Genomic DNA, 240,394 nt, shown 5'->3' with positions numbered 1-240,394 from the left:
GCCTGAGCCTTGTCCCCCAGGGGGCCCAGCTGTGGCAGCCCCGTGGGCACAGAGGTGGCAGCAGAGGCAGTGCCTGCCCCAACCAGCGCCTCTCCTTCCCTACAGAGTCCCACGGAGGCCGAGCCGGCAGCTGCTGCCCCAGCGGGAGCTGCTGAGGAGGAGGAGCCCCTGGAGCCTTTGGCCCCTGGGGCAGAAGAGGCAGCAGAGCCTCCTGCCCCCAGGAAGGAGCAGCCATCAGCAGGGACACAGAGCCCAGTGCCTGCCCCTGTCAGCCCCCCAGACTGCAGCCAGGCTCTGCTGGACTTGGCGTGGCTCATCAGCTGTGTGATCGTGAGCCAGCTACTGCTGGAGGTCCAGGCACCCGGGCAGCAGCCGCAGGAGCAGAGGCAGAGGGAAGAAAGTGAGGATGCAGCAGTGGTAGGAACAGGCCCAGCAGAGAGGGAAGAGAGCCCCGTGCCTGCCCCGCACAGCCCCCCCGGGCCCTGCTCTGCCCGGCTGGGATTCCCGGCCCCCGGGGAGCAGCCGGAGGGGGCAGTGGCAGAGCCAGAGCTGCCACAGGAAGGCAGCCAGGAGAGCTCGGGCTGGGAGAGTGACTGGGACGCCTCCAGTGAGGACGAGGAGGAGCAAATCGAGTCAGACCTGTCCCAATGGACAGACTCCTCTCTCGAAGAGGTGTCCGAGGATGACAATTTGAGCTCCAGTTCTTGGGACTTCTTGAGAGCCACTGTGGGCCCAGTGAAGGAGGAGGACAGCCAGGCTTGTCCCCCAGAGGGGCCCCGCTCTGGCAGCCCCGCGGGCACAGCGGTGGCAGCAGGGGCAGCCCCTGCCCTGGCCAGCGCCTCTCCTGGCCCGGGCCGTCCCACGGAGGCCGAGCCGGCAGCTGCTGCCCGGTGCGGAGCTGCTGAGGAGGCGGCAGCGGGGGCGGCGCCTGCCCCGCACGGCGCCCCCGGGCCCTGCTCTGCCCCGCTGGGATTCCCGGGCCCCGGGGAGCAGCCGGAGGGGGCAGTGGCAGAGCCAGAGCTGGCAGGGTCAGAGCTGTGCCTGGAAGGCAGCCAGGAGAGCTCGGACTGGGACAGTGAGTCCTGCAGTGAGAGGGACGCCTACAGCGAGAGAGAGGAAGAGGAGTGGGCAGTGGCAGGGACAAAGCTGTTCAAGGAAGGCAGCCAGGAGACCTCGGTTTGGGACAGTGAGTCCTGCAGTGAGAAGGACGCCTACAGTGTGACAGAGGAAGAGGAGTGGGCAGTGGCAGAGCCAGAGCTGTTCAAGGAAGGCAGCCAGGAGACCTCAGTTTGGGACAGTGAGTCCTGCAGTGAGAGAGAGGAAGAGGAAGGTGAAGTCAAGTCCCTGCTGTCACTGCCATGGGCAGACTCTTCTCCCAAAGAGGTGCCCCAGCTGGCAGCCCCTGCCCTGGCCAGCGCCTCTCCTGGCCCGGGCCGTCCCACGGAGGCCGAGCCGGCAGCTGCTGCCCGGTGCGGAGCTGCTGAGGAGGCGTTGCCTGGTGTTGCCAAGGCCAGGAAACGTCCCTCCCGCTTCAGGCGGGCGCTGCGGGCCCTGCGGGGGCTGTTCCGCTGTGCCTGCCTCAGGCCACGGCCCGAGGACTGAAACCAATTAGTACAAGATGAAGAAAAAGAAGAAGATGAAGACAAAGAAGATGAAGGAGATGAGGAAGAAGATGAAGACAAAGAAGATGAAGAAGATGAAGAAGAGAAAGAAGTGAGATGAAGATGATGAGGGAGACAAACAAACCATGACGACCAAGTTGAAAAAGATAATGAAGAAGAGGACAACTGTCTCAGTTTTAAGACAAATTGAAGAGAGCGTACTCCCAAATGAAATGTCTCCTCTCAAGGCTTTCAGCAATTGCCCTCCACCAACAGAAAATGACTAGCAAGAGAGCAAAGTGGCAACACCCAAACCCAACAGTGAATTCCAACAGACTGCTCACAGAACTCTCTCCCCTGGCCCACACAGACACAGGAAGAGAGACCCAAAATTCCTGGAGAATGGGGCAAAGGTTGGAGAGATTCCCTTTCCCAACTTGGGGTGTGAGATGGCAGCGGCTTTCCCGCTGAGGGCAGTGGAGCTTCCCCAGAGCATTTCCACCCAGCAGGAGGCACAGCCCTGGCGGCTCTCTGGGCTCCTGGACCTGCTGTCCAGGGCAGCCAAAGCAGCAGGGCCGGAGTCTCTGGCTGTGCTTTCTCTGCCTGCCTCGGCTCCTTGATGCTTGGGGCTGGAACGGGATGGCCCCGCTGCCGCCGGTGCCGCTGCTCTGGTGTGGGAGCAGCAGCTGTTGGGTTCGGCTGGAGGGGCTGAAAGATTGCTGCTGCAGCTCCTCCAAGGCAGGGAAGGGAAAAGCTTTGGCATGGGCCAGCAAAGCCAAGCAAGCCCAGCAAAACCGTAGCAGGCAGAGCCAGGAACAGCTGGGCAGTGAGGCTTGGAAAATGGCCAGGCAAAGAGGCCAAAGCTGCCCCCTTCCCCGCCCCACACACACCCGGCCCGGGCCTGGAAGGTGCAGCAACCATTTCTTGGGCACAAAGCAGAGGCTCCTGGAACGGACTCTCAGCACAAACCACTGCAAGACAATGACAAAGAAGACCAAGAAGACCAAGAAGATGAAGACGACAGAGGAAGAAGACAAAGACAAAGACAAAGACAAAGACAAAGACAAAGACAAAGACAAAGACAAAGAAGACAAGGCAGAGAAGGATCCATAGGAGAAGAATAGGAAGAATTTAGAAATACTTAGAAGAAGAAGAGTACTAGGAATAGAAATAAGAATTTAAAATATGTAGAAGAAGAAGAAAAAGAAGAATAGGAATAGGAATAGGAATAGGAATAGGAATAGGGATAGGAATAAAAATTTAAGAATACCTAGAAGTAATAAAGAAGAAGACTAGTAATAAAGAGTAGTATGAAGATGAAGAATAGCATTAAGAAGGATAAGAATAGAAAAATGAAGAGAAAATTATTTGAATAAATAAAACTAGAAAAAAAATTTATTTCATATTGTATATTTTTATTACAATTTATGATATAAAAACATCAATAGAACATATGCCGAAATTACGATATATTATAATGTCCCAACACTGTTCCTGTTCTTGAAGAATTTGTGTGTCTTTTAATAAAGTTTCTAAAAAGGCACAAGAGCAGAGTGCCCAGGTTTCCTTTGCAGTCTCTCAGCGGTGCCGATGTATTTTCGCAGGCAGTGCCCCGGAGTCCCCTGTGAGCAGTGAGTGCTCAGCCCCAGCCCAGCGGCAGAGTTGCCGGCCGGGCGGGCAGGGCAGGGCTGGCGCTGCTCTCTGCAGGCGAACGGAAGGCGCACGTTGAGGCCGGCTGAGAGAGAGCTGTGCTGGGAGAGAGCCCTTGGCAGCGGGGCTGTGCAGCCGCCACAGCGGAGCCAGCACAGCCCCGCTGGGACGCTGCCCGTGGCCCGGGAGCCCGGCCGGCTCAGAAGGGCAGCGCCGGATCGGCGTGGGCGAGGGGCAAGGGCTGCTCCTTGTTGGGCTTGCTGTGCCTGTGAAGGGGCTGCAAAGGCTCTGGTCCCCATTTTCACTTCTAGTTTGCACACAGAACATCAGCAGAAGGATCTTGCTGCTGAGCCTGTGGCTGGAGCCTTGGCCCCTCTGCTCCCCTGTCCCTGCCCAGGGCTGCTCAGCAGAAAGCAGCTGTGGAGTCACTTCTGGAGTCCGTACAACTCCTCCACGACACAGCGCTTGGGGCTGGCAGGGACCTTACAGCTCATGTAGTTCCAGCTGATTCTCTCCTGCTCTGTGTCTCCTCTCTCTGACAGGAGTTTTCTCTTTCTTTCTCTCTCCCTTCCTCACACTTCTTGTGCAGTCAAATCTGTGTTGTTGAATAAAATCCCTCTGTTGCACTCTCATGATCCCATTTGCCCCTTAACTGGGGCAGAGCCATCTCCCCCTCATCGCATGGTGACACGTGGGCAGGGACACCTTCCACTATCCCAGGTGGCACCCAGTCCCATCCCCATTTTTCGTTGTTTTAGGATAACTTTCCCAGAATCCCAGGATCACAGCTCCAGGGACTGGAGCTCCTGCTCAGCCCCTGCAGCAGCTCCGTGTGGGACAGCAGGGCCGGGTCCTGCCCAGCCCCGGGTGGCGCCGCTGCCGTCCCGGTGAGGCCGCGCTCGGAGCGGCCCCGCGGCGCTGCCGGGCCCCGCTCGGTCCCTTGGCTCGGGGCCGTGTCCCTGCAGCCCTGCCGGGCCCCGCTCTGTCCCTTGGCTCGGGGCCGTGTCCCTGCAGCCCTGCCGGGCCCCGCTCTGTCCCTTGGCTCGGGCCGTGTCCCTGCAGCCCTGCCGGGCCCCGCTCTGTCCCTTGGCTCGGGGCCGTGTCCCTGCAGCCCTGCCGGGCCCCGCTCTGTCCCTTGGCTCGGGGCCGTGTCCCTGCAGCCCTGCCGGGCCCCGCTCTGTCCCTTGGCTCGGAGCCGTGTCCCTGCAGCCCTGCCGGGCCCCGCTCTGTCCCTTGGCTTGGGGCCGTGTCCCTGCAGCCCTGCCGGGCCCTGGGCTCTGGGCACACGTGGCCGGGGGCTGCTGGTGGCCACGCTGGTCGCTCTGTCCCCATTCCCGGCAGGAGCCACCATGGGGGCCGCCAGCAGCTTGGGGACACGTGGCCTTGGTGGCCCTCCTGTGTCACCCTGAGCGGGGGCAATGCCACCCTCGCAGATTCATCTCAGGAAAGAGAACTGGGCTTGGAAACAAAGGCCCCCTGTAGGCATAAGATATTTGTTGGGTTTTCATTACTTTTAGTTATTTATTGTGATTTTTGTTGTTCAGAGAAGCAGCAGAACCAGATAATCTGCTCTTCATTTAGGAATGCTCCTCAGGAATAATATATATTATTATGTATATTACTGTGTCCCTCCCTTTTTTCATAAGAAGTACAACCCAGCCTCTGTGTGTGATTGAGCTTGTAGAATGGGTTATGGGATGTGTTCTAGGCCAAAGTCTGATTTTAGCATTGTTATGATAATTTTTTCTATTTAATACCAGTTTTTTGTTGATCTGAGGGGCCATCACTTTGCATGGAGAGTGATAAGCCTTTGAAAGGGCAGCCTGAGAATAAATCATAAACCCAAACGTGTTGTCTTCCAGCCCAACTGAAAGAGAGGGAAATATCAGGGAAGTGAGTGGTTACCAGGGGAGTTCTCCACCAGTTGGGTTGTTTAGCTGGGAAGAGTCTCAGGGGAGACCTCATTTCTCTGCACAGCTCCCTGACATTGAGGGGGGGTTGGGCTCTGCTGCCGTGTCCCAAGGGAAAGGAGGAGAGGAAATGGCCTCAAGCTGTTCCACAGGAGATCCAGATTGGAGATCAGAAAAAAAATTTCCCTGACAGAGTGGTCAGGCCTTGGGCTGAGCTGCCCAGGGAGGTTTGGAGTCACTCTCTGTGGGAGTGTTCAGGAGGAGTCTGGGTGTGGCCTTGGGGACAGGGTTTGGGGTGATGCTGGAGGTGCTTCAGTGCCACAGGATGACCTTGAAGGTGTTATAGATGCATATTATAATATTGGCTCTTTGCACTTATTGAAATGGATTTTATATGTGTAATGTTAAAGTAACTTTGTTACAGAGTTTTTATTTCTGTTGTTATTTAAGCCTAGTGAAACAGCTGATATCAGTGTGCTTGTGTTAAAATGCCTGTTTGGGTGGGATAACACCCAATGAACACAGGATGAGCACACCTGGACAGATCTGCCAGCCAGCAGCGCTCACTGTCTGAAGGCAGCGTGGGCCAGGGCCCAAAGACTGAAGATGATGATGATGAAAAAGGACTAAAACCACTCCCAAGGAATACACATGCTCTAAAAAAGTGAACCCAAGAAGAAGATATGCTAAATAGTTCTTGGAACACGTAAACTGGTTTGGGGAAAAGTTTACTGTGCATAAGGGTCTATGAATATACAAAGGGCTGATGTAATTAAAGGGTCTGTGAATATGCAAAGGGCTGATGTAATGAAAAGGTATTTAAGGGGTATCCCCAAAGATAAAACAGGGTGGTCCTGGCTGAAGTGCCTATGCATTGGCTGTAACAACCTTTGCTCTGTGGTCCTTGTCTCCTATTGTCTTTTATTAAACTTTTTACATTTTCACAGGAGAGTGAATGCATTTTTCACAAAGGTCTCTTCCAGCCCTGCTAATTCAGTGATTCTGTGACCGCTGCGGCACTCGAGCACCGGGCTGGGTTTGCTGGAGCTGTTTCCCCAGCGCTGGGTTTGACTGAGCTGTTTCCCCAGCACTCGAGCACCGGGCTGGGTTTGCTGGAGCTGTTTCCCCAGCGCTGGGTTTGACTGAGCTGTTTCCCCGGCGCGCAGAGCGAGGAAGGCTGAGGCAGCATCGCCTGGAGTCGAGCTCCATCTGCCGGGAATTCCAGCGAGCCGCAGCATCCACGGCACACCGGGAGCCCCTTCCCTGCCGCCCTGCCCTGTCCGTTCCTGCCTGAGCTCCGCAGGGGATGCTCCCCCTCGGGCCGATGGGGCAGAGCAGAACTGGCCAGGACTGCGCGGGCAGGAGGGGCCAGGCCGGGCTCTGAGCGGCTTCATCCCTCCCCTGGCACGGCCTGGCAGAGCCAAAGTGAAGCAGGGGCAGCCACACTGTGTGGCAGTACCAGTCGTTGGTTTCTCTGGGTCTGGATTGAATTCACTCCAGACAGTGTTTCATGTTGGGACTCAGGTGTTTATTATTTGTTATCACTAAAACAGTCTCACTGCTGTGAGTTCTGCAGCTTTTCATTAAAAGGCACAAAATGGCCAACAATCTCTTGGTACAAGGACTTTTAAGACTGAACTATCCAATGAAGAACTGACACCTGGATTATTTTACCTTTTACCCAATAACTGATCCCAAAGAGCTGCAATGGGGACTTTTCTGCCCAATTACAAAATGCCACCCAAACCCATGGAGAAGGAGGAAGAAGAAGCATGAAGAAGAAACCCAGGACAACACCCTGTGCCCTCCATCTTGCTTCCATCCACAACACACTAAAAACCCCAAAACCTCAATTTCTCACCAAGTGATACACCAACACTACTCTCCATAAAAATCTATTTCACACTTTTGTGGATTCCAGTCTATGTTGAAGTCTGGGAAACTTTCTCCATGGATGAGGGTCAAAGTCAGTGCTCCCTGGGGGTCAGGGCACCCCAGAGCAGACACAGAAATATTCCCTGTGCCCTGGGTTTCCACAACCCTGTGCCTGGGGTTCTGTTTCTGTGCTGCAGAATTGCACAGAATTGCAATTGTGGAACCTGCAGAGGTAGAGAATATCCCAAGTTAGAAGGATCCTGAGAATTCCCTGAGTTGGGCACCCACCAGGACAATCCAGTGCCACTGCCCAGAGCCCAGCAAGCCCAGCCTGGGCATCCCTGGCAGCGCTGGCCAAAGGCTCCTGGAGCTGTGGCAGCCTCGGGGCCGTGCCCATTCCCTGGGCAGCCTGGGCAGTGCCAGCACCCTCTGGGCAAGAACCTTGCCCTAAAATCCAACCTAAACCCCTCCTGGCCCAGCGGGCGGGGACCGCACCTCCGCGCTCCCTCCGCGGCCGCTCCGCACCGGGAGAGCCCCGGGAAACACCGGGAGAGCTCCGGGATGCACCGGGAGAGCTCCGGAAAACACTGGGAGAGCTCCGGAATGAATCGGGGGAGCTCCGGATGCACAGGGAGCGCCCCGGGAAACACCAGGAGAGCTCCGATAGAGCCCCGGGAAGCACCTGGAGAGCCCCGGGATGCACCGGGAGAGCCCCGGGAGAGACTGGGAGAGCTCCGGGAAGTACCGGGAGAGACCCGGGATACATCGGGAGAGCCCCAGGAAATATCGGGAGAGCTCCGGGAAGCACAGGGAGCGCCCCGGGATGCACCGGGAGAATCCGGGATGCAGGGGATGTGAGAAACACGGCTCACTATTTAGAATTTTTATTAAAGTTTCTTAAGGGATAAAAGGGATAAAATCCAGCGCTGGGCGCTTTTTATATTTTTATATATTGTATATATTTTAAATTTTTCTATATTTTCCCATATTTTTCTATTTTATATATATATATATATATATATATATAATATTTACTGTTACATTACAGGGGGTACATGCATATTCATAACAGTTCATACATATTCAAACATCTCTGTGAGTTTAAATGTTCTTTTGCTTGGTTTTAACCTTTGACTTGTGTTCATGCCATCTTGTAGAGTAAATTAATATATTTTATTTCTTCTTCTGGTTCCATCCTGTTGTATTTTCACTCCCTGATAACGAGAGTCAATAAATTCTTATGTTTTCAGCACTTTTGTTTCTGTTTCTGTTATATTGTCTTTCAGGTAAGATAATTCCCAAATCCATCTGGGAAGTCACCTAAATATTTTATTTATATATATATATATAATATAGATATAATTATACATATAATTATATATATACAAATAAATATATATATATATAAAATATATTATTACACTTAGTTAGTGACATGAAAAAAGCATTTCAACATTTCACAATCTCTATTATTCTACAGTCTAAGATAGTATATTAGATATATAGATATTACAGTATTACAATATATAGATATTACACTACTATGTGGGTTTAGGGGGGAAAAAAAGCATTTTTTGGAAATTTTTATGGTTGTCATGAGAGGCTGGATGTCACATTTATAGAGAGTTTGAGTTCCATGTAAGGAGCTGTCAGTTTGCTTGGAAAAAGGTGATTGTGATGGAGGAATTTTAGCCCAGTGACAGCAAACCAAAGAACAAACCAACCAAACAGAATCAAAATACCCATGGGAAGTAAAATACAGGATTGTGCCTGAAATGGATTCAAATATTGATATATTATATTATATTCATATATTGATATATTGTGGAAACATTATTGAATCTCAGTTTCTCTTCCCCTTCCCTTCTTGTTTTTTCCTTTGCCATCCCTTCCCCTCTTCCCCTTCCCCTTTTTTTCTTCCCTCTTTCCCTTCTCTCTTCTTTTGGGTTTGTTTTTTTTTTCCTTTTTCCTTTCTTTTTCTTTTTTTGTTTTAGGTTGGGTTTTTTTGTTTTGTTTTGGTTTTGGTGGGGTTTTTTGGTTTGTTTTTTTAACATGCAGGCAGAAAATCATGGTTGCTCAGAGCAGCTGGAAAATAAAATTAAAAAATCAAGGGAAATGCATGAATTCAGTTATTCAAGATGAGAGAAGAGAAACTGTTCAGATTGGGATGACACTGTTTCAGTAATGACCCCTGATAAGTTACATTAAGTATTAAGTAACACATTAAACATTAAGTTACACTACATTAAATACAATAAATATATTTAGTGTTACATTAATATACTGTTTTCCTTTCTTGGCACCACCTGCCTCTCCCCTTCCTAGCTAGATTTTAGGAATTTAACCTTTCCAAACTACAATGCCACCAATTCAAATTTCAATTTCTAAATTTTAGAATTCTTCTTGGAAATGCTGCTCAGAGCTTCTAAGCATGTGCCTGACTGAGCAAAGAATTTGCATTTTTGATGATTTCCTTAAGACATAATATTTATGTCTTAAAATATGGTGTATTTCTTATGATGTTTTCCAATATCTTTCTCAGGAGGTAGAGCTGGATGATTTTTAAGGTCCCTTCCAACCCAGAGATTCTGGGATTCTGTGGTAGTGACATGCCATGAAAAGACCAGTAAATCACATCTAGAAGTGTTGTACAGGACAACAGCCCGTGATTATTTAATGATTATTTAATTATTATTGTTATTATTATTATTAACCCTTAAACTTCACACAGAGCAAGGGCACTACAATCTGAGAGCCACAAAGCAATTCCCATACAACAGACCTGGGAGAGAAGTAGGGGAGGCAGTTAATAAAATAAAAAATAAAATAAAAATAAAAATTAAAAAAAAAAAGAAAAGAAAGAGAGAAAGGACATAAAGAATTGATAAATTTGGGTTGGACGTTGCAAATTCTGTGCAGAGTCCTGCCCTGGCACTGTGCCCCATCCCAGGGCACATTCCCTCTTCCAGGGGCAGCAACTGCTGCTCCTTCTTCCCTGAGTCCCCCTCCACATCTGCAAAACATCTGTGTCCTGTCCTTGCTTCTCTTCATCCCATGGGAAGCTGGTAAAAATTACCAGATAATGGTCATAAATAATAAAAATAAACCCCATAAATGGCTTATGCATTTATGTATTCGCTTTTGCATGTTGTTATTGATCAGAAGTATTTAGATGTGGTACAGATTGTAACTTTTTTTAGCTGCTTGTAAATAGAATATCATATCATATCAATTCATATCCATCAGCTGAAGGATGTACTGTATTGCTCATAGAGGAGAGGAAGCCAACAAGCACTGGGAAGATGATTGCAGATCTCAGCTTATTGATATTTGCTGATTGGGACTAACTAAACCCATTGGAAAAGGCTTGGTAGGCCTAAAACCAGTAGACATACTTTGCTGAACTTGTAAGTGGTGTGTGCTGTGAGTAGAGCAGTGACTCCCTGGCCACCCAGCTGCCTGCTTGCTTTATTGACCATTAAAGATCTAAAAATGAAATTTGGTTTAGCTATGGAAATTTTCTCTCATGCTCCGTGTTTGTGTGGGCCGTGCGGGCGGAGCGGGGCTGGCGGGAGCCGCGCTCCCCTCAGAGCCCCTGAGGGCGGCAGCAATGGCGGCGCCGCTCCCTCAGCGCCCGGCCCGGGCCCCGGCGGGCGGGGAGCCCTCGGCAGCGCCCTGCGGGCAGCAGGGAGCGAGCCCCGGTGCCCGGCAGAGGCCTGAGGGACACCCCTGCTCCCCGGGCTCCCGCCGCTCCTGGAGCCGCTGCCCACGAGTGCCCGGCCCGTCCGTGTGGCCAATTCCTGGTGCCCTGGGCAGCGCAGCCGGCAAAGCCAGGGCTCTGCACTGTGGGGCTGGGGCTGTCCTGTGGCAGCGTGGCCAAAGCCTCTCAGGGCTCTGGGCACAGCAGGGGCCAAAGGCCACAAGTGCGGGGCTGCTCCCAGCCAGTTCCTGGCTGCTCCACTGATGTTGGGCTGCCGGGGGTGGCCCTTTGTGACACGGGCACACGGTGTCGGGGCCCTTTGTGATGTGGGACGTGCTGGTGGCCAGAGAGCCTTGTGACATCAGGGAGCCCGGCCCTGGCTGAGGGTGTCTAAGGGGCCCAGAGCCCTGCGGTGCCCAGTCACAGGAGAGCCGCTCTCTGTGCAGGAAGCAGCTCCCTGTGTCTGTCTGCGCTGGACGCCCACAGCGACAGAGGCCGACAGCGACAGACAAGAAAAGCAACAAGGACAAAGGCAACTCCAACTCCCGGTCGCCAGCCCCTTGCCCAGCTGGCTGGAGGCCCCCAGCGGGCAGTGGTCGGGGGCAGTGGGCAGGTCAGTCCTGCCCCTGTCACAGACTGAGGAGGAGGAGAGGCCCTTTGCCCAAGCGCACTGCGAGCTTTCCCAGTGGGAAGCTCTGCAAGAGACTCACCAGAGACAAGTGCTGAGAGTCCAAGAAATGTCCCAGCAGAGATCCAGGAGCAGCCAAGAGCTGTACCAATGCCAGGTACGTGTGAGAGTTGGGGAAGTTTCCCTGTGCAGAGGTGGGGCACACCAAGAGCTCTAGGAACAGAGAGAAACTGTCACAGTCCGGGAGCTGTAGCAGTGGGGAGAGTCCTCAGTGAGATGTAGCAAGAGGTGGGCGAGTGGGGAAGAATGTGTCACAAGCCAAGAGATATCCCAGTGGGAAATAGACATGAGAGGGCAGCAGGAGCTGGGATGGGGAGAAGATGAAAGATCCCATGAGCTGTCCCTGCAGAGAGATGTGAGTGTCCCAGAGGATTCCCTATGGGACAATGCCCAAGAGCTTTCTTAGGGGGAAGGTGAGAGGTACCAAGGCCTCTGACCATGGGGACAAGATGTGCACTGTCACATGTCCCCATGGGAAGACAGGAGAGAGCTGGAATTGTCCCAGGTGAGAGCCAGCAGTGCCAAGGAGCTGTCCCAAGGAGCAGACGCTGCAGCCCAGGAGCTGCCCTGGTGGGACAATGGGAGTGAACAAAAGCTGTCCCAGTGGGAGGAAGATGTGAGCAGGCAGGAGCTGTCCCAGTGGGGCTGTGACATCAGCTCTGAGATGTGGGACAGATCCTTGCTAGCAGGGAGTGACAGGAGCCTGAGCCTTGTCCCCCAGGGGGCCCAGCTGTGGCAGCCCCGTGGGCACAGAGGTGGCAGCAGAGGCAGTGCCTGCCCCAACCAGCGCCTCTCCTTCCCTACAGAGTCCCACGGAGGCCGAGCCGGCAGCTGCTGCCCCAGCGGGAGCTGCTGAGGAGGAGGAGCCCCTGGAGCCTCTGGCCCCTGGGGCAGAAGAGGCAGCAGAGCCTCCTGCCCCCAGGAAGGAGCAGCCATCAGCAGGGACACAGAGCCCAGTGCCTGCCCCTGTCAGCCCCCCAGACTGCAGCCAGGCTCTGCTGGACTTGGCGTGGCTCATCAGCTGTGTGATCGTGAGCCAGCTACTGCTGGAGGTCCAGGCACCCGGGCAGCAGCCGCAGGAGCAGAGGCAGAGGGAAGAAAGTGAGGATGCAGCAGTGGTAGGAACAGGCCCAGCAGAGAGGGAAGAGAGCCCCGTGCCTGCCCCGCACAGCCCCCCCGGGCCCTGCTCTGCCCGGCTGGGATTCCCGGCCCCCGGGGAGCAGCCGGAGGGGGCAGTGGCAGAGCCAGAGCTGCCACAGGAAGGCAGCCAGGAGAGCTCGGGCTGGGAGAGTGACTGGGACGCCTCCAGTGAGGACGAGGAGGAGCAAATCGAGTCAGACCTGTCCCAATGGACAGACTCCTCTCTCGAAGAGGTGTCCGAGGATGACAATTTGAGCTCCAGTTCTTGGGACTTCTTGAGAGCCACTGTGGGCCCAGTGAAGGAGGAGGACAGCCAGGCTTGTCCCCCAGAGGGGCCCCGCTCTGGCAGCCCCGCGGGCACAGCGGTGGCAGCAGGGGCAGCCCCTGCCCTGGCCAGCGCCTCTCCTGGCCCGGGCCGTCCCACGGAGGCCGAGCCGGCAGCTGCTGCCCGGTGCGGAGCTGCTGAGGAGGCGGCAGCGGGGGCGGCGCCTGCCCCGCACGGCGCCCCCGGGCCCTGCTCTGCCCCGCTGGGATTCCCGGGCCCCGGGGAGCAGCCGGAGGGGGCAGTGGCAGAGCCAGAGCTGGCAGGGTCAGAGCTGTGCCTGGAAGGCAGCCAGGAGAGCTCGGACTGGGACAGTGAGTCCTGCAGTGAGAGGGACGCCTACAGCGAGAGAGAGGAAGAGGAGTGGGCAGTGGCAGGGACAAAGCTGTTCAAGGAAGGCAGCCAGGAGACCTCGGTTTGGGACAGTGAGTCCTGCAGTGAGAAGGACGCCTACAGTGTGACAGAGGAAGAGGAGTGGGCAGTGGCAGAGCCAGAGCTGTTCAAGGAAGGCAGCCAGGAGACCTCAGTTTGGGACAGTGAGTCCTGCAGTGAGAGAGAGGAAGAGGAAGGTGAAGTCAAGTCCCTGCTGTCACTGCCATGGGCAGACTCTTCTCCCAAAGAGGTGCCCCAGCTGGCAGCCCCTGCCCTGGCCAGCGCCTCTCCTGGCCCGGGCCGTCCCACGGAGGCCGAGCCGGCAGCTGCTGCCCGGTGCGGAGCTGCTGAGGAGGCGTTGCCTGGTGTTGCCAAGGCCAGGAAACGTCCCTCCCGCTTCAGGCGGGCGCTGCGGGCCCTGCGGGGGCTGTTCCGCTGTGCCTGCCTCAGGCCACGGCCCGAGGACTGAAACCAATTAGTACAAGATGAAGAAAAAGAAGAAGATGAAGACAAAGAAGATGAAGGAGATGAGGAAGAAGATGAAGACAAAGAAGATGAAGAAGATGAAGAAGAGAAAGAAGTGAGATGAAGATGATGAGGGAGACAAACAAACCATGACGACCAAGTTGAAAAAGATAATGAAGAAGAGGACAACTGTCTCAGTTTTAAGACAAATTGAAGAGAGCGTACTCCCAAATGAAATGTCTCCTCTCAAGGCTTTCAGCAATTGCCCTCCACCAACAGAAAATGACTAGCAAGAGAGCAAAGTGGCAACACCCAAACCCAACAGTGAATTCCAACAGACTGCTCACAGAACTCTCTCCCCTGGCCCACACAGACACAGGAAGAGAGACCCAAAATTCCTGGAGAATGGGGCAAAGGTTGGAGAGATTCCCTTTCCCAACTTGGGGTGTGAGATGGCAGCGGCTTTCCCGCTGAGGGCAGTGGAGCTTCCCCAGAGCATTTCCACCCAGCAGGAGGCACAGCCCTGGCGGCTCTCTGGGCTCCTGGACCTGCTGTCCAGGGCAGCCAAAGCAGCAGGGCCGGAGTCTCTGGCTGTGCTTTCTCTGCCTGCCTCGGCTCCTTGATGCTTGGGGCTGGAACGGGATGGCCCCGCTGCCGCCGGTGCCGCTGCTCTGGTGTGGGAGCAGCAGCTGTTGGGTTCGGCTGGAGGGGCTGAAAGATTGCTGCTGCAGCTCCTCCAAGGCAGGGAAGGGAAAAGCTTTGGCATGGGCCAGCAAAGCCAAGCAAGCCCAGCAAAACCGTAGCAGGCAGAGCCAGGAACAGCTGGGCAGTGAGGCTTGGAAAATGGCCAGGCAAAGAGGCCAAAGCTGCCCCCTTCCCCGCCCCACACACACCCGGCCCGGGCCTGGAAGGTGCAGCAACCATTTCTTGGGCACAAAGCAGAGGCTCCTGGAACGGACTCTCAGCACAAACCACTGCAAGACAATGACAAAGAAGACCAAGAAGACCAAGAAGATGAAGACGACAGAGGAAGAAGACAAAGACAAAGACAAAGACAAAGACAAAGACAAAGACAAAGACAAAGACAAAGACAAAGACAAAGACAAAGAAGACAAGGCAGAGAAGGATCCATAGGAGAAGAATAGGAAGAATTTAGAAATACTTAGAAGAAGAAGAGTACTAGGAATAGAAATAAGAATTTAAAATATGTAGAAGAAGAAGAAAAAGAAGAATAGGAATAGGAATAGGAATAGGAATAGGAATAGGGATAGGAATAAAAATTTAAGAATACCTAGAAGTAATAAAGAAGAAGACTAGTAATAAAGAGTAGTATGAAGATGAAGAATAGCATTAAGAAGGATAAGAATAGAAAAATGAAGAGAAAATTATTTGAATAAATAAAACTAGAAAAAAAATTTATTTCATATTGTATATTTTTATTACAATTTATGATATAAAAACATCAATAGAACATATGCCGAAATTACGATATATTATAATGTCCCAACACTGTTCCTGTTCTTGAAGAATTTGTGTGTCTTTTAATAAAGTTTCTAAAAAGGCACAAGAGCAGAGTGCCCAGGTTTCCTTTGCAGTCTCTCAGCGGTGCCGATGTATTTTCGCAGGCAGTGCCCCGGAGTCCCCTGTGAGCAGTGAGTGCTCAGCCCCAGCCCAGCGGCAGAGTTGCCGGCCGGGCGGGCAGGGCAGGGCTGGCGCTGCTCTCTGCAGGCGAACGGAAGGCGCACGTTGAGGCCGGCTGAGAGAGAGCTGTGCTGGGAGAGAGCCCTTGGCAGCGGGGCTGTGCAGCCGCCACAGCGGAGCCAGCACAGCCCCGCTGGGACGCTGCCCGTGGCCCGGGAGCCCGGCCGGCTCAGAAGGGCAGCGCCGGATCGGCGTGGGCGAGGGGCAAGGGCTGCTCCTTGTTGGGCTTGCTGTGCCTGTGAAGGGGCTGCAAAGGCTCTGGTCCCCATTTTCACTTCTAGTTTGCACACAGAACATCAGCAGAAGGATCTTGCTGCTGAGCCTGTGGCTGGAGCCTTGGCCCCTCTGCTCCCCTGTCCCTGCCCAGGGCTGCTCAGCAGAAAGCAGCTGTGGAGTCACTTCTGGAGTCCGTACAACTCCTCCACGACACAGCGCTTGGGGCTGGCAGGGACCTTACAGCTCATGTAGTTCCAGCTGATTCTCTCCTGCTCTGTGTCTCCTCTCTCTGACAGGAGTTTTCTCTTTCTTTCTCTCTCCCTTCCTCACACTTCTTGTGCAGTCAAATCTGTGTTGTTGAATAAAATCCCTCTGTTGCACTCTCATGATCCCATTTGCCCCTTAACTGGGGCAGAGCCATCTCCCCCTCATCGCATGGTGACACGTGGGCAGGGACACCTTCCACTATCCCAGGTGGCACCCAGTCCCATCCCCATTTTTCGTTGTTTTAGGATAACTTTCCCAGAATCCCAGGATCACAGCTCCAGGGACTGGAGCTCCTGCTCAGCCCCTGCAGCAGCTCCGTGTGGGACAGCAGGGCCGGGTCCTGCCCAGCCCCGGGTGGCGCCGCTGCCGTCCCGGTGAGGCCGCGCTCGGAGCGGCCCCGCGGCGCTGCCGGGCCCCGCTCTGTCCCTTGGCTCGGGGCCGTGTCCCTGCAGCCCTGCCGGGCCCCGCTCTGTCCCTTGGCTCGGGCCGTGTCCCTGCAGCCCTGCCGGGCCCCGCTCTGTCCCTTGGCTCGGGGCCGTGTCCCTGCAGCCCTGCCGGGCCCCGCTCTGTCCCTTGGCTCGGGGCCGTGTCCCTGCAGCCCTGCCGGGCCCCGCTCTGTCCCTTGGCTCGGAGCCGTGTCCCTGCAGCCCTGCCGGGCCCCGCTCTGTCCCTTGGCTTGGGGCCGTGTCCCTGCAGCCCTGCCGGGCCCTGGGCTCTGGGCACACGTGGCCGGGGGCTGCTGGTGGCCACGCTGGTCGCTCTGTCCCCATTCCCGGCAGGAGCCACCATGGGGGCCGCCAGCAGCTTGGGGACACGTGGCCTTGGTGGCCCTCCTGTGTCACCCTGAGCGGGGGCAATGCCACCCTCGCAGATTCATCTCAGGAAAGAGAACTGGGCTTGGAAACAAAGGCCCCCTGTAGGCATAAGATATTTGTTGGGTTTTCATTACTTTTAGTTATTTATTGTGATTTTTGTTGTTCAGAGAAGCAGCAGAACCAGATAATCTGCTCTTCATTTAGGAATGCTCCTCAGGAATAATATATATTATTATGTATATTACTGTGTCCCTCCCTTTTTTCATAAGAAGTACAACCCAGCCTCTGTGTGTGATTGAGCTTGTAGAATGGGTTATGGGATGTGTTCTAGGCCAAAGTCAGATTTTAGCATTGTTATGATAATTTTTTCTATTTAATACCAGTTTTTTGTTGATCTGAGGGGCCATCACTTTGCATGGAGAGTGATAAGCCTTTGAAAGGGCAGCCTGAGAATAAATCATAAACCCAAACGTGTTGTCTTCCAGCCCAACTGAAAGAGAGGGAAATATCAGGGAAGTGAGTGGTTACCAGGGGAGTTCTCCACCAGTTGGGTTGTTTAGCCGGGAAGAGTCTCAGGGGAGACCTCATTTCTCTGCACAGCTCCCTGACATTGAGGGGGGGTTGGGCTCTGCTGCCGTGTCCCAAGGGAAAGGAGGAGAGGAAATGGCCTCAAGCTGTTCCACAGGAGATCCAGATTGGAGATCAGAAAAAAAATTTCCCTGACAGAGTGGTCAGGCCTTGGGCTGAGCTGCCCAGGGAGGTTTGGAGTCACTGTCTGTGGGAGTGTTCAGGAGGAGTCTGGGTGTGGCCTTGGGGACAGGGTTTGGGGTGATGCTGGAGGTGCTTCAGTGCCACAGGATGACCTTGAAGGTGTTATAGATGCATATTATAATATTGGCTCTTTGCACTTATTGAAATGGATTTTATATGTGTAATGTTAAAGTAACTTTGTTACAGAGTTTTTATTTCTGTTGTTAATTAAGCCTAGTGAAACAGCTGATATCAGTGTGCTTGTGTTAAAATGCCTGCTTGGGTGGGATAACACCCAATGAACACAGGATGAGCACACCTGGACAGATCTGCCAGCCAGCAGCGCTCACTGTCTGAAGGCAGCGTGGGCCAGGGCCCAAAGACTGAAGATGATGATGATGAAAAAGGACTAAAACCACTCCCAAGGAATACACATGCTCTAAAAAAGTGAACCCAAGAAGAAGATGTGCTAAATAGTTCTTGGAACACGTAAACTGGTTTGGGGAAAAGTTTACTGTGCATAAGGGTCTGTGAATATACAAAGGGCTGATGTAATTAAAGGGTCTGTGAATATGCAAAGGGCTGATGTAATGAAAAGGTATTTAAGGGGTATCCCCAAAGATAAAACAGGGTGGTCCTGGCTGAAGTGCCTATGCATTGGCTGTAACAACCTTTGCTCTGTGGTCCTTGTCTCCTATTGTCTTTTATTAAACTTTTTACATTTTCACAGGAGAGTGAACGCATTTTTCACAAAGGTCTCTTCCAGCCCTGCTAATTCAGTGATTCTGTGACCGCTGCGGCACTCGAGCACCGGGCTGGGTTTGCTGGAGCTGTTTCCCCAGCGCTGGGTTTGACAGAGCTGTTTCCCCAGCACTCGAGCACCAGGCTGGGTTTGCTGGAGCTGTTTCCCCAGCGCTGGGTTTGACTGAGCTGTTTCCCCAGCACTCGAGCACCAGGCTGGGTTTGCTGGAGCTGTTTCCCCAGCGCTGGGTTTGACTGAGCTGTTTCCCCGGCGCGCAGAGCGAGGAAGGCTGAGGCAGCATCGCCTGGAGTCGAGCTCCATCTGCCGGGAATTCCAGCGAGCCGCAGCATCCACGGCACACCGGGAGCCCCTTCCCTGCCGCCCTGCCCTGTCCGTTCCTGCCTGAGCTCCGCAGGGGATGCTCCCCCTCGGGCCGATGGGGCAGAGCAGAACTGGCCAGGACTGCGCGGGCAGGACGGGCCAGGCCGGGCTCTGAGCGGCCTCATCCCTCCCCTGGCACGGCCTGGCAGAGCCAAAGTGAAGCAGGGGCAGCCACACTGTGTGGCAGTACCAGTCGTTGGTTTCTCTGGGTCTGGATTGAATTCACTCCAGACAGTGTTTCATGTTGGGACTCAGGTGTTTATTATTTGTTATCAGTAAAACAGTCTCACTGCTGTGTGTTCTGCAGCTTTTCATTAAAAGGCACAAAATGGCCAACAATCTCTTGGTACAAGGACTTTTAAGACTGAACTATCCAATGAAGAACTGACACCTGGATTATTTTACCTTTTACCCAATAACTGATCCCAAAGAGCTGCAATGGGGACTTTTCTGCCCAATTACAAAATGCCACCCAAACCCATGGAGAAGGAGGAAGAAGAAGCATGAAGAAGAAACCCAGGACAACACCCCGTGCCCTCCATCTTGCTTCCATCCACAACACACTAAAAACCCCAAAACCTCAATTTCTCACCAAGTGATACACCTACACTACTCTCTATAAAAATCTATTTCACACTTTTGTGGATTCCAGTCTATGTTGAAGTCTGGGAAACTTTCTCCATGGATGAGGGTCAAAGTCAGTGCTCCCTGGGGGTCAGGGCACCCCAGAGCAGACACAGAAATATTCCCTGTGCCCTGGGTTTCCACAACCCTGTGCCTGGGGTTCTGTTTCTGTGCTGCAGAATTGCACAGAATTGCAATTGTGGAACCTGCAGAGGTAGAGAATATCCCAAGTTAGAAGGATCCTGAGAATTCCCTGAGTTGGGCACCCACCAGGACAATCCAGTGCCACTGCCCAGAGCCCAGCAAGCCCAGCCTGGGCATCCCTGGCAGCGCTGGCCAAAGGCTTCTGGAGCTGTGGCAGCCTCGGGGCCGTGCCCATTCCCTGGGCAGCCTGGGCAGTGCCAGCACCCTCTGGGCAAGAACCTTGCCCTAAAATCCAACCTAAACCCCTCCTGGCCCAGCGGGCGGGGACCGCAGCTCCGCGCTCCTTCCGCGGCCGCTCCGCACCGGGAGAGCCCCGGGAAACACCGGGAGAGCTCCGGGATGCACCGGGATAGCTCCGGAAAACACTGGGAGAGCTCCGGAATGAATCGGGGGAGCTCCGGATGCACAGCGACCGCCCCGGGAAACACCAGGAGAGCTCCGATAGAGCCCCGGGAAGCACCTGGAGAGCCCCGGGATGCACCGGGAGAGCCCCGGGAGAGACTGGGAGAGCCCCGGGATGCACCGGGAGAGACCCGGGATACATCGGGAGAGCCCCAGGAAATATCGGGAGAGCTCCGGGAAGCACCGGGAGCGCCCCGGGATGCACCGGGAGAATCCGGGATGCACCGGGAGAGCTCCGGGATACACCGGAAGAGCTCCGGGATGCACGGGGAGAGCTCCGGGTTGCAGGGGATGTGAGAAACACGGCTCACTATTTAGAATTTTTATCAAAGTTTCTTAAGGGATAAAAGGGATAAAATCCAGCGCTGGGCGCTTTTTATATTTTTCTATATTTTATATTTCTCTATATTTTTCTATATTTTTCTATTTATATATATATAATATTTACTATTACATTACAGGGGGTACATGCATATTCATAACAGTTCATACATATTCAAACATCTCTGTGAGTTTAAATGTTCTTTTGCTTGGTTTTAACCTTTGACTTGTGTTCATCCCATCTTGTAGAGTAAATTAATATATTTTATTTCTTCTTCTGGTTCCATCCTGTTGTATTTTCACTCCCTGATAACGAGAGTCAATAAATTCTTATTTTTTCAGCACTTTTGTTTCTGTTTCTGTTATATTGTCTTTCAGGTAAGATAATTCCCAAATCCATCTGGGAAGTCACCTAAATATTTTATTTATATATATATAATATAGATATAATTATACATATAATTATATATATAATATATATATATATATATATAAAATATATTATTACACTGAGTTAGTGACATGAAAAAAGCATTTCAACATTTCACAATCTCTATTATTCTACAGTCTAAGATAGTATATTAGATATATAGATATTACAGTATTACAATATATAGATATTACACTACTATGTGGGTTTAGGGGGGAAAAAAAGCGTTTTTTGGAAATTTTTATGGTTGTCATGAGAGGCTGGATGTCACATTTATAGAGAGTTTGAGTTCCGTGTAAGGAGCTGTCAGTTTGCTTGGAAAAAGGTGATTGTGATGGAGGAATTTTAGCCCAGTGACAGCAAACCAAAGGAACAAACCAACCAAACAGAATCAAAATACCCATGGGAAGTAAAATACAGGATTGTGCCTGAAATGGATTCAAATATTGATATATTATATTATATTCATATATTGATATATTGTGGAAACATTATTGAATCTCAGTTTCTCTTCCCCTTCCCTTCTTGTTTTTTCCTTTGCCATCCCTTCCCCTCTTCCCCTTCCCCTTTTTTTCTTCCCTCTTTCCCTTCTCTCTTCTTTTGGGTTTGTTTTTTTTTTTTTTTTCCTTTTTCCTTTCTTTTTCTTTTTTTGTTTTAGGTTGGGTTTTTTTGTTTTGTTTTGGTTTTGGTGGGTTTTTTTGGTTTGTTTTTTTAACATGCAGGCAGAAAATCATGGTTGCTCAGAGCAGCTGGAAAATAAAATTAAAAAATCAAGGGAAATGCATGAATTCAGTTATTCAAGATGAGAGAAGAGAAACTGTTCAGATTGGGATGACACTGTTTCAGTAATGACCCCTGATAAGTTACATTAAGTATTAAGTAACACATTAAACATTAAGTTACACTACATTAAATACAAGAAATATATTTAGTGTTACATTAATATACTGTTTTCCTTTCTTGGCACCACCTGCCTCTCCCCTTCCTAGCTAGATTTTAGGAATTTAACCTTTCCAAACTACAATGCCACCAATTCAAATTTCAATTTCTAAATTTTAGAATTCTTCTTGGAAATGCTGCTCAGAGCTTCTAAGCATGTGCCTGACTGAGCAAAGAATTTGCATTTTTGATGATTTCCTTAAGACATAATATTTATGTCTTAAAATATGGTGTATTTCTTATGATGTTTTCCAATATCTTTCTCAGGAGGTAGAGCTGGATGATTTTTAAGGTCCCTTCCAACCCAGAGATTCTGGGATTCTGTGGTAGTGACATGCCATGAAAAGACCAGTAAATCACATCTAGAAGTGTTGTACAGGACAACAGCCCATGATTATTTAATGATTATTTAATTATTATTGTTATTTTTATTATTAACCTTTAAACTTCACACAGAGCAAGGGCACTACAATCTGAGAGCCACAAAGCAATTCCCATACAACAGACCTGGGAGAGAAGTAGGGGAGGCAGTTAATAAAATAAAAAATAAAATAAAAATAAAAATTAAAAAAAAAAAAAGAAAAGAAAGAGAGAAAGGACATAAAGAATTGATAAATTTGGGTTGGACGTTGCAAATTCTGTGCAGAGTCCTGCCCTGGCACTGTGTCCCATCCCAGGGCACATTCCCTCTTCCAGGGGCAGCAACTGCTGCTCCTTCTTCCCTGAGTCCCCCTCCACATCTGCAAAACATCTGTGTCCTGTCCTTGCTTCTCTTCATCCCATGGGAAGCTGGTAAAAATTACCAGATAATGGTCATAAATAATAAAAATAAACCCCATAAATGGCTTATGCATTTATGTATTCGCTTTTGCATGTTGTTATTGATCAGAAGTATTTAGATGTGGTACAGATTGTAACTTTTTTTAGCTGCTTGTAAATAGAATATCATATCATATCAATTCATATCCATCAGCTGAAGGATGTACTGTATTGCTCATAGAGGAGAGGAAGCCAACAAGCACTGGGAAGATGATTGCAGATCTCAGCTTATTGATATTTGCTGATTGGGACTAACTAAACCCATTGGAAAAGGCTTGGTAGGCCTAAAACCAGTAGACATACTTTGCTGAACTTGTAAGTGGTGTGTGCTGTGAGTAGAGCAGTGACTCCCTGGCCACCCAGCTGCCTGCTTGCTTTATTGACCATTAAAGATCTAAAAATGAAATTGGGTTTAGCTATGGAAATTTTCTCTCATGCTCCGTGTTTGTGAGGGCTGTGCGGGCGGAGCGGGGCTGGCGGGAGCCGCGCTCCCCTCAGAGCCCCTGAGGGCGGCAGCAATGGCGGCGCCGCTCCCTCAGCGCCCGGCCCGGGCCCCGGCGGGCGGGGAGCCCTCGGCAGCGCCCTGCGGGCAGCAGGGAGCGAGCCCCGGTGCCCGGCAGAGGCCTGAGGGACACCCCTGCTCCCCGGGCTCCCGCCGCTCCTGGAGCCGCTGCCCACGAGTGCCCGGCCCGTCCGTGCGGCCAATTCCTGGTGCCCTGGGCAGCGCAGCCGGCAAAGCCAGGGCTCTGCACTGTGGGGCTGGGGCTGTCCTGTGGCAGCGTGGCCAAAGCCCCTCAGGGCTCTGGGCACAGCAGGGGCCAAAGGCCTCAAGTGCGGGGCTGCTCCCAGCCAGTTCCTGGCTGCTCCGCTGATGTTGGGCTGCCGGGGGTGGCCCTTTGTGACACGGGCACACGGTGTCGGGGCCCTTTGTGATGTGGGACGTGCTGGTGGCCAGAGAGCCTTGTGACATCAGGGAGCCCGGCCCTGGCTGAGGGTGTCTAAGGGGCGCAGAGCCCTGCGGTGCCCAGTCACAGGAGAGCCGCTCTCTGTGCAGGAAGCAGCTCCCTGTGTCTGTCTGCGCTGGACGCCCACAGCGACAGAGGCCGACAGCGACAGACAAGAAAAGCAACAAGGACAAAGGCAACTCCAACTCCCGGTCGCCAGCCCCTTGCCCAGCTGGCTGGAGGCCCCCAGCGGGCAGTGGTCGGGGACAGTGGGCAGGTCAGTCCTGCCACTGTCACAGACTGAGGAGGAGGAGAGGCCCTTTGCCCAAGCGCACTGCGAGCTTTCCCAGTGGGAAGCTCTGCAAGAGTCTCACCAGAGACAAGTGCTGAGAGTCCAAGAAATGTCCCAGCAGAGATCCAGGAGCAGCCGAGAGCTGTACCAATGCCAGGTACGTGTGAGAGTTGGGGAAGTTTCCCTGTGCAGAGGTGGGGCACACCAAGAGCTCTATGAACAGAGAGAAACTGTCACAGTCCGGGAGCTGTAGCAGTGGGGAGAGTCCTCAGTGAGATGCAGCAAGAGGTGTGCGAGTGGGGAAGAATGTGTCACAAGCCAAGAGATATCCCAGTGGGAAATAGACATGAGAGGGCAGCAGGAGCTGGGAGAAGATGAAAGATCCCATGAGCTGTCCCTGCAGAGAGATGTGAGTGTCCCAGAGGATTCCCTATGGGACGATGCCCAAGAGCTTTCTTAGGGGGAAGGTGAGAGGTACCAAGACCTCTGACCATGGGGACAAGATGTGCACTGTCACATGTCCCCATGGGAAGACAGGAGAGAGCTGGAATTGTCCCAGGTGAGAGCCAGCAGTGCCAAGGAGCTGTCCCAAGGAGCAGACGCTGCAGCTCAGGAGCTGCCCTGGTGGGACGATGGGAGTGAGCGAAAGCTGTCCCAGTGGGAGGAAGATGTGAGCAGGCAGGAGCTGTCCCAGTGGGGCTGTGACATCAGCTCTGAGATGTGGGACAGATCCTTGCTAGCAGGGAGTGACAGGAGCCTGAGCCTTGTCCCCCAGGGGGCCCAGCTGTGGCAGCCCCGTGGGCACAGAGGTGGCAGCAGAGGCACTGCCTGCCCCAACCAGCGCCTCTCCTTCCCTACAGAGTCCCACGGAGGCCGAGCCGGCAGCTGCTGCCCCAGCGGGAGCTGCTGAGGAGAAGGAGCCCCTGGAGCCTCTGGCCCCTGGGGCAGAAGAGGCAGCAGAGCCTCCTGCCCCCAGAAAGGAGCTGCCATCAGCAGGGACACAGAGCCCAGTGCCTGCCCCTGTCAGCCCCCCAGGCTGCAGCCAGGCTCTGCTGGACTTGGCGTGGCTCATCAGCTGTGTGATCGTGAGCCAGCTACTGCTGGAGGTCCAGGCATCCGGGCAGCAGCCGCAGGAGCAGAGGCAGAGGGAAGGAAGTGAGGATGCAGCAGTGGTAGGAACAGGCCCAGCAGAGAGGGAAGAGAGCCCCGTGCCTGCCCCGCACAGCCCCCCCGGGCCCTGCTCTGCCCGGCTGGGATTCCCGGCCCCCGGGGAGCAGCCGGAGGGGGCAGTGGCAGAGCCAGAGCTGCCACAGGAAGGCGGCCAGGAGAGCTCGGGCTGGGAGAGTGACTGGGACGCCTCCAGTGAGGACGAGGAGGAGCAAATCGAGTCAGACCTGTCCCAATGGACAGACTCCTCTCTCGAAGAGGTGTCCGAGGATGACAATTTGAGCTCCAGTTCTTGGGACTTCTTGAGAGCCACTGTGGGCCCAGTGAAGGAGGAGGCCAGCCAGGCTTGTCCCCCAGAGGGGCCCCGCTCTGGCAGCCCCGCGGGCACAGCGGTGGCAGCAGGGGCAGCCCCTGCCCTGGCCAGCGCCTCTCCTGGCCCGGGCCGTCCCACGGAGGCCGAGCCGGCAGCTGCTGCCCGGTGCGGAGCTGCTGAGGAGGCGGCAGCGGGGGCGGCGCCTGCCCCGCACAGCGCCCCCGGGCCCTGCTCTGCCCCGCTGGGATTCCCGGGCCCCGGGGAGCAGCCGGAGGGGGCAGTGGCAGAGCCAGAGCTGGCAGGGTCAGACCTGTGCCTGGAAGGCAGCCAGGAGAGCTCGGACTGGGACAGTGAGCCCGGCAGTGAGAGGGACGCCTACAGCGAGAGAGAGAAAGAGGAGTGGGCAGTGGCAGGGTCAGGGCTGTTCAAGGAAGGCAGCCAGGAGACCTCGGTTTGGGACAGTGAGTCCTGCAGTGAGAAGGACATCTACAGCGAGAGAGAGGAAGAGGAGTGGGCAGTGGCAGAGCCAGAGCTGTTCAAGGAAGGCAGCCAGGAGACCTCGGTTTGGGACAGTGAGTCTTGCAGTGAGAAGGACGCCTACAGTGTGACAGAGGAAGAGGAGTGGGCAGTGGCAGAGCCAGAGCTGTTCAAGGAAGGCAGCCAGGAGACCTCAGTTTGGGACAGTGAGTCCTGCAGTGAGAGAGAGGAAGAGGAAGGTGAAGTCAAGTCCCTGCTGTCACTGCCATGGGCAGACTCTTCTCCCAAAGAGGTGCCCCAGCTGGCAGCCCCTGCCCTGGCCAGCGCCTCTCCTGGCCCGGGCCGTCCCACGGAGGCCGAGCCGGCAGCTGCTGCCCGGGGCGGAGCTGCTGAGGAGGCGTTGCCTGGTGTTGCCAAGGCCAGGAAACGTCCCTCCCGCTTCAGGCGGGCGCTGCGGGCCCTGCGGGGGCTGTTCCGCTGTCCCTGCCTCAGGCCACGGCCCGAGGACTGAAACCAATTAGTACAAGATGAAGAAAAAGAAGAAGATGAAGACAAAGAAGATGAAGGAGATGAGGAAGAAGATGAAGACAAAGAAGATGAAGAAGATGAAGAAGAGAAAGAAGTGAGATGAAGATGATGAGGGAGACAAACAAACCATGACGACCAAGTTGAAAAAGATAATGAAGAAGAGGACAACTGTCTCAGTTTTAAGACAAATTGAAGAGAGCGTACTCCCAAATGAAATGTCTCCTCTCAAGGCTTTCAGCAATTGCCCTCCACCAACAGAAAATGAATAGCAAGAGAGCAAAGTGGCAACACCCAAACCCAACAGTGAATTCCAACAGACTGCTCACAGAACTCTCTCCCCTGGCCCACACAGACACAGGAAGAGAGACCCAAAATTCCTGGAGAATGGGGCAAAGGTTGGAGAGATTCCCTTTCCCAACTTGGGGTGTGAGATGGCAGCGGCTTTCCCGCTGAGGGCAGTGGAGCTTCCCCAGAGCATTTCCACCCAGCAGGAGGCACAGCCCTGGCGGCTCTCTGGGCTCCTGGACCTGCTGTCCAGGGCAGCCAAAGCAGCAGGGCCGGAGTCTCTGGCTGTGCTTTCTCTGCCTGCCTTGGCTCCTTGATGCTTGGGGCTGGAACGGGATGGCCCCGCTGCCGCCGGTGCCGCTGCTCTGGTGTGGGAGCAGCAGCTGTTGGGTTCGGCTGGAGGGGCTGAAAGATTGCTGCTGCAGCTCCTCCAAGGCAGGGAAGGGAAAAGCTTTGGCATGGGCCAGCAAAGCCAAGCAAGCCCAGCAAAACCGTAGCAGGCAGAGCCAGGAACAGCTGGGCAGTGAGGCTTGGAAAATGGCCAGGCAAAGAGGCCAAAGCTCCCCACTTCCCTGCCCCACACACACCCGGCCCGGGCCTGGAAGGTGCAACAACCATTTCTTGGGCAGAAAGCAGAGGCTCCTGGAACGGACTCTCAGCACAAACCACTGCAAGACAACGACAAAGAAGACCAAGAAGACCAAGAAGATGAAGACGACAGAGGAAGAAGACAAAGACAAAGACAAAGACAAAGACAAAGACAAAGACAAAGACAAAGACAAAGACAAAGACAAAGACAAAGGCAAAGACAAGGCAGAGAAGGCTTATTTAAGGATCCATAGGAGAAGAATAGGAAGAATTTAGAAATACTTAGAAGAAGAAGAGTACTAGGAATAGAAATAAGAATTTAAAATATGTAGAAGGAGAAGAAAAAGAAGAATAGGAATTGGAAGAGGGATAGGAATAGGAATAGGGATAGGAATAAAAATTTAAGAATACCTAGAAGTAATAAAGAAGAAGACTAGTAATAAAGAGTAGTATGAAGATGAAGAATAGCATTAAGAAGGATAAGAATAGAAAAATGAAGAGAAAATTGTTTGCATAAATAAAACTAGAAAAAATATTTATTTCATATTGTATATTTATATTACAATCTATGATATAAAAACATCAATAGAACATATGCCGTAATTACGATATATTATAATGTCCCAACACTGTTCCTGTTCTTGAAGAATTTGTGTGTCTTTTAATAAAGTTTCTAAAAAGGCACAAGAGCAGAGTGCCCAGGTTTCCTTTGCAGTCTCTCAGCGGTGCCGATGTATTTTCTCAGGCAGTGCCCCGGAGTCCCCTGTGAGCAGTGAGTGCTCAGCCCCAGCCCAGCGGCAGAGTTGCCGGCCGGGCGGGCAGGGCAGGGCTGGCGCTGCTCTCTGCAGGCGAACGGAAGGCGCACGTTGAGGCCGGCTGAGAGAGAGCTGTGCTGGGAGAGAGCCCTTGGCAGCGGGGCTGTGCAGCCGCCACAGCGGAGCCAGCACAGCCCCGCTGGGACGCTGCCCGTGGCCCGGGAGCCCGGCCGGCTCAGAAGGGCAGCGCCGGATCGGCGTGGGCGAGGAGCAAGGGCTGCTCCTTGCCGGGCTTGCTGTGCCTGTGAAGGGGCTGCAAAGGCTCTGGTCCCCATTTTCACTTCTAGTTTGCACACAGAACATCAGCAGAAGGATCTTGCTGCTGAGCCTGTTGCTGAAGCCTTGGCCCCTCTGCTCCCCTGTCCCTGCCCAGGGCTGCTCAGCAGAAAGCAGCTGTGGAATCACTTCTGGAGTCCGTACAACTCCTCCACGACACAGCGCTTGGGGCTGGCAGGGACCTTACAGCTCATGTAGTTCCAGCTGATTCTCTCCTGCTCTGTGTCTCCTCTCTCTGACAGGAGTTTTCTCTTTCTTTCTCTCTCCCTTCCTCACACTTCTTGTGCAGTCAAATCTGTGTTGTTGAATAAAATCCCTCTGTTGCACTCTCATGATCCCATTTGCCCCTTAACTGGGGCAGAGCCATCTCCGCCTCATCGCATGGTGACACGTGGGCAGGGACACCTTCCACTATCCCAGGTGGCACCCAGTCCCATCCCCATTTTTCGTTGTTTTAGGATAACTTTCCCAGAATCCCAGGATCACAGCTCCAGGGCCGGGAGCTCCTGCTCAGCCCCTGCAGCAGCTCCGTGTGGGACAGCAGGGCCGGGTCCTGCCCAGCCCCGGGTGGCGCCGCTGCCGTCCCGGTGAGGCCGCGCTCGGAGCGGCCCCGCGGCGCTGCCGGGCCCCGCTCTGTCCCTTGGCTCGGGGCCGTGTCCCTGCAGCCCTGCCGGGCCCCGCTCTGTCCCTTGGCTCGGGGCCGTGTCCCTGCAGCCCTGCCGGGCCCCGCTCTGTCCCTTGGCTCGGGGCCGTGTCCCTGCAGCCCTGCCGGGCCCCGCTCTGTCCCTTGGCTCGGGGCCGTGTCCCTGCAGCCCTGCCGGGCCCCGCTCTGTCCCTTGGCTCGGGGCCGTGTCCCTGCAGCCCTGCCGGGCCCCGCTCTGTCCCTTGGCTCGGGGCCGTGTCCCTGCAGCCCTGCCGGGCCCCGCTCTGTCCCTTGGCTCGGGGCCGTGTCCCTGCAGCCCTGCCGGGCCCTGCTCTGTCCTTTGGCTCGGGGCCATGTCCCTGCAGCCCTGCCGGGCCCTGGGCTCTGGGCACACGTGGCCGGGGGCTGCTGGTGGCCACGCTGGTCGCTCTGTCCCCATTCCCGGCAGGAGCCACCAAGTGGGCCGCCAGCAGCTTGGGGACACGTGGCCTTGGTGGCCCTCCTGTGCCACCCTGAGTGGGGGCAATGCCGCCCTCGCAGATTCATCCCAGGAAAGAGAACTGGGCTTGGAAACAAAGGCCCCCTGTAGGCATAAGATATTTGTTGGGTTTTCATTACTTTTAGTTATTTATTGTGATTTTTGTTGTTTAGAGAAGCAGCAGAACCAGATAATCTGCTCTTCATTTAGGAATGTTCCTCAGGAATAATAAATATTATTATATATATTACTGTGTCCCTCCCTTTTTTCATAAGAAGTACAACCCAGCCTCTGTGTGTGATTGAGCTTGTAGAATGGGTTATGGGATGTGTTCTAGGCCAAAGTCTGATTTTAGCATTGTTATGATAATTTTTTCTATTTAATACCAGTTTTTTGTTGATCTGAGGGGCCATCACTTTGCATGGAGAGTGATAAGCCTTTGAAAGGGCAGCCTGAGAATAAATCATAAACCCAAACGTGTTGTCTTCCAGCCCAACTGAAAGAGAGGGAAATATCAGGGAAGTGAGTGGTTATCAGGGGAGTTCTCCACCAGTTGGGTTGTTTAGCCGGGAAGAGTCTCAGGGGAGACCTCATTTCTCTGCACAGCTCCCTGACATTGAGGGGGGGTTGGGCTCTGCTGCCGTGTCCCAAGGGAAAGGAGGAGAGGAAATGGCCTCAAGCTGTTCCACAGGAGATCCAGATTGGAGATCAGAAAAAAAATTTCCCTGACAGAGTGGTCAGGCCTTGGGCTGAGCTGCCCAGGGAGGTTTGGAGTCACTGTCTGTGGGAGTGTTCAGGAGGAGTCTGGGTGTGGCCTTGGGGACAGGGTTTGGGGTGATGCTGGAGGTGCTTCAGTGCCACAGGATGACCTTGAAGGTGTTATAGATGCATATTATAATATTGGCTCTTTGCACTTATTGAAATGGATTTTATATGTGTAATGTTAAAGTAACTTTGTTACAGAGTTTTTATTTCTGTTGTTAATTAAGCTTAGTGAAACAGCTGATATCAGTGTGCTTGTGTTAAAATGCCTGCTTGGGTGGGATAACACCCAATGAACACAGGATGAGCACACCTGGACAGATCTGCCAGCCAGCAGCGCTCACTGTCTGAAGGCAGCGTGGGCCAGGGCCCAAAGACTGAAGATGATGATGATGAAAAAGGACTAAAACCACTCCCAAGGAATACACATGCTCTAAAAAAGTGAACCCAAGAAGAAGATATGCTAAATAGTTCTTGGAACACGTAAACTGGTTTGGGGAAAAGTTTACTGTGCATAAGGGTCTATGAATATACAAAGGGCTGATGTAATTAAAGGGTCTGTGAATATGCAAAGGGCTGATGTAATGAAAAGGTATTTAAGGGGTATCCCCAAAGATAAAACAGGGTGGTCCTGGCTGAAGTGCCTATGCATTGGCTGTAACAACCTTTGCTCTGTGGTTCTTGTCTCCTATTGTCTTTTATTAAACTTTTTACATTTTCACAGGAGAGTGAACGCATTTTTCACGAAGGTCTCTTCCAGCCCTGCTAATTCAGTGATTCTGTGACCGCTGCGGCACTCGAGCACCGGGCTGGGTTTGCTGGAGCTGTTTCCCAAGCGCTGGGTTTGACTGAGCTGTTTCCCCAGCACTCGAGCACCGGGCTGGGTTTGCCGGAGCTGTTTCCCAAGCGCTGGGTTTGACAGAGCTGTTTCCCCGGCGCGCAGAGCGAGGAAGGCTGAGGCAGCATCGCCTGGAGTCGAGCTCCATCTGCCGGGAATTCCAGCGAGCCGCAGCATCCACGGCACACCGGGAGCCCCTTCCCTGCCGCCCTGCCCTGTCCGTTCCTGCCTGAGCTCCGCAGGGGATGCTCCCCCTCGGGCCGATGGGGCAGAGCAGAACTGGCCAGGACTGCGCGGGCAGGACGGGCCAGGCCGGGCTCTGAGCGGCCTCATCCCTCCCCTGGCACGGCCTGGCAGAGCCAAAGTGAAGCAGGGGCAGCCACACTGTGTGGCAGTACCAGTCGTTGGTTTCTCTGGGTCTGGATTGAAGGCACTCCAGACAGTGTTTCATGTTGGGACTCAGGTGTTTATTATTTGTTATCACTAAAACAGTCTCCCTGCTGTGAGTTCTGCAGCTTTTCATTAAAAGGCACAAAATGGCCAACAATCTCTTGGTACAAGGACTTTTAAGACTGAACTATCCAATGAAGAACTGACACCTGGATTATTTTCCCTTTTAACCCAATAACTGATCCCAAAGAGCTGCAATGGGGACTTTTCTGCCCAATTACAAAATGCCACCCAAACCCATGGAGAAGGAGGAAGAAGAAGCATGAAGAAGAAACCCAGGACAACACCCTGTGCCCTCCATCTTGCTTCCATCCACAGCATACTAAAAACCCCAAAACCTCAATTTCTCACCAAGTGATACACCTACACTACTCTCCATAAAAATCTATTTCACACTCTTGTGGATTCCAGTCTATGTTGAAGTCTGGGAAACTTTCTCCGTGAATGAGGGTCAGAGTCAGTGCTGCCCTGGGGGTCAGGGCACCCCAGAGCAGACACAGAAATATTCCCTGTGCCCTGGGTTTCCACAACCCTGTGCCTGGGGTTCTGTTTCTGTGCTGCAGAATTGCACAGAATTGCAATTGTGGAACCTGCAGAGGTAGACAATATCCCAAGTTAGAAGGATCCTGAGAATTCCCTGAGTTGGGCACCCACCAGGACAATCCAGTGCCACTGCCCAGAGCCCAGCAAGCCCAGCCTGGGCATCCCTGGCAGCGCTGGCCAAAGGCTCCTGGAGCTGTGGCAGCCTCGGGGCCGTGCCCATTCCCTGGGCAGCCTGGGCAGTGCCAGCACCCTCTGGGCAAGGACCTTGCCCTAAAATCCAACCTAAACCCCTCCTGGCCCAGCCTTAGGCGCTCCCTGGGTGCTGTCAGGTCACAGGGAGCAGAGTTCAGAGCTGTCCCTTGGTAGGAGCTGTAGACCCCAATGAATCCCCTCTCAGTCTCCTTTTCTCCAGCTGGACAAGCCAAGATCCTTCAGCCACTCCTCGTGTGGCCCCTCCAGACCCTTCACCACCTCTGTACCCCTGCTCTGGACCCTCTCTGAGAGCATTAATGTCCTTTTCACATTGTGCAGCCCAAAGCTGCTCCCAGGACTCGAGGTGAGGCCACCCCAGCCCAGAGAGAGCTGCGACCTTTGCAGCCCCAGAGCCTGTTCAGCTTAGAGGGACCCACTGCCATCCTCTGACCCAGATGGTCTCAGCAATGCCATCTGTACAGTTTGTGTTTAACACTCTCAGAGGGTGTGGAAACAGCCAAAGGGGTTTTTGTCCCCAGGGTCTGTGTCCATGACTGTCACAGCCTCTCCTTGTTTCCCCTGTTAAGTCCCTCTCCTCTCTGACAGGGAAAAATTATTTCTTCTTCCATCCACCCCAGCTCAGCCATTCTCCAGGAAGACCTGAGTCAGATGTTTGGTACCCAAACCAAATACCTGAGGAAGGTGGGGAAGAGGGAGACAATTGCTGGAGGGAGACACACAGTTACTGAACCAGCCTAATGTAAACAAGATCTAAAGCAAGAGTTCAAAGTTATTAAAACTAGGGGAAAATGCCAAAGAAGGAAATTCTTCTCTGTTCAGTCACTCAGCTCTGGAGCCAATGAAACCTGCTTCACTATTCCTGAAAGATGATTTATGGACGTGTTTTTCTAGTGCAGACAACAATAACAACAACTGTGACCCTTTTCATCCAGGGAGCTCAAAGGGCTTCTCAAAGATCTGTGTCACTTGTGCAAGGAGGAAGCTGAGGCATGGGGAGGGAGGGATTTTGCTCCAGCCAGTGGAGAAGACAGCGATAAACCCTGAGTCAGGTACAATCTGTGCTGAGATGCATCACTCAGCACACAGAAGTCACTCAGAAACAAGGGGGGTGGGAGTGCTGGCACAGATGAGAAAAGAGGCACCTGAGCAGTTGAAGTGAGAGAAATGCTGAGCAGCACTGGGAGAAAATGAGGTTGTTCTCCTCCTTGGGGTGTTTGCCTTCATCAGCAGCACAGAAGAGAACCTAATACCCAGAATGGTTTGGCTCTAACATGTTTGTTTTATCAAGGATAGAAAAAAAGCATTCAGGAGTTTTTGGTTTGGTTTGTTTCTTCCTCCCAGCTTTTTACAGCAGGAGAAATCACAATTTCTGGGGGACTGTTCTTGCATCTTTTTAATAGACAATGAAAAACCTCATTCTCTTAACAGAGCTGGGGTTTGTCTCCTCGAGCTTTTTTCTGTTTCCTAATTGCAATATCCACCTGGGAGGGATAAGAGATTGGAAATAGAATTTTGCTTATTTAAAGATTTGGAATGAATTTGACCTCTTGTCCCCTCTTGTCCCCCAACTCCCTCTTCCCTCCTGTGCCACCAACACTGTCTTTGTGTGGGAGGCACCTCTCAATATTCCTGTTGATATTACTGCAAACAGGCACAAAAACAGCCCTCACAGAAGTGTCTGGAGGGGTTTCTCTCTTCCCCCACCCTTCTCTGAGTGTTCTGTGGTCCTAAAAGCCTTGAGAAGTGGCAAAATTCACCACCCACAAAGGGGGGACTCCATGGGAGACTCATTTCTCATCTCTAGTGGAACCACACTTGGAAACTTCTGCAATGTTTTATGTGGTGCCTTAATGAGAATTAAGGTGCATGGAAGATTTTAGGAGGTTGAAAATGTCCAGCTAGGCCATGGGACACTGAGAAAGGAGATGGATATTTTCCAGCAGGTGATATGGCTGACGACCCAGGGAAGTTGGGCAGTACAAAAAGGGATCCTAAAAATCAGCTCAGATTGAGGGGATCACACTGGGAAAGGCAGGACTAAGAGGTAAAACAGCACCTTTAACACCTTTGGGCTGCAAAATCATCCAGGTGACCCTGTGGGGTCACAGCCACGGTCTGGACTGCACTGAAAATTGACCAAAATCCCTGGATTTTGGCCTCTCACACCTTGGGAATATTCGGGCTGGGCTGTGGTGCAAGCTGCTGACTCAGCCCAGCCTTGTCGTGCTGCTTCCCACAAAGTGACAATCCTGGTAGGGTCAGCATTCCCAGGATTGGCAGGCCCCAGCCTTTGGCAACAGAGATCATTTCATCTTTTTCAAAAGGATGCCACTGAACCATTTTTCACGACCACACTGACAGATTTTTGCCATCTTCAGAAAGTTTTGATTTTTGGTGCAGCAAGTTTTGATTTTCTGTTCTAAAATAGAACAACTTCTACTAATCCAGCCCCAAAATCATAATTGCCATGGGGTGGAAACACTGGCTGGGGTCACACATCCCTCAAAGTCACCTGGGCTGGGCTGACATCCCCGTGCTCCTGCTCTGCAGGAAGCTGGGGAAATATCAGAGACAAGGGATTAGAATTCAAAAAAAAGGAAGATTTTCTTTCCCCCCTCCTCTGCAGATTTAGCCACAGTTTTATGGGGCAAAAATGAAACTGGAAACATTCCTGTGTGAAATAACCTTGATTCAGAACAACTCATTCCAGAGGGGAAGGGTGAAGTTTGCCATAGAGGGATTCATGTAGGGATTTTGTTGTTTCAGTGAAAATTCACTGATTTTTCAGGAATTTCAGGTCCCTTCCAACCCAAACCATTCTGTGATTCTGTGAACTGGGAGGTCTCAGTCCTGAGGGATTCTGGTGTGAGAAAACAGAGAAATAAACTCCAGCAGGGATAAACCTGGTGGTTTTGAGAAGCACTTTCAGTTGTCAGAGCTGCTCGGGAGCCATGCCTGGGTCTCCTCTGCTCAGGGGATGTGTCCAGTGTAAATCTGCCACTAAAGCTTCACCAGGTAAGCTACAGTCAATTTATTATTGCCAGTAAATTCCTGCTAAAACGATGGCTTCAAAAACACCTGTGTGGAAGAAGTATTTTACAGGCTGGGTTACCTTTTCCTTATGGAGTGGCTCAATGTTTTCTTGTTTTGTTTATGCATTATTAATCCTCATCAAAGCAAGTTCAGTTTGTGCAAGGTTCTTTTTTTCCTTATTATCTTTTTTTTTTTTTTTTTTAATTTGTGATAGATGCTGGACAGTTGTTAGTCTAAGAAGTTCAGATTAATGCAAATGCAGGCACTACTAAATTAGAGTTGCTGTGGAGCTGTATTGATGTGTTCCTGTGTCTGAGGCACTTTTTGGTGCTCCAGGAAATGATTCTGGGTCAGGAGGGAGCAGCTTCCCTCTCTCACTGTTGGCCAGGAGCACCCCAGCGCTAGATATTTTTATTTTTTGATCTCTTAGTTTATCCCTTATTAAACTTTACAAAAATTCTTTATCTCCTACTCCGTTTTTCACACTTCCCTCAGGAAAATGAGGTTTTTCCAAAGCCCTCAGCGCAGCGCTGCCCCCTCCCTGCTCTGCGAGCAGGCTGGGTTTGAAATCTGTGGATTAGATTTTCTCCTTAAATTGTTTTATCCTCCTGTCAAAAAAACCCAAACAATTCCCAGACAGTGACTCGTGCTGACTAATCCAGTCTGGGAGACTTCGAGGTGTCCCTGTAACCTAAAACCAGCAAACAAGCTTCCTAATTCAGTAGCTAGACATTCCAATGGGGACCTGGAGCTTCTGGCCTTTTATTTTCCTTCTCCTCAGGGTTAAACATGCTTTTATCTGAGCTGTGCCTCCCTCCCCCGGCAGGCAGGAGTTGGGATGAGCTGGAATTTGGACATTCCTTTCCTGCCTACGCTTCAAAGTGCTGCTCCACAGGGCATCCCTGTGGCAGAGTTATTGGGAGTGCTCCACAAAGGGGAAACAGGGAGCAGAGGTGGGGCTGTGCCAGGAGAACAGGGGGTGCAGAGTTATTGGGAGTGCTCCACAAAGGGAAAACAGGGAGCAGAGGTGGGGCTGTGCCAGGAGAACAGGGGGTGCCTGTGGTGCCTTGGGAAGGCTGACCCAGAGCAGAGTCTGGGCAGAGTTACAGAATAAATTCTGTATTTATTTACAGAATAAAGCAGGGATTGATTCAAAGCATCTCCTCCATGGATGCACCTTGGGCAGCACCAGAGCCCAGCCAGGGCTGCACCCAAGATGAACCAAAATGGCCCCAAAATGCACGGCCGGGCACGGGGTCTGTCCCTGGGATCAGTTCTGGTTTGTTGGATTAGGCCCTTTTCTGACCCAGAGATGGGGCAACTGAGAGGGTTTTAAAAATTTTTATTCTATTTCCAGTCTCAGGAGAAGGGTGAGACAATACAGATGTTATAATTCACTCCATCACAATCAGAAGCTAATTTCCTAATTACAATGCACTGTAAGTGTTTCTTGGCCTATCAGCTTTAGCCACACCATGCTGGAAATGCCTTAAAGCCAAACATCTAAAATTACCCCTCATGGGTCCCACTGCAATGCATCTTTCACAGTTCTGTTTCTCCAAACTATCCAGTCTTATTTGCAAGGCCACATTTGAAACTTGTTTCCAACTCCATTTCTCTCTCAGCAATGTCTGTCCTATTCCAGGGCATTTCTAAGTCAGCATTTCTTATCTCAAGGTTTGCACACAGATGCAAACTGTGTGAGACTTCAACTTCAAAAATTCTCTACAAAATCATTTTCCACATGCTCCATTTGCATCTTGCAGTTCATTGTCCCATTCCAGCTTTAGCCCCTGCAGTCCCACCCTGCTTGTTTTTCTCTCTCCAGCCCACGGGGTTTGTGCTCTGGGGCTGAGATTTGGATCATTTGTCCTTGGTGCCCAGCTGGAGCAGGAATTGTTTTGTCTCCCTGCTCTGTGCAGAGTGCTCACCATCCCATAATATGAAGCTTAGAAGTACAGACTAAAGCAGCACAGAATCTGAAAATATAAAAGCTCAAACCTGAGGCATCACGTGGAGTAATAATTGAGATATTCCCAAATTATCCCACAGCCCTGGAAGAAACTCAGTGTTGCAAAAAGATGTGGGGACAAGGAAAAAATCCTGGTTTTGGCCCTTTTACAGTGCTGGGCTGAGTCAGGTTTTAGTCATGTCTGGAAGGCACAGGGCCATTGCAGTGGCAGCAGTGACAGGTTTCTGAGCTCTGGAGGCTGTGAACAGGCTCTGTCTGGGAGCAGATAATGCACTTTATTGTCTGCTCTGTGGCCACACACGCTGAGCCAGGCAGCAGCATGCCAGGGAAAGGGATCTCACTCCTGCCCCACAATCCAGGACGGTCCTGGAGCCACTGGGAAGGGGAGAAGCTGTGTGCACCCAAGGGAACACACCGGGGTTATTTGTCCAGAAAATCCCTGTGGGGCTGGACACACACCTGGGTTATTGATCCAGAAAATCCCTGTGGGGCTGGACACACACCTGGGTTATTGATCCAGAACATCCCTGTGGGGCTGGACACACACCTGGGTTATTGATCCAGAAAATCCCTGTGGGGCTGGACACACACCTGGGTTATTGATCCAGAACATCCCTGTGGGGCTGGACACACACCTGGGTTATTGATCCAGAAAATCCTTGTGGGGCTGGACACACACCTGGGTTATTGATCCAGAAAATCCCTGTGGGGCTGGACACACACCTGGGTTATTGATCCAGGACATCCCAGTGGATGTGGACACACACCTGGGTTATTTATCCAGAACATCCCAGTGGATTTGGACACACACCTGGGTTATTTTTCCAGAACATCCCAGTGGATTTGGACACACAGCTGGGTTATTTATCCAGGACATCCCTGTGGATTTGGACACACAGCTGGGTTATTTTTCCAGAACATCCCAGTGGATTTGGACACACACCTGGGTTATTTTTCCAGGACACCTGTGTGGATTTGGACACACAGCTGGGTTATTTATCCAGAACATCCCAGTGGATTTGGACACACAGCTGGGTTATTTATCCAGAACATCCCAGTGGATTTGGACACACACCTGGGTTATTTTTCCAGGACACCTGTGTGGATTTGGACACACAGCTGGGTTATTTATCCAGAACATCCCAGTGGATTTGGACACACAGCTGGGTTATTTTTCCAGAACATCCCTGTGGATTTGGACACACAGCTGGGTTATTTTTCCAGGACACCTGTGTGGATTTGGACACACAGCTGGGTTATTTATCCAGAACATCCCAGTGGATTTGGACACACAGCTGGGTTATTTTTCCAGAACATCCCTGTGGATTTGGACACACAGCTGGGTTATTTTTCCAGGACACCTGTGTGGATTTGGACACACAGCTGGGTTATTTTTCCAGGACACCTGTGTGGAGCTGGACGGTGCCTTGAGGGCTGATGGTGCATAATGAGCCCTCACAGGCCGGTGTGTGGGAGAGCTCGGGGACAGTGGCTCTGTAATTACAGCTCATTAAAAGCTGGGTGTGAAGTGCCACAAGAAGTCAACAACGTTTTGCATTCACCCTTGGCAGCCCCTCCTCTCACCACCTGCAGCCTCCAGCCTTGATCTTCATCACCTTCCCCGCCCTTTCCTCCTCCTCCTCCTCCCTCTCACAGGGAGGAAGGGTTGAGCTGGACATTCCCAGTTGTCCAAACTGCTATGATGGGGTCACCTCTGGTCCCATGGGCTGCCCTGGCTTCCCATGGGCTGTGAGCTCCCTGTTTTCCTGGGCAGGGAGGAAGGCAGAGGGCAGGAGAGGGAGCTGCTCCTGCTCCCTCCCCTCAGCCAGCATCCAGCAGGTGCCACTGCCCTGGAGTGGCACAACCACGCTGGAAACTGGGGAATTTGGGCATAGGAGGGATTCTCCTCAGTCCAGCAGCCTGGCAAGGAGGAGGACACAGCCTTTCCACAAGGACAGGGAGTGGGATCCATGGATCTGTTCAGGGTGGGATCCATGGGTCTGCTCAGAACGGGATTCATGGATCTGCTCAAAGTGAGATCCATGGATCTGGTCAGAATGAGATCCATGGATCTGCTCAGTATGGGATCCATGGGTCTGCTCAGAATGGGATTCATGGATCTGCTCAGAGTGGGATCCATGGATATACTCAGAGGGAGATCCATGGATCTGCTCAGAATGGGATCCATGGATCTGCTCAGAATGGGATCCATGGATCAGCTCAGAGTGGGATCCATGGATCAGCTCAGTGTGGGATCCATTGGTCTGTTCAGAGTGAGATCCATGGAGCTGTTCAGGGTGGGATCCATGGGTCTAATCAGAATGGGATTCATGGGTCTGCTCAGAGTGGGATCCATGGAGCTGTTCAGGGTGGGATCCGTGGATCTGCTCAGAGTGGGATCCATGGGTCAGCTCAGAGTGGGATCCATGGATCAGCTCATGGTGGGATCCATGGATCAGCTCAGAGTGGGATCCATGGAGCTGTTCAGGGTGGGATCCATGGATCAGCTCAGAGTGGGATCCATGGAGCTGTTCAGGGTGGGATCCATGGAGCTGTTCAGGGTGGGATCCGTGGATCTGCTCAGTGTGGGATCCATGGAGCTGCTCAGTGTGGGATCCATGGAGCTGTTCAGGGTGGGATCCATGGAGCTGTTCAGGGTGGGATCCATGGATCAGCTCAGAGTGGGATCCATTGGTCTGTTCAGAGTGAGATCCATGGAGCTGTTCAGGGTGGGATCCATGGATCAGCTCAGGGTGGGATCCATGGAGCTGTTCAGGGTGGGATCCATGGAGCTGTTCAGGGTGGGATCCATGGGTCAGCTCAGTGTGGGATCCATGGGTCAGCTCAGGGTGGGATCCATGGGTCAGCTCAGAGTGGGATCCATGGGTCAGCTCAGAGTGGGATCCATGGAGCTGTTCAGAGTGGGATCCATGGATCAGCTCAGAGTGGGATCCATGGGTCAGCTCAGGGTGGGATCCATGGATCAGCTCAGAGTGGGATCCATGGGTCAGCTCAGAGTGGGATCCATGGAGCTGTTCAGGGTGGGATCCATGGGTCAGCTCAGAGTGGAATCCATGGGTCAGCTCAGAGTGGGATTTGTGGATCTGCCTTCCCTTCCTCTCCACAACCAGAGCTCTGCTGCTCTGTTCTCTACAAAATCTCTAAATTCCAGCAGCCTGCTCTGATCAAAAGAGCAGAAAGCTCTTTTGAGCAGCCTTCAAAACCCAGCAGCAAATATTTCTGCTGAGATGCCCCTGGGTGTCATATTTTTGGGTTTGTTTTGACTATTACTATTTGTGGCTTCTTTTCCTTCGTGTCAAAAGCAGTGACCAAATAAACACGTGCTCTGCCTCACCATGCACCTCGAGGGAAAGGCTCTTGGGTTTCACGGGGTCAGGGGAGGAATCTGCAGGGGAGTCTCTTCAAAAATATAAATGCAGTATTTTAGGGTCATGCTGGAAAGAAATGTGAGGGCCCACGCTGAGCAGGAAAACCAAAATCCACGTCAGAGATGGGGGTGCTGAAATTTCTACCTCTAAAGAGGCATCTGGGACTGAGTCACTGTTTTCTCTCGGTGTTTTGGCCTTAATTTTAAATAGATAATGTGGATTATGGTTTGAGAGATGGGGGGGTTGCTCTAGAGATGGCAGAAGAAAAATGCATCTTCAATACTTTGCTTTGTAGCTGGTTTTTCACTTCACAGAGGAGCAGCTGAAAACCAGTCATTGTATATATAAAAAAATATATATAAATTATATTAAATGCATATATATATATATATATAATATATAAATTATATATATATTAAATATATAACAACCTGGTTTGGAAGGTGTCCCTGCCCATGGCAGAGGACTTGGAACTGGGTGATCTTTAAGGTCCCTTCCAACCCCAAACCATTCTGTGATTCCCTGATTATTATGGAGAAGGATGTTACTGAAACCTTCTTTAATATCATGCAATATGTTGTGCAGGGCCAATATTAGAAGGTATTTTGACTATATCTACAGATGCCTGGATACAGAGTCTTTAAAAATGAACTTTCAATATATTTTGCTAATTTTGAAAGCTTGGTACACCCATAGTAATGTTTCATTAACACTTTTGTTTCATTATTTATTTAAAGAGAAAAAAGCACAAATCTTTTAAGTAACATGACCTTAAATCTGTTTTGGTGCCCCTCAAGGAAGGTTCAAACCATCAGCAGTGAAAAGGACCCAATCCAAGAAGGAAAAGATGAAGAAAAATGAGAGCTGTAGATGAATCTGAAATGCTGAAATTTAATTGAGAAGCCAGGGATAAAATGCAATTATTGGACTTCTATAGATGCAAAATTTCATTTTGTGGAATCCTGGACTGGTTTGGGTTGGAAAGGACCTCAGAGCCCACCCAGTGCCAGCCCAGCCATGGCAGGGACACCTCCCACTGTCCCAGGCTGCTCCAGCCCCAGTGTCCAGCCCGGCCTTGGGCACTGCCAGGGATGCAGGGGAATCCACAGCCTCTCTGGGCAGCCTCACTGTAAAGCTTCCCTCCTGCTTTGGTGTCCTGTTGGATTTCAGGCCTTTCACCAGCTTAATCCACAGCAGGAAAATACTGTTTTGAGAAAAAAAGAAAGAATTTTAAAAAAATTAAAACTACGGAAACCCATTTTTGATGTTGTGAGTGCCACACACTCAGCACCCTCCTCCTGATGGCTCCTTTTTCCCTGGGGATGTTTTTTTTTTTTTTTCTCCCAGATAAAAAAAATGCAGCAGGCCCACGTACATACTTGTCAAACATTTTATTTGTCATTCACACTAATTATAATATTGAATTTACAGAGGAAACTGTGGTACAAAGAAAGAAAGAAAGAAAGAAAAGGAAGAAAAGTGTTCATTAGAACTACTGCAGCAGTCCAGCTGCCCTGGGTAGTTGTAATGAATTCTCCTGTGGTGCTGGACACAGCCATCCCTGTGGACAGCAAGAATTTACCCCGGGGTGCTATCTAGAGATTCCTGGAGTGGGGGAAAAATAAAACCTACTCTATTCTCTTTTCCTATCTGGTTCCAAAAATCAGCAGCCACCCCCTGCCGCCCTCCCTCCCCAGGAAGAAAAGTCCCTGGTAATCAACCCCTCCAAAAAATCCCCAAGCTGATGGTTTCCCCTTCAGGAAAAGTTCAGCGTGAAAGGGAAAATGTTTTGTAAACATAGCCAGAAAATGCTGAACAAATTCCCTTTGGTGCCACTCTGATGGGGCTGTGTCCCTCCTCAGCCTCACCACCTCACACTGAAATTTTGGTTTTAAAAAGAGCTGGGATTGTCCAACTCAAAATACCACAAATAACCCACAGATTTTTTTTTTTTTTGCACGTTTGTTTCTCCCCTACCCCAAAAAAGTGAAGGATGTTGGATAGAGACCATGCTATAACTGTTTACAAAAGTGAATAAAATGTAGTTCTTCTTGAAGCCTAAAAATAACTAATTTGGAAAAGAAATAAGTCTCACTACAGTATTTCAGCAAACACAAAGGTCAGTTCATTAAAAACACAGAAAAAAACAAAAAAGAGAAAAATGCAGAGTAATTACAAGCACTAAATATTTTGGCTAGGAAGCTTTGGAAATCTATTTACAGACATAAATACAAGTAACTCTGGGGATGCATCCCTGGAAGGACAAGGAGAAAAGGGCCCAGTGGTTGGGACTGACCCAGCGAGGTGAACAAAAACCCAATGGGGAATGGAACAAGGCAGGAAAACAAGGCAGAGTTTTGCTCTGAGGACAGAAAACGGATCCACTCCTCCCTGAATTTCAACCACAGCCACAGAAAAGGGCACCCAGGAAGCAGCAGAGAATGTTTGAAGAGCGCAGGAAATTTGGGATGTTTTGGCAAAGGCTGTTTGGAGGAGAGGATTTCTCTCCATTCCCGGTGCAGAATTTGTACAAATCAAACCCTTCCCAGCAGGGATGCTCTCTGCACTCTCTTTTCCCTGCATTACAGCTCCTCTGCAATGCCCTGGGAGCCAGCAGGAACTCTTAAATGACTTTAAATGTTGTTGGAGAGGGAAATATTTGTCCTCAGAGCCAGCAAAATTTACGTTGAAGATGTTTGACATGGACAAGGAGCTGCGTCTTGTGAAAGGAGCACCCAAGTTGAGAGTAAGGACAGCCAGGAGCTGAATTTTGGGAGGATGAGGTACCTAAAGCACTCTGCTGACTGCAGCTCCAGAGCAGAAGCACAAGAATTCTATTTTTCTGATTCCATTCAGCACCCAGGATGACAAAATTTTATAAATATATCTATTATAGCCATATAAAAATAGATACTTTTGCACTCTAATTTGGAGATGGGGATGGGGGAAATGTTTTATCCAAATGTCTTTTTTTCCTGCCTGTTACATGCTCTTAAAATATAAGAGGAAAGATGTGAGAGCATTTTAACAGCCTTGAAAAACTGTGCCATCCTTAGTGATGGCTACAAAACCAAATATTTGAGTAAAATGTGGTTTTTGATGAGTGAATACACTGAAACCCACAGTGATTATTTAAACAGATTAATTGCCAGGGATAATGAACTTGGCTTTTCCTTTCCTTTGCAGTGCTGGACATACCCAGAGAGGTTGGACTCCAAAATTTGGTTGCTGGCAATAAAAACATGGGAAACACTGAGAAATTCCAGAAAAGTGTCAATAAGAACACAGGGGAAAGTGGTGGTGGCCAGTTCTGTATCTCCTCATCCTGTTCACATCAGGGAGAGCCAAATTCTCACCTTTAGCATGAGTGGAGACAAAGGAGAGGTACAGACATAGGAAAGGGTCGATTTAGGGTCTCAGAGTTGCCAGCTCCCTGTTCCTGTGAATCCCTGGGTTTTTACTTCCAGGGTGGGTGGGTTTCAATTCTGGGGGCTGAAAGGGCTGGGGCAGAAAGGAGGTTATGGTGTCCCACAGGCCTGGCAATGTGGTGGCCACAACAACCTCACCCTGGTGACCACATTGAGCTCACCTTGGTGGCCACAACAACCTCACCCTGGTGGCCACACTGAGCTCACCTTGGTGGCCACAACAACCTCACCCTGGTGACCACATTGAGTTTGCCTTGGTGGCCACAACAACCTCACTTCTTCCACTGGGCTGAACTCATGGAATCATCAAATCCTGGAATGGTTTGGGTTGGAAAGGACCTCAGAGCCCACCCAGTGCCACCCCTGCCATGGCAGGGACACCTCCCACTGTCCCAGGCTGCTCCAAGCCCCAGTGTCCAACCTGGCCTTGGGCACTGCCAGGGATGGGGAATCCAAAACCTCTCTGGGCACTCTGCGCTAGGGCCTCACAAATTTCACAGGGATGAATTTATTCCAAATATCCCATCTAACCCTGCACTCCTTCATCTTAATACCATCCCTCTCCTCCTATCAATCCCTGCTTTTGCTAAAATTCCCTCTCCAGGTCACCTGGCCCTTCCTGGCTCCTCCAAGTTTCTCTCCTCTCCCTCCCTGCTGTGTTTCCACTCCCAGCTTTGTGAACTTTGGTGGTCCAGTCACAGGGCAGATGTGAGAGCTGTAATCAATTACCATTTTAATTGAGAGCTGTAATAAATTAGGGTTTGAATTGCACAGAATGTGCCGAATGGATTCTGCAACAGAGCTACTGCTCAGTGCTGGGGGACTTGTATTTTAGGGTACTGAAGAAGTGAGAGTCCAACTATAAAAATGCTACAGCTGTGGGGGTGTCTGTATTTCTGTATTCAGCAGGGTCTCCAGACTTTCAGTATATATTTCTGACAAAATTTGGATGTTTTCTGTCTTTTTTTTTCAGAGCAAACTCTGGAAATATAAAGGATATTTCATTAAATGAAAAGCACAAGGCCATGTGTTTTAACAGAAACATTCTGGGCTTTTGCTGAGATCTCTTGAAACACTCCCTATTTTCTGCACAAAAACCTCATTGACAGTGAAAATTCTTCGATTCTTTTCAATACCAAAGTGCTACTGCATCCAACTCAAACAAAGAAGCAAAATCATATATATATATATAAAAAAAGAGAAACCTTGAAAAACAAATGGTTTTAAATAAGTCCAGCTGTTTTGCTGCCTGCAGCCAAGGATCTTTTTAATTTGAATCCTTTTAACTTTTTTTTTTTTTTTTAAACATCAAACACTGATCTGAAGTCCTGCTTTCAAATACTCTCTTGAGTTGACCTGCAATTGTTTCTCTGGTTTGAGAGGTACATTAAATAATAATCAGCTCATTTGGGACTCACACGTGTCAACATCAGCAGTTTGGAGTTCAGGAGTAGTACAAGAGCTGCATTCAGAGCAAACCCTCAATAAAATAGTGCCAAAAGCATTACAGTGACATCTGATATGTTTGTGCTGGGGCGATGGGCAGCCGTGACGTCTCCTGATCCTGCTCCTGGTAAAACCCTTGTAGATTTACTACAGGGCACAACATTGGCCACACCAGCTTTAAACACCCCTCCTCTTCTCCCAGAAGATGCAAAAGGAAGGGTTGTCCTGGCCCTGGCTTTTCTGGAGCTTTCCAGGGAGGGATGTGTTCGCCAGCAGAGTGGAATGTGGCTTTTGTGCCGCACAGGGATCCTGGCAGCAAATCTCACCCAGATTCCATCAGAGCCAGGACTTCCCCCTTGCCCTGGGAATCACAGAACCAGGAAATGCTTTGGGTTGGGAGGGATCTTAAAGCTCATCCACCAAAATTGCCATGGGCAGGGACCTCTTCCACTGTCCCAGGCTGCTCCAACCTGGCCTTGGACACTTCCAGGATCCAGGGGCAGCCACAGCTGCTCTGGGAATTCTATTCCAGGGCTGCCCACCCTCCCAGGGAACAATTCTGAATTCCCAGTTCCCATCCAGCCCTGCCCTCTGGCACTGGGAGCCATTCCCTGTGTCCTGTCCCTGCAGTGGGCAGGTATTTAATTAGGGAATATTGAATTTGCCTCAGGAAGTATCTATGTCCTGATTCCTGATCCTGAGGGCCACCACTGGTGACAAAGTAGGAGGAGGGAGAGATGACTCCACCACTTGGAAAAGTACAGAAATTCCCAGGGATTTTGGTGCCTTCCCGCAGGAACTGGGCACCTCAATGCCTTTGAGGACCTAAGCTGAGTAAAATGAGAGCAAGATAATTGTAAACAATATTTTTAGGGAATTCAGAGGTCACTTTTGCCCATCGTTATTCCAGCCTTTTTCAATGTGAGAAATTTGACTTTGGCTGCTACCAAAAAAAGGCAATTGCTGATATTTTTTTTTAATATAGGCATATTTAAATAATAATAGTATCAACAAATAAGAAAAGACTAAATATCAGGCATAAATATCAATCAACTCATCAAAGAAATACAGTAGTTGAAAATGACCCAAGGCTGTAGCCGTTGTGTTAAAAAGAAAAAAAAGTCCAAGAGATAAAAAGTTAAATTAACTCATTGAAAAAGGGGCTGATTCTTTCAGTTGACAAAGCAAGAAAGAAGCAAGCATGATTAAAACAAAAAAGAGCAAAATCTTTTTTTTTTTGCAATTTATAAGGTGCCAAGAGAAATAAAACAAATTAGATGCAAAGCAGGATGAGCTGCATCCTAAAAAAGAAAACAAAACAAAACCAAAAAACACCAAAAAACCTAACCCCAAAACAAAACAAAACAAAAAAAAAAAAACCCAGTAATAAAAAAATCCATATTCTTTGGAATATACAAACAAAACAAAGAAAAGAAAGAATGAAGTCCAACATATAAAACCTCTCATTCACAGCATTGCAAAAACAGAAGCGTTCACAGTTTCCCTCTGGGAATCTTCCTATACTTCCTTACACTTAAGATGTCCCTAAGATGCAGTAAACTCACTAAGATTTATTTTTGTTTTTTTGTTTTTTTTTTTTTTTAAGGTTTTAAGTCTTAAAAATAGAAGTGAACCGAAACTCTCTTTTAGGGCTGTGGAGACCTTCAAGCCCAGGCACGTTGGGAAGCCACAGGCCTGGAATCAGGCTGGATACCCTCTTACCCACCCTCGCTACCGCTGCACCACCAACTGGGGCCTCCTCCTTCCCAGAAGCTCGTTCTCCTGCCGGGAAGCCTTTGCCAGGGCCTGGCAATGAGAGCCACCACCCCTGGGAGCGCTGACTTCCCAAGGGTTTGCTCCTGAAACTCGTGGATGAACGCGGCAGGGCCCGCAGGGAAGTTTCTGGGATCCCTCCAGGCGCCGGGCAACGGGAAGTGCGTTAAGTCCTGACCCTCGAGCTCCTTCCTGACCTCCTCATCCTCAGTAGGGCCTCCACACGGCCTCCTCCAGCCTGGCCGTGCTGGCCATGTTGGTGGGCGAGTTGCTGTGGCTGCCTTCGGCCTCCACCACGTCGCTCTGGTTGGGCAGGCTGGGGTTGAGCAGCGCGGAGCCCGTGGAGGCGTTGGTGCAGGGCGGGTGGATGCGCGGCGGCGAGCGCTCCCCGCCCGAGATCATGGAGAACTGGTAGGAGCCGGCCGAGGTGCCGTAGTACAGGTGGTACGAGGGGGAGCTGGTCTGGAAGGGGCCGCCCTGAGCCTGGGAGGAGCCGGGGTAGGGCGGCGGGAGGTACGTGTGGTACCTGGAGGCCGTGGACATGGCCGACATGCCGATGCCGATGGCGGAGCTGACGGGCGTGGGCGTGTAGGTGAAGGCGCCCGGGTAGTGCATGCGCGGGTCGGAGATGGACGGCAGCGCCGGGAAGGAGCGCTCGATGCCCACCCGGGGGTCGCTGAACGCCGTCAGCTCGGACGCTCCTGGGGAGGGGAAGGGAGGGAGGGGAAGGTTATGGGATCACCAGAATTCATGAGGTAAGGAGGAACCTCTGAGATCATCCAGGCCCAGCTGTGCCCCGTGCCCAGCTTGTTGAACTGAGTGCCACGTCCACGCCTTGGGCACCGCCAGGGCTGGGCACTGCAAAGCTCCCTGGGCAGCCCCTGCCAAGGCCTGAGCTCCCTTTCCTGATTCAGGTTGGACATCAGATGGAATTTCCCCCTGGAAAGGGTGCTCAGGCCTTGGGAAGAGCTGCCCAGGGAGGGGATGGAGGTGACCAGGGAAGGGCTGGAGGTGGCACTCAGTGCTCTGGGCTGGGGACAAGGTGGGGATGGGGCACTGTTGGGACTTGATGACCTTTGAGATCTTTCCCAGCCCTATCTGGGATTGGTTTATCACAACACAGCTCATTTGTTAAAATTCTCTATTTATTAAAATTCTGTTTCTCTGCTCTTCCCACAAATCCCCCAGAACCTCAGAACGAGCTTTGCCAGAGAGCCCCTGAAGGGCTGGGGCAGCACCTGGGCACCAGTTTGTCACCAGGGAAGTGTCTCTTTATCATGGAGAGCCCAAGGGTCGGGGACAGGGTCACCAGTTTGCCACTGGGGAAGGTCCCCTTGGCATGAGGGCAGCAGGGGTGGGGACAGGGCCAGAAGTTTGCCACTGGAGAACATCCCTTTGTGATGGAGAGTCAGGGTTAGGGACAGGGCCACCCGTTTGTCACCAGGGAAGCATTCCCTTGGCTTGGAGGCAGCAGGGGTGGGGACAGGGCCAGCATTTTTCCCGCGGGGAGTGTCCCTGTGTCCCTTTGTCCCGGGGGCGGCTCCTTACCCGAGAGGCGGCTGGAGAGCTCGGCCGTGAGCGAGGTGATGCCGCCGGCCCGGCCAGGTGAGATGGGCGTGGCCGGGTGCACGGCGGGCGTGGCCATGGAGCCCAGGTACTGGTAGGACTGGTCATAGGACCAGGGTGGCGAGGGCTGCACCTGCCGGGAGTCTGCAAGCACAAACACACCCATGGTTGCTTTCTATAACATTATTTTATTTTGTTTTATTTTGTTTTATTTTATTTTGTTTTATTTTATTTTATTTTATTTTATTTTATTTTATTTTAATTTTTATATTATTTTATTATTTTATTTTATTTCATTTTGGTTTATTATTTTATTTTATTTTATTTTATCTTATTATTTTATTTCATTTCATTTCATTTAATATTGTTTTATCTTTTTATTTTTATTTTAATATTTTAAATATTTATTAAATGTTAAATTTATTTAAATTTATTAAATATTTAATTATTTAAAATTTTATTATTTTTATTATTTTATTTTATTATTTCATTTAATTTCAATTTTTTTCCTTGCAAAGCTTTTTTGCTGTTTCCCATTAATAACAGGCAGGAAAAATTACACACAAAATTGCACACAGAATCACTGGGTTGGAGCAGACCTTTAAGATCATCGAGTCCAACCCAGCCCCAACACCAGAGAAGAAGAGAGGGAAAACCAGATTAAAATTTCCAAGGGGAAAACTCCTCCTCAGTCTTTGGAGCTGTGTGTCCACAGCTCTTTCAGCCAAAAATTGTCATGCAGGGCATCAAGGAGACCTCAGAGCCCACCCAGTGCCAGCCCTGCCATGGCAGGGACACCTCCCACTGTCCCAGGCTGCTCCAGCCCCAGTGTCCAGCCTGGCCTTGGGCACTGCCAGGGATCCAGGGATGGAATTCCATCCCAGCCCTGCCCACCCTGCCAGGGAACAATTCCTCATTGCCAAGATCCCATCCAGCCCTGCCCTCTGGCACTGGCAGCCATTCCCTGTGCCCTTGTCACTGCAGTTCCTGGGGGATGCAGAATCTATAAAACCACCAAGGGATTCTTTTCTGCCCACAGGACTCCTTGGGATGAGGTTTGGAATCAGAGGAGCCCAAAAAGGAGTTGGTCCAAATCAGTTGCCTCAACTCTTTCCTGCTTGTTTCATTTCGCAGGTGAAGCTGAGATTTTGAAAGATCTCATTTTTGTATAAATCAAAGGAATCAAAGACTTTCCTCTCCCCTTTACCCACCCAAAATTCCCCCCCTATTTTTAGTAAAATCTTTTCTATTTTCTTCAGCTTTAAGAGCATCCTCCTGCAGCTCCTTTAAGACAAATGCCTTCGGTGAAAGAAAACCAAATGCTGGATGATCTGCATGCAGATAAAACTGATACCAGCAAGGAAGGGAAATTTCCCAAGTCTGAGATGAAGACTTTGATCTCCCATCAGAAAGGCCATCTGGAAAATATTCTTTTGTTGTTCTTTAAGGAGATGAGTTTTACATTTTGTTTGTTCCATCTGTTTACAAGGCAGGATTTATCCAAAACCCCCAGCTTCTCAAAAGCCACTGCTGAAGCTGCAGATTGAAGTTGGATTTTTCTGCCGAGTAACAGGTTCAAATCCAGATATTATTTATATATATTTTTTTTTCAAGCAGCCATCCTTCAAAATAAAATCAGTTGTCTCATGTTGGTAAAAAAGCAACATCCAACCGCATCAAATGGGCTTTAGGAGGAACAAGAAGAGCACAAAAGCTGTCGTGTTGTGGATTGCAGCATCACCTGGTTGTTAATTTATGGTCAGAGTTGATTCAAGGGCACAGGGAGGGACAGGAGGGAATCCAATCTCCGGGGGTGGCGTTAAAACAAACACCCCAAAGCGTCCCCAGAGTGAGCCAAGCCTGGGCTGACACTGCAGCTCTCGGTTCTGAAATGGGGGTCATGCAGCCACAGCTCCTGAATTTCAGCAGGCACTCCGTGGATTTCAGGACCTCTCCCAAGTGCTGGAATCCCAGGAGCAGAATTCCAATAGGGAATTCCAGGCAGGGCACGGAAAGTGCCTTGTCCAGTCCTGCCCAGGAGCCCTGGCTGTGGTCTGCCACAGCTCCCTCTGTCACCCCCTTTTCGAGGGCTCTGCTCAGCTGCACCCCGGAATCCCAGAATTCCAGAATTCCAGAAGGCTGCAATCCCAAAATCCCGGAATCCTGGAATCCCAGAATTCTAGAATCCTGGAATCCCAGAACACCAGAATCCCAGAATTCTAGAATCCTGGAATCTCAGAATTCCAGAACCCCAGAATCCTGGAATCCCAGAATCTCGGAATCCCAGAATCTCAGAATCCTGGAATCCCAGAATCCCAGAACACCAGAATTCCAGAACCCCGGAACCCTAGAATCCAAGAATCGCAGAATCTCAGAATCTCAGAATCCCAAGTTGGAATCCCAGAATTTCAGAATCCTTGAATTCTAGAATTCTAGAATCCTGGAATCTCGGAATCCCAGAATTCTGGGATCCCAGAATCTCAGAATTCCAGAATCCCAGAATTCCAGAATCCTGGAACCCCAGAATTCCAGAATCCCAGAAATCCAAAATCCTGGAGTCCCAGAATCTCAGAATCCCAGAAGCCTGGAATCTCAGAATTTCAGAATCCTGGAAGATCCCAGAATCGCAGAATTCCAGAATCCTGGAATCTCAGAATCCCAGAATTCCAGAATCCTGGACTCTCAGAATCCCAGAATCCTGAAATCTTGGAATCCCAGAATTCCGGAATCCTGGACTCTCAGAATCCCAGAATTCCAGAATCCTGGGATCCCAGAATCTCAGAATTCCAGAATCCTGGAGTCTCAGAATCCCAGAATCCTGGAATCCCAGAATCCTGGAGTCTCAGAACCACAGAGTTCCAGAATCCCGGAATCCAAGAATCCTAGAATTTCAGAATCCCAAGTCGGAATCCCAGAACACCAGAATCCCAGAATCCTGGAATCTCAGACTCCCAGTACCCCAGAATCCCAGTACTCCAGAATCCCAGTACTCCAGAATCCCAGAATTCCACAATCCCAGAACCCCAGTACTCCAAAGTCCCAGATTCCCATGGACACCAGTAAGAAGGTGCATGACAAGATGGAGGAAGCAGGATTTTGTCACAGATTTACGGAACATGGCGAGAAGAGTGGATTAAAACCTGGTTCCCTTCTTTCCGTGCCACTGAAATGAGCACCCCGGGATGGGCGAGGTTGGAGGGACCCTGGGGGTCACCGGTGCCACCTCTGGGTCCCCCCAGAGCCCAGGGATTGTGGGATTATATTCTGGAATGTCCCAGGGAGGAGACTCCAGCCCCTCTCTGGGCTCTGCTCCAGCTCGGTCCCTGCCCAGGGCAGAAGTTGTGCCTCCTGTGCAGGGGAATTGCTGGGCTCAGGCCCTGCCCGTGGCTCTGGGGCCATTGCTGGGCCTGGAGCAGAGCCTGGGCCTGCTCTGACCTCTGCACACAGGGACAGACACAGGGACAGACACAGGGACAGCCAGGGACAGCCAGAATTCCCAGAATTCCCAGAATCCCTGGGTTGGAAGAGACCTTCAAGGCCATCGAGTCCAGCCCAGCCCCAACCCCTCAACTGAACCCTGGCACCCAGTGCCACATCCAGGCTTTGTTAAACACACCCAGGCATGGGGACTCCACCACCTCCCCAGGCAGCCATTCCAGAACTTTCTCACCCTTGCTGGAAAAACCTTTTCCCTGCTCTCCAACCTGGATTTCCCTTGGTGCAGCTCGAGGCTGTGTGCTCTGGGTGTGTCAGTGCTGCTGGAGAAAGAGCCCAGGGCCAGCTGAGCCCAGGCCCCTTTCAGGAGCTGTGCAGAGTGAGGAGGGCAGCCCTGAGTCTCCTTTGCTCCAGGCTGAGCACCCCCAGCTCCCTCAGGGCTTCCTCACAGGGTTTGTGTTCCCAGCCCCTCTCCAGCCTCCTTGGCCCCTCTGGATGTGCTCAGTGTCCCCAGGTCCTTCCCAAGCTGAGGGGCCAGAGCTGGGCACAGCACTCCAGGTGTGCCCTCAGCAGTGCAGGGACAGAATGACCTCCCTGCTCCTGGGACAGACAGGGACACACAGGGACAGACACAGGGACAGACAGGGACAGACACAGGGACAGACACCGGGACAGACACCGGGACAGACACAGGGACAGACCCAGGGACAGACACAGGGACAGACCCAGGGACAGACCCAGGGCCAGGCAGGGCTGAGGCCCCTCTCTCTCCCTGGGGCTCCTCTCCAGGCTGAGCAGCCCCAGCTCCCTCAGCCTTTCTTGGGCACGGAGCTGCTCCAGGCCCTTGCTCAGCTCCAGGAGCTCCTGGCCCTGCTGTGCTGAGGAGCCAGAGCTGGACACAGCAGCCAGAGGTGCCCCCAGGGCTGGGCACAGGGGCAGCATCAGCCCTGACCTGCTGGCAATGCCCATCCCGATGCACCCCAGAAGGAAAAACATCAGTGCACAAAAGCTGCATCTTGACTAAAAATCAAATCATGAACCGAAATCTCTGTAAGAACGTCCACTAAAATCCTGGAAGTCCCTGACCTGCCCCATCCATTTCCTGTTACCTTCACCTCTGGGGTTCCTAAAGCAATGCCAGCAGCCCCAGAGACCCCCTTTATTAATCTCCTCATCCCATTAAGTCTCTCTTAAGTGAAGGTTCAAGCAACCAATCAATTTTCTGTCTTGGTACCTGCATTCCCAATCCCTGAACTCGCTCTTAAAGATTCCCTTTTTGCCATCAGCCTGGTTAAGGGCCTGCACTCTACTGAGGGATGTTAATACAGTGAATTATAGATGTACACACATGAAAGCAGGTTGTGCTGATAACCCCAGGCACCACCCTCCCAGTTCTTTTTAATAAAAAGTGGAGAAAAGCATCCCTGGAATTGCATTTTTATGGCCCAATTTCAGTACCAAGAGGCAGACCCAGCTCCCAGCAAAGTTTGCATTTCCAGCTGCTGAATCAAGGGCCTCAAACAATATTTCATTTTGAGGATATCTGCTTTCCTTCAGTTTTCAGGTTTCCCAAAATTAAACTGGAACGGGTTGGAATTGAACCCATAAAAAAAAGGAGCAAAGTCTTTCCTGCTTTCCAAATAAAGAGGGCTCAGGAGCTGGTAGCTTGGCATGGGGAACTGAAGTGGTTGAAGTTAATCTGGTGAAAATCTGCTGCAAATAAACGGGAGTTGCTTCCCAACTGGGAATATCCGTGAAGAGATTTCCAGGCAGAGCTGCTTCAACACAAAAAACCCGAAGAGTTTTGGGTCCGCACAGTTTTCAAGCCAAACAGGATCCCCCAAATCACTGAAAAGCAGCTCAAAACAACACATAACCAGGGCTGTCGGCGCCCAGTCCTCCCAGCGCTTCTCCCACCAGCGATTACTTTCCATTTCTGCTTTTTATGGTGTGAGAAAACACATTTCAAACATGAAAACAGTTATTAATTGCAGCCAGCCCCTGCAGGGCCAGAATTATGGTGCAATAATTCACACCTCTCCGCGCAGTCAGTCACGAGCTCTCCCGTCCCCTTCCCTCCCGCCTCACACCCCATTAAGCACCGACTATTGAACCATCATCTTTCGTGCCTCGTCTTGTTTTATTGCCCCGAAATCGCCGCGTTCTGCGGGCGCTCAGCAGCTGTAATTAACAGCTGTAATTAACCCGTGCAGATGTTGCGCAACCTTTAACGATTTAACCAAGCGCGCTCTGGGGGGAGGGACGGGGGTGAAAAAAACTACCGAGGAGAGCGGGTCTCCCCTTCGCGGGGTGCTCGGGCTGCTTTCCCGGCTGTTTCCCGGCTGTTTCCCAGCTGTTTCCCCAGATGTTTTCCCAGATGTTCGCCGGCCCAGCTGTGCCCGCGGGGTGCAGTTACGCGCTGTGGCCGCTGGGTGGCGCTGGCGCTCCGGGCAGCGCCGGCCCCGCGGAACCCCCGGACCCCCCTGAGCCCCCCAAAAACCCCCCGGACCCCCCTGAGCCCCCCAAAAACCCCCTGAGCCTCCCAAAAATCCCCCCGAGCCCCCGGACCCCCCCGAGCCTCCCAAAACCCCAAAACCCCCTGACCTCCCCCGGACCCCCCTGAACCCCCCAAAACCCCCTGAGTTCCCCTGGACCTCCCTAATCCCCCTGAGCCCTCCCGGATCCCCCTGAGTCCCCCAAAACCCTCCTGAGCCCCCTGAACCCTCCTGAGCCTCCGGACCCTCCTGAATACCCCCGGATCCCCCTGAGACCCCCCTGAGCCCCCTAAACCGCCCCCAGAACGCCCTGAGCTCCCCGGACCCCCTGAACCCCCCCCCCCCCGGACCCCCCTGAGCACCCCAAAACCCTGAGCTGCAGCTTCCCAAGCCCTCACAGCACTCTGGGAATGGCTCCTGCTTGTTCCCAACCGGGAATTGCACAAAAATGCATCCCTGCAGCTCAGGGCACTGTGAGGGTCCAAGAGTGGGATGCACAGGAGGGGGCACGGAATGATGGAATCTCCTGAGTGGGAATAAACCCCCAGGGATCCCCCAGTGCCAGCCCTGCCCTGCCCAGAGCCCAGCAAGCCCAGCCTGGGCATCCCTGGCAGCGCTGGCCAAAGGCTCCTGGAGCTGTGGCAGCCTCGGGGCCGTGCCCATTCCCTGGGCAGCCTGGGCAGTGCCAGCACCCTCTGGGCAAGAACCTTGCCCTAAAATCCAACCCAAATCCCTCCAGGCCCAGCTCCAGCCTTCCCTGGGTGCTGTCCCTGTGCCAGAGCAGAGACTGGAGCTGTCCCTTGGGACAAACTGCAATCCCAGTGAGTCTCCCCTCAGTCTCCTTCCCTCCAGCTGGACAATCCAAATCCCCTCAGCCTCTCCAGGATGGTCCCTCCAGGCCCTTCCCCATCCTCCCAGTCCCTCACCCAGGTGGATCCACCCAGACCTGGAGCCATCCCTGCTCAGCAGGCCCTGCCTGGGCAAGAGGGACAAACAAACACCTGCCAGGGACAGGAGCCTTTCCTGTCCTTTCCTGGGTGTGACACAGAGCAGAGTTTGCCTCCAAAGCTGTTATTGACAGCCCAGGACAAAATGCAGAGTAACCTGACCCACTGAATGGTGTCGTGCTCAGGGTAGGGGGTGCAAGGAGGAGATCTAAGGTCCCTTCCTTCCCAAACCATTCTGTGATTGTGAGAACTTCCTCCACACCTCAAGATGAAGGGTGAAAGCCTCTGCCAAAAGCACAGCACAGCTCCTGAGCTCTCACAGGGCACTGGAAAACTGCCCCAAAGCACAGAGGATGCAGAAATCTCTGGGACATAGAAGCAGAAAGTCCTGGGATGGTAATTCCACGTAATTCTGTTTTGGAGGGAGCACAATGTAAAGCACACCTCATGGAATCCCAGAATCCCAGACTGGTTCGGGTTGGGAGGGACCTCAAAGCCCACCCAGTGCCACCCCTGCCATGGCAGGGACACCTCCCACTGTCCCAGGCTGCTCCAGCCCCAGTGTCCAACCTGGCCTTGGGCACTGCCAGGGATCCAGGGGCAGCCTCAACTTCTCTTGGAAAAATGAAAGGATCCCTCCAAAAACATTGTTATCCTGCCAGCCCTAGGAAGCCACAAATCAGCAATTTTCAGTGGGTGATTCATAAACCCCAGGTCAGATTTTAACTTGAGGCCACAGCAAAAACCCCCTCCCTATTTCAATGTAACAAACAAACCAACCACACCACGCTGCCTAAAGGGAAACCCCCACAAGATCTTTGTATCCTGACCAGAAAATGCCTCGTTAAAAGCTCCAAACCCAAAGCAGGTGACAGATCCTGGGGCACCAGGGGCTGTCAGGGAGGTGTGGATGTGGCTGAGCCCTGCTGTGGTTCTGGAGCATGGGGAGAGCTCTGTGTGTCCCCGTGTCAAAAATAGGTTAGAAACTGTTGTAAAATAGCTGATAGATTGTTAAGCACGTACTGTTAGTTGGTTATTATATTGTAAAAGGGGTTAAAAGGTAGTTATAGGAAATAAAGTACTCGAGGTACCATCACACACCTCAGTAAAGTGCACCAGAGCCAGCCCTTACAGAACTGTAATGGCCAATCAATTAAATCACCTTAAACCTTCATGCAAATGAAGGATCCAAAAAGAGACCAATCCAAAGGGACTAAGAACAGGATAAAAAGGGGCTTCTGACCCAGGGAAGCTGTGCAGCTCCACCTGGGACATCACTACAGGCCTTGCAGCATCCTCGAGGGAACGCTCCTGCTCAGCCCGGGGCCGCTGGCTTCAGGCCTTTCTTTTATTGTAATAAACGCTGAAATCACTTAAGTACCGGGAGCCTGGTCTCATTTTTAACATGTACTGTTAGTTTGGTTACTGTAAAAGGGGTTAAAGGGTAGTTATAAGAAATAAGGTACTCAAGGTACCATAACACACCTCAGTAAAGTGCACCACGAGCCAGAGCCAGCCTGGACAGAGCTGTAATGTCCAATCAAGGCCTAAAACCTTCATGCAAATGAAGGATCCAAAAAGAGACCAATCCAAAGGGACTAAGAACAGGATAAAAAGGGGCTTCTGACCCAGGGAAGCTGTGCAGCTCCACCTGGGACATCGGGGCCATCGCTGCTGAGCAGTCCCAGCGCCGGCGCTGCTCCATCCTCGAGGGAACACTCCTGCTCGGCCCGCGGGCCCTCACGCTTTAGGCCTTTCTTTTATTATAATAAAAGCTGAAATCACTTTAGCACTGGGTGCCTGCTCTTGCTTTTATCACCCACAGGTCACACACTGCTGCTGCTCCTGCTGCTGCTGCTCCCGCTCCCAGATCCCGGCGGGATCCCGCGGTCCCGGCAGCTGCGGGCAGCAGCAGCGGCAGGGTGGGAGTCAGGCTGTGGAGCGGGCGGGGAGCAGGTACACCCTGGAACGGGTCTGACTGCTGCCTTCATCCCCTCTCATTGCCTTCATCCCCCTCTCACTGCTGCCTTCATCCCCTCTCATTGCCTTCATCCCCCTCTCACTGCTGCCTTCATCCCCTCTCATTCCCTTCATCCCCCTCTCACTGCTGCCTTCATCCCCTCTCATTGCCTTCATCTCCCTCTCACTGCCGCCTTCATCTCCCTCTCACTGCCGCCTTCATCTCCCTCTCACTGCCTCCTTCATTTTCTTGCTCCCATCTTCATCCTCATCTCACTGTCGCCTTCATCCTTCTCTCACTCCCTTCATCCCCCCTCACTGCCACCTTCATCTCCCTCTTACTGCTGCCTTCATCCTCCTTTCATCCCTCTTTCATTCCTTTCATTCTCCTCTCATTCCCTTCATCCTCCTCTCACTGCCACCTTCATCCTCTCATTCCCACCTTCATTCTCCTCTCATTCCCACCTTCATCCTCCTCTGATTCCCTTCATCCTCCTCTCACTGCCACTTCATCCTCCTCTCATTCCCTCATTCTCTCACTGCCTTCATCCTCCTTTCACTGCTATCTTCATCCCCCTCTCATTCCCACCTTCATCCTCCTCTTATTACCTCATTCACTCTCACTGCCACCTTCAACCTCTTCTCATTCCCACCTTCATTCTCCTCTTATTCCCTTCACCCCCCTCTCTTCCTGCCTCTTAAACCACCCCTGCCCTCTCCCCCTGTGGTTCCCTGCCCCAGACCCCTCCTCCAGGTGATTTCTGCCCAGCCAGGACGGGCAGAGGCGGCGCGGGCAGCCCCGAGCTCTGAACCCTTCATCATCACCCGCTATTTCCGTCCCATAAAATCCCCCACCCCATCCCGGCACGGCCACAGCAGTGGCGAAATCGCCGCTGCCGCCGCTGCCAGGCTTTTCTCTCGCCAGCTGCACAAATTCCTGTCACTCACACGCAGCAAAGCCCAAAAGCGGCTCCGCAGATCCGGCCTGGAGCGGGCACGGGCTGGGTGGGAACTGGGAACAGCCCGGGGGTGCCACCCTGGGGGCACACGAGAGAAGAGCCGGCTCCTGAATTGCCCTAAAGGCTTTTCTGGGGCCGGCATTTGTCCCCTTTCCCCTTTCCTTGGTGTCTAATAAATCTAATAAAATATAAAAAATATATAATATATTAAAATATATAATACATTAAAATATATAATACATTAAAATATATAATATATAAAATATAAATCTGTACATCTAATCTGCATTACATTTGCTAATCTTTCCAAAGGGAAACTTTTTTTTTTTTTTTCTGGTGTCACTTTGCCTTCTTCCCTCGGAGTGTGAGGCAAGGAACACTCTTGACTGGGCTTGTTCATTCACAGAGGTGTCTTGCCCAATCCAGGAAATGACCTGTGAGCACAGAAATACTCCGTGTACTTTTGAGCTCGGCAGAAAGATGCCAAAAGCTGCCCTAAAAAAAAAAATAAAAATTCCAGCTTGTCCTTTCCTCCTCCCCTGCTTTTGCCATCACCTCGTTTCTGTCTCTGCCTCTCTTCCCGCTCCTTTCCCCGCTCCAGCAGCTCCAGGTGGAGCAGTGGGAAGCACAAAAAAATCGGGAAATGATGTGGAATGACTCGGAGCTCCTCTCCCTCAGAAGCCAGGCATCCAAAATGACTCAATCGCCCTCTCGCTGCCTCCCTGGGGACGCAGCAAATCCCAGCACAGTGAGCGAGGTGTGGCATTGCCGGCAGCTGAAGCAATTAGTCATTAGCATAAATAAGGGGGACTTTCCAAAAGTCCATCCCGGGCAGGGCAGCGGCCGCACAAGGCTGGCATTCTCGGGGCTGGAAAATTACCGAGCCAACTGTAAAATTCCACCAGCGGCTCCTTTTTGCCCCCGCGGCTTCGGTCCCCCAGCCTGTGGCACCGGGGGCACAGCGCGGAGCCACCCCCGGGCTCCGCAGGGAGGCTTTGCCAAGGGTTTCTCCTTTCCAGGGGAATTTTCAGGAGAGGAGCTCCGTCCCTGCTGTCCCCGAAGCCCCTGTGGGGCTGCTGACAGGTGGCAGGAGCCCTCCTGGCTGGCAGTGACGGTGACAGACGCGGGGTGGGAGAGGCTCCCAAATCCCCGGCCATTCCCTGGGTGAGGGATCTTAGGCGGGCACCTCCCAGCCTCAGTGTTTGCTTTCGTTTTATTTCACTGCTCCTGGAGTTTTGAGAAGGCTGGAGGGGTTTTGGAGCCTCTAAAAAACCTTTGGGATGGGGGAATGAGGGAATTTTCTCCCCGCTGAGGCATCACCTCCCGAGGTTAAGCAGCCAAACATCAGCCTCGAGCACAAACCTTCCAAACGAGGCGGCTGAGGCTGTTCCAGCTGCGCTGGTGAAGATTTTTTTTTTTTTTTTTTTTGCCAGCTTTTCTTTCGAAAGAGCTGCCAGGGAAGGAGGAGAGTCAAAGGAGTGCATCCCAATGAGTGTTTTTAAAAAATTTCCATCAATCTCCTCACATCCGTGACAAGGAAGTTGGTGCTGCAGTGACAGCAAGATATTTGGAGATGATTGAGGGCAGCAGGAGAAAGCGACCGGGGATGTTTATATAGATAATGTTCATCCCTCAGCAGCTGCCTGAAGGAGCTGCTCAGAGCTCTGCACCCCAAAGAAACCCGCAGCATTCTGTGGGGTGCCCTAAAAACCCCCTGCGAGCACCAGCAGCAGGAAGCGCAGCCAGTGCGAGGAGCGGGATTTCACAATCGCAGCGCGGCTGCTGCCCCAGCAGGTCCGTGCACAAACTAAAAACTGCTCGGTGAAACACAAACCATCCCTCTCCTCCTCCTGGGCACAGCAGCGCTGACAGCCCGGCTCGGAAAGGCGAGTTCAGCCAATTAAGGATGCACTCATTGTTCTTTGTCTCGCAGGTGTGAGTCAGCCCGAGAGCTGCAGGTATTTGTTCAACACGGAGACTCCGTCCCACCCCCATCCTCCTCTTCCCTCCCCGCTCCGGCGAGGAATGAGAAGAAGAATTAAAGAATTCAGCCTTGACCTTGCCCGGCTGCCGGAGGAGCCGCCAGACTCGGTGTCGCTGCCGTGTCCCGCCCTATCTGAGTCTGTCCCGAAGCCCAGACGGACAGCGGGACCCCAGGGACACGGCACGGGGATAACGGGGACAGCTGATGCCACCCCTGTGCCCTCCCGGCCGGTGACACCCGCGCCCCTGTGCGGGAGGGCACAGGGTCCCCGGTGACCTGAACGGGGACAAGGGGATGGCACCTCCTGGAGGGGTCACTGCTGTCCCTCGTTGTGCCCATAAATCCGCAGGGAGAAATGCAACCTCTGCCATCTGCGGGGGGAATCACCTGGGGGAGCTCCCCCAGTGCCAAACCCTGCCAGGTGACACCTCCTGTGCCTCCAGCTGCCAAACCCTGCCAGGTGACACCTCCTGTGCCCTCCTGTGCCTCCAGCTGCCAAACCCTGCCAGGTGACACCTCCTGTGCCCTCCTGTGCCTTCAGCTGCCAAACCCTGCCAGGTGACATCTCCTGTGCCCTCCTGTGCCTCCAGCTGCTCCAGGGGGATCCGGGATCCCCTCGGATCTGCAGGGGAATCACCTGTGGGAGCTGCCCAGGTGCCAAACCCTGCCAGGTGACACCTCCTGTGCCCTCCTGTGCCTCCAGCTGCTCCAGGTGCCACTCGCTGCTGTCCCTGAGCCGCTCCAGCCCCGGGAATGGCTCCCGGCTGATGAATTCCTGCTGCCCCCCAGGAATTGCTGCAATCCTGGTTGGAGCTGGAGCACGGGAAGGGCAAGGCTCGGCTTCAGCTGAGTCACAGCACGTGGGAATCACCTGGTGTCACCCCAGGCAGGCAGAGTTCACCCACAAGCACAGCTCGGGGAGATTTATCAGCTTTGTGCTGCTCCATCCCCGTGCCGGGCTCAGGTGGGGGCAGCGCTCAGGGAAATGAGCCCGGGCAGGGAAATCCTGTGATGGATTGGACTCCTTGAGCCAGGTCTCATAAGCTTTGGCAGATTTATATCACACCCAAGATAGCTCAGCTACCTTAGAAGGCATAAAATCAGCAGGATGGCTTCTGTGGCAGTGTTGGGAACAAAAAGGTTTTAATAAAAGGCAAAATAACAAAACTCTTAACAGAGAAAAACTGAGCCAGGTGCAAGAGGTTCTTGCTCCTGGTAAAACACCTCACAAAAGCCATTGGTTTCTTTGTTCTCTTCTTTTTCTAGTAAATTGCTCAGGTGGGACTTTTTGGCTCCTGTCCAATTAACTACCCTTGAGTTTGAGGTGAAGTCCCCCAGGTCCTATGAGATGCCTTTTCACCTAATCCAGGAAAGAAACTTCTGGGCTTATTTCCTTTCTAAGGAGACAAAGGAGAGTTCGGTCACTCCGCCAACAGAGGGCACATTGCTACACTGGTGCCCTGGGAACAGAGCCTGAACACGAGCTGCTAATGGTGAATAAAGTGAAATAAAGCTGTCTCTGCTGGCCCAGCCCACCTGAGAGCTCCACTCCGGAGGTGCCGACCTCGGAGCTGCCTGTCTAGACTGCAGACTTTGCTGCCAGCAGGGCAGAGCAGACACTTGTGGGGTTCAAGTTGTTTCACCCTAAGGGAGACATCCCAGCCGAGCCAGGAGGGTGAATCACAGCCCGGGAACAGCTGCTTTTCTCCTCGATGGCAGAGATACCCTGTGATGACTGTGTCAGACACAGACACACAGTGCACAGATGGCTGCAGCTCATTGAAATGAAATCCCAGCCTGGACAGACCTCAGAAGTTTCTCTGTCATGGGGTCAAGCGGGACTAAAGGAAATGGAGAGATATTCCCTGAGCCAGCACCTGGAAGTGCCACTGAGTCACTGCTTGCAGACATGTGCTTAAATCATGGAATGATGGAATCTCCTGAGTGGGAATAAACCCCCAGGGACCCCCCAGTGCCAGCCCTGCCCTGCCCAGAGCCCAGCAAGCCCAGCCTGGGCATCCCTGGCAGCGCTGGCCAAAGGCTCCTGGAGCTGTGGCAGCCTCGGGGCCGTGCCCATTCCCTGGGCAGCCTGGGCAGTGCCAGCACCCTCTGGGCAAGAACCTTGCCCTAAAATCCAACCCAAATCCCTCCTGGCCCAGCTCCAGCCTTCCCGGGGTGCTGTCCCTGTCCCAGAGCAGAGATTGGAGCTGTCCCTTGGGACAAACTGCAATCCCAGTGAAGTCTGACCTCAGCCCCCTCTGCTCCAGCTGGACAATCCAAATTCACACAACCTCTCCTCGTGTGGCCTCTCCAGACCCTTCACCATCCTCATGTCCCTCCTTTGGACACTCTGAGAGCTTTAAATCCTTCTCATATTGTGGTGCCAAAGCTGCACTTCCCTCTCCTGGGCAAAGCTTCCAGAGCCATGGGCTGCACCTTTTGCCATGGCAGGGATGGGATGAGATGAGTTTTAGGGTTTGGGGCTGAGCTCCAGGGCATCAGGACCCTGCTGCTCCTGTGAGGGTGTCCTGATGCCCTGGAGCTCAGCTCCAAACCCTAAAACTCATCTCATCCCATCCTCGCCATGGCAAAAGGCCTTGAAACCAAGAATTCCTGTCTTTCCTTCATGAGATCCTTTGCCTGTTAGAATTCAGAGATCCGTAAGCTTTGTTCAAAATTAAAAAAAAAAAAAAATAAATGGAAGCATGTATTGGAAAAGAGGTGACTTTGCTTTCATACAGAATTTCTGTCATGGAATGGTTTGGGATTGGAAGGGACATTAAAGATCAGCCATGTCCATGGCAGGGACACCTCCCACTGTCCCAGCCCCAATGTCCAACCTGGCCTTGGGCACTGCCAGGGATGCAGGGGCAGCCCCAGCTGCTCTGGGCTGTCACAAGTTCCTGTCACAGTAAAACATTCCCAGCTCTGGGTCTGCAATTCACACAAATCCGGGGCTGGAAGCCCCTTGGATGTGTTATTCCCTCTGGAAAATCAATGCCTTGAAGAAAAGGAGAATGGAATGAAGGAGTTTCTGCAGCTCACTGGGGGATTAATGGGTGAACACAACGTGGCCTCAGGGGTCTCACAGGTTGCTCCTGATGCTCTGAACTAATTACTCCACATCCAAGTCCTTTAGCCTAAAGATAAACAAAAAGTCCTCATCAATCTTTTCTTTTCCACTTTCACTGCTCCCTCCTCTTTTCCAGCATGAAAGCAGTGGAAGAAAAACTTGCTCTCTGGAGCTTACAGTCATTTTATCCCCCACCAAACACTGACCTTGATGTGAACTAATTAGGATGGCAATAGATTATGAATAGGAGTGGGTAAGGTGAAGTTTTGTCAGTACAAAAGAGGCCTTTGAAGATGACAGCCATTTCCACTTTCATGATGCCATCCCAAGTGCTCAGAAGAAAGCCTAGAAACTAATAAAGGAGAATTCATCCAGGGGCACCGAGTCAGCCCCCAAACCCTTGTTCAGGATGGCAGACAAAAATCTGCTTGGATTCTTTTAAATCCCATCACAGATCAGGATTAAAAACAACTTCTGGTAATGAGCAGATCTCTGATGATCTAAAGACACCCTGGCTCATTAGACTGAGGAAATAAGTGACATTTCAAATGCAACCTTCATTCTTGAACAGCTGAGGTCACCTTGAGAGAAATGCTGCTGCATGAAAGCTCTCTGCAGAGTGCAGCTCTGATTTACAAGGGGAGGTGAGGTCTTCTCCACGTGAACATCTGTTTGTACAGCCAGCCTGCCTTAGCACCAAGCACAGATTGGGCTTGAAAAGGCAGCTGAGGAACTGGTTATGGTCCTAAATGAAACCAGACTTGTTGGAAGCTCTCCTAAGGGATCTGCTCCCCAAAATCTCCCACAGGCTGATTTGAGATCTGCAGAACTCAGATGGGAAATGAGCCAAGCCCAGAAGTTTGTGCTGAAAGCCCCAGCCCAGAGCCTTGTCAGGGGCACTCAGGCCAGAAATCCATTTAGAATCCCAAAGAGAAACTTTGCTTCCTCTCCAAAATCCCTCAGCAGCCCCTTCCAGCCAACCCGTGGCCACGGGAGGTGACAGCAGGACCTGTCCCCTGAGCCACCCTGGAGCTGAGGGCTGGAGGGGCCCAGCCCAGGGGGGAAGGATGGGAGGAAGGCCAGGACTCATCTCCACACTCACAGTGCGGGATGAGGGTACAAGGCATGCACTGGGACCAGCCAAGCTGGAACATCTGCTCTGCTGGACTAAAGGAAATGTCCTTCTGGATTTCATGGAATGATGGAATATCCTGAGTGGGAATAAACCCCCAGGGACCCCCCAGTGCCAGCCCTGCCCTGCCCAGAGCCCAGCAAGCCCAGCCTGGGCATCCCTGGCAGCGCTGGCCAAAGGCTCCTGGAGCTGTGGCAGCCTCGGGGCCGTGCCCATTCCCTGGGCAGCCTGGGCAGTGCCAGCACCCTCTGGGCAAGGACCTTGCCCTAAAATCCAACCTAAATCCCTCCTGGCCCAGCCCCAGGCACTCCCTGGGTGCTGTCCCTGCTCAGAACAAGCCGGTTCTAAAGCTGAAGGGGAAGGGAGCAGGAGCTTTGAGGGTCCAAGTGCTTCTCTCTGGTGTTTCTGAAGGTGACAAAGAGAAAATCAAATCAACCCACAGAGAATGCCCTCAGTGTCCTTCCAAAGCAAGGTGCCAAAGGTGACAGCCCTAAAGAGGGCTGGGAATGCTCAGGGATCAGCCAGAAATGGCCCTGGACACAAACTCTGCCTCAGGCTGCCCCAGAAAGGGGATTCACCTGTCAGTGATGCTGGGAGGAGACCTGGGGGCAGCTGCTGATGTCCCAAGTCCTGGACATTTCCCTGCCCCTTCTCCTGGAGCTTTTCCTGTGGGAAATGTGGGACAACCAGACAGAACCCCCAAATCCCCGGGGCTGGCCCAGCCCTGCCAGCCCATGCAGTGCCAGCTGTGCCCCGTGGGCACCCTGTCCCCAGCCCAGAGCACTCAGTGCCACCTGCAGGGGACACCTGCAGGGCTGGGCACTGCAAAGCTCCCTGGGCAGCCCCTGCCAAGGCCTGAGCTCCCTTTCCATGGGCAAATTGCTGCTGCTGTCCAAGCTGAGCCTGCCCTGGCCCAGCCTGAGGCCGTTCCCTCTGCTCCTGTCCCTGTTCCCTGGGAGCAGAGCCCGACCCCCCCGGCTGTGCCCTCCTGGCAGGGACTTGTGCAGAGCCACAAGGGCCCCTGAGCCTCCTTTGCTCCAGCCCCAGCCCCTGCCCAGCTCCCTCAGGGATTCTCCAGCCCCTGCCCAGCTCCCTCAGGGATTCTCCAGCCCCTGCCCAGCTCCCTCAGGGATTCTGCAGCCCCTGCCCAGCTCCGTTCCCTGCCCTGGACACGCTCCAGCCCCTCCAGGGCTCTCCTGCAGGACCAGAACTGCACCCAGCCCTGGAGGGACGATCCCTGCCCTGCTTCCCAAAATGTTGTGTCCTTCCATCCCTCTCCCAGCTGCAGGTTTGTGTGCAGGGAGGTGTGAGCAGCAAGGGTGGAGTGAGGAATAACAGTGTGGAAGGAAAGTTGTAATCCTGTAGAGAGCAGAGGTGTCAACACATGTCAGATGTTGCAAAATGTCCTGGTGTGGAAGAAATTCAGTAATTCCCAGTATGAACCAACAAAGTGCTGTTGTTTTGCCAGGCTGAGGAAGATTTCTTTTATGGAACAGGAAATGCTGGATGTTTTATATAAATAGGAGTTTCACTTTCTTTATTAAACAACTTCAAAACTGACCTTTAGCTACCAAAACCTGACCTTTAGCTACCAAAAACTTCTGGATTTGAAATGCCCAGCTTGCTAAATTTTTTTTTTTTTTAAACACAACCCCATGACCAGCCTGTCTGCCCCAAAATATCCTGTAAAATTCTGGTTCTCCCTTAGCAATTCTGAGCCTCTGAAACATCAAAAAGTTTTTAGAAAGTCAGCTGAGCACATCTGAACTGCCCCCAATGTGCTGAGCAAGGCAGTTTTGGGCAGCTGTGGCAAGGAGAGTCCTCTTTTACTCTGAGTAAAAGCAACTTTTCCCATTTCAGAAACCATCTCAAAGCTAAACCTAATCTTGATATGTAAGCAAATATTATTTAAATAGGGGTAAGAGCAAATATTTTTTATGTTTAATGTAAAAACCCAATGCAATGGCACAAAACCAAGGTTACTGTTGTTTATATTGGGGATTTGCTCAGGATGGAAAAACTTCAAAAATTGAATTATTATTATTGAATATAAATATTTTTTTTAACATCTGCATTTCCAAAATTTAAAAAAAAAACCCAGCAACATTTGGAAACAATTAGTTTGAATTCACCCATAATTCTACATTTACTGGTGTTGTTTTGCAGTTGTTGATATTTTGAGGCCGCCAGAGAAACAAAACATCACCAAAAAAACCCAACCCTTTGTTTATTTGTGCAGCTCTTTCATCTGGTTCAATTAAGATGCTGCATTACTCATTTTTTCCCCACTGTGATCCCAAAATGATTTTGGAGCTGCATTGGCACCTCCTGCCAGGGAATTAAATAGGAAAGGGTTCATCCCCCCATCCTCCAGTGTGGGGATTTTGGAAGGAATTTGAGAAGGGACTTTGGAGTTGTTTTAATTATATGATTTATTTTTTTTTATTTTCTATATAGATAGGAAGGGTGAATTTGGCTCACATCTTTACTGCATGGCTTAGAAAGTCATAAGACTTCTAGTTACAAGACTTTTAAAAGATTTCATGATTAATAAAACACTGCTGGCAAGGATATTTATGTTTTTGACTTAATCTTTAAATATTTCATCTTATGGATTCATGCTACAGAGTGAGCTCTCTTAGCTTACAGCCTTTCCTTTCCTTTCCTTTCCTTTCCTTTCCTTTCCTTTCCTTTCCTTTCCTTTCCTTTCCTTTCCTTTCCTTTCCTTTCCTTTCCTTTCCTTTCCTTTCCTTTCCTTTCCTTTCCTTTCCTTTCCTTTCCTTTCCTTTCCTTTCCTTTCCTTTCCTTCTAAATTTTTGTGTCTACTTTTGCAACTATTTTTATATTTTCTATATCTCACACTCTAAACCTCTAAACTTCCTTCTACTTATTGTGTCTCTACTTCAAACCACAAATCCACATTCTCACTTTCAGCACCTAAATTTGGAAACCTTTTCAGGGCAAATCTTGTGTTTCATTCTAAGCTTTAGCGTACAAGCCCTGAGAATTCCCTACATTTCCAGTTCCAACTCCAGCAGCTCTTCCCATGCTCCCCCCTCTCTGAGCCAGCCTGAACCTCCAGATAAGCCCAGCCTGAGACACAAGGAGGCAAAGCCAGACAAACACCCGGGAAATGTTGGAAGGATTTGGGCCCCGAGGCAGAAATGCTGTTTGTGGAGGCTGGAGGAGCCCCTGGAGCTCCCCAGAGCCCAGCAGAGCTGGAGAGTGGCCCCCTCTGGCCTGGGAGAGCTGTGCTGAGATAACATCGAGCTCCTGTCTGCCTTTCTCACCCGGGGCCTTTTCCTGCTGCTCCAGCCAAGGCGCGCAGGCACGGGCAGCAGGAGCTCTGCCATCTCTGCTGCTCCTCACACAGCTCAAACCTCGTGGTCCTGCTGGAGACCACCCCAGCAGGGGCACAGCCTCAGCTGGGCCAGCAAGGAGAGCAAAAAGTTGTGTTTTGGTGGAATTTGGGCCTTTTCCCATCTCCCTGGGCATGAGCAGTGTGGAGGCGCCTCCCTCTCCTTTTTCCCTCCCTACTTTTCTGCTCAAGGAGATGTTTTGGGGCAAAGAATGGAGGCTGCAGGAAGAATGGCACAGTCAGAGAATCCCAGGATCACTGAGGTTGGGAAAGATCTCCAAAATCATCCAGCCCCAGCTGTGCTGTCACCTTGTCCCCAGCCCAGAGCACTCAGTGCCACCTGCAGGGGACACCTGCAGGGCTGGGCACTGCAAAGCTCCCTGGGCAGCCCCTGCCAAGGCCTGAGCTCCCTTTCCATGGGCAAATTGCTGCTGCTGTCCAAGCTGAGCCTGCCCTGGCCCAGCCTGAGGCCGTTCCCTCTGCTCCTGTCCCTGTTCCCTGGGAGCAGAGCCCGACCCCCCCGGCTGTGCCCTCCTGGCAGGGACTTGTGCAGAGCCACAAGGGCCCCTGAGCCTCCTTTGCTCCAGCCCCAGCCCCTGCCCAGCTCCCTCAGGGATTCTCCAGCCCCTGCCCAGCTCCCTCAGCCCCTGCCCAGCTCCCCTGCAGGAACAGGAGAGGTTAAATGGAAAAACCTGCCCAGGACAGGTGTGCACCCCCTGCCTCCCTCTGCCAGCAGCTCAGCACCAGCAATGACAAAGCAGAAAGGGGAGGAAAAAGTTCTTAACCATTTCAGCTTCCACAGGAGGCACCTCTAAGACATCTGTGCTGCAGAATGAGAGGACAAAGAGTGGCTGAAGGGAGAGCACAAGGGCAAGGATCAACAAGCAAAGTAAATATCTGATATTTAATCTAAACCTACTCTCAGTCTGAAGCTGTTCCCCTTTGCCCTGTCACTCCATTCCTTGTAAATCATCTCTCTCCATCTCTCCCTCAGGTGTCTGCCCCAGATATTCCTCTAAAATTCTTCTTCTCCCTTAGCAATTCTGAACCCCTGAAACATCAAAATTTTTTAGAAACTCAGATATATTTTCCCACACAGAAAACAGGGATATGCTCCATCCCAGCCTGCCTGGTGAGGAGACAGCACTCCCTCAGTCCTCCCTTTATTTTTTTTCCTCCTTCCTAGATGAAACAGAAGCGGGATGACAGCCCTTGGTGGAGATGTGTGCAACAAGGCCCTCATTGTCTCAGCCAGGTGTGAGATTGGGGCTGAGTGGGTGCCAAGAGCCCCGGTATCAGCGCCAGCTCTGCGAGCCGCAAACACAATCCCAGCCCCCTGAAATCCCACTGCAGCCAGCCAGAGAATCAACAATTTAAGGCTTAAGACACACACACACCATAAATCAGAGAGTATGTACCAGCCAAGCGTCAGCTCCTTGGGCAGATGTCTGTGCTCATCAGACCTGGCCTCGCTGCCTGCTTGGAAACATTTTGGGTTTTTTTGTTTTTTTTTTTTTTCCTCTCAAGATGAGAGGCTGGGTGGAGCAGCCGGCTCAGACACATTTCCATGTGCCCTATCTTGCCCTAACAGCCCTCCTCTCTCTGCTGGCTCTCTGCAGGCAGCTCGCCTCGTAAAGTCTCTTTATTCACAGTGCAGGAGGGAAGGAATTACATCTTGGGGAAATGTTTAATGTACAAATACAGAAATCACATGGACATGCCCTCGGTAGGCACCACCCTCCTGAAACAAAACCCTGCCCTGCCATGGGAGTGTGGGAGCTCTGAACATGATCAAACAAGCACAGGGATTAGCACAGCTGTTTGTCTTTCTTTTTCTTTCTTTCTTTTCTTTCTTTTCTTTCTTTCTTTCTTTCTTTCTTTCTTTCTTTCTTTCTTTCTTTCTTTCTTTCTTTCTTTCTTTCTTTCTTTCTTTCTTTCTTCCTTTCTTCCTTTCTTCCTTTCTTCCTTTCTTCCTTTCTTTCTTTCTCTCTCTCTCTCTTTTTTCTCTCTCCTCTTTCTTTCTCTTTTCTTTTGCTCCTTCTTTCTCTTTCTCTCTTTCCCTATCTCTTTTCCTTCCTTCCTTCCTTCCTTCCTTCCTTCCTTCCTTCCTTCCTTCCTTCCTTCCTTCCTTCCTTCCTTCCTTCCTTCCTTCCTTCCTTCCTTCCTTCCTTCCTTCCTTCCTTCCTTCCTTCCTTCCTTCCTTCCTTCCTTCCTTCCTTCCTTCCTTCCTTCCTTCCTTCCTTCCTTCCTTCCTTCCTTCCTTCCTTCCTTCCTTCCTTCCTTCCTTCCTTCCTTCCTCCCTCCCTCCCTCCCTCCCTCCCTCAGGTGCCATCCAGGTGCTGGAGACCACCGTGGGCACAAGAGCCTGGCACAAACACCCAGGGATGGGTTTCCCTCACTTGAAATGCCTCCTTTCTCTTTCCATGGAATCCCAGGTGCTGGCCCAGCCCTGCCAGCCCATGCAGTGCCAGCTGTGCCCCGTGGGCACCTTGTCCCCAGCCCAGAGCACTCAGTGCCACCTGCAGGGGACACCTGCAGGGCTGGGCACTGCAAAGCTCCCTGGGCAGCCCCTGCCAAGGCCTGAGCTCCCTTTCCATGGGCAAATTGCTGCTGCTGTCCAAGCTGAGCCTGCCCTGGCCCAGCCTGAGGCCGTTCCCTCTGCTCCTGTCCCTGTTCCCTGGGAGCAGAGCCCGACCCCCCCGGCTGTGCCCTCCTGGCAGGGACTTGTGCAGAGCCACAAGGGCCCCTGAGCCTCCTTTGCTCCAGCCCCAGCCCCTGCCCAGCTCCCTCAGGGATTCTCCAGCCCCTGCCCAGCTCCCTCAGGGATTCTCCAGCCCCTGCCCAGCTCCGTTCCCTGCCCTGGACACGCTCCAGCCCCTCCAGGGCTCTCCTGCAGGAGCAGAACTGGGCCCAGCCCTGGAGGGGCTCTCAGAGCCAGCACAGGGGGACAATCCCTGCCCTGCTCCTGCTGCACACACAATTCCTCATCCAGCCCAGCTCCTGTGGCCTCTTGCCCCCCTGGGCACCCCTGGGCTCGTGTCCAGCCCCTGTCCCCAGCACCCCCAGGGCCTTTTCCTGCCAGTCCCATTTTCCCACTTTTGTCCCAGTTAATACAAGTGCTCACTTTTATGCTGAGTGGCAGAGCAGCTCCTGTTTGCTGGTGGATTCTCTCGCCCATGAACTAATTAATCCTGAATTCAAATTTGCCAATGGTTTTGCATGGAAAATTACACGTATTTATGTAGCTCTCAAGGATATCAAAGGATATTCACTGTGCTTTGAGCAGTTATTCACAGGTTGCAGGATGAGGAGCACTGTTTGGATGTGGGCTTTGGAAAATGAAATTCACCTTTATGCAATGAGAGCTGAAAGCATCACCAGTGCTGCCCTTGCTCAGGCAGCTGCAAAGCATCACCCCAAGAAAATCAAGACTTCCCTTTCACTCAGGGTTGCCTTTCCTACGGGCCACAGGATGCAGCAATTTACAGGAATTATTGCCATGCAAAGGAATTTTGGTTTCATTGGTTTTTCTTGGTGTTGATCATCTGAATTTAATTTGCAAGAAGCTGAGAGAGCCCAAATTGGCCAAGTGATGTGTTAAATAATTTATAATTGTAATTAAACATGCAAAAGGCCAAGAAGGAGTGGGATTGTTCACCTGCACAGGAGAAGCTTTGGGCTGAGCTCAGGGTGGCCTTGCAGGGCCTGCAGGAGCCCCAGGAAAGCTGGAGAGAGACAATTTCCAGGGGATGCAGGGACAGCACCCAGGGAATGGCTGCCAGTGCCAGAGGGCAGGGCTGGGTGGGATCTTGGCAATGAGGAATTGTTCCCTGGCAGGGTGGGCAGGGCTGGCATGGAATTCCATCCCTGGATCCCTGGCAGTGCCCAAGGCCAGGTTGGAGCAGCCTGGGACAGTGGAAGGTGTCCCTGCCATGCAGGGGTGGCACTGGATGATTTTAAGGTTCCACATCCAAGCAATTTCTGACAGAAGATGACAACTCCAATAGTTCCTGCTTTCAATTATTTCTATTTCCATCCCATTCTTGTGCACATGACCAAAGACATTCCAAACATCTCTCTGGGTAAATATCCCTGAAAATTCCTGAAGCTGAGCACCAAACCCTGGAAGAAAACCGCCCCAGAATCCCTGATATTGAACTGAGCATTTCACCCCTCACAGACAAACCAAAGCAACCTCTGACACAGACCTGGGAACTTCTTGCTGGAAATCAAACCCAACCTGAGAGCAAACCCTCGAATTTTTAATGGCCCTCTTAAACATCCTTCTGTTTTTCGATGCCTTTAAGAGAAGAGCTGTACAAATAGGCTGGGGATGGTCAGATGGAGCCAATTTGATTATCTAATGTGCACTTCCCCAGGTCATTGACTGCACATCCCAGCCCATTGTTCCTCAGCTGTGAACAATCCCTGTTTGTTGGGGTCATAATAGGCTGAATACACAGGCAGAGCTCAGGATGAGTTTGCTAAGGGTGTTGTGTGTACTCAGCCACATAAAAGGAGCCCTGTGAGCGCTGGCACCACGTGGGTTCCTCAGGGAATGATCCTGTTGGATGCCATGTCCTGCTAAAGGCCTGGCAGAGGAGGATTTGAAAGGAGCCCCCCAAGACATGGATAAATCCCAGAATCCCAGAATTAAGGGTGGAATAGACGTCTAAGATCATTCCCTGTGTCCTGCCCCTACAAGCCCTGGAAATTGTCTCTCTGCAGCTTTCCTGGGGCTCTTTCAGGCCCTGCAAGGCCACCCTGAGCTCAGCCCAAAGCTTCTCCTGTCCAGGTGAACAATCCCACTCCTTCTTGGCCTTTTGCCCCAAGGCTGGTGCCCACCCAGCCCAGAGCAGGGAGTGCCATGTTCAGGCCTTCCTTGGACACCTCCAAACCTCCCTGGGCAGCCCCTTCCAAGGCCTGACTGCCTCTTCCAAGAAGAAATTTTTCCTGATTATCCAACTCAACCTCCCCTGGCACAGCTTGAGGCTGTTTCCTCTCTGTCCCTGTTCCCTGCGAGCAGAGCCCGGCCCCCAACAACAGCTCAAGTTTGGAGATGTTCAATTCAGAATTTGAGGGCCAAGAACATCTTGAATTACAAAATCCAAGTGGCATCTTCTGGCACCTGGGCAGCACCAGGTGAAGGAGAAGCTGTTTTCAGTGGGTGTTTGTTTTTAGGGTAAGGAGCCCTTATTTATTTATTTCTTGTTTGTTTTATTTACCACGGAAGGTAATTTGAGCTCTGCTATCCAAACCTTGGCGTGTTCTGCCAAGAGGGGATTAAAGAGGAGAATGCTGGGGAAAGAAAATGGGTTTGTCTGTAAAGAACTCAGATTTGATTTACCAGGGTTTTGCAATCAGTGCTTTTAATCTTCCTCGTGATTGGGACATTCAAAGGCCAAGAAAATGCTTTGAGGGCCAGTGGAGAACAACCCCAAACATGAAAAAACCTCAAATGTTGAATGCTTGCCATCCAAACTACAGAATCATGGAATGGTTTGGATTGGAAGGGACCTTAAAGATAATTTTGTTGCAACACCTTCCACTGTCCCATGTTGCTCCAACGGGGCCTTGGACACTTCCAGGGATCCAGGGGCAGCCACAACTTCTCTGGGAATTTTATTCCAGGGCCTCCCCACCCTCATGGGGAACAATTCCTTCCCAATATCCAGTTTAAATGTGCCCTTGGGGCAGGCAGAGATATTTACTTTAAACACCTCCAGGATGAGATGAGATTAACCTTGGGAAAGAGCAGGGAGCCAGACTGAGGTGTTTCCATGGGAAAGGAAGAGCTCCAGGAGACAGAAATGCCCCTTGAGGTAGAGCTGAAAGATGCTGCCCCAAAAACAAAGAGGAGAGCAGGGAGAGGCTGCACCTTGCACGGGTGAGAGAGATAAAGGAGCAAGGAGTGAGCCCAGGAAATTCTCTGGGAGAATCCTGGCAGGAAATTCCTGCCCTGGGTCAGAGATCAGCTCCACTTTCCCAAGGACATAACGGAGAAGGGCTCAGGGAGTGGAAGGGGATCAAACCAAACAAACCAGAAGGAATCGCTGTGCAAGTCCAAAACTGAACTGGGAATACTTGTCCCTGCCTGCTAGCTCTGCTCTCAGGATCCATCAGCTCTCCCGTGGTAAAAGACATGGACTGATTAATGAAAATAAAACTGTGCCTGGGCATGAGCTGCCCAATTTTTGAGCCGCCTAAAGAATCAGGGAGAGGGTTTTCCAAAGGCAGCTCCATAGCTGGGACTGGTTTCTCCATGGTTTAGATGCTTGGACATCTCTAAAAATCCTCCTGAAACACCTTTCTGCTTCCTGAGTTTTCCTAAATGCTCTGTAAAAAATCAAACTCTCATTTATTTGCCAAAAAAATCATGGAATTAGTGTCAAAACATAGAACAAAATACAGATCTCTCAACTTCTCTGCTTGAAACCCAAGATTTCCTTTTTGTTTCTTGGAGTTATCCTTGAGGATGCTCTGTGTGGTGGGAAAAAGGTGGGAAAAAAGCAGAAGAAAAAGTTGGTGGAAGTGCAGGTGTTGCTTGGGGACTGAGAACATATTTGTTGCTTTTTCAATCCCAGGAAGTGCCAGGCATTTGGAATATGAAGATTTTTATCTCAGATATATCGACACTTGGAAATCTTGCAGATTAACCACCATGACATAACTCTTTCCATTAGTTGATGGAAAAGCCAAACAATTTCAAGCCTTTTTTTTTAAATTTTATTTTCCAAGCTGGATGTGAGGCTCTTGAGCAAGGCTGAGCCCCTGGAGCTGGGAATGGTGCTGGGAACACAGGCAAGTGTTGAGGAATTGGATCCTCACCTCGCTCTGCCCCGTGTGGGAGCTGCACCAAGGGAAATCCAGGCTGGAGAGCAGGGAAAAGGTTTTTCCAGCAAGGGTGAGAAAGTTCTGGAATGGCTGCCCAGGGAGGTGGTGGAGTCCCCATGCCTGGGTGTGTTTAACAAAGCCTGGATGTGGCACTGGGTGCCAGGGTTGAGTTGAGGGGTTGGGGCTGGGCTGGACTCGATGGCCTTGAAGGTCTCTCCCAACCCAGGGATTCTGGGAATTCTGGGAATGAAGGAGGGACAAATCCATGGCTGAAGGGAAGGGATCCTGGAGGAGCTGGACAGATCCCAGTGCTGGAAAGGCAATGGAGGCTCCAGCACAGGTGGGATTTACCCAGGGAAGTGCTGAGGACCTGGAGGTCCATGTGGGAACTGGGAGTTTGCAGGGAAGGAGGAAGATGATTTCCTCATCCAGAGCAGGATCCCAGTGGAAATTCCCACTCCAGGAGATGGAAAGGGATCCATTAAAGGGGATTGTCCCTGATTAGGATGGACAAATTGTGGTGGGGAAACCTTCTGGAGGTGGAGAGAACATCCAGAAGTGCTGGATCCAGCCTTAAGGAGCGGAGCTGAGAAGAAAAGTGACGAGATCAGGCAGCACTGGCTGGACATTCCAGGGAGTGTTTTTTGGGAATGGAGAGGTTTGCAATCCAGTGGGAAGGGGATGATGTGCTGGGAAAGCACCACATGCTGGGTGAAACACCAGAGTGTCCAACGGGAATGGAATTAATCAGTTTTTAACCTATGGCACAAGGGGAAGAGCTGGGAATTCCCTGATCCTGGGAACCTCTGGATCTGTTAGGGAGCTGTAAGCATGCCAACCCCAATGCCCAAAACCACCTGAAAATTGCATTTTCCAGCAGCAAAATGTGGGGGCAGAGTGACAACCCCATCAATTCCCTTCTGAAACACTGCAAATTCTTCTGGTTCTATTAACACACGGCTTATGGGATGAAATTAAAAACGAAAATATTAAAAAGTGGGGGTTGATCCAGGCAGAGAAGGAACAAAACTTGGAATTCCCTGGCTGTAATTCCTGGTTTCAGTGCTGCCCTTGACTCTCCTCCTGCTTTTCACGGGTTCCTGGGAACCCTGATAAACCCAGGCTGTGTTTTTTTGTCCAGGATCCTGATAGCAAGGACCTTGAAATGTCCCTTAAACAAAGTGTGGTGCACCTGGAGAAAGACAAAAGCCCGGCTCGTAACAAAATAATCCCTCAGTCCTCGTGTTTGGTGTTAATTCAAAGAGCTGAGCTTTAAATGATCTCCCTTGCTTTGTTTTCAGGGCTAATTCTTCCCTTCAAGAGCTGTCAGCAATTTTATCCCAGCCTCTCGTTTCCAGGGATTTTAGATTTGGTCATAAAAGTGGGAAATTGGACATCTAAGGTTACAAAATTTGCTTTAAAAAAAGCAAACTCAGGTAATTTAAAGGTTATCAAAGCCTTAAAAAAGAACCAGAGGTGTAGCTTAAAGTGATTATTTGTTTCCCCTAGAGAAAACAGCTTGATTAATTTATTTTTTCAATAAATAATTAATAAATCCCCAAGTGAAAACATCTAAACAGTTGGAAACTAATGAAGAATATTCAAGGCCAGGTTGGATGGAGCAACCTGGACCAGTGGAGGTGTCCCTGGTTGGTTTTAAGGTTCTTTTCCAACCCAAACCATTTTTTTGGTTCTGTGATTCTATGAACATTTTTTTGGCTAATTAAAAAAAAAGTTATTTAGTGGCACCTTCTTGGATGATATTCCTAACCCCATTTATTTATGCAATTTATTAACTCCACATCAATGCCTCCACAAGAATCTTCTGGGCCTGAATTTTTAAATATTTCTGTTGGCCCCTCCAAAAATTCTGCTGTAAAGGAACCTTATGTTCATAATTTTTTGGAATTACCCACTCTAGTTAACTTTAACCACTGTAAAAGTAAGAATTGTGGATTTAGTGTCTGGTCCATGCTGGTGTTGGGAGAAACTCGACCTTAATACATATATAATACATATATAATACATATATAATACATATATTGCATGTTTATATTTATATTTATATTATATAATAATAGAAATATATAATATTTTGATTTATATATATTCATATTATATATTTATCAATATATTATATATTATGAAAAATATATAATATAAATAATATAAATATAAATATAAATATAAATATAAATATAAATATAAATATAAATATAAATATAAATATAAATTCTTTTCAAGGCTCTAAAGCCCTCAGCACAGCTCACATGGCTCTGCCTGTTTTTTATTTTCCCCTCACACAAAGGAAGGGGTGAGTTGAGGTCAGGATCTCCTTTTTCTGTGCATGGAGGTCAAATCCTTTGACATTTTACACTCAGTTCTGGCATGAAATAATCTCTCAATTTAAACCATGTGGTGGAAGCTTTTCCTCCCCTCCTGTTCCCCTTTGTCTGGGAATTGGCCATGGTTAAAACTTCCAAGGGAACAGGTGGATGTGGCTCCCTCCTTGTGATATGAAAGAAGCATAAAAATTCAATTAAAGCAATTTATGGGCTCTGAATTCAACTCTTAACGTGGATTCATATCTGTGACACAAAAGGTTTTGTTCTTTTGATTTTTATACTCTTTATATTATTCTTTTTATTGTTCTTGATATATTCTTTTTATTATTCTTTATTCTATTTATTTTATTTCTATCCAAACAAAAGGTTTTATTATTTTTATTTTTATATCCTTTATATTATTCATTTTGTTATTCGTTATATATTCTCTTATTTTCTTTATTCTATTTGTTTTATTTGTATCTGAACAAAAGGTTTTATTTTCCCATTAGAGGCTTGCTAAAATAGGAAGTTAAAATTACCCTCAATCCTTTTCTAGCTGAAAACCTCAACAAATAAACAGTGGTTTAGTGGCATGGCAACCTGCCCCTAGCAATCCAAGAACTGCTCTGAGATGTCTATTTTAGTTTTGGGGTTTTTTTTAAAGATAAGTGGGTTTGGATGAGTGGAGGAGCAGCTTGTGGTTCCTACTGGTGGGAGTTAAAGCAAAATTTTGGGATACTGCTTGGAATTCAGCAATGGATAGGGGTTTGGTTCTTTAAAAAGCACTTTGTGCTCTCTTTGGTGAGACAGTTTCACCAGAAATGCTCCAGGGTGCAAAATGGGCAGGAAGGTGTGAAATGGGATGTTCAGAATTGTTTTGGTTTTCATGGAATCCCAGAATCCCAGACTGGTTTGGGTTGGAAGGGATCTTAAAGATCATTTTGCTCCACCCCTGCCATGGCAGGGACACCTCCCACTGTCCCAGGCTGCTCCAATGTCCCCAGTGTCCAGCCTGGCCTTGGGCACTGCCAGGGATCCAGGGATGGAATTCCATGCCAGCCCTGCCCACCCTGCCAGGGAACAATTCCTCATTGCCAAGATCCCACCCAGCCCTGCCCTCTGGCACTGGCAGCCATTCCCTGGGTGCTGTCCCTGCATCCCCTGGAAATTGTCTCTCTCCAGCTTTCCTGGGGCTCCTTCAGGCCCTGCAAGGCCACCCTGAGCTCAGCCCAAAGCTTCTCCTGTGCAGGTGAACAATCCCAGCTCTCCCCTTCCCTCTCTTGTTTTGGAGGCCTCTGGTCTGAAACTGAATAACCAAAAATAATCATAAAAAGAAATGAAATACCCCAGCTCACACAGGAGACAAACCCTAATCCAACCACACTTTGATCACCAAGGGAAAATTGATGGTCCTGGAGCTTTGTCCCAACCCATCCCTGTTTTCCCTGCTGTGATAACATAACCCTGAAAAGGTGAGCCCTGAACGTTAAAATGTGATAGCAACAGACAAACGAGAGAGGCTTCATTTTGGGGTTTATCTTCCTGATACTCACTGCAAACCTCAACAATTCCATCCTCAATGGATAACACCCATTTGGGAGGGAAAATGGAAGCAGGAGAAGAGAATATCCATGAGGAAACATCCATGGCTGAGCTACATCCACAGGTGAAACCCATGAAATCCTGTTTGAAACAGCAAAGCCCAACCACCTCCTACAGCTATTCCCAGAGGGAGCAGCTGGATCCAGGCCCTGCATGAAAAATCCATTGGGAATTCCACAGGGAAGCAGGGAAAAGGGATCCTGGGTGTTAAACCTGATACTCTGCCAGGCAGAAAGTGTTCCCAAGAAGCTGAAGAATGTGCAAGGCTGCCACCTCCACCCACGTCTGCTCTGCCGAGCAGCCACAATAAAATTTGGGGTTTTTAATAGGAACAGAGCCATGAGCTGGAGAAACCCAGCGTGGTTTGCTCTGCAAATCAGGGAGAGAAGTGAGGGGGATGTGAGGGGTTGGATCCTTCACCTGAGCTGACCTGGAATTGCTCCAGCCAGGGGAAGGAGCTGGGTGGTGCTTCCAGTTTCTTTTTGCTCTGTAGAGGCACGTGATCATTGGTTGATTTTTAGTAGTAAAATCATTAGGGTTTAGTACGGTTAGATTGGGGTTTTGGGGAGAAAATCTTCCCTGTGAGGAAGGCACAGTTTGCCCATAGAATTTTGTGGCTTCCCCATCCCTGGAAGCATCCAAGGCCAGCTTGGACTGGTCTTGGAGCAGCCTGGGACAGTGGAAGGTGCCCCTGCCCATGGTTTGGGTTGAAACAAAATGATCCTTAAGGTACTTTCCAACCCAAACCATTTCCTGATTCTATGATTGTCAAAAATACCCCAAACCCATCAGATCTGCAATAATTCTACTAAGCCACAGGCCTTCCAAACCCTGGGCATAAAGGAAAGTTCCAAGAGTTGCCTGAGGTGAGTGATAATCTTTCCTGCCTGTAGGAAGGAGCACCCTGCTCTCAGAAATAAATCCCAAAATAAGAACTTGTCCCAATTCCCTGTAACTATTCCTCTCCAAAATCCCAGCAGAGAGCCCTGACTGAGCCCATTTCCTTCTGGTTGGAAAACAGAAGAAAACTCTGTTAGGAGCAACACCTGCTAAAACCAACACTGTCCCACTTTTTTGGGTCCATCTCCCCATGAATCTGCATTTTGATAGTGCTCAGTGACCTGACCCTCTGCCCAAATTTCAGCAGGAATTCTAGCAGGGACAGACTCAGCTCCAGGGGATGCCAGATAAGATTCCAAGCTGCATGATTCGGTTTCATCCGAGCCTGGGAGGAAATCAGACTCCTGAGTGACCCTTTTGCAGGTTTTCATTCCAACAAAACCCCCTGGAAAACCAACAGCCACAGAAAGACCTCCAAAGCAGCCTGTCCTAGGAAAGCCTCAGCACTTAGAGGTAATTTTGGGGGCATGGAGCACTTTGCAAAGCTCTCTTTGCTGCTGCCTTCCTGGCAAAGGTCAAAGCAAGGTTTTGACAGCATTTCCCTCTCTCTCCAGCACCCTCATGGACAAATGTCCATTGGGAAATACACCTGGAACAAGGCCTGGCTTTGCAAGACAAACATTGGTTCTGCAGGTAGAGGCAAACAAAACCCATGGGCTGGGCTGACACTGGGAAGACACAGAATGGGCCCCTTAAAACCTGCCAGGCTTCCCAAAATCCAAACATCCATTGGGAAGCTCCTCTTTTCAGTCCTTAAAGGCTTTCACGTGTCAAAGATCTCCAAGGAGAGCCCCAAAGAGATGGAAGCACAGTGGGGTCAGGAGCTCGTGTAGGCCATGGGGTGGGGGAGTGGATGGTGGATTAGAATGGACATCTTAAAACATTCCCATATGCAACCATTCAGGCTTCCCAGAATTCAAACATCCATGAAAAAGCTCCTCTTTTCACTCCTTAAGTACTCTCATATGTCAAAAATCTCCAAGGAGAGCCCCAAAGAGATGGAACCACAGTGGGGCCATGAGCCCCTGTAGGCCATGGGGTGGAGGTGGGCAAGCGGGGGGAGGATTAGAATGGACTCTTAAAACATCCCCAAATTCCCAAGTTCAACCATCTAGGCTTCCAAAATCCGAACACCCCTGAAAAAGCTCCCATTTTCACTCCGTAAAGACTCTCATGTGTCAAAGATCTCCAAGGAGAACCCCAAAGAGATGGAACCACAGCTGGGCCGTGAGCCCCCACAGGCTGCAGGGATGCAGGTGGGCGAGCGGGAGGAGGATTAGAATGGACCACTTAAAACATTCCCAAATTCCCAAATTCAACCATCCAGGCTTCCAAAATCCAAACATCCATTGAGAAGTTCCTTTTTCACTCCTCAAAGGCTCTCACATGTCAAAGATCTCCAAGGAGAGCCGAGAAGAAGTGGAATCAGAACAAGCCTGTGAGCCCCCATAGGCCACGGGTGGAGGACTAGAATGGACTCCTTAAAACCTGCCAGGCTTCCCAAAATCCAAATATCCATTGGGAAGCTCCTTTTTTCACTCCTTAAAGACTCTCATGTGACTCTCTCACATGTGTCAAAGATCCAAAGATCTCCAAGGAGAGCCCCAAAGAGATGGAAGCACAGTGGGGCCATGAGCCCGTGTAGGCCACGGGGTGGAGGTGGGCGAGCTGAGGGAGGATTAGAATGGACCACTTAAAACATCCCCAAATTCCCAAATTCAGCCACCCAGGCTTCCAAAATCCAAACATCCATTGGGAAGCTCCTCTTTTCACTCCTCAAAGGCTCTCACATGTCAAAGATCTCCAAGGAGAGCCGAGAAGAAGTGGAAGCAGAGCAGGGCTCCAATCCCCCTGTAATAGGCCACAGGGAAGAGCACTAGAATGGACTCCTTAAAACTTGCCAGGCTTCCCAAAATCCGAACACCCATGAAAAAGCTCCCCTTTCCACTCCTTAAAGACTCTCATGTGCCAAAGATCCAAAGGTCTCCAAGGAGAGCCACTAAGAGATGGAAGCACAGTGGAGCCATGAGCCCCTGTATGCTGCAGGGTGGGTGAGCAGAGGGAGGATTAGAATGGACATCTTAAAACCTTCCCAAATTCAACCATGCAGGCTTCCAAAATCCAAACATCCATGAAAAAGCTCCTCTTTTTACTCCTTAAAGACTCTCATGTGTCAAAGATCTCCAAGGAGAACCCCAAAGAGATGGAACCACAGCCGGGCCGTGAGCCCCCACAGGCTGCAGGGATGCAGGTGGGCGAGTGGGAGGAGGATTAGAATGGACCACTTAAAACATTCCCAAATTCCCAAATTCAACCATCCAGGCTTCCCAAAATCCAAGCATCTTTTGGAAGCCCCTCTTTTCACTCCTCAAATGCTCTCACATGTCAAAGATCTCCAAGGAGAGTCGAGAAGAAGTGGAAGCAAAGCAGGGCTGTGAGCCCCCATAGGCCACAGGGAAGAGCACTAGAATGGACTCCTTAAAACCTGTCAGGCTTCCCAAAATCCGAACACCCATGAAAAAGCTCCTCTTTCCACTCCTTAAAGACTCTCATGTGTCAAAGATCTCCAAGGAGAGCCCCAAAGAGATGGAACCACAGCCGGGCCGTGAGCCCCCACAGGCTGCGGGGATGCAGGTGGGCGAGCGGGGGGAGGATTAGAATGGACCACTTAAAACATTCCCAAATTCCCAAATTCAACCATCCAGGCTTCCCAAAATCCAAACATCCATGAAAAAGCTCCCATTTTCACTCCGTAAGGACTCTCATGTGTCAAAGATCTCCAAGGAGAGCCCCAAAGAGATGGAACCACAGCTGGGCCATGAGCCCCCACAGGCTGCGGGGATGGAGGTGGGCAAGCTGAGGGAGGATTAGAATGGACCACTTAAAACATCCCCAAATTCCCAAATTCAACCATGCAGGCTTCCCAAAATCCAAACATCCATGAAAAAGCTCCCATTTTCACTCCGTAAGGACTCTCATCTGTCAAAGATCTCCAAGGAGAGCCCCAAAGAGATGGAACCACAGCTGGGCCATGAGCCCCCACAAGCTGCGGGGATGGAGGTGGGCGAGCAGGGGGAGGATTTTGGGTACTTACCCTGAATCTGACTCTGAGGCTGAGGGTTAAAAGCTGTGCTGTGGTTCAAGGAGGCTCGAGGGTTGGGTGTGGGGGCTGGGTGGTGTGGGCTGACCCTCATGGCCGTGCGACGCAACTGCTCCAGCTCGCTCAGGCGCTCAGAAAAGGACAAGCTGCCGGGCTTTGTCTGCTCATCTATTTTCTGACGATGTCCTAGTGTGGGAGGGGGGGGAAAAAGATCAGAAAAGCTCACTTGGTACATGAGGTTGGTTGGTTTTGGTTTAAATTTTTTTTCCTGGTTTTTGCAACCCCTGATCTGCTGGTGAATGTCCTAATCTGGGACTGTCTGAAATGAAAGTGAAATCACCCCTAAAGCTCTGCAGTCTTATTGTGGGACAGCCTGAGAGGTGCCCAGGGCTGAAGAACCAGAGCCACCAAAAATTTCAGGGCCTTTCTACCCTTCCTGTGGTTTCTAAATGGGGGAAATGGCCCCTGTGCTAAACCTGCACTGGGATAACTCCTCAAAAATTCCATCCCAGATTGTCACCAGGCACCACAACCACACAAGTGCTACAGGACTGAAAAATAACAAACCAAATCAAATCCTGGTTTTGGGTCCTTTTGCAATGGTTTTATGGACAGGAACAGGAAATGAACACCAGCAGAACTGGAACTGGGATAATGAGGTTTCTCTTGGTGCCACTGGGAGCTCCAGGAAGGTGAGGTCCCATCAGACACTCAGCTTGAAGGGAAGAAATGCTGAATTTTGAGCATCAGCAGGGCACAGGGGACTTGGGCATGGCCATGTGAGAATTACTGAGTTCAGCACTTCCCAAAGCAGCCCTTGGAGCACAGTCCCCATGAAGCTCCGGGGCTGGGAGGGGACAGGGAAGTCCCAGAGAGCCAGAACAGCGTTGGGACACATCTAGAATCAGCTGGAAGGACTGAGGTGACACAATTCAATTGTCCACTGTGCCAGGCTGCTCCAAGCCCCAATGTCCAACCTGCCTTGGGCACTGCCAGGGATCCAGGGGTGGAATTCCATGCCAGCCCTGCCCACCCTGCCAGGGAACAATTCCTCATTGCCAAGATCCCACCCAGCCCTGCCCTCTGGCACTGGCAGCCATTCCCTGGGTGCTGTCCCTGCATCCCCTGGAAATTGTCTCTCTCCAGCTTTCCTGGGGCTCCTGCAGGCCCTGCAAGGCCACCCTGAGCTCAGCCCAAAGCTTCTCCTGTGCAGGTGAACAATCCCAGCTGTGCCAGCCTTTTCAAAGGTCCCAGCCCTGAGGCTGCCACAGCTCCAGGAGCCTTTGGCCAGCGCTGCCAGGGATGCCCAGGGTGGGATTGTTGGGGGTCTGGGCAGGGCCAGGGGTGGCACTGGGTGACCCCTGTGGGTCCCTTCAGCTCAGGATATTCCATGGTTCTATTCTATGATTCCATGATTTCTGCATGTTGGATTTGTCTCAGGACATCAGCTGCCTCATGGATCCTTGTGCCTTATCTTTTATCCTTCTTTCCATTGGACCCTCCTGTCCTGCCAGAAATGCAGCCCAAATCTCCAGCCCAGAGGTCAAACATCTTCATTTTTCTACTTGTTCCCTTGAAGAAACAGGGGAACTTGTGACAAGAAAAGGGGGAATGGCCTTAAGGTAAAGGAACGCAGGGATGGATGGGATATTGGCAATGAAGAATTGTTCCCTGGCAGGGTGGGCAGGGCTGGGATGGAATTCCAGCCCTGGATCCCTGGCAGTGCCCAAGGCCAGGTTGGACACTGGGGCTGGAGCAGCCTGGGACAGTGGAAGGTGTCCCTGCCATGGCAGGGGTGGGATGAGATAATATTTAAGGTCTTTTCCACCCCAAACCATTCTGTGATTACATAAAAAGTAGGTATTATTTTATTTTTTTTATCCACTATTCCTTATTCCACACTCCCCCCCTTAACTTTTTATCCATAAACATTTCTACAAATCCCTCTCTCAACATTGAATATCACTGAATAAGCAACAAAAAATTCTCTGCAAAGCCCTGTAGGCCCCTTCCTCCACAGAGAACTCTTTCAAGCCACCCTGACAGCTCAATCAAGACACAGGCCCATTTTATGCACTAAAAGGAAAATGTGCATTTAAAAGCAGTTCCCAGTAGCTGCATTTCTAAAATTAAATTTTATAACTCGTCTTATGGTTCCAAATCTCAGTGGCTCGGCATTTCTTCCCCTTGCCAGGCCCTTTGGCACAGCTTGAACTGTCTCAGATTCCACACTGTGCTGTAAATTATCCCAAGGGGAGGGGGAGGAATTAAAATATAAAAAGACATATTATATAGCAGTGGTTTCATCATTAAAGAGACCCATTAGGGCTTAAAAAAAAAAAAAGAAATAAAAAAGGAGGGGAGAAGCAAAGACAGATGAAAAGGACTTTTATCTGCCATTCTGGTTGGTCGAGAGCAAATGCTGCATTTGTCAGCAGAGAGAAGCTGGGAGTTCCTCAAGCCTTGCGCTCCTGACCCTGGATGTGAATGCCAACACGTGGAGTCACACAAGATGTGTAAAATACCTCATCCACGGGGATTATTTTAAGCTCCAGCAGGATCAACCCAGGGCTGGCAGAGCCAAGAGCCACATCCTTCCAAGTGCAGCCCCACGCTGGCGCTTGTTCCTGATTTCAGATCCTCCTCAGATTTCTCCTCCTTTTAAAGGAGAGCGGGAAGGCCAAGCCTGACCCCCTGTGACCTCCCCTTCCCCTGCCACCCCTCCTGACTGCAGTGCCAGGCTGCTCCAGGCTGTGGGAGGATCTCTGCCTGTCTGACAGAATCCCAAAATCCCTGAGGTTGGAAATGCAGGATCCCAGGGAGTCCCAGCTGTGCCCAGCCCACAGCACTGAGTGCCACCTCTGCTGGGCATCTCCAGCGATGGGCATTCCAAACCTCCCTGGCCAGCCCATCTGAAGGTTTAACAACCTCTAATAATAACTCTTTAATGTCCAAAATTCCTCCTGATTTCCATGGTATCTTCATACCCTGCATCCACTGTGCAAAACTTGGACCTTCCCACCCCTTCCTGTGCTGCCCCAGAGCATCAATCTGATTTTTGGGGTGTTCCACAAAGGGCCTGTGTGGGCCCTTTTCCACAGCCTGGGATTCCCAGGAGTGCAGGGACACAGCCAAGATCTGTCTCATCCCTTGAATTTGTGGAAATTCCATTTGGGAGAAAGAGCAGCACCAACAGGTTCTTCCTCAGAAGAACTCTGCTGCTTTTATGGCTCCATTTTCATTTGGAGTGGGAAACACTCAGAATCAAGGCCAGGCAATTGTCACCTCAAGATGCAGCTCCAAAAGTGCCTCTTTACCCTCCTTGTCCCCAGCCAGAAAAAAAAATCTATTTATTATTCCTCCTCCTCTAACTGCACAGAACCTGTTTGGCACCAGAGCTCTGCAGGAGAGAAGTGAAGAAGTGTGTCAGAAAAAAAGGAACAAATATAAATATTTCTCCCAAGCCACTCTCAAAGCACAGGCAGCCCTTTGTGAGGGTGACCTGCATTTTGGTGTTTATTAGCTGTGCTTTGAAGTTCCCCTCTAAACACCTTGCTGGGGCAGACAAAATATCCTCAGCTCACCCATGGGACAGGCAGCACTGTCATTAACCCTTTCTGCAGGTGGAAAATGGAATGCCAGAGCAGTGAGGTGCCCTGCCCAGGGCCAGGAGGTGACCCTGGGACAGCCACTCTGCTGCCAGCCCCATGAGGTGACCACAAGCCCAGAGCTCCCTTTTCCAGGATGAAAAAGAGCAGCAGGAAAGTGCTTGGAACCTGCTCCCTTCCCTTTTCCAGGATGAAAAAGAGCAGCAGGGAAGAGGTTTGGAACCTGCTCCCTTCCCTTTTCCAGGATGAAAAAGAGCAGCAGGAAGGGGTTTGGAACCTGCTCCCCTCCCTTTTCCAGGATGAAAAAGAGCAGCAGGGAAGTGTTTGGAACCTGCTCCCCTCCCTTTTCCAGGATGAAAAAGAGCAGCAGGGAAGAGGTTTGGAACCTGCTCCCTTCCCTTTTCCAGGATGAAAAAGAGCAGCAGGAAGGTGTCTGGAAGCTGCTTTGGCTCTGCTGAAGCACTTTGGCCACAAATCTTGATGAAAATCACTCAAACTTCCAGCTGTTGAAGGAAAACCTTGGCACAGAGCTCACACAAGGAGGAACCACTGCCTTCTTCCTCTCCTCGTGTCCCCAGGGATTTCTCACAAGAATCAAGAAAGAGAGAAATTCTTATTACTCTTTCTTTTAGCTCCTGTTAATAAATTTCTCTTTATGCCCATTTGAAGTTTTAAATCTGCTTTCCCTTTCTCCTAATCCTACCTCAAAACAAAAAATAAATGCATTAGGAATTAACCAGCACCAAAGCCACCACACTCTTTAATACATTAACTGAGAAATCTCAGAATCAGTAAAATCTCCAATGAACAAACCAAAACCAAAACTCTTTCTCTGTAAGAGAAAAGAAAAATGAACATTTTCCCCCCTCAGCTTGCAGGGGAATCAATTAACAGAGAAAAGGATCAATTAACAGAGAAAAGAAAATGCACATTTTCCCCCTCAGCTTGCAGGGTCAGTGTTTGGGATGCTGCAATAAACAGGACATGCAGCCAACTTGGCTAAACCACAGGATTTAGGGTCTTTTTCACTTTTTTTTTGGGTTTTTTTTTTTTTTTTTTTTTAGATTATCCCTTCCAAATGCTGCCTGAGTGAGGTCAGGAGGACTTTTTGCCATGGAATATTTTTTTTTGGAATATTTTTTGGAATATTACACAGGGATGGCAGGGCAAGATGAAAGTGCTTCCCCTGGGAATGGCAGGGAAATGCATTTTTACAGCCTGGGAGAGCCCTGGAACACTCAGGCCTGGCCTGGGGCCAGATATTGGCATTGGGGATGGGGAAATGACAGCAGCAAAGTGCCCTGGCAGCCCCTGCTTCCCTGGGAATGCCAGGCCAGTGGAGGCTCAGGCTGGGATGCACAAGTGCAGGAAAAGAAACAAAATTTCCTTTAAAATTTCCCTTGAAATTTTAAATTTTCCTTTTTTTTTTTAAATTTAAAATAAATTATAGGGAAAAAAATTGCAGGCATCCTTAGGCCCTTTCAGGTTCAGAGAGGCAGAATCGGCCAAGGAACCTTTATTTTCCTTTGAAATTTTGAATTTTCCTTTAATTTTTTTTGCAGGAATTCTTAGATGCTTTCAGGCTGAGAGAGGCAGAATTGGGTAAAGCAGAGGAAGTGAAATGGAATTTTTTTTTAATTTTTGAAATCTGGAATTTTCCTTTAATTTTGTTTGGGGGATTTTTGCAGGCATCCTTAGATGCCTTTCAGGCTCAGAGAGGCAAAATTTGGTAAAGCAGAGGCCAAGGAACTTTTACCTTCCTTTGAAATTTTGAATTCCCCTTTAATTTTTTTTTTATTTTATTTTTGCAGTCATCCTTTGATGCCTTTCAGATTCAGAGAGGCAGAACAGGCCAAGGAACCTTTACCTTCCTCTGAAATATTGAATTTTCCTTTAATTTTTTTTAAATTTTATTTTTGCAGACATCCTTAGATGCCTTTCAGGCTCAGAGAGGCAGAATTGGATAAAGCAGAGGCTGAGGAAAGGAATTGCTGCTCCCCTCCTTCCAGCTGGAATTTCTATGGAAAACCAGGACCATTTTCCAAGAAAACACTTTTGGAATGGGTTAATGGATATCCCCATCCAGGTGGAATCAGGAGATCTTTAAGTTCCTTTCCAAACAAATCCATTCTATGATTTTATGAGGTTTTTTTTTTGTCTTTTAATCAAGTTTTTTCCTTTTAATTACTCCACTCTTCTGTCACTTGTTGTCATCCACTCCCATTCTTTTTGGGAGTTTTTTTTTTACATTCCTCTCCTTTTACTATTATTTATCCTTTATCCTATTATTATTTATTATTTCTCCTTTTTCTTTCTTTATTTTCTAATTTCAATTATTAAACCATTCTTATCCCAACCCATAGGGTTTTTTTTCCCCCAGTTGCCCATCCCACCATGGAAGGTTGGAGGTCAGTGTGGTTTTAAACCAGACCAGGGGAGTTTAACTAAGCTGAGCCTTTGTGCCTGAATTCTTCCCCTTCTCTCCACTTTTCCTCTGTGGAAAAGGAAATTTCACACCCAAAAATGGGATTATTCCCAGGAAAATGCAGAGTCTGGCCAGGCTTTACCAAAGGAAGGAGTGAGTTTAAATAAACCTGTTTGCCTTAGAGGCACTTTGGACCTTGATTCAAACATCCCCTCTTTGCAGGGCTGGTTCTAACAGGGTTGGGTCCAGCTTTAGTGAGGTAAAAAAATCACCAAAATTCCATTGTGTCCATTAATAAAGTGCTGAACGCTGTTCTGTGTCTTGGAGATAAAATTAATGTGATTATTTTGTATAATGATGAGAGGAAATGTACTCATATCATTCCAGGAAGTGAACACACTGTGTTTAATGGAAAAAAAAATTAATATGATATGATATATGATATGATGATATGATATGATATGATATGATATGATATGATATATAATATAATATAATATAATATAATATAATATAATATAATATAATATAATATAATATAATATAATATAATATAATATAATATAATATAATATAATATAATATAATATAATATAATATAATATAATATAATATGTCAGGGACAAATTCTAAATATTATTATTTTTTGCAATATAAATTCTTGTTAAAAAATGAATTCTTCACCCACAGAAGTGTTCAAGGACGGGGCTTGGAGCAACCTGGGATTGTGGAAGGTGTCAATCACCTGAATTTAATTTGCAAGCAGCTGAGAGAGCCCAGATTGATCAGTGGATATGTAAAATAATTGATAATTGTAATTAAATGTGCAAAAGGCCAAGAAGAAATGGGATTGTTCAGAGTGACCTCAGTGTGGCCTTGCAGGGCCTGAAGGATCCACAGGAGCATGGAGAGAGACAATTTCCAACCCGATTTTGTGTTGCTATTAATTAAAATATAACACTTCTATATTATTACCAAGCTGAGAAAACCTTTAAAACAGAAATGCTTTCAACTATAATGCAAAAAAAAAGGGCATGATTATTTTGTTAACAATGCCTAAACATTGTTTTCCTCTGTGCCACAGATGAAATTCTTGGCCCTCCCTTTTTCCCTGAGCTCCTCTCAGAAGGATCAGCCCAGTGTCAGAGCTCACCAACCTCTCCTCCGTGGATTAAAAATAATATAAAAGCCCTCTAAAAACAGAATTAGACCCAAACCTGATTGCTGTGCTCAGCACAAATCAGGCCGGCAGAGTTTTGAGGAGATTCATCAGCGTCGTGGTTTTGGTTTGTTCATTTGAGATTTGATTGATTTTGAGATTAATTTATAATTAATGTATTAAAGACTGAGGTGGCTTTGGTGTTGGTTAATTACTAATGTGTTTATTTTTTGTTGTGAGATAGGATTAGGAGAAAGGTAAAGTGGGTTTAAAACTTTAAAGGGGTCTAAAGAAAAATTTATTAACAGTAACTAAAAGAAAGAATAATAAGAATTAGAATACAATATTTAGAGCACTTCTGCACCCTCTATAACTTTTTCATGGACAATGTAAAGAAACAAAACCTAAAATTTCAGTCAGTTTACTGCCTCTAGAATAGTTTTTCTTCAGTTTACTTCCTATTAATATTATGGAGACTTCTCTACAAGAAAAAAATAATTTTCAAAACCATAACATTCAGCAATCACATCTTTTTTCTTTTCCTGTTTTTGTTTTGAAGTGCTGGATAGCACAAAGCTCATTTCCAGATATGGAACATGGTGGCAGTCAGGAGATTCTAATATTATATATGAGAATATATATATTGTATGTTATTCTATATTCTCTAGTCTCTATTATATGTTACATATTGTATATTCTCTATATTACATATTATATATTTTACATTATATATTATATGTTATATAGTATACATTATATTATGACATATGATATATGATATATATATTATATATTATGTATTATATATTATGCACTGTATATAATATATTATATATATTATATTATATTATATTATATTATATTATATTATATTATATTATATTATATTATATTATATTATATTATATTATATTATATTATATTATATTATATTATATTATATTATATTATATTATATTATATTATATTATATATACCCAGTGCTGGGTTGGGAACGAGGCCCTGACTCCATGGCCAGGCTGATCCAGAGGAGCTCTGGGACACTGGGAAACCCTTCCAGGTAAATTCTCTCCTCAGTTCCCCTGCAAAGCTCACCCTGGCTGGAATTGCTCCTCCCTTGGAATAACTGCAGGTAAAATGATGTTTATGGTCTGATGCTGTGCTGAGCATTTAAATTTTCCACCAAGTGATACCATTTTTCTGTGGGCAGTGACACCAAGAAGGTGAGCCAGGATTATTTACAGATTTCTGCTCTCCCTATTTTACCTGGGAAAACCCCAGAGAGCTCCTTGCACCTCCTTTGTAAGTCCTGGAAAATTTTCCCTCTGTGTTTTAACAGTAATTACACAATATTTTGACAAGATACTTTTGCTTAGCTCTTCTTTTTAAAATAATTTTAAAATTATTTTAGATTTTTTTCAACACAGGTAGAGGAAAATTTGTAAAAAGAAGGAATTCCATCCCAGGACAAACCAGAGCAGTTGGGAGGGCCCAGATCAAGACCCTCTTACCTGATATATTCTAGAAAATGAACTTCAGCTCACAGAATCCCAGAATTTTCAGGACTTCTGGAGCTCCCTTAGTCCAGGCAGGGTCACCTGGAGCAGCTGACACACGAACACATCCAGGTGGCTCTGGAATATCTCCAGAGATGGAGACTCCACACCCTCCTTGGGCTTCCAATTTCCAATTTTCTGCTCTAATTGCCGGCTGGGAGCCCTTTCCATCACTGAAACTCAGCCCAGTTGTGTCAGGAGAGCTTTGGGAGGAACAGTCCGGGGAAAAAGGACGAGTGGAGGCTGTGCTTTCCCTCTCTCCACAACCCTCCAGGGTGCCTCCCACTCTTTCCCTCCTCCTGATGAACACACAAAATCCTCAGGTCTATCTCGAGCTCCCAAATCCACAAAAAGCAATCTTGACACGTTTCTGAATGTGGCAGGAGTTTTTCCTCCTCTCCCCCAGCTCTGCTGGTGAGGCCTCAGAGGTACAAACAGCAAAGGACAAGTGAATTTCCACTAAAACCACAATTATTTTGAGTAGATCCACCTCAGCTTCTGCTGAATCTGTGCCCTCCCTCTTGTGGAAGTGTAATTATTGCCGGGAATTAACCCCAGGAATTAGGTCATGGCAATGAAGTAAAAGTCATGGAGCGTTTGGGGTTTGGAGGGAAGAAGTTGATCATGAAATTTGAATCAGTTTGTAAAATTACAACCTTTGCTTTCTTTTCCCTTTCCCCCATCTCAACTTCCAAAACCCCAAGCCCTTGACAATGTTTGAATGAGTCCCAAGCCAAGCACTGCTTTGCCAAAATCCTCTTTTGTTTCTTTCTGGTTTGCATCTTCCCAAAGTGCCCCAGGAATCCCCTCCAGCCACGGCTGAGGCAGCAGAGCTGGAGATTTGCCTGAGAGAGAAGGTGAAGGATGAGCCCCAGGCAGCCAAGCACCAGCTCAGGGAGCAACCAAGAAAAAAAATAAAACACAGGCACAAAAAACCCCTCCTGTCTCCAAGGGAAAGCTGCTGAAAACACCTGGAATCCTGGAATATCCTGAGTTAGGAGGGATCCACAAGGATGATCCAACTCCAATTCTGCCCAGATCCCCAAACAATCCCACCCTGGGCATCTCCTGGAGCTGTGGCAGCCTCGGGGCCGTGCCCATTCCCTGGGCAGCCTGGGCAGTGCCAGCACCCTCTGGGCAAGGACCTTGCCCTAAAATCCAACCTAAACCCCTCCTGGCACAGCTCCACCAGGAACTGGCCCCATGGAGCTCTGCCCTCAGTGTCCTCTGCTCCAGCTGGACAATCCCAGTGCCCTCAGCCCCTCCAGATCCTTCCCCACCTTCAGAACCTCCCTGGGACATTCTCCAAGAGCTTTTGATCTTCTGTTGAGACACACAGAACTGCCCCAGGACTCGAGGTACAAGAGCAGCCCTTGGGAGAAGGTTTCTGCTGGACACAGGGACCTCACTCAGGCACCTCAATCTCGTTTCTGGAGCCCCTCCCTCATCTTGAGTGTCTTAGGTTGGAAATGGGGCTGTGTGTTCTGTTCCCATCTGTCAGAGCTGGGGCAGTTCTCTGCTGTCCATGGGGCAGTTTTTTCTTTCTCTCTCCCACAGCCAATCCTCCCTGCAGGAGATCTCTGCTGTCCATGGCCACTGAGTGTCCCTGCAGGGCTGATCCAATCCCATCATCCCATGGGGAGATGCTGCGCCCAGGGGAGGAGCCAAGCATTCCTACCTGGATCCAATCTGAGGTGCTGGGACAGCCCAGCAGCCTTTGCCCAGTGCATTGCCAGAGGAGCAGCTTCTGCTGCCCTGCATTGCCAGAGGGAGCCCAGGCCCATCTCCAGCAGCCCTGGAGCTGCAGAGGAAAACTCCCCCCTTGTGCAGGATCCCTGCTCCAGCAGAGCCACAGCTGGCACTGCAGGAGGGCTGAGCCCCCATGGGATGGGGCTGTGCCACCCCCTGACACACAGGGGGACAGGGACTGCTCTCACTCTGGCAGTGGTTTGTTTTTTGGGGTTTTTTTTGTACTATTGCATTTGTATTTTAGTTTTCCTAATAAAGAACTGTTATTCCTATTCCCATATCTTTGCCTGATAATTTCAAAATTATAATAATTCGGAGGGAGGGGGTTTACATTTTTTGATTTCAAGGGAGGCTCCTGCCTTCCTCAGCAGACACCTGGCTTTTCAAACCCAGACACTGAGCAGGAAGAGCCAGGGGTGAGGACATTTGTCACCTGTGCAGTGACTCCAAACAGGGCAGTGGTTGTACAAACAGCAGAGGAATTGCTCAGACAGGAACATTTCATCACCAATGTCTCGAGGCAGTGAAAGGTCCCCATCACTCACCCTCAGCCAGGGCTCAGCAAGGCACCTGCACCTAAAAGGTCAGGTCCTATGCCTCGGTGTTTATATAAACCAGGGCAATTTGGCAACACCAAATTCAATTTACTCCCTGGAGGTGCTGACTGCTCACACTTTCACCACGTGGAGCTTTGCTCCTGCCCAAGAAAAGAGCATAACTGGGGCTGCACACCTCCCCTGAACTTCAGACCTTTGCTTTTAGCAAATCCAGCACCTCCTGTTGCCACACAATAGCTGAAAATACCTGGTTTTCCACAGAAATGACTTTGACTATTTTGTTTTGTTGGTTCCTCCTCTGGACTAAGGCTCCACTGTGAACTCATAAATTTCACGTGGTTCTGCCTGGGCTTTTCTGGAACCCTTTTTTTTTTTTTTTGCTTCCCTGATTTTCTCTGCAGCTGCAGGGAGATATAGTGAGCTACTGTGGAGCACTCTGAAAGCAGGGCCTCTGAGAAGTTTCCAAAGTGGATACAAGCAGGTTATTCTTTGCCTTGTTTTCCTTGGCTCGGCCCGAGCTGCTCAGGGTGAGTCAAACTGGATTAACTTTCAAGAGGGAAGTGGTGTGGTCAACCCAAACTGTTTGTGGTGAGATTGGGAAGATACGTGGGACAGGTAATGAGGAACAGCCCGTGGTGCTGGCTGGAGGGAGGAATCAGGCAAACAGAATCCTTAATAATTAAATCAACACTGTCCCATAAATGTTTCTGGTTTTGTTTTTTTTAGCTTTATGTGCTGAGGGTTGTGACACAGCCTGGCTTTTCTGGACTGGTCAGCCCCAGAAGGTGGCCTGGTGGATGTGGGGCTTGATGGACTCGAGCTCCAAACTCAAAGGAAGAATAAAGGAACAAAGGTCAGGCACTATTAGAAAAATAAAAATAAAATGTCTCCGTGTTTTGTTTATGACAGGGGAAATTCTTTCTGCTGCCTCCTCCCATTTTTACATGCTGTTCCTAATCTGTTCCATGATTAAGGAAGGCAGGGAAGATGTTCACATCTTCCTGTCTCTTTAGGATGTGTTTAAGTGATTTATGAGGACGTCGTGTTCTTGTAGGACAGACAACAACTGCCCTGATGATTCCAAGCAGAGCTGACATGGCCTCTCATGGAATCATGGAATGGTTTGGGTTGGAAGGGACCTTAAAGATCCCTGTCATGGGCAGGGACACCATCCATTATCCCACATTATCCCAGTCTGTCCTTGGACACCTTGAATCTATTCAGCTTCTATTCCAGCCCCTCCCCACGCTCCCAGGGAACAATTCCTTCTCAATATCCCATCCATCCCTGCCCTCCTTCAGCTTAAAGCCATTCCCTGTGTCCTGCCACTCCATCCCTTGAGAAAAGTCCCTCTGCAGCTCTCCTGGAACCCCTTTAGGCATTGGAAGAACACAATTCTCCCCCAGGCACTCTGTCCCTCTTGCTTTGCACACCCTCACACAGGCACAGGATCAGCCTGAGTGAGATTTGTCATGAACACTGAGAGAAAATTCATTTCCTCACTGGAATTCCACAGAATCCACAGAATTCCCAGAATGACCAGGTTGGAAGAGACTTTTAAGATCTTGAGTCCAACCCAGCCCCAACCCCTCAACTGAACCCTGGCACCCAGTGCCACATCCAGGCTTTGTTAAACACACCCAGGCATGGGCACTCCACCACCTCCCCAGGCAGAACATTCCAGTATTCCCAAAGAGCAGAAGCACAAATGGAGATGCAGAGCCAAAGTAAAGTTTTTTTCCATTCTTCACCACCATGAAGCAAAAGCCCTGTGGTGTTTTGTGTGGGGCTGCAAGGAGGGAATGCTCCAGCTGATAATCCAGGGCAGGCAAAGCTGGCAGGAACTGCAGAGCAGGTGGAGTTTTGCCAGTTTTTGGCTTGCTCCATATCTATTACTATGTTCTAAAACCCCAAACTCTTAAATTTCCCACCCTGTGATATCACACACTTCTATTCAAACCCCACACCCACAATCCCAGTTCTGTCATTCAATTTTGGAAGCTTCTCCAGGCCCTCAGGTCAGTGCAGTGTTCTCTTGGGGGTCAGTGCCTGGCAGCACAGAAAGTCTGGAATTCTCAGCAGCCAGAACTTCAACAGATTTTCACTCTTCGCACTTGTATTTCAAGCAGAAAATAGGGGCTGTTCACTGAAAATGCCACGTAGCTTCCTCCAGCCTTTCCCTTACACACGTGGTGTTTTGGGGAACCCATAAATCAGGAATCTCCTCAAAAACTGAGGCTTTAGAAAAGGTCCTGCACTGCTAAAATCTTCTTAAGCAAACAGAAGTGTCTGAGCCCTCCATGAGGGGTGAAAGTTTCCCTCTCCCTTCTCCCAGATCCCCAAGGAGCTGAGGAAGGAGGGATCAGCTCACAGAGGGAAGGAAAACTCTGCAGGAAAACTCATCTGCCAGTCTTGAGGGACAGGGGGATTGATGCTCCAACAGCTCAGCTGTGCCAGCAAATCTCCTTCTGGGAAGGGGAAAGGCAAAATAATTCCCTAAAACCCACAACAGGCACCTCCACTCCACAAAATAACTTCCTAAAACCCACAACAGGCACCTCCTCCAACTCCAGACCCATCCCTTCCAGCCCCAGCCTCTGCTTCAAATCTTTTTTTTCCCCCTCCTATGGAAAATGTTCTTGTGCCCAAAGATCTTCATCTTGCTCACTGCTTTTAACAGCTACAAAACCTTTGTAGAGAGAGCATTTGGCAAGAGAAAGTCAGGCCTAATGAGGGATGTTCAGAAATAATCTACATTCAGCTGATTCTGGTTTTGTCACAGTTCAGAGCACTTCCCCCTGGTTTCAGCAGAGAGACATCAAGGAGGGTCACCAAAATTATTAGACTGAAAATCATGTTAATGATGAAGGGTGAAAAAAGAACTGTGTGGGATGAAGTGACTAAGGAAACGGCTTGAAATAATTTCTGCAGGACTGGGTCAGACTTAACTTCATTCCTGACCCACAGTGCAGCAGCTCTGGCTTCCCTTGCCCCTGATTTCTCAAGGAAGGAGCTTGGCCTGTCACCACTTCTGTGTTTCATTTTAAAAACCCCAAAATTATTTGAGATGCAATTCATAGGATCTACTGCACTCCCAGAAAAGCAGTGTTGTCACCAGGTTTCCTGCTCCACATATTTGACCATTTCATGGAATTAAATAAATTACAAATTCCTGTCTCACATCACCCAATCCCAACCCTCCAGCCTCAGCAGAGAGACTGAAAAATGATAGGGAAAATAATCCCATCCCATATGGAAAAGGAGTGTCTGCACCATGAATCCTCAAGGATGAGAGTGTTAAAAATCTACTGAGGTTGAACTTATGGATAGGACATAAAGGATCCTCACCAGCACTGCTCTGTGCCAGGAATTCCTATGAATCTAACAATCCTTTGTGTTGCCAACCAGTTAAATTCCATAAATACATAAAGGGGCTACAAAAGTGCTGGAGAGGGATTTTCACCAGGGCATGGAGTGACAGGAATATGGGGAATGGCTTTAAAGTGTCAAGAGAGCAGCGTTGGATGGGATATAAGGAATAAAAGCTTAGGAAAAAGCTTAGGCTTAGAAAAGTTAAGGCTGGAAGAGTGCTATGAAATAATCACATTTCAGTTCAATCTCCAGACAAAAGGCCTTGAAACCAAGAATTCCTGTCTTTCCTTCATGAGATCCTTTATCTGTTACAATTCAGAGATTCATAAGCTTTGTTCAAAATTAAAAAAAAATAAAAATGGAAGCATGTATTGGGAAAGAGGTGACTTTGCTTTCATACAGAATTTGTATCATGGAATGGTTTGGGTTGGGAGGGACATTAAAAATCAGCCAGTGCCATGGCAGGGACATCTCCCACTGTCCCAGGCTGCTCCAAGCCCCAGTGTCCAACCTGGCCTTGGGCACTGCCAGGGATCCAGGGATGGAATTCCATGCCAGCCCTGCCCACCCTGCCAGGGAACAATTCCTCATTGCCAAGATCCCACCCAGCCCTGCCCTCTGGCACTGGCAGCCATTCCCTGGGTGCTGTCCCTGCATCCCCTGGAAATTGTCTCTCTCCAGCTTTCCTGGGGCTCCTCCAGGCCCTGCAAGGCCACCCTGAGCTCAGCCCAAAGCTTCTCCTGTGCAGGTGAACAATCCCAGCTGTGCCAGCCTTTCCTCCCAGCAGAGCTGCTCCATCCCTCTGCCCATCCTGGAGCCTCCTCTGGGCTCTCTGCAGCAGCTCCAGCTCCTCCCTGGGCTGGAACCTCCTTTGTGTCTTTTCTCCTAAGTAACTCTCAGCTCCTGTAACTCCAGGCGTGTGGAAGGAGCTGAATCCTTCCACTAAAATTTAATCCTAACCCACCACTTAAATTTAAATGTTGGGTATTTTCCAACAATGAAATGGTTCATTTTTTATGGTTTCTAAGTTGTTATTTGGTACAATTCAGCCTCAGCTTCCAAAATGAGGCACTTGCAGCAGAAAATGAGGAAGAAATAAAGGTACTAATATTAATTAAGCCCACTGAAATAATGAAAAGTTTTTTTTTGGAGAAGAGTTTGACTTTTGTTTTTATTGTATTAGGAAAAGTTTCTTGGGGTTTCCCCAAAAATGACCTCAGGTAGGACAAGATTTCCTTCAGAACAGAACCAGCAGCTTTTTAGGCTCCTTCTCAACTCCTGCTCAGCAAAATATTCCCTCTCTCCACACCCCTCAGCATCCCACTCTTGGATATCTTTCTTTTTCCCAAAGGTATTTGGGAAAACTACATATCCAACAGGGAATAATCACATTTAATGCCCATCTTAACTTTAGGCTAAATCCATGTAGCCTTTTCCTTTCACATCACTTTCAGGCACTTGGGCCATGAGTAAAATTTTCAGAGCTTTGTAGGCTAAAACAATTCAATGAGGAAAAGCAGAAAAAAGCAGTCAAAAGAAGAAAAAAACCCTAATTTTTCAGGAGATGTACACAGCAGGTCAAATGGCCTAAGGGAAATATTTAATTTAGGACTCAGACTATTTCGACCAAGTTTCCTAACCAAAAGTATTTTCATCAGGAGCACTACTCTTGATCTGGTTTCTGCTAATGATTTTCCCCATGGACCTTGCTCATAAAAACAGAAATTGCTTTATGAATCATAGAATCAGAGAAGAAAATGATGGGTTAGGTCATCCTGCCCTTCTCTCTGACAGTGCAGCAGGATTTCTTTTCAGAAAAAAACCCCTTCATTTTGAAAATAAGCATTTATTCAGAAGTGGGGAATAAAAATGCTCAGTTCAAAAGAGGTTTTAAAAATCCATAATGAAAGCAGGGGAGGAAGAGCCAGGTTTTTAAGTACCTTGGCTCTCTTTATGAGCTGTGACAATTTGAGAAGTTTTCTCTGGGTAGGCACAGACAGGAATCCAATGGGACAAAAAGGAAAATGTGGAATTCCCACAAAGGGGAATTTATCACCGTTTGGAGGGCAAATTTAGACGTGCTGCTGGCCAAAGAGCTGGACATCCCAACAACCATGGACGATGGGATGTACAGGAACACAGTGTCCACAGGCCTTTGTGCAGAGCAAAGGTGGCCCTGTGACACTGCTATTGTCACCTCTTGTCACCTCCACACATCCCAGAGAGCCCAAAAGCCACAGAATCCCAGGAAGGTTGGAAGAGCCCCTCAGGATCACCTTCAGCACCACCAGCATCACCCCAATCCCTGTCCCCAAGGGCCACATCCAGACTCCTCTGGGGCAATTCCAGTGACTCCAAACCTCCCTGCACAGCTCAGCCCAAGGCCTGATCACTCTGCCAGGGAAAAATTGTTTCTAATCCCTAATCTGAACTTCCCCTGGCCCCTTGCACTTATTGGAATCCAGGCTGTCTGAGAACCATCAAAACCATGAAGGAAACGAATCAAAAATGGTTGTTGGGGTTGGTTTTAGGAAATTAATCAAAAGCTGTTGTTGGAGTTGGTTTTGGAGCTCAGCAGGTTTGTCTAGATCTCTGGTGAGCCAGGAGAAAACATCTCGGCCTGTTTGGAATTCCTTCAGCCCAAGTGACTGAGTGAGTCATGGAGCTGGGGGAATGTTCCCACATATCCATTCCTGAAAGGAAACCACTCAAATCCAGCAGGTTTTGTTTTGATTCCCATCCCAATCCAAGAAGGCTGAAATCCTTCTAAATCCCTTCAGTCCATGGCAGGCCTGGTTTGACAGGGCTCACCACAGATCCATCAAAGGAATGCAGGGAAAAAATGTCGGAGTGGGCATGGCTGTGATGTGGAAATCTTGGTGAGAAGTCAAATCTGAGGACTTTGAAGCCCACTTAAAAATGAAGGGAGCAAAACAGAATCATTGGAAAAGCTGGGAGAGCTGGGGGTGTTGGGCCTGGGGAGGAGAAGGCTCCAGGGAGAGCTCAGAGGTTCTAAAAGGAAAGGAGAAGGATTTTTATGCAGGCAGAGAGTGACAGGAAAAGGGGAATGGTTTTAAAGAGATGGCAGCTTGGATGGGGTTTTGGGAAGGAATTCCTCCCTCAGGGGGTGGTGAGGCCTTGGGAGAGGTGTCCCAGAGCAGCTGGGGCTGCCCCAGATCCCTGGCAGTGCCCAAGGCCAGGCTGGACACTGGGGCTGGAGCAGCCTGGGACAGTGGGAGGTGTCCCTGCCATGGCAGGGGTGGCTCTGGGTGATCCCTAAAACCCCTCCCAACCCAAACCACTCTGGGATTCTGGGATTCTCTGGCTGCTTTTCTGTTTGAACCTGTGATTTCTTCTCCCCTCTGAGCACTTTTCCCATCCTTTTCCCAATCCACACCAGACAAACATCACACCATGGCTGTTGTGGTTTTGGCCCATCCCATTCCTGGCCTGGTGCATTGTCCTGTGAACTTGGAAAAATCCCTTGGAGACCTGGATTTTGCCTCAGTCCCTCTCCCTTTGGCAGTGCCAGGACCCAGGGAATGGCTGCCAGTGCCAGAGGGCAGGGCTGGATGGGGTCTTGGCAATGAGGAATTGTTCCCTGGCAGGGTGGGCAGGGCTGGCATGGAATTCCATCCCTGGATCCCTGGCAGTGCCCAAGGCCAGGTTGGACACTGGGCTTGGAGCAGCCTGGGACAGTGGGAGGTGTCCCTGCCATGGCAGGGGTGGAGCTGGATGAGCTTTAATCCCTTCCACCCTATACCACTCCATGATCCCACACTCCCTTTGTGCCGTGTCATGAATGACTCAGCAATAACAAAGCTGTGAATTCCTGCTGGGGGGAGCCCAACCTCTCCTGGTGAGATGCCTCAAACCTCCCTCACTGTGCAGTTCATTTGCCTAAACCATGGGATATGAATTCCAGGGAAGCCTTTGCATGCATTTGGGTCAGGCAGATCCCAGCGCTGCTTCCGTGTGGATCCAATCTCCACTTCCTCCTTAAAATGCAGAATCTCATTAAATATTAACTCTTCTCCCAACTGAAGAATTGATTTCCAGCAGAAGGTTTGCCTGCAGGAGGATTTGGTTTCAAGCAGATGCATATTAAAAGAACTAAAGTTTATTCATTGTCTGCAACCCGTGAGCATGCCCAGGTAATTGAATATGCAAATCTGGAATTTGCATACGCAAATACCTTTTTTATGTGCGCAGCTGCCTGGTTCACTGAGGATATTTTTCAGGGACAATTCAACCACAATTTAAATAAAAAAACTCAAACAACAAACCAAAGAAATAAGAATAAATAAATAAGAAGCCTTACTCTGACAGGGTATGTGTTTTAAGGCCTGTCCTCAAATCCAAAAAATATATCAGATTTTTCCACTAAAAACATGGATCATGATGCAACTCAGGTAAGGGAAGGCTCCAGAAGAAAACCTGAGTTTTCTAAACTATTTTAGCTGAAGGATGAAACATTTCTTTCCTGGTTAAGCAGCCTCAAGCTGTGAGTCTCATTCCCTGCAGGGTGTTTGAGTGCTGCTGCTCTGTTCTCCCGGGACAATTCCACTTAAGCAACATCCAGAACTTCTGCCAAGAGTGTGGGAGGGGTGCAAGAAACTCATCCTAAACCTCAATTTACATTTTGATAACAATATGCAAATGCCCTGTTGGGGTGGTGACTGAGGCCAAAGATTGCCTCTGATGAGCAGAGGGATGGAGCAGCTCTGCTGGGAGGAAAGGCTGGCACAGCTGGGATTGTTCACCTGCACAGGAGAAGCTTTGGGCTGAGCTCAGGGTGGCCTTGCAGGGCCTGCAGGAGCCCCAGGAAAGCTGGAGAGAGACAATTTCCAGGGGATGCAGGGACAGCACCCAGGGAATGGCTGCCAGTGCCAGAGGGCAGGGCTGGGTGGGATCTTGGCAATGAGGAATTGTTCCCTGGCAGGGTGGGCAGGGCTGGCATGGAATTCCATCCCTGGATCCCTGGCAGTGCCCAAGGCCAGGCTGGACACTGGGGCTGGAGCAGCCTGGGACCATGGAAGCTGTCTGGGGTGGAATGAAATGATCTTTAAGATCCCTTCCACCCCAAACCATTCCCTGATTCTGTGATGTCTCCTTGCACATCTGCTCCACCCTCACTCCATTTCACTCAGACAGAACTGGAGTTCTGCTGCCCTCAGCACCTGAACAACACAACCCCTGTGTGCAGGGCCTGGGCATTCCCTGGGAACATCAAATCCTTCAGTTCCTCCTGGTGCTTTAGTCTTTTAAAAAAGGGAAGAGAGAAAGAGAGAGAAAGAGAGAGAAAGAAGGAAGGAGGAAAGGGAAGGAAGGAAGGAAGGAAGGAAGGAAGGAAGGAAGGAAGGAAGGAAGGAAGGAAGGAAGGAAGGAAGGAAGGAAGGAAGGAAGGAAGGAAGGAAGGAAGGAAGGAAGGAAGGAAGGAAGGAAGGAAGGAAGGAAGGAAGGAAGGAAGGAAGGAAGGAAGGAAGGAAGGAAGGAAGGAAGGAAGGAAGGAAGGAAGGAAGGAAGGAAGGAAGGAAGGAAGGAAGGAAGGAAGGAAGGAAGGAAGGAAGGAAGGAAGGAAGGAAGGAAGGAAGGAAGGAAGGAAGGAAGGAAGGAAGGAAGGAAGGAAGGAAGGAAGGAAGGAAGGAAGGAAAAGAGGGAAAGAGAGAGAAAGAAAGAAAGAAAGAAAGAAAGAAAGAAAGAAAGAAAGAAAGAAAGAAAGAAAGAAAGAAAAAGAAAGCAAAGAAAGATTTGCTGTCTGTGCAGATCAATGGTTTCACCCAAGCTGTCCCAGAGGTGAGGCTCAGGGAACTCCAGGAAGCAGCAAACCATGGCATTTATTCCTGTTTGAAGGGTTTGATCAATGCCATATTGGTTTGCAATGCTTTAAAATGCCCTTAACGTTTGAAAAGCAAGAAATGATGTGCCAGGTACTGCTGCCCACCTTTTCCCAGCATCCCTTCAGTCAGCTCTTGGGTTTGGGCCAAGCCAGGCCTGGCTGGGCATTTCAGAAATGCAAGTCACTGGTTGAGCTGGACACTTCAGGAAGGCAGGATAAAAACCATTTGAAAGCTTCAAACATTCCCATTTCTCCACATGCTGCTGGATTTGGTGTGGATGGGGATGAGCCCCTCCATTAAATCAGTTTATCCCACTGGGAATTCTGCCCTGAGCTCACTTACTTCGGGGTTCCCGAGGTCCATCCACGGTGATCTTGATGGCTCTGTGGTACGTGGCTACCTGGGGAGGGTTTGTGAAGACTGTGATAGTCAGGGTGAAGCTTTTCCCTGCAACAGGAAAAGGGAAAATGTTCGTGAGAAAAAAAAAAAAAGTAATAGAAATAGGTCTGTAAATAAGGATAAATTTCAATAGAAATTTCAATAGAAATGTGAAAATTAAATAGAAATAGCTCTATAAATATGGCCAAATTTCAATAGAAATGTAAAAAATTGAATAGAAATAGGTCTATAAATAAGGATAAATTTCAATAGAAATTTCAACAGAAATTTGAAAATTAAATAGAAATAGCTCTATAAATATGGCCAAATTTCAATAGAAATTTCAATAGAAATGTGAAAATTAAATAGAAATAAGTCTATAAATAAGGCTACATTTCAAAAGAAATTTCAACAGAAATGTAAAAATGAAATAGCAATAGGTCTGTAAATATGGCCAAATTTCAATAGAAATTTCAATAGAAATGTGAAAATTAAATAGAAATAGTCTATAAATAAGGCTACATTTCAAAAGAAATTTCAATAGAAATGTAAGAATGAAATAGAAATAGCTCTATTAAAAAGGCTGTATTTTAATAGACATTTCAAGAGAAATTTCAATAGAAAGGTAAATAGAATGCTAAATGGAATATTTATATTCTATTTATACAGATATTTTAAATATTTTAAAATATTTATATATTTTATAAATACAAATGTAAAAATGAAATAGAAATAGCTCTATAAATATGGCCAAATTTAAAGAGAAATTTCAATAGAAATTTCAATAGGATATTAAATAGAAATGTAAAAATTAAATCCTTGAGGGTTGAGAAAAGCAAACTCCTTGTTTCTGGTAGAGCTCGAACACCCTGCAAGGCACTGAAAGGTTTTATGGGGTGTAGAATGCTGGTGCTGGATTCATTCCCTCCATGGCAACTGCTCAAAGCTTTCGGGGAAACAAAATTAATTTCTATTTAAATCATCTACACTCTGTTTGTAACAAAAAAAGGCGGTTACCCCTAAGAGTCGGGGTTTATCTGATATTCCTGACTCTGGTGAGTTACCTGGGCTTTCTAAAGGCACTTGGTTCAGGGAGGTTGGGAAATCATGGGTGGCTTTTCCAAAACTGCCACGGGAATCTGAGCAGCAGCACTTGTTCAAACCACAGAGGAGTGGGTGCTCAGATCCCCCAGGCAGGCTGCAAAAGCCCCACGCTGTGGCTGAGGCCAGCAGGAGATCAATTCCAGCTCTGAAAATCAGCTGCTGCTGCAATGCCAAGAAAGAAGGGAATGGAAAAAATAAATAAAAAAAAAAAATCCCTACAGCTCGTCCACAGAGAATTAAAACATTTTATGAAGCCACAGCAGAGGACAAGGCTCAGTTTCTCTATTATTCAGCAAGAAAATTGTGAAGGCCTTTTCCAAGTTGTGCTGTGCACAGCATGGCTCTGTTTTGGGAAAAGTTCTGCTACCCTGCTGGAACTCTGGTTGCTGAGAAATCCAGACTTTCTGTGCTGCCAGGCACTGATCCCCAAGAGAATTTGACCTGAGGTCATGGAGAAGCTTCCAAAATTCAAGAATAAAACAGAGATTTTAGGTGTGGAGTTTGAATAGAAGTGTGTGATATCACAGGGGGGAAACTCAGAGTTTAAGGGTTTAGAATACAGGAATAGAGAGAAAGCAAGATGGAGGGTTTAGGGTGGAGGCTGCTCCTTCTTCTTCACCTTCTTCTCCATGGGTTTGGGTGGTTTTGTGTCATTGGATAAAAAAGTCCCCATTGCAGGCACGGGTGGTTGGGTATTGGGTTAAAAGTGAAAATAATTGAGGTGTCATTTGTTAATTGGACAGTTTACCCTTCAAAGGCCTTGGAGAGAGAGACAGGGCTCCATTTTTAGTTTGTTGGAGTGAAGTGCTGCAGAACTCAGGGTTTGTGAGGCTGTGACAGAGATAAGAACTGATAAACATCTGAGTGCCAACAAGAAATACCCTCTCACACATTTAATCACAACCTTGGCGAAGAAAAGAAGATAAAACTGAACACTATCCCTGCATTTACTCCTGGCATTTGTGAAAGAGCAGAAATAACATTCTGCACCTTTGAGAAGACCTCAGCTGATGGTGTTGGCCTTGGCAGCAGTAAAAACATTGCCTGGCAGCAGCTGCAGCATCTTTGTCTCTGCAGCAGGGGACTCGGGGCTGGCAGGGACCTCTGGGGCCAGCCAGAGACACTGGGGACACCACCCCGAGAGGGGAACCAGGAATTGCTGGGAGGAAATTGAGGCTCTTCCTCCCTCGCCCTCATTGCAGCACCTGGCTCCAGCCCCACTGAGGAGCTTCTTCCCTTCCACACAATTTTATTGTTTGCTTCAGTTATGTCTTATCAATAGGGCTAAATTTCAATAGAAATGTGAAAATGAAATAGAAATAACTCTATAAATATGGCCAAATTTCAGTAGAAATTTCAATAGAAATGTGAAAATCAAATAGAAATAGGTCCATAAATATGGCCAAATTTCAATAGAAATTTCAATAGAAATATGAAAATGAAATAGAAATAGGTCTATAAATATGGCCAAATTTCAATAGAAATGTAAAAACTCAATAGAAATCACTCTATAAATATGGCCAAATTTCAATAGAAATGTAAAAACTCAATAGAAATAACTCCATAAATATGGCCAAATTTCAATAGAAATGTCAATAGAAATGTGAAAATGAAATAGAAATAGCTCTATAAACATGGCCAAATTTCAATAGAAATGTAAAAATGAAATAGAAATAGCTCTATAAATATGGCCAAATTTCAATAGAAATTTCAATAGAAATTTCAATAGAAATATGAAAATGAAATAGAAATAGGTCTATAAATATGGCCAAATTTCAATAGAAAGGTGAAAATGAAATAGAAATAGCTCTATAAATAAGGCTAAATTTCAATAGGAATTTCTATAGAAAGGTAAATAGAATGTTAAATAGAATATTAAATACAAATGTAAAAATTAAATAGAAATAGGTCAATAAATAAGACCCAATTTCAATAGAAATGTAAAAATGAAATAGAAATAGCTTTATAAATAGGGCCAAATTTCAACAGAAATCTCAATAGAAATTTAAAAATGAAATAGAAGTTGCTCTATAAATATGGCCAAATTTCAACAGAAATTTTAATAGGAATGTAAATAGGATGGTAAACATAAGTTTAAAAATTAAATAGAAATAGCTCCATGAACGGGATTAAATTTCAGTAGAAATTTCAATAGGAATTTCAATAGGAATGTAAGTAGGATATTAAATAGAAATGTAAAAATTAAATAGAAATGGCTCTATATATAAGGCCAAATTTCAATAGAAATTTCAATAGAAATGTAAAAATTAAATAGAAATTGCTCTATAAATAAAGCTAAATTTAAATAGAATATTAAATAGAAATGTAAAATGGACAGAGATCTTCCTCCTTTCCAAAATATAATTCCCTGTATCACTAAATACAACACTTAGACCACTAAAACAGAGAGAGAATTTTAAAATCTACTTTATTTATTGGACTAATCTGCACTATTTCCATCTGACTTCCAGTTTGGGCTCTGACACCTGCTGCTCTGCTAGAACACATAGTCCATTTATTTTGTCAGAAGGTTCTGGAGAAGTTTCTAGATAGAAAATAAACGCAGGAAAAAACCCCAACAAGAGTGAAACGCAGTGAAATGTGACTGTGATTTCAGTCTACAAAACCAGATTAAAGAAGAAGAGAAAGGAACCCACAGGGATCATCTAGTCCAGCACTCAAGTGAATGGCCTGGACAGGGATTTTCCTCCTTTCCAAAATGTAATTCCCTGTAACACTAAGCACAACACCTAGACCACTGAAACAGAGAAAGAATTTAAAAATATACTTTATTTACTGGGCTAATCTGCAGTATTTCCATCTGGCTTCCAGTTTGGGGATTTTTTTGTCAACTGCTCTGCTAGAACACGGCGTCAATTCATTTCTTTAGAAGGTTCTGGAGAGGTTTCTATGTAGAAAATAAATGCAGGGGAAACCCCAAGAACAGTGGAGCAAAATGTGGCCGTAATTCCAGTCTACAAGACCAGAATAAAGAAGATGATTTTGTTTTTTTAAAACAATTTTTTCCAGAACAGACTCGACCAAGCCTGTGTGGGCGTGTGACACGGGCTGGCAGAGCAGGAGGACACTTGGGTCACTCCTTGTGCTCATGAACCACATCCTGGTTAACCACAGCCCCATGAACCATAAACCTGGGTCACTGCTGCTCACCAGCAATTCCACCTGGCTTTTATTCCCTGCTCCTTCTGTCCCCTTTCCATCCAGCTTGATTCAGTGGTTTTATCACTCCTGAATTATTCATCATTTATGGGGCTGGTTAACAAGGGTTGGATTGGAGGGATTGGGAGTTAAATGTGGGGTTTGTGGGTATTCCTGGTTTGGGATGACAGCATGGCCATAAACATCTCCTGGGTTTTATGTGTTATGGTACCGATTTTATTTCTAACAACACTTGCATAATACACCCAGGGTGTCTGCACAGACAGATTGCCCAAAACTGAGTCAGGCACAGAGGACCTGACCTCACTGGTGACTGGAAAAAGGGACCAAAAACCCCCGAAAGTCATCCTGAAACTCTGGCCTTGGGCTCTTGGGCTCTTGACTCTCTTGTTTGGGTGCCTCCAAAAGTCACACTGAACATGTCACAGCAGTCCCAGCAAACCAGCAGCATGAGCTAACATCAAAATCCAAGAGCCTCTGGGTTCAACATTCCCATAAATTGATGGAAAACCACCCAGAAATGAGCTCAGGGCTGTGTGGATGGAAGCCAATCATTCTGGGCTCATCATGGGAGTCTTTGATGAGGATGAAAGGGGTTTTGGGGTGTAAGAGCCACTTCAGACCCTGTTTCTCTCTAGAGCTATCCCTGGTGGCTCCTGATACAGGCACCTGATGGGCACAAGGATGGAATTCCCCAGAGGTGGGACAGGGTTTGACTTTGGAAATCCTTTCCACAGACATCAAGGTCTCAAATGTGTGAGGGCACAGCCCAGGATTCACGGCTCCAATCAGCTTTTCCCTCCAAACCAGGCTAGGAAAAAATCTCTTGGGAAAGTTTGTTATTGCAAGAGGTGTAAGGTCAGAGCCCTTCCAGAAAAAGCAATGGGAACAGGAGCAGTCCTGGTTGGAATACAAAGCTGAGGCTGGAAATGTTACCTGGACACTCTCTTGGGGGGTTTGGTAGAGACTGGACTTCAAAAGTGCCTTCAAGTGTCACTGATTTGGGAGCTGAAGTCATGGAATTCCAGAATCCCTGGGGCTGGCCCAGCCCCGCCAGCCCATGCAGTGCCAGCTGTGCCCCATGGGCACCTTGTCCCCAGCCCAGAGCACTCAGTGCCACCTGCAGGGGACACCTGCAGGGATGGGGACTCCATCAATCTCAGATGGATTCTGAGTTGTCCCCACATTTATAGGAGGTCCCTTGAGACTGGGCAAAACTGAGAGAACTTTAGAGAACAAAGCACGAAGTTCAAGAGGGAACGGCCTCAGGCTGGGCCAGGGCAGGCTCAGCTTGGACAGCAGCAGCAATTTGCCCATGGAAAGGGAGCTCAGGCCTTGGCAGGGGCTGCCCAGGGAGCTTTGCAGTGCCCAGCCCTGCAGGTGTCCCCTGCAGGTGGCACTGAGTGCTCTGGGCTGGGGACAAGGTGCCCATGGGGCACAGCTGGCACTGCATGGGCTGGCAGGGCTGGGCCAGCCCCAGGGATTCTGGAATTCTCTGCTGTTGTCCCTTCAATCCAGGCCTCTCCATCATTCCATGATTGACCTCCAAGATCAAAGCCTCTGCCTGTGCCCTGCTCTGAAATCCAGGAATTTGGAGCCCCATTCCAGGTCCATCCCCCTCCAGCAGGATCCCAGTGGTCTCCAGGACCTCCCTGCAGAGCTCTAGAGGGAGCAAGAGGCGCGTGAGCCCTTGGGAATGTCTGGGAGGAACCAAGGGGAGAACACGAATCCTGGGTGACACCACGGTCACATGAAGCTCCTGTGTCCTGCCTGAGTCACCCCTGAGTGCTGTCACCATCAGCTGGGGCTGCAGGGGGGAGGAACACTTCTAATAAAAGTGGCTGCATGGGCAGAGGGAAAAGGGAGTGAGAAGTGTTGGGAAAAGAGACAGAATCTCTAATTAATCTCTGATTAATCTCCAATCTGCAGATACACTGCAGGCTAGTCCAGTCAATAAAGTCTATTTTTTAATTCTCTCTCAGTTTTAGTGGTCTAGGTGTTGTATTTAGTATTTAGTGTATTTAATGATACAGGAGATTATATTTTGGAAAGAAGGAAGATCCCTGTCCAGACCCCAGATCCCTGTCCTTGAACCTCTCTATTTTTAATATTCTATTTTGATCCTTTGCAAAAGCCACTGAATCCATGGATAAAGGGTCACCCACAGGGAACAGGAAAAAATGGAGTGAAACCTTCAGAAATTTGGCTCTGGAGGAGGGAGAAAAAGGCAAAGAGATGAGGTTGGTGTCATCACTGCCTTTTACTTTTGGGCTTTGTTCTAATAAACCTTTGTGCTGTTAAATTTGGTTTGGTTGTTTGGGGTTTTTTTCTTTCTCTTTTTAAAAAATCATTACAGTAAATTATTAAAGAAAAAGAAGGGGAAAAAAAGAAGGAAAGCAGCCAAGAATGTCTGTGCTGACAAGGACAAAAGACATAGGTGGAAAACTATGAAATGTAAGGCCCAAATGCAACTCAAATGACATTAGAGACATTTCTATTCTATTAAGGAGAGAATTCCAGGTTCTAGGGAGAAACAGGATGATTTTATTTTGGAGGTCTTTTTATCCATTTTCTACCTTTTAGCCCCTTTGAACCACTACTAAACCACACTAAATGATCAATTTCCCCCATTTTTCTGGCTCCTCCCAGCATCTCCGTGGCTCTCAGCATTGAAGCCTCTCCAGGATGTCACCCACACATTCCATATCCATTTCCAAACGTCACCTCCCAGACACTGGGGCCAATTTTTTGCTGGTTCTTATCTCTGAGCCCTCCAAATCAGATCAATAAGTTGAGAATCACTTGACCCTTCATGAATTAACAGCTGCTCATCCTGGGAGTAAAAGGGTTTTTTGCAGGTGTTCAAAGCCTGCACGAAGCAAAATTCTCTGCTCAGGTTGTGGCTTTTTTCTGCAGCCACCAGTTTGTTTGGCACAGAATAAAATTTTGCCTCTGATGTTTGATCTGGTGCTGTTTCATCAGAAGAAAAAAAACCAAAACCAACAAAATACAAAACTGAAACTGCAGCTGGAGCAAGAGGCATAAAAAAAAAAAAAGAAAAAAAAGAACATGATTTGTTTACCAGCAGCACCACAGATGCCACTGGATTTAAATATGAAATAAAGCTGTTATTCACCTCAGCTCTAGAGGATTTGTAAATTTGTAAATTGTCACCACCGCAGACCAACGGTCCAAACACCCAAATGAGGCTGGTGGCCGAAAAAGAATCCACCAGGGAGAGCTTAGAGCCTTTTCCAGGGCCTAAAGGAGCTCCAAAACAGCTGGAGAGGGACTTGGGCCAAGGGATGGAGGGGCAGGAATGGTTTGGGATGGAGGAGGGCAGGGTTAGATGGGATTTTGGGAAGGAATTCCTCCCTGTGAGAGGGGGGCACAGAACAGTTGTGGCTGTTGCATCCCTGGCAGTGTCCAAGGCCAGCTTGGAGCACCCTGGGACAGTGGCAGATGCCCCTGGGTGACTCTGGAGGTCCTTTCCAACACAAACCATTCCCTGACTCCAAGAGAAGTAAATCAGTGGCAGGGGGAAATGGAGATGTTTGTGTATTTTATGGGGTTTTTTTTTCAGGTTTAAGCACGTGTCAAACTGGAAATTTGGGAAATACAGCCCCTTCCCTCCTGCCAAAGCAGGATAAACCTGACCTTGGGAGCGTTTCAGTGGCAGATGGGACAGTGGCAGATGTCCCTGACCATGGCACTAGGTGATTTTTAAGGTCCTTCCCAACCCAAACCATTCCATAACTCCAAGAACTGCCCATGTGAATCGGTCACAGGGGGAAATGGAGCTGTTTGTGTATTTCATGGGATTTTTTTCAGGTTTAAGCACGTGTCAAACTGGAAATTTGGGAGATTCACCTCCTTCCCTCCTGCCAAAGTAGGATAAACCTGACCTTGGGAGCATTTCTCACTCCAGGAAGCTCTCTCAGTGTTTACACAGCAGCTCCTTACCCAGATGAAATCTCCAGAGCTCTAAATCAAGAAATGTTTTGTTCTGGATTTCTACAGGACTAAAAGGGGTCCTGCTGCAAACTGCAACCCCCAGGAATATTGGAATTTTTTGTCACAATAAAGGTGGAAAAGCAGCTCATTCCTACAGGAACATGGCTGGCCCTGGATTTCCCTTTTCCTTTCCTTCCCAACTCCCAAATCCTGATATTTTTACAGTCTTTTTGGGAAAGTAGCTCATTCCTACACGAACATGGCTTTTCCATTTCCTTTCCTACACAGTTCCAAAATCCTGATTTTTTAAATTCAATAAGGTTGAAAAAGCAGCGTTTTCCTGCAGGGACATGGTTGGTGCTGGATTTCTACCTTTTCCTTTCCTCTCCAACTCCCAAATCCCAATTTTTTTCATAGTAAAGGTAGGAAAGTGGCTCATCCCTGCAGGGACATGGCTGGTCCTGGCTTTTCCCTTTTCCTTTCCTCTCCAACTCCCAAATCCTGATTTTTTTTCCACAATAAAGCTGGAAAAGCAGCTCATCCCTGCAGGGACATGGCTGGTCCTGGCTTTTCCCCTTCCCTTTCCTCCCTAGCTCCCTGCAGCACTCCAGACATGCCCTTCACACTCTTTTCCTCCCTTTCTCCACATTTTTTCCTGGCTAAAAATTCCAATTCTGGCCTGGAAAGCAGCAGAGCTGCTGTGACATTCCCAGAAGGCTTTGTCTTGGGGTGGAATCCTTTCAATTCTTTTGGTGAAATCAAAATAACAGCGCTCAGCCAAAATGCACCAATTATTTTGGCACTTTTAACCTCAGGCAACACAGGAATTACATTGAGCAACCCAAATTACATCACTGAAATCAAGGAATAGAGACATTGCCAGGCTCAGCAGGCACCCAGATTGAATTTGAGCTTATCTGGGTGATAAGGGAAGTCCCTGTCACTCTTGGGGAGATTTTCCCTGATCATTTGCTTCTTTCAGAAGTCAAAAATATCATCCTGAGCTGCAGACATGAAATATTGACCCAGGCAGATGTGGGAGCTGCTACTACTCTCAGTGTTATTTTCCATTTGTTTGTTATTTCCATTATTTGTTGTTTTCCCATTGGTTGCTATTATTTTTGCTTGTTATATATCCATTTGTTTATTTCCATTATTTCTGGCTGTTCAAATCAATATAACCCAGGCCCTGAGTTTTGCTGCTACCTGGGATTTCAATTCCTTGGAGGAGAGGTGAAAAGGCTCCCAAAAATATTTGGGAAGAGTCTCAGGGAGATGCAGGTTCCATGGAAAGAGAAAAATCAGCATGGGCAGGAGGCTGGGGCTGCTACCTGGGGTAGCAAGGGATGAAAAGACTCTGGGGGATCCTCAGAGGAGTTTTAAGTGGATGCCAGGATACCAAAAAAGCACAAATATCTTGGGAAGCTCCCCTGGAGGAGTCTGGGGCTGCTGCCTGAAATCTCAGCTCCCTCAAGGAGGTGGGAGGGAGGTTCCAAAATCCCTTTTCCCCTCTTTTCTTGCGCTGCAGTGGCACCAACAATCCAACCCTTCCCTCAGAGAAAGGATGGGACGAGCACCCAGCATGCCAAAAGGTGCCAGTGCCAATTTCAAACCACATTTCTGCCCCAGTGCTGCTTTTTGTCCCTCCCTGGAGCAGGCAGCACCTTCAGCATCTCACCTGGAGCCCTCAGAAGCTCCCCCAGGCACAACAGGCTGGGAAACCTCGCAAGGGTGGCACTGAGCTCACTGAAACAGCCACAGTTTTCCTGTCTTTGGGGGGTTTTTTTTGGGGAGGGGAGATGTTTACACTGAAATGTGACAATTTGTGTGCAGCCAGTTTCACTTCTGTGCCGCTGAGGGGTTTCACTTCCCCAGGCCCTGGGCTGGGGTGGTGACACCATCCTGCCCTGCCAGCCTGGCACGTGTGGAAAAGGACAGCTGGTGGCACCTGATGGCACTTCTGTCCTCCAGCAGCTTGGATGTGATGGGAATTCCTTGGAAAAGTTAATGGATTTCACATCAAACAGGAGTTTCACAGCTGAATTCCTGCTCTCCCTCTGCCAGGCTGCTGCTTCTGCCACCTTGGTGTGATTTCTCCTGTCAATGTGCACAAGCAGAGAGGCCACAAAAGCTCAGTTTGTGCTTAGAGAATGAAAATATGTGGCTGTTGAGTTGCATGGGTAGGAAAGGGTTGTGGCCATTGATCAGGGAGGAGCTGAAGTAGGAAAATACCTGAGAATCTGGGAGAGGTTGGAAATAAAAGAGGCCATAAAAAAGAGGAGGCCTATGAAGGGAGCGTGTCCTACAAGAGAATCCCAGAATGGTTTGGGGTGGAGGAACCTTAAAGATCATCTCACCCCACCTCCTGCCATGGCAGGGACACCTCCCACTGTCCCAGGCTGCTCCAGCCCCAGTGTCCAACCTGGCCTTGGGCACTGCCAGGGATGCAGGGGCAGCCCCAGCTGCTCTGGGCACCCTGTGCCAGGGCCTGCCCACCCTGCCAGGGAGGAAATTGTTCCTAATATCAGATCTAAACCTGTAATTTTTCAGTGTGAAGCCATTCCCTGGGTGCTGTCCCTGCATCCCCTGGAAATTGTCTCTCTCCAGCTTTCCTGGGGCTCCTGCAGGCCCTGCAAGGCCACCCTGAGCTCAGCCCAAAGCTTCTCCTGTGCAGGTGAACAATCCCAGCTGTGCCAGCCTTTCCTCCCAGCAGAGCTGCTCCATCCCTCTGCCCATCCTGGAGCCTCCTCTGGGCTCTCTGCAGCAGCTCCAGCTCCTCCCTGGGCTGGGCCCAGGCCTGGGGCAGCTCTGCAGGTGGGGAATCACCTGAGACAGGGGCACAGGGGCACCAAGGGTGACACCCAGGAGCTGACACAGCCACCAGTCACCTCTGGCAGCCCCAAACATTGACCCCCAGGAATGCCCTGGGTGCTGATGGCCAATTCCAGAGTGGGTTTCCAGCTCTAGGAGGAATTTGGCTGCCAGGAGCCTCATTTGTGGCTCAGCACGCTGAGCTCCTGCGGAAATCCCGGTTTTGGGGCTTTGTGGTGGCTCCTGGGGATGTGTCTGTGCACCAGAGTGACACCAACCTCTGCTGAACGGGATTTTTATCCTCAAAAACAACCTCAGTGACCTGTTGGAGCTGAATTTTTGTGGTGGGATGCTGCCTGAGACTGCCAGCCTGCAGATCAAGTTTCCAAAATGGATTAAAACACGAAATGCACGGAGCAGGGAGGGGGCAAGGAAGAACACTGAATGGAAAAGCCAAGCAGCCTCTACCTCTGAGTGGAGCTGCTGCAGTAACCAGCAGAAAATTCTGATGAATTTGGGTGGGGACAATAATTACAGCCCAGCAGGAATGAAGGGCTTGGGGTGCCTGGCCCCTGCACAAGTGGCAGCACAAGGAGGTCTCAGCTGCAGCCCTTAGAAACAATAACTGTTCTTAAAATATCTGAAGGCTTGAATTAGAGATACTCAGTTTCCACAAACATCATGGTTGAGCACACACATTTGGACAGAATGGAGTTATTTTTTTCCCCAAAAATGGCTCTAATGGAAGTTTCTGATGCTTCTGTGCATGGGGTCCCCAAAACCTGAATCTTTGTTTCCAAGCTGTGATCTAAATATCAGGGAATTTTGGGTTTTTTTCCTCAAAATAATTTTTGTTTTAAATAAAGTGCTCTTCTGGGGCAGAGCTTGGGCTGCTTGCAGAGTGCTCAGAAATGAGCTGACCTCCACAAAGTGCATCCCACAAACTGTCCTGACTGCTGTCTCACTGCTGAGGAGTTCAGGGAAAGGGAAAAACAGGAAGAGCAGGTGGAAAGGACAGTTCAGGATGAAATGGCTCGACTGCAAAGCTTCTCCCACCTTCTCACTGAAAATGCCTTGGGATCCTTAAGCTTAATGATAGTCCTGAGCCCAGCTTTAATTTCAGACCATTCATCAGCTTTTTGAGGTAGAAATTATCGCCCAGACTTTATAGGGATGACAGAGACATGGAGAGGTTAAGGCCCAGGTTCACGAGCGGATTTATCCCTCTGAAGTGGGATTAAATCCCAAATTACAGCTCTCAGCTCTCCCCTTCCCCCAGCCCAGGGGGATTTCTGGGGAAATCCCTGAAAAACAACCCCAAAGCCTTGAGACCTCAGCCCAGGCCCTCAGGAGGGGCAGCTGGCCTTGACCTGCAGCCTCTGTCCCCTCCACTCTTCTCCAAGGAATGGAGAGAGACAATTTCCAGGGGATGGAGAGACAGGACATAGGGAATAGCTTCAAACTGAGACAAGGAAGGCTTCTATTGGATATTAGGAAGGAATTGTTCCCTGTGATGTTAATGAGGGACTGGGATAGAATTCCCAGAGCTGTGGCTGCCCCTGGATCCCTGGCAGTGCCCAAGGCCAGGCTGGACACTGGGGCTGGAGCAGCCTGGGACAGTGGGAGGTGTCCCTGCCATGGCAGGGGTGGCACTGGGTGATCCCTAAAACCCCTCCCAACCCACACCATTCAGGGATTCTGGGATTCTCTGGCTGCTTTTCTGTTTGAACCTGTGATTTCTTCTCCCCTCTGAGCACTTTTCCCATCCTTTGCCCAATCCTCACACCAGGCAAACATCACACCATGGCTGTTGTGGTTTTGGCCCATCCCATTCCTGGCCTGGTGCATTGTCCTGTGAACTTGGAAAAATCCCTTGGAGACCTGGATTTTGCCTCAGTCCCTCTCCCTTTGGCAGTGCCAGGACCCAGGGAATGGCTGCCAGTGCCAGAGGGCAGAGATGGATGGGATCTTGGGAAAAAATCCTTCCCTGGGAAGGTGGGGATGACCAGAGCATCTGTGGCTACTCCTGCATTCCTGGCAGTGCCCAGGGCCAGGCTGGATGTGATTCTGAACAACCTAGGACAGGAAAAATTGTCCCTGCACATGGCAGCAGGGTTGGAATGAGGTGATCTTTATGGTGCCTTCCTTCCCACCCCATTCCATGGTTCCATGGCAGGAGCTGGGAACAAACCCTGGGCACGGCTGCAGGCAGAGGCTGCAGCTGCAGGGAGCAGGGAAGGTGTGGATTCCCTGGAAGAGCAACAACGCCCAGTCTGAGCAGGAAAGTCAAGGAACCCTACCACCACCAACAGGGCTGTTCCTGCAGTGAGGAGTTCAAAGAGTCACAGAATTCACAGAATTCCCAGAATGACCAGGTTGGAAGAGACTTCCAAGACCATCGAGTCCAGCCCAGCCCCAACCCCTCAACTCAACCCTGGCACCCAGTGCCACATCCAGGCTTTGTTAAACACACCCAGGCATGGGGACTCCACCACCTCCCCGGGCAGCCATTCCAGAACTTTCTCAGCCTTGCTGGAAAAACCTTTTCCCTGCTGTCCAGCCTGGATTTCCCTTGGTGCAGCTCGAGGCTGTGTGCTCTGGGTGTGTCAGTGCTGCTGGAGAAAGAGCCCAGGGCCAGCTGAGCCCAGGCACCTTTCAGGAGCTGTGCAGAGTGAGGAGGGCAGCCCTGAATTGCACCTGAAGCAGATCAGATCAATCCCAACCTGAGCATTTCCCCAGGAGCTCTCTGAGCCCAGCAGCTGCCCTGGGGCTGTTTCCTCAGAGCTGATTTGCTTGGAGCAAGGAGTCTCTGTGCTGCCATCCCACTAATGCAGCTCCCATCGATCCCAGAGCTCGGAAAAGCCCCGGGGTCACTCGATGGATATCTGGGAGGGGGATAAGCTGCCATTACCGACCTGGAAGCTGCCAACTTCCAGCTCTGTGCCCTTGGAGGTGAGCAGGGCTTTGTGCACTAAGTCCAGCCTGTGGAAAATTTGTGGCTTTGCCAAAGCTTTTCCTTCAGTTCCTCCCTAAATTTCAGGGAACTGATGTGAGCACACAGGTCCAAGCACCGCCCTGCTGGAGAGCTCTGATGGCACTGAGCCCTCCAGGCAGCTCCTTCCCTCTCCAGAAACTCCTCCCCACACACCTTCAGTGGGAAAAGGCAACAGGAATTTAGGAATTTAGGGATTTAGGATCCTTCCTTGCATCATTTTCTGAGCCCCAGACCTGCCCTGGTGCTAAAGGTTTGCACAGAATTCCCACCGTGTGCCCAGAGGCTGCAGCTCTCCAAGGGGACTCCCAGAAATATCATCCAGAGATGAATGGAATAATGATTTGGAGAGGCTGGGAAAACTCTGTGGGCATAATTTGGTGGGAAAAACACTGGGGAGCAGGATGGGGGCAAAAAAGGTGGAGAGATGCAGCGTTAAGATAATAAAAAATTATTTAAAAAGTCTATTTTTAATACTTTTTCCTGCTCCTAAAGAGTTTTTGGAAGGGAACAGAGACTGATTCAGCCAGATGAGGGTTTATGCACATGACTGTGCTGGAAAAGACTCTCCTGACAGCGATTGTGAGCCACTGATTTGCAGCATCCTCACTCCTGCTCAAGTTCTCTGGCCAACCCTAAGCCTGATTTATCTCCCAGCAGGATTTTATTTTGGTGACAAAATAGCAGCTCTTATTGGAGTTGGGATATGGGGACACACACACCCACAAAAATCAGTATTTTTTGACCAGAACTCCAGGAGTTCTGATGGGTGGCACCAAAAACCAAACAGCAAAATAAAAACCAATTTGAAAACAAATATAAAACCAACAAGAGAAAAGCTGCAGGGCAAACAGATCTCTCGAAACTATGTAACCTTTTCATCTAGAGAGGTACTTTGTTTTCCCTAAACAACATTCTGGCAAGCCCTTTTATCAGGGCAAAAAAAAAAAAATTTGGGAAAACGCTCCGAGCGTGGCGTCTGCCTCATCCTCGCCGCTGCAAAAATGTGCAAGCGGGGCTGAGCAGAACCAAAAAATAGATTTATTGTTATTGGACTGAGGGCAGTGGTTCAGCACTTGGCATGGCCCCTGTTTACAGCAGGAATGCTCCCGGAGACAGGAAGCTCTCCGAGCCCTCTGCCGTTATTTTTCTCCTGTTGACGCGCTCGGAGCGGGAGTTTATTTGCCCCGATGAAATTTTTAGTAACGAGGCAGAGAGGGGTTTTGGGGAGCTGGCAGAGCCATTGTAGGCATGCTCAGCCTCAGTCCCTCAGGGATGTTTTTGGGGAGTCCAAGCCCTGTGAGCAGCAGCATCATGCATGGGGTTAATTTCACAGTCGTGGATTCCCAGATCCGGCTGCTCGGAGCGAGGGAGCTCCTTGGGCACTGGGAAAAGCTTCTCCCCTCCTTTCCTCCTGGCACTGAGGTTTCCAGACCTTTGGAGGCCTGGGTTTGCTGCTCAGCCTCATCCTAGAAAATGTTTTTTGGGTGTCCAACCCCCATATAGAGCAGCATCATCCATGGGGTTAATTCCTCAATCAGGAATTCCTAAATCCGGCTGCTCAGAGCAAGCCCAAGGCACCTCAGCTACTGGGAAAGGATTTTCCTCTCTTCTCCTGCCACCACATCCCTGCTGAGGTTTTTATCCCTTTGGAGGGCTGGGTTTGCTGCTCAGCCTCATCCTAGAAAATGTTTTTTGGGAGTCCAACCCCCATACAGAGCAGCATCATCCATGGGGATAATTCATACACACCTGGCTGCTCGGATCAAGCCCAAGGCACCTTGGGCACTGGGAAGGGGTTTTCCCCTTTTCCTGCCACTACATCCCTGCTGAGGTTTTTATCCCTTTGGAGGGCTGGGTTTGCTGCTCATCCTCATCCCTCATGATGGTTTTTGGAAGTCCAACTCCCATACAGAGCAGCATCATCCATGGGGTTAATTCCTCAATCAGGAATTTCTGAATCCAGCTGCTCAGAGCAAGCCCAAGGCACCCTGGGCACTGGGAAAGGATTTTCCTCTCTTCTCCTGCCACCACATCCCTGCTGAGGTTTTCATCCCTTTGGAGGGCTGGGTTTGCTGCTCAGCCTCATCCCAGAGAATGTTTTTTGGGAGTCCAAGCCCTGTGAGGAGCAGCATCATCCATGGGGTTAATTCCTGAATTGGAAATTCATATCCCTGGCTGCTCGGAGTGAGAGTGCCCAAGGAACCCTGGGCACTGGGAGAGGCTTTTCCTCTCCCTTCTCCTGCCAACACATCCCTGCCAAGCGCCAGCCTGGATGGTTTTTGGGAGTCCAGCCCTTGTGAGGAGCAGCACCATCCATGGGTTAATTCCACAACTGGAGATGTGCACAACCCAAGCTGCTCAGAGCAAGCCCAAAGCACCCCGGGCACTGGGAAAGGCTTTTCCTCTCCTTCCTTCCCTCCTTCCATTACTTCCCTGCCAAGGTTTCCATCCCCTTGCAGGGCTGGGTTTGCTGCTCAGCCTCACTGGGATTGCATGGAAATCTTGGCTCAAATTAATGATGCAACCAAGCCACCCTAAATCACTTCAAAAGAAATGTATCACTCCTGGCCACTGGTTTTTAGGGGAAAATTCACCATTCAGAACAGAATGGAGGGGGAAGAGTCCTTGGAGAAGAGTCATGGAAGCACAAAGAGCCCCTTCCTTTCACTGAGTCATGAAATCATGGAAGGGTTTGGGATTGGAGGCAACAATAAAGCTCATCCAGTTCCCTGGGCAGTGACAGCTTCCACTGTCCCAGGCTGCTCCAACCTGGCCTTGGACACTTCCAGGGATCCAGGGGCAGCCACAGCTTCTCTGGGAAATCCATTCCAGCCTCTCCCCACCCTCATGGGGAAGACTTTCTTCCCAATATCCAAAGAAAATTCCAATTCCCATTCCCTTCCACTGGCTGTAGCATCCTTCAAATGCCACATCCTTATCAATCCAAACTCCAACTAAATATTTGATTTTAAACTCTGTCAATTGACCCTTTTTTTCCCTGTTGATTGCTGATGGATTTCTCCTATTTTCATCCCATCTGGCAAACTCTGCTTGTTGTGACTCCAGGATCTGATCCCACGTCCCCTGCAGCATTCCAAAGGCTTGGATCAGAACCTGGACGCCTGCTTAATACTGGTTTTACGACCCTGCTGAAGGGCAGCATCCTCTGTTTTGCACATACTTTTATAATTTTGAGTGCATTTCAGTCAAAAAAATAAAATCCATTTCAACCAAGTGCTCAAATAACGCAGCCTGCACAGAAGGAGCAAAATTCTGGCTTGGGAAGACCAATAAAAATAATTGGATTTGGAATCCTGGCCAGTAATTTTTGGAGTTTGAGTTATTTTTGAGATTTTTGTCTTAGAGTGATTTTTTTTTTTCCTCCTGGGAATGATATCCAGAGGGAAGAGTCTTGAGGGCAGAAATTGTGTTTAGTAAAATCTCTTGTGTTCTACAAAGCTACACCTGCTTTGGCTCCATGGAAATAGAAAAATACCACAAAATTTACTCCAATTCCTCTAATCCTGGGGAAATATCTGTATGGATTTAATTTTCCATCCTTTCCAAGGTGCAGTTTTTAAAACTCTCCTGGAGCTGCAACTCTCAGGTTTAGATTGAGATCTCCTGCAGCAAGCCAAGACACTTCTCCATTAGCTACTCTTAGGATAACCCATTAATAATCATTTTCATCTGGAAAACATGTTTATTTGCTGGGATTTTTGGAATCTTACATCCTCCAAAGAAGATAGGAACCGGGATTAATGATTCCATGAGGAAAATATGTCATGTTCCCCAAGCCACAGAGCTTTCCCTCTCCAAAATAACTATTTATTTTTCATTTTAGCCAATGAACTTCTACAATGACAGGCTTTTTGCATCAGATCCATTTCATCAGAGTGACCTAAACCGGTTCTTTATCCCCTAAAAAAACAGGGATACGTTGCAGCAGGAGCAGTTGGAAGCTCGGAATGTTCGCGAAAAAGGAGGGCGAAAAATCAAGATTAATTTTGTTTTAAGCAGGTAATCAGGCCAAGGGGGGAAGCTGAGATTGGCTGGAGTTTTAAAAGGACATTTTTCTTCCCGAAATGACTCCCGAGCCAGACGGGCAGGTTTGCCCAGCAGCATTCTCCAGCTGAGGGCTGAGGAATCGGAGCCTTGGATCCCAGCCAAATCCAATGGAAATCCCTTTGGTTGAGGAAGAAAAAGCCAAATTGGTTTTCTACCACATCTCCGGGTTTTGGGTGACCTGTGACAGTCTCACTTCTATTTTTGGTGTGAAGAAAACCAAATGTTTTGGGTTTTTAGCTCTAAGCAAGGCTGAGCAGCATGGGGCAAACTCAGTGTTGGGCACAGAACGAGGCTGAAACTTTGGCTGATATTTGGTGCTAAATAGTGATGAGGGGAAATCAGCCCCCAGATCAGGGGGATTCACTGTGACCCCCCCAAAATCAGGAGGAAAACATGGAAAATAATCTTTGATACAGACTGTCTTGCTGCATTCCATGGAAGAAATTGAAATGATTTATGAAGTGTGTCAAGAATGGGAATTTCCTCCTCGGAAGGGACAGAGCTGTGGCTGCTGAGGGGATTTTAATGGGGATTCGATGATCACCACTCAAAACCATTCCTGATTCTCCATCAGGGATTTAGAGCGAGGATTTTCAATCCCCCGAGGGACAGAAGGAGCCTCCACCGTGGCCTGAACCGAGGTGAACTCTCAGTCCCTGCTCGCACAACGCCCCTGGCACTGCATTATCACCGGTGGCACTGAGCTGATCCCAGCTCAAATATTCCACAGCAAACAAAGTCGGGGTTCATTTTCCTGCAGCCAAGTATCAAAGGCAGCAGAGCCCTTTGAAGCAGCCACCTTCTGCTGCAGGCTTTGTGCAAATGCCGCAGAACAGCAGCTCCCAAATCCCGCACAAAGGCAAACAATCCCCACCTTTGGAAAACAATCCCCTGGCGGAGGAGTAAACAAAAGCATCCATTAGTCACCGCCCCAAAGATGGGCAGGTGAGGATGTTGAACCTGGGAGCCTGACTAAGAGCACGCAGCGTTCCCACATCCCTCCACTTAAAGGATCCTCAGCACCTGGCTCTGGATAGCACACCTGGAAAGCCCAGGTTGGCGTGTGAGCGGCTAAAGGAGCAGGGAAAGGGTTCCCTGCTCCCAAGAAATAGGGCCTGCTGTGTCCCAGCCGCTGGATTTTGACCTTGAGGCTCCCCCAGTTGCCTGTTATGATTTCCAGCCTCATTACCATGGCCAGGAACTGAACTACAGGTTTGTTTTTATGAGCTTCTCCAGCACTCTGCCAGCTATTCATTTGAATCTTCTAAACAGTCAGCTCTGAATCATAATGCAAATTCCATTTACTGAAAAGGTGGTACCTTTAATATTCCAAATGACCACGTTTAATGACTGATACTTTTAGACATTACAGCATCTCTCATGTTTTCAGTAAATGGATATAATTTGCTCTGCATTACCCTATTATTATTCCTCGCTGGCATTACAAGGCGACGTTCTCAGCTGCGGGTGTTTTCCATTTGAAGGCGGCCCAAACAACACAATTTGAGAGGCAGCTGCCTCTGTACCCTCAGCTAAAAACGCTGCAGGACCCAGAGGAAAACTGGATGGGGATTTTATTCCTAAAATGTATTTAGTGCTCCGTCAGGGCCGCGCTGCTGCGGCGTTGTGGCGCTGTTTGTGTTGGAGGGGTGTCCACGGGTGCTTTTCACTTCAAAGGAGAGGAAAGGCTGTTGTGTATAATCAGGAGAACTTCCTTGCTCTCCAGCCTGACACATCTCCCGTTTGGAATAAAAGCCAGAAGTGGGTCAGCTTTGGGACTCTCCTGGAAATCAGGAATCCCTGTGTGGGACCAGGTCATGGCTCGGGTGTCACATGGGAACAGAGGGAAGGGAAAGTGGTGAGGAAGGGGCAGCAGCCCCTGACTTCTGAGGGAGACCAGAGCACAAATTGCTCCAAAATGAGACCTCCTGAAGTTCAGGAGGTGCTGCCCTGTCGCTAAATTGCCCTGGAATAATGCTGGAATACCGCAATGCCCCATTCCAATTTTGGAGACAAATTAAAGAGAAGGAAAATACATAATAAAACACCACCTGAATTCATATTGGAAATGTGACGGATTTTCATCCCTGACCTTAAAAAAAAGAGAAGCTGCTCCTCCTCCTGAGCTTTTTCTGAGCCCCAGCTCGCTGGCTTCTCTTTGGGGGTTTGACCCAACCTCCCTGAAGTCCCCTCACCATTCCATTAGTTTATTTTAAGTGCTTCTCTTGGAATTGATGTGATTTAGGATTAAGGAGTGAAGTTTTAAAGGATATCCTGCTGATTATTTTGGGACGAAGCTTTGTGCACCTGCCCACTCACGGGCGACACGTCAGGTGCTATTGGCAGCTTCCTAATATTTTTATGTAGTCCACTCTAAGTCAGCTTCAACTCTAATTTGTTATTTATGCTCCAAAAGCCTTTTTATTTCTACCAGTAACTACTGATTGTAGCAGAAATAAATCAGAGTTTGAACCCCTCTGCCCTGCCTGGTCTCTCCATATTGCAGGAGACATCAACTGCTGTGACTGTTGAATTTTGAGAGGAAAAAAGGTCAGAGAAAGAGCCTTCAGCAGGTCAGGAACCTGCAAAATTTTTACATCTAAATGGGAATTATTTTCATTTTTAGCCTGACTCTCTCTGTTGCAAAACTCAGCTTTTGCAGAGAGTGCTGGGAGCCCCGAGATGACCAAAAGCTGAAAATTCTCATTTTAAACTGAAAATCTGCCACTTAAACCTAACCACGGCTAACATCGTGCTGCCTAAATTAGCAAGGGCGGCTTCCACAGTCAACATACCACTCTCTGGGTGGGTTGGGGGTTTTGATATTTTGTTTCCCGATGGGATTTCACTGCTTAAAAATCAGCGCGACGCGGAAAACCAGGCGGAAACGCGGAAACCCATCCCGCGCCTTTGGGACGGAACTGTGCTGGATTTTCCAGCGTTCCCTGGTGGATAACAACTCCCAGCTCCTGTCCAGGGGCAGGAGATGGAGATGCTGGAGCTGGAGCCCCCCGTACCTCTGCCGCTCCTGCCCACGAAGCGCAGGTCGTTGAAGCGCGCCACCTGGTTCTTCATGGCGGCCGTGGCGTTGCGCAGCTCCGCCGAGTAATTCTCGTCATTCCCGGCCATCACCGTCACCAGGGTCCCGTCGGGGACGTCCCCCAGGGCCACCACCTGCGCCGGCAAGAGCAGAACCCTCAGTTCACTTTGTTTCATTGAGAGGTCAAAGCAGGGGGAAGAAGCCGCGGTGAAAATCTGGGTGGGCCAAGCGGGCGTTGGGAATCATTCCTGGTCTGCTGGGATGGGAATTCTCTCCTTCCCCCAAGTGTTGGCGCCTTTGTTATTCTCTAATCAAGGATTTTCAAATTGATTAGAGAATTTGAGCTCTGAAATGATAAATTCCACACCTGCACGCTGCTAAATGGTAGCGTGGTGGTTGATTTGTTGCTGCACTAAAGCGTTTTCCAACCTGGATAAAAAATTCTTTTCCCCTGGAGAAAAAATTCCAGGGGAACTCCAGGAAATTTCCTGGAGAACCAAAGCTCTTAAGATACTGAGTTTTTAAAATATCATTATATTACCATAAATTATATTCTTTAAAATATCATTATATTACCATAACTTATATTCTTTAAAATGCGCCTTTTTACTCCTCATTGTGGATTTCTATCATTTTAAACCTGATTTTTCCCAGCGGTGGGAAATTTTTCTTCCTTGATGCACCTCCGAAACACCCAGCAGGATGTGAAATGAAAAAATGCTCTGAGATGAAAAATACAGAAAATGAGCTTTCCAAAGTCTCTGTAATTGTCAGTAAATAAATTCAAGCAGCAGCGCTCGATGGTTTGATTTATATCAGGAGCTCTTAACAGAGCTGCCCAAGCAGAAATCCAGAGCAAGGCCGTGGAAAATCAGGCCTCAATCAAATGTTTAATCCCAATTTACTGAACAATTTCTTTCTTTCCTTCAGGAGCATAAAGCAAATAATTTTCAGGCCTCACCCTCGAGTGGATAGATGGAAATCATGACCTGAACTAAGGACTTTTCCCAAAAACCTTTGACCTTTCCCCAAAATATTTGTGCTCCTTGGTGCCAGAATCCATCAAAACTTTAGGAACAGAGGATTCGCTGGGATTTTGATGAGAAATATAAAGACTTCTGGACTTAAAGATTCTGATTTTTTTTAACTGTTCACACTGGTTTAATGATAAAAAAATTAATTTTTCTTGTAGCTCCCTGAATTCCCCAGCCAAATTCAACCTGCTGGGACTCCACAGACATCTGGGATCTCTCTCCGTGTCCTCTGCCAAAAATCAGAGCTTGAATTATTTTGTCTGATTTTCTTTAGAACCCATTGTTGTTTCCCCAATTCCACAGCACTACCACCACAAAACTCCCCCAAACCCCAAAAAAACAAGCCCAGAGATAAAAATCCAGCTCGTTTTTAATTCCTCTTTTGCCTCTGGAAGAGGAACCAGCCCTGCATTGCGTCCTCGGAGTTGCAGCTCGAGATTTTCCTTCCTCTTAACATTTTCTGACTTCAGTCCAGGCAGTTACAATGGGCTGAAGTTTGTCACAACCTGATTTTATTTCTCTTTTCTGATCTGTTTGCTCTTTAAAAACAGGATCAGCAGTCCCTTTACTCGATCCAGCCCCAATTTTTATTCCTCAGCCACAGCCACCTCCCAAAACATGACAGAATTCCCCATTTTCAGGTGTTTCCCAGCTTTTTTTTTCCACTGGAGGCTGAGCTTTTCACTTCTGTCCTCTCCCTTTGCTCACCCCTACCCCTGATTTTCACTTCCACATGCAAAGCTAAAATCTCTGGGTCAAAATTCCCTCTTTACATCTTGATTTCAACTTCCTCTTTCCCCGTTCCTCCCCAGCTCTGATTTTTGGGTTTCTTTTCTCCTCTCTGTGCTGTAATTTGGTTTTTTGGGCCTGCACTCAGCTCGGCTTTTCAGATTTCCCTGATTTTGGCAGAAATGAGGCCCCGCTGGAAATGTTGAAGCTTGGAAATCCTCACAAAATCAGCAACTCTGCAGCCAGTTCTTAAGAAATCCTACAAAACCTTGATGCATCCACATCTCATGGACAACAAACAGGGAAAAGGGAAAATCAGGGCATTCCCCTGCCATGCAAATATTGAATTTAAGGGAATTTACGCCAGGATTTTAAGCTTTCACAAAGTTTCTCATGGGTCTAGGGCCAGTTGTCTCTGACAGAAATATTTTAAAGCTTTCAAATCCCAGCTTTGGTGACAAGAAACGGGAAGAAAAATCTTAAAAACGAGTCAAAAACTGACCCAGCCCAGAAAAGAAACTGGACTTGAAAGTCACAGACAATAGAAACAGAAATACAAATATTTACATTAGAAAAAAGACTAAACAGATAAGCTGGGACTTGTTACTGGAGTTATCAAGGACTTGCTTGTACTTTTTACCTCTGAAATTTGTATTTCCCCAGGAGCAAGAAGAATATCAGGCTTGCAGTGCTGTGGGGTATCTAAATTTACTTCTCCTGCATCAATTAATCCAAATTGGCCTCTTAAATGAAGACTTGGATCCTTAACAGCATTTGGACAATGAATTTATATGGCACCTTATTGGCTGCTGTGAATTATTTTTTTAAATTTCTCAAAATCATTCCTAAATTTAGGGAAAAAACCAATGAAAATGGATCACTTGGGTTTGAAATAATAACCCAATCCTGCAGATTTTTTAGTGGATTTTTCTAAATGTGAGGAGAAAACATCTCTGCCTGCCTCTTTTTTTTTCCTACAATGAATAAAAGTAACAAATACTCGATAAACCCCAGAGCATTTTGTCAGATGCAAACTAAAATATTGCCAGCAGAGGAATGATCTGAGGCGAATTTTTGTTTTTTTCCCTGGGCCAAACAGTCTGAAAAATCCTGATTTTTTAAAAATGGCTTTGCAAATAGTTGATATTCAGTAGAAAACCACTGAGATGTGGGAAATCCTTTCAGGGTTTATTTCTCAGCCGTGCACGGAGAGAGAATTTGGGGGTGAAGATGAAGAACACGGAGGCAGCAGGTGCCTCCCAGCCCACCCTTCCAGCCTCTCCTAATGAAACCTTCTCCTAATTCTCGGGTGGCTTTGATAATTATTATTATTATTTTTTTTTAATTTTATTTTTCGGCTGTTTATTTGCAGGTGGAATTATCCCAGTTTTCCAATCTCCTGGAGAAGCTGAGTTTGGAGCGGGGTGAACGCTGAGACTGCCGGGGACAGAGGAGGGAAAGCGGCTGCGGGAATCTCTGAAAGCCCCGGGAATTTTTTTTTCCAGGGGCGATTTCCACATCATCGCGGCATTCCCAGGGATGGGGTGAGGATCGGGAAGGAGGGGGAAGAGCCACCTCTCCTGTCCTTCCTCCGGGATGTCACCGGATTGGGATGCCCCAGGAAAAATCTGGATTTCTCTCATCTCCCTTCCCGGCGGGGCGGAGCGCTTTTCACTCCCGCATTTTTCCAGCAGGAAAACTTCCCGGCTAATTAAGAGCCCGGTGCGTGGGGACGAGTGTAATAATTAATCTAAATGTGGGAATTTAGGAAGTGACCCCGTGATCGGTTCCTCCCTTTGCCCCGCTCTTATCTGCGGAAAACGAGAGCAGACACAATAAAACTTTTCCCTCCTCAGCAGGAATTCCCGAAGCTGGGCTGATTCCCTTCTCCCTCCTTTCTCCTCTCCCCAAAACACAGGGAAGGCTCCAGTCCGGTGGCCTTCAACACACACACACAATAAAATAGTTGTGCTGAAGCAGCCGGGGTTTAGTGACCGCAAAAAAAGCTCGGGCTTGGCAAATCCCGATCCTAAATCAACCCCCGGGGCTCCCAGGAGCTGCGTGTCCGTGCGGCTCCCGGCTCGGATGAAAGGATAAGGAGAAGAATTCCCTTTTCCACCCCTCGCTCAGGAGCCAAATTTCAGAGAAAATAGCGAGTTCAGGGAGTCAGCCACAGTCCCGGGTCAAAAAAGCAGCGTGAGCGAGGGGAGGAGGAATTTACTCCAAGGGAGGAGGATTTTACTCCAAGGGAGAAGAATTTACTCCACGGGGGGAAGAATTTACTCCAAGAGAGGAGGATTTTACTCCAAGGGAGGAGGATTTTCCTGGGAGCCGGGTAACGGGAAGGGAGGAAAGCGCCACAAGCATCCCCCGCACTGCTCGGGACAGGCGGGAGCCGGGATGTTCTCTCCCATTCCCTCTCCCCTTCTTTTCCCGGATTTTTTCCCCTTCTTTTCCCGGATTTTACTTGGATTTAGCAAGGGACTCTGCAAACGCGGGGAGAATTCCCAGCGGGCTGCCCGGGTTAGGCCGCGACTTTTGCTGTTGTTGAACCGGGCCAGTAAAAGAGGAAATGCGGGGTTTGGGATTGGCACCGGGCTGTTTTGTGGTGTTTGGTCCCTCCGAGAGTCCCTGGCAGGGGAAAGTCCCGAGCGGGGCCGGGGCTGCGGGTGGGTGTCCCCTGTGGGTGGCAGCGGGACAGAGGGACAGAGGGACAGCGGGACAGAGGGACAGCCGGACAGAGGGACAGCCGGACAGAGGGACAGAGGGACAGAGGGACAGCGGGACAGAGGGACAGCGGGACAGAGGGACAGCGGGACAGAGGGACCTGCCACCACCCTGGGCGACTTCTGGGGGATCCCGGGGCTCCTCCAGCTCCGGGCTGCCCGTGTCCAGCTGCGGCATCTGCGCCAAACTCCGCGGGGCCGGCTTTGGGATATAAAATGTGTTTATTTCTGGTTTTCCCCCTTGAGCAGGGCCGCCTGTCACTGCCAGAGCTGTGAGTGGGGAGAAGAGGGAGGCAGCGGCTGCAGGGAGATTTTCCTCCCGGCCCTTGGCATTCCCCGGCTGCCCCCGCTCCTGCCCCGAGCGTGGCTGGGAAGGACGGAAAGGATGGAGGGAAAGCAAAGGGAAGGATGGAAGGAAGGAAGGAAGGAGGGAAAGGAAAGGATGGAAGAAGGGATAGAAAGGATCGAAGGAAGGAGGGAAAGGATGGAGGGAAGAGGGAAAGAAAAGGATGGAAGGAAAAGGGGAAGGGAAAGGATGAAAAGAAGGAAAGGGTGGAAGGAAGGAAGGAAGGAAGGAAGGAAGGAAGGAAAGAAAAGGATGGAAGGAGGGATGGAAGGAATAAGGGAAAGGAAAGGAAAGGAAAGGAAAGGAAAGGAAAGGAAAGGAAAGGAAAGGAAAGGAAAGGAAAGGATGGAAGAAGGAGGGAAAGGGGGGAAGGAAGGAGGGAAAGTAAAGGATGGAAGGAGGGAAGCACCAAGCGAGCCGGGAGCAGATCCGAGCCCCATCCCCGCTGTTTTCCCCCGCTGTTTTCCCCCCGTGCCCACCCACCCCTGCCCGGCACCTACCTTGAAGGCGATGGGCAGCGTCTTGTTGCAGCGCCAGTGCGTGGGCAGCACGGAGCAGAGGAAGTTGGGGCTGTCGGTGCGCACCAGCTCCCCGGGGTGATCCGCCAGGACCTCCACCATGCTGCGGTCGGCGCTGCGCAGCTTCCCCGGCAAAGCCCCGCTGTGCTCGGCGCCGGGCAGCGCCAGCGGCTCGCTCATCTTCCCCGGGCTCAGCGTGGTGGAGGGCGGCGTGAAGCGGCGGCTGGTGCTGGTATCTACGGGGATACGCATCACAACAAGCCTTTAGAGCCACACAACACCTCCACTGAGTTCCTACCGAGCGGCCACGCGAGCGCAACTCCTCAGCGAGCCGCTCTCTGGGGACCAACATAAACGGGCGCGGGCTGAGCCCCCGCTCCCAGGAGAGGCTGGTGCTGCGCCAGTCCCCCGAGTTAATCTGGCTTTTTTGCCGATAGCCTCAACTCTCGGCTTCCTGGCCCGGCGGAACAGATCCCGTTAATCCGATAAACGCGAGGCTCGTGCGGCTTCACCGCGGCCGGGACGCGGAAAGTGAGCGGGGCCAAAGCTCATCCCAAAGTGGCCGGAAAAAGTAAAAACAGGGAGGCGAGCGAGCACTGAGGCGGTCGGAAACACGAGCGGAGCCTGCGCTCCCCAGGTCCTTCCAGGTGATTTCTCTCCCGTCCCAAGAGAAACCAAAAGGCGCCGGCGTCTTCTGGAGGCAAAAATCGCTCTTTGAGGGAAATTCGGGGCTGTTCCTCGGAGGAGGCGGATCGAGAGCTCGGCTTGCTGAGCAAAGGTCAGCTGGCTACGACTGGATAGAAATTCACGGCCACACACTCACGCACACGCACATCTACCGGACTTCATCAAATATTTACAATAGAATCTGTAGAGAATTTAAACACAACAGGAATCCATTAATGTTCTCCGCCAGATTTTCTTTTTCTTTTCTTTTCTTTTTTCTTTTTCTTTTTTTTTTTTTTTAAAGCAGCCTTGAAAATGAGCTTCAGTAGTTTGCTTGGAGTTGCTCTAAGAGCGCTCGTGTCATGACCTTTCAATCATTCTTGCGCAAAAATTAAAAAAAAAAAAAGCAGGGAAAAAAAAAAAGAAAAGAAAAGCTCAGTGCATGGCATTCAAGCTTCCAATCTCTATCTCTGGTATAACGCCTTTCATTCATTTAAAGAAAAGTCAGAGGCGATCGCAAGCGCCGGAGCTGAGAGGTCCAACAGCTGCAAACTCGGAGTTGGGGATGTTGGTTAAATTGTGGGTTCTCTCTGTGGTTTTGTGTGTGCAACAGCGCTCTCTCTCTCCCACTCACGTCCTCCTCAGCAGTCAAACCAACAGTCTGCAACAACTTCGGCGCTCGTTGCCAATTCTCCTTTTTTTTTTTTTTTTTTTTTTTTTCAGTATCTCAGGCAGTCTTCCTCTAATTCGGCCACAGGAACCGGCTGCTTAACAATATTTGAACCGCAGCAGGTGGAAAGCTGCTTTGGTAAACACGGCTTTTTCTCTCCCTCTCGTCCTGCGGGATGGAGCCCGCCGCGCACACAGAAACCCAAAACCACCGGCGACGGCAGAAAAATAAAAATTAAAAAAGCGAAAAAAAAAAAAAAAAAGAAAAAAGCCCTCCCCACTCAGCGAAATCTCTACTTTTGAACGGGTGAAATCTTTTCCTTCCGCGGAACGAGGCGGCGGCGGGAGGGGGTGACCCCACAGCGGCGGCAGCGGCGGCAGCGGCGGGCGCGATCAAACCCCGGAGCTGCCGCCCGGCTTTAGTAGAGCAGCTCCAGCCTCCGCTCCTCGGCCGGCAGCTTCCCGTGGGCACGGAGAATTCCTGCCGGGACGGGACGGGACGGGACGGGATGCGCGGGGCCGCGGGGCCGGGGCCGCCGGGCTGGCTGGAGGTGGCCGGGAGCGAGTCGGGGCGGCGGAGGCGTGCGGAGGAATGTCATTCCCCCGGTGCTTTGCATACGGGGAGGGCACCGGCCAATCACGGCCCTACCGGGGCGCGGCCGCGGGCCGGGGGCTCCCGGAATCGGCGCGGGCCGAGCGCCGGCTCGGCGGGGACACCGCGACCGCGCCTCGTCCCCCGGGGCACCCGGACAGCGGCGCCCCCGGCTCCTGCGACCCCCGGCCGCGCCCGCCGCGGCTCCCGCGGGCCCGCGGCTCCCCCTGCCCGCCCCCGGTGCCCGCACGGTGCCCGCACAGCCGCAGACGCCGCCCCGCCACACGCCCCGCTCCTCCCCGGGCGAGCTGCCGGCGCTCCCTGCTCCGGGGCTTTTGGGGGGACACCCGGGGGGCCCGGACACGGCCACCGCCGGTTTGGAGTCCCCGCCGCCCCCTCAGTCCCGAGGGGCGCCCGGCGCCGCTGGTTTGTTGGGGCGGCGGCGGCGCTCCCAGCCGGGGCCATCCCTGCCAGCCTTCCTCATCCTCCTCCTCCTCCTCCTCCTCCTCCTCCTCCTCCTCCTCTGCACAGCCCAACGCGGGGACAGCACGGCCGGGGACAGCTCGGGCACAGCCACACGGCCACCAGCGGCTCGGGTCGCCAGCCGCCGGTCGCTGTGAGCCCGCGGAGCCGGGAGCGAGGATGCTGGGGGGAGGCGGGGCTGTCGGGTCGGGATGGGGCTTTTTGGTTTCGGTGGCTTTTAAAAATTTTTTTTTATAATTTTTCTTTTTTTTTTTTTTCTTTTTTTTTTTTTTTAATTTCTACGCTCGCCCGTTCCGCGAGCGTAACCCAGACCGGGAATGGGGCGATCCCGACCCGTCCCTGCCACTGCCGGAACTCAGACCGGGAACGCCGCGATCCCGACCCGTCCCCACCGCGCTCTCGTCGCTGTCTTTGCGCTTCCCTCCGCCAACTCTCACCCCTCTGGTCCCCGCATCCCCGCCCCTCCCCGCGGCCACCCGCGGGCTGCTTCCCTCTCCGCCAGCCCCGGCAGCTCAGAGCGGGAGGATGGATGGATGGATGGATGGATGGATGGATGGATGGATGGATGGATGGATGGATGGATGGATGGATGGATGGATGGATGAAGGAATGGATGAAGGAATGAATGAAAGGATGAAGGGATGAATGAAAGGATGAAGGGATGGATGGACGGATGGATGGAGGTGGTCGCGGGGACCCCCGGGGCCGCTCCCGTCGGAGCCGCGCCAGGGGCGGCGGGGGCGCGCTGGGTGCAGTTCCCGCCGTGGCCGCTGGAGGGCGCGCGCCGCCCGCCGGCCGAGCGGCACCGGGCGGGGGGCGCGGGGAGACCGCGGGATTTGGGATTTGGGGTCGGGATTGGGGATTTGGGGTCGGGATTTGGGATCTGGGATTGGGATTTGGATTTGGGAGCGGCCGCTGCAGCCTTGGGAGCTGCGCCCACCGCAGCTTCTCCTGTTCCCACAGGGGCTGAGACCTCCCGCATCCCCGGGACAGAGCTCCGGGATTTGGGATTTGGGGTCGGGATTTGGGATTTGGGGTTGGGATTTAAGGCGAGTGGCCACTGCAGCCTCGGGAGCTGTTCCCACCGCGGTCCCTCCCGTCCCCACAGCAGCTGAGACCCCCACGGGAGCAGGGGATGCTCGGCTCTGCCGGGAGCACCAGCGAGTCCCTGCCTTTGATGCTGCGGGGTTTAACGCAATTAAAGTGAAATTTAAAAATCATTAACCCGGCGGGGAGAGCGCGGCGCCCGCTGCAGGGACAGGGATGCGCCGGAGTCCCGAATTCCCGGCAGGAGCGAAGCTCTTCCCGCATCCCCCGGCTCCGGTGTCGCTGTCCCTTGGGGGGTACCAGGGATGCCCATCCTGGCACTGCCCAGGGGCATTTTCGGGTCCTGTCCCCCCCAAAAAAAGCGTCCACCCGCCGCACTTGCAACAGGTCCCTGCTTTTAAGCAGCCGAAATTTGGTGCTTGAACTATTTCACGCCAAGTTCCTATTTTTTTCTAAGTTTTAAATTTTTTTCTTTATTTTAATTTTTTTTTTTAATCCCGTGTTTTCCACTTTTTCGCTCCCGAATTTAATTTTCTTTTCTATTTTAAGGGGGGAAAAAAGAGAAATATTCAGGCGAACGGCTGTTGCAAACCACAGGTCTAAACCCATCTGGGCTGTATTAGTGGCTGATAACTTTTTACGGGCACGGCAGAGATAAGAGGAGTTATTTTACTGATGCGCATCCATCTGCTAAAACGGGAAAAAACAGCGCTTAATTGGTTCTTTTTTTTTAGTCAAGAGCTGGGGAGGATTTCATATTTAAATTCATGAATATTTTGAGCTGAGTTTCACTCCCTGCTTTGCATCTCGGCTCAATTCGAGCTCCTTGTAAACACGAAATAAACGCGAAATAAACGCGAAATAAACACGAAATAAACGCAAAATGAACACAAACGCTCCCCACGCGCGTGGGGAGACCCAGAAAACGCCACGATTCAGCAGAAAATCCACAATATTCACATTTTTCCCATAAATTCCCGGCGTTATCAGGATTTAGTATGGGTTAAAGGCGACAATTTTCTCTTTCACTGCACGGAAGCTTTTCTGGGGAAGGTGAGGAGTTAAATCAGAGAGAGCAGCCAGGGCAAACACCGCGGCGAGGAGATTTTGATATTTTGGTGCAGATCGAGCTGTTTATTTTACAGCCCCATTAGCACCGCCCGCACCTGGCTGCGTTTGGTTTTATTTGGGATTTTTACTTTTTTTTTTTCAGTTTAATGGTTTTTTGTGGGTTTTATTTTGTATTTTTAAATTTTTTTTTTGCCAATTCTGTTCATCCTCTCCCTTCTAATTTAATTTTTGCGTGATGAGGAGAGCAGCCCTCAGGGATGCTGATTGTCCTCGCGTTGCTCGGGAAAAATGGGAATTAAGCAACTTTTGGGAATGGGAAACGACGCAAAGCTGATGCTGCTTCTCTCAAAATGGGGTTTTTAGCACCCCTAAATTTAAGACGGGCTCTCGGACAGGGTTTTGGGATCGTTTTGGGAATCGCCGCGGCTGTTACAACTTCCCCAATTTGCGTTTTGACACCAATTGATTGGGGAAACAAAGCCCAAGGGAATTTCCATCCTCCACAGAATCCCTCGAGCACAAAATCCCGATTTTCCCCCCCACACAGCAGCCAAGGAAAGCTTTGGAAGTGCCAGAGAGAGCAGCAACAATCCCGGGGTGAATTTGAACCAGTCTGAACAACGCGGGTCAATATTCCCCGGCCAAGATTTTCCCCTTTTGCACCTGAATTCCTTTAATTTATGCCCAAAAAATCCCTGATCCTACAAATCATTCATTCGTGGAGCTGCTGGTTCTTTGCTAGAAGCAAAACACCCTTAAAACACCATTATAAACATATTTTTATCAAGCTGTTGAATTATCCCTGCAAGTATTTATTGCTTTGGAGCCACTGCCTGAGCTGAAACAAAATCCTATAAATTAAATTAAATTATTTGTGGGTTTTTAATGAAACATTGCATGGGGAAAAGGGACAGACAACAAAGGAAAAGATTATTTTGTCCTCATTTCCTGCACTGGTGTCTCACACACAAAGGGAAATCACCCAAAATGCCACCAGGAATGGGGTGGGACAGGTGGATGGGAATTCCCTGACTCCCGAGGATTGGGAAGTGTCGAAATCCCTGTAGGAATTTTGGCTTTGATCTCTGTGACAGCCCCAAATCCCTCCCAGAGCAGGGAAAGTGCTGGAGCTTGTCCTGGGCAGAGAGAAATAACCCCAAAAATCCGATTATTTGGGGTCCTGGAAAAACTTCCCCAGGACTTGCAGCTCCTTTAGGACCCTCAGCTACAAACGGTGCTTAAAATCCCAAATCCTGTAGGATCCTCAGGTGGTAACAGTGGGGAAAATCTCAAATCCTGTAGGATCCTCAGGTGATAATGGCTAAATCAAATCACTTTTGGGATCTTCAGGTGATAAAAGTGGGTAAAAAGCCCCAAACCCTTTAGGATCCACAGGTGATAAATGGCTAAAACCCAATCACTTTTAGGATCCCAGGTGATAACAGTGGGTGAAATCTCAAATACTGTAGGATTCTCAGGTGATAATGATGGGTAAAATCCCAAACCCTTTAGGGTTTTCAGGTGATAACAGGTAAAACCCCATTGCTTTTAGGATCCTCAGGTGATAATGGCTAAGCCCCATTGGTTTTAGGATCCTCAGGTGATAATGGTAGGTAAAAATCCCAAATCCTTTAGGATCCTCAGGTGATAATGGCTAAGCCCCATTGCTTTTAGGATCCTCAGGTGATAAGAGGCCTAAAACCTCATTGCTTTTAGGATCCTCAGGTGATCATGGCTAAAACCCCAATCACTTTCAGGATCCTCAGGTGATAACAGTGGGTAAAATCCCAAATCCTGTAGGATCCTCAGGTGATAATTACAAAAACCCAATCACTTTCAGGATCCACAGGTGGTAATGGCTAAAACCCAATCACTTTTAGGATCCTCAGGTGATAATGGTAGGTAAAAATCCCAAATCCTTTAGGATCCTCAGGTGATAATGGCTAAGCCCCATTGCTTTTAGGATCCTCAGGTGATCATGGCTAAAACCCCAATCGCTTTTAGGATCCTCAGGTGATAACAGTGGGTAAAATCCCAAATCCTGTAGGATCCCCACCCGATAATTACAAAAACCCTCATTGCTTTTAGGATCTTCAGGTGATAACAGGGGGTAAAATCCCAAATCCTTTAGGGGTCCTCAGGTGATAACAGAGTTTAAACCCCCATTGCTTTTAGGATCCTCAGGTGATAACAGTGGATCAGTGACCCCAAATCCTTCAGGATCTTCAGGTGATAATGGCTAAACCCAAGCACTTTTAGGATCCTCAAGTGATTACAGTGGGTAAAACCCCATCCCCTTTAGGACCCTAAAAGCCCCTCCTGTTCTCCACCAGAGCTTTTTCCTTTCCTTACAGGACAATCCACGCTCTGAGTGTTTTGGGAGGTGAATGAGGCTCCTGTTTGAGGAGGTGGGCAATGATTTTCCTAAATTTTCAGCAGCTTCTCCCAGAAATGGGTGGGATGGACATGGACCCACACACGAAGGGAATTTCCTTTCCACATTTCAGCCCCCCCCCAATCCCTCGGAAATTGCACCCCAAAGTTCATCCCTTGACTAAAACTGCTGGGAAGGGAGAGGGGGACAGGCGGGGAAGGACAAAACAAAAGGTGGGAATAATTTAAATGGGAATAATTTTATTATTTGTTATTTTAATTTTATTTATATGTAATTATTATTATTTTTATTGTTTATTCCCACTAAATAATGTTAATGGGAATTATTTTAATGGGGATAACTTTATTGGGAATCATTTTTATGGGGAATAATGGGAATGGGAATAATATTAATGGAAATCATTTTTATGGGAATAATGTTAATAGAAATCATTTCAATGGGAATAATGTGAATGGAAATAATTTTTATAGGAATAATATCAATGGGAATAATGGTAGAAGTCACCAAGGAATTTCCTCCTTGGATTTACAGAACTGCTGAGAAATCGCTGGGGGGAGGTGGAGACTGGGAGAAATTTCTGCAGCAAAAATCCCTTTTTGGGGTTTGTCCTGGGTGGGTTTGCTCCTTCCCCTGTGGGACTGATGCCTCAGGTTGGAGCTTTTCTATTTTTCACGTTCTGTGCTAATTTAGTGTGTGGGGCTGGGTTCACATTCTGGGATGGTGAGCTCTGTGCACAGAGCAGGGAGACAAAACAATTCCTGCTCCAGCTGGGCACCAAGGACAAATGATCCAAATCTCAGCCCCAGAGCACAAACCCCGTGGGCTGGAGAGAGAAAAACAAGCAGGGTGGGACTGCAGGGGCTAAAGCTGCAATGGGACAATGAACTGCAAGATGCAAATGGAGCAGAACTGATCCCAGGGACAGACCCCGTGCCCGGCCGTGCATTTTGGGGCCATTTTGGTTCATCTTGGGTGCAGCCCTGGCTGGGCTCTGGTGCTGCCCAAGGTGCATCCATGGAGGAGATGCTTTGAATCAATCCCTGCTTTATTCTGTAGCTCTGCACAGCCTCTGCTCTGGGGCAGCCTGCACAAGGCATTAGTTCAGACGTGTGAAGGCACCACTCTGCAGCTGGGATGGATTTTTCCCTTCCTCAAGAGAAATTTGTGTTCTTATAGAATCATAAAATCATGGAATAGTTTGGGAAGGAAGGGATCTTAAAAATCATCCCATTCCAACACAACCCTGAGCTCCACAGCACATTCCTGATGCCAGGGATCACCTCAGGAAGGGGGAGTTTTGCTGGGCATTTAAATGTTCCGAGGATTTCACCAGAAAGAAATGGAGACAGACATAAAATATTGGTTCTTACTTCTCTGCCCCTCAGCTTTTATCCAAGCAGAAGAGAAAGTTCTGTCTGCAGGGACCTGCTGAGAAATCAGGCACTGGTGAGGGGGCTTAAAGCACCACTTCTCCAAACATTCATGGAATCAGGGAATGCTTTGGGTTGGAAGGGACCTTAAAGCTCATCCCATCCCACCCCTGCCATGGCAGGGACACCTCCCACTGTCCCAGGCTGCTCCAGCCCCAGTGTCCAACATGGCCTTGGGCACTGCCAGGGATCCAGGGGCAGCCCCAGCTAATTGTATTTGCTGGAAATGTTCCAATGAAGGCAGGAATGATGAATCTGGCTCTGTGTTCTCTGAAGGCTGATTTATTACTTTATGACACTATATTACATTAAAGAACACTATACTACACTAAAGAACACAGAAAGGACACAGACAGAAGGCTAAAAAGATAATAATGCAAACTCCTGACTCTCTCCAGAGTCCTGACACAGCTTGGCCCTGATTGGCCAAAGAGTGAAAACAACTCCCAGCAGAATCTAATGGAACAATCACCTGTGGGTGAACAATCTCCAAACACATTCCACATCAGCACAACACAGGAGAAGCAAATGAGATCAGAATTGTTTTCCTTTTTCTCTGAGGCTTCTCAGCTTCCCAGGAGAACAATCCTGGGCGAAGGGATTTTTCAGAGAGTGCGAATGCCACAACAGCTGCTCTGGGAATTCCATCCCAGCCCCTCATTTCCATCCCAGGGAACAATTCCTCATTGCCAAGATCCCACCCAGCCCTGCCCTCTGGCACTGGCAGCCATTCCCTGTGCGCTGTCCCTGCATCCCCTGGAAATTGTCTCTCTCCAGCTTTCCTGGGGCTCCTGCAGGCCCTGCAAGGCCACCCTGAGCTCAGCCCAAAGCTTCTCCTGTGCAGGTGAACAATCCCAGCTGTGCCAGCCTTTCCTCCCAGCAGAGCTGCTCCATCCCTCTGCCCATCCTGGAGCCTCCTCTGGGCTCTCTGCAGCAGCTCCAGCTCCTCCCTGGGCTGGGCTCACCCCCAGAGCTGAGGGATGATCCCATCTCATTTTCCCAATGCTCAAATCCCAGGAAAACACCGGGTTCAGGCCTGAGCAGAGCCCTGGGTTTCCAGGTCTGTCCTTGGGGTTCTGGTGCCTCCAGATCTTTAAATTGCCCTGGGAAATGAGAAAATTCAGGATCTGAATCTCTTGGAAATTCCTGGTTTAACTGACAGACGCTTCCTCAGCTCAGGAGTCCCCTAAAATAATCAAGTTAAGCCCTGAAAAAAATCAAAAGAGCCCTGAAATAATCGAGTTGTAATCCAAGTTTCTGTGTTAAACTGGGATTGGAGTGGGAAAAGGAAATAGAAGTAGCAAAAAAAAAATTTGTATATTTTGGATCTTGATTAATAATTAAAAAATCCAGCTAAAAATCTACTTATTCATAAGGAATCAGGAGCATTTCCCACAGGGAATTTTCTTTTCTGCTAAATATCACAAATTAAGACCCATTTCCAATTTAAGCTCAGCTTATGGGGCAATTGGAGATATATTAGGAGTGGTCTTATCTCTGTGTAAGGTTTTAATTCTTCTTCTCTCTTAATAGTAAGACTTTATTAATTATTAAGAATTTATTATTTATTATATTTAAGGAAAAAAATCAATTCTAGACATGACCTGCCCACATCCAGTGCTCAGAGCTGAGTCAGAGAATCCCAAAATTCTTTAGCTTGGAAAAATCCTGGAGAAGAAATGAATACGCAGAGGGATCAAAGAATGGGGATTTAAAAACCTTTCTGTCTGAAAGTTTCAGTGCTTGAAATTTGGGCTGAATTAGTGGTGATTTGGGCTGCTCAGAGTTTTGATATTTGATGGATTTGTCCTTCCCTGGAACCACCCTCTAATTCCCTGTGGGAAATGCTCCTGATTCCTTGTGGATTTTTAGCTGGATTTTTTTGTTATTAATCAAGATCCAAAATATCCAAATATTTTTCTGACTTCTACTTCCTTTTCCCACTCCAATCACAATTTAACAGAGAAACTTCAATTAAAACTTGATCATTTCAGGGCTCTCCCCCAGTTTGATTATTTTAGGGGACTCCTGAGCTGAGGAAGTGTCTGTCAGTTAAACCAGGAATTTCCAAGAGATTCAGATCCTGAATTTTCTCATTTCCCAGGGCAATTTAAAGATCTGGAAGCACCAGAACCCCAAGGATAACCCTGGACACCCAGAGATGGAGAAATTTTGGATTTTTAGGGAAGAAAAATCAGAATTTATTGTCCAAGTCCCTGTGCCTTGGTGTTGCTGTCAATGAGATGAAAAATTCTCTGCAGATCCCAATCCAGGCTGGGATAAATCTGGAGGTTTCCAGGATTTGAGGGGAATGTGGAGCAAAATATGAGCTTGAATTTCAAGGGGAAAAAAGATCCCCATTGGTGAGGGGAGAGAAATCCCATCCTAAGGGAGGATCCCACAGGGGCTGCACTTCCAGGGATCCTCTGGCAACCCTCAGCAGCAACTGGGACTAAAAAAGGTGGGAATAATGGGAATAATGTGAATGGAAATAATTTAAATGGGAATAATTTAATGGGAATAATTTTTATGGGAGTAATGTAAATGGGAATAATTTTAATGGGAATAATTTTAATGGGAATAAGTGAATGGGAATAATTTTAATGGGAATAATATGAATGGGAGTAATTTTAATGGGATTAATTTTTAAAGGAATATTTTTAATAGGAATAATTTAATGGGAAGAATGTGAATGGGAATAATTTTAAAGGGAATATTTTTTAATGGGAATATTTTGAATGGGAATAGTATTAAAGGGAATAATGTGAATGGGAATAATTTTAAATGGAAATAATTTTTATGGGAATAATTTTAAATGGGAATAATTTAAATGGGGAATAATGTGAATGGGAATAATTTTAAATGGGAATAATTTTATGGGGAATAATGTGACTGGGAACAATATTTATGGGAATAATATTAATGGGAATAATGTGAATGGGAATAATTTTTATGGGAATAATTCTAATGGGAATTCTTCCTTCTCCTCCTGAGGAAAATTCCCATTAGGAGAATTCCCATTTTTTCTGGAGTGGTTGGAGCTTGCTGGGTTTGTCCCCGCCCTGGATCTGCCCCGGGGTTCAAGGAGGGGAAAATTCCCATCAAAACCTCGGCTCCTCTTTATTCCTGGTGGGATCTGAGTGCCAGGATTGGCACAGAGGGAGATCCCTGTGCCAGGGAGGGGTCCCTGTGCCAGCATGGGATAGAGGGAGATTCCAGTGCCAGGATGGGATCAGAGAGAGATTCCAGTGCCAGGATGGGATCAGAGGGAGATTTGAGTGCCAGGATGGGATCAGAGGGAGATTTGAGTGCCAGGATGGGATCAGAGGGAGATTCCAGTGCCAGGATGGGATCAGAGGGAGATTCCAGTGCCAGGATGGGATCAGAGGGAGATTTGAGTGCCAGGATGGGATCAGAGGGAGATTTGAGTGCCAGGGTGGGATCAGAGGGAGATTCCAGTGCCAGGATGGGATCAGAGGGAGATTCCAGTGCCAGGATGGGATCAGAGGGAGATTCCAGTGCCAGGATGGGATCAGAGGGAGATTTGAGTGCCAGGATGGGATCAGAGGGAGATTCCAGTGCCAGGATGGGATCAGAGGGAGATTCCAGTGCCAGGATGGGATCAGAGGGAGATTCCAGTGCCAGGGTGGGATCAGAGGGAGATTTGAGTGCCAGGATGGGATCAGAGGGAGATTTGAGTGCCAGGATGGGATCAAAGGGAGATTCCAGTGCCAGGATGGGATCAGAGGGAGATTTGAGTGCCAGGATGGGATCAGAGAGAGATTTGAGTGCCAGGATGGGATCAGAGGGAGATTTGAGTGCCAGGATGGGATCAAAGGGAGATTCCAGTGCCAGGATGGGATCAGAGGGAGATTTGAGTGCCAGGATGGGATCAGAGGGAGATTTGAGTGCCAGGATGGGATCAGAGGGAGATTCCAGTGCCAGGATGGGATCAGAGGGAGATTTGAGTGCCAGGATGGGATCAGAGGGAGATTTGAGTGCCAGGATGGGATCAGAGGGAGATTTGAGTGCCAGGATGGGATCAGAGGGAGATTTGAGTGCCAGGATGGGATTAGAGGGAGATTCCAGTGCCAGGGTGGGATCAGAGGGAGATTCCAGTGCCAGGATGGGATCAGAGGGAGATTTGAGTGCCAGCATGGGATAGAGGGAGATTCCAGTGCCAGGATGGGATCAGAGGGAGATTCCAGTGCCAGGATGGGATCAGAGGGAGATTCCAGTGCCAGGATGGGATCAGAGGGATATTTGAGTGCCAGGATAGGATCAGAGGGAGATTCCAGTGCCAGGGTGGGATCAGAGGGAGATTTGAGTGCCAGGATGGGATCAGAGGGAGATTTGAGTGCCAGGATGGGATCAGAGAGAGATTCCAGTGCCAGGGTGGGGTCAGAGGGAGATTCCAGTGCCAGGGTGGGGTCAGAGGGAGATTCCAGTGCCAGGGTGGGATCAGAGGGAGATTCCAGTGCCAGGATGGGATCAGAGGGAGATTCCAGTGCCAGGATGGGATCAGAGGGAGATTTGAGTGCCAGGATGGGATCAGAGGGAGATTCCAGTGCCAGGGTGGGGTCCCTGTGCCAGGGAGGGCACAGAGTTGGTGCAGGGAGAGGGAAGGAGCAGCCCAGGTGATCCAGGTGGATCCCACATCCCGGGTGGGGACCCTGAGGCCTCTCCTGTCCCTTTGGAAAGGAATTTTGTAGGGAATTTGTAGGGATTTTTTTAGGCATTTCATGCTCTCTGGTGCCTCCTCATCCCCAAATTCTCACCCTAAGCTGTCCCTAGTTCTCTGCTCCCTGAATTCCCCCTGGATTGTTTCCAAGGCTGCAATTCCAGCTCTGCTCATCCCCTTTCCCTTCCGCCTTGTCCAACCCTGCCCTAAACCCCTCCAGACCTTCCAGAATATTCCAGAACTATTTTTATCTATGATAAAAACCTCCTGAACACTGCTCCAAGCAGTGCCCACCCCTTTGGAAAGGAAATTTGCTGTGAAGTGACCAAAGCTGAGCAGGATCAGCCTCAGAGCAAATCCAGGTCCTGTTTTCCAAAATTCAGATGCTGCACTTGACACCCACTACACAAAATCAACTGCAAAATTCATTTTAGAGCCTTTAAATCTCTCTTTAACATTTTATACATATATATATATATACATATATATATAAAATGCTAAATAATAAATATATTATGTTAAATAATAACATATATATAATATATATAATGTTAAATAATAATTAAGTAAATCTCTTTTATATGACATAATATGTATAACATGTAACACACATAACATAATATATATTATTATATCATATATTTTTATGTTATATTATGTTATATTATGTTATATTACATTAATAATATAATATAATATAATATAATATAAAGATAATATAATATAATATGTAGATAATATAATATAATATGTAGATAATGTATAATATATATTATTAATATATATATATATAGTATATATTGGTCTGTAAAGTGAGGTTAAAATTCCTATTTTTTTATCCCAAGTATCCTCCCACTGAAGTTATTTTGGATGCTCTGATGGGATAGTTTAAAATTTTCTTTTGTGAGGGATCCAAAACTCCTCAATCCTGGAGGCTGAACCTTTAATTGGGATTAAAAACCATCAAACCTGGGATTTGGAACAGCCCTAGGACCCAAATCAACCAACAAATCCTGATCCTTCATCCTCCCTTTGCCAAATATTTCCAAATTTCCAACCATCCCACATGAAATTCCACCTCGTGGACATCATCTCCCCAAAAATATTTGAAATAAAAGTGATTTTGTAGCGTTTCCCAATGAAGAAACTGCTGCAGTTACAAAGATTTGCAAGGTTTCTCTCAGATCAACAAAACCCGCAGGAAGCTCCTGATTTCCAAGAGAAATTCTGACTTTTAGAGAGGTTTTTTTACCCCCATTTCTCGCTGTTAATCCTTGCTCCACAACAAATTAAAAACTTTGGGAAAAGAAAAGGAATCTTTACCAAAGAAAATGAAGATTTTTTTACCAAAGAAAATAAAGAATCTTTCCCAAACCAATCTGCTTTTCCTCAGCAGGTTCATGTTCCAAAAGGCAGGAGCTGCCAGCCCAAAGTGCCCAGGCTTCATTTTTAGGGTCCATTTTTAGGATTCATTTTTAAGGTTATTTTTAGGGTCCATTTTCAGGGTTCATTTTTGGGGTTATTTTTAGGGTTCATTTTTAGGGTTTTTCTTAGGGTCCATTTTTTAGGGCTCATTTTTAGGGTTCTGAGATGGCCAAACCCCATTTTTAGGGTTCAGAGATTCCTACAGGGCCTCCCAAATTCTGGCTGTTAATCCCCACTCCACGACAAAGGGAAACTTTGGGAAAAGAAAATAACGAACCTTTACCAAAGAAAATAAAGAATCTTTCCCAAACCAATCTGCTTTTCCTCAGCAGGGACATGCTCCAGGAGAAGGTTCATTTTTAGGATCATTTTTAGGGTTCAGAGATGCCCAAACCCTGCAGGACCCCCCAGTTCTTGCCTTTAATCCCCACTCCATGACAAAGCAAAAGAAAATGAAGACTTTTTTATCAAATAAAGAATTTTTACCAAAGAAACCCAGTCTTTACCAAACCAATCTGCTTTTCCTCATCAGGTACGTGTTTCAAAAGACAGGAGCTGCCAACCCAAAGTGCCCAGGGTTCATTTTTAGGATCATCTTTAGGGTTGGGAGATGCCCAAACCCTGCAGGACCCCCCTGTTCTTGTCTTTAATCCCCACTCCCCGGCACAGGAAATGAAAATAAGTGATCTTTACCAAATAAAGAACATTTACCAAAGCAAAGAAAGGATTTTTACCAAAGAGAACAACAAATTTTTACCCAAGAAAATAAACAGTCTTTAGCAAAGCAAATCAAGAGAATAAAGAATCTTTACCAAAGCACCTCAAGGCTGCCCTTTTCCTCCAGGAGAGGGAAGCTGCCAACCCAAAGTGCCCAGGGTTCATTTTTAGGGTTATTTTTAGGGTTAAGTGTTAAGGTTCAGAGATGCCCAAACCATGCAGGACTCCCCAGTTCTTGCTGTTAATCCCCACTCCATGACAAAAGAAAAGAAAAGAAATAAGTTTTACCAAAGAGAATAAAGATGTTTTACCAATGAAAATAAAGTCTCTTTACCAAAGAGAATAAACACTTTTCACCAAAGCAAATAAAGAATTTTTACCAAGAAAATAAAGAATCTTTATCAAACAAATCTGCTTTTCCTCAGCAGGTACATGGTCCAGGACAGGAGCCGCCAACTCAAAGTGCCCAGGGTTCATTTTTTGGGTTCAAACCCTGGAGGACCCCCTAATTCTTGCTTTGAATCCCCACTTCATGACAGAAGAAAAGAAAATAAAGATTTTTTTACTCAAGCAAATAAAGAATCTTTACCAAAGCAAATAAAGGATCTTTGCCAACAAAATACAGCATTTTTACCCAAGCAAAGAAAGAATTTTTACCCAAGAGAATAAAGAACTTTTTGCCACAGAAAATAAAGAACCTTTACCAAACAAACCCAATTTTTACCAAACCAATCTGCTTTTCCTCAGCAGGGACATGCTCCAGGAGAAGAGCCCAGGGTTCATTTTTAGGGCTCGTTTTTAGGGTTCAGAGATGCCCAAACCCTGCAGGACCCCCCAGATATTGCTGTTAATCCTCACCTCATGACACAGGAAAAGCAAATATATCATCTTTACTACAGAAAAGAAAGAGCATTTACCAAAGAAAATAAAGATTTTTTACCAAAGAAATTAGAGATTTTTACCAAAGAGAATAAAGAATCTTTACCAAGGAACATAAGAAAAAATTACCAAAGATAATACAGGATTTTTTCCAAAGAAAATAAAGAATTTTACCAAAGAAAATAAAGATTTTAACCAAGAGAATAAAGAATCTTTACCAAAGCACCTCAAGGCTGCCCTTTTCCTCCAGGAGAGGGGAGCTGCCAACCCAAAGTGCCCAGGGTTCATTTTTAGGGTTATTTTTAGGGTTAAGTTTTAGGGTTCATTTTTAGGGTTCAGAGATGCCCAAACCCTGCAGGACCCCCCCAAATATTGCTGTTAATCCTCACCTCATGACACAGGAAAAGCAGATATATCATCTTTACTACAGAAAAGAACGAGCATTTACCAAAGGAAATAAAGACTTTTTACCAAAGAAATCAGAGAATTTTTACCAAATTGAATAAAGAATTTTTACCATAGAAAATGAAGACTTTCTACCAAAGAAAATAACGAATTTTTACCAAGAAAATAAAGGTTTTTTTTACCAAGAGAATAAAGATTTTCACCAAGAGAATAAAGAATCGTTACCAAAGCACCCCGAGGCCGCTCTTTTCCTCAGCAGGTACACGCTCCAGGAGAGGGGAGCTGCCAGCCCGAAGTGCCCAGGGTTCATTTTTAGGGTTATTTATTTTTGGGGTTATTTTGGGGATCCAGAGACGCCCGAACCCTGCAGGATCCCAGCAGCAACTGAACCCGAGCAGGGCTGAGCTTTCCCTTCTCCCTCCCTCTCTCCTGCCCCAGAGATCAGCATTTACCAGGGGCAAATTGAAAAATGACATCCAGCCACACTCAGGCTGGGTTGTTTTTCCTCCCTCCCCTAACCAAACTCACGGGAGATTTCCCATCCTCGCCTCTCCCTCCCTCTCCCCTTGTTTTTTTTGCCCCGGGCGTTTCTAGATGAATAATTCTCATTTTAGCTCCTCAAATGATTTTTTCCTGCTTGATTCCACTGGAGGATGTGAGTTCAAGGTTGGGTTGGGTGGGAGAAATTTGGGATTTCTCCTGTTTGGGATGGTCAGGGATCTCCTTCCAGTAATGAATGCCATAGAAAATGACTTTTGTTTAAACTCATAATATTTTATAGGCCCTGACAGCACATTGGTATTATGGAAATACCTTAAATAATGAGATTTTTTTTCCCCCTCCACCCTCATTCCACAGGAATAATTCCAGGGATGGGAATGTTGAGTGGGGAAATAAATTCCTAAAAGTGAATCAGGATCTGCAAAACCTGAAATTCTTCTGGAGGAAAAGTGATTGCACCTCTCCAAGCTCTGGTGCTTAAAGGGAATTTGTCCTTCCTGGGCACAAATTCTGCCACATTTTATGGAATTCAGCATTTTCTTGGGAATTTATGGAGGAATAAACACATAGGGGTGAAAGGAGGAAAGAAAAACAGATCCTAAAATCTTAATCCAGACGCTGAATTTTATCCCATTTTTTGCCAACGTCCAAAATGCTGCAGGCACTGAAAGAGTGAGAAAAGCTGGAAAAAGACCAAAATCCAAATTCAATTCAAATTTCCAGAGCATCCCCTGCCCTTGCTGATCCCTGGGTGATCCCTTCCCTCTCTTTTCCTGATTTAATAAGGGAAAACCAAATTTATTCCCTGGTCTTGCCCATCTCTTCTTCCTTGATTTATTTTTCCTCCTAAAAATTGGAGAGATGATCACTCTCATGAGAAATTTCCTTTAAACATCATGAGAGATGATGTTTAAAGGAAATTTCTCCTTCCTGGGTACAAATTCTGTCACTTTCTGTGGAATTCAGCATTTTCCTGGGAATTAATGGAAGAATAAACACAGGGATGAAAGGAGGAAAGAAAAACAGATCCTAAAATCTCAATCCAGACGCTGAATTTCATTCAATTTTTTTCCCCAATATCCAAGCGCAGGCACTGAAAGAGTGAGAAAAGAACAACCAAAATCCAAATTCAATTCAAATTTCCAGAGCATCCCCTGCCCTTGCTGATCCCTGGGTGATCCCTTCCCTCTCTTTTTCCATTCTTTTATAAAAGCCAAATTTATTCCCTGGCCTTTCCCACCTCTTCTTTCCTGATTTATTTTTCCTCCTAAAAATTGGAGAGATGGTCACAGGGGCAAGAAGACACAAAATGAAGTAGGAGAAGTTGGTTCTGGGTAATAAAAAGTTGCCAAAATCGTGGTTGATGTGGGGAGGGAGAGTTGGGATTTTTTGGTTTGTTTTGGGGTTTTTTTTGTTTGTTTGTTTGGTTCATTTTTTTGTTTGTTTGGTTTTGAGATTTTTTTTTGGTTGTTTTCGTTTTTTGGGGTTTTTTTTGGGTTGTGTTTCCCAGATTCCAAGCTGGGATTTTTTCCAATGAAATCAGGGAAAATATGTGGGGAAAAAAACGTGGTGGGATTTGCTCCAATTGCACATTTCGGTGATAGAATTTTATTATAAAATTATATATACATATATATATATATATATGTATGTATGTGTATATATATATATATATATGTATATATATATATATGTATATGTATATATGTGTATATATATATATGTATATATATAATTTTACATATTATATATTATTTATTGTAGAATATAAAATTATATATTTTAATAAATATTTATATATTATATGTGAATTTACAATACACTTATATTTATAAATATACACACTATCTATAAATATAAATATAGCATTATTTATTTATATTTATAAATATAGGATGTTATTTATATTTATATTATATATTGTTTACATTATTTATAAATATAATATACATTATTTTAATATACAATTATTTTTATTATAAATAATTATTATATGTATTTATTATATTGTTATTATTTCTATTATACATTTATTTTATTTCTATTTTAAAATATTATTTCCTATAAAAACACGAAAACCTCACTTGCCAAACCCACAATTCCCTACAAACACTGGAATAGGAGAAAATTTCAGCTTTCCCAAGAATGGCCAAAGCTGTTGGTTTGGGGGAGCAAATTCCACTTCCTGGGGATTCTTTCACCAGGGTGTAAAAGGGAACACTGAAAAAAACAGAATGTTGGGAAAAGCCCATCCAGAAACTCTTTGCTGCTGTGCTAATGGACAGGAAAATAAAAAAGGAAAATAAAACAAAAAAGGAAAATGCAGCCAAGTTTGGTTGATTTCGAAAGGAAAAACGAAGGAATCAAGGAGAAAAACCAAGGAAAATTATGGAAAAAGGAGGAAAAAAAGCAAATCCATGAAATGAAACGACCCAAACTCTGCTTTTCTTGCGCAGCCCTGGGCTGTGACATCGTTTAACTGCCACAGGAGCATTTGGGTGAGATTTCATCAACTGCCCCCAAGATGTTTCCTGGGCATGGCAAAACCCCCTCTGTTCCAGGGCAGATAAATCCCGGAGCTGCTATCTCCAAAATTCCTCCAGGGCTCAGCTTTCTCCTGGTTTTTATCTGAATTATTATCAGTTTTTTATTATCAGTTTTCACCTCCCTCTTCCTCTCTTTATCCCGTGGGAGCACCTTGGGATATTTGCATGGAGATAAGGAATGCTGGGGCTGGCTGAGGACATCAGATCTCCAGGGAAAAGCGAATTACAACCCCAGGAGGGCTTGAATTTCATGCTGGAATTCCTTCAGGAAATACCTGACTCCACTGAGAGTTGATAAGACTGAAAAAAAAAAAAAATCCCCCCATTTTGTTTGGTTATTTTGGGGATTTTAGGGAAAATTCACGAGGAAAATGCTTTTGACTCCCTGTGTGTGTGTGCAAAGATGAACACTAAAAGTGAAATTCCAGCTCAATTTTGCCACTTCAGATATTACAGAGCCAGCCTGGAGCTGGCAGGGACAGAGAGAAGGTTTTGAGAGCCAAAAAAATGAATTATTCTTATTTTTTCTTTTTTTTTTCCCCCACTTTTTTTTTCAGCACTGACCCAGAATTTAGTTGTGAGCCAATCCTTAGTGAAGGAAATGAAACATTTTGGCAGCTTTATAATCTGGTTTTAAACTATTTGCCTGAAAAAAGTGAAAATAGTTGGGAATTCTGTGCCTTTTGATGGTGTCCCATGAGCAGGGAACAGGAAAAGTGCCATGGATTTCACTTGGAGCTTTCCAAAAGGATAAAACCAAATCTGCTTAAATCAAAAATTAGGATTTTATCTCCTCAAATATTGCTCCTGGACTGCAGGACAACCATTCCATGCCAGTAAAACCTTTCCTTCTTGGAATATTCCAGGCAGGAAGGTTGGGAAGTTCCCTCAAAAATCCATTTTAATGCTTGAAGAAAAAGTTTTATTACTTTAAATTTCTCAAGCATGAGAGTTTGGATTCCTTATTGAAATTCTGGGCTTCTGTGGGCTCTGATATCCCAAAAAAACAGCCAAAAAAAGGGAATTTAACTTTTCCTTCATGGAATATTCAAGGCAGGAACATTGGGAAGTGATGGACTCCCAACAAAAATCCCTTTTAATGCTTGAATTAAAAGATTTCATCATTTCAATTTCTCAAACATGAGGTTTGGCCTCCTTATTGAAATTCTGGGCTTCTGTGGGCTCTGATATCCTAAAAAACATCCAAAAAAGGGAATTTAACTCTTCCTTCAATGGAATATTCCAGGCAGGAACTTGCCTTGCCCACTTCCAGTTGGGAAGTGATGGACTCCCAACAAAATTCCCTTGTAAATGCTCAGATAAACTGATATTCCTTCATTTAAATTTCTCAGACATGAGGGTTTGTGCTCCTTATTGAAATTCTGGATTTCTGTGGGCTCTGATATCCCAAAAAACAGCCAAAAAAAAAGGAATTTAACTCTTCCTTCATGGAATATTCCAGGCAGGAACGTTGGGAGGTGATGGGGTTCCCACTAAAATCCTTTTTAATGCTTGAATAAACGGATATTTCTTCCTTTAAATTTCTCAAACACAAGGGTTTGTGCTCCCTATTGAAATGCTGGATTTCTGTAGGCTGTGATATCCCAAAATAATGACCAGAAAAGGGAATTTAACTTTTTCTTCATGGAATATTCCAGGCAGGAACATTGAGAAGTGATGGACTCCCAACAAAAGTCCCTTCTAAATGCTCAGATAAGCTGATAATTCTTCATTTAAATTTCTCAAACATGAGGCTTTGGATTAATTATTGAAATTCTGGATTTCTGTGGGCTCTGATATCCCAAAAAAACAGCCAAAAAAGGGAATTTAACTCTTCCTTCATGGAATATTCCAGGCAGGAACGTTGGGAAGTGATGGGGTTCCCACTAAAATCCTTTTTAATGCTTGAATAAACTCGTATTTCTTCATTTAGATTTCTCAAACACAAGAGTCTGGATTCCTTATTGAAATGCTGGATTTCTGTGGGCTGTGATATCCAAAAAAATGGAATTTTATCTCATATCCCTCTCCCCTCTTTGTTTGGAGCTGCCTGTGATGCGTTTGAAAATGATCAAAAACTCCTTTTTTCCCTTTTTTTCTTATCATGGCCACTCCTTCCACCACCATCTCCTTCAGTAAGCCCAAGAGTTGGGAAATTGATGCTTTTGGGGTGGGAAATTTAGGAAATGAGGGTTCTTTGCAACCTGGGAATGCACCTGCAGGCTTGCAAAGCTTCAGACAAAATTTAAATTCATCCTGGGAGGTTTCCTGAGCAGAGCTTGGCAGAACCAGAGCAGAAATGAGATTTTCTGTCAGCTCAGCTTCTCTCCTGGCCCTGGAGCTGGACCAGCACCAAAACCCACCCAGGGACTCAAAGTGGTGTGGAGCTGGTTGGGAAAACTGCTGGGAATGGTTTGGAGATGGATTTCAAGGATCATCCAACGCCACCCCTCGAAATAAATCCAAACCAAGCCAACCACTGCTCCTGTTTGATAGAAACTTTGATTTTTTTTTTTGGTTAGAATTTTTCTCTTGATTTCATCTTAGAATCACAGAATGGTTTGGGTTGGAAAAATCCTTAAAGATAATGAATTCCAAGTCCTTTCCATGGACAGGGATGCCTTCCACTCTCTCAGGTGGCCTCAATCCCAATGTCCAACCTGGCCTGGGACACCAGATTTGGGGGCCCTGGTGGGCTCAGAATGTGCTGGGTGAGAAAAAGCTGAAATAAATCTGAAAAATCAAATTTTCTGCTGCCCCCAAATCTGAGCCAAGCCAAGCACTGCTCCTGCTTGACAGAAACTCTGGGGTTTTTGCTGAAATGCTGCTCTTGATTTAATCATGGAATCATGGAATGGTTTGAGGTGAAAAAATCCTTGAAGATAATTAATTCCAAGTCCTTTCCATGGACTGGGACACTTTCCATGGACAGGGATACCTTCCACTGTCCCAGGTGGCTTCAATCCCAATGTCCAACCTGGCCTGGGACACCTCCAGGGATCCAGGGGCATCCACAGCTTCTTTGGGAATTCCATCCCAGGGAGGAATTCCTCCCTCAAATCCCATCCATCCCTGCTCTCCTCCAGCTTAAATCCATTATCCCCTATAAAAAGTCCCCCTCCCTCCTTTTCCTAAGCTCCCTTTAGGTGTTGTGCCACAGCAGAGCTAAAACAACCCCACCAATCAATCTTCAAACCAAACCCCGTCCAGAAGCCACCAACATTTCTGGCACCATCCTGGAGCCCTTGCACCTCTTGTTTTCAGGATTTGATGGAAGGATTGATGCCTTCCATCAAATGAAGGAAGGTGACCCCTCAGGAAGCTTTCCTCCTTTGTGGGATTTCAACTTCCCCAGTGGATTTGGGATTTGTGGCCAGCAGGAGGTGGAGGTTGCTGGCCACGAGGAAGGCGAAGCTCTCCCAGCTTCTCCTGGCTGCAGGATATTCTCTAATTTAGCCCAACACCCCACCCCAAAGGTAAGAACACTTCCAGTCAAAACCAATCCGTAGTTTTCTGGTGAAAAGCTGAAGTTTTCATGAGCTGACTTTTCTTTTTGCCTGGGGCTTTCTCAGGGTAGGATTTTTCATTTATCTCCTCAGATTATTTTCCTCTGCTCACTTGGAAGGGAAGGGGATGAAGGTTGGAAATCCTGAGTTTTGCTGGAAGGATCCAGGCTGGCATTCAAAGTTCTGCTAAATATCTGTTTATTCATCTCAGATGTGACCTGAGAGGCCAAAAAAACACCTTCAGTGAGGGCCCTGACAAAGATTCATCAGGAATTTGAGATATTTGATTTCTGCAGTGCCAGGGAGATGCCTGGAAATCACCAAACCTGGGAATTCTGTACCTGACCCCTGCAGAGCCAGAATTTCCACTGAGCACAAAGAGGAAAAAGCACAGCTCCATCCCAACCCATCAGTTTTTGGAGCAAAACCCATCCCCAAAGCTCCATGTAGCAATTTCCCAGGCCTCAAATGCTGTTGGGATTTTGGTGAGGGGTTTAAAGGTAGGACTGAAGCCTCCAGGGATCAAAGCTTGGTCTGTGCCAGAGCTGGAGCCTAAACCCACCCTGGGCTGGATTATTTGGATGCTGAGCTGCTCATTCCAACCCTTCCCAAGCTCTGGCAGGGGGAAGAGGGAGAAGAGTGAAGGGAGGAGACCAAAGGTGGTCCAGCTCAGATTTGGATGGAGTTTTCCAGCTGGGAAAGGAATCCCACAGTGAATCCCCCTTAATCCCAGGGCAGCCTCCCACACTGGAGGTGACACCAATGGAACAACCTGGCCCAAGACCTCCTGATGCCCTCCAGACCTTTCTCACAGAAGTTTCCACCACAAGAAAAGAGAAAATCCCAAACTCCATCCCACCTCAGGGCCACCCTCCCTGATTTGGATGGAGTTTTCAAGCTGGGAAAGGAACTCCACAGCAAATCCTGAATTATCCCAGGGCACCATCCCATGCTGGAGATGACACTGATGGGACAACCTCACCCTCCTGGTGCCCTCCAGACCTTTCTCACTGAAGTTTCCCACCACAAGAAGAGAGAAAATCCCAAATCCCAAACCCAATCCCACCTCAGAGCCACCTTCCCTGATTTGGATGGAGTTTTCCAGCTGGCAAAGGAATTCCACAGTGAATCCCCCATTATCCCAGGGTAGCCTCCCACACTGGAGGTGACAACTGATGGGACAACCTCACCCTCCTGGTGCCCTCCAGGCTTTTCTCACTGAAGTTTTCCACCACAAGAAGAGGAAATCCCAAATCCAAAAGCCAATCCCACCTCAGAGCCACCTTCTCTGATTTATTTCCCCTCAGAGCAGCTCCCACAGACCAAGCCATGGGGAAAGCAGGTATGGGGATGGCCCACCCAGGCTGTGTCCCCTCAGCAATCCAGGGACAATCCCAGCTGGAAAGGAGGACACAAAGTCCCAGCAGATCCCTGGGGGAAGCTCTGGAAGGGCAGGAAGGCCCTTTCTGCTCCCAGGTCCCTTTCCATTATTCCCATCTGGAGAATTGCACCTCCAGAGAAAGGAGAACCCAGGGAGCCATGCCAGGTCCCTGGTGCTTTGCTTTGGGAGGCAGAACCCTCCCTTCTCCCCCTCTTTTGGCTCCTGCTCCCTGCCCAACATCGTTGATTAGGCTCGAGGGCAGAAGCAGCATTTTGCACTTTCCTCCAAGCCGGGCTCTCGACAGCCGAGCAAACTCAGCCCGGCTTTCTTTAATAATTCACAGGGCAGGATTGTGTGGATACTCCTAACTGCTACTTAAAAGTAATTAATTGATTTTCTGACATATCAGTTAACAATGTATTGCACTGACATGAAGTTGGGGCTCTGCTCTTGATCGGGCTGGAGGCCTCAGAGCATCAGGCCGGGCTCGGGAGCTGAGCTGAAAACATTCTCAATTTGTTCTGCTATAAAAGGAAAGGCATTTTCCAGGGAGGGATGTCTCAAACTCCCATCCACACTCTGCCTCCAATCCTCTGGCAGGGGCGAGGATTTCATTGTTACTTACAGGAGGCTGAGAGGGTTTAAATTTAGAACATCCTGGAGGTAGGAAAATACAATTTCTGTCAGCAGCACATGCGGGGCTGCAGGAGGATTTTTGTGTGTTTAGAAACTGAGAGAGGTTTGGAACCCTGGTTACTGAGAATTTCAGACTTACTGTGCTGACAAACAAGAGAAATCTGCGTTTGACCTGAAGCCATAGAGAAGGCTTCCAAAATTGAATGATAGAATTAAGATTGTGGGTGTGGAGTTTGAATAGAGGTGTGTAATATCACAGGGTGGAAAACTTGGAGCTTAAAGTTTTAGAATATAATAATAAGTATAAAACAAGGTAGAAGTTTTAAGACAGAAGCTTGTCCTTCTTCTTTACCTTCTTCTTAATGAGTTTAAGTAGTATTGTGTAATTAAATACAAAAATTCCACACTATGAGTCACAAGTATTTAGTTACTGAATTAAAAAGAAAAATAATTTAGGTGTCATTTCTTAATTAGACAGTTAATCCTTAAAAATCTTATATAAAAAAAGAGATACAGCTCCATTTTTACCTTGCTAAAGTGCTGTGTAACTCAGAACTTGTATGAATTTATGTTTGGGGCATCTCCTTTCTCCAAACCGTTGGAAACCCAAACATCTGGGTGGATCAGTGTGAAGCAGGAGGACAAAGAACCAGAACTCGTTTTTCAGTGGTTTTTTTACAGCTTTTTATCTTTAGGATATCTTTTTATCTTTAGGAGGTCACCACTTCTAATAAACCCCAGGGCTGGGTGGTAACAGCAGGTTAAACAAATTACTGTGCTCCAAAAGTTCCAAGCAGGAATATTCTGTTCTTATTATAAAGCCAGATTCCCCTGGCTTTAATGAAATTTAGGAGCCTTTATAAACTCCCCCAATCCCAAATTCACAAATCTCCCGTTTATAGCTTAGGCTTGAAAGCTCTGCCCTGGATAGATGAGGGAAACTCCTGGAAAAATTCCCATTTTTTATAGAGGATATGAATTTACTTGCCTGTGATCTCTGCTTTGATATAGGGAATCCCATCATGGATAACTTAGGAGGCCTCATCCCTATTTTTATGCGTTCCAGGGTGCTTCACGTGTTGAACACTGCTTGGCTCCTGCTCTCTAAGAGATTTTTCCTCCTTTCTTCCTTTTCTACAAACCACCACAGAAAAATTACTGAGGAGCAGAGCAACTCTCCCCTAAAAGTGCTTTTTAATTGATATTTCATGTGAAGTGACTCGTAGGGAGCTGCAGGTGCTTTTGCTGGATTTTCTGCTGCCTTTTCCAGTGATTTTTCTCCACATTCACCCCCAAAATCCGGCCATTTTTATCTCCTGTTTGTCAAGAATATCAGAACATTTCTTCCCCACCCTCAGCCTTGTCACCAGCTCGAGAAGCTGCTACAGGAAATTAATTTGCCCCAGACCATCCTGTTTATGCAATTACAGAATTAGTTGGCTTCACTTCTGCATGCAGAGCCTCACGCTGTGAAACAACCTCCACCCTCCAACTTAATTTATCACCAATCACTGAGATTTCCTCATTACAAATATCTTCAATACATTCAGGACTTATTTAAACTGAAATAAAACTTAAAAGCATCATCAGCATCAGCACAGAGTGTTTTGTAGGGTGTTCATCTCCAGGAAAAAAGGAGTTTTGGGGAAGAAGAGAGAATAATAATGAATTATTAACAGCCCCCTCTGTGGAGGAGAGATGGTGGAACCCTGGGTGCTGGGAATTCCAGACTTTTTGTGTTAAAAGGCACTGACCCCAAGAGAACACTGCACTGACCTGAGGGCCTGGAGAAGCTTCCAGAATTCAATAATAAAACTGAGATTAAAGGTGTGGAGTTTGGATAGAAGTGTGTGATATCACAGGGTGGGAAACTCAGAGTTTAAGGGTTTAGAATACAGGAATAGATAGAAAGCAAGATGGAAGTTTTAGGGTGGAGGCTGCTCCTTCTTCTCCATGGGTTTGGGTGGTTTTGTGTCATTGGATAAAAAAGTCCCCATTGCAGGCCATGGGTGGTTGGGTATTGGGTTAAAAGTGAAAATAATTGAGGTGTCATTTGTTAATTGGACAGTTTATCCTTCAAAGGCCTTGGAGAGAGAGACAGGGCTCCACTTTTAGTTTGTTGGAGTGAAGTGCTGCAGAACTCAGGGTTTGTGAGAGTGTGACAGAGATAAGAACTGATAAACATCTGAGTGCCAACAAGAAATACCCTCTCACACATTTAATCCTGATCCTGGTGAAAAGGGGATTAAACTCAACATACATCTTCAGAAAAAATGGAATTTTGAAGAAGAAGAGAGAATAATAATGAATTATTAACAGCCCTCTCAGTGGAGGAGAGAAAGTGTCAAGATTTTGCTGAAGTCACAGATTGATTTTCTGACACAACACAAGAAGAAGATGTGGAAGCAGCTGCTTGGATGGCAGTGTCAGATATCCAATTTATCCAATTCATCCAATTCATCCAATTTATCCAAACCACCAGGAAATAGGATTGCTAAAACAGGCAATAAAAAGTGGGAAAAAGAGGCAACAATTTGAATAAAAATTTAAGGAATCCTGTTTGATAGAGCTGGGTGCAATTTTAGGGTCAAAATATTTTTTTCCCTCTCACTGGAATAATGCAGATTTTGGCTGAACTGACATTTTATAGATTTATGGCTATTTTCAAACTTAGAATAAAAAACTGGAAGCCTGGAATGCTTTGGGTAGAAGGAGCTTTAAAGCTCATTCCATGGCCAGGGACACTGTGGTGGACTTAGTGTTGGTTAATTATTAGTGTATATATTAGAATATGTATATTTTGTTGTTGTGAGATAGGATTAGGAGGAAGTCTAAAGTAGGTTTAAAATTCTAAAAGGGTAAAAAAAATTATTAACATTAATTTAAAAAGAAAGAGTAAGAAGAATGAGAAAAAACATTTAGGATTTTTTTATTTTTATGATTTTTTAAAACTGATATTTTAAAGAAATTAAACTTTAAATTTCAGTTAGTTTATTTTTAAAATGAGTTTTTTAAGTTCATTTAGGGAGAGAAGTCTTTTCTTAATATTATGGAGACCTCTATAAGAAATTTTTTGTGTGTGGTTTGTTTTGAATAGTTTTGTTTGAATGGTAGTTTTGTTTGAATAGTAGTTGTTTGGTGAAATTTGTAATTGTGAAATTTAAAAATTTTTTATAAGTTTTTCATAGTTCTGTTTATGGGCTGTGTTAATTTGTGGGGTATTGTTTACAGAGGAGTTGTTTAAAGGTAAAGGTTTGTATTATTTATCTTAATTTTTTTGGGGGGGTATAGGGGGTATAGGATTTTTTAAATTGAATTTTTTTATAGGATTATAGTTATTTTAATATTTGTTTACTGTAGTATGGAGGAGTTTAGTTTAGTATGGAGATTTTACAAGGAAAAGAAAACATCCCAAAACTACCACAGACACCTTCCACTATCCCAGGCTGCTCCAAGCCCCATCCAACACTGAGAAAACCAAAAAATTTCCCACCTTAGTGATCTTTTCCCCCTTTTCCCCTCTCCTAATGTGTGGCAAATAGTTTTATCTGTGTCCCTGATCCCCTTGGCATGCTTTGGAATAAACTTTTGGAATAAATCATACAAAGACCCTTCCTGTGTGTGGCAGGAGCTCTCTGGCTACACAAAACCTTCCCAAGCCTTTCTGGGGGAAGGCTATCAGAAAATAAAAAAAAAAACAAAAAGAGAAACAATTCTTCTCTTCACTTATTGCACCTGTTGTTGTGAACGTGTAGAATGTGTTATAGAAATTTATTTACCAAAGAGTAGTTTCTTAATTAACCAATAGTAAGAGTGTTGAGATTAAAGGAATGAATGATAGAATTAAGATTATGGGTGTGTAGTTTGAATAGAAATGTGTAACATCACATGGTGAAAAACTTAAGAGTTTGAGGTTTTAGAATAAATAATATATATAAAACAAGATAGAACAAGAAGACCTGACTTCAGTTAGGTCTAAGTGTATGGTAACTGTCCATAAAAGCAATGGGTTTCTTAATAATAATATACAAAACAATTAAAAAAATTAATCAACAAAACAATTCCTGCTCCAGCTGGGCACCAAGGACAAATGATCCAAATCTCAGCCCCAGAGCACAAACCCCGTGGGCTGGAGAGAGAAAAACAAGCAGGGTGGGACTGCAGGGGCTAAAGCTGCAATGGGACAATGAACTGCAAGATGCAAATGGAGCAGAACTGATCCCAGGGACAGACCCCGTGCCCGGCCGTGCATTTTGGGGCCATTTTGGTTCATCTTGGGTGCAGCCCTGGCTGGGCTCTGGTGCTGCCCAAGGTGCATCCATGGAGGAGATGCTTTGAATCAATCCCTGCTTTATTCTGTGACTCTGCCCAGCCTCTGCTCTGGGGCAGCCTGCACAAGGCATCAGAAGGATCAATCAATCCAAATTTCACCAGGAAATCTGAAGTTTAAAACCAAAGGAAGGACAGGTCCCTTAGCACTGAGCAAAACATGAGGAATGGTGCAAAATGTGTCAAACTGGGAGGTTGAATTCCAGTTTCCTGAGGTGGGAAGAGCAGCCAGCTCCTCGTTTTTGAGCTGCCTGTGGAGGAGTGTTTTTGGTGGTCTTTGTTCAGTTCTCAGTGGTTTGGATCCCACCACACGTCTGGCTCCTTTCCAGGGGGAAGAAAATCCTTTAGCAATTAGGATGGAGATAACAGGATTTCCTTCTCCAGCTGGGTGGTCTCTTTTATAGCCCAGACTAAATTGGATCCAGGGAAGGACAGGTATTTCTGAGGCTACAGCTTGACAGCACTGAACTGAAAAATCAGCAGGATGTGTCCCAGAAGTTTTAGGAAGAAGGAGGCTTGGAAGTATATAAATGTCTGGAAAGGGTTGGAAGGAAGAGGAAAGAGGAATATTGTGACTATGGGGAAGATCCAGGGTGCATTTCCACAGCATTCCTGCCTGGCTTTATTCCCAATAAAAGTGTAAAGTGCACTGGAGACAGGCAGTGAAGCCCCAGTTCAGAATTTGGGATACAAAAAGGACCTGGAGCTGCTGCAGAGAGCCCAGAGGAGGCTCCAGGACGGGCAGAGGGATGGAGCAGCTCTGCTGGGAGGAAAGGCTGGCACAGCTGGGATTGTTCACCTGCACAGGAGAAGCTTTGGGCTGAGCTCAGGGTGGCCTTGCAGGGCCTGCAGGAGCCCCAGGAAAGCTGGAGAGAGACAATTTCCGGGGATGCAGGGACAGCACACAGGGAATGGCTTCACACTGAAAGATTACAGGTTTGGATCCGATATTAGGAACAATTTCCTCCCTGGCAGGGTGGGCAGGCCCTGGCACAGGGTGCCCAGAGCAGCTGGGGCTGCCCCTGCATCCCTGGCAGTGCCCAAGGCCAGGTTGGACATTGGGGACAGTGGGAGCAGCCTGGGACAGTGGGAGGTGTCCCTGCCATGGCAGGGGTGGCTCTGGATGGTTTTAAGCTCTTTTCCAACCCAAACCATTCCTTGATTCCATGAATGTTTGGAGAAGTGGTGCTTTAAGCCCCCTCACCAGTGCCTGATTTCTCAGCAGGTCCCTGCAGACAGAACTTTCTCTGCTGCTTGGATAAAAGCTGAGGGGCAGAGAAGTAAGAACCAATATTTTATGTCTGTCTCCATTTCTCTGTGGTGAAATCCTGAAATCCTGAGACCGTTTTAATGCCCAACAAAACTCCCCCTTTCTGAGGGCATCCCTGGCATCAGGAATGTGCTGTGGAGCTCAGGCTTGCTCTGCCTCCTCAGAGGGACAGGAAATGGCTGGAGTGACCTCTGCAGCCTATTTTCCCCGAATATTACAAAATTTCCATATAAATGCAGTGACCTGGGCTGGGATCCCCCTGTTTGAGCCCTGATTCTGGCATGGGATGCTCTGTGTGTGTCCATCCATGTGTGGCTACTACTACACGTGTCTCTGGAGTAGCCTACTTGATCTTTTTTACAACAACTTTTCCCCCTGCTCATCCCAGAGCGAGTGGTGAACACAGATTTGACGTAAAAAACTCTGTGCTCACTTATTTTACACATTTGTACTCCCTTCCCTGAATAATTTTTTTTTTTAACAGCCCTGTCACTTCTATAAAATGGTTCAGATTAGAGGAGATCCTGGCTAAATTTAGCTTTTATGGGAGAAAGAATAAAGCAGAATTAACTGTTTCAAGAGCAAAACCCAAACCACATGAAGGCACGGAACTTGTTGGCAAGGAATCTGACAGCAGCGCTTGGTAGCAACCCCATCTCCTGGGGAACAGATGTTGGGGATTTTCACACCAAAACAGAAATGTAAAGGCTTTGCTGCCTGAAAAAACTGACAAACCTTGGGTGGGCACCACGAATTTCCAGGTTATGCATGAAAAATGGGGAGGAATTAAAGCCAAGCAGCAGCAAAGTGTTATTGACTGATTTTTTTTTTTTTTTTAAAGCAAGTCCCCAAGCTGGAGATGTCTCTCCGCCTCCAGGCAGCTTTTAGTGCAGTCTGAATGGTTAATTATTGCCAGCAGTGCTGGAAAAGCTGCTCTGGAGCCACTTGATTCCCCTGGAAGCATCAGGGTCCGTTTGCAGCAGAGCTGGGCACAACTTTCCATAAATTCTGCTCAAATAAACTTGTTACCCTTATTTTATACACTGATGCTGGGGCTGTTGAGGTGGAGAAAGTAGGAAAAAACCAACAAAATCAAACTCCCTTGGGTGGTTTGGGCTCATTTCTCATCAGGAGGAGAGAAGTTCAGTGGCCTGATTTCCAGAGGGGAGTCCAACACAGAGGTGAAAAATGGCAGTGCCTCTGCCAGGCCTGCAGATCGTGGCTTTTAAAGGGAGCAGCAGACTGGGAAAAGAAGGAATTGGAACTGGAGCAGCATCCTGTAGCTCCTGGAGCAATATCTGTGCAGAGCCTGGGTGGGTGGTTCATCACAAATGGGTTTTTTTTGAGTTCCTGTCACCAGGACAGGAGGGAACAGCCTGGAGCTGTGGCAGGGCAGGGTCAGGTTGGACACCAGCAGGAATTTTTTCATGGAAAAGGTGCTTAAACATTGGAATGGGCTGCCCAGGGAGGTGCCCACCCCTGGAGGTGGCCAAGGAAGGCCTGGATGTGGCACTCAGTGCTCAGGGTGGCACAGCTGGGACTCGATGACCTCGAGGATCTTTTCCAACCTCAGGGATTTCTCTGATTCAAAATAATTCCACAGTTTTGGACAGCTGGCTCCCAAACCACCACCAGCTCTCTGAGACACTCCTGACCATGACAGCGCCTTTTTCTTTGTCCCAGAATGAAACCCACCAGAATAAAGAGAGATGAACCTCCCTGGAAGCTTCTCCATCAATTTTCCAACTGGATGGAATCCAAAATCAGCGCGGAATTAAACCCACCAGAACAAAGAGACATCAACCCCCCATCAGACTCTTCATGAATTTTCCTGGTGGAATCAGAAATCACCAGAACTAAACCCATCAGAATAAAGAGACCAAACTCCTTGGAAGCTTCTGCATGAATTTTCCAAGCAGATGGAATCAAAAATCACCACAGAATGAAACCCACCAGAATAAAGAGAGATCAAATCCCCTGTCAGACTTTCCATGAATTTTCCAAGTGGAATCAGAAATCACCACAGAATTAAACCCATCAGAATAATGAAACCAAGCCCCCTGCCAGAATCTCCATGAATTTTCCAAGCAGATGGATTCAGAAATTAGCACAGAATTAAATCCACCAGAATAAGGAGAGATGAACTCCCTGGAAGCTTTTCCATGAATTTTCCAAGTGGAATCTAAAATCAGCACAGAATGAAACCCAGCAGAATAAAGAGACCAAACCCTCTTTCACACTCTCCATTAATTTTCCAATTGGATGGAATCAGAAATCAGCACAGAATAAAACCCACCAGAATAATGAAACCAAGCCCCCTGCCAGAATCTCCATGAATTTTCCAACTGGATGGAATTAGAAATCACCACAGAATTAAACCCATCAGAATAAAGAGACCAAACTCTCTGGAAGCTTTTCCATGAATTTTCCAAGTGGAATCAGAAATCATCACAGAATGAAACCCACCAGAATAAAGCGATCAGTCCTCCTGCCAGACTCTATGAATTTTCCAAACAGATGCAATCAGAAATCACCACAGAATTAAACCCACCAGAATAAACAGAGATGAACCCCCATGGAAGCTTCTCCATGAATTTTCCAAGTAGATGGAATCCAAAATCAGCATGGAATGAAACCCACCAGAATGAAGAGAGATCAAACCCCCTGTCAGACTCCCCATGGAATTTCCAAGTGGAATCAGAAATCAGCACAGAATTAAACGCATCAGAATAATGAAACCAAGCCCCCTGCCAGACTCTCCATGTATTTTCCAAGCAGATGGAATCAGAAATCAGCACAGAATTCAATCCACCAGAATAAACAGAGACCAAACTCCCTGGAAGCTTCTCTATGTGGAATTTTTCAAGTGGAATCAGAAATCAGCACAGAATGAAACCCACCAGAATAAGGAAACCAAGCCCCCTTCCAGACTCTCCATGAATTTTCCAAGCAGATGGAATCAGAAATCACCAGGGACTTTCTGCAGCTCCCTCCAAACAAAGACATCACCCCCTGCCACACACTGAGCTGAACAGATGTCCCAGCCAGCCCCATCTCACCAAAACATCCCAAAAATCAAAATAAACCCCATCAGGCCAAGCCCAGCCTCCTCCCATGTGTGCACACACCACTTTCACTTGGATTCTCTTTCCACATCTGCTTCCCTCTCTTCTCCCACCTCCCCTCTCCCTATTTCCAACTGGAAAAACCCCAATAAATGGGATTTAAACCTTGCCCCTGCACTGGGCACTGAGGGAAAATGGGAAAGCCAAAAGCAGAGCGAAGTTTTGATGGGAAGACCAAAAACCTTCCAGCATCTTAAGGGACTTTAAAAAATTATTAAGAGGAGTTTTTTAAAGGGATAGAAAGTGGCAGAACAAAGGGAATGGTTTTAAACTGACCCTAAATGAGATTTTAGGAAGAAATCCTTCCCTCACAGGGTGGGGAGGCCCTGGCACAGTTTGTCATGGACTCCTCATTCCTTGAAAACAAACCCAATTTTATTGGATAGAATATAAGTGGAGGATTAATTTAAGGTTGATTTATTCCCATGATCAGGGAGTTTTCATGGTGCTATCATACACATGAATATTTTAATAATCACATTAATATCTTTGTCTGGACACCTTAAACAGCAAAAGAAGCCACAAATTATTCCAGAAATCCCTGAGAACTCAGAGGAGGACAAATTGGCCCATTGTCCAGGAGGTTTCCCTCATTTAATTGTGTTTTATAGTGTTGGGAGAGCAGGAATTTAAGAAAAAAACTGCAAAGTTTTTGGAAGGAAACATTTTCTAGTGTAGGAAGACAAGCGGGATTTATTTTTTTTTTCTGTAGAACTGGAATTTTCTTAGAGTTGTTTCCAGACTTGAAGATGCTTTTGGAAAGCTCCATTCTCAGCCTTTCTCAAGCCTGAATTAAAATGAGGCAAAATTTAGGAATTTGGTTTTTAGGAATTTTTTTTTTAGGAATTTGGCTCACTGGTTTAATGAGCCCAGTCTCACTTCAGTGCCTGGTGAAATGATGGAGATTATTCCTGGAGTTATTGAAAACCACCTGGAAAACAATGGAGTCATTTGGCACAGCCAGCATGGAAAAATCCTGTTAATTAATTTAATTTGGAAAATACTCCAGGACAGGGCAGGATTTTGGGGTCTGTGCAGGGCAAGGATGATCCTTGTGGATCCCTTCCCACTCAGGATGTTCCAATAATCTGATTTGCACTTTTATTCCACTCAGGATCCAGCAGATTTTTGTTAAATGGAGGGGAAAAAAATTAAATTGTGATTTTTTGCCTAGTCTGAGGTCTCATTTCCTCAGCCTGGAATGAATCTGAGCGTGTCCACCTCCTTCCCCAAATTAATGAATAAATTAAAAAAAGCTAGAAATGCATCTTATATTAATCTTGGCCTCAATTTCCTACTGTAAATTCCCTCAGATTTTATTCAACTTTGCTTCTTCCCATATGCAAATTTTATGCAATTTTGGTATTGCTTGATGTCCTCCAAGCTTGCAATCCAAGGAAAAACTTAGCCCCAAAGAAGTGGGGTTTCCAAACCTCTTTCTGCAAATGGAATTTTAGCAGAATATCCCAAATTAGTTTTCATTTCCTGTTCTTTTCCCAAGGAATCCCAAGGAATTGCAAAGAATCCCAAGGAATCACAAGGAATTGCAAAAATCCTAAGGAATCCCAAGGAACCCCAGGGAATCCCACGGAATTGCAAAGAATCCTAAGGAATCCTCAGGAATCACAAGGAATCCAAAGGAATCCCAAGGAACTGCAAAGAATCACAAGGAAGCCTCAGGAATCCAAAGGAATCACAAGGAATTGCAAAGAATCCTAAGGAATCCCAAGGAACCCCAAGGAATCCCAGGGAATTGCAAAGAATCCCAAGGAATCCTCAGGAATCCCAAGAATTGCAAAGAATCTTAAGGAATCCCAAGGAACTCCAAGGAATCCCAGGGAATTGCAAAGAATCCCAAGGAATCCTCAGGAATCACAAGGAGTCCCAAAGAATCCTAAGGAATCGCAAGGAATCCTCAGGAATCCGAAGGAATCGCAAAGAATCCCAAGGAGTCCCAAAGGATCCCAAGGAATCCCAAGGAGTCCCAAAGCACCCCAAGGAATCCCAAGGAATTTTGTTGAGCGTTTTTGATCCCGGAGGATTTGGAGGCACCAAAACAGGAGCAACCACATCTGAGGCAGAATTTGGGATTTTTTTAAGGTGAAGAGGAGAAATTCCCTGGCAGGTTGTAGGGAGAAATCAGAGGAATTGTGCAGTGTCCTATTCCTGAAATTTATGGATATTCCCAGCTACGGGACTATCAGGAGGAGAGGGAACAGCCTCAAGCTGTGCCAGGGGTGGTTTATTCTGGATATCAGGAAAAATTTCTCCATGGAAAGGGTGGGAAGAGCTGCCCAGGGAGGATTTTTTGGGATTTTGCCAAACCCACACCCAACCTGGAGGATCCTCCCTCGAATTTCCACCTTTGCTCATGGCTGAAATCCCCAAATCCTTCCAAAAAGGGGAAAAGCAGAAGTGGGAAGGGTTGGCCTGGCCTTGGATGTCTTTGCTCGAAGTGTTCTTGTTGGAATTTGAGATATTGAAAATTTTAGATTTTTTTTGTGTTAAATGGTATTAATTTTTAAAAAAATACTATATTTAATTTGAGGCTGAAATCTCCAAATCCTTCCAAAAAAAGGGAAAAAGCAGAAGTGGGGAGGGTTGGCCTGGCTTTGGATATTTTTTTTTTGCTCGATGTGTTCTTGCTGGAATTTGAGATATTGAGAATTTTAGATTTTTTTTGTGTTAAAAGGTATTGATTTTTAAAAGAAATACAATATTTAATTGGAGATTGTAGAGAAGGTTTTTAAAATTATGTAATATAACTAAGTTAAAATGTATTGATTTAACAAAATTATTCTATTTAATTGGAGATTGTCGAGAATATTTTAAAATTGTATAATAGAACTAAGATTATGAGTGTGTAGTTGGAATAGAAGTGTGTAATAGATAGTACAAACTCAAAGTTTAAACTTTTAGAATATAGTAATATATATAAAGTAAGATAAAAACTTTAGGTAGTAGTTTTTTGAATTTTTTAAAATGAGTTTAAGTAGCATTGTATAATTAAATAGAAAAGCTTATATTATAGATTATAGGTAGCTAGGTATTGAATTAAAATAAAAAGTAATTCAAGTGTTATTTCTTAATTAGATAGCATATTTTTAAAAGATTTTGTAGAGTGAGATAAACAATATTATTTTGTGACTTGTTAGTAAAGTATTGTAGAACTTATAAGATTATACTAGAAATAAAAACTAATAAACATTCAAGTTTGAATAAAACTGCTCTTGGAGAGGGACAGGAGCAGATCCACAGGCTCAGCCTGACTTCTACACTTTCCTCTTCCCCTTTCCTGATGGAAAAACAATTCTTCCCTCCCAGCCCTGCAGTGTTTCCAGCCTAAAGTAACTCCTTTATTTTAATTTAATTTAATTAATTTTTATTTATTTATTCTATTTAAATTTTTATCTATTTTATTTTAATTTTCAGTTTATTTTAAAATCAATTTTATTATTAACTATTATTATTACTATTATTGACATTATTTTCTTTTTCTTTTTATATATTTTTATTTTGTTTTCCCCCATTTCATTTGTGAAAACCCTCCCAGCCTCCTTCTTCCTCATGACTTGGGAAATAATTATTTTTATTTCCACAGCTGACATGCCCCTACCTGTATCCTCTCCACAACACAATTTTATAAAAATATTTTATTTATTCTCTGACTTCCCTGCCTTAAGATGATCCATGCATTTCCCATTAAAATCCGGATATTTCCCTAAAGTTTCCAAGCTTTTTATCTCCCAGCTTTTTAAAATCCCTGGTTCTAAATTTTTTGGTTGATTACAGTAAAAGTGGAGAAATCTCTTAAATGTCAGCCTGCAAAAACCCTCAGTGCTTTATCCCCAAAAATCTCTTTTTGAAGGTCACTTAACTCACCCCAAATAGGAGTGGGATTAATGTCCCAATTCCTGGTTTTTAATGGGCTGGAGAGCTGCTGCTGCTGCTGCTGCTTTTATTGTTGGATGTTTGGTGGCAGACAATGATTTTGGGGTGGGTTTAATTCCTGGAGATCGGGGATTGGATCTTTAATGAAAAACATCTGTTGGAAGTTAAGCTGAGGAAGTTAAGCCTGGCTCTGTGTCTTACAAAACTCGGCTGAAACCTTTGATTTATGGTTGGGATTTTGGACCGTGCAGTAGAATTATCTCATCCAATGCAGAGACACCAAAAAAATAGAGAAAAAAATAAAAGCTTTGGAGTCCTTACATCAAAGAAACTCAAATATTTCTATTTACAATTCTGACCAAGCCTTTGCTGCTTGATTATTGTTGGGAGGGTTTGTAAAATTTTACTTTAAAGGGTGGCAAAATGTGAATTAATGACCACAAGAACCACATTTCAGTCACTTCTCCACAATGGTTTTACCACACATGAAGCAATTTCACCTTCCTTTAGTTCACTTTCTATTTTAGTGAAGAGAAACTCCTCAGTTTTTGATGATTTAAGGTTTAATCAGAAAGTTGAATTTTAGGGCTTTGTAGGGAGTGAAGTTTGAATAATCAGGGCTGTTACTGCACAGAAAATGCCTGTTTGGAGGACATCAAGCAATACCAAATTTGCATAAAATTTGCATATGGGAGGAAGCAAAACTGAGCAAAATCTGGAGGAATTTACAGTAGAAATTTGAAGCCAAGATTAATTTAAGAGGCACTTCCAGCTTTTTAAAATTTATTCATTCATGGTGCAGAGCAATGAGGTCTCCCCTGAGCCTCCTTTTCTCCAGGCTGAGCCCCCTCAGCTGCTCCTCAATGTTCTCCTCAATGTTCTCCTCAATGTTCTCAATGTTCTCCTCATGTTCTCCTCAATGTTCTCCTCAATGTTCTCAATGTTCTCCTCAATGTTCTCCTCAATGTTCTCAATGTTCTCCTCAATGTTCTCCTCAATGTTCTCCTCATGTTCTCCTCAATGTTCTTTTCATGTTCTCCTCAATGTTCTCAATGTTCTCCTCAATGTTCTCCTCATGTTCTCCTCATGTTCTCCTCAATGTTCTCCTCAATGTTCTCCTCAATGTTCTCCTCAATGTTCTCAATGTTCTCCTCAATGTTCTCAATGTTCTCCTCAATGTTCTCCTCATGTTCTCCTCATGTTCTCCTCAATGTTCTTTTCATGTTCTCCTCAATGTTCTCCTCATGTTCTCCTCATGTTCTCCTCAATGTTCTCCTCATGTTCCCCAGACCCTTCACCACAGTGACCTTCAGAGGTCCCTGATCCTGATCACAACAAAATCCCAGTGAAGATCCCCCCCTGTCCTGTAGCAAACACTGAGGGCATACAATTTTGAGATGCATTTTGAGACTTCCCTTCCCTTTTCCCCTATTCTCCTTTTTGCCTTTTCCTTTTCCTTTTCCTTTTCCTTCCTTTCCTTGTGATGGGACGTACAAGAATGACAATGAAAATAGGAATAGAAACAGCTTTGGGTTTAAAGCAGTTTTGCCCTCAGGATCATTTAAATGAGCTGGAAATGGATCCCTGCTGCCCCTGGAGCTGAGCACGGTGTCACAACCTCTCCCTTCGTCCCTGGCTACAAAATTCACCCTTAAAACAGACAAATCCCTCTTTTTCTTGATGGAATTCATGTTCTGTACAAGAATTTTAGGGTTTGGAGCCCTTTGCTGGCACTTTCTGAGGGGGAACTGATGCCTTGAGAACCTGCCCCAGAGCAGAGGCTGGGCAGAGCTCCAGAATAAAGCAGGGATTGATTCAAAGCATCTCCTCCATGGATGCACCTTGGGCAGCACCAGAGCCCAGCCAGGGCTGCACCCAAGATGAACCAAAATGGCCCCAAAATGCACGGCCGGGCACGGGGTCTCTCCCTGGGATCAGTTCTGCTCCATTTGCACCTTGCAGTTCATTGTCCCATTCCAGCTTTAGCCCCTGCAGTCCCACCCTGCTTGTTTTTCTCTCTCCAGCCCACGGGGTTTGTGCTCTGGGGCTGAGATTTGGATCATTTGTCCTTGGTGCCCAGCTGGAGCAGGAATTGTTTTGTCTCCCTGCTCTGTGCACAGAGCTCACCATCCCAGAATGTGAAGCTCAGACCCACACACTAAAGAAGCACAGAACCTGAAAAATAGAAAAGCTCCAACCTGAGGCATCAGAACTTCTCCACTGACCCATCTTTAACTCCAAAGCTCGTTGGCCACCTCGAAATAACACGACATGACTTAAATGGAGGCTGGGTGGAAAACATCAGGATGTGCTGCATATTCAGGAATTAAAACCATCCTGGCAGCTCTGAAAGAAAAGGTCATTCCCATCCAGCTGAAATCCCTGAAGCACCTCAAGGCTTCTCTGGGTGCACTGATGGGGAAGTGTTAATGACCATGCAAAGCTGTGGTCAGGGCTGACCACCAGCCCTCAGCCCTGTCTGCAAAATTATCGACAGCTTTATTGCTTCTTCTTGTCATGGTTAGGAAATGAAAAGCCTTTCCCTAATCAAGTAATTGCATTAAGCAACTGCTGGGAACATTTGGCTGCTCTTGTTTCAGGGCCTCCAGGTCGAGTGGGTTTTAGATTTGTCACCTGTCAGGAGCTGTTTCGGTCACATTTCTTTTTGGAGTACAATAATGTTGGTTTTGCTTCTGCCCTTGCGAGTAAAAGTTGGGGGTTTGAGTCTCTTGGTAAATGCAGGGCAGGGAAAAGTCTGGGAAATGCTGGGAGAACCTGAGAGAGGAAGGCAAGGGAAGGAGTTCTGGGGAGAATGGAACACTAAACCCAGGAATCCAGGAAAAATAGAGTTCTGGGGAGAATTAAACCCTAACCAGTGAATCTGGAGTAATAATACTAATACTAATACTAATACTAATACTAATACTAATAATAATATTATGAAAACAACACTATCAACACCAAGTGGTTGTAACTGAAGCCGTGCAAGCTCTGGGAGATTTTGGACAGTGAGGAAATTCCTTTCCCTTTTCCTTTCCCCTTTTCCTTTTCCTTTCTCCTTTTCCTTTTCCCTTTTCATTTTCCCTTTTCCTTTCCCCTTTTCCTTTTCCTTTTCCTTTTCCCTCTTTTCCTTTTCCTTCTTCTCCTTCTTCTTTCCTTTCCTTTTCATTTTCCTTTTTCCTTTCCCCTTTTCCTTTCCCCTTTTCCTTTTCCTTTTCCTTTTCCTTTTCCTTTTCCTTTTCCTTTTCCTTTTCCTTTTCCTTTTCCTTTTCCTTTTCCCTCTTTTCCTTTTCCTTCCTTTCCCTTGTGATGCAATGTGCAGGAATGACAATAAAAATAGGAATAGAAACAGCTTTGGGTTTAAAACAGGCTCCAACAAAGACAGGGAATGTCCAGGACACAGGAAAACCCCATCCATGTCCAGAGCTTTGCCAGTGGATCCACACAGCTGCCACAGCAGGACAATGACAATATTTAAACTCAATATTTAAACCTACAAAAAATCCAAATCACCACAAAAAGCCCCAGGAGCTGAGCCTGGTCCTGCCTGCCAAAAATCCAAACAACCCTGCTGAGAATCCCTGCTCGCGTTCTCACCTTGCTGTAAGAGTTTGTTTAATCTTCTCCACAGGAAAAAAAAAAAAATTAAAAAAAATATTTTGGCGACAACTAAAAATGACTCCGAGTTCCTTTTATTATCATTTTTCTCTCTTATTTAACAACTGCAAAGCTGAATATTCTTCCTGAGTTTATTTTTCAGTATTTTGAGGTGTCTGGCAGCTCTCTCAGTTCATTTTTCTGCTCTTGTGTTCCTTGCTCTGATGTTTTCTCCTATGAAATTGCCCAGCTGCTGGAATGTCCCTTCTCCAGCCCCAAATGCAGAATTAAGTATTTAAAGCTGAACCTGGAATGCCTGGGGAAAATGTAACTGCTAAAAATACCCCCTTCCAATACATTTGATTTAGGATGGGATTTCCACAGAGTTTTCCATTGATTTGAGGGATTTCTTTCTTTTTTAGCAGCTGAATTTCAGTTCTGAGCAAGGAATTATTTATGAATTCCTAATCAACCAGCCAATTTTGCCTATATGGATTCCAGTTGGGCAACTCCTCCCATAAATACCCCAAAAATGCAGTTTTGAGAGCAGGAACGGCTACACCCCCAAAATCTCTCCTGGAAAATGGGAAAAACTGGGATTTCCTGGTTATAGCTCTGTTTGTGGCCATTATTTGAGGAGAAACCTACTTTGGTTCTTCCCCAAACATCAAATCTGTTTCCTGCCTTGAAGAGAATTCCCAAATTTTCAGAGAGGAGATGTGGAGGAAAGGCAAGAGGGGATTTTTGTAGGAAAACTGTTCATTCCCATAGCTCTGGACATTTTTAAACTGCATCATCTGCTGTTGGGAAATTGGAATTTGGGGATGGAATTTAGGCAAGATCACGGAGCCATCAAGTGTGATCCTGAATATGAATGTTCCTGAATATTCCTAGAAGAAAACCAAAGTGCTCCAAAAAAAAATCCTTCAGATGAGGGAGTTTCTCCTTTTTATATTACACAGACATTTGGTTTGCAAGGAAACTCCAATAATTTGTTTATTCCTGGGAGTCCAAACCTCTGATGTTGTTAAAAATAGCATGAAAGGCATTCCTGGAGGACAAAAAAAAAAAAAAAGATTCCTGTATGATTTTTATTTGGAAGGAGGTGCTGACTGTAGGGAATGTTTACCCTGCATTCCAGGTTTTGTAAAAGATGAGACATTTCTGAGGAAAATATTCCAGGAGAGCAAGGGAAGCACAGCAGGATGACAGACAGGCAGGATTTGGAGGGGAAAAAAAAAGAAATTCCATCAATCCAGCCCCACTGCTACCAGCTGATTCCAGCTCCTTCCTGGGGCAGAAGGAGAGAAAATGAAGATGAAAAGAGGAAATCTCGGGAAAGGAAATGAAAAGAGCTTTATTAGTGAGGTTCTTCTCCTGCCTGACCCAATTATCAGATTTTGCATTTAAGTTTAAGACAGCAGATCAAACAAGCAGAGCCACTTTGTACTCGTGCCAGGAGCCCAGATGAGATCTCTCAGGGACTCTCCTGCATGCCAGGAATAAGAAACTCTGCCTCTCCCCAAGTTGTTTTTTTTTTGTCTACATATGGTGCAAAGTGCAAAAAATAGCCCAATTCAGGCCTGGCTGGCTGGAGGCCAGGATTTATGGCACTTTATCAGCTGGGCTGGGAGGGGGCAGCAGGAGGAAGCGGAAAATCTAATTATAAGTTTCCCCAAATAAGCTAAATAGAACTGCAGGCAAGTCCAAAGGTTGGTGTCATGCTAAGGTAGCAAAAGGAATGAGTGGTTGGGGATGTTCAGCTCCAAATTTTCTGGGGATTTTGGGGGTTTTTTTTTGGTCAGGGACAGAAATTCACCTCAAATATCTCCAAGGTGGGACAGAGAAGCTTCTGAGAACCTCTAAACCCCCAGGCTGGGGGTGTTTGGATCTGAAATCAGAGAACAAAGTGGGACCAACACTCTGAAAGGAGATATGATCAAACCAAACTCAATTGAGAGGAAAAAAACAAAGAAATTCTGCAAATGGAGTGACCCCAACCAAATGGACTGAGATGAAATGAGGTGCAGTGAAAACAACTGAAACTTGCCAAAATGCTTCCTCCTGAAATCCCAAAATCAGGCAAGAAAGAACGATCTCTGCAAGAGATTCTCTCCCTGTGGGTTGCAGCATTCCAGCTTGGGGGGTTTTAGGGCTGAGGTGGGATTTGGGATGGAATGGGACACGAGATGTCTTTAAAGGGTTCTCCCTCTTTCCCTTTTTTTCATCTTTGGGCACCACTGGGAGCACTGAACCTCCTCTACCTCTGCACACGGGTGGAGAACTCATTTGTGGGCCACGATGCCATAAAAAGAAATTGTTTTGCTTTCACTTGTGCAAATAAAAGCAAAGAACAACAAAGATCTGGGAGTTAACAGGGCCTGAGCTCACCCCTTTAAACAAAACCAGAGACAAACTTTTCTGGCAGGGTTTAAAGTCAGCTTTGGCACAGAAGAGCTTCCTCCCTCACCTCCTGCAAGAGATGCTCTGGGTTTCAATACCTGCACTCATTTGGCTCATTTATTCCTGAAGTATTTTAGGGTTTTGATGCATTTCATTACCACCTGTGCTCCTGAGTGCTGTTCCAGCCTTGTTTTCAGGAGACAACTGCAATCCTGCATTTATTATCCCCTTTGGGCTGCAGCCACTTCTAATGGACTTTATTATTATCCACCACATTCCTCAGGAGGAAACATCCAGCCCAGACTTGGCTGCCTCGGTCCTAAACTTGTTCCACAGGGAGCTTTTTGGGAAAGGAGGCCAGGACTTTTTATCCTCCTGTTTTCCTACCTATTTTCACTGCAGCTTAAATCTATTTTTGCTTCTCTCTGTCATCGTTCAGCAACAAACAGAAACAGACCCTGCTTGCTTTTATAATTTCCCTTTACACAAATATTTAGGGACGACCATCCTGCTTTATCCAGATGTGAGGTAGCCACTTGTGATCCAGATGTTTTTGAATCCCATTTTCTCCTCCTCCTGGGGACCAGAAAAGCCTCAAAATGTGTAGAAAAAAAAAAATGAAAGAGAGAGGTTTATAAAACCATAAATACAGGGACAAAAGTGAGGAATATTTTGAGTGAATATTTTGAGGAATATATTGAGTGAATATTATTCACTCAAGAGCAAAAAAACTGTCAGGCAACTTTTTTGAAATGACTTTTTCACACAGATTTTAATTAAATCCTGGAAATTTTGCCATAGGAGGCTGAAGAGGCCAAATTTAAAATGAATCCAAAGAAGTTTAGACATGTTCACAAGGAACGTGTGGGATGAAGCCATGGAAGGACAGCTCTGGTGCTGTCTTTGATGATTTATAAACAATTCCCAGCCCAAAAAATCCCTATTCCAAGTCCACATTCTCCTGACCATCACACAAGAGATTCCTTGGTGTCACAGGATTATTTTTACAAGGAAGGGACAAACCAGACGTGATGTAGAGGACAGAACAACCTCTCATGGAGCAGCAAAGCTCTAAAGAACATTCCTGCTCTTCAGCTTGGGGGCTGAGATTGGCCAAGGAGGGAAAACCTTGCTTTTCCTTTCATGAATCCCTAATTCTGCCTTTTTCCATGGACTCTTTCGAGTTTTCCTTGCTGGAACAAAGATATCATCAGGTGGCTGCTGGAAAAGTCCCCCTGAGCTGAAGGAGTGGGGAGGAGTTTGTTCTCCCAAGGATCCATAGCTGGAAAAATCTGAAATACCTGGAGCTGATTTTCCCAGCTCCCCTTGCCACCTGGAAGCAGAGCTGGGGGAAGCTGAGTGCAACAGATCCATCCCCTAAACCCAGCTACAAGGTCTGGGAGCTGCTGTTTCCACAGCCTTCCCTGGAGTGGCCTGGAAAGCTCCACTGATGCCATGATCCCATCCCACAGGGCTCTGCCAGGGTGAGTGGCTGATAATGAACAGCATTTGATTCTTTGCAAGTCAAGCTGAATTAGAAACCTTTGCTCTTAATCCAGTCCCAACCTGCTCCATTTTCTTTCCACCTCATCCATAACGGCATCAGCACTGACATGGGGCTGGGAAGGGAATCATTTTTCTTGGGAATGTTTTGGCTCACCCATGACAGCTCCTTGTGTTGCAGTTTTGTGTTTCTTGCTTAAACCCTGCTCATTGTTTGCTCTTTTTTTTTTTTTTCCCTTTTCTTTTTTTTTTTTTCCCTAAGCCACGTTGGAACAAGGAAACACAAATATATAAAAAGCAGCTGTTGAAATGTAATTAAAGAACAGACGGGGCCTGGTGCCAGGCCTGCTGAGGGAAGGGAGAGCCTGAACCCTGCTCTGGACACACCCCAGAGCCAGGAGGCAGCTACTGAGCAATTCCTGATCTCAGAGAGGGAGCAGGGAAAGGAGAATCCAGAGGGAGAGCAGGGAAAGGAGAATCCAGAGTGGGAGCAGGGAAAGGAGAATCCAGAATGGGAATAGACAAGAGAGATCCAGAGTGGGAACAGACAAAGATCCAGAATGGTTATAAAGGCACATCCAGAGCAGGAGCAGAGAAAAACAGATCTAGAATGGGAGCAAAGGCACATCCAGAGTGGAAACAGACAAAGGAAGATCCAGAATGGGAACAGACAAAGGAAGATCCAGAGTGGGAACAGACAAGAGACAGATCCAGAATGGGAAGAGACAGAGGCAAATCCAGGGTAGAAGCAGAGAAAAGCTGATCTGGAGTGGGAGCAAAGACATCCCCGTTCTTGGGTGATTGACCAGAGGAATGTTCTCTCATGGAATCATGGAATGCTTAGGTTGGAGGGGAGCTTAAATCCCACCCAGTGCCACCCCTGCCATGGCAGGGACACCTCCCACTGTCCCAGGCTGCTCCCAGCCCCAGTGTCCAGCCTGGCCTTGGGCACTGCCGGGGATCCAGGGATGGAATTCCATGCCAGCCCTGCCCACCCTGCCAGGGAACAATTCCTCATTGCCAAGATCCCACCCAGCCCTGCCCTCTGGCACTGGCAGCCATTCCCTGGGTGCTGTCCCTGCATCCCCTGGAAATTGTCTCTCTCCAGCTTTCCTGGGGCTCCTCCAGGCCCTGCAAGGCCACCCTGAGCTCAGCCCAAAGCTTCTCCTGTGCAGGTGAACAATCCCAGCTGTGCCAGCCTTTCCTCCCAGCAGAGCTGCTCCATCCCTCTGCCCATCCTGGAGCCTCCTCTGGGCTCTCTGCAGCAGCTCCAGCTCCTCCCTGGGCTGGGATCCAGGCCTGGGGCAGCTCTGCAGGTGGGAAATCACCTGAGACAGGGGCACCAGGACCGAATCCCAATCCCAATCCCAATCCCAATCCCAATCCCAATCCCAATCCCAATCCCAGTCCCTCTCCTGATCCCAGCTGGGGCTCAGCCCAGGGCAGGGGGCTCAGGGCTGGGGCAGGCCCAGCTCTCCCAGTGCTGCTCCCTCTGCTCATCCCAGCCTGGATCCATCCTGGGGTTGCCAGGATCCCCTGGCCTTGTTCAATCCCACGACATTCCCACTTCCCGAGCTTGTCCACGTCCCTCTGCATGTCCCCATCCTTCAGCAGTGTCACCACAACCTCACCTTGGTGCTGGCCCATGAAAATGGCAGAGAATTTCCATTTTACTGTTCTAAATATATCCCCCCAAACTGCCTGCACAACAATTTTCTGCAAGAATCCCAAATCCTGCCTTGGCCAAACCAAACCAGAGGTGAGGAAAAGCCAAGGCTGAAGCGTTTCCAGATGGTTTTGCCTTTCCAGTGGTGCCACACAACCTTTTATGTGCTGGAAATCACCACCTGAACATTTACTTTTTGAGAGATGCTCTATTGTCCCTCACCCCCTCCATATCCCAAAGTTTTGGCTCCTCCAGTCAATGCCCTAAACTTAAAAAGGCCAAGAAAATTTAAAAAACAAGGAGTTTTCTGGGGGGAAAAAAAAATCTCCAAAAAAGCAGGGCTGAAACATAAAATGAAGCAATCTGGGATTTTATTTCTGGTTCATGTTGTCTTCCAAGCTCACCTCTAATATGCCAGAGGGAACAGTTTTTCTCCTGATTGATGGAAATTTAAGTCTCCTCATAGGAAGGGTTTCCCTTCCAGAAAACGAAAACTTAAAAAAAAAAAGTATCAGACAACACAAAGCTGTGCCAAAGAACAGAATTTTCCAAAGATTTGGCTGGAATAATCACTTTGTTTTACATGGCAAAATCTGTGCTGAGAAGAAAACACAAAGATGTGGAAAATGCAGAAGCTGGATTTGCTTTTAAGAGTCAATTTTATGTGCAGGGTTGGAAATCCAGGATTGTCCATGTGCTGATAGGTGAAGTCACAAAAAAAATCAGGAAAAAGAGAATAGAGCAGGAATTTCAGGATTAAGCAGAGCCTAAAGGTTAAACAAGAGGATGTGGGTGTCATTAGAGAGGTGAAAAGTGTATTTTGGTGGAAGTATCAACAATTTATCTTCCTAATTTTAGTGGAAGTGTCCCTCATTAGGGGTTGGAATGGGATGAGCTTTAAGGTCTTTCCCAACCCCAACAATTCTGAGGTGACTTTTTTAAACCAAGCCTAAATTTTGCTGCCAAGGCACCTTGAAATAACCTCATGAAATGCACAGAGGGAAATGGAAACCTGCTCCCCCCTCAGATTGCTGCTCCTGGACTAAAAATGTTGGGAAATGTTGGGAAATTTTGAGAAATATTGGGAGATTTTGAGAAGTGTTGGAAATGTTGAGAATTTTGGGGAAATTTTGGGAAATTTTGAGAAATTTGGGGAAATTTTGAGAAATTTGGGGAAATTTTGAGAAATTTTGGGGAATTTTGGTCTGTCCCTCTCCAGACTCCTCATGCAGAGATTTTCCTCATCTGAGAGCTGCATAAGGCCCAAAACTCCTTCCCAGCCCTCATTAACTGATGTGAGAATGTGTTAAAATTGATTTATTCTGAACAGTTCTGAGGTGACTTTTTTACACCAAACCTCAATTTTGCTGCCTTGGCACCTTGGGATAACCTTGGGGAATTCATGGAGGGAAACTGGAACCTGCTCCCCTCAGATTGCTGCTCCTGGACTAAAAATGTTGGGAAATTTTGGGAAATTTTTGAGAAATTCTGGGACATTTTGGGACATTTTTAGGAATTTTGGGAAATTTTGGTCTGTCCCTCTCCAGACTCCTCATGCAGGGATTGTCCTCATCTGAGAGCTGCATAAGGCCCAAAACTGCTTCCCAGCCCTCATTAACTGATGTGAGAATGTGTTAAAATTGATTTATTCTGAACAGTTCTGAGGTGACTTTTTTACACCAAACCTCAATTTTGCTGCCTTGGCACCGTGGGATAACCTTGGGGAATTCATGGAGGGAAACTGGAACCTGCTCCCCTCAGATTGCTGCTCCTGGACTAAAAATGTTGGGAAATTTTGGGAATTTTTTGAGAAATTCTGGGACATTTTGGGACATTTTTAGAAATTTTGGGAAATTTTGGTCTGTCCCTCTCCAGACTCCTCATGCAGAGATTTTCCTCATCTGAGAGCTGCATAAGGCCCAAAACTCCTTCCCAGCCCTCATTAACTGATGTGAGAATGTGCTGAAATGGATTTATTCAGACTTTTGCCCACGTTTTTCTCTCCTGATGTGAATTCCCAGTAAATGTTGCAAACAAAGCCCAGTGTGATTATCTCAGCTCGCACACGGGAGATGGAGTTGGAGGAAGGGGGATCTCATCAGCTCAAACTTAACCCCAGCCTGGTTAAACCCATCCTATCTGTGAGTCCCACAGCAGCAGAACCCCTCTGCAGTGGGGTTTTAGGGATGTGACTGGGGCAGGCAAGGGAAGAAAATAATTCTGGGTTTCTCCTGTGGGGCTGAGCTGACTGTCCTGCTTAAGAACAAGCCTGACTTTCTTAAACTGAGTTGTCACCTAGAATTCTGTGGGACAAAACAAAGTGCTGAAAGTTAAAGCAGAGCTTGAATTATGTGAATTATGAATTATTGCCCCACAATGCTTTCATAGGGTTGAGCCCTTTTGAGTCACCAAAACATCACTGCAGCCCCACAAATGGAGATAAACCCACTTCAAATGGAGATAAACCCACTTCAAATGGAGATAAACCCACTTCAAATCAAGATAAACTCACTTCAAATCAAGATAAACCTGCTCCTAACCCCGCTGGGGCCTGGCTGGAGGGATCCCTGTGATCCCTGAAGGAATAAACTGACCCAAAGTGGCACCAGTCCCACTCAGAGGCTACAAAATCCAAGTAATTTCATAACAGAGCTGCTGCCCTCCCTCAAATGCAGCCAGAGCTGGAAGCTCCAGGAAAAGCAGGAATTCTGGAGGAATTAAGAGAGCTCCTCTCTTTCTGAGGGTTTGGAGCTGCTGGTTGTTTGTGCCAGAGACACAGGGCTTAAATTAAATTTCTTCCGGCCCAGATGTGCTGGGAGGGGGAGAAGGAGGCAGGAAACTCAGCTTTTCCACCGGATTTATTTAGTCCAGACATCATCCACCCTCTGGACACGGTTTGGAGAGGCAGGTGAGGACACTGGGGCACAATTCCTGCACTGCCCAGAGCCACCAGGACCTCGGGGACACTGCTGGTGGCCACTGGCCTGGCACCAATCCCTGGAGGATCCAAGATTCCCTCTGGGAGTTCTTATCCAGGTGCAATTCCCTCCTGAGCACGGCAGGACAGCAGACTGGGATGGTGGGATCTGCTAAACCCAACAGCCAAATGAAATGTGCTAAATTTAATTAAATCCGTTCTGGGGAAAGGAGGGGAGAGGCAGCAGATCCTGCAGGCCACCATCCACCTTTCCTGGACTCTCCATCTCTGGAAATGTCCCAGGACAGATGGGACAGGACACGAACCAACCTGGGCTAGGGGAAGGAGCTCCTGCCCATGGCAGGGGGTGGAACAAAACCCTCTTTAATGTCCATTCGAACCCCAGGCACTCCACAGTTCCATGTTCTGCGCCCTGGAGCCAGCTGGAATCCTCAGCTGGGCTGGAATTGCACTGGAATGGAGCACAGCCCAGGCTCTGCTGCAGCAGCAAGTGCTGACACCCTCAGCTGCCTCTGATTTAATTGGACTTTCTCTCCTGACTGCCTGGATGCTCCTAGCGAGGCTCACGTGGGATGGGGAGGATCCAGGATTCACTCTGGACGTTTTGCAGTGGCAGAGTGTTAAATTTTGGATATTCCCAGCACAAGGCTGTGGAATATCCACGGAACAAACCAGAATAAACCAGTTTGGGTTAGCAAGGAAGGAAATGGGTGCTTTGACACCACTGATGAATGTTTCCTTACCAATGCTGTGTTTGTGTGACAAAATGATGCTGCCAGCGACCACTGAATCCCAGATTTCGGGTGGAAAAAGCAGTGGAGGAGCCTTTTGGGCAGCATTCATAAAAAGAGGGGGAAAAAAATGCAGGAAGAGGAGGAAAAAAACCCAAAGAGAGGAAAAATTTCCAGGCGCAGCTTCGTAGCAGCAGAGTTTATTTGCTCTGCTACCTGAGGACAAGCAAGCTCTGTGTGTCCCAGCCCATGGAAAGACTCCTGCAGGGATCCATGCAGAGGGAGAGGTTGGAAAAGCAGTGCCAGCTTATCACAGCCCCCATCTGGGAAATGGGAAAACCAGGAATGACCCAAACCTTTGGATGGGCTCGTGGATTTCTCCTCCTCGTGTCGCACAAAGAAGGAGCTTCCTGAGCTGCTGAAACTCCCAGATTTGTGTCCTGTTATTTTTGTCCTGTTTTTCCTGCCCAGGAAAAATGGGATCAGTGCTGTTGGATGGGAAAATGGGATTTTCCTGCTGGGAGAAGCAGGAAAAATGCGGAGGTGGCCTCCAGGTGTGGGGACAGAGTCAGGGACGCTCCATGGGAAACCCAATCCAACTGGACAAGTGGATTTAGGAGGGATGGGATTTATCCTGAAGGATGAACAACCAGCAGCTAAGCCAGGCTTAAGGGCAGAACTCCCACAAAACTCCCCTGGGTGCTCCACTACAACAAAGTGACCCTGCCTGCTCCTCCTGCCCTTCCCAAGGCTTGGAATTCCATCCTGCCAGCCTGGCGGAGTTTGGTTAATCCAGGAATTCCATCCCCGGCAGGGTTTGTTAATCCTGGAATTCCATCCATGGCAGGATTTATTAATCCAGGAATTCTATCCATGGCAAGATTGATTAATCCAGGAATTCCATCCCCGGCAGGGTTTGTTAATCCTGGAATTCCATCCCTGGCAGGGTTTATTTAGTCCAGGAATTCCATCCCTGGCAGGATTGGTTAATCCTGGAATTCCATCCCTGGCAGGGTTTGTTAATCCAGGAATTCCATCCCTGGCAGGGTTTGTTGATCCAGGAATTCTATCCCTGGCAGGATTTATTAATCCTGGAATTCCATCCCTGGCAGGATTGTTTTAGTCCAGGAATTCCATCCCTGGCAGGGTTTGTTCAGTCCAGGAATTCCATCCCTGGCAGGGTTTGTTGATCCAGGAATTCTATCCCTGGCAGGATTTATTAATCCTGGAATTCCATCCCTGGCAGGGTTTGTTCAGTCCAGGCTGGCTCCTGCGGAGGCAGGGCAGGGTCAGGCACAGTCAGGTCTTTGTTCAGGAAGCCACTGCCTAAAGCTGGAATTAAATCCTGAATTAAATCAGTTTATTCTGCTCCCCAGCCACGTGTCCCTGTGTTTTCAGAGGGCAGGGCTGGACAGCAGCCCCTGCTGGGATATCCCAAAGGAAAGAGGAAAAAAAACCCCAAAAAACCCAAACCAGCAGCACTAAAACCAACCCTCACCTAAAATCGCTCTTAAATTTTGGGAATACAGGAGCTGTAAAGAGAGGAAAAAGGGAAAAGCTGCAGGTTGTGGTTTGGCTGTGGGTTTTGAGGTTATTTTCCCAGAAAATGAGCACATCCAGCTCCTCTGCAGCAAGGATGTGAGACTGCCCAGACCAATCCATGCTCCAATCCCTTCCCAAGCTCCAATCCCACTCCATCCTCCAGCCAGGTGCTGGAAATTCTGAGCTTTGTCAGGCCCAGGGAGCTGATTTGATGTTGTAGGAATGTGCTCTGGATTGGGATCAATAGGAATGTTGATTTTGGGATGGGGCACCTCACGTTGGGAGCTGCCTCCTTCCAAAACCATCCCAGGCCCAACTCCCGGCCTGGCTGGAGCTGGGGGATTGCCTTTGGAAAATCCCTGCTGGAGCTGGGAATTCCCACTCCTTTCCTCAGAAAGAAGTGAAATGAAACCAGATTTGGGGGCCCTGGTGGGCTCAGAATGTGCTGGGTGAGAAAAAGCTGAAATAAATCTGAAAAATCAAATTTTCTGCTGCCCTTAAGCCAAGCACTGCTCCTGCTTGACAGAAAAAGGGGATTTTGCTAAAATGTTGCTCTTGATTTAACCATGGAATCATGGAATGATTTGGAGTGGAAAAATCCTTAAAGATAATTTAATTCCAAGTCTTTTCCCTGGGCAAGGACATCTTCCACTCTCTCAGGTGTCCTCAATCCCAATGTCCAACCTGGCCTGGGACACCAGATTTGGAGGCCCTGATGGGCTCAGAATGTGCTGGGTGAGAAAAAGCTGAGATAAATCCGAAAAATCAAATTTTCTGCTGCCCCCAAATCTGAGCCAAGCCAAGCACTGCTCCTGCTTGACAGAAACTCTGGGGTTTTTGCTGAAATGTTGCTCTTGATTTAATCATGGAATCATGGAGTGGTTTGGGGTGGAAAAATCCTTAAAGGTAATTTAATTCCAAGTCCTTCCCATGTCAGGGACACCTCCCACTGTCCCAGGTGCTCCCAGCCCCAGTGTCCAACCTGCCTTGGGCACTGCCAGGGATCCAGGGATGGAATTCCATCCCAGCCCTGCCCATCCTGCCAGGGAACAATTCCTCATTCCCAAGATCCCATCCAGCTCTGCCATCTTCCATCTTAAAATTATTTCCCCTTTTTCCATCCCTCCATTCCCTTCTCCAAAATCCCTCTCCAGACTTGTTAAAAGCCTCTGTTTTGTTTTGGAATCTTCCCAACACACTTTGTAATTTTGTTTTTCAGATTTTTTTTTTCACTTGTCTGAAATCAGTATCAGGGACAGAGGAAGAGTCTCTTCAGCCCTTACTGAAGATTTTTTGGGGTCATTTCTTAACAAAAATTCATTGCAGACACCCTGGGACAGTGGAAGGTGTCCCTGCCCATGGCAGGGGTGGCACTGGATGAGCTTTAGGGTCCCTCCCAACCCCAAACCAGTCTGGGATTTCATTTTATGATTCCCTGCGGGGTGGGGATTTCATTTTATGATTGGGATTTCATTTTATGATTCCCTGCGGGGTGAGGGAGCCACTTTCAGATGTCCCAGGGGGACCAAGTCCTTCAGGGATCACTGGGGCAGATTTCTGGTGCAGAACCAAGACCACGTTTCCCTCTGAGTGGCACAAAATCCTCAGGGAAAGCAACAGAAAAGATGGGAAAAGCCAACAAGAGAAAAGAAGGAAAACCCAGACTCTTTATAAAAGTTATAAAGGTATAAAATGCCAACGTTATAATGCCAAATGCCAAAGTTATCAAAGTATAAAATGCCAACAACAGAAAAGAAGGAAAACCCAAACTCTTTGTAAAAGCTTTTGTGCTTGTCTGTGTAATACAAGGTAATAATAATGAAATTCTGCAGTTATTATGTGTAATATAATGCAATAATAATGAAATTCTGCAGTTATTATTATTATTAAATTTAAATAATAAAGTCTCCACAGCAGCACAACCATTCATTTTTCACCCTCCCCAGCCAGGTCAGCCTATGAGGTTCCAGGGATGGAGCAGGCAGAGCTTTTTGGACAAGGGCTGAGAGGCTGACAAGGAACACAGTGTGCAGGACATGTGCAGGCACTCCAACAAAAATGCAAATCCATCTCTCCAGTCTCCAGCTTTTCCGGTGGGAGAGGATTGCCAGAAAATAACTCCAGTCAGGGAAAACAAAGAAGATGCTGCTGCTGCTGCTGCTGCTGCTGCTGGAGAAAGTCTCTTCAATTGTTTCCAAACTCACTTTCTTTTTGGAATAACTGAGGAGGACGTCAGGACACAGACTCTGATTCTCCCTCCCTGCTCAGGCCAGCCTGGGCATTTTTCTATTTTCTATTTCAGTTTTCTACACTTTATAATGTTTAATTTATATTGCTGTGTTTGGATCTCTTTCTTTCCAGTTGTCACACGTTGCATTATTTCTAATTACTGCATTTCTTTAGCTTTTGAACGAAGTTTTAGTTTCACACAACTTGGTCTCACAACTTCATAAACTCATCTTAAAACATCCCAATGTTCAGTCTCATTTTTGGGATTTGAGCCTGATTTCCAGCCTGGAAAGGTCTGAGGTGGATCCTGAGCCCTTTGGGATGATGTTAAATCCCAGGCTGGGAGGATTTCTGGCTGCCCTGGGCAGGGCTGATCTTAGCCAGGTGGGAAAAGGGGAAAAAAACCAGGGAATCGTGGAATGATTTGGGAAAGGAGGGGCTAAACACCACCTAATTCCAGCTTACCACTGGCAAGGACCTGCTCCACCATCCCAGGCTGCTCCAAGCCCCATCCTGGACACTTCCAGGGATGGGGAGTCCACACCCAAAGAGCTTTTTCCCCCCAAAACATTTGGGAATAGCATTTTTTGGGAAATTTATTATTTGGGAATCGTCTTTTTGGCAAATTTCTTATTTGGGAATAACCTTTTTTTTTTTTTTTTTTTGGAATATATGAGAAGGTGGCAGCCAATTCCAGGAAGGAAGAGGAGCCCAGAGCCAGCAGAGGAAGGAGGGATAGGACAGAAAATCCCATGGGAGCTTCCACCATCGGAGCCACCCCCCGAGGAACTGCCGGGGGTTTGATGAGGGAACAACTTTGCAACCAAACAGGATCACACAAACAAACCTCTGGCTCCTCCAGCAGCGCCTATTCCCAGGAAAAAGCCCCTCAAAGCCCCTCTGCACCACTGCCATGGGATGGGGAGAAGGAAAATGTCACATCTTGGAGCGGCAGCTGAGCCACTCATGGGTGAAGCACCCTGAGGACAAAGCTCCAAAGGGAGCTGCCAACACCTCATCCCCACTTTTCCAGCTCCAAAACCTCCTGGAATCTTCTCCCAGACCCTAAAGCAGCATTCAAACCCTGAGCAAGAGGGACACCAAGAAACTCAATCCCTCCAAGCCACTGTCCCAGCAAACTCCTGGAAAAATGCAATCCCTCCAAGCTATTGTCACAAAAAAATCCTGGAATAATTCAATCCTTCCAAGCCATTGTCCCAAAAAAAAAGACCCCTGGAATAATTCAATCCCTCCAAGCCATTGTCATAAAAAAACCCCTGGAATAATTCAATCCCTCCAAGCCATTGTCACAAAAAAATCCTGGAAAAATTCAATCCCTCCAAGCCACTGTCCCAGCAAACTCCTGGAATAATTCAATCCCTCCAAGCCATAGTCCCAAAAAATCCTGGAAAAATTCAGTCCCTCCAAGCCATTGTCCCAAAAAAACCCTGGAAAAATTCAATCATTCCAAGCCATTGTCACAAAAAAACCCTGGAAAAATTCAATCCCTCCAAGCCATTGTCCCAAAAAATCCTGGGAAAATTCAATCCTTCCAAGCCATTGTCACAAAAAATCCTGGGCAAATTCAATCCTTCCAAGCCATTGTCCCAGCAAACTCCTGGAAAAATTCAATCCCTCCAAGCCATTGTCCCAAAAAAATCCTGGAAAAATTCAGTCCCTCCAAGCCATTGTCCCAAAAAAACCCTGGAAAAATTCAATCATTCCAAGCCATTGTCACAAAAAAACCCTGGAAAAATTCAATCCCTCCAAGCCATTGTCCCAAAAAATCCTGGGAAAATTCAATCCTTCCAAGCCATTGTCACAAAAAATCCTGGGCAAATTCAATCCTTCCAAGCCATTGTCCCAGCAAACTCCTGGAAAAATTCAATCCCTCCAAGCCATTGTCCCAAAAAAATCCTGGAAAAATTCAGTCCCTCCAAGCCATTGTCCCAAAAAAAACCCCTGGAATAATTCAATCCCTCCAAGCCACTGTCCCAAAAAAAACCTGGAATAATACAATCCCTCCAAGCCATTGTCATAAAAAAACCCTGGAAAAATTCAATCCCTCCAAGCCATTGTCCCCAAAAAATCCTGGAATAATTCAATCCCTCCAAGCCACTGTCCCGACAATACCCTGGAAAAACTGGCCAGAGAGGCAGGAAAATAAATCAGGAATCCTTCCCTGCCAGCCTTTCCTGCCAGGTTTAATTCAGGATCAGCCAATCTGAGCTTGGATATCAAGGAAGGACAGAGGTAACAGCTAAAGGAGAATTATTTAGGTTGTAAAGACACAGCAAAAAAAAACTCAGTCTTGACCTGAAACTTCAGCCAGAATCTTGCTGGATAAAATCTAAATAAATGAAATTAATTTCCTGAACAAAAAAGGTGCATCCCAAAGCCTTTTGTTCATTTTCATTAAGGCAACTTTATCTGCTCTCATTAAGCAGTGAAGGATCTTTGAGTTCTTATACAAAGCAAATAAATACAGAAATAAACAGAAGGAAAATTGAGATCAGATGGAGCCTAAAATCCCTTTTCAGCCCAGACAGTTTGGGGGATGAAATCCATCAGCTTTGCAAAGTCTGCCCCGTGCTACTCACTGAGATCAAGGAGCTCCAGATGATTCAGATTTCTGCCTTTCCTTCAAAAGAAGCCACAAAAAGTCTTCAGTTTTCTCTGGACAGACGGAATTGGTGGCCCAGACTCACTGGTTATTAATAAATTCACTGTAATCACCCTGCTAACGAGATTTTGGGGTGGTTTGTGAGGTCACAGCACAAAGATATCAACTGGAAAGCACCAAAAAAATCATTGATAACCTTCGAATTATCTCTACAATTTTCCTGCTTTAAACATATCTCAGGTTTTCTCTAAGAACTCCAACCATGCATTTACTGTGCACAAATGATTTGGGGTTTGAGTTTTCTTTTTTTCGGTGGACAGCAGGGCACCAAACCTGGTGTAAATTCATCCCTTAATTCTGATTTTCCCCCTGCACATGGGATCAGGCATGAAAAGGGGCTAAAACTAAAGGATAAAAGAATGAACATAAAATCAGGCAATTTCCAGGTCAGCGTTGCTCATTAGAGGAGAAAATTTAATGTTTTCAGAGTAAACTTTGTAGTAAATGGCTCCTCAAGTAGCTGTGAAAATAAATTTGGCTTTAAAAGAACATGAAAATCAATTTGGGTTTAAGTGAACATGAAAATAAATTTGGATTTACACTGTGTCTCTTAATATTACAATGCCAAAGGGCCAAGAACAGCCACCAGCCAAGAATGAAGATAACAATGTAAAAAATCAGGGGAAAATATGGATTTTCCAGAGTGGGGTGGTTAATTCCCAGAGTTAATTATAGAGGTAAATAATATCTCCAGGGGATTGAAAGGGACTTTCCACGAGGGCATGGAGTGATAGGAAAAGGGGGAATGGCCCAGTTCAAGCTGGCCTTGGATATTTTTGGGATGAGGAAACCACAGCTTCTCTGGGAAATCCATTCCAGGGTGGAATTTCTTCCCCAAATCCCATCTAATCTAAGTTTAAAGCCATTCCTCCTCATCCTATTGCCCCACTCCCTGTGAAAATTCCCTTTCCAAGCTGATTTTATCGGTGGCACAACTGGGATGGGGAGCTCTGGCCAGGATTTACGGCAGAGGTGCCAAATCCTTTGGGGCAAACCCTTCCCTTCTCAGCTGGAAAACTCCTGGAAATCCCAAATTTATGACAACTCCAGCCTGGATACCCTAAAAACTGTGCTCATTTCAGAGAAATATTTTGGAAAACTCGATGACAATTTGATGACAGCTTCCCCCTCATCCCACTGGGATGCTCCTGGTGCTGACAATACCCATCAAGGAGAAACAAAATTCCTTTTTCCCTCTTGGTGTATTTAGGATCTCTCCCTGCACACTTTTTATTGTGGGATAACTTTGGGATTTTGCTGGATATGAGGTTTTATACTTCCAGGTTTAAATGAGCTTCAAAAACCACCTGGAATGGGCATCCCCAGTGGAAGGAGCTCATCTCCTGGATACCCTAAAAACTGTGCTGGTTTCAGGGAAATATTTTGGAAAACTCGATGACAATTTGATGACAGCTCCTCCCTCCTCCCACTGGGATGCTCCTGGTGCTGCTCCAGAAGAAAAATTTCCTTTTTCCCTCTTGGTGTATTTAGGATCTCTCCCTGCACACTTTTTATTCTGGGATAATTTTGCGCCAAAGTTTGAGATGATGCTCAGCAAAGTGGCTGAGGAGGAAGCTGGATATGAAGTTTTATACTTAGGTTTAAATGAGCTTCAAAAACCACTTGGGATGGGCATCCCCAGTGGAAGGAGCTCATCTCCTGGATACCCTAAAAACTGTGCTGATTTCAGAGAAATATTTTGGAAAACTCGATGACAATTTGATGACAGCTTCCCCCTCATCCCACTGGGATGCTCCTGGTGCTGACAATGCCCATCAAGGAAAAAAAAATTCCTTTTTCCCTCTTGGTGTATTTAGAATCTCTCCCTGCACACTTTTTATTCTGGGATAATCTTGAAATTTTGCTGGATATGAAGTTTTATACTTAGGTTTAAATGAGCTTCAAAAACCACTTGGGATGGGCATCCCCAGTGGAAGGAGCTCATCTCCTGGATACCCTAAAAACTGTGCTGGTTTCAGGGAAATATTTTGGAAAACTCAATGACAACGTGCTGACAGCTCCTCCCTCATCCCACTGGGATGCTGATAGCTGCTCCAGAAAAACAAACAAACAAAAAAAAACCCCACCAAAAAAACCCAAAACCATGGAAAATCCAGCTCCAAACAAGCTGCTCTCTAGGATTGCTGGCAATATTTTTGTCACTTTGGAGTTTTTAAACCAAACTGCCGCGATTGGAACCAAAGCTGCGCCTCGGCGATTCCAAAGGGAACGGGTCCAGAGGATTTGATGAAGGGACAAAGGCTGGAAAGGCCGGACAGGGAGAGGATTCCTGGAAAAACCTGCCCGCCTAAACCCGGGATTAGCTGCTCCACTTGGAGTAGTGGAAGTGAAGCAATCAGGAGGTGATTGGGATAATGAAGTGCTTTCCTAGAGCTGCGGAGGAACCTCTGGAACCGCAGGAATTTCGCCTGCAGGGCGGGAGAGGTCGATAAGAGTGGAGCCAAAGAAGGTGCGCTCATCTGCCAGGCCTTTGTGCCCTTGCCAAAATTCCCTTTTCTTACCAGCCAGGCTAAAAATCCTTGGGATCATCCCGCTCCAATCCTGTTTTTCCTGCATTTTATTGTCCCAGTGGAAAGCACAATTACACTTGATTCATCCAGGAGCACTTTAGGCTGGATCAAAATTTAGGAGAGACCGCGGGGAGCGCCATGAGGTGGGAATGAGGCAGCCCAAGGAAATGTCCTGGGCTCAGATTCCCGATCCCGCTGCTGCAGACGTGTCTGGGGGCAGAGTTTAGCATGGGATAAGTCTGGACTAATTTTAGCCCTGGCTTGTCTAAGCCGGTCTAAACTCCCTTTATGGCCAGGGAGGCGCTGCCAGAGGGGGATCCAAGCTCCTGATCCTGGAGATTCATCTTGGGATGGGAACAAACCCTACAAGGAGGAGCCCCCCTGCTCCTCTCTCCCCACATGAGCAGGGAATAAATTGAATTTTTCCAGAAATTCAGCTTCATCCTGAATATCCCTCCCTTTAAAAGTCTCATTTCCTAGGCAATTTTGGGGAATTTGAAGCTTTCAGGCCGGTAGGCCCTGAGTACAACTTGTAGATAAGCAGGGCTGGCATAAATGTGGAATAATTATGTATTTATTATTATTATTATTATTATTATTATTATTATTATTATTATTATTATTATTATTATTATTATTATTATTATTATTAATCCTACATGGATTTTTTTCCCCTGAGAGCTGCACAAACAAATCCAACAACGTTAATGTAATGACTTCCCCACATTACCCAGGGAATAAACTGATGGAGTTGGATTTTTCCATAAAGAGAGCTTCACCCCAAGCATCTCATCCTTTACAAGTCTCCTCTTGCTGGGAATTTTTAGGGAATTTTTTGGGAACTTTTCTGGAAAGTAGTCCCAAAGCACAACTTGCAGAGAAGCAGGGCTTGCATAAATTTGGATTATTATTATTATTATTATTATTATTATTATTATTATTATTATTATTATTATTATTATTATTATTATTATTATTATCATCATCCTTTATTAATGTCATGACTTCCCCACATTACCCAGAGAACAGGGAATAAACTGATGGAGTTGGATTTTTCCATCTCATCCTTTACAAGTCTCCTCTTGCTGGGCATTTATTGGGAATTTGAACTTTTCTGGAAAGCAGACCCAAAGCACAATTTGTAGATAAGCAGGGCTGGCATAAATTTGAGATATTTATTATTTATCCTACATGGAATTTTTTCTTCCCAAGAGCTGCACAAGCTTATCCAGCAGCATATAGAAATATTTTAAATAAAATATAAATATTTTATATATATTAGAAATATATAAAAATTAAAACATAAATATATAATATATATAAAATATGCATTTAATTTATAAATTAAATAGAAATATATTTAACATATAATATAAATATATATTTATATTATTTTATATTTTCATATATAAATATAAAAATATATTTAATATATTTTATATTTTTATATTTCAATATTATTTATATTTAATAATATATATTATTAAATTTATATATAAAGTATAGAAATATAAAATAAATTAGAAATATAAATAAAAATATAAAAATATATAAAGAATTTTTTAAATATATAAAAATATAAAAAAATTATTTTCTGTCTGTTTTCTAAGGATTCATGATTACAGCACCGATAAAACAATAATAAAACCTCTCCACCAGGAATAAATTCCCTTAAAACTTCCACAGGAAATGCTCAAGGCTTTGGATATGAACTTTCCATGAGAGGAACTGCACAGATTCACAGAATTCTTTGGGAATTTGTGTGTCCCAAGGATTTTTCCCGCCTGCAAAAGCAGTTACAGCACCGGAGTTTAAATGGAAAAGAGTGAAATGTCCGAGGTGGATGCCAGGTTTTGCAGTGAGATGAAGATCTAATTTAGGGAATTCTATCCCTCCATCCCAAAGATCTAATTTAGGGAATTCTAGCCCTCCATCCCAAAGATCTAATTTAGGGAATTCTAGCCCTCCACCCCAGGTTTTGCAGTGAGATGAAGATCTAATTTAGGGAATTCTATCCCTCCCTCCCGTTTTAGCCCTCTTGGAGCAGGGAGACAGCTGGAGGTGAAATCACCGGGCACATGGGGCTGAGTCAGACAGGAGAAAGGGAACGGGATCAGATCCCTGCCAAAGCCCTTTCCAAGAGCACACAGCTCAGCCTGAGCTGCTTTTGATGCTGAGTGAACACCAAGGGAAGGAGCTGCCTGTAAAATGTGACTCATCCAATTTTTTCCTTGGAAAAGACAAAGAAAAACAGAAAAAATCCCACCCCGTGAAAGTTTTGGTGTATGACATCACCCTGGGTAGGAAGAGACATGGAAATGTTCCTTGGAATTCCAGGGATGGGGATCTGCCTTTGGCAGCCTGGCGGGGAACTGGGGTGCTGAACTCTGGGAATAGTCTATTATGGGATGTGGGAATAACCACAGAGCCTGGTTTGATCTTAACACAAAGGAGGAGAAGGAGGAGGAGGAGACAAAGAAGACGAAAATATGAAGATGAAGAACAGGAAGAAGAAGAGGAGGAAGAAGAAGAAGAAGAGGAGGAGGAGGAGGAGGAGGAGGAGGAGGAGGAGACAAAGAAGACGAAAATATGAAGATGAAGAACAGGAAGAAGAAGAGGAGGAAGAAGAAGAAGAAGAGGAGGAGGAGGAGGAGGAGGAGGAGGAGGAGGAGGAGGAGGAGGAGGAGGAGGAGGAGGAGGAGGAGGAGGAAGAGGAGGGGGAGGATGAGGAGGAGGAGGAGGAGGAGGAAGAGGAGGGGGAGGAGGAGGAGGAGAAGGAAGAGAAGGAGGAGAAGAAGAAAAAGAAGAAGAAGGAGAAGGAGGAGAAGAAGACGAAGAAGAAGAAGAAGAAGAAGACAAAGACGAACAAGAAGAAGAAGACAAAGAAGAAGAAGAAGTTGCTGTCCTTTTATTTTTATCCTTTTTGATATGTGCAGGATGAATATCCTGAATCGTTCAGGGAATCCTCCTCAGCTTTAGGAAAATGTTTCTGTCCTAAATAATCCGAGTGTCTTGGAAAAGGGATTGCAAAGGAAAAATCCCATCTTTTTTCCTGAGAAGATGAGCAGTGTTTCAAAACTGCCAGGCTGGGAGAGATGTCCTGCCCAAAACAGAGGAAATTGAAATTCCCACTTACTTTAGCAAGGATTTAGGGATAAACTTGTAAATACAGCTGGAATTCAAAAAGAAAGGCCACAGGGACAGTTTCCTAAAGCTGGAATCATGGAATGGTTCAGGTTGGAAGGGATTTTAAGGATCTCATTCCCACCCCTGCCATGGCAGGGACACCTCCCACTGTCCCAGGCTGCTCCAGCCCCAGTGTCCAGCCTGGCCTTGGGCACTGCCAGGGATCCAGGGATGGAATTCCATCTCAGCCCTGCCCACCCTGCCAGGGAACAATTCCTCATTGCCAAGATCCCATCCAGCCCTGCCCTCTGGCACTGGCAGCCATTCCCTGGGTGCTGTCCCTGCATCCCCTGGAAATTGTCTCTCTCCAGCTTTCCTGGGGCTCCTCCAGGCCCTGCAAGGCCACCCTGAGCTCAGCCCAAAGCTTCTCCTGTGCAGGTGAACAATCCCAGCTGTGCCAGCCTTTCCTCCCAGCAGAGCTGCTCCAGCTTGGCCTTGGCCAGTTCCAGGGATGAGGATGATTTTCCTCCTTATCCCCTCCATTGATTTGGGAATAATCTCCTGCTGTTGGAAATCCTCAGCACATCAAGCCAGGGTGACAACCAGGGATGTTTAATTGAAATTACAATGTGCACCAACAAACGGGTGAAGCCCTGCAGTGGCAGCTCCATTCCATCAGCCCCTCAGGAAATAACATTTTCCCAGCTTTAGGGTACAATGATCAGCTTTTGGAATTCCCTGGATGCAACCCCACTGTTTTTACCCCGAAATTCCCATCCCTGCACATCCCCAGAGCTCTCTGTCCTCACACAGAGCCAGGGACAGGAGCTGGGCCTTTGAAGTGACTCTTACAGGACATTACAAATCGCCTGGAAATCTGCCAAAAGCTCGGGTTTATTTTGAAACGTTTCAGTTTTTGACTCAAGGGCTTGTCTGCAGTCCTGGAAACACCATTAGGGGTCTGTGTGACTCAATTTATGACTCAGGAAACTGCTGCTTCTGCCTCTCTAAGCAGCACATTTGGAGACCCAGACTTCAGTCAAACTGAAGGCTGATCAAACTGAAATTTCCCCCCCCCCCCCCCGAGTCATTTAATTTGTCTGCACATTCAAAAAAAAAAAAAAAAAGGAAAAAAACAACAAAAAAAGGGAGGAAAATAAAATAAATCCTCACTTTTGTACTGGACATTGAGATAATGGAGTTGTTTATCCCATGGCTTGGTTGCTCTTCACACTGCTTGTCTAAAATTTGATTTTTTGGCATTTTGCTCTTTTATTATTTAATATTTTCTTTTACATGCCCACAAATCTGAGGTGCAGCAGTGTCCTCAGAGGTGCTGCCTGCAGGGAAGCCCCTTTGGAATGGGGCTACAGCATCTCCTCAGCAGCCTGAGCTGGAAATCCTTCCCCAGACAGCACAGAAAACTCACCCTGCTGCAAGAACTGTGTCATTCCACAGCCCTCACCCCAGAAAACTGGAAAAATTGGGGTTTTTTTTAAAAGGATAATTATATTTCTATAATTTATTTAAGGATATTTAAGGATTATTTTTGGGTTTCTTTTCACAGGTTCCTCTCCTCCGCGAACCACCCTGACCTCAGCTCAGGAGCTTTAACCTTTCTAAGTTCCACAAGCTCTTGATGCAGAACTTTCCCCTCAAACTGGACATATCCAGAGTTAAATCTGATTTTCCTGCCTGCTCCTGCCCTGAGCCTCTCCCCAGCCACCAGAATGACCTTTTTCCCCAGCAGGGCAGAGTGGTTTCTCATGCTCTGTGCCCTCCTTGGCCAACCCCATGTTCTTGCCAATAAAAAAAAATAAAGGGAGATAAACAAAGCCCAGTTTGTTCAGCCAGGGATGGAAGAGGATTCCAAAAACCCCATCAATTTTAGGATTTAACTCTCTTGGAGCCCCTTTAGGCACTGGAAAGGCTCTGAGGTCTCCCTGATCCTTCCAAGCCCTTCCAGAGGAGGAAACCAGGCTTGAGGATTTAATTGCAGTGCTTTCCACACCATGTCACAGCAACATCTAAATTCAATTTCTGCTCTTAAATTCTCACATGTTACCTATAAAATTAAATCATCTGTGGCTGCTTGAAAAGCTTGAGTGGCAGAGCCGTGGACTGAGGTCATCTCCACATCATCCCACTGCTTTCCACCCCACTTGCAGGAAATTTCCCTAAAACCTGGCTTGCAACCAGCTCTAAGCAAGACTTTCTGTCCTCCCTTTGACTTCAGGCAGTGAACCTTCCCTAAAACCTGGGTTAGAACCAGCTCTAAGTAAGATTTCCTCTATTCCTTTTCACTTCAGACAGTGAACTTTCCCTAAAACCTGGGTTAGAACCAGCTTTATATGGAATTTCCTCTCCTCCCTTTGACTTCAGGCAGTGAACTTTCTCTAAAATCTGGTTTAGAATCAGTTCTAAGCAAATTTCCTCTCCTCTCTTTCCCTTCAGACAGTGAACTTTCCCTAAAACCTGGGTTAGAACCAGCTTTATATGGAATTTCCTCTCCTCCCTTTCACTTCAGGCAGTGAACTTTCCCTAAAACCTGGTTTAGAATCAGTTCTAAGCAAATTTCCTCTCCTCTCTATCCCTTCAGGCAGTGAACTTTCCCTAAAACCTGGTTTAGAACCAGCTCTAAGTAAGATTTCCTCTATTCCTTTTCACTTCAGGCAGTGAACTTTCCCTAAAACCTGGGTTAGAACCAGTTTTATATGAGATTTCCTCTCCTCCCTTTCACTTCAGGCAGTTTCTCTTTGTTTTTTATTTTATTTCCTGCACAAATCTGCCAAGTCCAGAAAAATAGGAAGAGAAACTCCTTCCTTTCCCCTAGCCCAGGCTGAAATATTTTAGAAAATGTAGTTTAAATAGAAGTGTCTAATATCACATAATAAATAGCTTAGAGTTTAAAGATTTAGAATATAATTATATATATATATAAATCAAAATGAAAACTTTAAAACAGAAGCTAGTCCTTCTTCTTTATAAGTTTGAATAATATTGTGTGTTTAGATTAAAAAGTCCATATTACAAGCTATTAATAGTTCATTATTAAATTAAAAGTAAAAAAAATTAAGTATCATTTCTTAATTAAACAGTTTATCTTTAAAAAGTCTTATAGAGAAAGAGGAAAATCCAGAACTCCATTTTTAGAAAATCCAACTCCATTTTTAATTTGTTGAAGTAAAGTACTATAAAACTCACAGTTTATGAAACGATATAAAACTTTTTAATTAAGAAATTACACTTAAATTATTTTTGCTTTTAACTTAATAATGAAGTACTCGTGGCTTGTAATGTGGATTTTTTAAATCTAATTACACAATATTATTCAAACTTATGAAGAAGAAGGTGAAGAAGGACTAACTTCTGTTTTAAAATTTTCATTTTGTTTTATATCTATATTATTATATTCTACAACTTTAAACTCTAAGCTTTTTATTATGGCATATTACACACTTCTATTTAAACTACATCTTCTAAAATATTTCAGCCTGAGTGAGGAGATGTTGGAACCTTGGTTGCTGAGAATTTTGGGCTTTCTGTGCTGCCAGGCACTGATCCCCAAGAGAACACTGCACTGACCTGAGGCCATGGAGAAGCTTCCAAAATTCAAGAATAAAACTGAGATTAAAGGTGTGGAGTTTGAATAGAAGTGTGTGATATCACAGGGTGGGAAACTCAGAGTTTAAGGGTTTAGAATACAGGAATAGAGAGAAAGCAAGATGGAGGGTTTAGGGTGGAGGCTGCTCCTTCTTCTTCTCCTTCTCCATGGGTTTGGGTGGTTTTGTGCAATTGGATAAAAAAGTCCCCATTGTGGGCATGGGTGGTTGGATATTGGGTTAAAAGTGAAAATAACTGAGGTGTCATTTCTTAATTGGACAGTTTATCCTTCAAAGGCCTTGGAGAGAGAGACAGGGCTCCATTTTTAGTTTGTTGGAGTGAAGCGCTGCAGAACTCAGGGTTTGTGAGACTGTAACAGAGATAAGAACTGATAAACATCTGAGTGCCAACAAGAAATACCCTCTCACACATTTAATCCTGACCCTGGTGAAAAGAAGTCAGGACTCTACAGGAAGGGATCCACAAGGATCATGGAATTCTGGCCCTGCCCAGAGCCCAGCAAGCCCAGCCTGGGCATCCCTGGCAGCGCTGGCCAAAGGCTCCTGGAGCTGTGGCAGCCTCGGGGCTGTGCCCATTCCCTGGGCAGCCTGGGCAGTGCCAGCACCCTCTGGGCAAGAACCTTGCCCTAAAATCCAACCTAAATCCCTCCAGGCCCAGCTCCAGCCAGGATCCTGTCCCTGGCCCTGTCCCAGAGCAGAGATCAGAGCTGAAACTGCAGGCCCTGAGGAGTCTCCCCTCACTCTCCTCTTCTCCAGCCAGACATTCCAAGCACCCTCAGCTGTTCCTCCTCCCCTCCAGGCTCTTCCCCATCTTTTTGTCCTTCCTTTGAATGTTCTCCAATAGGTTATTTTTTTCTTTTTGTTTTTCTTTTTATTGTGGTGCTCCAAACTCCCCCAGGACTGGAAGTGAGGCAGGCAGAGCAGGCCAATCCCTCCCTTGGCCAGCTCAAATCCCATCCTTTTCCCAGGACATGCTCTCCCTGTCTCCCAAGGGGTGTGGAAGGATTGGAAGCAGCAGAACCTGAGTCATTGAGAAGTGTCCAGGACAAAGGGATCAGGAAGGCAGAGTAGGAAACTCTCCCTGTTGGATCCCTGCACACAGAATCACAGAACTCTCAGAATTCACAGAATTACCAGGTTGGGAGAGACCTTCAAGGCCATGGAGTCCAGCCCAGCTCCAACCCCTCAACTGAACCCTGGCACCCAGTGCCACATCCAGGCTTTGTTAAACACACCCAGGCATGGGGACTCCACCACCTCCCCGGGCAGCCATTCCAGAACTTTCTCACCCTTGCTGGAAAAACCTTTTCCCTGCTCTCCAGCCTGGATTTCCCTTGGTGCAGCTCGAGGCTGTGTGCTCTGGGTGTGTCAGTGCTGCTGGAGAAAGAGCCCAGGGCCAGCTGAGCCCAGGCCCCTTTCAGGAGCTGTGCAGGGTGAGGAGGGCAGCCCTGAGTCTCCTTTGCTCCAGGCTGAGCACCCCCAGCTCCCTCAGGGCTTCCTCCAGAGTTTCCAACTCTATGAAAACACCACGAGGCCAAGAGGAAAAACATCCACTGCAGGCTTTTTAAAACACAGCAACTTGATAATTAGCAAGGGTTTCTTTTTGTTTCTGGCTCCTCTCACACGTGCAGAACGCTGCCCACACCTCAGCTGCCGGCTGGAAAAGCAAAGACAGACCCAAGTGTGAATTACTGAGCTCCTGACGGGGCAGGAGTCACCCAGCCTTTGAGTCAGGCTTTACAAAAAAGCATTTTTTGGGTTTTGAGAAGGAGTTTTTAGCCCTGGCCTGCAGAGGATGGACTCTGGATCATCCCCTTGTCTGCCAACAGCACCTGGGGACTGGCAGTGCTTCGTGTGACCGAAAATATGAAGGGAAATTTGAGATCCTGTTGAGTTTCATTCAAGGCCAAGATTTACTTTTTCCTTTTTTGGTGAAAAAATATGGAACAGGGTGCCCAGAGCAGCTGTGGCTGCCCCTGGATCCCTGAAGTGCCCAAGGCCAGGTTGGACACTGGGGTTTGGAGCAGCCTGGGACAGGGAGAATTGTCCCTGTCACAGCTTGAAAATTTGTGTTTTAGCCAGTTTGATATTTGGCTATGTGTTAAACTTGAATTTAGCATTCTTTCTCCCCACCTTTTCAAAAACCATGGATGGGAAATAGACATCCTAAAATTTTAAATCTTGGGCTTAATTCAGTTTGATGTTTGGCTCCATGTTTAATTCCAGTTCCAGATTCAGGAGCAGCCTGGGACAGGGAAAATTGTCCCTGCCATGGAGTGGGATGAGCTTTAAAATCCCTTCCACTTCCTGACCACATTCTGGGATTCCATCATTTCTTGACACTCCTTTCAGTTCATCAGTTCTCAGTTCCTAACCCCAAATCCTCATTTCCGAACCCTAAATCCTCATTTCCTAACCCTAAATACTCAGTTCCAAACCCCAAATCCTCAGTTCCTAACCCCAAATCTTCAGTTCCTAACCCCAAATCCTCATTTCCTAACACTAAATCCTCAGTTCCTAACCCTAAATCCTCAGTTCCTTACCCCAAATCCTCAGTTCCAAACCCTAAATCCTCAGTTCCTTACCCCAAATCTTCAGTTCCTAACCCCAAATCTTCAGTTCCTAACCCCAAATCCTCATTTCCTAACAATAAATCCTCAGTTCCTAACCCCCCATGGAAATCCTGAGCATCACTGGGGGTCTGTATTTATCTTTTAAATAACATAATGAATAAAGACACAGAAGAAAAGCTCTGAGGGGAGAAGTTCAGGATATTTTTGCAATCATTCCCAGTTTTTTCAAAGCTAAAGAGATTTTAGGATTCTAAAAATTCCATTTTTTAGGCCATTACCATTTCTAAGCAGGCTCTAAAAAGCAGGGGTTTTCCCCCTAAACAAATGGATTCCTTTTTTTCCCTTTGCACAGCATAAAAATGCCAAAGACTCCAAAGAGGATGCAGCCATCTGAGCCCTCTTCAATTTATGTGAGGGATAAAACCAGAAATACCTCAAGAAAAATAGATAGGGCTGATGAAATTGATGTGTGTAATTAAATATATATGAAATAGAAAATATATATTATAATTATTCTATTATTTGTATTATAATATATTTTATAATTTATATTATTCTAATAATTATTTTATAATATTTATAATTTCTATTTTATAATTTATACTTTAAAATATAAGATAGAATATCTATTATGATTATTATACTATAATATTTATTTTTATATATTTAATTTATATTTTATAGTTTATTATTTATATTTTATACATAATAGATATTAAATGACATACTATCGACTTCTATAAACTCCCCATGGAAATCCTGAGCATCAGGATATTATATAAAGTACAAAATGTAAAATTTATATTATAATTATATTGTAATATTTGTATTATAATTGATTTTATAATTTATATTATTTGAATGATTATTATATTAAAATAATATATTATAACTTATACTTCATAATTTATATTTCAAAATATAAGATGGAATATCTATTATTATTATATTACAATATTTCTATTTTATACTTTATATTTTATAGAGTATAGATTATAGATATTAAATTATATATTATCTACTTCTATAAACTCCCTATGGAAATCCTGAGCATCAGAATTTTATACAAAGTATAAAATATAAAATTTATATTTTAATTATTAACTTATAATATTTGTATGATAACTTATTTTTATAATTTCTATTATTTTAATAATTATTATATGATAGTATTTATATTTTACTTTACACTTTATAATTTATATTTTAAAATGTAGGATAGAATATCTATTATGATTATTATATTATAATATTTATACTTTTTGTTTTATAACTTATATTTTAAACTTTATTTTTATATTTTATATGTAATTTTATATTTATATATTGATATTTTATATTTTATTTTAATAATTATTATATTATTATATTTATAGTATAATTTATAATATAAAATATAATTAATTATTATAATATTTATATTTTATATTATTTACATTTATATTATTTCTATAATACATAGTTTATAATTTATTTTTAATATTTTATAGATTATAGACATTATATTATATATTGTATACCTCTATAAACTCCCCATGGAAATCCTGAGCATTATCAGGAGTTCATATTTCCCCCAAAAATGAATAATTTAGTTTAAGATCAGCTGGAAATGCCCCAAATTTTCCAACTTTAAGGCAGAAAAATCCCTTTTCCAAGGCAGGGGAAGCAAAAATCCTGCTGAGTTTTCCTGCAGTCCCTGCAGGTTTCAGGGAGAAGATTTGGGAACAGAAGGAATTCTGGCTGCAGCAGCCGTGGGGCTGATTCCATATTCTGAGGGTCTTGAGTTTTTATTACTTAATTAACAAATAAATAATCATAGTAATAGTAATAATAATTATAATAGTGATAATTATGATAATCATGACGATAAGAATGATAATAATGAGGTTGTTGATAAAAATAGACATGAAAATGAACATAAAATTAAAATGAAAAATAAAAAATGAAAATAATAAGAAAATAAAAATAAAATCTAAAAAATAATAAAAGGAAGAAAAAAAGAAAAATAATTTTTTCCTTTTATTCTCTCCTAATTTTTCCCCTTTTTTTTGCCTCCTAATGTGGCAAATCCCAGAATCCCATCCCAGCTTTCCCACTGCAAGTGCCACCACTCCTCACTGCCTCTGGGATCAGTGGGGTTGCTCATGAGTGGGATCAAATTCAGCAGGATTTTCCCTCTTTTGTTTTAGGATTTAGGCACCCTGATATGATTCTCCTGATATTATAATGATTGTCCCACTGTTTATTTTGTAGGATATATTCAGGGATGTTTTTCCAAAATAATGCAGTTTTCCTATAAATGAGAAAAATGAGAATTGAAATGTATTTTTTAGGAAGAAACTTAGTTTGGAAAGAAGAGTAACAAAGGTAATTTAGTTATAAAAATTGGAATAATGGAATCAGGGAATAATGGAATCATGGGATGATTGGTGTTGGAAGGGATTTTAAGCATCACCCAGTGCCACCCCTGCCATGGCAGGGACACCTCCCACTGTCCCCAGTGTCCAGCCTGGCCTTGGGCACTGCCAGGGATCCAGGGGCAGCCCCAGCTGCTCTGGGAATTCCATCCCAGCCCTGCCCACCCTGCCAGGGAACAATTCCTGCCCAAAATCACATCTAAAGTTCCCGTTTTGAAGCAAACCTGACCAGCCCAGCTTTGCAATGAAGTCCCTGGAGAGCACAGGAGGGACCTGCTCCCTTTCTCCTTGGAAACCCGAGGACTGCAGGGAGCAGCTGGCTGGAACAGGAGCCCTGCACCCTACACCCCCTTTTGGGCGTGGATCCCAACAAAAAGGGGGATATTGGATGTTCTTGAGCAGGTGTTACTGGATTAAAGGGGATAAATTCTGATTTTTACTGGATTAAAGGGGATAAATTCTGATCTGGAGCTTTTTAGCACTACTTGAATAAATATTATTGACTCTGCAACCTCCTTATCTCCTACCAGGGAAGGAGGGATTTGGGTTTGTTTTTTGGGAATTTTTGCAGATGTAATTTATTAAAACATATATCAGAGTTTTGTTAAAAATAGAGTTAATTCCAGGACGTGAAGGAGCTGACAAGAAAGCTGGAGAGAGACAATTTCCAGGGGATGCAGGGACAGCACCCAGGGAATGGCTGCCAGTGCCAGAGGGCAGGGCTGGGTGGGATCTTGGCAATGAGGAATTGTTCCCTGGCAGGGTGGGCAGGGCTGGCATGGAATTCCATCCCTGGATCCCTGGCAGTGCCCAAGGCCAGGTTGGACACTGGGGACAGTGGGAAGTGTCCTTGCCCATGGCAGCTTTTTAAGGATGGGATGATCCCTTAAATCCCTTCTACCCCAAACCATCCCACGAACCTGAAGACCTGAATTTAACCTGAACAGGCAGAGGCAATTAATGAGGAGAAAAATCATTCCAGAACCTCCAGAAATTTATACACTGGGAGTTTCACAGCTCTTACGGCAAGAATAATGTTTGCTTGAGGGAAGAAATGATTTGCTGCTGATAAGAAAAGAGCTCGTTCAGAGGAGCGGGGGAGATCTTTCCTGGAGGTCACAGAGGTTTTGGGTTTCTTTTTTAAGCAGGAGCAGTAACATTTGGTTTTACAGCTTCACCCCTCCTCACATCTTATTCTGTCTGCAAACACTGCCCCTGCTCTGTGGCTGCTGCATCCCAGAATCACCCAGGTGGGAAGAGCCCTCCAGGATCATCCAGTGCCACCAAACCCTGTCCCCAAGGGCCACCTCCAGACTCCTGAACACTCCCAGGGACAGTGACTCCACCATGGGCAATTATTCCACTTCCTGACTGTTCCTGTGGGGGAAAAAAACCCTCAAATCTCTTTTCAGAACCTCCCCTGGTGCATTTTAAGTTTGTTTTTTTTTTCATCCTTTCCGTTGAGTTGTGACATCTCAAAGTCTGCATCGCCCTGAGACACAAACACAGATCTTTGTCCCACTGATGGCCCCTGAGCCCAGAAATGCTTCTGGGCTGTGCCACCAGCTCTGATCCCCTCCAGAACTGCTCTGAGCATGCACAGATCAGCCCAACGAAGCTCTTCAGGAGGACATCAGGCTGCCAGGTGGCTGCAAACTCCCAAAACCCCAAAAACCGCAACGGGTCTGTGCTTTCAAATCCACTTATTCCCACCCTCCTCCTTCCCCACTCCAGCCCCACAGGAGGCTGCAAACCCTCGTTCCCTGCGAGCTGCAGAGCTCCTGTCCCTTCTGAGAAACCAAAATAACTGAAAAGAAGCTGGGCAGAGCTCGGGGACAGGAAGGCCCCGGGGGGAGTGGGGACGGAACTGCTGCAAGAGCAGCGCAGGGCCCTTATCAGCGCCAGGCAGGGGCTGCGGTTTGCTCGCTCTCGCAACCCTCCTGCAACTGTCACTTGTTTTCCTACAAACAGGATGCCCCAAAGAGGCCAGCAGCTGGCCCAGGACTCCGGGGACAGGGCTGTTTTGGGGTGCTGGGTGCCAGCTTGGAGCCTCTCGGGGTTTTTCCCGGAGGAAAAGCGGGTGCAGGTGCGAGCCGAGCTCCTTCCTGCTGGGAGGAACCAAACCCGAGTCCTGGTGGGGCTCGGTGGTGAGGCTGAGCTCTCATTTTGCTCCATTTTTATGATTCCACCTCGAATTTGCTGTTGAGGGAGGGGTTGTGCTATGCTGAAACAGCAAGGGAATGCCCCTGTGTGCACAGAAAAATGAGGCATCCATCCCTGGAATTGTCCAAGGCAACGGAGCATTGTCCAAGGAGCAACCTTTGGGAGCGAGTGGCAGGGGGTAGGAATGAAATGGCCTTAAAAGTCCCGTCCAACCCCAAGCATTCCATGATTCCATGCAGATTTCCATGATTTCTTTGCCATGCAGTCCCCCTTTGCTGGAGTGAGGGCTGAATTAATGGAAATGCTTCTAAAAAGCCAAAGGAGCAAGCAAGGAAGGCCTGGAGGTGGCACTCAGAGCTCTGCGCTGGGGACAAGGTGGGCATGGGGCACAGCTGGGACTGGGTGGTCTCAGAGATCTTTTCCAGCCTCAGGGATTTGGGGGTTCTGGCATTCTGTCCTCCCAGCCCATGGATCCTGACACCATCCCATGCCCCTGCCCCAAATTTTGCAGCTCAGGCTCCTCAAGGAGCAGGTTCTGCTCTCCAAGGTCACTTGAGCTGTCCTCCAGAGAAACCTGCCCTGCCAACCAGTGAGGCACCAGCCTGGAAATTTACCCAGAAGGGAGATATGGGAAAAAGCCAAACCAAGCTCTGATAATTCCCTGGGCAAAGGTGGAGCCTTTTCCAACGGCAGCTCTGGCTTTGCACCCTGCAAGTGTTTCTGGAGCTTCCCAGTGCCAGATCAACACCAGGGAGAGCAGGGGGAAAAAAAAGTAGCTCTGGAATTAATTTTTTTTTTTTTTTAATGAAGTTTTGCTTTTCAATTCTTTTCTGCAAGAAAAAAAATAAAAAGGAAATAATTTTAAATGCATGGAAGAATTCTTTGTGTGCCACAACAACCTCCTGCTCTGCTGGAGCCTGGGAGGATTTTAGGGAGTCTATCAAGAATATCCTGAGTTGGAAGGGACCCAGTTTGATGTCCAGAAACAGCTCTTGGCATTTTCCAGTTCTCCTGCTGCTCAAAGTTAACTGGAGAACACTTTTTCCCCTGGATTTTCATTGTGGTTTTTATTTGAGCTGGATTGCAGCTGGAGAGGTACAATATGAGAGCCCTGAAATAATATGTGGTGCTCAGGAAATTTCTGATTAAAACATCAGCTTGATTCAATCTGAATTTGGAGGTAAACATGAGATCTTTTGGGAGATAGTTGTAAAGTTGAGGTTCTCAGAACTGCTGAACTTACAATCTGATCATTCCTCCCTGATTCTTCATCCATGAAGATGAGGAATATCCTATTCTCAGAGCAATTTGAGCATTTCAGGACGGATTTGACTAATTTTGGGTGCCACTGGGGCCAAACTGAGCTGCAAACTCCTCTCTCAGGCTGCTTTTGTGGAGGCAGAGCCTGTGTGATCTCTCCTCGTTGTCTCTGGCCCTCCCCCAGCTCTTGTGGTTTGCGGGCCAACTTTACTAAAGTTGATAGAGCAGAAGTGGGCTGAAGTTCCTTTGGCTTTCATGAACCGTGCCTGAGAGGCTCTGTCAGAGCTCCCTCCCAGCTGAAGGGAGCCCGAGAGAGGTTTTAGATTCCTTCCATCAGATTCAATCCCTCTTGGGTTTTAGAGGCTGCAGGCACGAAGCACATCCAGGTCTGTAGGAAATCTGGGTCTGCCCAGGACAGCATCTCCTGGGTTTTTAATTGCACCAAACCAGACTTGGCTTGAATTCAGGTGATGCTTCCATCTGAAATTTTACCCTCCAAGGAGAAGCCTTTTAGTGGCTTTGTACATTTTCAATGAAAACTTTTTGGAACCTCCCACTAAAGCAAGGCTTAGCTAGAAAAAGAATGACAAAATCTCATGAGAAGCAAGAGAGGTTTTCACCACCTTGCACAGGCTGTGGGGAAGGCCCCCATTAACAACATCTGCATTTCATGGAATTAATATCCACGGAGTAATTGCCTGAAGTGTTCAAGCCAATCAATCCATCTCCATCCCAAGTGCTTCTCCAACATTTCCCTGGAAACATCACCAGCCCTGGGGGCACCTCTGGCTGCTGTGTCCAGCTCTGGCTCCTCAGCACAGCAGGGCCAGGAGCTCCTGGAGCTGAGCAAGGGCCTGGAGCAGCTCCGTGCCCAGGAAAGGCTGAGGGAGCTGTGATGCCTCAGGTTTGAGCTTTTCTATTTTTCACATCCTGTGCTGCTTCAGTGTGTGGGGCTGGGTTCATATTCTGGGATGGTGAGCTCTGTGCACAGAGCAGGGAGACAAAACAATTCCTGCTCCAGCTGGGCACCAAGGACAAATGATCCAAATCTCAGCCCCAGAGCACAAACCCCGTGGGCTGGAGAGAGAAAAACAAGCAGGGTGGGACTGCAGGGGCTGAAGCTGGAATGGGACAATGAACTGCAAGATGCAAATGGAGCAGAACTGATCCCAGGGACAGACCCCGTGCCCGGCCGTGCATTTTGGGGCCATTTTGGTTCATCTTGGGTGCAGCCCTGGCTGGGCTCTGGTGCTGCCCAAGGTGCATCCATGGAGGAGATGCTTTGAATAAATCCCTGCTTTATTCTTTAGCTCTGTCCAGCCTCTGCTCTGGGGCAGCCTGCACAAGGCATCAGATGGAGCTGCTCAGCCTGGAGAGGAGCCCCAGCTGAGGGGCCTCAGCCCTCCCTGTGTCTGTCCCTGCCTGTCCCTGTGTCTGTCCCTATGTCTGTCCCTGCCTGTCCCTGTGTCTGTCCCTGTGTCTGTCCCTGTGTCTGTCCCTGTCGCTGTCCCTGTGTCTGTCCCTGTGTCTGTCCCTGTGTGCAGAGGTCAGAGCAGGCCCAGGCTCTGCTCCAGGCCCAGCAATGGCCCCAGAGCCACGGGCAGGGCCTGAGCCCAGCAATTCCCCTGCACAGGAGGCACAACTTCTGTCCTGCTCTAATCTTGACTCCAACCAAGCCTTTGGCTCAACACCCTCCCCACTTTTATCTACCACATCAGCACTTGCATCAGAACTCTGACACCAGCTGCCTCTCGAGTTTCACATCTATTCAAGCGAAAAAGTAGCAGCAAAGAAACCAGTTTAGAAATAATTCTCTTTTTCCCTGCCATTTTCTCCCTCCCACGCCCAGCACACGCCACTTTCGAGTTCTGCATTGCCAAAATTAATGTTGATGTCACTGCACTACCAAAATTAACAGGCCCAGGCTCATGCAGGAAACTTCTAGGAGAGCCTGGAAAAAGGAAATTAAGATCCCACAGGAACCTGTTGGTCCATTGGGATCTATGCACAGAGCCCTGCACTTGAGATTTTGGGAAAAAATCAGGAACTTTTGGAGGTGTGTTCAGCACTCGTTGACTCAAGACTCTGGGTGAAGTTAGAAATTAAAGAGGAGGAGTGCACAGCAGCTCCAGGAGAAGCCAATCCTTCCATCCCAGAGAGTTTGGGGGTTCCCATCCCTGGAGGTGTCCAAGGCCAGGCTGGATGGGACTTGGAGCAATCTGGGGCAGTGGAAAGCTCTGAGTGGGAAGTGGCTGAAGTGAGGTGGTTTTTAAGGTTCCTCCCAATCCAAACCAATCCATGATTCCAGGATCCCTTCCTGAATTTCTAAAAAAGCTCCAGGAATCAGGATCAAAGAGGGGAATTCCAGGTGCCAGGCACAGAAACAGGATTTCTTTGGGCCGCCTGCATCCATCCAACCCCAACCAAAGTGAGAAGACACCAGTGAAGGGAAGGACAATAATTCAATAACACAATGGGGGATTGACTTCAAACACTGAGCTTCCAAAAAAAAAAAAAAAAAAAAAAGCTATCAACAAAAAAACCTGGAAAAATGCCAGTGGATTATTCTGGGAGCACAACCTGGGGGAGTTTTCTCTATTCCTTTATTTTAGGCAGCTCCAAACACCTGTGTCTAAAATATCAGCAGCTGGGCCTCAGATTTCCATCACCCAACCATTCCCTGAAATCCTAGCAGCTCTTGCTGGTCAGGAATATTCCCCATTCCAGGTGGAAAATGCAGCCCCCAGTGCAAACAGAGGTCAGCAGAGGAAAAGAGGCTTTGCTATTCAAGGGTTAAATCACAATGAAAAACTTCTTCCCCTTCCTGACTTTCTCACTCTCTTTTCTGCACTGAATTCTGGTAAAAAAAAAATATTTAAAATGGATTTTTTTTTCCCCAGGCAAATCTTCAATCCACTCAGTAATTTTATTTTTTTGCTTTTGTTTTATGATAACTCAAAGCAGGTTGGTCTTCAGCTGCAGAAATGCAAACCAGCAGCAAAATTCGCAACCTAAGTCATGTGCTAGAAAAGTTTGGGTGAATTGGTTGGTGCAAATGTTGCAAAGAGCAGCATTTCCTGCAGACCTCAATCACGAGGTAGTTTGTTTTCTCACCGAGGAGAAAGAAGTGAGAGAAACTTTGCTGCAGGTAATGACATCCTAAAATAGGACAGCTCATGTTTTTCTATAGGTTATTTATTTAATTTCTCATTCCTCTTTGAACTGCAGTTTCAAATAAGAGAGGCCTTAATCTTCTGCAGAAAAAACAAACAAATCAAAAAAAAACTAAAAAGTCCAGCAATGCTTTAAAATATTCAAGTTCTTCACCTTAACAAGTGAGGGACTTCAGCCAGAAAACAAGTTAAGGGACAGGGAAAAGATTTTCCTTGGAAATGAGTTGAAATCTGGTCACAAATTTCTGTTAAATCAAAAAAAAGATCTGTGTAGGATTTTTTATAAACCTGAAGCTCCAGAGGCTGACCTCATGTCCAGCCTGGTCCCACACCTGATCCCCTCAGACAATGGGATCTGGAGCCTCTCCTGCTCCCTCTGCCTGGAATGGGCTTTAGCAAAGGCCGAAAAGGAGCTGAGCAGATGGAAAACCTCCAACTGCTTCTGTTTAAAAAGTGCTTTTGATCTCCAGCTGGGGTGGTTTCATCAAAGCAGGAACACCCCAAAGCCTCCAGAGCTGCTCTTGCCCTCTCCACGTGGGACACGGATGGGCCCAAAACTTGGAGCTGCCACAGGAGGGAAGGGTTGGGAGGGGGATTTCCTAATAAATCTGGAAAAATGAGCCAAGCCCCTGGTGGGCAGCTGGAATTGGGACCTGTGGCTCACACAGAGGCGTTTTTTATTCAGCACATCCTGAGAATGGAGCAAAACAGGGCAAGATTGAGCTGCTGGAGCAAAGCAGAGGAGGCTCCAGGATGGGCAGAGGGCTGGAGCAGCTCTGCTGGGAGGAAAGGCTGGCACAGCTGGGATTGTTCACCTGCACAGGAGAAGCTTTGGGCTGAGCTCAGGGTGGCCTTGCAGGGCCTGCAGGAGCCCCAGGAAAGCTGGAGAGAGACAATTTCCAGGGCATGCAGGGACAGCACCCAGGGAATGGCCTCAAACTGAAACATTACAGGTTTAGATCAGATATTAGGAACAATTTCCTCCCTGGCAGGGTGGGCAGGCCCTGGCACAGGGTGTCCCTGGATCCCTGGCAGTGCCCAAGGCCAGGCTGGACACTGGGGCTGGAGCAGCCTGGGGCAGTGGGAGGTGTCCCTGCCATGGCAGGGCTGGGATGAGATGAGTTTTAATTCCATAAGTCCATGATTCCGCCCCAAAGCCAAAAGCCGCTGTTTGAAAAGGAACTGCTGGCCTGGGCCATTGGTGCCACACCTTTTTCTGCAGCACAAGAGTCATCCCAGGTCTCACCCAAAGCCCAAAGCCATCAGCCAGGTCTTTCCAGTGGTTTCCCTGACTCTTGGATCAGGTTCCATGTACACAAAAGTCTGGGTTGCCTTAATTGCCCCAGTAAAATGTGACTCTTAATCATCTTTCCTTGCCTAGAAATCAGTTTAAACAAACACAAACTCACCCCACAAGGGAACCCCAAATCCCTCTTCATGTTGGTAATGTCCTGTTATCCCAAATGGGATTTATAAAACCATGGATTATCCTTAGGGATCCACAAGGATTATCCAAATCCAGTTCCTGACCCCCAACAGTCCCACCCTGGCCATCCCTGGCAGTGCTGTCTGAACGCTCCTGAAGCTCTGGCAGCCTCAGGCTGTGCCCATTCCCTGGGCAACTGGTGACAAAAATGACTATTTCCATTGCAGTCCCTATTAGAGGAAAAGAAAACCACCCCAGCATTAAAAGTTCTGATTGCTACTCCAAAATCTGAACAATTCATGACTTTTAAACCCCAAAAGTTTATCCTGTCTCTGGTTTTTAACCTTGGCAAGTCATTCACATTTCATTTCCAGGCACACTGTATATGAAACCCTGCTTCATTTAGAAAATTAAATCATTTTCTCCAGTAAGGGACAGCCAGAAGAAGCTCATGTTCCTATAAGAGACCTGACTCTTGGTATCAGTGTGCAAAGTTTTTTTGGTGTGAAAAATGTGTGGGTGTTCAGACCCGTCCATTTTCACTTTTACAGGTTTGATAAAGAGAAAACTCTGCAGGCTGAGGGGTCCTTTTCCTCTCAGAGGTGGCCAAAAGGATGGAAAAAGTTGTAACTGAATTTCTTGCACAGGGTTTGGAGCAATGAAACCACCACGTTATGCAGCAAGTGATTCAGCAACGCTCACAAATACAGACTCAAAATGGTTTGGGTTGGAAGGACCTTAAAGATCATCTTGTTCCACCCCCTCCATGGGCAGGGACACCTTCCACTGTCCCAGGTGGATCCAAGCCCTGTCCAACCTGGCCTTGGACACTTCCAGGGATCCAGAGGCAGCCACAGCTTCTCCAGGAACTTCATTCTGAGGATTTCTCCCTGATATTTAATCTAAACCTCTCTCTTTTAGTTGAAAATTCTGTTCATGGAGTCTGAACTTGAGTTATCTTCCAGATATGAATTCTATTCCCTCTGACTCATACAAACCCCAAGAGCTCATTTACATGGAGGTCCTGAAAACCAGAAGTGTTTTACAGAAGTCTGATATTATCTGGTAACTGAATTCTGAAATACAAAGCCCTTCCCATGAGGTGGGTGAAGCTCTGCCCTCAGATCTGGGGCCTCTCTGGGTGATGTGAATCCCAAAATCACCGAGGTGGGAAGGAACCTCCAGGATCACCCAGTGCCACCCCATCCCCACCAGCATCACCCCAATCCCTGTCCCCAAGGCCACATCCAGACTGCTCTGGGACAGTTCCAGTGACTCCAAACCTCCCTGGGCAGCTCAGCCCAAGGCCTGACCACTCTGAGAGGGACAAAAATGTCCCAGAGCTCTACAGAAACCTGAACAGAGACTCTCAAATGTTCCCATCTCGCAGAGATCCAGGGGACAGCCAGGAAAAGATCCACCAAAGGAATCTGGGTGATGATTTTTTTGTTCAGTTCCACAGGAAGTGTTTTAAAAAACCTGAGCCTGCGCTGGTGCCATTTGAGGCCATTTCCTCTCCTCCTTTCCCTGCCCCTCCTGTCAGGAGCTGTGCAGAGCACTGAGGTCCCCCCTGAGCCTCCTTTGCTCCAGGCTGAGCATCAGAGAGCTGTGACTGATCCAACCTGCCCTGAAGGTTGGATCTTCTCAGAATCCCAGGATCAAGGCTGGGAAAACCCTCCAGGATCACCCAGTGCCACCCCAGCCCCACCAGCATCACCCCAATCCCTGTCCCCAAGGCCACATCCAGACTGCTCTGGGACAATTCCAGGGACTCCAAACCTCCCTGGGCAGCTCAGCCCAAGGCCTGACCACTCTGCCTGGGAAATTTTCTTTGCCAATCTCCAACCTGAGCCTGCCCTGGTGCCATTTGAGGCCATTGCCTCTCATTTTTTCATTTCCACCAACCCTCCCTCACTGCCCCTCCTGCAATGAGCTCCCCCTGAGTCTCCTTTTCTCCAGGCTGAGCCCCCCCAGCTCCCTCAGCTGCTCCCTCATCCCTCAGGATGTGTTTTCCAGCCCCTTTTTCCCATCTCTGGACACTCTCCAGCCCCTCAATGTCCTTCTGGACGTGAGGGGAGCCCCATCCAGCCCCCCCTGGCAGGTGTCAGGATGAGCTGTGGTGCTGAGTGAGGGCAGGAGATGAACCCCAGGGCTGTCACTCCTGATTTTACACAGCCAGGACAGATTTAAGGTAGCACTGCTTCAAAACCATTCCTGCAGCCACACTTCCCCTTTCTTTGATGGAAGAAAATCTGTCCTAGGGCCAATTCTTGGGATAAAATCCTGGATCCCCTCAGACAGGGACAAAGTGGCCACCAACTGGTCAGTCTGGAGGAGAGGAGGCTCAGGGGGGACCTCACTGCTCTGCACAATTCCTGACAGGAGTGGGGAGGGATGTGAGGGCTGGGAATTCTCTGGGAATGTTCAGGAGGAGTCTGGACGTGGCCCTTGGGGTCACAGTTTGGGGTGATGCTGTTGATGGTGGGAGTGGGGAATCCTGAAGATCTCTTCCCACCCTGATAATTGCAGGATTCTGTGGATCTCTGCAGGTCTGGCTGTCACAGCACAGATGAATCCCATAAAACCATCATAAAAAATGAACTTGTGAGAGCTGCAGGTGGTGCTGGGGCTTTGAAGGCCCCAGACATTTGTCACAAAGGAAACACAGCCCCACACTGTGCTTCACCCTGAACCTGCCAGGGATTTCCCAAGCTCTCCTTTCCTTTTAAACACCACAAAAGCCACTGGAAGGGCTGGGAATTCTCTGGGAATGTTCAGGAGGAGTCTGGATGTGGCCCTTGGGGTCACAGTTTGGGGTGAAGCTGTTGATGGTGGGAGTGGGGAATCCTGGAGATCTCTTCCCACCCTGCTAATTCCAGGATTCTGTGGATCTCTGAGCCCAGGTCTGGCCGTGTCACAGCACAGATGAATTCCATAAAACCATGTAAAAAATGAACTTCTGAGAGCTGAAAAAAATGAACCAGTAAAAAATGAACTTGTGAGAGCTGCAGGTGGTGCTGGGCCTTTGAAGGCCCCAGACATTTGTCACAAAGGACACCCAGGCCCATGTGGTGCTTCACCCTGAACCTGCCAGGGATTTCCCAAGCTCTCCTTTCCCTTTCAAACACCACAGAAAGCCACTGGAAGGGCTGGCTCAGAGCTTCTGAGCTGCTGATTTGATGAGGGTGGCAGGGCTTGCCCTGAATACAGCAGCTTGAAATGTTTATAGCAGATCTCATAAAACCTGACGGTTTTCAGGTTTCCTTCCAGTGCTTTCTCAGAAAGACTTGTAAGACATAAACCTTTCAACCTGCAGACAAAACCCAACCTAAATGCAGCTTCTGGGCTTTCAAAATCACAGCTTCAGTACGAAAGCAGATGACAGAAAACATCCTGCACGACAAAATATTCATGAGGTAAATGAAAAAAAAAACCCCAAGCCAATCTTGGACTGCTTGGGGGTTCACTGGAATCAGAAACTCAAAACAAAAACTACAAGTTGGAAACAGAAATTCCCAGATTGATCAGAGCCAGAGAAAGTGTTCTCACAGATCTTCACGAGGTGAAACTGCCCAGTTTGACAGAGTTTCACTCACAGCAGAAGTGGGGAATCCTCCAGATGACAGCAAGGATGAACTGGAAACTCAATTTCCAACTGAGCTGCCCTCACACTCTCCTTCCCTGCTTCACACTCAGTCCTTCTATGTGCTTTTCTTTCTCCTATTTCAATATTTTGAATAAATCTTTATTGAAAATTAAATGTTTTGGACTAAAATTAGTTTTACTGGACTAAACCATTTAGTTTTATTATTGAACTTAAATTGTTTGTAAAGCTAGGGTTTGGCTGGGGTCCCAGTGTTAAAAAAAGTCATTTATTTTGGAAATGACATTGGGAATCTGCATAATTCCTACTCTTTCCATTGGCAGGAGGGGCATGCCTTGATTTCAGTATCCCTGAGAATATTCTGGTGTGTGCAAGGCTTCACCAACTGCCTTGGGTTGGAAATGCAGGATGGGGCTGGGGCTGGGCTGGTGTTCTGTTCCCATCTGTCAGAGCTGGGGCAGCTCTCTGCTGTCCATGGGCAGTTTTTTCTTTCTCTCTCCCACAGCCAATCCTCCCTGCAGGAGATCTCTGCTGTCCATGGCCACTGAGTGTCCCTGCAGGGCTGATCCAATCCCATCATCCCATGGGGAGATGCTGCGCCCAGGGGAGGAGCCAAGCATTCCTACCTGGATCCAATCTGAGGTGCTGGGACAGCTCAGCAGCCTTTGCCCAGTGCATTGCCAGAGGAGCAGCTTCTGCTGCCCTGCATTGCCAGAGGGAGCCCAGGCCCATCTCCAGCAGCCCTGGAGCTGCAGAGGAAAACTCCCCCCTTGTGCAGGATCCCTGCTCCAGCAGAGCCACAGCTGGCACTGCAGGAGGGCTGAGCCCCCATGGGATGGGGCTGTGCCACCCCCTGACACACAGGGGGTCACCGGACTGCTCTGACTCTGGCAGTGGTTTTTTTTTTTTTTTTTGTTTGTACTTTTGCATTTGTATTTTTAATTTTCCTAGTAAAGAACTGCTATTCCTAATCCCATATCTTTGCCCCCTTAATTTCAATATCATAATAATTCAGCCTATACTAATTTGCATTTTTTCATTTCAACAGGGGCTCCTGCCTTCCTTAACCAACACCTGTCTTTTCAAACCCAGGCACCCACAGCCTGGAGCCCTTTGTGGGATCTCAGGTGCTTCAGCCACCAGCACTGCTGTCACCTCCACTGCTGCCACCCCACACAGCTCCTCGACGCCTCTCAGAGAGGAGATATTTCTGCACAATTTGGGCAGCTGACTCAAGTTTATCCAAATATTACCCAGCCTCTGCAGAGCAGAAAAAAAGGAGGGAGGACAATGTTTTCTTGTCCTCTCAGCCCAGTGAGTCACCGTGGCCTGTCTCTCTCCATGGCCAATCCCAGATGTCCTGGAGGAAGCCACAAATCATCTGGCAGATGACAGAGCTGCTTCCAGGGGATCTTTCTTCCCCAGCTTTAACAGGGTTTGCTTTGTGCTCTGAAATAGGGCAGGGAGAGGCAAAGGGAAAACTTAACCCTTCAGAAGTTTTTTGGGTTTTGGGGTTTTTTTTGTTTGCTTGCTTTGTATGTTTGTTTGTTTTTGGTTGGTTGTTTTTTTTGTTTGTTTTGGTTTGGTTTTTTTCCCCTCAACCTGGCTGGTATTTATTAAGAAATTGTTGATGATCTTAAAGGGCTTTTCCAACCAACACAGTTCCATGATACTCTGTATGTATGGACAAATCCAGGAGTTTTTAGGATTCTGTTCAAGCCTTGGATTCAGTGGGATTTCATGTCAATGAACCTCCCCTGGTACAATTTAATGCCTTTCATCCTTGTTCTCCATCCCCATTCCTGCCTGGGAATCCCTTTGGATGTGCAGCAGAAACCTCTGGAACCCAGCAGGTACCATGTGCACATGGCAGGATGTGAAAGTCAGACATTTCTGCTGGTTTTGGGATAACCCACAGAGAAATCTGCTTTTTCCTTAGGATTCTTTCTCCTTGGCTTTTCAAATCCAGTTTCTAAATCCAACAGCAGTAATTTCCTTGCCACTCTTGTTTAGGTACAGACTCTCCCCTGTCAAATAATCCACAGTTCTGGAGCTGATGGGAGCGAGCCCCTGATCCCTTCAGCCTCCACTCCCACCCAGCACCAGGGACTTGAGGACTTTTCCAATGGGAATCCCACCACAAGGAAAGCCAGAGCCGCTCATTTTCAATGAGAAGCATGACTGGGACACTCATTCTTTATTCTGAAGTCAAATTTCAAAAATTACTTTCATAAACTTGCCACTACCCCTGGCTTTCACATGCATTTCAAGATAAGCATCCTGTTATTCTGGGATCACGCCTCAGCAGTCAAACTAAATCTTGATTATCTTCTGGTCACACACGCACAAAAAAAAAAAAAAAAAAAAAGAAAAGCAGTTTATTTTCTGTTTTTATTGCATCCCCTGGCAGCATGGGGGAGATACTTTCATCTTCCACCTCAGAGCTGGAGTTGGTCCCTCATGGTAAAACACCCAACAATCTCTAATTAATGGCCAAGTGAGAAAGGGCAAAGGCAAAACAATCTGAGGCATGGGCAGGCCAGACAGAGCCTAAATCCTTTTTAGACTCAGCACAACACATCCCTGGGCTGAGTGTGGCTGCTGAAACGCTCAGTGAAATATTTTGGCTCAGGATAAAATCTCTTGATCTCACCAGAGCAGCATGTTCAGCTCTGTCAGACTTTTTACTTCCTGTGTTCAGGCCTCGCAGTGTTTCTCAAGGCTTTTAAGTGAAAAAAAGAGCTCAGGCTGTGTAAATCAGACATTGTGCAAGGTTTTTCTACTTGTAAGCCAAGGTTTTTATGAGCTTTAGTTCAATTTCCTATTCACAAGCTGCAGTCAGTGGTTTATAATGCTGACAGGAATTAACTCTTTGGTACGGGGCAGGCAGCCTGAAAAAGGCCTGGAAAATTCTCTCTCCACAGTGACAAGGGAATTTCTGCTGCTGGAAACAGAGAATCCAGACTGGTTTGGGTTGGGAGGGATTTAAAGATCATCCTATCCCACCCCTTCCATAGCAGGGACAGCTTCCTCTGTCCCAGGGTGCCCCAACCTGGCCTGGGACACTTCCAGGGATGAGGAATCCACAATTCTGGGGCTGATGGGAAGGAGCCCCTGACCCCTTCAGCCTCCACTCCCACCCAGCACCAGGGACTTGGGCCCTTTTCCAACAGGAATCCCACCACAAGGAAAGCCAGAGCCGCTCATTTTCAGTGAGAATCAGAGTGCTCAGGTGTCCCTGAATCCATGGAGAACCTTCAGAGCAGGGAGAGCTTCTCCATTAAATCATCTCAAGACCTCAGGATCACCCAGTGCCACCCCAGCCCCACCAGCATCACCCCAATCCTGTCCCCAAGGCCACATCCAGACTGCTCTGGGACAATTCCAGGGACTCCAAACCTCCCTGGGCAGCTCAGCCCAAGGCCTGACCACTCTGCCAGGGAAATTTTCTGTCCCAGTCTCCAACCTGAGCCTGCCCTGGTGCCATTTGAGGCCATTTCCCCTCCTGTCAGGAGCTGTGCAGAGCACTGAGGTCCCCCCTGAGCCTCCTTTTCTCCAGGCTGAGCCCCCCCAGTTCAGCCGCTCCCCCCAGGATTTGTTTTCCAGCCCCTTCCCAGCTTTGTTGCCCTTCCTTGGACTCACCACTTTTATTTTGCATTTACAAGGCAAGAATCTCTCAATGCCTGGGTGCTCCTTGGCACTGTAGGACTCAGAAGAAATCACCCACAGTGTATTTTTCTGTTTTTCCATGTTATAAAATTGCTGTGCTGCTGTTCATTCCCAGCTGATAACAAACCATCCAAATGTCACACCACGGCCATGATTAATTAATAAAAAATTATCACAAAGGCAAAACCAGGAGAAAACTTCTATGCCTACTGAAAGAATCAGACCTTTGCCTACTGAAAGAATCAGACCTTGCCTACTGAAAGAATCAGCAGAAAAGTGCCCTCCTGGAAAATATTACACTTGATGTAATATACACTCTTTTGAGTGTATATTACACCAAGTGTAATATTTTAATTATAAAATAATTATATAAAATATTTTAATTATAACATATTACACTCTTTTGAGCTGCAGAAAAAGATTAGTTCTGTGTTCTTTCATAGGCAAAATTACCAGGAAATTAAAATTGTGACAATGAAACAACTTTGAGAAATTACAAAATATAAATTACAAAATGAAAAATTAGAAATGATAAAATTAGGAATTATAAAAATTAGGAGGGGGTGCGATGCAATTATTTTGTCCTCCTTTAAAACCTCTAGGGTCACTCTTTACCACAGACCCCCCCCAAGAGGACTCATTTTGATGCCCCATCCCAGAAGTTCTCCTTGGAATGTGTTGGGAATTCAGAGGTTCCAGCCTGGTGCCCATTCCCTGAGCGGGGAGCTGGTGTGGTGTGATAGGAAAAGGGCCACATCCTTTGTGGTGTACCACACCCCATGGACGTCTCAGGGTTTCTGTGCCTGCCTCTGCCCTCAGGGGCTGCACCAACGCTGCTGCTTCCCCATTCCCCTCTTTTTTTCCCAATTTTCACCCAGTATCAAGCTCCAAAAGAATGATGGATTTCCTTCTCACAGAGCTGCCTGGCCTGATAAAGGGAAATCCACAGAGAAAACAAATTTTTTTTCCCCCTTCCTTCACGATTTCGGTTGAGGGAGAAAGTGCAATAAATTTTGGCGGGAAAGGCAGAAAAGAGGCACTTTGGGGACGTTTCTTTGCAAGGGCTGTTGAGAAATAGGGTGAGAACAACCCACCCTAGGGATGATTATTTTTCTTGCTCCCGAGCCCAAACGTTCCTTTTGCTGAGCCCAGGATTTTGAAACTGCCCTGAGTTCGTTTGAGTGGAGAAAGGAACAAAAAGGGAACTGCTGGAAAACCGTTCCACGTTCACACACACAGACACACACACACACACACGATGCTCTTTTGCAATGATGAAACATTTGTTTTACAACTCAACTGAAGTGTTTGACCTGAGGTTTTCTACAGGGGGAAAAAACCTCTTTCCACAAGGTTCTGCAGGATCTTGTGCCTGGGCTGTCAAAACTGAATAGGAAATTTTGTATAAAAATAAAAACCAGGAATGATTTGAGGTGGAAGGGACCTTAAAGATGATCCCATTCCACCCCCTGCTGTGGGCAGGGACACCTCCCACTATCCCAGGTTATTTCAAGCCCTGTCCAGCCTGGCCCAAAACATTCCAGGTGTTCCTATGATATGCAGGTGACTTCCAGCCTAGCCCTGCTTGTAGCCCATTCCCCAAAGAAATCGAAATACTGGCGCTGGAACAACATTGATGCCAAAAATGAGGACAAAAATAAACCCCGTTCTGGGGTGTTGAGCTAAATCTCCTGCTGGATTAAGCAGCTTTAAGAAACTCCTCCTTTTCTGGACAAGTCAGCCCTTGGTTTTCAAGCAGCTGCTCAGAAATGTTTTGGGTTCCTGCCAAGCACACGACCCCTGCTCTCCATCCCGCCCCGTGGCCTGGCACAAGCACAGCCCCACGAGGTTCACTCTGCTCTTTATCACACACACAAAATTTCCTCAAGAGCCCTTCCTGTGCTACACATTAAACACCAAGCAGTTGCTGAGCTAAAAAAAAAAAAAAAAAAAAAAAGATTAAATAAAATAAATAAATAAATAAAAAAGGCTGACGAATTGCAGGAAGATCCTGCTTGTTATTTTAGCAGTATTGCTTCCTTTCCCTGCTCGGGGTGCTGAGCAGTGGCAGCACTTGGGCACCTCCTGCTCTCCCTTCAGCATCTCCCCCAGCCAGGCACCAAGGCGCTGGTGACTCACAGCCTGCACTGCCAGGAAAAAGATGGAGAAAAACTTCGGGTATGAGGAGAAGGAGGGGGAAAAAATAGATTTGAACAGCAGAGCTGGGTAGGATTTGGGCAGGCTGTGACCCTCAGGAGCTGCTGCCAGGGGTGACACAGCAGCTGGGAGCAGCTCTTCCGCATTCCCCGTTATTAATGGGAATAAACTCCTGACTCACGCCAGCCAGGCTGGGCTCTGAGCAGCTCTGAAGCGCTGCTCCATTTTTGGAACCCTGGCTGCTGAGAATTCCAGACTTTCTGTGCTGCCAGGCACTGACCCCCAAGAGAACACTGCACTGACCTGAGGCCATGGAGAAAACTTCCAAAATTAAATAACAGAATTAAGATTATAAGTATGTAGTTTGAATAGAATTGTGTAATATCACATGGTGGAAAAAGTTTTAGAATATAGGAATATATATAAAACAAGATTGAAGTTTTAAAGCAGAAGCTAGTCCTGCTTTACCTCCTTCTTCACCTTCTTCTTCATGAGTTTGAGTAGTATTATATAATTAGATAAGAGTCCACGTTACAAGCCACAAGTAATTACTGAGTTAAAAGTAAAGATAATTTACGTATAATTTCTTATATAACACTTTATCCTTAAGAAACCTTATACAAAGATACATCTCCATTTTAAACTTATAAAGTTACACACTACAAAACTCACACTTTGTTCGACTGTGACACAGATAAAAACAACAAACATCTAAGTCCAAACAAGAAATACCATCTCACACATTTAACCCAACTTAAGCAAAAAAAAAGGACCCCAAAATATCCATTGCTCCCTGGCCAAGCCAGGGCCAGGCTGGGTGTCCTTGTCACCCACGTGGGCACAGCCGCTCTCTGCGGGACAGGGACAAGCTCAGCTCCAGGAGTTCCTTTGGGAAGGCCATTCCCAGGGAGCTGAGAGGTTTCCCGTGCTGAGCTGTGTGAATAAGCCATGACTAAAGCACGCAGCGGCTCCACAGGGGGTGCTGAGAGCACGACAAGAACGTTGCAACCTCCTGGTCACTGGTGACACAACACAGATTGCTGGCCGAAATTCCCCCTCGGAGCTCCTCCGGGGCTGCAGCTGCTCCTTCAGCCCTCAGAGCATCCTCGGAGCCTCCCAGTCCATGCCCACCACTCCTCTCCCCGAGCCACGTGAGTCGCAGCAAGCTTTAAGCGGGTTCCTAAGCTTTTATCTGAGCCTTAAACCCAGCCTAAATCCTGCTCTGCTGGCTGGGCTTGCTGCTCCCTCCCTGCACTGTCATTTGTTGTGGCAGCTGCTCAAAAAGTCCCCAAAAAGAATCAAACAGGAGCTTGAGCTGCCACTCTTGTACCTGCAGGAATTCCCAGGAGTTGTCCGAGCCCTCTGGGGTTTAGGAACAGCAAATTCACGAGCATGCAATGGTTGTTTGAACAGCTTAAATGAAACCTTGTTGGAATCTCTTTCACTGATAAGCACGGAGATGATATTTCTGCCAGCTCAGATATCAACTCAAAGAAAACTGAAGTGGAAAAAACCCCATGTGCTGCAAGGAAGTGCCCAGATCCTCTCCAGACATGCATTTTGTGAAACATGGGAAAGCAAAACATCCATTTAGAAATTCTGAATGGCACTTACCTCTCAAGAAGTGCTGGTAAGAAGGAAGTGACTCAAATATGCTGTTTGAAGCCATTGTTTCCTCTCTAAAACTCACTCTCTCTTCACTGGGAGGGAATTTAGGGTTTCTTCCACCTTGGGGAGTGCAAAGTGAAGATTGGTCATTGCCACCACCCTCCTCCCAGCCATCCCTCTCGGCTCCATCCCGGCGCCTCAGGAGCGGATCCTGAGCTACTTTTGCTCAAAGAACTCTGAAATTGTTTCTTGAGGAGGGGAAAAAAAAAAAAAATATAGCGGCTTGCTTGTGGTTGCTGATGCTTACCACCCTCCGAAACCCTGTGGTTTGCAGGCACAACGATTCGCCCTCCCTGCTGACCAATATCCCGGACCCGCTCTTGGGTGACTGCCTCCGTACCCAACTTGTGGTTCTGTGGTTGTTTATGAGGCCCAAAGAAGTGTTTCACACAACCCAAATTACAAATTTAACTGTTCCCCTTTCCAGGACCTGCCTCCATTGGTTCTTTTGTATCACATGACTGGGGTGATGTCGACTTTCTGCCTTTTTTTTTTTTTTTTTTGAAGGGTTTTTTTTTTTTAACTTGCTGAAGTCATGCCCTTCCCACTCCACCTGCCCTCCCCGGGGCTCCAGGCAAGGATGGAGTTGCTGAGGGAGGGAAAAACTGGTGATTCACCAGCCCCAGTGCTCCAAAAGGTCTTTGATGAGTTCATTCAACTCCTCTTGTTTGGTTGTTTGAGGTTTTTTGGGAGCTCCTGCTTATTTTGATAGCGACTTCATTGCTGCTTATTCCATAGAATTCAAACCTGGCTTTGAGGCTGCTGTGAAGGCAGCAGGATGTGGAACTCATCCTGTAAAACATTGGGAATCAGCTGGAAGGGAGACCCCTGTAATGAGATTTATTTTTTCAAGAAAATGGAAAAAAAAAAAAAGGAGGTTAAAAAGTCCCAACATTTATTTTTTTAAGAAAACAAAAAAAAAAAAAAAAAAAAAAAAAAGAGAGGGGAGATTTAGAAGTCCCAGCTTTTGGTTTTTTTTTAAAGAAAATGGGTAAAAGGGGGACATTAAAAAAGTCCCAATTTTATTTAGAATCTCTGTGATGGCACCCTCAAAGGAGTGCTGGAAGTGCTCAGGAAATCTTGGTCTTCCATAGGGTCCAGTCCTATAATCCTTTCTTAGCCCTGTTCTCCCTTTGTTTCCTCCCTCCCCAAAAGAAGAAGAAGAAAAGCTTAAAAATAAAAAACCTAAACCAGTAATCAATTGGAAGTTTTGTCTCTGGCTGTGCCAATGAAGAAGAGAAAACTCAATACTACATGAAGTAGGAGTTCCTGGAAAAAAAAAATCCACTTGGATTAATCCACTTGGATTTTTAATTCACTTAATTCACTTGGATTTTTCTGCTTATTGCAGTTATGGAAGCAGAGTCCGGTCACTGCCTGAATTTCTTGTGGCATCACTGCCATGGCATCCTGGCTTCCTTCTGGAGTCACTGGGAGCTCTGGGGCTAGGCTTTTGATTTTCCTTTTCTAAAAGCCAGTTTGCTGGACCAGAGCTTAAAGGATCCTGGATCCAAGTTTGGGTTGGAAGGGACCTTAAATCCAATCCAGCTCCACCCCAGCCATGGCAGGGACACCTCCCACTGTCCCCAGTGCCCAGCCTGGCCTTGGGCACTGCCAGGGATGCAGGGGCAGCCCCAGCTGCTCTGGGCACCCTGTGCCAGGGCCTGCCCACCCTGCCAGGGAACAATTCCTCATTGCCAAGATCCCACCCAGCCCTGCCCTCTGGCACTGGCAGCCATTCCCTGGGTGCTGTCCCTGCAGGCCTTGTCCCCAGTCCCTCTGCAGCTCTCCTGGAGCCCCTGCAGGCCCTGCCAGGGGCTCTGAGCTCTCCCTGGAGCTGCTCCTCTCCAGCCTGAACAGGCCCAAAAAGCCTCTCGTGGTGCAAAAGGATTTGGCAATTCCAGCCACACACTTTACCTAGGAAATTGGGATGTTTTCCCAAATGAACATCCTGAAAAAAACCCCCAGAGCAATTCTGAACAGCAGGAACAGGGAACTGAGGACTCTTCACTCTCATTGAGCTTGGCTCAAACCTCAATCAAGGTGGTTTTTTTTTTGTTTCCCGGCTTTTCCAGATCCTGCTGCCAACTTTTGCCTGGATCGGGACAAACCCTTCCCGCTCGGGAGCTGGATGCCTTCCACTCCCACAGAAACCCCCCGAGGAGAGCCCACCTGCCCAGGGCCCGGCTCCTCCTGCTCTGGAGCCGGGATGAGCCCGCGGGGCCGCCCGGGAAGCGCATCCCGGATCCCGCTCGGCTGCGGGCGGGACCCGGCAGGGATTCGGGGGGGAACCGGGCGGGATCCGGACAGGATCCGGGTGGGATCAGGTGGATGCGGGCGGGATGCAGGATCCGGGTGGGATCAGGCGGGATGAGGGATGCGGGATGTGGACAGGATCCAGGCAGGATCCGGGCGGGATCGGGTGGGGTCAGGCAGGATCCGGGCAGGATCCGGGCGGGATGAGGGCAGGATCCGGATGGGATCCGGCCGGGATGAGGGCAGGATCCGGACAGGATGCGGGCGAGATGCGGATGGGACCCGGTTGGGATCCCAGCGGGATGCGGGTGGGATCTGGGTGGGATCCGGTTGGGATCCCAGCGGGATGCGGGTGGGATCTGGGTGGGATCCCAGCGGGATGCGGGTGGGATCTGGGTGGGATGCGGGTGCGATCCCAGCGGGATGCGGGTGGGATCTGGATGGGATCCGGTTGGGATCCCAGCGGGATGCAGGTGGGATCTGGTGGGACCGGTTGGGATCCAGGGGGATGCGGGTGGGATCTGGGTGGGATCCGGTTGGGATCCCAGCGGGATGCGGGTGGGATCTGGGTGGGATGCGGGTGCGATCCCGGCGGGATCCGGGCGGGCGCTGCGGGACCGGCACCGGCAGAGGGAGCTCGGGCCGGCAGCACCAAATTTTGGCTTCACTTTCGCAGGGTCCCCGCCCCAAAAAGGCGATGATGCGAGTTGAATTCAGGCAGCAGAATTCCAGGATCGCTTAGGGGAAGACAAAGCCCCAAAGTTCAGGTTTGTCAGCACAGGAAAGGATTTTTAAATCGGGATCCAGAGGAGTTACCTGTGAGGAAATGTCTGTTATGTCCCAACAGGCAGGAGAAATGGTTATGGAATCATGGAATATCCTGATACAGCTCCAGCTGCTCCCTGGGTCCTGTCCTTGTCACAGGGACAGAGATTGGAGCTGCCTCTCAGCATGAAGGATTTATTATGGACATTTTAAATGCTGTCAGGTTGGAGATGAGGCCAACAGGAATGTGTTTCAGGGTATCAAAGGAAGCAGGCTGCTGCAGGGATGTGTTCTGTGGCAGGATATCAGATTCCTTAATTTCTTACTGTCTGTCCTGGCATTTGGGATAGAGACTCTTCCTGGAGGATCTCTAATCCCTGGATTCTCAGAAGACAAAAACCATCAGAGCCTGAAATCTCTCCTTGGGGCCTTGAGCAAGCTGATCCATCCCTGCCCATGGAATGAGATGATGTTCAGGGTCCCTTCCCAAACCAAACCATTCCTTAATTCTCCAATTCCCTGATTCTCTGCTTGGTGTTGCATTTATTTCTCTTTTGCTGGCACTCAGCAGGTTGGGGCAGGAATGGACACCCAGGGCTAGGGCACAGCTGAGGGACAAGGGACAGCTGGGCTCCTTTTGTCACCTCCTGGCTGCAGATGATGCAAGGGAGAAGCTCGAGTGGCTCCTGGCACTCCGGACTCTGATTTGCCAACAGGCAGCTGGAAATAGCACATGGAATGGGATTTATTAAGGCCTGACCACCTTGAATTCCCAAGGAATGCTTGAAGAAGGTCTAACCCTGCTGAATTTTCAAGGAAAGGACTGAGCCATGTAGCTCTCTGCTACACTCAACAAGAGTATGAACTGCTCTTCTCCCAGACCACTTCTGTATCAAAGCCATAAATCCCCAAAAAGTGGGGAAGGGTTGTTAGAAATGCTCCCTCCACCACAGGGCCCTGTTGTGCTGGGTGCACCTCAGCTGTTCCTGCAGCCTCTCAATAAATCTGTGTCAAAATGTGCCCTCAGCGTGGCTGGCATAGCTGGGACGAGAGGGATAAATGGAATTGTTCTCAATTCCGGCCTCAGGGAGGGCATCCAAGTGTTGCTGTGCCACTGTTAATGCCAATCTAGTTGGTTTTTTTAAGCTGTCCTGTAATTACTGTCAAGACAGGTCCTTAGAAAAGTCATCTCACTGGGATTTGGGCAGCATTTGATTTTTAATGAGTGAGATTTGTGCTGGCTCTGAGAGGCTCCTCGAGGGCTGGGTCCAGTTCTGGTCCTGCAGGAGAGCCCTGGAGGGGCTGGAGCGTGTCCAGGGCAGGGAACGGAGCTGGGCAGGGGCTGGAGAATCCCTGAGGGAGCTGGGCAGGGGCTGCAGAATCCCTGAGGGAGCTGGGCAGGGGCTGCAGAATCCCTGAGGGAGCTGGGCAGGGGCTGGGGCTGGAGCAAAGGAGGCTCAGGGGCCCTTGTGGCTCTGCACAAGTCCCTGCCAGGAGGGCACAGCCGGGGGGGTCGGGCTCTGCTCCCAGGGAACAGGGACAGGAGCAGAGGGAACGGCCTCAGGCTGGGCCAGGGCAGGCTCAGCTTGGACAGCAGCAGCAATTTGCCCATGGAAAGGGAGCTCAGGCTGTGGAAGCCCAGGGCACCAGGAATATTTCTGTGTCTGCTCTGGGGTGCCCTGACCCCCAGGGGAGCACTGACTTGGACCCTCATTCATGGAGAAAGTTTCCCAGACTTCAAGATAGACCAGAATCCACAAAAGTGTGAAATAGATTATAGAGAGCAGTGCAGGTGCATCACTTGGTGAGAAATTGAGGGTTTGGGGTTTTTAGTATGCTGTGGATGGCAGCAAGATGGAGGGCACAGGGTGTGGTCCTGGGTTTCTTCTTCATGCTTCTTCCTTCTTCTTCTCCATGGGTTTGGGTGGCATTTTGTAATTGTGCAGAAAAGTCCCCATTGCAGCTCTTTGGGATCAGTTATTGGGTTAAAAGGGAAAATAATCCAGGTGTCAGTTCTTCATTGGATCTTAAGAGTCTTAAGATCTTAAGACTCTTAAAAGTCTTAAAAGTCCTTGTACCAAGAGATCGTTGGCCATTTTGTGCCTTCTAATGAAAAGCTGCAGAACTCACAGCAGTGAGGCTGTTTTACTGCTATGAAATAATAAACACCTGAGTCTGAACATGAAACACCATCTGGAGTGCCTTCAATCCTGACCCAGAGAAAGCCACAACTGGTACTGCCCACACCAGGCCTTGGCAGGGGCTGCCCAGGGAGCTTTGCAGTGCCCAGCCCTGCAGGTGTCCCCTGCAGGTGGCACTGAGTGCTCTGGGCTGGGGACAGGGTGCCCATAGGGCACAGCTGGCACTGCATGGGCCTGGCAGGGCTGGGCCAGCACCAGGGATTTGGGGATTCTCACAACAGGACTCAGGATCTCCTGTCCCAGCTTTCTGTGCTGAGGGTTTGGCACAGGGAGAGAAACCTGAGAGAAGTCAGAGCTGAGTGCTGACCTGCTCCAGAATTTCTGTTTTCCATCCTCACTCCTTGGCTTCCTGCTCTTCTGGAAGCCAAAGGGAAAGTTTCAGGCTTTCATCACCTGCGTGAGCCTCACTCCATCCTGCAGGGTCAGAGCACGGTGGCTTCTCAGAAGCTCAGGAACCAGGTGGAAGGGTTATGAAAATAATAATTAAAATAAATGAGGAGGAGAAAATTCACCCAGAGATGGCATTCCAGAGGAACTGGATCTGCCTGGGAATTGAGGCTGTCACTCAACGCAGCACAGAAGAGCAGGAAATGTTTTAGAACAATCCCCATGTTTCTCTCTGGCAGCTTTAAAATAAAATGTTTTGACTTTTCATTTCAAAAATTGACCCAGATTAAATAACTCAGCTAAAAAAAGGCCTGACCTAAATGAACTTTTCCTTCTGGTCTTCCTAGTTTTTTATTTCTTTATTTCCATTTTATTATTTATTTCCATTTTATTTCTGTATTTATTCCCTTTTCATTCTTTTAATTTCATTTTGTTTATTTCTATGTTTCCATTGTATTTACTAATTTTTATTTCATTTTTACTTATTTCCATATAATTTCTTTATTTCTATTTTATTTCTTTATATCCATTTCATTTATCTATTTCCACTTTATTTCTTTGTTTAGTTCCATTCTATTTCTTTATTCCCACTGCATTGATTTATTTCCATTTTATTTATTTCTATGTTTCCACTGTATTTATTTATTTCCATTTTATTTCTTTACTTCCATCTTATTTCTTTCTGTATTCTAATTTCATTTATTTATTTATTTTTATTTATTTCTGTTTTGTATTAATTAATTTCTATACTATTTATTTATTTAATTCCATTTCTTTTCTTTATTTCCACTTATTTATTTTTTATTTCCATTGTATTTATTTATTTCCATTCTATTTCTTTATTCACATTTTATTTATTTATTTCCATTTGATTTATTTATTCATTTCCATTCTATTTCTTCAGTCCCATTTCATTTATTTATTTCCATTTTATTTATTTACTGATTTCAATTTTATTTCTTTGTTTCCATTGCATTTATTTATTTCCATTATATTTCCTTATTTTCATTTTATTTCTTTATTTCCAATTGAGTTTTTTTGTCAGTAATAGAATTTGCAGGGGGATTTCCTCATTTCTTTTTTGATGGTGATTTGAAAAGAGTCAAATGTTTATGGCCAGCAGAGGAAAAGGCAGAAAATGGTGTAAAAAAAGAATAACAAGAAACATGTGGGGAAAGGAAAGGCCTCAAAAATCCAGATAAACACCTAAATATGACTGCATGTAGTAGCCCTCATGAAACTTCTGAATATTTTAAATTTCCTGAATATTGTAAATTTAAAATCAGTGGGTGCCAGGGATGGGTTATTCCCTGGAATCAGACACAATCGAGGTGATTCCCACTGGGAAAACCAAAAACGTCCCAACTTGGTGATCTTTTTCCCATTTTTTTCTCTCCTAATGTGTGGCAAATTCCAGAATCCCACTCCAGCTTTTCCATTGGCAAGTGCCACCATTTTTCAGGATAATAAAATATTTTTTTTACCTTACAAATCTCCAAAACCAATCTTTACAACACTAAAAATAAGAACTGAAGTCATAATCATAAGCCAAAGCAAAATTATTATAAATAACAAACAAATTTTAAAGTAATTTAAAAAATACTTTAAAAATGAATTAAGCATTAAAAAAAATACAAATCACATTTTTAAACTTTTTAAGTGTTTATCCTATTGACTTTCCAAATCACCAACTATTACAAACAAAATAGGGAATGGGGAAAAAACACATATTAAATCAAATACCTTTAAATACTATAGCAATATTTACTAATAACTCTTAAAAACCACATAATAATATAACATCACCAAACAACTGAAATACAATAATCAAATATTCAAAGAACACATCACACTCTTGCCACGATTTTTCACTGCCTCAGCTCTGCACTGGGATCATTGGGATTGCTCATGAGTGGGATCAAACTGAGAAGGATTTTCCCTCTTTTTTTCCCTTGATTTAGGAACCCCAATATGATTCTCCTGATATTATAATGAGCTCTTGCCCCACTCTTTATTTTTAGGATATATTTCAGGATATTTTGGAAGGGAATCAATTCTTCCCCTATTCATGTGAAAAATGAGAATTTAAATGTATTTTTGGTAAGAAGCTTATTTTTAAAAGAGGAGTAATGCAGGTAAATTTATTTATAAAAATTGGAATCATGGAATCATGGGATGGTTTGGGATGGAAGGGATTTTAAGGATCACCCAGTGCCACCCCTGCCATGGCAGGGACACCTCCCACTGTCCCAGGTGCTCCCAGCCCCAGTGTCCAGCCTGGCCTTGGGCACTGCCAGGGATCCAGGGGCAGCCACAGCTGCTCTGGGAATTCCATCCCAGGGAGCAATTCCTGATTCCCAAAGTTCCATCCATGATTCCATCTGCTCCAAACCCCGTGATGGGTCCTGTCAGGGCCGTGGCTGAGGGAAAAAAAAACCCATCCCAAATCCCTCTTTTGATTCCCAAGGGATTTGTTTGGATTTAAGAGGAGCTGGATTTGATGGCCTTGGAGCAGCCTGAGCCCAGGGTGTGACAAAATTCCATTCCAGGGCCTCCCCACCCTCCCAGGGAAGAGTTCCTTCCCAAAATCCCAACTCTTTGGCAGTTTGGAGCCAACGGATAAGGTGCAGATAATCAGGAGCTCATCAGCTCTTCTCAACTCTTCCTTCCTGAGCCACTTTAGGGCACTTGATGATTCTCAATTTTCAGTTAATGAAACCCCACTGATTAATTAAGTCTGAAAAACCTCACTGGAGGATTGGAAATCTTCCTCTCAGCCAGGCAGGAGGAGCAGAGGGAAGTCTCTGGATTGCTGGGATTGTTGTTAAGCTTCCCTCTGAAAAACCTGGGATGGTGGAAAGTTCCCTGCCCATGGCAGGAGGTGGAACTGGATGAGCGTTAAGGGCTCTTCCAACCTCATCCCAATTCTATGGGATTCCATGAAAATCTACCTTGGTGCCCAGCCAGCAGAGAGGAGAACAATTACAGAGGTTCTCCCAAAATGTGGGTGACCAAGTAGGAAGGAATTGCTGTAAAATGCTGGAACTGTGTCTATTAATTTGTGTTGGATTAAGTTGTTTTTTTTTTTCTGATTTAGAGATGGGGTAACCACGAGGCATTTTAAAAACTTCTATTTTATTTTTAGTTTTATGTGAAGGGTGAGACAATACAGGTGTTATAATTCACGCTATTATTATTAGAAGTTAACTATTTCTTAATTATAACACACTGTAAGTGTTTCTTGGTTTATCAACTTTAGCTACACTATGTTGTAAATGTTTTAAAGCTAATTTTTAAAAATAATTTCTTGTGGGTCTTACTACAATGTATCTTTCATAGTTCTGTTTCTCTAAAGTATTTAGTCTTATTTGTGAGGCTATCTTTTGAAACTTGTTTTTAACTTAATTTCTCTCTTGATAATGTCTGCCTTATTCTATGGCATTTCTAACTCAGTATTTCTTAAGGTTTGCATACAGATGTATATTATGTGAGTTTTCTGTCAGGCTTTAAGAATTTTCTAAAAATCTATTTCCCACAAATTTGCTTTTATTTCTTTGTACAAAGTAGGTAATTCCCTTATTCTCTTTTGAGCCAGAGAAGAAATCTGCTTTGAGGCTGAACATTTTTTTGAAAAAAGCCCTCATAAAACACAACTGCAGCTTATACAGACATGCAAAATAAAAGATATATAAAAAATAAAAGATATTCCATTCCTTTAGCTCATTTTCCTTTTGTCCAGACATTTCTGTGGCCTTCAGCAGAAACCCAGCTGTGCTACGGGAGGCACATTAAAGGCTAATTAAATCAAATATTCAAATTATCTCCATCAAAGCTGACTAGAAGTGATCAACACCAGATTTCCTTCTGTGTTACTTGAAACTTGGTGCATTTCTGTGTCGTTGGGTAATAATGCATAATGCACACAATTTCTGTGGGATTGGAATATCATCCCACGGCCAATGACATCACAGCATAGGAAAAACCTCAAACAGCAATTCCAGAGGGTAGGAGTTATCCAGCTATGTCTTGATAGCAGGGCCTGGACAACAGCCCTGGAATTGTCTAAGCTGGGGAATATGTGAGAAACCTCAGTATTCTAAAGAAAATTCAATATTGGTTTATGTATTTGTTGTCAGTTTTATCTGCTCAGTTTCCATGTTCCTTGGGCACAGGTGGGAACAGCTTTCCTGGGAATCAGGTGGGGTTTTTCCACATTTGCCCGCATTTCCATGTCAGTGCAGGGGATTAAGCTGGATGCTTTAAGAAACTATTGCTGCCAACCCAAATCACTCCATGCTTCCATTGCCCAACAAGCAGGAAAAGCTCTGGATGAGCACCTGGGTCAAGGTGGAAGCTGGGATGAGGTCAGCACTGCTATTCCCTTTCTCCTGATGCTGAAACCCCCTGAACCAGCGGGAGCTGAGTCAGGTTCTTCCTGCTGGAAGTTTGCTTTTCCAACTGCTGCTCTGGGCAGGGAAGAGCCATCCCCCTTATCCACAGAGCACATTTATAAACATCCAGCAGCCAGGCATTTTTCCCTTTCTTCCCAGTGATTAAATGGCCATGAAATGTTTTCATTTATTTGGCGCCAGAGTAATCAAACTCAGTCGGAACCGCGGCGATGAAGGGAAGGAAAACAAGGAAAACAAGGAGGCGTGGGATTGATTGTGCTTCTCCTCCCAGGAGCTGGCAAAACTTCTCCCTTGCAGACGAACATCTTCTCCAGCTGGTAATTATTCCCAGTCCTCGTGGCCTCTGTCCATCCAGGATGAAGCTTGAAAAGCTCTGGAATTGCTGTGGGAGCGTCGGAGGCAGCGTGTGCGTGACTCCACGGAGGCAGGAGGGAGCTGCTCCCAGAAAACCTCAGTGGATGGGATTTTCCTGCTTTCATGTCTGCCCCAGTGCAGATTCTGGGTCAGGCCTCCTGATCTCCAGCATCCGGCTGGAGCGGGTGTTTTCCACTGCATCCATACAAAAATGTTTCCATTCCAAGCCTTCAGCAGCTCTGCAGAGGCAGGGGAGGGGGATGAGGTTGGACAAGGGAGTTTAGGGAAAAAACACCTCAGAAACAGCAAGAAATTCTCCATGTTTCTCTGCTTTTCAGTTAAAACCCCAACATTTTATGTTCACCTTGTCCAAGCCAGATGGATTTCAAGGATGCTGGTTTTGTTTGCATTTTTCCTTCGATTTCCCTGGATTTTCCCACTTGGCTGAGAGACCACAGAGGGCTGCAGATGTGGCACTTCCTGCTTTTCCACAGGAGCTTCCCAGGGCATTCCCTGCTTCCTCCAGGAAAAGGCACAATCCAAGTTCTGCAGCACTTGAACCACTCAGGACTCATCTGGGAAGAGCTGGAAGTTTGGGATTTTCCTAAATTAAAAACCAAACCAACCCAAACCAGAGCTCAACCACTGAGGTCAAAAAATTAAAACCATTGAGGGCAGTGGTTTTAAATGGAAGGAGGGCAGGGTTAGATGGGATATTGGGAAGGAATTATTCCATGGGAGGGTGAGCAGACCCTGGCACAGGGTGCTCAGAGCAGCTGGGGCTGCCTCTGGATCCCTCGAAGTGTCCAAGGCCAGGTTGGAGACCCTGGAATAGTGGAATCCCATGAGATGATCTTTAAGATCCCTTCCAACCAAATCATTCTGGGATTCTGTGGGAGCTGCTGCAGGGAAACTGTTGAAGCAGCTGGCAAACCTCCTGTTGTTTCACAGCCCAGCCTAAGATCCAGATGGATAATGCAGGATAATTTCTGTGGAAGGGCTTTTCCAGCACTATTGGCTCTAGGATTGATGGCCACTTGCAGAGAATTGACTTTATGTCCTCTCCAAGGATAAATTAGGCACAATATGCACTCCAGAGGCTCCAGACTGGGATATTTTTCCTTTTCGATGGGCTCCTCTTGGCAGACCTGGATTTTGAGGAACTCCAAACTCTGTCCCCACAGCTTTCCAAAACTCCTGAGGGTGATAAATCTCTGGAGGACAGAGCAATGACTCCACTTAATCTTGTCAGCCTCTAAGGCTGAGCTGTTTGCAGATAACAGGAAAACCTGCAAATCTGGGTAAATCATCTGTGTTAAGGTGCCCAATATTGAAAAGAAGCTCTCATTTGGTTGGTTAATTATGTTTTAAAATGTGAATGAAGCTTTTTTTGTGTGACAACAAAAAAAAAAGAGAAAAAAATAAAGAGTAGCAAACTAGATGGGCTCCTAAACCTGTGGGATCATTCAACACCTTTTCCAGGCCCCTTGACAGTGGATTCCAGGTTCTTTCAGATGTTTACAGACATAAATTCAGACATAAATTCAGTTTATTTACATTCCTCTTAATCCCCTTTTTTACTGAATATAGAGGGGTTAAAAAAAGACCACAGCAGTAAAAATTAAGACAGTGAAAAGACAGCTCCTCTGGAGGATCAGGCATTCAAACCTGCAGGATTTCAGCCTTCCCCAGGACATGGTTCAAGCACAGGGACATCTGTTCCAGGCTCCCCATGCTCAGCTGTAGGAATTTTTCAGGAGAATTCCCTCACCTGGCTAAGGCAGAGCCCAGCTCTTCCAATACCTGCCCCAAAGCTTTGTGCTGCTCAAAAATTGCCTCATCTGCTCGGAGTTAAGAGATCTGTTGAGATAAATGACATTTATCTCTGGGTACATAGGGAAGAGAAAGGCAAAAAACTTCACCACAGAGTTCTGAAGACTCCAGGGGCAGAAACCCCACCACAAACTCTGCCTGAGACTTGCTTTCAACACCACAGAACCTTGCACTCTGTGGTTCTGCTGCTTGATCTGCTCTGCATTTCCTCACAGGCCACCTCTCCATCAGCTGCCATCCCCTGGAGACCTCAGCAAATTTTGGGTAGACACAAAAGGATTTCTGGCCAGAAGAAAATGGTTTAAATTTAGGAAGTTGTGTATTATCTGCATTTTTTACCACACAGACAGAAAACAGCTCTGGCTGTACCGACTTGAAAGTCTTTTTACTGCTCTGCCTTGGTTCCTCCACAGCAAAATGCTCCTGCCTTGGACAGGAAATCCATTTAAATTCACCTGGAAAGTGCTACTTGTCAAATAATTCCTTTTAAATGTTATCTATGGGATGTTTAATGCTGTGGGGGCAGAGTTAACTGTAGCTTGGAAGGCCACAGATTATCCTAGGGAGTGTAAGTAGTTAATTAAAACAGACATTTATAAGCATCTAATTAAAACTGCAGCTTGAATATATTGTTATTATTAGGGACATGAATCCCAGAGTGGTTTGGGTTAGAAGGGATTTTAAGGATCCATGGCAGGGACACCTCCCACTGTCCCAGGCTGCTCCCAGCCCCAGTGTCCAACCTGGCCTTGGGCACTGCCAGGGATCCAGGGATGGAATTCCATCCCAGCCTTGCCCACCCTGCCAGGGAACAATTCCTCATTGCCAAGATCCCATCCAGCCTTGCCCTCCTCCAGCTTAAAGCCATTCCCTCTTGTCCTCTCACTCAATGTCCTTGTTCAAAGTCTCTCGCTCCAGGCTTCTCCCAGCTTAAGAGATTTCTTCTGGCTGTGTAAAAACCCAAATCAGCAGGATTTAGTTACAATCCCTGTACTCTGTATCCAAATGAAGAGCAGATTATCTGTCCCTGCTGTTTCCCGGAAAAACTAAAATCACAACAAATAACTAAAACTAATGAAAAACCCAACAAACATCTTATGCCAACATGAGGCCTTTGAGACCAGTTCTCTTTCCTGGGATGAATCTGCGAGGGCGGCATTGCCCCCACTCAGGGTGACACAGGAGGGCCACCAAGGCCACGTGTCCCCAAGCTGCTGGCGGCCCCCTTGGTGGCTCCTGCCGGGAATGGGGACAGAGCGACCAGCGTGGCCACCAGCAGCCCCCGGCCACGTGTGCCCAGAGCCCAGGGCCCGGCAGGCCTGCAGGGACACAGCCCTGAGCCAAAGGACAGAGCAGGGCCCGGCAGGGCTGCAGGGACACGGCCCCGAGCCAAGGGACAGAGCGGGGCCCGGCAGGGCTGCAGGGACACGGCCCCGGGCCAAGGGACAGAGCGGGGCCCGGCAGGGCTGCAGGGACACGGCCCCGAGCCAAGGGACAGAGCGGGGCCCGGCAGGGCTGCAGGGACACGGCCCCGAGCCAAGGGACAGAGCGGGGCCCGGCAGCGCCGCGGGGCCGCTCCGAGCGCGGCCTCACCGGGACGGCAGCGGCGCCACCCGGGGCTGGGCAGGACCCGGCCCTGCTGTCCCACACGGAGCTGCTGCAGGGGCTGAGCAGGAGCTCCCGGCCCTGGAGCTGTGATCCTGGGATTCTGGGAAAGTTGTCCTAAAACAACGAAAAACGGGGATGGGGCTTGGAGCCACCTGGGATAGTGGAAGGTGTCCCTGCCCACGTGTCACCATGCGATGAGGGGGAGATGGCTCTGCCCCAATTAAGGGGCAAATGGGACCATGGGAGTGCAACAGAGGGATTTTATTCAACAACACGGATTTGACTGCACAAGAAGTGTGAGGAAGGGAGAGAGAAAGAAAGAGGAAACTCCTGTCAGAGAGAGGAGACACAGAGCAGGAGAGAATCAGCTGGAACTACATGAGCTGTAAGGTCCCTGCCAGCCCCAAGCGCTGTGTCGTGGAGGAGTTGTACGGACTCCAGAAGTGACTCCACAGCTGCTTTCTGCTGAGCAGCCCTGGGCAGGGACAGGGGAGCAGAGGGGCCAAGGTTCAGCAACAGGCTCAGCAGCAAGATCCTTCTGCTGATGTTCTGTGTGCAAACTAGAAGTGAAAATGGGGAGAAGAGCCTTTGCAGCCCCTTCACAGGCACAGCAAGCCCGGCAAGGAGCAGCCCTTGCTCCTCGCCCACGCCGATCCGGCGCTGCCCTTCTGAGCCGGCCGGGCTCCCGGGCCACGGGCAGCGTCCCAGCGGGGCTGTGCTGGCTCCGCTGTGGCGGCTGCACAGCCCCGCTGCCAAGGGCTCTCTCCCAGCACAGCTCTCTCTCAGCCGGCCTCAACGTGCGCCTTCAGTTCGCCTGCAGAGAGCAGCGCCAGCCCTGCCCTGCCCGCCCGGCCGGCAACTCTGCCGCTGGGCTGGGGCTGAGCACTCACTGCTCACAGGGGACTCCGGGGCACTGCCTGCGAAAATACATCGGCACCGCTGAGAGACTGCAAAGGAAACCTGGGCACTCTGCTCTTGTGCCTTTTTAGAAACTTTATTAAAAGACACACAAATTCTTCAAGAACAGGAACAGTGTTGGGACATTATAATGAATTGTAATTACAGCATATGTTATATCAATGTTTTTATATCATAGATTGTAATATAAATATACAATATGACATAAAAAGAAATTATTTTCCCGTTTTATTTATTCATTCAATTTTCATTTTTCTATTCTTATCCTTCTTAGTGTTATTCTTCTTCGTACTACTCTTTCTTACTACTCTTCTTCTTCTTTGCTACTTCTATGTATTCTATGTATTTTTAAATTCCTATTCCTATTCCTATTCCTATTCTTCTTCTTCTTCTACATATTTTTAAATTCTTATTCCTATTCCTAGTACTCTTCTTCTAAGTATTTCTAAATTCTTATTCCTAATCTTCTTCTATGTATCCTTAAATAAGCCTTCTCTGACTTGTCTTAGTCTTCATCTTCGTCTTTGTCTTCTTTGTCATCGTCTTCATCTTCTTTGTCTTCATCTTCTTCCTCATCTCCTTCATCTGCTTTGTCTTCTTCTTCTTTTTCTTCATCTTTTACTAATTGGTTTCACTCCTCGGGCCGTGGCCTGAGGCAGGCACAGCGGAACAGCCCCCGCAGGGCCCGCAGCGCCCGCCTGAAGCGGGAGGGACGTTTCCTGGCCTTGGCAACACCAGGCAACGCCTCCTCAGCAGCTCCGCCCCGGGCAGCAGCTGCCGGCTCGGCCTCCGTGGGACGGCCCGGGCCAGGAGAGGCGCTGGCCAGGGCAGGGGCTGCCAGCTGGGGCACCTCTTTGGGAGAAGAGTCTGCCCATGGCAGTGACAGCAGGGACTTGACTTCACCTTCCTCTTCCTCTCTCCTGATCTCACTGCAGGACTCACTGTCCCAAACTGAGGTCTCCTGGCTGCCTTCCTTGAACAGCTCTGGCTCTGCCACTGCCCACTCCTCTTCCTCTTCCACACTGTAAGCGTCCCTCTCACTGCAGGACTCACTGTCCCAAACCGAGGTCTCCTGGCTGCCTTCCTCGAACAGCTTTGTCCCTGCCACTGCCCACTCCTCTTCCTCTCTCTCGCTGTAGGCTGTCCCTCTCACTGCCGGGCTCACTGTCCCAGTCCGAGCTCTCCTGGCTGCCTTCCAGGCACAGCTCTGACCCTGCCAGCTCTGGCTCTGCCACTGCCCCCTCCGGCTGCTCCCCGGGGCCCGGGAATCCCAGCGGGGCAGAGCAGGGCCCGGGGGCGCTGTGCGGGGCAGGCGCCGCCCCCGCTGCCGCCTCCTCAGCAGCTCCGCACCGGGCAGCAGCTGCCGGCTCGGCCTCCGTGGGACGGCCCGGGCCAGGAGAGGCGCTGGCTGGGGCAGGGGCTGCCCCTGCTGCCACCGCTGTGCCCGCGGGGCTGCCAGAGCGGGGCCCCTCTGGGGGACAAGCCTGGCTGTCCTCCTCCTTCGCTGGGCCCACAGTGGCTCTCAAGAAGTCCCAAGAACTGGAGCTCAAATTGTCATCCTCGGACACCTCTTCCAGAGAGGAGTCTGTCCATTGGGACAGGTCTGACTCGATTTGCTCCTCCTCGTCCTCACTGGAGGCGTCCCAGTCACTCTCCCAGCCCGAGCTCTCCTGGCCGCCTTCCTGTGGCAGCTCTGGCTCTGCCACTGCCCCCTCCGGCTGCTCCCCGGGGGCCGGGAATCCCAGCCGGGCAGAGCAGGGCCCGGGGGGGCTGTGCGGGCCAGGCACGGGGCTCTCTTCCCTCTCTGCTGGGCCTGTTCCTACCACTGCTGCATCCTCACTTTCTTCCCTCGGCCTCTGCTCCTGCGGCTGCTGCCCGGATGCCTGGACCTCCAGCAGTAGCTGGCTCACGATCACACAGCTGATGAGCCACGCCAAGTCCAGCAGAGCCTGGCTGCAGTCTGGGGGGCTGACAGGGGCAGGCACGGGGCTCTGTGTCCCTGCTGATGGCAGCTCCTTCCTGGGGGCAGGAGGCTCTGCTGCCTCTTCTGCCCCAGGGGCCAGAGGCTCCAGGGGCTCCTCCTCCTCAGCAGCTCCCGCTGGGGCAGCAGCTGCCGGCTCGGCCTCCGTGGGACTCTGTAGGGAAGGAGAGGCGCTGGTTGGGGCAGGCACTGCCTCTGCTGCCACCTCTGTGCCCACGGGGCTGCCACAGCTGGGCCCCCTGGGGGACAAGGCTCAGGCTCCTGTCACTCCCTGCTAGCAAGGATCTGTCCCACATCTCAGAGCTGATGGCATTTCTCCACTGGGACAGCTCCTGCCTGCTCACATCTTCCTCCCACTGCGACAGCTTTCGCTCACTCCCATCGTCCCACCAGGGCAGCTCCTGAGCTGCAGCGTCTGCTCCTTGGGACAGCTCCTTGGCACTGCTGGCTCTCACCTGGGACAATTCCAGCTCTCTCCTGTCTGCCCATGGGGACATGTGACAGTGCACATCTTGTCCCCATGGTCAGAGGTCTTGGTAGCCCTCACCTTCCCCCTAAGAAAGCTCTTGGGCATCGTCCCATAGGGAATCCTCTGGGACACTCACATCTCTCTGCAGGGACAGCTCACGGGATCTTTTGTCTTCTCCCCATCCCAGCTCCTGCTGCCCTCTCATGTCTATTTCCCACTGGGATATCTCTTGGCTTGTGACACATTTCTTCCCACTCGCCCACCTCTTGCTACATCTCACTGAGGACTCTCCCCACTGCTACAGCTCCTGGACTGTGACAGTTTCTCTCTGTTCATAGAGCTCTTGGTGTGTCCCACCTCTGCACAGGGAACTTCCCCAACTCTCACATGTACCTGGCATTGGTACAGCTCTTGGCTGCTCCTGGATCTCTGCTGGGACATTTCTTGGACTCTCAGCACTTGTCTCTTGTGAGTCTCTTGCAGAGCTTCCCACTGGGAAAGCTCGCGGTCCTCGTTGGCAAAGGGCTTCTCCTCCTCCTCAGTCTGTGGCAGGGGCAGGACTGACCTGCCCACTGCCCCCGACCACTGCCCGCTGGGGGCCTCCAGCCAGCTGGGCAAGGGGCTGGCGACCGGGAGTTGGAGTTGCTTTTGTCCTCCTCACTGTCCTTGTCTGTCGCTGTGGGCCTCTGTCGCTGTGGGCGTCCAGCGCAGACAGACACAGGGAGCTGCTTCCTGCACAGAGAGCGGCTCTCCTGTGACTGGGCACCGCAGGGCTCTGCGCCCCTTAGACACCCTCAGCCAGGGCCGGGCTCCCTGATGTCACAAGGCTCTCTGGCCACCAGCACGTCCCACATCACAAAGGGCCCCGACACCGTGTGCCTGTGTCACAAAGGGCCACCCCCGGCAGCCCAACATCAGCGGAGCAGCCAGGAACTGGCTGGGAGCAGCCCCGCACTTGTGGCCTTTGGCCCCTGCTGTGCCCAGAGCCCTGAGAGGCTTTGGCCACGCTGCCACAGGACAGCCCCAGCCCCACAGTGCAGAGCCCTGGCTTTGCCGGCTGCGCTGCCCAGGGCACCAGGAATTGGCCGCACGGACGGGCCGGGCATTCGTGGGCAGCGGCTCCAGGAGCGGCGGGAGCCCGGGGAGCAGGGGTGTCCCTCAGGCCTCTGCCGGGCACCGGGGCTCGGCCCTGCCTTCAGCAGCCACAGCCGGGGGCACCGAGCGCGGCCTCGGCGCCTTTGCCGGGCACGGGAAGCCGAGCGGGGCAGGGGCAGCGCGCAAGGCCGGGGCCATGCACAGGCACCCGGCCGGGCTGCAGAAGCGGCACCACGAGAGCCTCCTGCGCTGCCACAAGGCCGGGCCCGGCTGCTGCAGCTGCCTCGGGCCGGTGCCTGAGGCCCCGACTCCTGCAGCTCTGCCCTGGCCTCTGCGGCGCCACGGGCACAGAGGCCGGGCCGGGGCTCGCTCCCTGCTGCCCGCAGGGCGCTGCCGAGGGCTCCCCGCCCGCCGGGGCCCGGGGCCGGGCGCTGAGGGAGCGGCGCCGCCATTGCTGCCGCCCTCAAGGGCTCTGAGGGGAGCACGGCTCCCGCCAGCCCCGCTCCGCCCGCACGGGCCCACACAAACATGGAGCATGAGAGAAAATTTCCAGAGCTAAACCCAATTTCAATTTTAGGTCTTTTCTTGTCAATAAAGCAAGCAAGCAGCTCTGGGTCGCCAGGGAGTCACTGCTCTATTCACAGCACCCACCACTTACAAGTTCGGCAAAGTATTTCTACTGGTTTTAGGCCTACAAAGCATTTTCCAATGTGTTTAGTTAGTCTGAATCAGCAAATATCAATATGCTGAGATCTGCAATTTCATCATCTTTCCAGGTGTTTATTGGCTTCCTGTCCTTTATGCTGTCATCTGGAGGGAGGCCTTACACTGTATCTGCTCCATGATTTTGTTAAGTTAATCAAGGTTTTTATTATACAGAAGCAGTTAGGTTGTTTTTGCAATATCTCTTAGCTTTACCATAACTTCTTCTATTTTATTCCAAGTGTTATAAATGATCAATTGAGAAGCCAAATTATCAAAAATGCGAAAAGGTTTTATTTATCTTTTTCTGTGACCAAAATACGGTCCTCAAAACCACACTGCCAAAGAGACAGCGTCGAGCCTGGGTTCGGCGCTGGGTGAACCTGGATCCAACCTCTATGGCATCAAATCCTCCTCTGTTCACACATGCCGCTTTCAGGGAGGCTGTTTTATACAGTTTTTTATGCCTGAGGCAGAGGTGCCCCCATTTCTTTTGTAACCCCGCATATGCATGAGCGTTTCTTTCACTGTGCAGGGCTGGACAGACAATCGCTGTTTCCTGAGTGGTGGCAGGCGCTGACCATGTCAGGGGAAGTCCTCTATTCAGATGTATCTTTCTGGCTACTTCTGTTATCTCAATCAATGGTATCAGTCTCAGTCGAGGGATGATTACTCTTGAGTGTCTCCTGATTACCCCAGAGGACAACGATCATTGGGCTGGCCACGTCTATTTATGGGTAAACGGGGTATTGTATTGTTCTCCTGCTCCCTTCAGAAATTTTGACATTCCGAAGTAGACATCTGTCCCTGGGCTGCTTGTGGCCAGAGACTCATTTGGATTTTACAATCTTATAAAGTACATTCTCTCTTTAAGCATGAATTATTTCATAACAAATATTACATAAGCATCAGTTGTTCTTGTTACTTCATCTCTTTTACTCTACTATACTTCTGTTATTTCCATGCTTTATTAAGCTATTGGGTCAGAAAGTTTCAAAGCCGTTCTTTGCATCTATTTTTGACACAGCAGATACAATTACCAATGAACACAAATCACAAAAACATTTTTCACAGAGCACAAAGACAGACGGTGCTGAAATTGTGTCTGTGCCCTTCCAAATGCACCCAGACAGCGGCCCCAGGGGCTGGGCTGGGCTGTGACAATGTCACCCCTGGGCCCAGTTGTGTGAGATGTGACACTAAACCCACAGGGTTTCGTCTATTTGGGATAAAAAACCAAGACTTTTAGTCTCCTTGCGATGGAAAACCACTTTGGATT

The 240,394-nt window shown here is 47.6% G+C and overlaps 1 protein-coding gene across 6 annotated transcripts; it reads right to left on the bottom strand.

The window, feature by feature from the left end:
• Positions 1-41,716: 41,716 nt before the first annotated feature.
• RUNX1 (RUNX family transcription factor 1) lies at positions 41,717-220,135 on the bottom strand. 6 transcript variants are annotated; one of them, XM_036383532.2, is made up of 7 exons: positions 220,081-220,135; positions 129,790-130,043; positions 124,432-124,588; positions 103,267-103,371; positions 82,653-82,844; positions 48,536-48,697; positions 41,717-47,688 (listed from the first exon to the last, which is right to left on the bottom strand). In XM_036383532.2, the coding sequence occupies exons 1-7, from the start codon at positions 220,133-220,135 to the stop codon at positions 47,195-47,197; spliced, it is 1,419 nt and encodes a 472-aa protein (XP_036239425.1). In that variant the 3' UTR covers positions 41,717-47,194. The 6 variants fall into 6 exon arrangements, with proteins under 6 accessions (XP_036239425.1, XP_036239457.1, XP_036239435.1 ...); XM_036383564.2 differs by lacking the exon at positions 220,081-220,135 and adding an exon at positions 78,872-78,877 and having other exon boundaries at positions 129,790-130,059; XM_036383542.2 differs by lacking the exon at positions 220,081-220,135 and having other exon boundaries at positions 48,536-48,724; positions 129,790-130,059.
• Between the last annotated feature and the right edge of the window lie 20,259 nt (positions 220,136-240,394).

This window comes from Molothrus ater, chromosome 2 (genome assembly GCF_012460135.2).
Source record: "Molothrus ater isolate BHLD 08-10-18 breed brown headed cowbird chromosome 2, BPBGC_Mater_1.1, whole genome shotgun sequence".
In the NCBI taxonomy this organism is placed as follows: domain Eukaryota; kingdom Metazoa; phylum Chordata; class Aves; order Passeriformes; family Icteridae; genus Molothrus; species Molothrus ater.
The sequence above is the reverse complement of the archived record's forward strand: the minus strand, read 5'-3'. Positions and strand labels throughout refer to the sequence as shown.

Bases quoted from the DNA above. Each gene is read 5' to 3' on its own strand.
- RUNX1 (XM_036383532.2), bottom strand. From the start codon at position 220,135: ATGGCTTCAAACAGCATATTTGAGTCACTTCCTTCTTACCAGCACTTC. The intron at 130,044-220,080 runs GTAAGTGCCATT...GTATCCCCGTAG, and splicing joins TTACCAGCACTTCTTGAGAG to ATACCAGCACCAGCCGCCGC. The intron at 48,698-82,652 runs GTAAGTACCCAA...TTGTGCTTGCAG, and splicing joins GCCTCAGAGTCAGATTCAGG to ACTCCCGGCAGGTGCAGCCC.